This window comes from Myotis myotis, unplaced genomic scaffold, assembly GCF_014108235.1.
Source record: "Myotis myotis isolate mMyoMyo1 unplaced genomic scaffold, mMyoMyo1.p scaffold_m19_p_10, whole genome shotgun sequence".
In the NCBI taxonomy this organism is placed as follows: Eukaryota; Metazoa; Chordata; class Mammalia; order Chiroptera; family Vespertilionidae; genus Myotis; species Myotis myotis.
This window is the reverse complement of record NW_023416314.1, coordinates 68,028,313-68,314,775: the sequence shown is the minus strand read 5'-3', so window position 1 is coordinate 68,314,775 and position 286,463 is coordinate 68,028,313. Positions and strand designations below refer to the sequence as shown.

At 50.3% G+C, this 286,463-nt stretch overlaps 2 protein-coding genes across 7 annotated transcripts; one reads left to right on the top strand and one right to left on the bottom strand.

Moving 5' to 3' along the window:
* The first annotated feature begins 48,758 nt into the window (after positions 1-48,758).
* Positions 48,759-134,196, top strand: PRDM11 (PR/SET domain 11). Of its 5 annotated transcripts, none has more exons than XM_036326111.1 (9): positions 48,759-48,977; positions 83,296-83,420; positions 83,764-83,867; positions 84,452-84,714; positions 104,857-104,924; positions 119,956-120,143; positions 123,655-124,281; positions 125,373-127,876; positions 134,032-134,196. In XM_036326111.1, exons 2-8 carry the CDS (start codon positions 83,302-83,304, stop codon positions 127,535-127,537), a joined length of 3,534 nt encoding a protein of 1,177 aa, XP_036182004.1. In that variant the 5' UTR covers positions 48,759-48,977; positions 83,296-83,301; the 3' UTR covers positions 127,538-127,876; positions 134,032-134,196. The 5 variants fall into 5 exon arrangements, with proteins under 5 accessions (XP_036182004.1, XP_036182003.1, XP_036182005.1 ...); XM_036326110.1 differs by lacking the exon at positions 48,759-48,977 and adding an exon at positions 82,433-82,698; XM_036326112.1 differs by lacking the exons at positions 48,759-48,977; positions 123,655-124,281 and adding an exon at positions 82,436-82,698.
* Positions 134,197-138,747: 4,551 nt separating this feature from the next.
* Positions 138,748-175,025, bottom strand: SYT13 (synaptotagmin 13). Of its 2 annotated transcripts, XM_036326108.1 has the most exons (7): positions 174,730-175,025; positions 171,351-171,497; positions 153,278-153,503; positions 150,402-150,536; positions 148,579-148,880; positions 144,191-144,320; positions 138,748-142,343 (listed from the first exon to the last, which is right to left on the bottom strand). In XM_036326108.1, exons 1-7 carry the CDS (start codon positions 174,916-174,918, stop codon positions 142,039-142,041), a joined length of 1,434 nt encoding a protein of 477 aa, XP_036182001.1. In that variant the 5' UTR covers positions 174,919-175,025; the 3' UTR covers positions 138,748-142,038. The 2 variants fall into 2 exon arrangements, with proteins under 2 accessions (XP_036182001.1, XP_036182002.1); XM_036326109.1 differs by lacking the exon at positions 171,351-171,497.
* Positions 175,026-286,463: the final 111,438 nt, after the last annotated feature.

The following is a 286,463-nucleotide window of genomic DNA, read 5'->3' as shown; positions in this document are numbered from 1 at the left end:
CTGTTCTAAGCCTAGTCCTCATGAGGCTTTGCAAGCTTCTGATCTTTCTCTTGAGTTCTGCCAGCTGCCACATGAGTAAGTTCAAACTGGCTTGCCAGAGGATGAGAGGTAGAACCAAGACAGCTCAGTTATCCCCCCTGAAGCCATCCAAGAACAGCTGTACCCCGGCCAAGCCTCTGATGGCAGATTCATGAGCAAGCCCAGCAAAGAATCAGCCAAATTAAGTCCAGAGAAGCAGAACTTCCCAGCCAATCTGCATACTTGTGAGCTAAACAAATGCTTCTTACTTTATCAACTTTGGGGGTGCTTGTTAATGCAGCAAGAACTAACTGATACAATGATACAGATAAGATTTGAACTCAGGTCTGTCTGATCTGACTCCAAAGTCAATGTCTTTAATCATCACAGTCTACCAATTACATTAAAACCTGCTGACATCCAAAGCTTTGAGGTAAGGTGGAAAAATTTCAGCCCAATGATGTGGGATTTATTAATTCTCCACAAGCAATAAGAATGGCTGCCCCATGCTATGCCACCTTCAAAAGGCATACCATATCTGAACTTTGGGTCCCAGGATAAAACATTAATGAGGAGGCTCTGCTGTTCTCGAGGATGACAATTACTCTTTGAGACACCACCTTCAGTTTTCTTCCTCATTAGTGATTATGAACCTATCCTTTTATATTTGTTGTTAGGCCCCAGGAAGGGGCTGCTTTGCAGATCCTGTTCTGCCTCGATAATTACCCGTCACGGGAACTGAGCATCCATAATGAAAGTCTTCTCAATTCCCAGCATTTACCAAGCACAGTGTATTTGCAAACTTCTCAAAATCCTCTATTCATCCAATTCACTAGATTTGCTTTTTGGATGAATTTAAAAGCCTCTTTGATGATATAATCACCACACGATGTATTAGTGCTCTTCTCCAGGAGATTAGAACAATTTATAGCTATTTATCTGCATCCCTGTGAGACTGGTGGGCAGGAGTGATGGGGAAAGAAAGAATCCAAGTTATTTATTCTCCCTGCCTTACCAAAAGCAGAACTCACATTTTCTATTGCTGCCTAACAAATACCACAAATACAAAGTTTAACACCGTTCACACATTTATTAGCTCACAGTTTCTGTAGGTCAGAAGTCTGTGTCCTCTGCTTCAGGGTCTCACCAGGTTGCAATCAAGTGTTGGCCAGGGCTGCAGTCTCATCAGAGGCTTGACTGGGGAAAGATCTGCTTCAAGCTCATTTGGGTTGTTGGCAGAGTTCATCTCTTTGTAGCTCAAGGACTGAGATCACTACTCCCTTGCCGGCTGTCATCCAGGGGCCACTTTTGGCTCCTACATGTGACCCACGGTAGTTTGCCATATAGCCCTTTCTATAAGCTTGCACAAGTGGTAGCTTACTTCCTCAAAGCCAGCATGAGAGTCTCTTTTTATCTCTCTAGTCTACGGAGACAGTTTTATATAATGAAATATAATCACAGATGGCATCCCATCACCTTTGCTATATTCTATTGATTAGAAGCAAGTAATAGTTCCTGCACACACTCAAGGGGAGGGGATTACACAGAGGCATGGGCACCAGGAAACAGGATATTATTGAGGGTCACTGTTGGGTCTGTCAATCACAATAAGCAGAAGACCCAGTTTCACTCAACAGTTGGTAGTTCAGTGCTCTGACAAGAGTGCCCAGAACCTCAGATAACTGTGCCCATTTCTCATGGTGACCTTGGTGTTGGTGCCCATGTACATGTACACACTCATCTCCACTCACGGTTTTCCATCCAGGTGAGGCTGTGGTGGAGGTCCAGATTGAAGAGCAAACCTACCCACCCAGGTCACCCGGGTAGACTTCATGCTAAGCAATGGCTGTTGAGTTAATACAAGTTGAACACAAACAGAATGTGTCCCTCTGCTAGGACTTAATGCATGCTCATTGTGTCTGAGAAGGATCTTGTAAGTCAAAGTGAGACCGACCTGACTTCAAATGTACACGCAGCATATGTACTAAAGGACTGTGAACAGGACAGTGACTTTTCTTAAATATAAATATTTGTATAGGGAAAGCATCACTTCCTTATTTTTGTTTCTTTTGCATTTTCTTGTCAGAGAACTGAACTAAATACTTTCATCAATTATTTAACCCTCACAGTGGCTTTTCTAGAAAGTAAGTTTTATTTTGTACAGAAGGCCTTCAGGTAACCCAGGAGGTTATGTGACTTGCCAAGGCCACACAGCTTGCAGGTGGCTGAGCGTGACCCCCAAATCCATGCCTGGAAACACTCAGCCAGCCTGCCTCTTTCTCTCTTCACTCACAGTTTCTCAGATTCTGCTTCTAGCCCAACAGTGGATCCTATGTTTGGTCCACCAACTTCTTCCAAGGCCTTGTTTCATGACCTAAAACCATACTTTCCCTTGAAGAGTTTTAGGATCCAAGCTTTCTTTCTGTCTCTGTTTCTCTCTCTCACACACATTTATATACTCATAATACACCCTCCTTTTAAAAAGACAGACCAAAATAACAGTCAATCATTGTTTTCCTATTGAATAGTCTGAACTAAGTAGACACCATCAGGAACCTTCATTTTCCTCCCATCACTGCCCCAGCCCTGCTCTGTCTACTCTCCATTCAATGCCTGGATGACACCCAAGCAGGCCTGTAGGCACTCTGCGAAGGAATAAGGACAGCCTGACCTGCATTGCTCAGTGGTTGAGCACTGACCTATGAACCAAGAAATCACGTTTCAATTCCGGGTCAGGGCACATGCCCAGGTTGTGGGCTCGATCCCCAGTGTGGGGCGTGCAGGAGGCAGCCGATCAATGATGTTCTCTCTCATCATTGATGTTCCTATCTCTCTCTCTCTCCCTTCCTCTCTGAAATCAATAAAAATATATTTTTTAAAAAGACATAAGGCCAGTCCAGAGTGATGCAGGTTTCAATTTCAGTATCTACTTTAAGTACAGCCCAGCCTCGACTTGGTCTAGGACCTGCCAATGGAAAAGATACTTCTTCCTGTCCCCTCTTTCCTAGGGGAGAAGCAGGGAACCTCACTCACCTCTTCCCTGGGAGTGCTCCCTCACCTCTTGTTCAGGGACCCCCCTCATTGGGGACCAGCCCTTTCATCTACCCACCATTCAGCAGGATGGCTCAGGCCAAGTGCCCACCCCAAACCCCTAATCCTCGCCATACCAGTGGTGGGCACGCCTGCAACACCCCCTTCCTATAGACTCATCTCTCACTCTGCCATCTCTCCAGCTCTCTGTTTGTAGCCTCTGCCTGGAGCTGAGGTGGCACCCCAGATGCCCAGAAGGGCCAAGACGCTAATGGCCTCTTCTGGGCACCCCTGTCCTCTACCATGTCCTCTTGGACCTGTCTCACTAGACTTGGTGGAAGAGATGCCCAGGGGAGGGGGCGGGAACAGCCACATCACCCTGCCCTGGATGGTGACCTAGTTCTCAGAATTTCTCCTGGCTCCCAAGGCCTTGGTTTCTATAGGCTCAGAGTCCGTATAAGGTTGTGGGGTTGTGGGGGGCTGGGGGTCTGCTTAGACTCCTCTGAGTAAGTCTGTTTGGCTCGTTGTTCTGAATGTGGCACCACTCAGCACACGGTGCTTTCAGCTTTGTCCCTTGAGCGGCAATCCCAAGGCAACAGAAAAGCCCCAATCGATAAGCTGCTACCCATCACTGTATCCTCGCTTTACTCAGCTCTCGGCCCCCTAGGAGTGGCTCCAGCTCAGCCCTTCTCACAATGCAGGCGCTAAAACACTAAAACGCAGTGATGATTACACCCTTCCTCGGAAGAGGCTTGATCTCGCTGTGCAGGAGGCAATTTGCTGCAGGCCAGATTGCAGCGCCCCACTGCGGGCCTGAAACCCGCCATTTCCTAAATAAGTCCCCCGGTGGCCCAGGTGAGGGCAGGGCTGGGGAGCCAAGTGGACTGGGGCTGGCTGCGTTGGTCTTGCCGCCTGATGGGTGTTAGGGGTCAGTGCTGCCCCTGGGTGGCCCCCAGCCCTGCCATGGGCCTCTGGACAGTATGGTCTTTTAAGCCACCATTCAATTCTCCCTGATGAGGTGCCGGGTTGTACCCGCTACTCTGGCATGTACGTCTCTCTGAGTCTTGCTGACAGCTCTGTGAGGTAGGACTCACATCTCCCTTCTACAGAAAAGAAGACAGCAGTTCAGAGTAACTTGCCCCAAGTCAGGTAGAGTGGGTAGTAATGATGAAGGCGGAGTCTGAGCGAGGCCAATTTCAAAATCTGTGTCGCTGAACACTCCGCTATGCAACTCCTGGCAATTAAAGCTCAGTGGCAAAGACCTTGGCTCTGGAGTTGACGGTTTGATTTCCAACTTGGCCAAACCTCAATTCTTTTGACATTGGACTTGTTACACAGCCTCTCTGAGCTGCTTCCATGTGCTGCTCATTTATAAAACAGACATCCCCCTAGCATTGCCCTCTAGTGTGGGGAACAAGTGCGGCAAAGCAGGCGAAGCGTTCCCAGGACCAGCACATCGGGTGCTCGAGCTGAGCACCGCTCCAGGGGCCGGCACCACAGCCCTCCAGGGAACTGGGCAATGCACGTAGGCAGCTACGCTGACAGCCCTGTGGAGCACAGTGCCTGGCAAAGAGTGCCTGCTCAACAAGAGGGAGGGAGCTCTCAGTTCCTGGAAAGCACTCACTGCAGGCAGATGAGAGGGCAGTAGACAGTCCCCTCTGTCTCTTCTGTTCCCCCAGGCGGCCCAGAGGCTGAGTTTCGTAGCGCCCACTCCTGCAGCGTCCTGAGATAGCACTGCCCTGGAGTCTCGGGTGCAGAGAGGAGGGAGCAGGCAGTGGACGATGCTGAGGGTGGGCATGCATTGCCCAGATGGGCTGCAGAGGCAGTGGGTTCAAATGTGTCCAGGGCTGTCCTGTGGCCTCCATCCTCTCAGAAGAGCTGGGGAGAGAGGCCCAAAGTGGAGGGGCCCATGGACACCCTGAGACCTCAGAAGGGAGAGCATCAGCCAGATGTTTCCTCCTGAGTCAGGGGCTGCCAGAAGCAGAGGTGAAGAACTTACTCCCCTGCTTGCAGGCTCCCGGGAGGAGCCTGAGGCAGGGCAGGAGGTGAGCCTCAGCAGTTTGGGGGGGGGGGGTGTTGTGTGTGCGGGAGGCATAGATGGTGCTCAGTGTGAGTGAGAGGAGGTTAAGTTCAACTCACTGTAAGAAATATTTCCTGAGAGATGGTGTTTTCCAGGTAATACACCAGCATTAAAGGTGGTGAGTTCCTCATCCTTGTGGGTACATGAACAGATACTAAAGGGGGGATTGGAGCACCAGGTGAGCAGTTGGCCTAGTTGGCCGAGGTTCAAGTATCATTCTGAACCCTCCAACCTCCAACCTAACAAGTCAGCAAATCAGCTGGTACTCTGAGCAATGCCTGGACAGCCTTGATCAAAGGCGAGTGACAGGTATCTGGTTTTCTGAAGCTGCCGGTGGGAAGCACAGTGGTCCTAGGAGCTATTTCTAAAGCTGAAAACGGATCTGGTCACTCCTGCTGAAAGCCCTCCCAGGCCTCCCTGAGTTGTGATTGGAGTGACATCCACTTGCCTCACCGTGGCCAACAAGGCCCTACATGATGTCCCCCTGCCCTTCGGTTAGGATGTTGCCATCCCAGGGGTCCTTCTGACCCCAAACAAGCTACGCTTACCCACCTCTTAGGGCTCTGTCCTCGCTGTTCCCCCATCACCCGGCTGGACCCTGCCCGGCCTTAGGTCCCATCAGATGCTGCCTCCCAAGAGCTCGCCCTGCCACCCCCGAGAGGACTGCTGCCCCGAGTGACACTCACCACATCGCAGTGACCAGCCCCTGAAAGTGCTTTGTGAACGTCCCGGTCTATCCTGTCTCCCCAGAATGGAAGTGTTTTGAGCCCGAGGTCTCTGTCCTGTTCACCTGCATCTGCAGGTGTGTACTGGGCTCATAGGAGGGGTTCAGTGAAGAGGCAGTGACTCCCTGGCCAGCTGAATGACTTGACCTCTATAATCCCCCCTGCACCTCCTAAGGCAGGTAGCCCTACTGTGCAGGCGAGAAAAGCCCAGAAGGGCTTCTGAACTTGCCCGAGGCCAAACAGCCAGTAAGTGGCAGAGCAGGTGTGGGGGCCCAGTCGGGCCTGACTCCCGTCTGCACCTGCACCACCAGGCCACCTGACCTGCGCTGGGTTTTCATAAGCCCATGTCCTTCCTAGCCGGAGAGGAAGGGGCTGGCAGGCACCTTCCCCTCAGAGCCAGAGCAGTTCAGTAGCATTCGCTTCCTGTTGTCCGGCTTTGACTTGCACGAACATAGCAAAGTGGAGGCAAGAGTTTGCTGTGCGTGTCTCACTGAGCAAGAAGCTCTTGTCTGAGTGTTTCTGGCAGCGCCCTCGGGAAGGGCTGGAAGGGAGCGGAGGGGACTGTGAAATCAGCATTCCAAAGCACGAAGAGGCTAATCACAGATAATCACGGTCCCAAAATTCATCTGGAGCCAGAGGGTGGTTGGACCCCAATTATGGGCCAGAACAACTAATGACAGTTCTTGCCTCAGAAGGGTGACAGCTCTGATTGCAATTCTCACTCCTACCCCCACCTCCACCCTGGGGCCCCCTGGGTTGGGCTGCTCCCCACCGAGGGCTGGAGACTCAGAGACCTCCCTGTTCTCTGGGGCTGAGGCTTCTCCAGCAGTAGAAACACAGCCCGTGGCATGGCTGGCAGAGACCACGCTGAGCCGTGCTCGCCAGGCAGCCCCAGCCTGTGCACCGGAGCCGGCCAGCCAGGCTCAGCGTCACCATGCGGCCCTGGGTCCTCTCTCCTCCACACGCAGGCAGAGGATGGGGAGGCAGGACGGCCCCTTCTTGAGCACTCAGGATGGGCCAGGAAATTGATTAGATCCCTGAGCATGCTGACCCCCAGGAAGCTCTGCAAGTGTCCACGTTTCAGATGAGGAAATGGAGGCTCAGAGAGGTTAGTGACTTACCCAAAGTCACACAGATAGTGAGGTCAGGGGGTCAGATTCAAACCCCGGTCTTTCTGACTCGAAACCGTTTTCAGGATCCTGGATCCTGTAACATCCTTGAGGATTAAGGGATGCTCAGAGTAGCTGGAGGGAGAAAAGATGTCAAAGTGCAGAGTCTGAGACCCGTCTGGACAGGTTCCCATAGCCCAGTCCTACTCAGGCATGGCATAGGGGAGGGGCTGTGGGCAAATGAGCCCTGCTGTTAGGAGGTAGCTGCCAGGATGGACGGTCACTAGGCAAACTGTGTGTGAGAGAGGTGGGATAGGGGGGCTGTCCACGGTCACCTCCCAGAGGCAGAGGCAGGTTCTGAGATGAAGGAGAGAGCACGGGTGGGGCAAAAGTGAGGGGTAGAGGCAAAGATGGGGTGAGTAGGAACCTGCTCCTTCTGCTGGAGGGGCACTGAGCACTAAAAGGCCTTTAACTCTCTCCCCTGCAGCTCACAGATAGTTCAGCTGACAAAGCCAAGGCCATGTGACAGCACTTCCTTCAATGTCTTCTCACCAGGATCTAATGAGCTGCACACTTACATATTACCTTAAAAAACTGTTCCCAAAATACCACCCACTTTGGGCTACTTTTCTCCCTCCCCATCCAGCTGCCTTCCCCATATTGTATGAGCTGTTTTCCTCCCAAGTAACCAAATGCTGGCGTCATGGCTGATTGTCTGGCCGGTCAAGGAGACCAGCAGATGGATGTGAAGACAATACGGGGCTCCCTGCCAGCAGGGGACCAGCGCTCAGCTGGGGGAAGGAAGCCATCAGAACATCTGTGCGTGTCAAAGTAGGAGGAGTCCTTTGAGGTCAGGTGGGGAGGGCTGCTCAAGGAAAGCTGCCCTTGCTGCAAGTCTGGAATGTTCTGGAAGCTCCAGGGGGTGGCGTGTGAGCCAAAATTTTGGTATAGGGAGGGGGGCATTGCTGATGGCACGGCCAGGGGGCTTCCTGGAGTGACCTGGAGGCTTTAGACCAGCGGTTCTCAACCTGTGGGTCGCGACCATCAGAAAACACATATAGCATATCAGATATTTACATTACGATTCATAACAGTAGCAAAATTATAGTTATGAAGTAGCAACGAAAATAATTTTATGGTTGGGGGTCACCACAACATGAGGAACTGTATTAAAGGGTCGCGGCATTAGGAAGGTTGAGAACCACTGCTTTAGACCAAAAGAGCCTCAGTTGGAGCTGTTCTGCTACGGGAGAGGCCAGGGAAGAGGCAGGAAATGAAAGAAAAAGTCAGTGTCCATTAAGGCTGAGCGTGGGTCTCTCAGAATTAAGTTACCAAATGTATATATGCTTGGCTTGTACTCCATTTGGGCCTGGAGAGCGCCACACCCAGTATGAAAGAAAGGAAGAGAGGAAGGAAGGAAGAAAGGAAGTGGGGTGGGGTGGGGAGGCACTGTGCTCAGTACTCTCTGTAAATTATATTTTGAGGGAGCTGTTTCAAACAGACCTCCAAGGAGCACTTGGAAGAGAAGTCACTGGCTTCCAAGCCAACCCAGACGCTGTCATGGAGATGAGCACCTGTAGGTAGACCGGCTATCGGGTGCTCATGGAACTTCCACTCTGACACCAAATAGAGGAGAGGACAGAGATCTCGCAGGAGCCCCAGGCCCACTGAGCCCAAACTTCCAGATCCTGGTCTGGGATTGGCCAGGGGTGAGGCCAAGAGTCCCTGGGTGGGTTTTTACAGGGTCTGAAAGAACTGAGCCCCAAATACCCCGGCCCAGAGCTGGAGCAGATGACAGCGGGGGAGGGTGGCTGGGAACACTGCTACCCACCTACCCCCCACCCCCCTGCCCCCGCCACCCCACCACTGCCAGGCTTTTCTGCTAAACCAACATCATCCACAAACATTGGACTGGCTTCAGTAAACATCAATGGCTTCCTATAGGTAGAGGAAGAGGGGGGCTTATGTTCTCCTTCCCCACCGCAGTATGGCCACCTCATGTTAAATTACAATGAAAGTAAGTCTCACACCGAATCTGCCCACACACACACACACATACACACACACACACACACACACACACACACACACACACACACACACACACACTTCTATTAGCAAGCACACATTATGCATTAGCAAGCAGACTCCAACAATGCCTGCCCAAGAACTCCATAGAGGCCCAGGTCTTTGTCCTGTTGGACGTTCCTTGCAAAAAAAATTGACCCACGGCAGATGCAGCAGTGTTCCAGTGCTACATTTAGCCGAGATTTTAGAGGGAGGCGGGCATGAAACTCTCCACTGATAGGCCATGCACAAGAGCAGGTGGCGTCCTGAACCAACACCTCTGTCTGCAGGTAACAGGACCCCCTGGATCCTAAGGCCTTGTTCCTGCAGGAGTGACAGTGCCTGGGTTGTATCTCCAGCCAATCCCCACATGACTTACACCATGGCATTCACCAGTGAAAAGCCATGAACTCGAGCCAGACTTTACACATGTCCATTTAAGTTTCATGGGGATTTCACCAGGGGTTTCTGTGCCCAGAAAAGACTACGCAGAAGTTTACTTTGAGTTTAAATAACTTGAGATCAATTTATTAAACTGCCAAATCCTTAACCTTAGTTCTCTCTTAAGCGTTTAAGCCTGCTTGCAAATCTTTTTCTGTTTACATCGAGCAAATTTTAGCAATCACTTCTAAAAAGTCTCTGAGTGATATTTGGTCCTGTTTGTAAATCATGTTTGGTCCCGTTTACAAATGTAAGTCATTAATTAAACATGCCTTCACCAATTCCTGTTCTATGTATAAATTTAATGTTTTGAGTGAGTGGTTTCCCTTAAGGGGGAGTGAGTGGAGGGGGCACGGGGTGGGGATGGGGTACGCCTGGGGTTCCAGCAATGTTCGAGTTCTCCATCCGGTTCTGGCTTACTCTGTGATCTGGGGGCTCTTCTCAGTGTATGGTGTATCTAAAAACGTTCTTCACATCAGCTGTCAGGTTTTCTTTTTAATCCATGTGTCTGTTGTTAACAAAAATCTCCCGGGGTACTTGACTAATTCTTCTACATCTAGTAAACTAAGTGTGTCTATGTGATGAACCTAAAATTCCCTTACATCGTCTACTTCGTAAGATTTCAACTTACACCCACACATCGAAGTTAATTACTCAATTACATCTTAAATTAGAATGATTATTCTCTCACATTAATAGGCCAAAATTTCTTAGCATGACAGGGAAGCATAGAACAGAAAAATAGGACCCTGTGGTTCTGATTCCCATGGAACAGTTGACGTTAGTGGGGCCATTTCAAAATGGAGTTGGAGCCACCATACCAGAGGCACTGCCTTGCCCGTCTCGGCTCCTTGAAACTGTGGGCTGTTTGAACCGGACACAACAACCTGCGGACTGGGCCAAGCCAGTTTTGTTTTACAAACAGCTGTGTATAACGTTAACAGGAAAGCAGACATCCTGACCACAAGGACTGATATTATAAATTCTCTTTCTGAAGATAAAACCGGTAACCAGGACGCACAGCTAACGAGTAACTCAGCACCAATAGGAATCTCCTTCTTCTATTGACGTAATTGTCCCCTGCCTTTTCTCATTAAAACCTCTTGCCCTCACCCTGAAATTAAGATACTATTGGGGTTTCTTCCTGAATCTGTGCTCCCAAATTGCAGTTCTTAATCCCAAATAAACACTTAGTGCCTCTCACTTTGCCTTTTTTCTTTTAACACCCATAGGCCTGTCTAAATGTAACACCCAACCGTCCTGGAGTTCAGGGATGTGCACACACTAGGGGGACCATTATCCCCATTAACTGGAGTTCCCTGCCCCCCCCCAGGGGGCAGTTATGAGCCCAGTTAGTTGAGGTTGCCCAGGGTGGAAAATTTCTCCTGGGATGTTGCTTGGGTTCTTTTTGGTGCCTCTGAGGGCCTCCCTGCATCCTGTTTCCAGGTCCACGGTCATGGGCTGAAACAAACAAGGGCTTGTCTCCCCAGCTCCCTAGCCCTCTCTCTGGATTCTGGTAATATACACGCTCCTTAATTCATGTCTATGTCTACAGGATATTGATTGCATGCTTACATTTGCATGTTTCAGTTCTGACCATATGTACATGTATTTACCCTGTTAAGTCAAGACTTTTAAAGGGGATGGAATCCCTCTTTTGCACTCTTAGGATGTAATAACTCTTAAAGACAATTACATAAAAAGGGATCAGACTGAATTTTCTCTTCTGCTTGGTCATCATAAGCGGGGGAGCGGGGGGGGGGGGGGGGAGAAAGGGGAGGAGGGAAGAAGAATTTTAACCCTCCAGGGCTCAGATCTGTTTGCTCAACCCTCATACAGCTGAATCCGTCAGTTGTGGTGGGCCTACGGGTTGTCACGGAATGAGCCACTCGCTGATGACAGCTCACTGGATGCGCCCTTGCAGCCCTGGGACCTTATACCCGGAAGACTGCTCAGCAAGCATCAGCGAGCGGCTCATTCTGTGACAACCTGAGGCCGCCGCACCCGACGACATTCAGACAGGCCCTCCCTGGACACCTCATCTCTTGCCTTTCCACAGCAACTTCTGTTTTGACCACACACGCACGCACAGGGATCGTTCTCATCATTCACTCCCACCATTTGTACATGACTGGCCCATGGCGGGCACAGCTCTGTTAAAGTTAAGAAAGTAAAAGGCTTTTAATAGCTCACGTGGCTTTCATCTGAGAACAGCAACATGTTGATTAAGTGCTTAGCATGTGCGAAGTGTTTTATATGCATTTGCTCACGCCATCTCTACAAGAGCTCTATGATGTCAGTTTGTTAATCCGTTATATGGCAGTGGAAGCTGAAGCACAGAGAGGCTAAGTAATTTGGCCCAGATCACACAGCCTGTGATCTGGTCTTAATCCCAGACTTGAAACACAGGTCTCTGTAAGCTCCGCGCATGTAACCCCTAAACTCTATGTTGCCCTATTAGAGAAGGGGCCAGGCTTAGCCCAGAAATCAAATTTTGTGGGGAGAGGCCCAGCTAGACACTGGGCACAATGGAGGGCTCCGCTTGTCTCCGGGGAGTAAACATGGCCCAGAAGGAGAAGGGTGAGAAAAGAGACAGCAGGAGATGTTAAATGGAAGAATCAGAAGCAAGAGCCGTGTCTTCTAACAGCCCCGAGAGCTTAGCATCTGCCGGGCACTGCACTGGACCCCGTTATGCTGGAATTCCTCCAACCTCATGCCTCATGAGGTCTTTCATAGAGGTGAACCCCCCAAAGTAAATATTACAAGTCACAATGAGTAAAAGCAAAGGGGAAAACCAGCTCCTTGTTTATGACCTAAACATCCCCCACCCCATCCTTGAGCTCCCATCCAGGCAGCCCTCCCCCTGTCAGGATTATCTGATGGAATCCTCCTCCCAATGGGGCTAGACATCTGCCCATTCTATAGATGGAGACACTGATGTGTAAGGGACGGAATTGGCTTTCCATGGAGGTCTGTGACCCAAATCCCAGGGTTTCTAACCATTACCCTCTACTGCCTGTGGGGGGTGATGTCAGATCTCCAGCAGGAAGTCTACTCAAATGACCAAGGAGCCACATCCCTCACTTAATGTCAGGCAAATTTGATTCAAGTCTGCCATTTTCTGGGGGTGGGGGGAGAACAGGAGAGGGAGGAGAAATGGAGACTCAGAGAGGGTAAGCAACTTACCCAAGGCCACACAGCAAGTCCCTGGTGGCCTCAGGACTAGAACTCCAGTCTTGTTTATCCCTGTCTCTTGCCTGACCCCTCCCCCCTACACCCCACGTTCTGAGACACCCAGCCTGGGGCCTGCGGAACAGGCGTGTGGCGTGCTGACTGGCTTGAGATGAGTGCGTTTCGCTTTTCCTGGCATATGCTGCTTAGTGATTGTTCTAAGCCCATGTGTGGGTTCCTTCACTCCCCCAGTCTTCTATTTCTTTCTACGCCCCCAAACAGTCTCCCATCCCCCACCCACCCCCTCCAGCACCCAGCACAGCAACCACACTCAGCAGGTGCTCAACGGAGCTTGCTGACTGAAGGAGGCATTGGACCATCTGTAGGGGCCAGAGTGGGTGTCAGACTTCCCCACCCCCACCCAGCGCCAGCTCCAGGGCCCAGCATGGGGGGTCCCTCTGCAGGTGAGCATGATGGCACCGAGCTGCCACTGGGAATGAATGGAAAGGACTGGGACTTCTGGAAGGAGGCGGCTGAGAGACCCAGCTGTGTCCAGAAAGTCAGAGGCATGCTCCGGGCCAGGGCCCCCCGCCCCCACCCCTGGCCTGCAGCAGAAAAACGGGAAGGGAGTTGGTACATGGCCAAAAGGGCCTCATTTTGAATTTAGAAACTGCGGGGAACGTGTGAGCAGTGTAGGCAGCTGGGAAGAAAGGAGCGAAGGCTCAGGCTTGGGCTTGTCACGGGAAAAGCTGACTCCCCGTCGGAGGGACACACGGTGACAGGCACAGACGGTGCCCAGGGTTCCTGGTACGAGGGCTTCCCTACCTCTGTTGTCCCTTGAGCATGATGTTCTCCAGTTTGTGTGCAGGAGTCACCTGGGGAGCTTGCTACAGGCCTTTGGGCCGCCAGCCCCAGAGGGTAGGTAATCTAGCAGGTCTGGGAAAGGCCTGAAAATTTGCATTTTTAATGAGCTTCCTCCAGCCCCACCACCAGGGGATGCGGACCCAGGTGGACTTGGAACCATAGGAGGCACCTGTGCTTTCCTGGATGAGGCTCTGCCTGCCAGAGGCCCCAACGCACGCCCGTGTCCCTCAGACCCAGGCCACCTGGCTCCAGTGTCACGGAAGCTGGAGCAGGCCGCTGGAGTGGGCCACCAGGGCCTGGCCCCCCCTCCTCAAGGGCGTTTTCTCTGAGAAGCCTCAGACCCCAGGCTGGAGCCCCTGAGAAGGGACAGAAGAGAGAGAGGGTCCAGGAGCACATGGGAGGAGCTCCGTGGTGGAGATCTGGGCCCGGGCCTCCAGGAGAGGGAGACCGTGCTGGTCAGGAAGGGTACTGGCCACTCCCATTCCCAGTGCTGAGTTCCTGGGTCCTTCTGCGAGCGCACCTGTAACGGCTGCTGTGCAGCAATCTCTGGTCTCAGACTCAGGAAACAGTGAGCTCTGTGTCCCTGAGCCCCTGGGCAGGGACTTCCCGTCCACAGTGAGAAGATTGGGTTCAATCAGGTAGAGCACCCGAAGGACAGTGGCTGCCTGGAGCCCCACCTCCCGAAACAACACAAACGCTCATGATGAGCTGATGACCCGCGTCTGACCCAGGCATGGATGGCACAGACGTGAGCGCGCACACGTCTCATTCATCTCTGCTGCCGTATTTCCAGTCTGGTGCTATCACCCACACACAAGCCCCCCGCAGAGAGCAGACATGAATGGAGCCAGGCCACGTGACACGTCACGGAAGACGGGAGCCCAGGGCTGGCACGAGGTCCTCACCGGAGTTCACTGTGCCACTTCATGCCAGTATTTGGGTCTAAAGCCAAAGGGTGCTGCTTATGACTCTTTGAAAAATACCTGCTCATTCCTATCTCCAGGCCTTTGCACATGCTGATCTCTTCTCAAAAATATCTTTCCTTGTCCAGAGTGAATGTCAAATACTACCTCCTCCATGAAGCCCTTCAGGATTCTCCTCCCTTCAAACAGAACCCGCCCTTTCTCTGCAGCCCCAGCCTGGGGCCTGAACCACATCCCCGCCCAGTACCTCACCAAGGACACGACTTTCCAGCTGGGCACACACAGCACCGATCCTGGTGCGTCATAGGTGCTCAGTAATGACAGAGGCACTGAGCAAAATGAAAGCCTTCGGGATTCTGACTCATTTGCCACCTCATTTATTCTACCAAGGATTTTTCTTAAATGAAAAACAAAAACAACTCTAGACCTGCCTATGAATAAGGATTTAAAATCACATTAGTCACGAGAGCCCAATCTTTTCTCTCCCAGAGTCTGTCTCCTAATCAGCTTTCTTTTCAGCCAAATTGGGTGTGACTTTGTCCCACTTGGCTGCAGAATTTGCAGGCCTGTCCAGCCACACAGGTCCTGCAGGCGGGGAGGCGGGGGGCGGGGGGGGGGGGGGTGGTGAGGAGGAAGAGACTGAAAAACGTTCCTCTGCTCTCCAGGAACCGCCAGGCTAACAGACAGGCTGGGCACACGCAGATAAGACCATATCTGTGCGCCCACCTGGCCAGGGCCCCTGCAGAGAGGAAGTGCCGGGAGCCCTCTCCATGTTCTCATTGCCGTTCATTTACGTAGAACAGCCGCAGCCCAGAAAAGGGAGTGTTTTAACTCAGTGCTGTTTTCTTCCACTGCTTCTTAGTTAGACTAATCATCTTCTCCACAGCGTGGGCCGGGAGACAGCAAAGGTGGGGGCCTCAGCAAATTAGGCAGAGCTGGTACCTGGAGGGGAGGGGGGCCTCCAAGGCACGGAGCCCCTCCAGGGCAGAGGTCCACAGCGGCCTCCACTGCCAGGAATGCCACCCAGGCAACATGCTTGTCCCAGGGCTCCGCGGGATGGCCCCTCGTCTGGGACGCCGGCTCTGACCCCCGCAACTGGATGAGGGGCCCCTTCTTTGCACCCCCACATCCCCTGTGTCCCTCTGTCATAGCGCTGGTGGCACACTTCCATGGCTGCTTATTGCCTGCCTCCCCCCAGGAAGCCGGACACTCCTGGAGCAAGCAGTGGAGAGCCTGGCAGAGTCAGCTTCGGGGCCTCCGTGAGTGAAGGAATGAGCCGTGGGAGCTGACGCTGGGGATGGGATTGGCAGGGCATGCGGGTCTCTGCCGGGAGTATCTGTACTTGCTCTTTGTACTTAGCATTTGACAATCACCCGTTCTGTCTTTTCTTCTTCCTTCTCCTTCGTCTTCCATCCCCCGACACAACACTACACCTACACACACTCACACACAGGCACACACCTCCACACAAGCCACAGACACATACACAGTTATACACAGGCAGACTTACCACAGACTCTAATAACACAGGGTAAGACATTAGCACCCACACGCCACACAGTAACTCCTGCACACACAAAGCAAACACCTCCATCCTTACATACAGGCACATACACCCATCCACAAATGAGACCCACATACACATATGCAGACATATTCACAGCCATGCAGACAGACAGACCTACCACCTTAAGGACACACTCTGATGCTGTGCTCATCTGACTTCTCTTCCATCCAGGGATTTCCTTCTTTTTCTTTCCTTCCCCATAAATCTTGCTTTATGATGAACAAAGCGCTTTCCTCTGTTTGCCCCACCTGCCAACCTTGTGGAGATCTGTGCCAGGAAATACAGAAAAAGGTAAATAGAGTTCAGATCTGCCCCCCTCTCGTCCCCCCCTTCACTCTCCCCCCACCCTAGTGGCTTCCCTCAGTCCCTGTTTCTGTCCAGTGGAGGAAACAGGCACTGAAATAACAAACATAAGCTCATGTGATCGATCCTTCGATCTGAGAACTGTTGCTTGAGTACTTACTGTGTGTTTGACTCGTGCTGGGCTTTGGGAATACAGAGATAGGTAAGGTCCAGTTGCCTAGGCCTCAAGGAAGCTCCAGACCGCAAGGGAAAGAGACAGGCAATGATACAAGTATAATACCTTTCGGTCACTTACATAGGACAGTGGCCTCCCAGAGAAGCGGGTGTTTTCATGCTGTTGGGAGAGAATTGGGGAGGTGGCATTGGGCTTTGTAGGTTGAAGAGGAGTTCACTGTGAGGACTGGAGCCTGGAGCAGGTTGGCATTTGATGCAGAACAAAGGCAGAGACCTCAGAGGGGCTGAGCCACAGTCCTGTGGGTCAGAATTATAACGACGAGTGTGTGGCTGGGGGCGGGGAGAGTGGCTGGTTGGGGGGGGGTAGTTGGTCTGAGGTAGAAGACGAGGCTGAAAAGATAATCAGAGGCAGAGAACGCCTCCATTTTACAATAGAGGAAACGGGCTCAGGGAGGCAACCTCTGTCCTTAACCTCTACCAGGCTCTTTTCTGCTCGTCGGGCCACTGCCCATGCTCTCCAAGTGAGACCAGGCTGCTTGCTGGTGGCTGAACAAGTTAAAAGCTCCGAGCAGGTGGGAGGCGTCATTACGGTGGTGCTGTTCTCCAAGGTCCGGCTCGGCAGACAGCCAGCAGCTCAGCAGGCCCCAGGCTGGGTGATTTGGGCTTTTGAGGCTGAGCTGCCCCCAGCCCTGGTCGGGCCCCCTGCCTAGCCGCTGGTTGGCAGCTATGGGCCTGGGGAAGCTGCCACCAGGAGTGCGAGCACCTCCCCTTCCGGATGCCTCACTCTCCCCTTGGTTCTTATCCTGCATCTTCCATCCCAGCCACCCGCTCATTAAGCCCACTCCCCCTCCCACCACCAGTTACTTCTTACCACGCAATTAGCAGTTCCTACTCCTCCGGGGTTCTCCTCCCCTCAGTCCCTGGTGATGCCAGGGGCTGAGTCATTTTCCTGAAAAGACTGTTGCCTGTGAAAGTGGTCGGACCTCCACCATGTTCCGCCCTCCTCCCTCCGCCCTCCCCCACAGCAGTGTGGTCTCAGGCAGGCCACTCCCCTCTCTGAGCCTCAGCTTCCTCACCTGTACACAGCGCGGGAGGGGAAAATCCAGCTGGGTTAGGAGCACGACGGGCTCACACTTGGACTCCTCTCTTGCTCACTCTGTGCCTCGGTTTCCCCCTTGTGAAACGTGGGGGAGGGGTGAAGGCAGAGGGCGAAAACTAGTGACCCCGAGGGACAAATTTAGTCAGCCATTTCTTTCTTTTTTTAATTATTTGTTTATTTTTTAAAATTTTATTTTATTGCTTGAAGTATTTACAAAGAGTAGTACATATGTCTCCTTTTTTGTTTTCCCCTCCATTGCGTGTCTTTTGACCACCATGTTGTTTTAAAAAATTGTGATTTGAAGGCACATTCCAGTTTGGCCTGGGCCCTACCACTTCCTACTCGCTCACCCCAGCCACTTCCCATGGCCCCCAAAGGCACCGAGTTTGAGACCCTTGGCCAGCTGGTCTCAGGGTTTCCATCTCTAGGTTTGGGGACCTTGGGTTATGGGACAGGCCAGGGAGAGACAGCGGGGCTGGCACTAGAGGCCAAATGCCTCAGCCAGTGGGTCAAGCGCAAGACTGCTCACCCACAGGCCTGCCTTCCCCAGTGCAGACCCCCCTTCTCCCACCTGGGCTTTCCCCAGCTCCTCATGTTCCCCAGCCCCTGCCCCCCAACTCCTCTCTCCTCATGTTCCCCAGCCCCTGCCCCCCAACTCCTCTCTCCTCATGTTCCCCAGCCCCTGCCCCCCAACTCCTCTCTCCTCATGTTCCCCAGCCCCTGCCCCCCAACTCCTCTCTCCTCATGTTCCCGAGCCCCTGCCCCCCAACTCCTCTCTCCTCCTGTTCCCCAGCCCCTGCCCCCAACTCCTCTCTCCTCCTGTTCCCCAGCCCCTGCCCCCCAACTCCTCTCTCCTCCTGTTCCCCAGCCCCTGCCCCAACTCCTCTCACATGTTCCCCAGCCCCTGCCCCCAACTCCTCTCCTCCTGTTACCCAGCCCCTGCCCCCAACTCCTCTCCTCCTGTTCCCCAGCCCCTGCCCCCCAACTCCTCTCACATGTTCTCCCAGCCCCTGCCCCCCAACTCCTCTCCTCCTGTTCCCCAGCCCCTGCCCCAACTCCTCTCACATGTTCCCCAGCCCCTGCCCCCCAACTCCTCTCATGTTCCCCAGCCCCTGCCCCCCAACTCCTCTCTCCTCCTGTTCCCCAGCCCCTGCCCCCCAACTCCTCTCATGTTCCCCAGCCCCTGCCCCCCAACTCCTCTCCTCCTGTTCCCCAGCCCCTGCCCCCCAACTCCTCTCACATGTTCTCCCAGCCCCTGCCCCCCAACTCCTCTCCTCCTGTTCCCCAGCCCCTGCCCCCAACTCCTCTCCTCCTGTTCCCCAGCCCCTGCCCCCCAACTCCTCTCTCCTCCTGTTCCCCAGCCCCTGCCCCCAACTCCTCTCTCCTCCTGTTCCCCAGCCCCTGCCCCCCAACTCCTCTCTCCTCCTGTTCCCCAGCCCCTGCCCCAACTCCTCTCACATGTTCCCCAGCCCCTGCCCCCCAACTCCTCTCATGTTCCCCAGCCCCTGCTCCCCAACTCCTCTCCTCCTGTTCCCCAGCCCCTGCCCCCCAACTCCTCTCCTCATGTTCTCCCAGCCCCTGCCCCCCAACTCCTCTCCTCATGTTCTCCCAGCCCCTGCCCCCCAACTCCTCTCCTCATGTTCCCCAGCCCCTGCCCCCCAACTCCTCTCCTCATGTTCCCCAGCCCCTGCCCCCCAACTCCTCTCCTCATGTTCCCCAGCCCCTGCCCCCCAACTCCTCTCCTCATGTTTCCCAGCCCCTGTGCCCACCCCCATCCCAGCCACCGCTACTATCTGGACTGTCAGTGGGATTTCTCTGAAAAAACTGAGATTTGATCCTGCTACTCTTTTGCTGGTCATCACCACCAATTGTCCCAACTACTTGTCTGGCATTCAAGGCCCCCACAGTCCAGCCCCTGCCTCCTTTCCCAGCCTCATTTCCCAGATTCCCCCACCCTTCTCTCCATTTCCTGAGTGCCCCCCTCCCCATACTCATACCCCTTCACTTTGCATAGGCTGATCCCTCTGCCTGGAACATCCTCCCCGGCTTCTCCCCTCCGAAAAGCCTTCAAGGCCTTCTCCCACATCGCCTCCTCCGGGGTGCTGTCCCCGACTGCCCCCAGATGGAGGTAGGGACCCCCTCCTCTGGACACCCCTCAGCTACAGCAAATGCCAGGGTACAGCGGAGATGGTTGGGCCAGCTGCTCCTCTCACAATGTATTCAGTAAACATTAAACATTTACTGATCACCTAACACAGGGAAGGCCTTGAGCAGGAGGGTGGCAACTGCCTCGTCCGTCACCTTCTATCGTAAGAGCCCAGAAAGGAGACTGACCCATTAGGAGCTGGTCAAGAAATATGTCACAGGACTGGATGACAAATGAGTGTGGTAGGCATTGTCCTCTCCCACCCTAACTCATTTAAAATGCGAGAGGCAGACAGAGGGACACAAATGCAGCCTCCCTCCTCAGAATAATGATTTCCTCCTTCCCCCCATTTGTAAAGACCTTACATTTACAAGGCACTTTGACATCCTTGCCAGCAGTCTCCTGCAGATAATAGGAATCTGTGCTTTATCATCCCTATGCTGCAATTAGGCCCCGAGAAGCAGGACACTCGCGGGAGACCTCGATGTACCGAGCCGCCCCCCCCCCCTCGCCTCCCTGGAGACAACACTGCTCCCCTCTGCTGTCTGGCTCCTGGCTGCCTCCCCCTCTCTGTGGCTGCCTGTCTCTCTTTCTCTTGGCGCTCAATATGCATATAAATCCATCTGCTTGCTTCTCTGCGTCTCTCTTTCTCTTTCGGTGTTTCTCTATCTTAACGTCAATTATTTGTTTCTGTCTTGAATTCTCCAGGCTCCCACCCTTCTTGTGTGGCTGGCCCTGTCTCTCGCTGTTTCTCTGTCTCGGCTTTTCCCTTTCTCCTCCTGCGCGGGCTGTCTCAGCGGCCTTGCTCTCCATAATCAGCCTAACTTCTGGCTTTTACTCCCAGGCCCCATGGGGGTGGGGGTGGGCAGCAGGGCAGGAGGGAAGATCTTTCCAGCACAGAATGGGCCAGTTAAAGCTACAAGGCCCCTCCGCAGTTGAACCAGGAGAAAGCAAAATTACTAGTAGCCCCAGGTGGGGTTAGCCGGAAAAATAAAGAGAGAAAAAGGGAGAAAAGGCAAAACGAGTGCAGAGTCCAAGGTCACAGTGCATCCTGACCAGACCAAGAAGGGGTGGCGCCTTCCCTCCCAAACCTGGGGGCTGGGTTGTCGCTACCTGTCCCTTAGCAGGTGCCCTGTCTCATCCTCTACCCCTGCTGGACCTTTCTCCTCACTTGGAGGCGGCCTCAGAGCCACCAGACCTCCCAGGGCCCCTTCCCAAGTGCAACTGTCCCAACTCTCACCTTCAGGCTGTGGTGGCAGCTGCTGTCCCTCATGACATGGCCCCCTCCGGCCTGTGGGCTGCAGGGAGCTGGAAGCAGGGAGGTGGAGGCACCCCACTCCACTCAGTCTAAGGTCTTTTTCTTCTGCCCTCCCGTACCCAGAAATCCAGGGCCTGCTGGGGGACACCTGAGCTGGAGGTGGAAGGAGATGGAATGGTGAGCCCCCCAAACAGCCTCTCTTCCTCACAGCTCCCAGTCCAGTGGGGAAGCCAGATAAGCGAACAGGCAACGACTCCCGGTGTGGTCATGTAGGAGGGGCCCTTAACTCAGCCTGAGAGGGTCCCCCAGGAATCCATATCTGCTCCAACCTGCACAGCCTGCAGAGGGGCCTGTGCAGAATGAGGCAGTGGGGGCTGGGCTGTCTTAGGCAGAGGAAAACATAGGGACATTCACGGAAATGAAGGCAAACCCATGAGGCCTAGGCGTAGGGGAGTAAAATTGTATGTGTGGGAGGAGGGTGGTGATTGTAGGCCAGGACAGGGAGCTTAAAATTTATGCTCAGGACAACAGGGAGTCATAGAGGGCTATAGGTGGGGAGGGGCACCATGACCGGCTCCTTTACGGAGATTCTGCTTCCTACAGGGGAGGGGAGGACAGACAAGGCTGGGGACAGGGGCAGGGGCAGCCGGCCAGGTGCTAGGACAGACCATCAGGGGGAGAGGCAGCAGGCAATGTAAGTGCTAAAAAAATACTTGTTAGCTGAATGGGTTACTCAATCTGGGCCTGTGTCCTGGCTCAAGGTCCTTCCCGAACCTCCCCAGCCCCTCCTCTCCTCCTCTTCCCACTGCCTCCCCCACTGGCTGCCCCATTCTCTGGACCTGCCTGGATTTATCTCGCCTCTGTGTCTTAGCTCATTTGGTTGCTTCCTTCTAGAATGCTCTCCCTCATTCTCACATATTTAAGTCCTACCCATCCATCAATATCCAGTTCAAATGTCCCCTCCTCCAAGCAGCTTCCCCTCCTTCTCCTCCCTCCAGGTGCTCAGGAAACATTATCGAGGCCGCTGTCACAGCATAGGCCAATTCGCACCTCCTATATGGTTCTTTGCATCTACCTAGTGGCCCCTACAAATTCAGAGCATCTTCAGGTTGAAATCTGGGTTTGATTCAATAGTCAGACAGGGCCTGGATCAAAGAGAAATCTTGAAAAAGGAAGGAAGGAAGAAAAGAGGGAGAGGGGAAGGGAAGGAGGGAGGAGTTAAGATTTTGGGGTGTAAGGCTTGAATTGCTGTAGCTTTTACTGGATAATCCATTTCTGTGATATTTCTGTAACTCCCTGACTAGACGTGCCCACTATTTGCTGAGTTTGATATTAACATAAAAAAATCCTGATTTTCTTCTTCCCCTAAGACTTCCTATGACTTCAAACTCATATTTTTGCCTAGTCACAGAAATATATGAATGGATAGATGGATAAATGGCAGGATGGCTGGGTAGGATGAATGGATGGATGGATGGATGGAGTGATTGACCAAATTAATGACTAAGAGGAAATCATATAAAAACTATTCATGATAAACTGTAAATGATGTGACACCAGCATCTGGTGAATATTAATCAAATTCTAGCCACGTATTCATTTGTTTACCTGGCACTAATCGAGCCCCTATTATGTGTCAAACATCATGGTAGAGCCTAGGGAGCCAGCAGTGAGCAAATAAACAGGGTGCCTGCCCTCACAGAGCGTATAGTCTGGTAAAGGAGACAGACAAGAAACTGAAGAATCACCCAGATCATATATCGCAGGGTAAGCAGGATGCTAGAGAACAGGTGGGAAGCCATCAGAGCAAAGAGAAGTGGCGTGCAGCACTCATTCAGGAGTATCAGGAAGGCTTCCTGGAAGAAGTGACATCTAAGCTGTGCAAATGAGTAGCGGGGCAGGGAGGGGAGCAAGCCTCGCAGGAGGAACAGTGTGTGCAAAGGGCCAGGAGAGAGCACAGGGCAGATTTTGTTTGGGAAACTAGACGTTAACAGGACTGAAGCACAGAGGGCTGAGGGCAGCAGCTGAGCAAAGGACAGGAGCCAGATCTCTCAGAGCTGGGAGCTCCTAGGGGGTTAATGCGGGCCCTGCTCAAGGAGCAGCACATCCCTTACAGGATTCTGAGAGGGAGAGACCTGGCCAGGGACACAGGGAGACTATTAATTGAATAATATCTTTCGAAATTCCTTCTGTTAACGCAGAAAGGTTATTTTCTTCCAATGTTTTCCCATAAATAATGCTGTGCTAAATCTATAAATCATCTGGGAAATTAAAAAGCAGGAAATCTTGTACTGCTTTTCTTGGCAATGAAAAACCCAGAAAATGAAAACAGAATTAACCTCCTACCCCCAAATTTAGAGTTTCTCATTGGCCAGGCTGAAATGGTCCCATTTCAGTTTTACTTAAACAGGACTCCATTTCATATTTCTAGTCCAAAAGGTTAAAAATTCAGAAAGCAAAGCTTATGTCTATTAAAATAATACTAAGTTTCATTGAAATAAAATAACCAGGATGCCAAAGCTTATTCCTTTGGTTAAATAATACACTTTCCGACTTGGATACACTTCAGAAATCGTTCTCAGGGCTTCACAATAGCGACGCTCTAACCTATAATTCACACGCTGAAGAAAGGACGGCTGCAAATCGCTTCGGTAAATACAACTTTTAAAGTGCCATTTGACTTTCTGATGTAGCTGCAAAAGTAAACATAAAACAGAAATCACTGTTTAAAGACGTAGTAAATGCCTGTCGAAAGGAAACCTACTCCAATCCATCCTGCAGTCAGTATGGCTCATTCATTCAGCTGGTGCTTGGAGAGGTGGGTCCTCCATTAGGCGACCGTGGGTAGGGGAAGCCTTGATCAGAAGGTGAGTTTTAGAGAAAGTGCTTGTCATTAGGAAAAAAGTGGTCCAGGCAGAAGGACTAACAGGTGCTGAGGCCCAGGGGCAGAAACAGACAATGTGGATGAAAGCAGACCAGTGGGGCTGGAGTCCCATCACCACCACCGTCACTGCCTTTCTGTATACTCTCCGCAGTACTGTCACTGACATGCTGGGCCAAGACCTGCTTCCCCATGTGCCCCATGGCCCCTGTCTGTGCCTTGTCTCCTCCTTCCTGCTTCCTGGGTTTTCTGGCCCAGCTCCCTTCCCTGCCTCCTCTCCAGCCTGCCCTCTGGCTGCTGATGCCCGAGCTGTTGGTTGGAGAGATGAAGTTAGATGCAGGCACATACATATTTCAAAAACCCAGCCATTTAAGGACATGGCGTCTCTAAATAAACACTTAAAGGCCATCCTCTTCTCCCCAAGGGAGGCAGAGCCAAGACCTGGGTCAGGGATTCCTGGTGGGTGGGGGTGGGGGTGGGTCCCTGAGTGGAGGAGAGGGCAGTTTGCTTGTTCAGACCCCCTCCCTCCAGGGTCTTGTGCTCCCCCATGGCTGCTCATGGCCTGGGGGCTATGTTGCTGGTCTCAGGCCAGTTGGCACCAATTAGTCCAGTCATCCTTGGGCATTTGGCAGAGATTCAGCTTCTGTAGCCTTTTTCTTTTTTTATATTAACTTCCTAATTTATTCTTGTTATTGTGAAATATATTATATACAGATAAAATGATGTATATAACATATCCATATTAAAAATAATCTATATACTGGCATATAAAAGCCTAAGTGACTGTTCAACCGTTCGACCAGTAGCTATGATGCACACTGACCACCAGGGGGCATATGCTCAATGCACAGGCCTGGAAACATGGAATAGACTGATGAATCTCAGAGGGAAGCGGGGCAGGGGGGAGTGCCGGGAGCTGGTCCATGCTTGCTGTTTCAAGGGACCTGGCATGTATGGCATACTGTTCTTAATATGTTTGCTCACCTTCTTGGCACTATGTGTTTTAACCAAGGTCTCTGAGAAAGGTTGTTTCCCCAGGTAGGGATTTTCCCCTGAAGTTAGGGAGGGAATAAAACCTCTTAACTAAGTGCCAGGTGGGTAATTAATCACTTTAACTACGAACAATCATGCTTAAGCTACATAATCTTTACTCCCTGGAATGGAGATAAGAAACGCCCTAACCTTTGTAATAGAGATTGATAGGATTGAATCAACTGGTATAAATACAGATGTAATAAGACAGCAAGACACAGAACTTAGAATACGGAACCAAGAGAGACAGAACTTAGAATACAGAGCTTAGAACACAGAACTAAGAACACAGAACCTACTCAGAACCTAGAGACAGAAGAACTTCGCTGGAGAGAACATGGCAAAAGATCCTGGACTGAACCTGACTACAGAAATTGGCAAAAGAACCTGACTAGAACCTGGTGACTGAACCTGGCTGGAGAACCTAGCGAGGGAACATGGCTACAGAACCTGGCTGGAGATCCAGACCAGAACTTGGCTGGAGATCCTGGCTAGGCTGCTGATCAACTGAACGCTGCCTCCATGTCATTCCTTCTTCGCCGACTCCGTCCACACCTTTGGGGACCCCTGGACCCGCTGGGGCTGGACCCCAGCAGGGGAGGGCAGGAGATTAACCAAATATCTTATATGCATACTAGAGGCCCGTCCCTTGGCCTGGTCTGTGGGGATCAGGTTGAAACTGGCTCTCCGACATCCCCCATGAGGGGTCCTGGATTGTGAGAGGATGCAGGCCAGGCTGAGGGACTCCACTGGTGCACAAATCCATGCACCCTGCCTCTAGTTTATTTATAACAAATAAAACAAATTAAGGCCTCACCACCAGCCTAAAACCACATTGTCAGTGCCTCCTAAGGCCCATGTGCACCCTGACCTGTGCACACCCCACCCTCCCGCCCAGGTTATCCATCACCTGAATGTTGACCTATTGAAGCCAGCCCACCAAAGACCAGCCAAATACTTGTAATAGGAACATGTTAGGCTTCTTAAGCTCGTAGCTGCAAGGGAGCACGCAGCCCAGGGAAACCTGGGGCTGCCTTGGTGAGGGGGCTGGAGAAAGCGCCTTCAGGGTCCTACCATCCCCATCCCCATCACCATCCCCATCCCCATCCCCATCTCCATCCCCATCCCCATCCCCATCCCCATCCCCATCCCCATCCCCATCCCCATCTCCATCCCCTTCCCCATCACCATCACCACCACCATCCCCATTCTCATCACCATCACCACCACCATCCCCATCCTCATCACCATCCCCATCCCCATCACAGCCTTTATGTACACTCTCTGCTGCCCGTGTAGGTAGGTCATATCTGTTGCGGATGTGTCATGTGTGGGTGTGGAGCTGTGTATGACAGGTGGTTGTTGCAGGAGGGGGGGAGGGAAGACTAAAGTTTGAGGCTGAGCGGCCCTGAGGAACCAAGAAGTTGGATACAGATATCTGGGCCCTGCTGCTGTGGCCCTCTCCTGATCCCTCAGTCTCTGCGAAGGCTGAGGAGTGGGCTGCCAAACAAGCATGGCGACTGAGAGTCAGACTAGGGCTGGGCCTGGCAGCGGCTCGACAATGAGGCTCCCAGCAATTTACTGTGAGGCTTCAAACTACACTTTGCCTCTGTGAGCCTTAATTTTCTTATCTATAAAATGGGAATAATCATAACCAGCCTCAGTGGATTGTGGTGAAGATTAATTAATTTAGTGACATCCTAGTGGCTAGCATGTAGTTGGAGCTCAATGAACACGAGTCCCTTGTCTCCATCTGGGGGAGGTCTGGGGCCGCATGTTGGCAGGTAGCCACACTCTCTCCTGATCCCTGATGCTGGGCAGGGAGGAGGAGGCTTCTGCGAAGTCCTCTGACCCAGCCTTGCCCCCAGCTGCAAGGAGGACCCACAGGAGTGGGGCATGGACAGTGAAGGGGTAGGGGAAGCCAAGAGGGCAGGAGAGGGAGGACTCCTAAAGAGGAAGAGAGAAAAAGGACAGGAAGAAAGAAATGTAGAAAGAAGAAAGGGAAACAAGAATGGAGAGGAGGAAGGAGGAGAGGAGTGGTAAGACACTGGGAAAGGAGTAAATGGAGAGAGAGGAGAGGGGACAGAAAGAGAAGGGACGGACTGGAGGGAGGGAGAGGGAGAGGGAGAGGGATGGAATGGAGGAAAATGAGCAGGAGGCACTGGGTGTTCCTAGAGAATCCCCAGCAAGAACCACAGGCCAGCCCTGCCCATGCTCTGTCCAGCCACCAACACAGGCATGGGGGAGGGGGAGGGGGAGGCAGAGTGGGGTGCAGGGCTGGGCAGGCTGGCCTCACCGGCTGCTTAATGACCTCCCTCCTCCCTCCACTTGCTGCCACAGTGGGCCCCCAGCAACCTGCCACCCTGTCCACTGGGAACAATGGGGAGCTGTCGGGAGCTGTGTCACCAGCTGCCTCTCCAAAAGGAGGGGGCAGCAATGCCTCCCTGCCCTGGGCCTCAGGGCCACCTGGCAGCTCAGTGCAAGCAATGGGGAGGGCCCCGCAGCTGGTGGGAGGGCCCACCATTCGCGTGCACCTCTTCCTCTTTCTGCATCCGCCAGGGCACTCTCCCAAGGGGTTCCCCTACATTTGGCTGCTCTTTGCTCATCATGGTGGGGGGCAGGCAGGAAGAAAGGGCAGTGCAGAGAGCTCTAAGGAGTCAGGACCTGTGGGTTTCAGTCTCAACTTTGTCCCTGTGGCAGAGACGGCCAGCTGTCCCTCATTATCTCCCCACGTCCTGATGAATGACACCCCTAAATTTGGGCTGGTCAAGTGGCTGTCTTGAGTAAAAACTACATTTCCCGGTCTTCTTTGCTGTGAGGTGTGGCCATGTGATTAAGTTCTGGCCAATGATATAACTGCAACACCTGGGCCACATCCTTTTTGGGGAGGGCATGTTCTTCTCCAGCCCTTCTGCTTTTCTGCTTTGGAACGCAGACCTGATGGCTGCAGCCGGGCAGCCGTCTTGGGTTCTGAGGAAGAAGCCACATGCTGAGGACGGCAGAGCAAGTTAGAAGCAGCCTGGATCCCCGATGATCGTGGAGCTGCCATGCCAGCCCCAGATGCTTGCTTCTTGTTCTGTACTGGAGAGAGAATGTGTAGAATGCTAATTGGTAGATATCTCACTCATGGTATCACCTTGGCCCAGTCAGTTTCTGCCTCTGGGCCTCAGTGGATCCGTTTGAACAAAATGAGAGTTTGGGACCAGCATCTCCAAGGACCGTTCCTGTTCTGACATTTTAAGGACAGAACCCAGGGTGGAGGCTCATTGCTGAGGTTAAAGGCCCGGCCTAGTGAACTGACTCTACAGCCTAACAGAAGACTCGGAAAAATAGAAGAGTTCCCAAGAGCTGAGGGTCCATCAAGACTGGGAGAGGGTTCGCCTTGGCTGGCGTGGCTAAGTGGTTAGAGCATCAGCCCTTGCAGCAAAGAGTCACAGGTTTGACTCCCAGTCAGGTTGGGGGGCAGTGTTTGCTGGAGGCAAACAATAGACGTTTCTCTCTTTCTCTCCCTCCTTTCTACTCTCTCTGAAAGCAATGGAAAAAATATCTCCCGGAGAGGAGAGGATTTAACAACAACAACAGAAGACTGGAAGAGGGTAATATAAGTGTCTCAACAGGGCCCACAAGGCCCTGCCTGACTGAGGCCCTGCCCATCTCTCCCACCTCCTCTCTGTGACCCCGTCTCTTGTTGCCTCTACTCCAGCCACACTGGCTTCCTTCCCAGGGTGCCAAGTGTGTGTCTACCTCAGGACCTTTGCACTTGCTGTTCCCTCTGCCTAGAATGCTTTTCCCTCCAAACCTTTATTCAGGCTCATTGTCATCTCCTCAGAAAGGCCCACTGGACTCTCCTGATGTTGCCATCCTCCATTCCCTATTACAATGAAGTTGAATGTTCTTTATAGAAGCACTTACCAATAGCTAACATTTTGTTATTTTTGGTTTCTTTTTTTCTAATTTCTCCAGTCAAATGTAAACTCCATGAGGGTGACCACCGACCATGTTGACTGCCAGGTCACCAGGACTTGGAATAGCTCTTGGCACATAGTAAGTGCTGACTAAATGCTTGCTGAATAAACGTAGGTGAGGATAGGAGGACAAGAATTGACAAGGAAATTGACACCTATTGAGCCAGGCACCGTGCTGGATGCCTTATGTGAATCATCTCGTTCATTCTCCCTAACACTCTCAGGTAGGAGTTTTTATTCCCATTTTCCAAATCTGGAAACTGAGGTCCCACGATCACAGGCGACTCGATCTCGGATCCCAGAGCTGTAAGCGGTGGGACTGGGGTTTCAGCCCAGGCGCCCTGGATCGTGTCCGGTGGGTGCTCATTATTCTGGCGGCCAGTCACCCTCCGATGTCCTAAATCCACTCATTCAGCCTCTCCGTCCACATGCTGAGCAGCGCCCCACTGCCTCCCAGGCAGCCGCCTCGCTGGCTTTGATCTTCAGCGTCTTTCCCTTATCTCCGAGGAGATGGTGCTCAAAGGCTGTGGAATCACAGAGGCACTGAGAAGCGTGAGCAGACAGGCCTTTTCCACTTTGAAATGTGAAGACTGTTTGTTTCAGGATGGAAAAGAGGATGGTGTCATTTCCGAGCACATCTTCTGCCAGACTCGCTTCAGGAACTCCTGCCTGCTCACCTCGCATGATCTTCATGCCAACCCTGACCGGGAGGCAGCTATGTGGCCTCGAACTGGTCTCATCACCCCTTCTGAGCCTCGGTTTTATCATCCAGAGAGTGGGGATGTTAACACCAACTTTACAGAATGGCTGAGAGGTAAATGGGATAAAGGGCGGGGTAAGGGGACTTGGTTTTAGGGTTTAATCAAGGACATTCCCTGCAGCTAAACAGAAAATACCTTGACCTCCATCCTGTGGGTGACCCCTGACCTCTGACTACAGCATCCTGGTGTCACAACATATCAATATATCATGAATTTGAAGAGCCCCCTCTATCCAGAACCCTCTCCTTTCCTGGCCATGTCACCTTAAACAAGTCCCTTCACCTGGCTGAGCCTCAGTTTCCCTGTATGTAAACTGAACAGTCTAGATGAGTGTCTCTTCCAGTTCTGAAGCCCGGAGGCTTCTCTATGAAAGGACAGCTGTGCTCCAGTCTGTAATCCAGGTCTCTGGGAAATGCATCCAAGTCTGGTGGTGCCTGCAGGCGGGAGAGGATGGTGGGCACATGACAGTTCTCCAAGAAATGTGGAAGGCTGGGGAAAGAGCTGTGCGGGCAACATCACATCCTTGGCAAAGGTGCCAGGGAAATGTCAGAACAAAATGTGCTGGCTGCGCTCTGGAAATGAAAAATCCATTCCTGGCTTCCCTGAAGCAAATCCCTCTACTTCCCAACACCCATCCCCGGGAGGGGAATTAGCCATGGCTCAGTTCTCTTCAGCACCACGGACAGCACCCCCGGTTTCCCCTTCTAGGTTCCCACCCAGGCCTCAGTGTACCAGGCACAGTGCCTGGCACCACGGCCAATGAAAGGAACAGCTTTGCTCCCCTCCACTTGGGGACTTACCATCTGGTTCAGGGAGAAGACTGACATGCAAGGAAAACCCAACACCCAGTGCCGGGTGTTCGTTCATGCTGCAGAAGGACCCTTCCAGCCAATGTTGGGCTTGACTTCCATTCGCACATTTGGCTGTCATGGAGCAGCTGCTGTGTGCCTGGCTCTGCACAGCATCAAGGAGGAAGAATACAGATGAATGAAGACCGGGCCAACCTTTGAAAAGCTTAGGGTGAGCGGGGGAGACTGGAAATCAGTAATTAAGCAAAATAGCTCACACTAATTGGGTGATTATATGCCAGGACTGGCACTCGGAGCTTGACACATAATGAGCTGGCTACTGGTTTTAGTCCCATTTTACAGGTGGGTAAACCAGGTCAGGTGACTTGCCCTCGGTCACTCGGGGTGGAGGAGGCAAGGCTGAGATTTGCACCCAGGTGGTCAGGCTCCAGAATCCTGCCACAGACGGTGAGGTATGGAGGGGGAAGCACTTGGATGAGCCCAGAAGAGGGTGATGGGGAATTCCTGGAGGAGGTGACACCTGGGCTGAATTTTCCCAGGTGAGGAAGTGGGGACAGGGTAGAGAGAATAACGCATGGGAAGCCAGGAAAGGGAGCATCTCATATTGGTTCCTCGTGGCTACCGCAAAGGGTGTGGGAATGGGGTGGTGGTGGAAGGAGAGGCGAGAAGGGTCCCCAGGGATGGGACCTTGGGAAGTGTTATACTAAGCAAGGGAGTTTGGGCTTTATTCTGAAGCCCTGCAGAGACACCAAAGGGTTTCAAGCATTGGAGGAAATGGAACAGATAAGTCTTTTGGAAAGTGGTTGACAGGGCTTTGGGATGGTCTAGACATGACCACTGGTAACAGCTAGAGGGGCTGCTGAAGAATGCCAGGTGAGGGAGGGCCAGGGGAGGCCGAGGTGAGGCAATGGAGTGGGGGTGTGACTACAGGAGTCCTTGAGGAAGGCATGCCCTTGGATTAAGACCAAGGGCTCTGGTCGCCCATCTCCGGGGTCCATAGCCAAGACCGGGAGTGCGAAAGCCACGCCGTAGGCTGCCCACTTTATAGCTCAGGCACTCGATTCACAAACCCCTCTTGCTCAGGACCCAGCTAGGTTTACTTTACATACAGTTCCCAAATCCACAGCAGATTTGAAGCGGAAAGTTTTACAGGATGGGAGAGCGGTTGGGGCAGACACCATGACAGCAGTGAGAAAAGACGACTGACATTAGGAGACCAAAACCTTTCCTTTAAAGCCCAAACAAGTGGCATCACGTGGTAGATTTCAAAAGAATCAATGCAACTTACACGAAGGATACTCTACTTAATAAAGTATGGAAATAGGTCACATTTAAAAAAAAAACCATTTTCACCCAAAGGCTAAAATAAAATTAGAAAATTTGAATAATCAAAAGAGCAAGCCCTCAGCTATACAGATTGGCAAATTGCCCCTAAGATCCAGAGGACCGAGACCTTGCTGTGCCTTGCATTTCCAGAAGCTTCCAGAACCCTATCCTATCCATCAGCTTACCCGATCCTCATCCCACCCTCTGAGGAAAGTAGGCGGAGGGGCCAGCCCATGTCACAGATGAGAAACCTCATGTTGGCTTTTCACAACCTGCTCAAATGGTCATTATCTTCCAGCTGACACTTAACCCAGAGCCCTCCTGTCCTCCCCGTTTGCCTCCCCTTCCCTTACTGCCCTTCCCAGGCAGGCCACACCCATAGGTGCTGGACACCTGCTGCTGTTGATTGGCTGGCGAGATGGCCCTCTCCTCCACAGATCTACATGCGGTGACATCACGGAGAGCATTTGCATAGCCATCAGCTGGTCAACACCCAGCCTCCCACATACTGGCCCTCTCTGTGGGTGAGCCCTCTCCCTGGGACTGAGCTCATGAGACTTCAGCAGCCAGACCTGCACTGCACGTTTTGCATGTGCTTCTTCACTGAATGCACAACAACAACTGGTAAAAGAAACAGTAAGAACTGTGTTTCCTCCCATTTCTCAGGCGAAGAAACTTCTGGAGTTAAGGATGCGGCCAAGGTTATGCCAATGATAAGTGCTAGAGAAAGAGTTTGAACCTGAGTGTCTGACTCCAAACGCTGAGCATCTTCCAACAGAGGTACAGTGAGCTAGGGCTTGGGGTGGGGGTCCCACAGACTTTGCCTGGGAAGGTGCCTTTCCCCACTGCCCCACACGTACCTGCTGGCTGAGAGCAGTCCCTGGTGCACCTGCTCCATCAGGGGAGGGGGCTGGCGAGGAGTTTCCAGCCAAGGAGAGCGTGTGGCCAGGTCCTTAGGCTTGGGCAGCCTCCTATAGGGCCTTCTGGAGAGCCCTGAGCTACAGGCCCAGAGCCCGATGGAGCCACGGCCTGTTTCAAGGCGCTGTGTGACCTGGGCCGCTGTGTGATGAATGACATCTGATGGCCCTTCCTGACCTGCCTTCTGGGAGGCTGACTGTCCAGGGGCTGGACACGGAGGGAAGGCACAAGCCCAGCCTCTCAAGGCCCCCCAGGGCTGGCACAAGGTGAAGCCCCTGAGCTGGGGCCCAGGCAGGCTCACTGCCCTCTGTGATCCAGTCACTCCCGGGAAGAGGGATAGAAGACACCAGCAGCCTGGACAGGAGTCTCCATCTCACCGAACCATCCGACAGCGAGATAATCAACTCAATGACTACGGCCAAGGGTGACCCTGAGTGGGGGCAGTGAAGGATTAGAAAAGACAGACAAGAGAACAAAGCTGAGGCTGGGTGGGACGCTGCCCTCCCTGATGGACAGAGACGGCGACACGGACTACAGCCAGATTCCACGAGGCAAAGGAAGGGCATGGTCAAGATGTTGACAACATTCTCGTGGGTTTCGATCCTACTCAACTACATGCACCTGAACTCTATCAAGCCCATATTACTCAGAAACATGGGGCCACGTGTTCGGACCATAGGTTCAAGCTCACATCTACAGCTGTTGGCTATACTTGTGCTGGGGGGGCTCTGCCCTCCAAGCTGGGACTTGCACGTGGCCACGAGAGGACTGTGCCCTCTCATGAGTCCAAAGCTTGAACCTGTCCAAACACTGTAGCCGCTCTCTACACTTTGCTCCGAGCCCAGGGTTTATCTCAGTCTGAGCCCCAATCTGCATTTCTATCTTTTCGTCTGTCTGGGTGTCATTGGTCTAGGGCCGTGGTCGGCAAACTGTGGCTCACGAGCCACATGCGGCTCTTTGGCCCCTTGAGTGTGGCTCTTCCTAAGCCTTAGGAGTACCCTAATTAAGTTAATAACAATGTACTTACCTATTTAGTTTAAGTTTAAAAAATTTGGCTCTCAAAAGAAATTTCAATCGTTGTACTGTTGATATTTAGCTTTGTTGACTAATGAGTTTGCCGACCACTGGTCTAGGGCCTGGGATGGGGTAACCTCTGCCATGTCATCTGGGCAGGGCCCAGGATGGAGATCCACAAATTCTCCTTGCCTCCTGGCTAAAGCCAGGAAGCCCTGACAACTGGCCAGGCCCAAGGCCTCCAGGTCCTTAGATCCCAGGTCCTTTGGCTCCATCTGGTGGTAAATCTACAAAATAGCAACAGGGGCCCTCAAGTGAGAGGAGGGGTGAGAAGGGGAAGAAGTACTGTTTTATAGCTTGTATGAACCACCATGTACTTTGGTAAGAGACAGACGAATCTTGGTCCCACCCATTAGCTGCTATGCACAGCCCTCCCTTGAGCCTCAGTTTGCTCATCTGTAAAATGGGTATAAATAATCCCACCCTTATAGTGTTACCTTTGGTGAGTTTTGATTGAAGGGCTCTGGAAATGATCTGTAAATGGTGGTGGTTACACGATTATAAAAGCCTTTGAGCTGTACATGTAACACTTATGCACTTTATATAAGTTATCCTATCTAATAATAGAGAAACATGGTAATTAACCATAACTTCGCTACCCTTCCCATTGGCTAATCAGCAAGATATGCAAATTAACTGCCAGACAAGATGGCGGCTGGCAGCCAGGCAGCTGAAGTGAACATGAGGCTTGCTTACTCCAGTGATGGAGGAAGTCAACATTCCCTGCCTGCCGCAGCTCAGCTCTGAGCTCCGGATGAAACAATGTTGCAATTATAGAACCTAAACAAACCCCAGAAACCTGCTTTCAGCCAGCGCGGCCTCAGAGCTTAGAGCGGCCAGTGATGGTAACAGAGTTTCAATTATAGAATCTAAACAAACCCAGGTACCTGCTTTCAGCCAGCAACAGCCTCAGAGCTGGAGCCTGCTCTCACCTCCAGTGACAGCTATAGAAGGTAAATTAATCCAAGAATAAAAAAAGAAAGAAAAAAGGAGAGGCTGGGAGCTTCAGTTGCCCACCAGCCTGAAAACAGCCCTCAGCCCCTCACCCAGACTGGCCAGGCACCCCAAGGGGACCCCCACCCTGAAGGGGGTGTGACCAGCTGCAAACAGCCATCATCCCCTCATCCAGGCTGGCCAGGCACCCAAGCGGGACCCCCACCCTGAAGGGGGTGTGACCAGCTGCAAACAGCCATCATCCCATCATCCAGGCTGGCCAGGCACCCAAGCAGGACCCCCACCCTGATCCGGGACACACTTCAGGGCAAACCAGCCAGCCCCCACCCGTGCAACAGGCCTCTATCCTATATAGTAAACGGGTAATATGGAAACTGATCCTAACAGCAGAAGGACTGGGAATGACTGGTCACTATGACACACACTGACCACCAGGGGGCAGACACTCAATGCAGAAGCTGCCCTCTGGTGGTCAGGGCGCTCTCACATGGGAGGAGCTCTGCTCAGCCACAAGCCAGGCTGATGGCTGCCAATACAGTGGTGGTGGTGGGAGCCTCTCCTGCCTCCTCAGCAGCGCTAAGGATGTCCGACTGCAGTTTAGGCCTGCTCCCCGCTGGCAAGTGGACATCCCCCAAGGGCTGCCCGGCTGCCAGAGGGATGTCTGACTGCCATCTTAGGCCCAATCCCCCGGGGAGCGGACCTAAGCCAGCAGGTGGTCATCCCCTGAGGGGTCCCAGACTGCAAGAGGGCACACGTGGGGTTGAGGGACCCCCCCATCCCCCCCCGAGTGCACAAATTTTTGTGCACCGGGCCTCTAGTCCTATATAATAAAAGGGTAATATGCAAACTGACCCTAACAGCAGAGCTACTGGGAATCACTGGTCACTATGACACAAACTGACCACCAGGGGGCAGACGCTTAATGCAGGAACTGCCCCCTGGTGGTCAGTGTGCTCCCACAGGGGGAGCTCTGCTCAGCCACAAGCCCGGCTGAAGGCTGCCAGCACAGCGGTGGTGGTGGGAGCCTCTCCCGCCTCCTCAGCAGCACTAAGGATGTCTGACTGCAGCTAGACCTGCTCCCCGCTGGCAAGTGGACATCCGCCGAGGGGTCCCAGACTGCGAGAGGGATGTTTGACTGCCAGTTTAGGCCCAATCCCCCGGGGAGCGGGCCTAAGCCAGCAGGTGGTCATCCCCCGAGGGTCCCAGACTGCAAGAGGGCACAGGCCGGGCTGAGGGACCCGCCCGAGTGCACACATTTTTGTGCACTGGGCCTCTAGTAGTTCAATAAAAAAATCAACATTAGGGGCAGCTGTCTTTGCCTCCTGGGACCCATCTCCTCACAGGCCTCCCCTGCAGCTATGTGGAGACCCAGGCCCAGCACCGCTCGACTGTGGCACCCAGGACCTCTCTCCAGCACTTTCTCATCTTACCCCCCAAATGCCTGCGGATGCAAGAATGAGCACGTTTACCCAGCAGGCCAGGCAGCTGGCACAAGTGTGAAATTTCTTTGAAATCTTGGGTTTTGCCTCAGAATTACATACAGATTCTGCATTCTGCTCCATGATGTTTCTGTTTTTGTTTAAATCTAAAAATAGTGCTTTAAATTACTTTCACTGAAGGAAATCGACTCTCCAGGAAGATAATCGGCTCATCCTGCAGCTTCGGAGACACCCCAGCTCAGCGCCATGGACCTCTGGGCAGCTGGAAATTTGAAAAATGTTGGCCTCTACCTTTGGGTAGACTAGATCCCTGACCTCTCACCTCTGACCTGTGCACAGACACCCTCCTTGAGCCACCTCTAATTTTGGTCCCTCTGAACTGTAGTTAACCCTGACCTGTGCCTTGGGGCCATCATGAGAGACGGACTCTGCTCAGGTAGGATGGAGGCGTGGCAGTGCCAGGGACCATCATTCACCTGCCTGTGAAGGAAAGCAGCACAGCCAGGGACAAGGGACGCCCAGGACACAGCAGCACCCTCATGACATCATTGACTCTCTTGGACACAGCAGAACCCTGGCTATCCCAAGGTGCCCATAAATTCCTCTTGTTTTGCCTAAGCTAGTAAGAACTGAGCTTTGTTATTTGCAGCCAAAAGAGTCCTAATCAACCCACCTTCCCTAGAGGAGAAGGAGAACACTCTGGGTTACCTGCAAATATGTGGAGGCCATCATGGGGAGCAGGGCTCATGGTCCAGAACCCAGACTGAGATGTAGGAGATGGAACGAGGCAGAAGAAGGATGGGAAGGAAGTACTTCCTGAGTCAGATCCTTACAGAGACAGGCGGGTCTACTTTATCAGAGAGTGAGCTCCCTGCCCTTGGGGGCATGTAAGCATAAACTGATAATCTTGTAGAAAAAATGTAGAGGGATTGAGACACTAGATGGGAAGGAGTGGACCAACCTATATAATAAAAGCCTAATATGCAAATCGACAAAAGGAGGAATAATCAGTGGAATGACAGGTTACTATGATACACACTGACCACCAGGGGGCAGACGCTCAATGCAGGAGTTGCCCCCAGCCTGCAGGCCCCAGGCCAGCCAAGGCGGGTGCCAGCAGGGGCCCCCAATTGCCCCACCGGTCACCCCACAGATCAGCCCTGATCACTGGCCAGGCCTAGGGACCCTACCCGTGCACGAATTTCGTGCATTGGGCCTCTAGTTTATCGTATAAAGTTGCTGCCCTTTCTGAGACTCTGATTCCACAATACTCTCTAAGCCCTGTCCAAGGAAGTCATGTCCCTGCTCCAGTGACCAGACCTGTATAAAGTCACCACTCCTCTCTCAGCTGGAGGCACAGTGGGAGCAGCAGGTGGGTGCCTGGCTCTGTGAGACCTGTTCTCAGCAAGGGTGTGGTAATTGGCCACCCACACATCAGGATTCTAGCAAATAGGAAAACTTAATGACTCAAAGTAACCTTAGTCTGAATCTCTCTGTTACTGCTGTGGTCTACGTTCTTTGCATGCAAACACCCGTGGGAGAGGCCGTATGTAAAATCTTGGCAATGCCGAGGTTAGCACAAAGAATGCCCCATCCCCTTTCTAGTGGGACAGCTTCTCACCCACGAAAGATGAGTGCTTCTGAAACCACAGCCAAGAAGTGGAGGCCAAGGGTTGGAGTGGAAAAGTTCAGGCCCAAGTAAAATGTACTTGCGGAGATCTGACTTCCCCACAGCTCACCCCCAAGCCTGCCAGAGTTCACCAAGAAAACGTTCAATTGTGTGCAGTGGGCGGAAATGAGGATGGCAGGAGCATTAGCATAAGGAAGAGAGTCAAGTGCACAATATGGATTCCCAGGAATTTCTTCTCTACATGTCACAGATGGAGCCCCTGAAACCCAAGCATCTAGCGGGCAGCTGCAGCCAAAGGGTCATCCGTGACCTGTGGTGACGGCACTCGGAGGAGGACAGGCCACGCTGCTCTGGCCACCCCGACACCACGACCTCACCAAACAGCTCAAAGACAGGGTCCCATCGGAGTGCCAGATGGGTGACTGCCGACAGCTGCACGGTGGCTTCATAACCCAGGCGCTGCATAACACCTTTAAGTCACTCCATGTTCGTAGTGTTATTACTCCAGTTCTCCAGCAGAGGGCAGTAAAGTACTACGAGGAGGAGGCGCTTTTTTCTGATTTGCCCAGAAACCACTGTGCTCCTTAGGCAGCAGGAATCTTGGAAATGGGGTTCACCTTTCCAGACTCTAAGACTAAGATTTTTTCTCCTATTTACAGAACCTCTGCTGTTTCATCTCCAAGTTTCCAAATGCATGCAGTACCAGTTCTTGATTTTTTTCATTTTAGACATCGTCTTGGACTCACTAGGAACCCCAAACTTCCCCTCCCCAAACACACGCACACACCTTCTCTCCCCTGCCTCTCACTGGTTTCGGTTAAATCACTGTCTACAATATTTCTGTCATCTCTGGTCCCTTGCAACCTTGTCATCATGATTTTCTACCCAAAGTTGCTTCCGACCAATACACTAACTTCATAGCAAAATAGCAACAATGGACTTGGGCCCATGGAAATCACTAGTCTCCATCACCAAGTTCTCCATCACCCGGAAGCAGGTGGCCTAACTGGAAAGGGGAATGGCCTTTGGAAGACTCAGTTAAATGCTCAGCAACAAGGCATTATTCCTCTCATCGCCACGATAACAGGGCCAGAACACACAGGGTGGACGTGCCTTCTCTCGCTGTTAGCTAATAACCACTTACAGAATTTTTGCATCTTGTCCCCACAACTTCGAACTCTGCTAATTTGGAAATCTTTGTTTCCCTGGGAGAAACCCTTCCACCGTGGAGCACAGCAATGGGCCCACTCGGCTTAGTCAGTAGAACTGGGGACTCCAGTTCCTCCTGCCATGAACCAACAGTCACAAGAGGAGGTCCTTCTATTGTCTGGGGTAACTGATCCACTAATTGGGCTGCTACTCTACAGTGGATGCACTATTTCTAAAACCCAGAGGACTGTCTGGGGGCACCTCTTAATTCTTCCATGTCCCAAAATGTAAAGCTACAGCATCACAAAAGGCTGGACCACTGGAAAACCAGACTTGAGAAACGAAGATTTGGGTCACCCCAACCAACCAAGGTTTTGGCTAAAGGAAATGGAACTTGGCGGGAATAGTAGAAAGAAGTTGTAAAACTCAGCTATGGTCTAGTGACCAGTAGGGAAGCAAGGAGTGTTGCACCAATGTGCATTTTCTTCTTGCTTATTATGTGTGTATATTTTATATTTGTATCTATTACTAATTTCTTTTTTCACTATCCTCCTTTCCCCTGATGATTTTATTAAAGGATTGTTGATGAAGGTTAATTTTGCAATTTAGTCTTTAGACTCCAGAGTAGGTGTAACTGTGCTTCGACCTGAGGAGCAGTTAATATCATCACCCACAGTGAACAGTGTGCCCCAGAGCAGGACACAATGAATGTTGGGACCACGTGTCTCCTCTTTTGAGACATTTCCACGCCCCTTCTTCTGTGCCCTGCTCTGCAATACCGGGTTCAATCTGAAAAGTTCATCTCTCACTTGCCAGCTCTCTGCCATTTGAGGGTGACTAGAAGGGGAGCCCAAGGCAAGAGATGGGGAGAAGGGACTTGGTCCTTCTTGCTCGAATCCATTCCTGTCAGTGTAACCCTAGCAATGGCTCTTGACCTTGGTAGTAGCGATTGGTGGCAGTGGCCATCAGTTCCCACAACCAGCCTCACTGAATCCCTTGGAGATGCTAGCACTTTCCATAAGGGTCAGAGTCCCAGCCACATGACACTCTCCTCTGAGATCTTGTGGTGCCATCAGCAGCCAATCAGTACCCTCTCCCTAGAAGTCTAAATGACAGCTGTGCAGAGCCCCTCCTTGGAGCTCTGGAGATGCCAGCCAGACAGACAGCATCCCCTCCAAAGACATCTACTTGATTTCCTTGCTCTTGGAGGGTGGCAGAGGCTTAGGGAGTCTTAGTTGAGCTTCACCCCTGCTGCAGAGGGCAAAGGCTGGCACAGAGGTTCCCCTTCAAGGTGCCTGGACCAGGAAGCAGATGGGCACCCTGCAGGGAAACAAAACAGAGCGATAATTATTGCATTAAGAAGTTAATGTGGAAAAATAGGTGCTGATTCTGAAAGATAGCAAAAGAGGCACTGATAAATTTCAACTTTTATTCCTAATATAAGCTCCCACTGAAATAGAAATAGAAGGACATTCCTAAATATATAAGAAGGAGATGATTAAAACCTACAGCAAATATATAAAAACCTGCTAAAAGCTGGCATCACTAACAATAAAAAGACACCTGCTGTCATCTCCATCCTAATCGCCAGTTTTTTGGAGCTTCTAACTAATGCAATAATAGAGAAAAATTAATGGAGATTCATAAATATTTAAAAAGAAGAAGCAAATTATTTGCATGAGCTACTCTTGTCTATCAAAAAAGTTCCAGAGAATCAACTCAGAATTGTCACAAACAGTAAGACAGCTAATCAGAATGTAAACTTATAACCATCAATAGCTCTCCATTATAACAGCAAGGACAATATAGAAAAGAAATGTAATTGAAACAGATCCTACTCACAATAGCAGCAAAAGCTATACAATACCTTGAAACAAACCTAACAGCAAATAGTAAGGTCCATAAGAAGGAAACTATAACACTTCGCTGAAGATGGTAAACAAAGACATGAATACAAGGCAGAAGCATACCACTTCCTGAAGGAGCCTCAATACTGTGGAAAAGTCGGTGCCCCCCAAATTATCCTATACATTTAATGGCATTCCATCAGAATCCCCATTGCTTCCTTCCCCACATCCGTGGCCCTGGTCAAAACCATTCGATGAACTACAATAGAGGGGCATTCTAGAAGGAACGTGAGCAGTACTCCTCAAAAATGAGGTCATGCAAAGAAGGAAAGTCTGGTCACGGTCACGGCCAAGGGCCCAAGGAAACACACAGTAATGTGCTGTGTGTGCTGGGCGGGGAGTTCCTAACAGAGAACGACTTTGGGCAAACACTAGGGAAATCTGAATAAGTGATGGACTTTAGTTAATAATGGATCCATATTGATTCATTGATTATCACCAATGTACCACTAATGTAAGGTTACTAAAAGTAGGGGAACTGGGTGTGGCGTGTATGGGAACTCTCCGTAATATCTTCACAGTTTTTCTAGAAATCTGAAACTGTTTAAAAAGTCAAGTCTATTTAAATAACCCCAGTGGGACAGAGGAAGCTCACCATCTGCAGGGGAGTCCCTGGTGCTGGGAGGCAGGGTGGAGGGGAGAAAGGGCTCTGTTTCTCAGGCAGTTTTTTCCCCTGGAGCTGAAGTCGGCCTCAATGTGGTTCCACCCAGCATTCCTGAATCTTCTCCCTCACCCACATGGGGTCCTGCAGGCTTAGGAATGTGTGGCATTCAGGAGTCTTATCCTAGAGTTTCTGGGACTGGAAAACAGTCTCTCTCTCTGGCCTCAATCTCCAGTTCTCCCTCCTTTCTTCGCTCTAATGGACAAGAAGAAAAGAACAACGCTAGAAACTCATTTCATCTTTTGAATGATGACTGAATCCCACATGCCCAACCCAATTGCCAGATGAGACTGAGACTTAGGAAGAAGTCGCTGGTTCCAACACCCTCCACAACCGAGGTCCCCTGAGATGGAGGGAGTCGCCCAGAGTCGGTCTGGAAGCAGCGCTAAGGCCACGTGTCCAGCTCCTCTGTCTGTGACCAAGGGCCGTTTGCAAGGCCAGCTCCACACCTGGCCTCACCTGAGATCCAGGGGTTCCTTTTGCCTGCTCCCTGGCTGTGTCTACTGCTAGGAATTCCGGAGAAAGCTGTGCAGCCTTCTACATGTCACATAATGCCTTAGGTCTTAATGCTGCAAGCAACAGGAATCACTCTGGCTGATTTCAGTCACCAGACTCCTGTAGTCCTGACACACAGTACAAGGGCTGGTCTGTGTGACCAGCAGAAGGGATAGTATGCCACTTTGAGATGAGGTTAAAAAAGAATGCAGCTTGCTCTTCCTCCTCCTCCTCCTCCTCCTCCTCCTCCTCCTCCTCCTCCTCCTCCTCCTCCTCCTCCTCCTTCTTCTCTCTCTCTCTCTCTCTCTCTCTCTCCTCTCTCTCTCTCTCTCTCTCTCTCTCTCTCCTCTCTCCTCTCTCTCTCCCTCTCTCTCCCTCCCTCTCTCTCCTCTCCTCCTCTCTCCCTCTCTCCTCCTCTCTCTCCCTCTCTCTCCCTCTCTCTCCCTCTCTCTCCCTCTCTCTCTCTCTCCCTCTCTCTCCCTCTCCCTCCCTCTCTCCCTCCCTCTCTCCATTCACTTTGAAGGAGATCAACCAGCATGTCATGAGCAGCCCTACTGCTATGCCTACAAGGATCTGAGGCCTCTTGCCAACAGCTACAGCCGCATGAATAGGGCAACCAACTGGCCCGGTTTGCCTGGTACCGACCTGGTTTTAAAGCTGACAGTCTGTGTCTTGGGAACCCCTTCTTCACTCCCAGGCCAACTTGGACGGTTGGTTAGCCTACACTGAGGGATCTGGGAGTAGAGCCTCTAGCCCCAGGCAAGTCTTCAGATGACTACAGCCCCACTGACAGCTTGACTAACCTCATGAGAGATTCCGAGCCAGAAACGCCCAGCTAAGGGGCTCCCAGAATTCCTGACTCCCCCCAACTGTGAGATAATAGATGTTTATTATCTTCAGCTACTAAGTTGCAGGGGGGAGGGGTCATTTGATTTGCAGCAATAGATACTAGTGCATTAATTTAGGCAAATAGGAACATGTAGAAAGGAATTCAAGTAGCTCATGACCCTCCAAAAGGCAGGTGGGGGGTGCACAGAGCCGAAGCCACAGCCAAGATCATGCCACAGGACCAGTGCAGTGAGGACGCTGCCAACACGGGCCAACGGGGACGGTAGCTTGCACCACCCGTGCCCCAGCTCTGCTGCACCCAGCCAGGGGCAGCCCTGCCCTGAGAACTGACTACTCATCCCCGCTCTCACCAGAAAGGACTGCCCATGGTCCATGCCTGTGTCACTAGCTCCCAATTCAAAGTCAGGGGAATGCACCTGATTGGCTGAGCCGCTGTTGTGTGCCTGTGCCTTACACAAGCTGTCTTAGTCCATCCAGGCTGCTTCAAAACAAGAAAATGACCTCTCACCGTGTGGGGGCTGGAAGTCCGAGATCAAGGTACAGGCAGATGAGTGTCTCTGGGGAAGACTCACTTCCTGGTTCGTAGCCATCTGTCTTTGGTGTCCTTATATGGTAGACAAGGAGCCAGGGAGCTCTCAGGGTCTCTTATAAGGGGATCCCATTCACAAGGCCCCCACCCTCATGACCTAACCACCACCCCAAAGTCCCACCTCCTAATACCATCACATTGGGGATTAGGTTTCAACAAATGAATTGGGGGGACGGGGGTAGGGGCAAACCTTCAGTCTAGAGCACTGGGAATGGGAGTTACTGGAGGTTTCGGCTTTTCTCGTGGGCATAAGGGAGGGCACACCCTGCTTCTCCCCAAGGCTCAAAAGGCGAGAGGTTCCCTGGTCACTGGAAGGGGCACCAGATGTTGGGCAGCCGGGGGAAAAAGAGACATGTCCGCATCTAATGAAGTAAGATGGTTTCCGGACATGCCTAACTACTCACCTGGCACTCGGTGAATGTCAGAGGCCCCACAGCAGCCACGGTGATTGTGCGAAAACGTATGATCACGTCCTGCTCATCTCCCCGGCTGTGAAGTTGCCAGTGGCTTCCACTGCACTTCAAGTCATTCTAAAGCGTGGAAAACCATGGCTCAGACCCACCCACTTCTCCCCCTTCGTCTCTTTCCCTGGCTCCCCTTCCACACTCCCCTCTGGGCATACTGGCCTTCTGCCTCCTCATACAATGAGCCTAGTGAGGCCCTGCTTCAGGGCCTTTGCACGAGCTGTGTCACCGGCCAGGGAACTCTTCTACTCAACTCTTGCTGGGGCTGGCTCCTTCGAATCTGTTAGGGCTCCCACTGAAATGCCACTTCCTCAGCGAGGCCTTCCTTGTCCTCATGACCTAAAGTTGCTCCTTGCCCGGCTGGCATGGCTCAGTTTTTGAGCACCAACCTATGAACGAGGAGGTCGCTGGTTTGATTCCTGGTCAGGGCACATGCCCAGGTTGTGGGCTTGATCCCCAGTGTGGGGCGTGCAGGAGGCGGCCAATCCATGATTCTCTCTCATCATTGATGTTTCTATCTCTCTCTCCCTCTCCCTTCATCTCTGAAATCAAAAATATATTAGAAATAAACTTACAAAAATAAAATGAAAATTAAAACTGCTTTGTTTAAAAAAAAAATTAAAAAGTTGCTCCTTCACCCCGACCCTACTATTCCCTACCTCCGCCCCCATCGCCTCCTTGCTGGACACATGGTAAGCAGTCTGTAAGGGGCAGTGGCTTATGTAGAAAAGAGGGGCTATGCCTCAACAGGAGGAAATAATGGGGGATACTTTCGGGGAATAGGGAGGGGTAGTGGTTTGTGCTTCCTGGGGAGCAGGCAGAAGAGAGAGAGGCAAGCTGCTTGTCAGTAGAGCAAAAAATAGCAGTGATGATCTGACCCAGGGCATTTGATCTTAGCTGTCGTCGGCAGCTGGGTGAGGAATCCCTTGGTCTTGAGCCAGCCCCTCCTTCCTTCCAAGAGAGGGAACCCTCAGCTGCTGAGCAAGTGGACAAGACCAGATCAGAGACAGAACTGTGCCTGGCTTAACAGAAGGCCCATGGAATCCCGGTCCCTTCAATAACTCCTCCAAATGTGGATTTATTGTAAACATTTATTTCTTGCAATTAAAAAAGGGGGGACAGCTTTCATAAAAGGCAGCGAAGACAAGGCTGAGTCAGTAGGATTAGAAGTGGAAAGGGAGAAATGAGGAGGAAGCAACTGCCAGCGTTGTGGGGAATGGGGGTGGAGTTTGGCCGTGAGCTTCCTGGCAGCCTATGCAAAAAGGAAAACCTGATCAGTTACGGAGCTCTGTTTATTAGCGAGGGAGATGTCTGCCATGCTTGCCGGCTCCTCGAGGGAAATGCAATCGGTTTTCAGTATTAGTTTTCTCCAGGCACTAAATCCTGAGTGACATTTCTCCTGTCGAGGCTTTAGAAGGGGTCATTCATTGATGCAATAAACGCTGTGCTTGTTTTATAGAGAATGGGAAGCGAATCTCCAGTGATGTGGCCGTTTAACTGGCGGCTCATCGGATGGATGTATATTCTGCTTCAGTATCATTATTATTAGAAGATGAGAAAGACCACATTGGCTTTTCCTTCTAAAGAGCCGAGCTTCATTCCCGTTAGAGCAGGGGTTCTCAGCCTTCTGGCCCTTTAAATACAGCTCTTCATGTGGTGACCCAACCATAAAATTATTTTCGTTGCTACTGTTATGAATCGTCATGTAAATGTCTGATCTGCAGGATGGTCTTAGGCGACCCCTGGGAAAGGGTCGTTCAACCGCCAAAGGGGCCGCGACCCACAGGTTGAGAACCGCTGCCTTAGAGCATCTCAGTGTCCTCACAGGGACGTGGAGGTGACTGGATTGTTAGCACAGCTTTTGCAGGGGAAGGTCATCAAGCACCTGACCTTGCGTCACAAAGTTCTGCTCAGCTCCTTCTGTGCAATATGTCTGAGGGAGAAATGAGAGAGAGATTTCAGCAACCATTAGGCTGAAAGGCTGCGTATGGAAAAGGACAATGAGCCAGAAATGCACAAGAGTAGAAGACATGGAGCAGTGGAGCCAGGCAGACCTGGGGTTGAGTCCTTTCCTCCCTCTAGCTGTGTGGCCTCGGGCAACTGTCTTACCCTCTCTGAGCATGGTTTCCCCATCTGTAAAAATAGTGATGATGATCGCTGCCTGGGATTACTGAGGTTCAAAAGGCAAGGTATGTGAAAGTGTGTGCCATGTGGTCTATTCCTTCAGCCCCTTTTTCTCACCCTCCCAACCCCCCTAGTTTTCAGGGGATTCAAAGGGAGCTCCCACCCCATCCCTCCTTCTATGTTTCAGGCAAAACTCAGCCCTGGGGGAAGTTGAGGCGCAGCCTCACAACACCTGCCTGTGGTGATTACATTCAGGCCCCGGGACGCTATCTGCCCACACTGACCCAGAGCACCTGCACCACTCGTGAGCTGCCTTGGGCTTCCCTTCTGAGATGGTTCCAGCAACTCTCCCAGTCTTGTTCCAGACTCCTGCCTGTGCCTCGGTCTTGATTACCTGCCTGTAGGGCAGCTTCTTAAGGGCAGCACAGGGACCGCTGCTCCAAACTCCTTCAGTCATACAGGAAGACACTGGAGCCCCGAGGGGAAGAGCCATGCCCCACAACTTACAGTGTGGAGTGGCAGGCCCCTCACACCTGGATCCCCGAGAATCTGTGCTCCCCACGTGTGAGTCCCACACCCCAGCCTGCAGTGCCCAAGTTCAGTCCCACTCCTCAGCTCCAGCCCCAAATATAGAAGCAGCTGCACAGGAGAAAGCCCCTCCTGGCCTCGCCTGTTCATTTTTTAAAGACCTTTTTGCTTTTTTGGAGGATGTGGCCACACTCTCTCTTTATCTACCTGGCTTTCTAGTCCCACCCACGCTCTGCTCCAGTCACAGCTGACCAGCTGGCAAACGCCTGGGCACTTTGGCTCTTCCAGGTCTTTGCTGGTGCTGTTCCCGACGCCGGAATGCCATCCATCCACTGGTGGCAATTCCAAGCCCCTCTCAAGGCCAAGCTCTGATGTCATTTCCTGGGTGAACCCTCCTCTTCAAAAGGAACAAATGGCTCCTTCCTCTGGGTCCTTCCCCCTGCCCAAGCCATTCGCCTCCATGTAAGGTTTAGCAAAGCTGGGTGTACATGAACGACTGAATGAATTCGAGTGATTCCACCTCCTGGCGAGACTGAGTCCTTCTTAAAGGACCTTGTCTAGCTCATCTTGGTGCTCCCCAGGATACGCCCCGGGACCCAATACTCTGCCTGGCATGCAGCAGCTAAAAGCTTGGGAAAATGTAAAGTTGTATTGAATGTCATATAATTACGGCATCAATTACTGTTACCTGAGCATCTACTGTGAGCAGCTCAGTACTTGGTCCTTTAAATACCCACGCACGGCTCCTCACACAGAGCCAGCGATGTGGGTCATTAGCGTGCCCCACTCTGCAGGTAAGAAAATTGAGGCTCAGAGCAGGTAACGCACTTCATGTCACACAGCGGTAACAAGAAGCTGGGTTTGTGATGCCAAAGTCAAGGGAAACAGATGATGTGGTACATAAAGTGCTTTTCCCCTAGTCCCCAACAAACTGCAAGAGACAAGAGCAGGCCCTGGGGCCCGACCACGGACGCCCATGGGGGGGGCCAGGCTCCCAGCCGGCATAGCTTTACATGGAACTCCATCCCCTTGGGAGGCCTCCCTCAGGTGGCACCCTGAAGCCGCCAGTGCCAGCTCTTGCAGGGCTTCCAGGGGCGTTGGGTGAGGCCACTGCCTCGCATTGGGCAGCCCCGCCCGGCTCCTTTCTGGGATCAAGTCCCCCCTGTCAACCCCCCAAGGAGGGGGTAAGGCCCCGTTTTACAGCCCGCACAGCCTTCCCTGGCAGGAGATCTCTGGCAGTTCGGGCCACGCGCCTCGCAGACAAACCGCAAGGGGAAGGGGTCATTTCCGGAATGGTTTGTCCGACCAACGCCATCCCGCGGTGCCCTCCGCAGCCCTTCGGTTTTCTGGGCGCCAAAGGAAGCCTTGCTGGCTTTTCAGCACTTTGTCTTTACGAAAATTCCCAGTGTTTTCCTCCCAACCTTCAGTCTCTCTGTGATGCGGAAGCCCATTTCACAGATGGAGAAACCGAGGAACCCAGCAAGTGAGCACAGCTTAACCTTCGTTTCCAGGCCAGCAGGGACCGGCTCGCCCGGTTCTCAGAATCTCAATCCCGAGAACAAATCTCTATCGGAAGAACACGTGCGTTTCGCGACTGGTAATCCGCAGCCCCACGTAAATAGTTAACGTTTTAAACGAGCCCCCAAACCCCTTACCCTTAGCTTTCAGGGGGACGCCTTTTTTACGGGTTTGTATCTCCAACCTGCTGGGCATTCAAAGGGTTAAACGGGTCCAGGCGGGGGCCTGCGGTGGGCGGCGGGGCTTCGAAAGGGTTAAAAATATCAACTCTTTTACCCCCCCCCCCCCCCCCCCCCCTTCACGTATTTGGTTCTAAATGGGCAGCGACAGGGCCTGGAGAGCCTGGGAGCCCCCGCTACGGGATGACTTTTTAAAATTCGAGAACTTTTAATTCCAACCAAAAATTAAAAAAAAAAAGTATCCCAGTTGGAAAGTTCTTTTAACCTTTTCTTTTTTTCATTTATTTATTTTTTTCTCGGTTTCTCCGCGGGCAGGATTATAAAACTCGCCCTCTCTTTTTGGGCTCGAGGAGCGAGGCTCCCCCCTCCTGGCCGCGCGCGGGCGGGGGCCGCGGGGGCTCCGCGAGTTCTCTCCGGGGCCGGGCTGGGACGCGGCTGCCGAGTCCCCGCTCCGGCCCCTGAATTGGGGGGTCCGCGTCTGCCCCAAACGCCGCTTTCTTCCGTTTTCCATGTCATTTCCTGTACTAATAAGATGGTGGTCAAAGAAGGGGAGGAGAGCAGCAGCGAGTCGCCGCCGCCGCCGCACCGAGGCTGGCGCTGAAACTTTGCCTCGCCAGGGACCAGCGCGCCCGCAGCGCGGCCGCTCCCGCCGCGGGGGCCGCCAGCCGGGGCCGCGCCGCCTCCGCCGAGCCGCCCGCCGGGCCGCCCGCGCCGCCCGGGCCCCGCGGATGCCGCAGCATTCCCGGGAAGGTGAGTCAGCCCCGGTAGCCAATGTGGCCATTGAAAATGGCTTCGGAAAGCGCTCGGCAATTTGCCAGCGAGCGCGGGGTCCGCCGGTGCAGGGGCTGCGCGCGGCTGCGGGGGGCGCGGGCGGCCGGGGCCGGCGCGGGCGGAGCGGGGGGCCCGGGCGGCGCGGGTGCGGGCCGGGTGGGGGGGCGGCTGGCCCCGGCCCTGAGGTGGGTTAACCCTCGGCAGGTAGTTCCTGCCGCCGCTGCCGCCGCCGCTGCGGGATTCGGGGGCCGCCCCTCCGCCTCCTTCCTCCCCGCCAGCTCCGCGTTCGCTCGCCTTGTTACAATGTAGCCTTTTCTCTGCGCGGACGTTCCGCCCGCTGACGGACGTGGCCGCCGACCAATGGGAGCGGCGGCCCGGGCCCTGCGTTCGGAATGAGAACCGGGCGACACGCGCGGGGCGGGGCGGGGCGCCGGGGCCGGAGGGCTGGCCGCGGCCGCTGGCCTACTTCTAAGGGCACTTTCGGCTGGGCGCCCGCGGCCGCTGTGCGGGGCTCGGGTCTTTCGGGATATGATGGGGCTTTTCCCCTCGCGGCCCATTTCCCGTTAAACGTGGCCAAGCCGGAGGCCGTTTCTTTAGTATATTTTATATCTTAGTTGCGGTGTAGACTGTTCGGGAAAGCTCTCCGGAGTCTAGCCTTCACCCCCCACCTTTCCCTCCTCCCGCTCCCCATCCCCGCAATCCCCAAGGTGCTCTCATCTGCAGAAACTGCGGAGACTTAGAGGCCAATGACCTTTCTCCAGTCAAGGCCAGCACGCCCCAGGCTAGTCGCTGCAATAAGAATACTAATGTCTTGGGCGCTGCACGAAGCTGGCTGAAAAGTTGTACCTTGGAACGGGTTGGGTGATGGGGGCATTAGACACCCCCCCCCCCCCCCCAGGATGGGCTGGGACTTGGAGAAAAATGTTAAACCTCTCTTCCTTCTTACACGTTTGCTTCACGTGGAGAAAGGCTGTGGTACATAATTTAGAGTGGCTGAAAGGAAACACGCCCAGTTCTTTGTGCACGGGGACAGGAGACAATAATGAGAGATTGTTCTTGATGCCTGGAAACCCAATAAACTTTGGGGTTTTTGTCTGTGCTGGGGCAAAAATAATTTTCCCATGGAGCATCCTGCCTGTGGCACCCAAGCTTGCCTTTGCCCACAATTCCGCTTGAGGAGAAGGAAGGCATTGGGAGGTGGGGGTGGCGTCCCTGGGCCAGAATGAACAGGCTGTGGTCTCCTTCCCTGGGGAGTGGGCATGGTCTTGGTCCATCAGCTCTGAGAAGTGAGCAAGCAGAGTACTCCGTGGGCGCATGTCTGAAAACCTCTTCTGGGAATACAGCCTTGGCAAGTTGCATTAGTTTAATGGAAAGAGGCTTGTCCATTGGAATTCTTCCTCGCCCTAATAACTGTGCTGCTGTGGACTTGGTACTGTTACCTGACCTCTCTGAACCTTGCTTCTCCATCCCTAAAATGGGGCCAACAAAGCTTGTCTGGCAAGGCAGTTGTGAGATCAAATGCAATGGCAGAGATGAAATGCCTAGCTCACGACTGACACATGATTTAAGAAGCGTTCTCTCTCCCTGGAATTAGTGCCGAACATACTCTCCTTCGAATATCAGAATTGCCCGGCAGGCCCCACCCAGGGCCGTCCAGTCCCAAACCAGCAGGGCCTCCAAGGAGCAGCTGGGGCAGGATCTAGCTCCCTTCCCCAGTGACATTCTCAAGGATGCAAGGCTCCCCTCACTTGTCCCAGGAGCCCTTGATCAGCCATCACAACCATCATTTATGTACTATTTTTCCTCAGTTACAGTTCTGTCCTTTAGACCCCTTGAGTTGATGTGTTTCATAAATTTGTTCTCCTCAATGCCAAGGAGGCTTCTACCTACCATCTGTATCTTTCCTCCCTGGTTCTAGGTTATTGGCAAGGATGAAGGAAGTAAAGACCACTGGACTGAGTTAGGAGTCATAGCTGCTTATTCGGCTGCCTCCTTCGCCTGCCCTCCTGGCTATCTCATGGTCATGACTAACACATTGGGTCTCAGGCTGTCATAACTTCCTCCCTAAACTGCCTCCAGGGCTCTAATCTTGGCCAGGACTACCACCATCCTACTAGTCCTCAAGGCAGAAAGCTGGATGCCTCTGTTCCCCCACCCCAGTCCATTCCATCTCCAGATCTAGAGAACTTTACACCTAGATCCCGTCCACTTCTCTCCATCCCCTCCTCCCAGCTTCTTAGTGAAGTCACCGCTGTCACTCCCCAGGACAATAGCAAGATCCTCCTCACTGCCCAACTGCAACCTCTCCTCCATGCCAATCTCAGCAGCAGCATCACAGCCAGAGTGTCTGTTCCAACGATTACATCAGGCTTTCCATGTCCTGCTTAAGACACTAACAAGTCTGCCCAGTGCTTTTGAAATAAGGAACCAAATTATTAGCACGACCTAAAGGCCTCGGAGTGAGCTGGCCCCTGCCCTTGCCTTGGCCTCATCTCCCATCCTCCCTTGGATCTCTGCACGCCAAGCCTTGTTCTCCCCTGCACTTGCTGGTCCCTCCTTCTGGAATATTGACACAGTTGTGAGCTAATGAATGAGGTAAGGTTGGTAAAGAGCCAGAGGGGGTGGGAGAGTGTGGTCCTTAATGCTCGCCCATAAATATTTCCAGTTCATCCGGGCACGTGGTAGGATTGAATCTAGGTCCCCTTGTGCTTGAGTAGGGCCATGTGACTGAGCAGTGAGTTGTGCACTATAGTGATCCACGTCATTTCTGGACCAAAGCGTTTACTTTCTGGGATGGACCCTCCAGAGTGCTCTCTTCCTGTGGGATGGCGCCTGGCAGTAGGTGGGATGGTGGCTGCTTCTGCTAGCCTGGGTCCCTGTATCACCATATGAGTGGAGCCCTATGATGTCCTACGGTGGACATGCAACGTGAGTGAAAACTAAACCTTTGCTGTTTTAAACTACTGAGACTTGGGGGCTGTTTGTTACTGCAGCGTAACCTAACCTTGCCTGTCATGACTGACACAGCCACTAGAGGAGTGTTCCAGGCAGAGGCAAGTACGCCTGACCCTTGAACTACATGGGTTTGAACCGCACGGGTCTACTTATGTGCGGATTTTTAAACCCATGTTGTTCAAAGATCAACTGTACACACAGACTTGGGGAGGCTCATCCTCCGCAGCCAGGGTGACTTTTTGACAAATCTGAGTCTGTCAGCCCCTGCCTGAAACACCTCCCGGGACTCCCACTGCTGTTAGGAGAAAGACAGAAATCCTTAAGCTGCCTCAAGACCCAATGGGGACACCATCTTGCATCCCTGTGTTTGTCATGTTCTGCCTGGTACTTTTCTCATGTTGTCCTCCGTTCTGACCACGCATTCCGCTCTGATGCTTAGGCCTCATTCTTCATCTTCCAACTTCAGCATCACCTCTTCAGGGAAGCCCTCCCTGATGAGGTCAACCCCGCATGACAGGCTTTCATGGACCCATGGCCCCCTCCTTTGTAGCACTCATCTTAGTAGCCATTTTACATTTATTAGTGTATTATTGATTGGCAGCCTCTCTTTCATCAGATCATAAACTGCCGGTGCAGGGCGTGGGTTGGCTTGTGCATGCCCCTGTATTTCCGGTGTCTGCACACGAGCTGCTCGATAAATACCTTCTGACGAGTCCCTGAGCATTGACTGTGGGCGCACGTTGTGCTGGGGGCTAAGGACAGGATTAATGGGCCCTGCTTCCCTGGGGCATGGGCAGGGGGGTCTAGCTGGAAGGACCATTGTACTGGGATGTACAGGAGGAATTGATTTCCAGAAGGGCAAGAGTGTGAGATTTAGCAGAATTTTGAGGCCTCTGCTGATCTGGAGAGAATATGATTCTGGGAAGGGTCACACAGTAGGAGATTCAGGGATGACGAAGATGAGAATAATGGTGATGAAGGCAGCTAATGTTTATGGAAAACTTCCTGTGTGCAGGTATGGTACTAAGCATGTCACATCCCTGTGCAGAGAACAGCTCCACAAGGTAGGGATTCCTATTTCCGTTTCACAGATGGGGAAGCTGGAGGCCCAAGAGGTGAAGTAAGGGAGCCAGGATCAGTCGTATGTCCAGGACTGGAACCCCGGCAGTCTGATGTCATCTCCTTAGGATTGCCCTCTTAGAGTGAGGGCAGAGAACTGCAGACCCACCAAGAAGTCCCTTTGGAAATGTCACATTGGGTTATAAAACCCTCACTGGAGAGCAAGTTTCCAGGAGGAAACCTACCCCCCACAGTGGAGTTTGAGCAAGGGGAGTTCTAGCTCAGAGGTGCCTGGTGGCCTTGGTGCCAGGGGTGGTCTGGAACCATCTGGTGTACCGCCACCTCTGCTGGGGTTCTGGCATTCTTGGAGGCCCCAGAGCCCATGTTCTCAGAATGGGGCCTGGAAAGGGCTTTCCTGCAGCTGGCCCAGGGGCTGCACCGGAAAAATAAGCCATGCAGAAAGAAAAAAAAAACAATGAAGAAGAAAGAAAAATGTGCTGTTATTTTTAAAAAGCCCGTTTCCTATTGCAGATCTGTATCTGTGTTGCAAAGGCCTGTGTTCCCCCAGTGCAGCATACTCGTGGGGGCGTCCCTTAGCTAAGGCTCTGTAAGAGGGAGGTCAGGGTGCCCTTCAGTCCTTCATTCGTTCACCAGGTGGTCAGTGCACATGTGCTTAACCTGTGCCAGGCACTGTGCTGGGCTTGGGGAGCAGTGCGGAATCCAGACCTTCCTCACAGAACTCACAGACCAGCATGGGAGGTGGGCAGTTAACCAGGCAGTTACAGGTTATAGCAGAAGGATGCCAGGGCTAGGGCCATGGACTCTAAGTCAAGGAAGTCTTCCCGGAGGAGGAGGCCTTTCAGCTGAAGGATGAGTAGGATTTGGAAAGCAAAGATGGGACAGGCATTCCAACATGGGGGATGGCTTGTACAAAGGCGTGGCACATAGTAGGATTTGGAGAGGCTCTCATCATTCATTTGGCTGGAGAGTGTGTATAAGGGAGGAAGTGGAGAGAGATGAGCCTGGAAGAGAATAATAGTAATAATAATAATGATGATGATGATGATGATGATGTGACTGACACACGAGTCCTGACTGTTCCTCAGGACCTTTGCATTGGCTGTTCCGCTCCCCTAGAACAGTCTTACCTGTTATCTCCATGGCAGGCTCCCTCACCTCCATCAGATTTGCTTGCATATCACCTTCTCATGGACACGTTTGTGTTTAAAATTGCAACCCATATCCCTTTACCCACTTCCCTGCTTTTCTTCCTTAGTATGTAGCTCATATAACAAGCCCTATGTTTTACTTATTTACTTTGTCTTTGGCTCCCTCCCTTAATTATAATGTAAGTTCCTAGAGAGCTGGGATTTTTGTCAGTTTTATTCATTGCTATAAAGCAGTGCATAGCACATAGTAGGACCTCATATATGTGTGGAATGAGTCCATTAAGAATTTATTACATGCAAAGTGCTTTTCATGTATTTTCTCATTTAATCTTCTCAGCAGAGCCCTGATATTGGTACTGTCATTTCCCCATTCTTTAGGGGAAATAGGAAATTGAGGCTCAGGGAGGTGGAATAACTTGCCCAAGGTGTCCCAGCTGGTAAGCGGCAGAGCTGGGATTCGAACCCAAGCTGCCTGGCTCCTGAGCCTCCTGCCTAACTCTGATGCTTTTCCTCAGCCAGGGTGTAATATGTCGTGACCACTATGCCGAGGAGTTCACATTCTGTCTGTGAGGCTGCAGGTACCACAGCGGGTTTTATGACGAGAAAGCCCACATGGAGATGAGATCCAAGTCCCAGAGGTCAGCAGCAGCAGCGGCTGGGTGTGAGGCTGGAGGCAGGGAGGCCGATTAGGAGGCTATTGCAGTCATCAAGGTAGGAGAGGAGGAGGAGGAGGAGGAGGAAGAGGGCTTGGTGGCCATTCCAAAGGGGGAGGTTGGGAGCCCTCCACACTGGGTTTCAGGATGGGTGGGTCAGGGCACACTTCTTGGGGCCACAGGTTCCCTAGTGTGCCTGATTTCTGTTTCTGAGTAGCCAGCGCACCCCCAGATAAGACCTGGCAAAGTGCCTTGGGCTGGCCTCTTGGCAGGGAGTGGGTAAGCGAGAGGGAACCAGGGGGTGAGTGGGGGCAGCGCCGTGGTCTGGAGAGGGGTGTGGGCTTCAGGTTCAGCTCTGTCCAGTCACTTGGCAGCTGGGAGACCTGGGCAAGAGGCTGTCCCTCTTGTGGTTGCCAGTTTCCTCATCTGGAAAGCAGGGTGATAATAGTGCTGGTTTCATGGAGACCCCAGAAGTACCAATGTGTGGCATAGGGCCAGCTCTGGGGCTCCTTCCTCGGGTGTGAATGTTCCAGGGCACGGAAATTATCTGAGAGAGAGAGAGAGAGAGAGAGAGAGAGAGAGAGAGAGAGAGAGAGAGATCTTTTTACCCAAAGATGAACAGACCACACCTTCAGACACTTCCACACCCCCATGGGCTTGTGTTTAAAGCCAAGCATGTCTGTGCCTCAGTTTCCATTTCTGTAAATGGAGAGAGTACTGTCAGTTTTGCATTACATCTGTGGGAGAACATTTCTCTTCTGTGTTTTCAGGACCCAAGTTTAAGAGGAACATGTATTGAGCACAAGGGCACTTGACAACAGCCCCGTGAGCTCGCTGCCATATCCATTTATGGACAAAGAGACTCAGGTTCAGAAAGGTTAAGTGACTAGCTCTACGTCACACAGCCATAATCTAATCTTTCCAATCACCTCGAGAAACCCACATTTACTAGTTATAAAGGAAGTCTTAGGGGTCGCCTGCTTGTTACATAACAACTCCTAGCAGGTCCCCTGGGTGCTTTAAACACAGGATTTGATTTATAAGCTTTTGCTTTGCATGCTGGGTCCAGGACCCTCTCCCCTTCCTAAGAACTGGCAGGCACATCTGGACAGACCAAGAGCCTCCAATGCGGTGACACTGGGTGAGGGGGCGGAGGTGGACAGGGCAGGAGGCTCCTGGCCATCCCACTCCTCAGCCTCAGCCTGGGACCTAGGTGGGTGCAGAGGGCTGGGGACCCTGTTTGCAAACTGAGGCTCTGGGCCTCTGGGGCCTTCAGTGCCTTCTAGGGCTTTCCCTTCCACCCCCTCTCTTCCCCACCCCACCTGATATATAAGGGGACCCAGGACTCTCTTCCCACCATCACCTCCCAAATCCCCTATGGTTAGCCCCAGAAGGGCAGGTCAGTTCTCAAGACCCCCATTTTACAGTTAAGAAAACTGAGGCTCAGAGAGGGGAAGTGACTTACTTAAGGTCCTACAGCTTAGGGAGTGACCAAGCTAAAATTCTACCCCCCAAATCTAGCACCCCTTCCTCTAGCACCCAGTCCTCCTCCTAAAATCACAACAGAAAGGGGACCTCTGAGAGCGCTTGGCTCAGTCCCATGCCCCACCCTCCAAACGGAGAGGCCGGCTGGCCACTGCTTGAATATCTGCAGGGGCAGGAGTTCACCCCGGGGAAAGTATTTGAGGGAACTTAGGGTGGGGAGGGGTGGTGACCAGTGGGCTCCTTCTCCCAGGCTCATGTGGGGTTCAGGCAAGAGTGGGACCGGCAGGCAAGAAGATCAGCTTGACTTGGGAACTGAGCTGGGCTGGTATGGACGTCCCCAAGCAAGTCAATATGGAACCGCCACCACAATGTCAGCTTTCCCAGAGTGCCTTCTTCCTCTATCTCACACTCTCCCCAAGGGCCAGGGGCGAGGGCCAGGAAGGGATCCTGCTGCCTGGTGTCCAGGGCATGGCTGGCTGGGAGTCTCCGGCCAGCGGAGGGGCCTGGGGAGCAGCCCAAGGGACCCACAGCCCCAGAAGGGAGTGAGCCTCTGGGACAAACTCAACTGGGGTGGACCCAGCATTGCCATGGCCCAAGGTACAGAGAGGGTGGGCCCTGGGTGGGCGGGTAGGTGGGTGGGTAGGTGGGTGGGGTGGAGGTTGCATTCTGGGGCTGTGCCTGACCTCACAGCCCAGCCCTTCAAATGCCCCGACCCAAACAGGGTGGCATTTTCCAAGGCGGTTCAAGATCCCTCCTCAGACCGGCTATGCCCCAGAGGAAAAGCCGGGGAGGAGGGGAGGAAGTGAAGAGGATCAGCGGTTCAAGGTGCCCCAGGGGTAGGGGTGAGAAAGGAGAAGCCTCTTAGCCTGGGGGAGGGGAGGACAGGTTGGTGAAATCTTCAAAGAGAATCAGCATGTTTAGCAGCCAGGGAAGAATTTACCCCAGAGAGAAGAGGTTGGGTTTTGGGGGGAGGTGAGCGAAAGGACGAGTCCAGGGCAGAGTTTCTGGCTTGGCTACCCCCAACCTTTGATAAACATCAATAACAGCCAAGCCTGAATGAGGCTTCTGGTTGTCTGTGGGCCCTGCCTGAAGCACTCACTTGCTGCTCGGTGACGCTGGTGCTATTAGCCTCCGTTTACAGAGGAGAAATTGAGGCCCAGAGAAGTGAAGTGACCTACCCACGCCACACAGCTATGAAAGGCTGAGGCGGGATTGGAACCCAGCCTGTCTAACTCTGGAGTCTGAGCTCTTCACCGCTGCATGGGGCTGCCTGTCTGCTACTGCCGGGGGAAATGGTGTTAGGAACCTGTGCCGGGAGGGAGGGTGGACTGGAGGACTTGCAGTCCCGAATGGCGGCTTCGAGAAGCTGGGTCGTATGGAGATACAACATTGGCCAGCTGTGCTTCTGTGTGCGCACCTGAAAGACGCGGCTGCCTAGCGCAGGCACTGCCCACGTTACGGGGTTGTTGGGACCTTCCGATCCAATATTTGGGTCAGTAGATGGAGCGCCCTCTTGGGCCCTGGAGGTGCAAACATAAACACATGACTTGATGGGCCGGGCACACAGGTTTCTCTGGGAACCCCAGGTGTAGGGCCTGCCAGTGCCTCAGAGGAGGTGGTCTGCAGACCCTGGCCCATGTGCGAGCTCTGTGTTCCTGCAGCAGATAGGGGTAGACATGGAGAGTACACATTGAGATACTCATACTGCAACTTGACATTGCCTCGCCAGGTTTTATTGGAATTTACAAAAGCATCAGTTGGCAACAGATTGGAAAACTTAAAAAGTCACTTTACCACAAATAGTTTGAGCAGCCCTGGCCCAGATCCTAATTGTGATTGAAGGTAGGAAGTGCCCTACTTGCTCAGGGATGTGGTGGTGGTGGTGGGGGGAAGCTAGTCATTCCGCCACCGGCAGTGGGGGAGGGAGAGCATAGGGTAGGCTTCCCAGAAGTGATGCTGGGCTGAACTGGACCTTGAGGAGGAATCGAAGTTTGCCAGGTGTTAGAAGAGGGAAGGGCATTTTCGGCACTGGGAACAGGATGTACAATGGCAGGCAACGCAGGGCCCCTGTGGTTCAGGGAATGGCAAGTGACCTGGGGTGTTTGGAGAAGAAGTGGGGGAGACCTCCCTTGAGAGGCAGATTTGGGCCAGATGGGGAAGGACTTGAATGCCAGGCTAAGGACTTGAGACTTCCAGACTATCCTGGAAGCAGTGGAAGTGAGCTAAGATCACAGCTAAGTAGGGGCTGCACGGGACTGCAGGGGCCGTGAGGGGTCTCCCTTCGGTCCTCAGCCTGCAGGAAGGTGTCCCTCAACCTCCTGAGGCAGCAGCCCCGTAGTCCAGCCTGGCTGTCCTGGCTGGATAGGCAGGCAGTTTCGGTGTGAGTGGCAGGCCTTCCTTCCCAGGCTGTCCTGGTCAGTGGGTTGGTATCTGGTGTGGTTGGCTGGCCATGGGAGAATCCTCTCGTCCCCATTGCCCTAAGCAATCAGTGCAGTGCGCAGTCAAAGTGGGTGTGCCGGCCACCCCCTAGGAGTCCAGCGTCTACGCAGGAGTATGAGCAGGAGGAGGGAGGGCTGAGGTTTGAGGCTGGGGTTGGGGGTTGGCCAGACACTGGGAGCCTGGTGTGTGACTGTGTGGGGTCCGTTTAGGAGGTGAGCGTGGATGATGGCCTAAAGTTGCTTCCTGTACACACCCCCTGACAGGCCAAGGCGGAGGCTTGCATTTGTAGCCTGGGGAGTGAACACTAGTTAGAAGCCGTGAGGAATGGCTTACGACCTAACCTGGGCCAGCTCGAGGGAGCAGACAGTCACTGTTGGGGAGCTGCTGCCATGGTCCTTGGCTCTGGTGCAACCGCCTGTCCCGAGAGGAGCCGACCTGCCCTGTCCTGGGGCTGCTGGGAACAGACCACGCTGTGCCCGGGCCTGCATGTGGCCGCAAGTCCTTGGAGAGTGCCAGCCTGCCTGGGAGGGAGCGGTGGGAAGCGCCTCTCCCGCCAGCCCCACCTACAACCTCCTCCTGGGGCCCCTGTTCAGGGTGGCTCAGCCGCTCGCTCCCTCCCTGCAGCTCCCTGTCAGCTGGGCCCCACACAGCAGGCCAGGCTGGCTGGCTGCCTTTCAGGGGGAAGTCCAGCTGCCTGGGATCCGTGGGATGGGGCTGGGCAGGCTTTAGGGCCAAGCGTCATGGAGGTGCTTCGGTTCTGATAGTGGCCTTGATTGTTCTTGGAGGCTTGACTGCTTGGACCTCCCGGGCTCTCTGCCTTGGCTGCTCCCACGCTGGACTCACTATTCGCCATCGGCCCAGGGTCTCCCTGAGGTGGGATAGGCTTGTCCTGCTGTTGCAGCGTCCCAGACCTGGTGCTTCCACTGTGAGTACCGGGCAGCCCTCCTGGCTTCTCAGTGATCCCTCTTCCCAAAGACCCCCTGGCCTGTTCTGCACGGCCCAGGCCCCTTTACCTCCCAGATCAAACCCTCCAAGGCCACGCCCTTTGCTCCTGGCAGCCTGGCAGCTTCTCGGTGACTGAGCTTTGCTCTTCCTCTCTGTGATTCCCCTTGTGGTCTGTCGCCTATCCCTGCCCCAGTTCCCTGGGCTACCGGTGAGGTGAGGACTCACTGGCCTGGCTCCAAGGGGCCCAATCCCCCAGTTTCAGGTAGAAACCAGACTCCTCCCTGGCACCTGCCAGTGGCTCCCTGCCCTCCTCGAGCACCCTGGCCCTCGGCCCAGGACAGTGGCCAAGAAAGGCTCCACTGCCCTTTCGGACTCTCTCCTGGCTCCTGTGCCCTTCTCTCTGCCTGGAGAATCCCTCTGCCAGCTTCCTTCCCGGTTCCTCCCTGGGGCCAGTGACGGGCTCCATTCCAGCTGAGCCCCGGGCTCCCAGACTCGCTGAAGGTCCTCTGTGTTTGGAGCTCCGTGTTGCCACCTCCTCTCAGTGCCCATGGCATAGATGGGGCATCGCACTGTGTGGGAGTCTGAGTGGCACTCATGGAGGCTATCTGGATGTATCTCATTTTGTCTACACAGCAGGCTGGAAGGTAGATACTATGAGCCCATTATGCAGATGAGGGAGTTGAGGCTTCAGGGGGTTCAGATTTTGTCAAGGTCTTTTAGGAAGTCAGGGGCACAGCTGGGACTCAGACTCACATCTCTTGGCCCTTCTCTCCACCCCATAGCTGTGTTGAAGGTAAGAACTTCATTGACCTTTGCTTGTTGTCTTATCAGGGGCCAGTGCCTGACTAGGGCCAGGGCTGTGCCCGGGGCTGGCTCAGCCCCTTGGGGGTTAGGGCTCAGTGGTTGCCTGGCCTCAGTGTCACAGTCAGAGGTGATCAGTCCTGTGAGCTTTTCACATCCACGTTCTCCTCCTCACTTCCTAAACTCTCGCCCCCAATGTGAGTTCCTCCCAGGGATACGGCGTCTACTCTGGGAGTCAGGCTGACACAGGGCATGCAGGCCAAGGCTGGGGCCTGCTGGGACAGGGGATGGGCAGGAGTCACGGGGAAGGGAAGAGGGAGAGGTTGGGCAGCAGGAGACCGACTCTCAGCGGCTAGCTGTGCACTGCTGACGGAAGCACGGTGAGGGCCCGCAGCTCCCGCCTCTCCCTTCTCCAGGGCCTGAGCTCTGTGCTTCCTGAAAGCCGTTCTTGCTGCGGGGAGACTGAGGGCCTTGCTCCTGATGAAGCTCTGAGGGCCAGCGAACCCACCTCTCCTTGAGCTATTTAAATTCTCTCTAATCCCCCAACCCCAACAAACCTCCAGGGACTAGTAGCTCACTGTTCCCAAGGCAACTCCTTGTGTCTTTTCTATGTTGTTTTACTGGGTTTTAATTATGTAAGGAATACAAGTACATTTTTACTATTAAAAAAATCAAATATTATTTAAAAAGCTAAATATTATCTTCCTGATAACACAACATTCTAGCTTCCTCCTCACGGTTAATCATCATAGTTATGACTGTGCTATCTATCCTTCTAGATCTTCCCCTGTACATTGCCACACTACAGGAATATGTACCATTATAGTGTGTGTATGTGTCATGTAGTCATTCTGCAAATTGCTTTACTCGCTTACCTTTGGAGCTAGGAAATCTAGTCATGGTTTCACACAGTGAGCTGCCATAATATTCTCTCTCTCTCGCCTTTTTACTGATACACAGTGGTTTTGGAGAGGATCCTCATTACTTATTTAGCCATTGCCCTACTGCTGGACATTTAGATTAAATCTGATTTTATTCTTGTGCGCCTTCCTGGGCGTATCTGGAGTAGCTACTGTTGGGTTCTGGGAGCCTGTTGCATTTTAAAACCATTACTGAACACTATTTAAAGTCTGTCCAGTGAGCCTTTGCATAGAACCAGTTGTCTCCCTGTGGGTCCTCCACTATTCCTGGTTCACTTCTTTAGAGCTAGAGAGAACGTCTGCTTCCCCGTCCCCCCAGTCCCCAGAGAGCTGGGAACAGGCTGTGGCCCTGCAGCCGTTCTCCCTCTCACTCGGGTTTTTCTGCCTTTACTCAAAAGGCTCGTTGAGTAACCCTGCTCCTGGGCGGCTATGGAGGTGAGTGGTCTCTGGAGTCGGAATTCCTTGGTTCAAATCCTGGTCTTTCTGGGGATCTTACTTAGCCTCCCTGTGCCTTAGTTTCATCCTCTGTCGACTAGAGATGACAATAGCATCTATGTCATCAATGCTATTGTCTTGAGCTGCTGTGCAGACCAACCAAGTCAGCCAACACGTGTACGGCGCAAACACCGTGCCAGGCAAATAGTAACATCCCAGTGATGTTATTGTCCTGGCTCTCCCGTCTGTATCAGCTCCAGACCCCGCGCTGCGGGCAGAGGGCCTGCGTTCCTGGTGCGCAGCCGGGATGGCTCCATTCTTTGCCAACGGCTTTATCCCACTGCCCCCTGATTTCCCAGAGGAGGCTGCTGCCTGGGAATGCAGCGGGCATCGGGTTTCTGCCCAGGTTGGCCCTGCAGGTGCTGGACCGGGGCCTACGGGGAGGGAAGGAGGTCAGCCTGACCCTCTGCTTGGCGGTGGTGGCCAGGAGCCTGGTAACGTAACCCCACACCTCGGGCAGATTTACCGGCTCTCAATGGGGCCTGTTGTGGCCGGGGATTTGATCTCCCTTGGCCTGCACGATGGGCAGGAGAAGAAAGCAGCTTGGGGCCAGCCTCTCCCCTGGGAGTCCTGGGGCCTCTCTGGGCCACACTGGCTGGCCCAGGCATGGGTTTGCCTAGGACAAATCACTGCATGCGATTGTATATTTAATGCTGGGAGGGATGGCCTTTTTTGCCTTTTTCCTCATGACTCTTCCCCCCTGCCCCCCTCCGTCTTTTCAGGTTCTAAACCACCTTTATGTCACCATCTAATCCAGCAGTTCTCAACCTGTGGGTCGCGACCATCAGAAAACACATATAGCAAATCAGATATTTACATTAAGATTCATAACAGTAGCAAAATTACAGTTATGAAGTAGCAACGAAAATAATTTTATGGTTGGGGATCACCACAACATGAGGAACTGTATTAAAGGGTCGCGGCATTAGGAAGGTCGAGAACCACTGAATCAGTTTCTCAAAGCCACCTCTGAAACAGGCAGCCTGGCTAAGGCCATTGCACAGATGTGGAAACGGAGGCTCAGAGAGGTTAAATGACTTTCCCCAAACCACATAGTTAGCTACTGACGGACTCAGTAACATACCCAGGCCGTCTGGCTCCTCGTTCAGCTCTTTTTCTCAAGGCCACCCGGTGTGATAGTCTTGGCAGAAGGTGCCCAGCTGGGCAGCCCTGCTTGCCCTCTTGCCCTCTGGGCAGTAGCATGTGTGGTCAGGGAGCGCAGAGAGCTGGGATTATTTCCTGAGAGGCGAGAAGCAGCATGGCTGGCCCGGGGCCCAGCCCTTCCCCAGCATCAGCCGCAAACCTCCTCGACAGCCAGAGGTGGCAGGAGACAGAGTGTGGCTGCTTCAGCTGAGGTCATTGCCCTTCAGAGGGAGAGGACTTGCCCTCTGAGCCTGTCCTGTGGTGTGGACAGGGCCTGCAGCAACCCTGGGGAATCAGAGCACTTCTCCCAGAGATACAGGAGAGCAGCCATTGTGCGCCCATTTTAAGACTGGAGAAAGCAAGGCTCAGAAAGGCCCACGGGCTGGGCTGGCAGAGGGAAACTCAAAACCTTTTGAGCTCGGCGTGTCAGTATTTTGAAAAACCCTAACTTAACTCTGGTGCTGTGTCACATATAGAAATTTTTGATATTTGCAACCATAGTAAAGCAAAGACTTACATTTTTGATATTTATTTTATATATTTAAATGCCATTTAACAAAGAAAAATCAACCAAAAATATGAGTTCGCGTGTCACCTCTGACACGCGTGTCATAGGTTCGCCATCACTGTCCTAGACACAGATCCTCGCCAATCATGCTGCTGGCTCACACCCAAGACATTGATCTTGCCCAGCTTTGCGTTAAGAGCATGGTTGTTGGTATCAGAGGAATGTGGGTTGGGTCCTGGCTCAATAATAACCATTTCTGTTTATTGAGCACATACTATGCACCAGGTGCTATTGCAGGACTTGACCTGTAATATTTCACTTAACCCTCAGAATAACTTTAGGGGGTAGAAGCCATTATTATTTTCCATTTGCAGCTGAGGAAAGTGAGGCACAGAGAAGCAAAGTGATTTCCCAAGGCCATATCATGTGAGGGTGAAACTGGGATTTAAATCCTGGCCCTGTGGCTCCAGGGGTTGTGCGTGAGCCACTACAGCGCCTCTTATGGCTGGGAGGGCCACAAGGGCCACGGCACACCTGTCTCATTCCTGGCGTGGTGCCTGACAATGGCAGACACTCAGTATGCTCTTGTCCCGTGGACGATTGCATGAGTGAATGTGCAGCTTTGGACAAGTGACCCAGCCTCTCTGATTGTCCGTTTCCTCACTGTACAGTGAGCACTGAACCTCTGGCATCGATGGGAAGGGTCCAGGGCAGTAATGTTTGAAAGTGCTAAGCTCAGGGCTCTGGCCCTGGCAGCTGTGGTCACTCTGGGGAGATGGTGTCACTGAGCTGCTCTGAACTGTGTCCTGGGAGTGGGTGGTGCTGCTCTGAGCTGTCACACTGGCACTCAAGCTGCCTGCCCCGGGGGACGGAGGCAAGTTCTCTCTGCATGGCTGGTTGTGGATTGCCACCTGTGGCTGGCCTTGGGTTTCCCCTGGGCAAATCCCAGGGCCAGAGGGGCCGAGGGTGAGCACGTGACCACCTTCTTGGGGGACCCTAGCATTCCTGGGGAACACCCGCTGCCTGTTGGGTGGTTCGCACACACAGCTTCTTGTCAGCTTCTGAGCCTGCCTCTCCCGGGCTCAGGGAGGTGTGCTGACTTGCCCAGGTTCCCACAGGTGCGGGGCAGGTTTCAGTCAGCCTCACCTACTGCCTTCTGAGGAGCCCTCCCGGTGGCTATGTATCCCCTGTAGGTTCCAAAAGTGGGAGCAGGTGCCTGGGGCAGAACCAGAGCGGGGTGCTTTGAGTTCTCTGGTGACGCCCCCGATGCGTAGGGACTCTACTCAAATGTGCTCTTTTTTTTTTTTGTAAAAGCTCTGACAGCAGGCTCTGCAGTGGGACTCAGGAAATGCAGTTCCCTCCCTAGACTCCACCACAGGTTTGCTGTGTGTCCTTGAGCAAGTCCTTTGCCCTCTCTGGACCCTGTAAAATGAGACCATGGGCCTCACGGGTACCTGCTTTTCTAACGCTCCTTTAAGGGGCATAGATTTGGGCCTCAGAGCCAATATCCCCCTTTTAAAGAGACTGGGATGTTGGGGACCCTCTGCCTTGCCAGTTGAGACAACTGGGCTTGGAGTTGAGGACCAGGTTCTGGTATTGAACAGTCTTGAAACTGTGAAGCACACATGTCAGGGTGTGGTGGGGCTTGCCAAGGATCCCCCACACATCCACTCCCCTCGCCCCACCCCGAGACCTCGAGGCTTGGCAGACAACACCCAGTGTGTGGGGGGGAGAAGCACAGCTTTCGGTGTTCATGAGATCTGGGTTTGAATCTAGGCTCTGCCACTTACCTTTGGTTACCTACTTTTCCCACCTGTCAAACAGGGAAGGTGAAACCTTCGCCTGAGGTTGAGGTGCAGATGAAATGCCTGTATTTCTCCTAGCACCCTGCTGACACTCGGCAGGGCCTGAGTGGCGTGCATGGGCCTATTGAGTGTGGAGGCGGGGGTCAGAGAAAGCTCCGGAAGCCTTGCCAGCAGCCCTGGAGGCTGAGTCCAGAAATAGAAGACCCCAGAGACCGAGGCTCCTGATGGCCAGGCTGGGAGGCCACACTGAGCTGGCAGCGCGGGCCTCCCCTCCCTCCCGGGCTGTTGGCTGCATAAATTACTCGGCAGCCTTTGGGCTAATTTTACCTTTTTGGTTTTCATGAATCATTTCCCATCTGGGGGCATGTGAGAGAAATGGAAACAGCTCTGCCAGCTGGATGCCCAGGCGCCAGCCACAGAGAAACACCCATGGTGAGCCCTGCTTGTGTGCTCTGAGAAGCAAGGGTAGGACACCCCGGGCCCCAGAAAGGGCCCCCGAGGGCCAGCTCCTTCCAGCTGGGTCCCTGTGCCTTTGGGTTATCAGGCTTTGGGGTAAATTAGCCACAGCAGGTCCAGGGACTGGAACTTGGCGAAATCTAAAGGAATTTGGGATCAAATGACTTTCATGATGATCGTTAGGGTCTGTTTGGATCTGAGTGGTGGAGTGGTTTAGCGGAGGGACCCCTGTGGCCTGTGGAGTGCTCTCTGTGGCGCAGCTCCAGGAGTTTGCACGAATGCTGAATTTGCACGGTCACCAGAGCAGGCAGGTCCTCACAGAAAAATCAAAGCTAACTGCCTCATCATTCAGGTGGGTAAACTGAGGCTCCGAGAAGGAAACTACTGAAGGTTGGTGAGTCAGCGGAAAAGGTGGCGCTGATCCTTCTTGGCTGACTGTTTATCATTTTGCGCACAACAACCCTATAGACTATTACCCCTGTTTTATGGAGGGGTCCCTGACGGCACAGAAGGTGAAATAGCTTCCCCAGTTGACACAGTAGGAAGTGGTGGAGCCCCGATTCGCACCCAAGTACTCTCGCTCCAGAGCCCACGTCCCACTTCTGCACGAAGCTGCTCTTGCCTGTGGACTGCAGCGCTGCTGGTCCCCCTCCCCCTCGCCCTGCCATGCCCCCAGAACGGGTTTCCAGGTCACTGTGAAGTGGTCCTGGAAGCTTCCAGCTCACACCCTCTCATTTTCGTCCATTCGCCATGTACAGTCAGCCCTCCGGTTCTGCGGGTTCTGCATCTGCAGACTCAACCCACTGGGAATTGAAAATATTCAAAGAAGATGCTGTATTTGCTGACATGTACTATGTAGCTGGGCCTCCTAGGGTTGCAGGTCTAGGCTTTGTACTTGTCATTATGCCCTAAACCCGTGGTCGGCAAACTGCGGCTCGCGAGCCACATGCGGCTCTTTGGCCCCTTGAGTGTGGCTCCTCCTAAGCCTTAGGAGTACCCTAATTAAGTTAATAACAGTGTACCTACCTATATAGTTTAAGTTTAAAAAGTTTGGCTCTCAAAAGAAATTTCAGTCGTCGTACTGTTGATATTTGGCTCTGTTGACTAATGAGTTTGCCGACCACTGGCCTAAACAATAGTCTAATGACTATTCACATAGCATCAGCATTGTATTAGGTATTGCATATTTCTAGAGATGATTTAAAGTAGAAGGAGGATGTGCGTATGTGGGATGCAAATACTATGCCATTTTGTATTTGAGACTTGAGTGTCTGAGGGTTTTAGTGCCCTTGGGGGTCCTGGAACTAATTCCCCACAGCACTGAGGGACAACTGCATGCACTTATCGAACCCCTCCTAGGTGCCAGGGACCGTCTGGGCACTGGAGGCCAGAGTGGGCAGAGGCTGGGAGGCCAGCGAGGCCCTAACCCAGCACCCCCATTTCACCAGCAGCTGGGCTCTCAGAGGGGACAGTGTCCACACAGTATTGTGGTCTCTGCTACGCAGGCTGCAAACTCAGATGCCCAGCCCAGGCAGAGAACGGACCTGAGTGACACAGGCCGGCGGAGATCTGGAGATTAAATCCAGGCAGGGCCACCCCACCCCACCCCGCTCCAGAAAACTGTTGGACTGTCTGCCTGGTGTTCCTAGTGCTTCTGATTTTCCAGAAAAGTTGAGCTTCCGTGGGTTTAAACTCAATCTTCAGTTTGTTCAAAGTTGGCAACTGAAGCAAAAATAAAACTCGGGGAAAAAACAGCTGCCAGTTTGGAACCTGGGGGTCCTTTCTCCTGCTGCCTCGTCAGCCCTGTGTCTGCTTGGAGCAGATTCTTGTTCTCTTGTCCCTCAGTGGCCACCTCTCCCAGGAAGTCTTTTCACTCCCTGCCTGGAAAGACCCTACCCCACTCCCCAGCTGGAGTTGTCACCACCCACTGCGAAGTAGTGGAAAGGGCATGGGCTTTAACTTAGACTACAGACACCTGCTGTGCAGCTTTGTTCAAGCCACTTAACCTCTCTGAGCCTTCATTTTCTATCTGAAAAACAAAGTCAAACTGTACTCACTAGGTTGTCCAAAGAACCGAATACAATCAGACAGAAACTCAAGTCAAGCAGGATTAGGCAAAAATGGAATTGAGGGGCTCAGCAAAGTGAGAAGTCCAGGAGCATCTACAGCTTCAGGCACAGTTGGATCCAGGGGCTCACACAGCGTCATCAGGACAAGGTCTGACCATCTTAATCCGCATTCTTCTGTACTGGCTCCACTCTTGGGCAGGCTGTCCGACACGGTGGCACAGTGACTGGCTGCCAGCCGATGCATACTTACCTTCCTCTTCCATCAGCCCCTCTTTCAGTGGAGTCCTCCAGCCCCCAACTGCAGCTCACGATTGGCTGGTCCTCTACCCTTTCCTGCATCTCTCACTATGACCTGCAGATAGGAGTGCTGATCGGTTGGCCCTTGGTCATGTTCCTATCCTGGAGGGGAGCGTTTGGAGAAGGACACCAGGGAGGTGGGTGCCAGAAGGGGGAGTGGATACCTACAGGAACAGCTAGTTCACTCGGGGTTCCTAGCACCTAGGACAGTGCCTGGCACTCTATAGCATGCAAATGCATCACGAGTGAATGAATGGGTGTCCTCTGCAGTGTATGTGGAACGCCCTGCGCAGAGCCCAGCATCAGCCTCCTTCCTGGAGGACCCAGATGAAGGTCTGTCCTTGCCCAGTTCACCTCCCCGATGGAGCGTCTCGTTCCACGGCGCCTCCTCAGTGTTGAGCTGTCAGCTTGGCCCGAGAAGCCCCAGAACACCCGTTTGTTGGGGCGAGCTTGGCTGACAGTAATTATGAGAATTAGTGATCGCACCGCCTTGCACTCACAGGTATCATTCTCAGAAATCATCTCACTCTTTGTTTACTTCTTTATTGCCTGTGTCTAGATAATTTATGTTTATTACTCTTATGGGGATCAGCTGCAGGCAGAGCTTCGATTTCATCAAATGTAAAAAGAGGATATAATCCACGCTGCACAGTTGTGGAGAGGATTAAGTAAGATAATAAAAAAGTGGAAGGCCTGGCACACGGCCTGGCACAAACTAGGTGCTCAGGAAAGGCCAGGCTCCCTTTGACTCCCTTCAATCAAGGTCTTAGTCTGAGCCTTTCCATGAGTATGTGGGAAGGTAATTCTTAATAAATGGTCACTAATGGCACACGCACAGATGCACAGACACACACCTGCACACACACAGTCAGGAAAGAACCCCAATCCCATGACGTAGGTGCTAAAAGAGGCCATGACTGCATGGGTCAGCAAGTCAGTTTATCCCAGCACAGCAAACAGCAGGGTCATCGGCCTGGTAGCACCAGTTACTTCACCATGGGTGACATGATGGACTCAGACGTGACTGTGCAGACAGTGGGTGACACTGCACCGGAACTTAGGGCGAAGGCCTCGGCACCTTTTGTAGCAAGCTGTAAACAAGTCAGTTCCCCTTCTCCAGGGAGTGAGCCATCACATGGTATCCACGCTGTGGTCACCTTCACCTACTTGATTGCCTGTGTGACTAGCTAGCTACCGAAATGGCTCTGAGTCACAGGATGGTGAGACCCTACAATTTGACATACTCAGAAGGGATGCTCAGAACCCATGGCGGACCACCTCATTCATCACACACTCATGCACACACATGGGCACACGTCTTGTCCAAAGATGCAGCGTGGCCTGGCTGCCTGATAGGGGTCCTCATGAATGCTTGGTGGTCATATATACCGTGGCTTTGAGCATCTTGCAGTTTGAGCATCTTGCTTCTCAAACTCTACTGTGCACCCAAGTCTCCTGGGCATCTCCTTTTCTGGGGAGCAGCCAGAGTGAGCAGAGACGGGGAGGCCAGCAAAGTCCCACCCCAGCACCTCCATCTCACCAGCAGCTGGGTTCTCAGAGGACAGAGTCTGGGACAGGTTCCCGCTGCAGAGGTCTGGGGTGAAATCCCAGACTCTGCATTTCGAACAAGCTCCACGTGATGCCAACACTGCTGGTCTGTGGACCACACCGTGAGAAGCAAGGGTTTAGGTGACTTCTGAGATGCTGGGCAAGGCTGAGCCAATAAACAGCTGTGAGAATGGCCGGGGCAGGATGGAGGAGGAGACTGGGGAAGTAAAGGCTGATGCTGGGGCTGCAGCCTGGGACCTCTTCCTTGCCGCCAAAACACCACATGGTGTTTCACCCGGGTCTTACTCGCTAAGGAGAGGCTCCAGCTCAGCGGGTCAGGAGGAGTGTAGGTGAGAGACTGCACAGATCGTACAGAGGACTGTGTGGGGCGCTGCGCAGCTCGGGCTGGATGGTGGCGGGTTCCTGCCTCCTACTGCCTTCCTCTGAGAGGTCTTAGCAAGTCACTTCCCCTCTGGGCCTCAGTTTCCTCATCTAGAAAGGAGGGGCTTGGGACAGGAGGTCTGGGAGCGTCTGTTCAGCTCCAGCCTGCAGGAGGCAGGAGGATGTGAGAGCACACTGTACCCAGCCCTGTCCCTCAAGGGCCATAGGCACCACTTGGGGACAGATTGCTTTAACTCTCCGCCTTCCGAATTAGCATCTTGGGGGTGAGTTGCTGAGGCAACAGAGGCTGTGCCCGGTCTCCTGGCATCAGTGCAGGGTGGCCTCTGTTATCCTGAAGTGAATCTCCGTACCCAGGCCTCTTTCACTTACGACCTTCCCACCCTCCCACTTTGTCACCCTGAGCCCCTGCTATCCTCGGCCCAGAGGCTCTACAATGCTTGCAGCCTGACCCTGGCCTTCCCCAGGCTGCACCCCCTTCTCCCCAGCCTTATTTGGCTGTGCTTGGAATCCTGGAGCCTGTCAGTCGGCCTCAGGGAATTTGTTTGGACTTCGTGGTCCCCTTCCAGGGAGATGGCAGGTGGTTGGGAGGAGCCCCCCCGCCCACCCCGATCCCCCTTTCTTGGGCAGATGCCTTCTCTTTTCCTGCTCTACTCGCTGGCCTGCTGGGGGGTGTGGGGGAGGTGGCCAGGCAACCTGGAACTTATTTGTAAACTATGAATATTAATCCATATATTTTTACTTTTGATTATGCAAAAAAAGTAGATAGAAGAGTATAACGAACTCCTACGTACCTATCACCCAGCATCAATAATGAGTAACTCCGAGGTACCACTAATCCTTTTGTAAAATAGGAAATGCATGCACCTGGTGTAAAATTCAGTGAGAAGTAAGACCCTCTCCCCCTTAGCCCGCAATCCCAGGAGCAGCGGCTGTCACAGCCTCCAGCTGTAATGCTCATACATGAGCACATGTAAATGGGTGTCCTTTTAATTTTATTAAAACGGGGCACTTTTATTTTATACTTTCGGCCCGGTGCATGAATTCATGCACAGGTGGGGTCCCTAGGCCTGGCCAGCGATCAGGGCCAATCAGGTCTGGGCCAATCAGGGCCTGCCGGCCGGGGGAACAGAAAGGGCATGGGGGGTTGGCTGCCAACCCCGGGTAGGAAGCCGGTCCTCGGCCCCCCTGGGAAAGGGGCCACGTCTGCCACCACTCATCCCCAGCTTCCTATCTCAGAACTCATACAACTCAATAGAGAAAAAAACCACAGTCTGGTTTAAAAATGGGCTGAGGATTTGAACAGACATTTTCCTAAAGAAGACAGATGGCCAACAGGTACATGAAAAGGTGCTCAACATCACTAATCATCAGAGAAGTGCAAATCAAAGCCACAGTGAGATAGCACCTCACACCCGTTAGAATGGCTATTATCAAAAAGACAAGACATTACGTGTTGGGGAAGATACTGTTTTGTGTGGAGGTTCCTCAAAAAATTAAAAACAGAACTACAATATGATCCAGGATTTTCATTTCTGGGTATTTATCTAAAGAAAACAAAAATGAATTTGAAAAGATATATGCACTCCTATGTTCATTGCAGCATTATTTATAATAGCCAAGACATGGAAACACCCTGACTGTTCATTGATGAATGAATGGATAAAGAGAATGTGGTTTTGCCCAGCTGGCATGACTCAGTGGTTGAGTGTTGACCTATGATGAACCAGGATGTCACGGGTTAGATTCCCGGTCAGGACACATGCCCGGGTTGTGGACTCAATCCTCAGTGTGGGTGTGCAGAAGGCAGCCGATCAGTGATTCTCTCTCATCATTGAAATTTCTGTCTTTCTCTCCCTCTCCCTTCCGCTCTGAAATCAATAAAAATATAATTAAAAAAAGAATATGTGGATATATATATTATTATATATTTATATATATAATAATATATATATTATTATTCAACCATAAAAAAGAAGGAAATCTTGCCATTTTGGACAAAATAGATGGACCTTGAGGGCATTATGCTAAGTGAAATAAGTCAGACAAAGACAAATACCATATGATCTCACGTATATATGGAATCTAGAAAAACAAAAACAAAACAAACTCATAAATACAGACTATAGATTGTTGGTTGCCAGAGGCTGGGGCTGGGGTAGGGGTTGGTTGTAGGAGGAGTGGGTGGAGAGACAAAAGGTATAAACTTTCCGTTAAAATAAGTGTTGTACAGCATGTAACGTGAGAACATGGACACTATGGTTAATATGACTGTATTGCATATTTGAAAGTTGCTAAGAGAGTACATCTTAAAGGTTCTCATCACAAGAAAAAAAGTCTGTAACTATGTGTGGTGACAGATGTGAATTAGATTTTTGTGGTGATCATTTCACAATATATACAGATATCAAGTCATTATGTTGTACACCTGAAACGAATATGCTTTTATGTCAATTATAACGCAATTAAATTTTTTTTGTAGAGCTCAATCTCCAGGCCCCTCCTCTCCTAGGAGGCCAGTGGGCGGGGCTGAAAGTTCTAACCCTCATCACTCAGTCTTTCTGATGACCAGTCGCATCCTGAGGGTCCCTAGGGGCCCAATCCTAAGCCACCGCGTTAGCATAAACTCAGGTGCGATGGAAAGGGGCTCTTTATTAACAACAAAAGACATCTGTAATACTTGGGAAATTCCAGGGTTTTTAGGAGCTCTGTGCCTGGAACTGGGGACAAAGACCAAACCTATTTCTAACTCTGCCACACCTTCCCGCTCTTCTGATGCCCTGGCTTTGTCCTCAAGGTGTTTCCTGCCAGGGTCCTGTGCAGGACAAGGCTGCCATTCGCAGCAATGTTGTGTGCTTTCTCCTTTGACTCATGAAGTGTAAGTCCTTCCCATCCTGTGATGGGCCTGAGTAGGTCAGGTGTCATCTCAGGAGATGACAAGGTGATTAGTTAAAGGCCAGCTTCATGATCTGATTGGGAAGGGGGATGGTATTACAACAATTGGCTTCCATTAATTGGAGCCCACCCCTGGAGCTGAGAGTGGACTCAGCTTCTCCGGAATCTCAGTGTGGGAGGAGGTGTGGCACCTGAACACCGTGTCCAGTTCTGTTACGTGGGGAGGAAAGGGTGAGTGGGATCCAGGTAAGCCCCCAGCAGTGTCCTCTGTGAGAAGCAAATGCATAAAAAAGTTGCCACCCTTAACTACCTCCTCGACTTGACTCTCAAACCTTTACATTGCCTCTCCCAACCTCCTCTTAATACAAGTTTTACCTATGTTGGAGTCCGCCTTTTATCTTTAGGTTCTGCAGGAGGGACCAAAACCACCCTGGGAGACTATGTTCTATTGTCCTCGGGCAGCTCACTGCTGATGCTCAATGAGAACTGCTCTGTAGATGAAGGCCTGAAACCCCGTCGGCCACAATTCCTCCACACACACAATCAGGGCTGCACAGGGCCAGAGGTTCCCCCATGGGAGTTCTTTGCCCTTGGGGCTCCTGCCCATATTTTTTTGTTTTTATTCACATATAAGTACATATAGAAAAATGCACATAATATATACTTGGCTTAATATATTTTCACAAACTTAACACACCCAGGGGGCAGCATCAAGGCACAACCAGCACCCTAGAACCCTCTTTGTGTCCCTCTTAGCTATTCCCAAGGACTACCATGAACACTTCTGACACCCTAGCTCTGCCCGTTTTTAACTTTACATAAATTGAATTATACTGTATGTACTCATTGGGGTATCATTTCTCTTCTCAGCATTATGACTCATCCATACTATAGCATATAGTTGGAGTTTGTTCATTCTCATTTCTGCATAGTATCTCCACCAATCTATTTTTTATTTTACCTATTGAGTTTTGAGAGAGAGAAAGGAAAGGAGAAAGAGAGAAACATCGATTTGCTGCCTCACTTATTTATGCATTCATTGGTTGGTTCTTGTATGTGCCCTGACCGCAGATCGAACCTGCAACCTTGGTGCATCAGGACATCACTCTTAACCAACTGAGCTACTCAGCCAGGGCCATCCACTGACCTATTTTTAAAACATAAAGAAGCTTAATGGATATTGAACAGTTCCCTATTAATTAATATTAGTCAGCAGGACAAGTAAATGTGCCAAATTTCTTTGCTTTTGCTTAGAATGATAGCAACTAACTAGTGTGTTAACCCTAGTTATTGCATAACCTGTGTGTATGGGAAAAACAAGGAAAATGAATGAATTCTTATACAGTGCATGCCATCTGTTTAGTAGAGAAATCTTTCAAAATGGGAATCATAAAACAAAAAACAGAGGTGCTTCATGGTGGAAATATCAGGGTCCTTATTGATCAATCGATTGATTGACTCATCAATTATGCATCTGGTGTCATTCATGTGCCTGGATCTCTCCTTCCTCCTAACCAATAGGTTTGATCTCAGTGAGTAACGATGGAAAAACCTTAGATATCTTTTCTAGCAGTTTCTAAACTAAATAAATATAAGGAGTTTCTTTAAAGAATTTTTAAGCAACATTCTTTTTCTCATAAGCAAAAAAACCAAGAACTCTCTCTTTAACATCCCTCTCCCCCAACTAACCACTAGTGATCGATACCGCAGAATGCATCCTCCCAGACCTCTGCATGCAAATCCATATAGCTATACACATACATTTTAAATGATATTATTTTGTATCTATCCTTTTATAGTTTTCATTTTTTAAAAATAGACTTTATTGTTTAGAGCAGTTTTAGGTTCATAGAAAAATCAAGAAGATAATACAGTAAGTTCCCAAATACCCTCTGTCCTCACACAGCTCCCCAGGTAAGGGCATCTCACTCCAGAGTGGCATGTTTTGTACAACTGATGAACCTATATTGACACATCATAATGGCCCAAGTTCATAGTTTACATTAACGTTCAGTCTTGGTGTATATTCTATGGCTTTGGGATATGTTTCCACCATGATAGTATCATACAGAGTATTTTCTCTGCTCTGAAAATCCTACGTTCCTCCTATTCATCCCTTCCAACCCTAACCCCTAGCAACCACTGATATTTTCACTATCTCCATGGTTTTACCTTTTCTAGAATGTCATATAGTTGGAATCATACAGTATGTGGCCTTTTAAAATTATCTTTCATTTAATAATAACTTTCATTTTTATTTTACAACTAGAGGCCCGGTGCACAAAAATTTGTGCACTCGGGGGGGAGGGGGGTCCCTCAGCCCGGCCTGTGCCCTCTCGCAGTCTGGGACCCCTTGGGAGATAACGACCTGCTGGCTTAGGCCTGCTCCCAGATGGCAGAGGGCAGGCCCAATCCCTAGGTGCCTGCCCCTCAGCTCCTGGTCGGGCTCAGAGCAGGGCCGATTGGGGAGTTGGGGCACCGCCCCCTGTCATGCACAGATCAGGGCGATTGGGAGGTTGTGATGCCACCTTCAGTCACGCTCAGGGTAGGGCCGATTGGGGGATTGGGGCACTGTCCCCTGTCACACTCAAGGCAGGGTTGATGGGGAGGTTGCGGCGCCACCCCCTGTCACGCACAGAGAAGGGCCAATCAGGGGGTTGGGGCACTTCCCCCTGTCACTCACAGAGCAGGGCCCATCAGGGGGGTTGGGGCTCTGTACCCTGTCAAGCACAGAGCAGGGCCAATCAGGGGGTTGGGGTGCAACCCCCTGTCACGCACAGAGCAGGGCCCATCAGGGGATTGGGGCGCCACCCTCTATCACCCACAGAGCAGGGCCGATCAGGGGGTTGGGGCGCTGCCACTCTCACACTCAGGGCAGGGCTGATGGGGAGGTTATGGCTCTACCCCGTCACACACAGAGCAGGGCCCATGGGGGGAGGGGGTGTTGGGGCGCCGCACCCTGTCACACACAGAGCAGGGCCTATCAGAGGGTTGGGGCGCCGCACCCTGTCACACACAGAGCCGCAGGGCGATCAGAGGGTTGGGGAGCTCCCCCCATCAGGCACAGAGCAGGGCTGATCAGGGGGTTGGGGTGCCTTCCCCTGTCACAAACAGAGCAGGGTGGGTAGGGAGGTTGTGGCCCCGCCCCCTGTCACACACAGAGCCGCAGGGCGATCAGGGGGTTTGGGCGCTGCCCCCAGTCACGCTGATCCCAGTGCCGGGAGGCCTCGTGGCTCCGCTGATCCCGGTGCTGGGAGGCATATTACCCTTTTACTATATAGGGTAGAGGCCTGGTGCACGGGTGGGTGCTGGCTGGTTTGCCCTGAAGGGTGTCCTGGATCAGGGTGGGGGTCCCCACTGGGGTGCCTGGCCAGCCTGGGTGAGGGATGATGGCTGTTTGCAGCTGGTCACACACCCTTCAGGGTGGGGGTCCCCACTGGGGTGCCTGGCCAGTCTGGGTGAGGGGCTGAGGGCTGTTTTCAGGCTGGGGGTGACTGAAGCTCCCAACTGCTCCTTTTTTTCTTTTTTTCTTTTTTATTCTGGGCCAGCTTTAGCTTTGAGGCTTGCCTCCAGCTCTTAGGCCTCCGCTGCTGAAAGTAGGTTTCTGGCTTTTGCTTACAATGTTGCGATCCTGCTGGCTAAAGCCAGGCGGACTAAAGCAGGTTTCTGGGGTTTTGTTTAGCTTCTATATTTGTTACATAGTTGTTTAGAGTTGCAGCTCAGAGGCCTGCAGCGGCAGGCGGGGAATGTTGGAGTCCTCCATCACTGAAGCAAGCAAGCCTCACGTTAGTTTCAAGCTGCCTGGCTGCTGGCCGCCATCTTGGCTGGCAGTTAATTTGCATATTGTCCTGATTAGCCAATGGGAAGGGTAGCAGTCGTACGCTAATTACCATGTTTCTCTTTTATTAGATAGGATATGTTGAGCATGTGTTTCCGTGTCAATAAATATTTTTTCAAAGCACTGTGAATTGCTGTCTAGTATTTCATTGTTATACTATATGTGAACTTCTCTCCTATTTTCAAGGTTTACATTTTTTTTCTGTTTTTTGCTACTAAAAATAATGTTGGAGAAGACAACTGGTGGGTAAATCTTAACACATAACATAGTTATGTCCTTAGGATATTCCTAGATTGGGGATTGCTCCTGAAAGGTTTTGCTCATTTCAAGGTTTTTGATATATGTTGCCAAATTGCCCTCCAGAAAGGATAGACCAATTTATATTCTAATGAGTAGGGCATTTAGGGTATTTCCCCCACACTCTTGCCAACACTGAATATGTATTTTTAATCTTTGCCAACTTAATAGAGAGAAAATGATATTTATTTGTTTTAATTTTTACTTGAGTATTAAAGTTTTACAATTTTCCATAAAGCATATTGGCTATTTGTCTTTCTTCTTTTGCAAATTGCTTTTTCATGTTCTTTTCCATTTTTTCTATTGGGATAAGTATCTTTAAAAAAGATACTTAAATACTGCTGTGAAGGCCCTCTTTTAATGTCAAAAATTTTCATCAGTGTGGCCACCTGATGTCTGTTAGACTTTCAAAATCCTATGTAATAAAAGGCTAATATGCAAATTGACCGAACGGTGGAACAACTGGTCACTATGACACACACTGACCACCAGGGGGCAGACGTTCAATGCAGGAGCTTCCCTCTGGTGGTCAGTGCACTCCCACAGGGTGAGACCCGCTCAGCCAGAAGCTGGGCTCAGCGCTGGTGGTGGCGGGAGCCTCTACAGCAGGCGGACATCCCCCGAGGGGTCCTGGACTGTGAGAGGGTGCAGGCTGGGCAGAAGGACACCCCCGCCCAGTGTACAAATGTCATGCACCGGGCCTCTAGTAATAAATAAAATGAATGAGAATAAGAACTTTTATAAGTCTATATTATCTTAATATATGCCAGGCATTATGCTACATAAAACAGCACTATGAGATAGGTTCTTATAACAGTCCCATTGGACAGATGGGGAAACCAATTAACTGTGCAGGAGTGCTTAATTAATTTTCTCAAGGTTACATAGAGTGTGAGTGGCCATTCTGGGGTTGGTTGATTAACAAAACACATGGTAACCTAGAGTTTCTATGAATTACATAACACTTTAAAAAAACATATTTTTATTGATTTCAGAAAGGAAGGGAAAGGGAGAGATAGAAACATCATGATGAGAGAGAATCACTGGTAGGCTGCCTCCTGCACATCCCACATTGGGGATCGAGCTCGAAACCCAAGCATGTGCCCTAATCAGGAATCAAACTGTGACCTCCTAGTTCATAGGTCAATGCTCAACCACTGAGCCATGCCAGCCTGGTTCAATAACACTTTTTAATAAATTTATCTTTTGTTCATCACAAAAATATCTATATATATACTTGCAAACCTATCTTATATATAAATTCAAGTCATATAATTTTTTTCTCTCCACTCAACAACTCCTTGTAACCATCACATGCTCTCCCCCATTACTCCCATGAGTTACTGTTAAGAACCATGTTGGACCTTATATCTTCCAGGAAGGGGAACTGAGGCTCGGGGCGAGGCAAGACCTTGCTCTGGGTCACCTCAAGAGTTTATGGAACAGCCAGCACTGACACCTCGGGCTCAGGACACACAGCCCAGGTCAGCGTGTGACTTGGCCAGCCCCCTAATCTATTGCTTTGTTATCAGAGGGCGCAAACAGAGGATGCTGTGGTGGTACCAGAACAGACCTGCCGGATTCTCATGTTGCCAGCCTCTAGGGAAACCAAGCGGGCACAGACTCCCAGTCCTCTGGCCACACTGGCTGCTGGGCATTCCAGGACCCTGGCACGCTGCCAAGGTGAAAACAGAGCTGCAGGCTCCTGAGCCACATTCTGCCCCCTCTTGGTTTGCATCTCATTGCTGGGTTTGCAACATGCCTAATCTCTGCATGTCCAGACTCAGAGGAGCCAGCTGAGAGGGAGCATTGCCAGCAGCTTGGAGTCTTCCATGAGGCCCACCCACCACCCCTCCCCCAAGTCCCTCACTGGTCAAGCAGGGTCAGAGCAGCCTGCAGAAATGGTTTCTGGAGCTTCACCTGCTCAGGCCTTACAGTGCCTGCTGAGATAGACTCCATGAAGGACATAAGTCCATATTCTCTCTCTTCCTAAGTGGAAGGTCATTTGATCCTCCCACATCCCATTTCTCCCTCCCTGCCCCCATGGCCTTCCTTACAGACACAGAAAGGAGTTCTAATGCACGTTGGTCATGCAAGTGAGGCTTGCTCCTGGTTCTCTAGGCAACTGGACTCCTCTAAGAATGGAGAGAACGTAATTGTTCAGGCAGTCAGTCAATAGGTGTCAAATGATTCCTATGCAACCCATCACGTTTCCCTTTTTGCTTTAGCTGCTAGGAGGCTCAGAGCTGACTGACAAGCTAGCTCACTATCTTAAAACAGATTCGTGGTACAATTGGCATCACTCTTTCTCCAGGAGGCCTCTGGTTATTCAACTGTTGAGTATGTATTTATGTTATAAATCATCCCAATTCTTTTATGTGATGAAGGTGGGCTGTAAATGAGAAATAAGACATGAAAGGAAGTGGCCTGTAGACCTCTCTACTTTGAGATACAAATGAATGCTTTCCTCAGAAGGGGATGGTTTTCCCGGGACCATGCAAGACTTAGAAAAATGTCTGTGAGCCTTGTTTCTTCTCTGTCTTTCTTTCCCTTCCTACCTACTTTTTCTCTGCATTTTCCTCTTTCCTCCTTCTTCCCCTCCATCTTTTATTCTCTCGCTATCACCTACTTTTCTGTCTTTTCCCTTCTTTCCTTTATCGTCTCTCTTCCCTCCATCCCTTGTCTCCTCTCTCCTCTTCCTGCTCACCCCTTGCCTCTGGGCAGCCGGATTAATGTTAATATTCCATACAAACCCAGAGTGCTTGGCTCTTTCCAAGGCCTTGCCCTTGCCTTTATCTCATTTATTCCCCGTGGCGATAACCTGGAAATTATGATCATTTCCATTTTACCAGGAAGACACCGAGGCCTAGAGAGTGTAAGTGATGTGCCCACGGTCATAGAGCTTATACTTTACAACTTATTATCAAAATCAGGCTCCAGGCCTCCTGAGTCTCATTCCATCACACTCTCCACTACACCTCACTGCCTCTCAATGCCAGCATCACCGACATGGCCTGGCAGAGAAGATTCAAAGCATGACCTTGAGAGTGGGTGCTTCCTTCAAGTTTATGCCCTAGCACTTGGCTTGTCTTTGGCTAGTTCTTCCCTGGTGCCAGGCACTTCAGTGGTGGGCAGAGGGCCTGCACCCTGCCCTTGGGGCACTTATAATCTCTTATGAGAAACAGATACTAATCAAATAATCAGGCTAATGAAAGACCATTCCAAGTGTGACAAGTGCCATGAGGAAAGGGAGATGGGGCTGGAGAGGGTATTGGGGGGGGGGGGGGGCGGGGTAGTGAGAGCTGAAGGATGGAGTAGGAGTTTCCAGGCATGTGCACGTGGAGGACACAGCAAGTTCACGGGCTCCATGGCAGGGTGGAGCATGGTCCCAAGCAGTCTGTTTCTAATATAGTGCCAGAGTGTGCAAATGATTGGCTTTTAAAAAAGCAAATCCAATCCAGGGGAGAGAATTCAGAGTCCCCCCCCCCCCCCCCGCCACCCACCCCCTCCTTTATGCTGTCCCTCATGCCCACCTTCCTGATCAGCTTTCTTCAGTGGAATTGCACAGCTCCCTTCAAACTCATCTGGGTCTAATACAGAAATGTCTGTGACAGAATCTAATATTTGCCATTTTCCAGATGAAGAAATCAGAGCACAGAGGTTAGATAACCTGCTGTCTTAGCTCAGCTGCCATAACAAACGCCACAGGCTGGGTGGCTTAAACATGACATTTAGTTCTCACAGTTCGGCAGGCTGGGAAGTCCAAGAGAAAGGTGCTGACTAATTCTGTGAACCCTCTTTCTCCTGGTTTGCCGATTGTTATCTTTCCACTGTCCTCACCTGCTGGAGAGAGCAAGCTCTGGTGTCTCCTCATCTTATAAGGGCACCAGCCCTATTGGACTAGGGCCCCACGCTTATGACGCTTATGACGTCATTTAACCAGAATCCCTTCCAGGCAGACCCTGCCTCTAAATACAGGCACATTGGGCCTTTGAGCATCAACATGTAAATTGGGAGGAGGGACATCCGGTCCATAACACCTGCCCAGGGGCACACAGCTAACCAGTGGGATTTGAACACAGGCTCCTAACTACCAGACCAATGGCCTCGGGATGCTTGTGTGTGAATGTTGCCATCCGAGAGAGAATGCTCCCCTGGGCAGGGTGTTCAGTGACCCCTTCCAAATCCACTGGGTCTTGTTCCCGCCTGGCAGCTGGACATGTGGGTTGCGGCCTGGACCCACCCCAGGTGATCCGGGTCATCCCGCGGAGGGTATGGCGTGGAGGAAAACCTGGCCTGAAACGTCACGCTTGAGTTTGGGGGGTTGTTTCCAATTTACTCCGAGGGGGCCCGGGCTCCAGTCAGTCCAGACTTCACCAGCAGTGGACTGCTTGCCCGTGGGCAAGTCACTTGACACCTGCCTGCCCCTAGGTTCCTGCCTCAGACGGGTGGCTGGGGTTCATCCATGGGCAGTGAGGTCGGCCCAGCGCCAAGCGCGGAGCCGCTGGCGGGAGGCAGGCGAGCTTGCAGACGCCGGGCCCCCACCCTGGGCCGCGCAGGTGGGGAAGGGGGCGTGCGTGCGGGGCGCGGCCCGCGAGTTGGGTGGCCGTGGCCGCCGCGGGGGCGCAGGAGGACGCCCCGCAGTCGGTCCGGGTCAGCGGCGGGGGGCCGGGAGGGCGCGCGCATTTCGCAGACCCGCTCCACCACCCGCAGGCCACCGGGCCCGGCCTCCCCGGCGCTATCACCCGCACCAGGCGCCCGCCCGCCGCGCCCCCGCCCGCCCGCTTGGGGGCAGAGCCCTCGGGAGGGGCTGGAATTCCTCCCAGCAGCCCCCCCACCCCGCCCCTCCCGGGCGCTCGCTTCCTCCCGCTCCCCGCGCGCCCCCCTCCCGGCCGCCAGCCAACTGCGTGCCCCCGGGGCCGGCAAGAAGCCACATGCCCCCGCAAGGAATGCCGGGCCTGGCGGGCGGGGGGCGGGCGTTGGGCTGGGCCGGGCCGGGGAGGCAGGGAGCGCCCCACCGCGAAGGTTGGTGAGAGTGAAGGGGCCGGCCCGCGCCCTCCTCGGCCCCCCGCGCCGCCCCTGCGTCCGGCCCGTGCGCGGCCCGGCCCGATCGCGACCTATCACACTTTCCCCGCCGACACGCGGACGGGACGACCCGCGGGCTCTGGGGCAGCAGCGGGGCAGGTCGGCCCAGCTGGGGCGGCCCCCGCCCCCCTCCGCGCGCCCCCCGTCCTCGCCGGCTCCGAGGAGGGGGCAGGCCGTCCTGTTTCCCCACACCCCTCTCTGCCGCCGCTGGCTTTGGGGCCCCGGTGGGGAGCAGGGGGCTGATTAGCCGAGGAGCAGGGGTGTGGCCAGCGGGGCCCTGAGTAGTGAGTCACACACGGTGCTCGCCCAGTCCCGGGGCCAGCGCGGTCCCAGCCCGAGCTGCGCGCTGCGCTGACCCGAAGAGTGTCCCTGGCTTGGCATGAGGACCCTGGGGTGCCGAGGGAGGGGCTGAAGCCCGGCGCTGTGGTGGAAGAGGGCGGTAAGCGGCAACTGGGGAGACTCCCCTAGAGAGAGCAGGGTGGAGCTTGGAGTCAGGGCCAGCCCACACCACGGGGACCCCCACGCCCCACCGGTACCTGCTCAGAGCTGGCGAAGCGGGCCTGGCTGCATTCCCTGCCAGCCCCAGGGCTAGGGGCTTGTCTGGAGGCACTGAGGGCCCCTTTCGTCAGCCTACTCCCCTTGGCCCCCGCTGGACTTGATTTGATCCCTCCTCAGCTCCCCACTGCAGATTTTCGTACAGAGGCTCCTGCGAGTTCCTCATACCCTTTGCCCTTTGATTTTGGGGTCCAGGCTGTGCTGTGCAGCCCTGTTTCCTGGCCTGAGCTGCCCCTGGCCCCTGACCCCATGGGGCTGGTGGCTCCAGTCGTCCCCAGGACCAGCCCGGGATAGAAATGGCATTTCCTCTTGGCCAGGCTACAGCTGTTTTTGTTGTCTGTGTTCTCAAGAGCTTCCTCTGGGGATGGCAGGGAGGGTAACCAGATTCCACGGGACCCCCAATTGCCCTCTCCACCACTCACCCCTCTTCCCCTGTCTCTTTGATCCTTTTCCTGTGCTGGTCCCGCCTTCCCATCCCCAGAACAGAATGACTGAGAACATGAAGGAGTGTTTGGCGCAGACCAAGGCAGCTGTGGGGGACATGGTGACCGTGGTGAAGACAGAAGTCTGCTCACCTCTCCGTGACCAGGAGTATGGCCAGCCCTGGTGAGGCCCCTGTGTGGGGACAGGAGAAGGAAAAGGGGGGAATGCCTGGCTGGGTTGGTCGGGTTGGTGGGAGACCCGGCGGAGAGTTCTCATTCCCTGCCCGCATTCCTTATGCTGCTCCGGGCAGCTCTTGGGGCCCGAGAGAAAACCAACAAGCAGTGGCCCAGCAGGCCTGGTCTCAGGACACCTCCCTCTCCACCTGTCTACTGACCTGATAGGCTGGCTGGGGCTCCTCCCCCTGCCCAGTAGTACCTGTGGGCTCCTGGCCAGGTCCTCAGCTTCTCTGCCCGTCACCCTCTCCGATGACTTCTTTGCTTTCTTTAATGGCCTCTGTCCTGGACAGTTCTAGGAGACCAGACCCCTCGGCCATGGAAGTGGAACCCAAGAAACTGAAGGGGAAGCGTGACCTCATCATGCCCAAAAGTTTCCAGCAAGTGGACTTCTGGTGTAAGTGGAGCTTGGGGCTATTTCCTGGGCTACTCCTCCCTTCACCCCCAATCCCCGACCCCATCTCGCTCAGGGAATTTGCAGGGCTAATACTAATGATAGGCCCTCATCTATTATGTACCAGACACAGGTTCGTGCCTCAGTTAATCCGCCCCATTAGCCATTGAGGTGGTTGTCATTGGTCCCATTTTCCAGGTCGGGAGACTGAGGCTTGGTGAAGATTAAGAACCCTGCCTCAGGTCCCGCAGCCCACGGATGCACAGTTGCATTCCAACCCAGATCTATCTGATTCCAGAGCATGCTCTTTCTTCTACTTTTTCAAACTTGAAACAAAGGCAGTTACTGGTTTCCTCGTTGGCAGGCATGTCCGTGAGCCCCCAGGGAAGATATTGGGTTATTGCTACTGAAGACTCAGGAGCCCGTAGCTGGCTGGGGTGGAGCCAGGGCTGGGCTCGGGGGTGCCAGGCAGAGCTTTCCACTGCCCTTGCTGGTCTCAGGGTGGGCTTCCCATCAGCCCTTCAGCCTCCTCCATGGGGGTCCTACCCCTCCCAACAACTGAGTTCCTCCTCTTTCCCTCCCTCCAGTCTGCGAGTCCTGTCAGGAGTACTTTGTGGATGAATGCCCGAAACATGGTCCCCCTGTGTTTGTATCCGACACACCGGTGCCTGTGGGCCTGCCAGACCGGGCCGCCCTCACCGTCCCGCAGGGCATGGAGGTGGTCAAGGACGCCAATGGGGAGAATGACGTGCGATGCATAAATGAGGTTATCCCCAAAGGCCACATCTTCGGCCCTTATGAGGGACAGATCTCCACCCAGGACAAATCAGCTGGCTTCTTCTCTTGGCTGGTGAGTGTCCCCTGGGCAGTGCCATGTGAGAGGGTGCCAACAAACATGGAAGGGAACCAGCAGGGGGAGCCATCTGCTGGCGCGGCCTTGCTCCGCCTGGCTCAAGAGCTTTTTGCCACCATTCCTGGACTGGTGGGTGATAAATCTTGCAGTCCCCTCGTGCTAGCTAAGGGGCTGCGACCCTTGGTGGCTGAGGGCCATGCTGAGCTCACCTGGCAGTAGTCAGCAGAATCCGTGGTGGAGCGATTGCCCTTTGAATCCTCCTTGTGGGTGTCTGGTGGGCCCTTTAGTGGCATTTACGAAAGGTTTGTGTACACCTTTCTCTGGAGCTGGTGACTTGGAGCTGGGGACTGTGGGGATGCAAAGCATGACATTCGGCTAAAAAAGCAGTCATGTTAGGTGCTGGGCTGGTTGCTGGAGGTAAAGCCTTCAATAAGACAGACAGGGTCCTGCCTCCAGGGAGTAGGGAGAGCAGGCGTTGAACAAGTACGTGCACATGCAGTCATTGCTATTGAAGGGGGCAGCAGGAGGCGGCAGTGTTCACAGTGTTCGGGGATTTGGGGTCTGGAGCCCAAGTTCATTATGTTACCCAGCTTTGCTTTTTACTGTCTACTTGACCGTGGATGAGTCATTTAACCTCTCTGTGCCTGTTCTGTAACAGGATAATCATAGTTGATGGTGAAGATTAAATAAGTCAAAACTATAAAGTTCTTAGAGTTTTGCCCTTAGTAAGTACTCAGAGAATATCAGCTGTTATTATTATTGTGCGCCTACACGAGGGTTTTGGGCAAGACTTTCTTTAGCCTGAGATTGGAAGAGTAGATAGCAGTAATAGAAGGGGATGGAAAAATGCTCCCTGGAGACAGAACAGCTGAGAGACGAATTCCGTGAAGTCCTGTGTGGCAACAGCAATGAGCCCCGGAGGCAGTGCGGCAAGGAAAGGGAGCCCGGGCCAGAGTAGCTCAGTGTGTAGAGCATGGGCCTGTGCACTGCAGGGTCACAGGTTCAATTCCCAGTCAAGGACACATACCTTGGTTGCAGGTTCAGTCCCCTCCTCAGGGCCTGTGGGGTATGTGTGGTATGGGAGGCAACCAGTTGATGTGTTTCTCTCGCAGCGATGTTTCTCTCTTTCTCTCCCCTTCCACTTGCTAAAAATCCTTACTGGAAAAAATATCCTTACTCCTTGGGTGAGGATTATAAAAATATATAAGAAAGAGAGAGAGAGAGGCAGGGACCAGATCCTGCTGCATCTCATAAGCCAGGGTCGGTGCATCGTCCCTCCTGTAGGCCAGGGGAAGCCATTGAAGCATTTCAAGCAGAGGTGTGACTCCAAGAATTGGGGTTCTAAGTGGGAAGCTGGGATGGGGGTTCAGGTAAGGAAAGATGGTGGTTTATATGCAGGTGCTAGAGGTGGGCATATTTGAGAGAGATTTAGGAGGGAGAATCTCCAAGATTTAGTGGTAGATGGCATATGGAGGTGAGGAAGGAGGGTTTTCAAAGATATAAAGAGGAAGAATTATCCTATCCGAGACAACTCTTAGAAGTCAAGCTTGAACAGAGATGGGGGATGTGGGACAGTAGAGAAAGGCAGGCTAGGGGGTAGGTAGGTCATTCATTATGCATTAATGATCTCCGTTGTGCCCAGTGATGGGCTCGCCCTGGGGTACAATGGTGGGCCTGATCAGACTTGGTTCGTGCCCTCATAGAGTTTACTGTAGCAAAGAGGGAATGGGTAAAAGAATAAAACAAATAAGTAGAAAATTAGGACTCTAAAAGGTAATGGAGAGAGTGGCTAAGAGAAAAGTGAACAACCACGAAAATTTACGTGGCCAGAGGTCAGGGAAGGCTTCCTAATAGTTGACTGCGATGGTAGGAAGAGAATACCCACCAGGTGAAGATTGATGAGGGTCTTCAAGAAACAGCATATGCAAAGCCCTGAGGCAAGAGAGAGCACAGCATTTTTGAGCAACAGGAAGAAGGCCAGTGTGCCTGGAGTGCAGCCAACACAGGGGCCTAGAGGAGATGATGAAGGCTTGGCGATTATAGAGCCCAGTGGTCCAAATTGGGACTTTTGTTCTTTAGTTTAAGGACAATCAGGAAAGTTTATTTGTTTTGAAAGGGTGACTTTGGCCACAGCATGGAGAACTGATGGGGGTGGTGAAGGCATTGGTCAAGAATGGATGCCCACACCCCGGTTAGGGTGCTGTGGTGATTCTCTGAGTCGACCATATCAGAGGCTTGGGCTCGGGTGGGAGCAGAGACATGGAGACCCGTGAAGTGGTTTGTGAACTGTTTTAAAGATGAAAGAGATTTGACTTGGAAATAAACTAATTGCCCTGAGTAAGGGAGAGGGAAGCGTCCAGAACAATCCCTGCAGTGTCCTCACCCCAGCTCAGGGGTGGCGCCTTTCTCTGAGGAATGGGAATTGCCAGAGGGGGACTGGGTTGAGGGAAGGATCTTGGTTTTGGACTTGTTGAGTTGGGGTGACATCAAGATATCCTAGTGACGATGTCACGTAGGCATTTTGACATGGGGGTTGAGAGCTTGGAAAGGAGGTATGGAAGTGTCCCTTCTGAAGTCACCTGTGCAGAAATGGTCAGAGAGGTCAGGGCGTGGAGGGCACCTCCAGGGAGAACAGGCTGAGTGAGACAGAGAGGGCTTATGACTTAGCTTTGAGGAACGTCGGCAGTTAGTGGTTCAGAAGGGTTGCTTAATCCTGGAAGGGAGACAGAGAAAGGGCAGCCTGCGGGGTAGGAGCCCAGAATGGCTAAGAGTGTCAGATTCTGCTGAGAAGCCAAGCAAGCGAAGGACTTAATAGTGTCCGTGGGATTCAGTGCCAGGGAAGTCATTGGTGACTTTAGCAAGAGCTGTTACTATAAGATAATGGTCCTCAATCTGGAGTAATTTGCTCCCCTCTCTCCCCACCCATGGGACATTTGGCAATGTCTGGAGACATTTCTGGCCATCCCAACTCAGGATGGGGCTACACCATGGGCATCTAGAAGGTAGAGGCCAGGATGCTGCTCAGTGTTTCATAGTGCACAGGCTCGCCTCCCGCAACAAAAAATGATCTGGCCTCAAATGCCAATAGGACTGCACGGGAGAACCCCTGCAGAAGAGTGATGAGATGGAAACCTTATTAGAATGGAGGTGAGCAGTAGAGTCACGTCTCAGATGACTGATTAGAGATAAGAAGCGAGGAGAGAGACAGGGCATAGGAAGGGTGATGGCTGGAGGGAGACATGGAGTCGAAAGAGTTTGTTCATGACAGACTTGAACATTCTTAAGGAGCCCAATGAAGGATTCTTAGAGTAGAGATAAGGCATGATGGATAAGCTTTTATATTGCCTGAGAATGTTCAGATGGAGACACTGGATAGGGAAGGAGGTGGGTTTGTTTTTCTGTCATGGGAGGAATAGCCTAGAGCAGCGGTTCTCAACCTGTGGGTCGCAACCCCTCTGGGGGTCAAACGACCCTTTCACAGGGGTCGCCTAAGACCATCGGAAAACACATATATAATTACATATTGTTTTTGTGATTAATCACTATGCTTTCATTATGTTCCATTTGTAACAATGAAAATACATCCTGCGTATCAGATATTTACATGACGATTCATAACAGTAATAAAATTACAGTTATGAAGTAGCAACAAAAATCATTTTATGGTTGGGGGTCACCACAACATGAGGAACTGTATTAAAGGGTCGTGGCATTAGGAAGGTTGAGAACCACTGTCCTAGAGGCTTGGAGCAGATGGAGGGGAGTAAGGATAGTTGGCCAGATAATGGCCCCCCCAAGGATGCCCATGTCCTGATCCCCAGAACCTGTGACTGTTATCTTACATAGCAGAAGGGACTTTCAGATGTGATTTAATTAAGGATCTTGAGATGGAGAAATTGTCTCGGATTACCTGGTGGCCCAGTGTAATCGCATGCATATTTGTAAGGGGAGGCAGGAGAGTCAGGGTCAGAGACCAAAGATGGGAAGATGCTCTCCTGGTGACCTTGAAGATACAGGAAGGAGCCAGGAGCCAAAGCCGGCAGGCAGCCTTTAAAAGCCGGGAAGTTCAAGGAAACACATTCTTTCTTGGAGCCTCCAGAAAGCACGCCGTCCTGCTCATATCTTGATTTTAGGACGTAGGATCTCCAGAACTGTGAGTTCAGGAATGTGTGTTGTTTTAAGCCACTGTGTTTGTAGTGGGTTGTCACAGCAGTGATAGGAAACTAAGCCAGTGGGCTTATGTGTTTGGGGGCCATCTGCTGAGACGTGTGGAGAGGTAGAGAGTGGTGGTCTGACACTGAGGAGAATGGAGAAGGCGAGTTCGGGTTGGGAGGAGTACAGTGGGAGGCGCCCAGCAGATGCCCAGGTGGAGCTGCCCAGAGGCTCACTGGTGTGTGTGGGCCCGCAGCCCAGGGAATATAGGGCAGTGATGGCGAACCTTTTGAGCTCGGCGTGTCAGCATTTTGAAAAACCCTAACTTAACTCTGGTGCCGTGTCACATATAGAAATTTTTTGATATTTGCAACCATAGTAAAACAAAGACTTATATTTTTGATATTTATTTTATATATTTAAATGCCATTTAACAAAGAAAAATCAACCAAAAAAATGAGTTCGCGTGTCACCTCTGACACACGTGTCATAGGTTCGCCATCACTGGTCTAGGGGAAACTAAGCAAATAAATGTATGCATTTATGCAACGGGAGCCCTGGGACAGGGTGGCCCTGGGGTCAGTGCTGTGGAGGGTGAGAAGCTTGAGGCCTGAGAGCGCATGTGGCTCCGGCAGCACACAGGTCCCGGTGTCCTTGGCAGGGGCAGTTTCACAGCAAAAGCCACATTGCTATGGACTGAGAGGTGAATGAGTGGGAGGCGGGAGAGGGGCCCAGTGAGGATGGCTGGCTTACTTTATAAGTCTGGCTGCTCACTGAGCAATGATTAAATGCCAACTGCGTACTACATTCCTCCTCACAGCAGTCTCACAGTGGGAGGTTGCTGCCCTCTTGTTCAAATGGGGGCACCCAGGACTGAAGAGGCTAAGTGGCCCCAACTCTCATAGCTGGTACATGGTAGACTTGGGCTCCTTCAAAGATAGCCCCTGTCCATGACGCCATGGGGCCTTAAGGAATTCTTTCATGGGAAGACATGGCAGGAGATGGATCTGCGAGTGTGGTTATGTGTCCAACCTCACAGACACAGAGCCAAGCACTGGGCCCTGAGCGGGGAGCTCTGGGACTAACAGAAATGCATGAGGTTTGCTCTGTGTTCTTCCAGAACCTGTGGTCCAGCTACGGGGGGCAGGGGCCGAGATGGATGAGGAAGGGGGCAGCTTATTCCCAACCAAGTAATATGCAGGCAGAGTGTTGCTGGTGACTGTAGTGCTATAGGGCAGGGAGGGGGAATTGGTTTTGGCAGGGCAGATTGGAGATGGGTCTTGAAGGATGAGTAGAAGTTCAACAGAGGAGGCTGTGGCTTCTCAGCCTGCAGGAAAATCTCGGGGGAGTGTTGCTAGGATCCCGTCCTCCCTCACCACAGTCAGAGTCTGCACCTGGGACAGCGCAGCCAGGCAAGCTGGGGTCTGTAAAGCAGGCAGCTTCCTAGGTATGCAGCCTGGCGTGGGTCTGGGGTCTGGAGGAAAGGGAGACAAGGAAGCCCTGGGGTTGCAGCCTGGTCATAGACCGTCTCCACTGGTCAGGGGTGGGCGTGGCCCATGGTGCCGCGGTGGGGCCAGAGGCCAGAAGGCTGCACCCCTGCAGGCTCCTTCCTAGGACTATGAGCTGTAGCATGTGGATGGGTGAGGGGAGGGAGTGGCTGGAGGTCGCATGTGAAGGCTTTGACCTTCGCGATCCAGAGAAGTGAGAGGCCTTAAAGGCCCAGAGAGAACAAATATGCAAAATGGCTCAAGAAAGCAGGGCCCGTGTGTGTGTGTGTGTGTGTGTGTGTGTGTGTGTGTGTGTATTGTGTGTGTTGTATATGTATGTATGTTGTGTGTATGTTGTATGTGTGTGTTATGTTGTGTGTTTGTGTGTATCTCAGATGGGTTGGATCAGGATCCGGAAGCCCCGCATTCTAAATAAGCTGCATTCATTTGCAAATACTGTTCCAAAGCCATACTTGATGTCCTTTCCTGACCTTCTGCTGCCTTCAGAAACTCTGGCCCCCATCCAACACCACATATTTCCTCCCACAACTCCTCAGCGTGTACACTGTACTCCAGTAGAAGTGGTGGCATTAATGGCCGCATAGCCATTAATGTTTATTGAGCACTTACTCCATGTCTGGGTTTGCTCAGCATCTTATAGCAAGATCCCATTCGATCCTAGTGATACCTCTGTGAAGTAGATATTATTCTGCCCATTATACAGTTGAGAAAACTGAGGCCTAGTGAGGGTGAGCCATTCTTCACAAAGCTCAACAGCCAGTGAGTCACTGAACTGGGAGAATGTGACTCCAGAACCCACTCTCCCATTCTGCCTCCTGTTCCTCTTCATTTCCCTTCCTTGCCTCACCTTTTCCTACCTCCTGGCCTTGGTTGACTGTCCTGTTCATCTTTCCCATACCCTTTTCGTCTCCCCTCAACCAGTGGGAATGCTGGTCCTAGTGCGTGCAGTGTGGTGTAGAGACACGGCCTGGATTTAGATGGACCCAATGGCCAGTTCCACTTTGCACCTCTCCTTCATGGCCTGGCCTCCTTGGAAGGAGTTTTGTACTCCCTTTAGGCTGTTTATAAGAGAAAGGCCCCTCCTTTTGCTTTCTCAGCTCCGTGGGAATTATAAACTCCATCAATCATTGCCAAGGCCTGCAGGCTGCCCTCAGACACAGCAGGCCGCCGACGATGCGCAGGCACGAGGTGCTTGAGGAGGGCCATGCAGCCATGTGGTCCCGTGAAGGGGCAGAAGAAAGAGGAGGCCAGCACAGGGTTTCTATTTCAGGTTTTTACTTGATCCCAGTCTTGTTCCAGAAGGGATGTAGGGCAGCCTAGCAGGATACATAAAATATAACATGATAGCATATTAAAACTGGGAGAGAGATTAAGAAAGAAAAACAAGGGTGGAGGCCCTAAATGGAGCCAGGAATGAGGCTAATAATGTATACCGTAATGACCTGTATATGCGCTTTTAGTATGTGGGGTCCACATCTGGCAGCCCCTGGGAAGGGCCAGCCTGGGCAGCTGCCAGCGCGTTCTGTCCGTAACGTGAGAAGTCCCAGGTAGGTCAGCCCTTCTGGGTACTGACTCCGGACGAGAGACTTCCCGGAGGTCCTCGTGAGGAGGATACTGCGTGGTGAGTTTGCTCACCTGCTGTCATGTCAGTCAGCCTCTCTGCCGGCCAGACTCCTACTGTCCTGGGGGACGCAGACGTGAAATGGTGTTGCCGCGTTTTCCATTCCAGCTTCTATCATAAAGTGGGGATTTGTTTTAAAACGTGAAATTGGATGTGCAGAGGTTCACGGCAGGGCCTCTGAAAACCTCTAAGGAACTGGGATCGATGGAAGTGTAGGCAGACACTTATGATGTCGTGAGATGTCAGTGCCAAGGGGCATTTTTTTACCAAGTGTGGGGAGCCCGGAGAAGGGAGGAACAATGGGCTTGTCTGGGAAGAAAAGAAGGGACAGATGAGGCAGCTGGGGCGTGTATGGGTGCACCGGCGTGAACAGGTGCTTTTCATGCTTGTGGGTTAATTGCTACGAACTCTTTATTTTGGAAATGTCCAAGCCTGTAGAAGAGTGATAGTATAATGAATACCACACACCCTGTGATATCGGCGCTTTGGAAGAGTTTAGGCCACTTGTTTGCAGAATGTTCCACAGTTTCGATTGTTTCCTCGTGATCCATTCAGGTTATAGTTTTTTGGTTCAGACATTGTGTCTTTCTCATTGTGGACGGCAGAAGGCACAGATGTCTGTCTTTTACCAGATGGTTTTATCAACGATTAATGATTCTTGCTTGTATCAATTATTATTCATAGTTTAAAATGATTTTTAACTATTCCTCCTACCTTTATTACTTGACATTCTTTTTTTTAAAAAAAAGTTTTTTAAAAAGTGCTCAGTTTGGCCAGTGTGGCTCAGTTGGTTGGAGCATCATGCTGTACACTGAAAGGTTGAGAGTTTGATTCCTGGTCAAGGTTGTGGGTTTGATCCACTGTTCGGCGACGTGTGGGAGGGAGGCAACCGATTGGCGTTTCTCTCTTGTGTTGATGTTTCTTTCTCTCGCTCCCCTCTCTCTAAAAATCAGTGATTTTAAAAAAATTTTTTAAGTGCTCAAATTCACCCCCACCCCATCCCCCATTTACAATTTTTTTTAGTATCAGTATGGACTCATGAATTCTTCTTCTCTTCCATGTGTTCTAGTCGGTTATTGTCATTATTTTTTTTTATGTTTAAATGACTCTAGAACTGACCAGTGTGCACTTGTTCACACTGGCTTCTTCTTATTGTTTTAGCACTTCCTTACTTTCTGATGCAAAAAGGTGTTCCAGTCATCTCTCTTAGGAGCTCTGATTCATTTTAGTGGGTAATGGTGTTTAGAAACCAGGATCTCCAAGTGGTAGGTGTGCACATTGTGACTGGGGTTTCCTTGCCTCTAGGCCTGACCTGGATTTTGAGGGATGAGTTGAAATGAGTGGCCTACAGAGTCAGGAACTGAGGGAACACAAATCGCAAGCTGTGGGCACAGCATGTACAAAGGCCCAGGGGCACAGGTATAATGTTGAGGTTGGGGAAGTAACAGGAAATAGCAGAAGTAGAGTTTGCTTTAAAGGAAAAGTAGAAGAAGATGCCAGAAAAAAGTCACTTTCCTCCTGTTCTAGGATGTTATGGACCTTAAGGTACTCCTGATTCAATAGCAGTTCTTTCCAGGAGTAAAAATATGTACCTGGATCCTAAGATTCCTCTTAACACCAGAAATATTTAATGAGCTCGGCTTGTATAACTATTTTATAAATACTGGTAGTTTGGTCTTTGGATCATAAATAAAACCAAAGATTCCCCCCAAAATATAAAATGCTATTGAACCAGTCTGTGATTCTCAAAGTCTTTCCAGTGGAACCAAAGTAGACCATGAAAAGCTATGCTGAGCGGCCCAGTATTTCCCTCTGACCCAGTTCCTACTTGACCTTCTTCATTCCTTGTCTCCTGAGCACCTCTGCAGCAGTGCTGTCCCTCACTTGTGTTCAGGTGACTTTTAATGTTCATGGGGTCCCAACATTACATTCATTTTATTCTAATGTTACTTAAAAAGGTGTACACCTAAAGCTAGAGAGAAACAGCGCATCTTATAGCTTTTAAACAACGATAAAACCAAGACAGATTTACAAACATAAAATGAACAAGAACTACACAAACCAACAGAACTCAAATTAAGAAAGTCAGCTTACCGTGTTGGATGATGTTCTCCTGGGACTAGGCTGGCCATGGTAGTGACGACAGAGACAGATTGTTTGGCCTTTGGCGTGCCTATGCGCCTGTGGGTATCTGTATTTTCTGTGTCTCTTTGAAACACTGGGAAATCGTTTATTAGTGCAATGGCCATGATGTGTCTTGGTCTTTTCTTTGCCCAAATGCACCACGTACATGTTAAATTCGCATCGGTTCTTTCTTCACAGGCTAATGTTAAGCAGTAATAACTGGTGTTGTACAGTCAGCTGCTACTGTGTAACAAGCCACCTCCAAATTCAGTGGCATGGAACAGGAGTCAGCCAACTTTTTGTGTAAAGGGCCAGATAGTCAATGTTTTAGGCTTTGTGGACCATGCAGTGTATGTCACAACTACGCAGTTCTGCCATGGTGGTGTGAGAGCAGCCACAGGTGGGGCAGGTTCTAGTGCAACTTCATTGATGTGTACTGAAATTGGAATTCCCAGTAATCTTCACACGATGAAAGTGTCTTCTTTTGATTTATTTTTAACCATTTGGAAATGTACAAACTATTCTTAGCTGGTGGGCTCGACAAAAGCAGGTGGCGGGCTGGATTTAGCCTGCAGGCCATAGTTTGCTGACCCCAGTGTAGAACAACAGTCATTATTCCTGCCCATGTATGTGCCGTTGACCGGCTCGGTGGACTTAGCTGGGCGTGGCTGGGCTGCTCTGCCTCCGGCTTCAGTCCAGGGAGTGTGGCTCCTCCTGGTGGAGCTAGGTGTGCTCCACGTGTGCTGGTTCTGGACTCATATCATTGAGGTATTCATATCTGGGGCTGGAGATTAGGCGCTTGCGCTTTGAAGTCCTGGCCCCATGATTAGCTGGGTAGCCCTGGACAAGTCACCTGGCTCCCTAGGAAAATGCTTCTGGCAAAGGCAGAGGCCCTGGAGGGCAAGCCCATCCTCACAAGCACATTTCAAGTCTTTGCTTGCATCATGTGTGTTAACATCCCATTAGCCAAACAAATAATCTGGCTGAATCCAAGGTCAAGGAGCAAACTACTGCAGAGTCATCCATCCGGCCAAGGGTGGTTGGGAGGGGCAAGCACTGGGGCCAAGAATTCAGTCTACCACAGGTGCCAACTCGGTCACAGCACCATACTTTTGTGTGATGGAAGTCTCGTGGTTAGCCCCTTATGTTGATATTTTTAAATGAAAACATTGAATGAAAAATTCTTAGAACTTTCAGATCTTGAGACTATATCCAAAGACCCTACGTTGAGAAACAACAATTTCTAATAAACTTCCTAGCTTTAATCATAGGGAATTTGGGGTTTTCTCGTGTTTGAAAGTTCCTCCAGTAGAGGTCTTGTCTGATCTACACCCCTGGAGCCTATTTCAGAACCCCTAAACCTTGGTTGATCCTCAACAAGTGCTAGGTCGGGTTGTTGCATGATGATAACACAATATCAACAATAGCTGTCATTTATTGGGCATTAAGAGATTTGTGTGTCTTTTTAAAAAATATATTTTATTGATTTTAGAGAGGAAAGGAGAGTGGGGAGAGAGAAACATCAATGATAAGAGACAGTCATTGATTGGCTGCCTCCTGCACTTACCAGACTGGGGATCGAGCCCGCAACCCAGGCATGTGCCCTTGGCTGGAATCGAACCCGGGACTCTTCAGTCCACAGGCTGACGCTCTATCCATTGAGCCAAACAAGCTAGGGCAGATTTGTGTGTCTTAACTCTACATCCTCACAAGCATACTATGAGTTAGGTACTATTGTGTTCCTGGTATAGATTGGGAAACTGAGGCTTAAAGAGCCAGGTGACTTGTCCAGGGCTACCCAGCTAATCAAGGGGCCAGGACTTCAAACCAAAGCTCAAGCTCCTAATCTCCAGCCCCAGATATGAATATCTCAATGAACTTGGTCCCCCAACTCATGTGGGAACCTCCTGTTTCTCTAGAGAATACTTTTCAGGCCGAAGATATAAGATTGTTTTGTTTTTTTTTCTTATCTGATTGCTGCTGTTGAATATGTGGCAGATTTAATTTTTTTAGCAGCTTTATCGCGATATAAGTCACATACCATACAATTCACCTATTTAAAGTGAATAATTCAATGGTCTTTAATATATTCATATATATGCAACCATCTTCTTAAGAAGAAATGCTGTCTTTTAGCTGTCACCCCATCTCTTCTCCCCACTCCCTCCCAGCCCTAGGCAGCCACTAATGTACTTTCTGTCTGTATAGATTTCTTTGTGCTGTGCATTTCATATGAATGAGATCATACAGTATATAGTCTTTTGTGACTGGCTTCTGTCACTTAGCTTAATGTTTTCAAGGTTGTAACATGTATCACTTTTTCTGGCCAAATAATATTCCATCTCATAGAAATACATTTTTTTAATCCATTCACCAGTTGATGGACAGTTGGATTGCTTTCACTTGTTAGCTATAATGAGTAATGCTCCTATAAACACTTGTGTACAGGTTTCTTTGTGGGCTTATGTTTTTATTTCTCTTGGGTACATACCAAGGAGTGGGATTGCTGGGTCACGTGGTAACTCTGTATTTAGTCATTTGAGGAACGGCCACACTGTTTTCCAGAGTATCTGGACCATTTTACATTCCTACCAATAATATATGAGGGCTCTGATTTCTCTACATCCTTGCTGACATATGTGGTTATTTGACTTTTTAATTCTAGCCATCCCAGCCTGTCCATGGACAGCAGGTTAGGGACCCAGATCTGAATCATCTCAGAGGCGTCCCTACAGCTTAAGTGTTCCTGTGTCTGGGTGTAGCAGATGCCAGAGTTCAAGTTCAAATTCTTTATCTCCCTGCCTCTCTGTTTGCTGGACTGGGAAGTAGCTGGAGAACAGAAGTGATGCTGTCTGCCTCCTGGGGTTCTGGGAGGAGCATCTGAGATGTGAGGTACGAAAGCACGTTGTCAACCATGAATGGCTTCACAAATCATTTTTGTGAACGCTCTGCTCTAAGACGAGGTGTAGGGCTGAAAATCAAAACGTTTTATGGGTTTGATGGATTCCTGGAAAGTTGCAAGCAAATCAGGTTTTTGAAAATCCAATCTCCGCAGCATTCGGTTATGTCATCATTTAGGAGAGGCCAACAGTGAATCCTCGATTGCGGCAGACATTCTGTGGCAAAGCAGAATATTCCTCCCTATTAAATGCATGTTCACACAGCAAATTTGCTCAAACCAGAGGAGAAGATGGGAGTTCACAGAGGATTCCAGGACATTTCTGGTTGATTCTGACAAGGTCATTTGGGGGAGCTTGTGGGTAGCATCCCTCACTCCCCAGAGTGCTTAAGAGCACGGGCTATCCTGGCAGAGACCTGAGTATGAACTCCAGTTTCCCCATGCATTTCCTTTGTGGTCTCGGGCAAGGTACCTAGCAACCCTGAGCCTCAGTTTCCTAATCTATAAAATGGGGATGATAATAGTAGTTACTTCATAGAGTTGTGAGGATTTATGAGACAGAGTACTTGGAACCATGGAATTGCTCTATGAATGGCAGCTGTTGATGTTTTAGTATTGATGCCTTTATTAAATAATACCATGGTCAGGTTGAACATTGTGGTTCACATGGACCATGCTTGACCCAGGGGGCTGAAACTCATGCTTTCATGTTATTTTCTGAGGATCTTAGTGTTAGATGACTTTTAGAGGTCGTTTAGGACAGATTTGCACTCAGTGGAGAAATCTTTCCTTCAGCCTCAGACAGAGGGTCACCCAGCTACTGCTTAAATTCCTCTGGTAACAAGGAGCTCACCACCTCACACCACCAGCATCTTCCAAGTGCATGCTGGTCCTGGTCCTGCCTCCCCAGTGTGGCAGTCCTTCCTACACTGATGATGGCTCTTCTTTCTCTGGCCTCTTCTTCTCTAGGCTAAGGGATCCCATTACCATGCTGACCATCCTTCTCTGATCAGGTCCAGGTTGTGAAAGTCCTTCTCGCATCTCAGTTCTCGGAGCATGGGCTGGTCTCAGAATTGCCAGGCTCAGAGGGTCCAAGGAGTTGAACTCCAAGGATAATAAAAGGGAGGACTCTGGGAAACCAGGCTTCTGGGGGCTTGGTCCCAAACATCTGGCCCTGGGTGGCCAGGATCATCTCAATCCAGGACTGGAGGACCATATCCTGATCTCCATTTAGGGTAGCCTGGGCTCATCCCTGACAAATGACATGGTCTACATGCCCTGTGTGATCCTGCCAGTCGCTGCTCCCTTTGCCTAGAACACCCTGGCTCTCCTCTTCTTCAAGATCTCAGCTTAGCCCTAGCTGGTTTGGCTCAGTGGATAGAGTGTTGGCCTGTGGACTGAAGGGTCCTGGGTTCGATTCCAGTCATGGGCACATGCCTGGGTTTCAGGTTCAATCCCCAGTAGGGGGTGTGCAGGAGACAGCCAATCAATGATTGTCTCTCATCATTGATGTTTCTATCTCTCTCCCTGTCCCTTCCTCTATGAAATCAATAAAAATATATTTAAGAATATTTTAGGGAAATAAAAGGACCTCAGCTTAGATTCCACATCCCCAAGAAGGTCCTCAACTGACTCCCAGGTACAGGGCTGCAGCTTAGAGTTCCCATATTCCACAGAATTCCTCACCACAGTACTGACCAGGTGTTATCACAGTGTATCCCCCTGGACTGTGAGTTTTGTGAGAGCAAAGACCTTCTCTGCCTGGATTACCATTTCATCCTAAGATCCATGGCTGCTTCCTCAGTGATATTTATTGAATGAATGAGTGCTTAATTTGAGAAAAATCCTGCTTGGTGGGAAAGATAAGCCAACAAACATCCTTCAGTTAATCTCCGGATCTGAACCTAGCAACAGAGGTTGTAGGCAGCTCCCAGGTCCCACACAACTCCCACCCAGGCCTCTCTGCCTGTTGACGCTGCAAAAAAGGCTGATTACAACATCCCAATATTGAGCTACAGAAATCCCATCGCTCAGAATTAATCATAACTAACATTTGTTCCCTTCACTAATAATCACTATCTTGATCATAGTGCTAATAGTAATCATTTGTTGAGTGCCTTCTACATCAGTCATTACAGCAGTGCTGTGAGGTTGGCTTTTAGTCCATTTTATAGATAATGAAACTGAGGCATGGCCAGTGAAGTCACCTGCCCAAGGCCGCTCACCTGTAAGTGGCGGGGGTTGGGGGGGGAGGGCTGAGGTTCTAGCCAGTTCCTCTGGCTCTATGGCTTGTATCACCCATACAAGGTATTCCTGCATTTGGCTTCTAGGTCTATAGATGCTTCACATTTGCCCCTAGGAGAGAGAGGAGTAATCAGAAAATGATGATGGATACGGATAAAGTATGGGGTTCTATGAGATTCTAGGAGAGGGTCCTTGAAGACTGGGGCATTGTCTGGGGAGACTGCTGGGGAGGGGAACTGAGCTGCATGTTTTCTCTTGTTGTCTGAGAGTTTTAAACCACAAGGTAGTATCCTATATAATAAAAGGGTAATATGCAAAATGACTCTAACAGCAGAATGACTGGTCGCTATGACACGCACTGACCACCAGGGGCAGACGCTCAATGCAGGAGCTGCCCCTTGGTGGTCAGTGCGCTCCAACAGGGGGAGCTCTGCTCAGCCTCAAGCCTCTCCCTGGGAGTGCTAAGGATGTCCAACTGCGGCTTAGGCAGGGAGCAGGCCTAAGCCAGCAGTTGGACATCCCCCGAGGGCTCCTGGGCTGCCAGAAGGATGTCTAACTGCCAGCTTAAGCCCAGTCCCCCAGGGAGTGGGCCTAAGCCGGCAGGTGGACATCCCCCAAGGGGTTCCGGACTGCGAGAGGGCACAGGCAGGGCTGAGGGCCCCCCCCCCCCAGTGCACGAATTTTCATGCACTGGGTCTCTAGTCCTATATAATAAAAGCCTAATATGCTAAGTGTCTTGTCGGCCAATCGGCCGGTCTACCAATCAAAGTGCAATATGCTAATGGTATGCGAAGGCCGCTCAACCACTTGCTATGATGTGCACTGACCACCAGGGGGTAGATTCTCCAACCAGGGTTAGCTTGCCTCTGGGGTCTGGCTGATCAGGACTGAGCAAGATGGGCCAGACATGCCCTGGAACTCTCCCCCTGTCCCTCCCCAGCTGTCCAACCTCCCACGTCTCTCCCCGGCCCCAATCATGCATCGGTGGGATCCCTCAGCCTGGCCCGTGCCCTCTCTCAATCTGGGACCCCTCAGGGGATTTCAGAATGCTGGTTTCAGCCCGATCCCGCAGTCCAGGCTGAGGGACCCCACAGTGCATGAATTCATGCACCGGACCTCTAGTGGTCTCATAAATAGACAAAGCAAAAGCCTCATCGCCCTCATCTCTTTCCTTCAATCCAGAGGTAGAGTTGAGAGTTTGAAATATATCTTCCAGCCATTCAATGCACATATCAACAGAGGCATAACAGGGTGCTGATAAAGGCTTAACAACCTGCCAGCGAGGTTATATGTCCCAATTTCCTGTGTTTACATAAATGCTCCCACCATGGCTGATTTCAAGCTGCCAAGATAGAGGCACTGCACGAGTAGGGGGAAGAGAAATACAATGGCAACTATTACATAGTATTTCTATTGTGTAGGTACAGTAGATGCCAATATCTTCGAGAACATATATCATAGTAAAATGTAGGAAAATTATTAGGGAAGTGCTAAGCTTTGAGAGTTTACTACCTTTTAAAAATATGACTTTCTGAATTGTAAGTGTAGATAATTTAATTTTATAATGGCTGGGTTTAACGACTGGTTCGTGAAACTCTGGAATATTTTGCAGTCGTCTCTCATAGGCAGTACAAGCCAGCTCCAGCTCAACACTCATTTCCTTTTTACTAAAATAGTAACATTCTTCAAATTTTTTTCTTTAACTTGCTTTTTATTTACAAGATTCTTTACCCAATAATTCATTCACTCAACCAATATTCTACCAGGTGCCATGTGCCCTCATGAACGCAGTCACCGTGCGCTTTGCCTTCATTAGCTTATGGTCTAGTGAGGGAGACAGTTTGTTACCAAATTGATAAGTAGATACACACCATCAATAACAAAAATGCACCTTGTAAGTAGGTCTCTAACAAGGTGTAACAGGACGATGTCATAGTAAAAACGCTGAGTCCGTAGGTGTATGGAGGTCAGGGTGTGGCAGGGTGGAAACTCCTTTCAGTTCAGGCCAGGAGGAGCTTCTAGATGACAGGAACGGAGACACAAAGGATGAGCAGGGACCAGCCACGCAAAGTTTAGTGGGAAAAGGGGGCAGAGGCTATGTTCCTTGGAGCCATTTTTGTGGCCTTTACAGACACACAGAACAGTTCTGTCCATTGCTCTTAGAACAGTCCTTGTAGAGTGAAAATGGAGAGGCTCCCTACCAGCTTCAGAGTGGGGATTACCCTTGAGGGGAGGGAGAGAAGGAGAATGAGTTAGAGGCAGTGATAGTCTTCAACCACATCTTGGTATTTTCTTAAAGCAAGAGGAGGGAGAGGTCTGGGACAAATTTGGGTGGTGGTAATTTCCCTTGGCTCTAGCTGGTGGGTACCAGGCTATCAGCTGCATTATTCTTTATAATTTCTGATGCTTGAAATATTTCGTGATTATTATTGTTTTAAGAATGGGGGAAAGAGGTGGTAGGCAGCAGACCCAACCAGTGTAAAGATTCACTCTCAGATCATCGTGGCAGCAGAAAAGTGAAGGGAGAAGAGGCTCGAGAGAAGCTGAGGAGGCAGCCGGGGACCAAGTCAACTGGGTCTTGAAGGCTATGACCCTAAGTCCGAGTTTTATTGTAGGTGCAGTGGATGCCACATTGAGCTGGAGAGAGGCATGTCTGATTTATATTGATAAATGATTCCTCTGGCTGCTTTGAGGAGAATCGGTGGAGAGTTAAGAATGGCATCAGGGAGGTTATTTAGGATCTCTTGCAGTTGTCTAGATAAGAGCTGGTGATGGCTTAGACCAGGGGAAGCAGGAAGCTGTGGAGAGGAACATTTTTGAAACCTGATTTGAAGGACTTGCTGAGGGATTAGATACTGGGGGTGGGGGAGCAGGATTGAGAGGGAGGGATGAAGGGCAACTTTCTTTTAAAAAAACACACACACAATTTTATTAAGATACTAGAGGTCTGGTGCACGGATTCATGCACCAGTGGGTCCCTTAGCCTGGCCTGTGCCCTCTCACAATCTGGGACCCCTCAGGGGATGTCGGACTGCTGGTTCCTGCCCAATTCCCATAGGCCAGGCCGAGGGACCCTATCGGTGCATGAATCCGTGCACCAGGCCTCTAGTATGCATATAAGATGTTTCATTAATTTCTTTCCCCCTTTCCCCTCCCCCCTTCCCTCTGAGATTGTCATCAGTCTGTTCCATGTTTCCATGCCTGTGCATTGAGCATCTGCCCCTGGTGGTCAGTGTGCGTCATAGATACCGGTCGAACGGTCACTTAGGCTTTTATTTTTATAGATTCTAGACCTCGTGAGGTGGCTCTGCTCCATTGAGTCCTCAGAGAACCATGCTTAATCTAGCTCAGGGGTGGGCAAACTTTTTTGACTTGAGGGCCACAATGGGTTCTTAAATTGGACCGGAGGGCCGGAACAAAAGCATGGATGGAGTGTTTGTGTGAACTAATATAAATTCAAAGTAAACATCATTACATAAAAGGGTACGGTCTTTTATTTCAATAGTTTTATTCATTTCAAACGGGCCGGATCCGACCCGCAGGCCGTAGTTTGCCCACGGCTGATCTAGCTCATCACTCTCTCTATGCTTGGATTATCCTCACAGTTCAGGTTGGTACCTAGAGCTCCAGCTATCACATCTGCATTCTAGGCAGCAGGATGGTAGAAGGGCCTGTATCAGTTGTCTTTTGAAGAAGTTTTCAGGACGCTGACACATGACACTTTCACTTACATCCTATTGGCCAGACCTTAGCTAGAGAAGAAGCCAAAAAATGTATTCTGTTATTACAGGTAGCGAGGTGCCCAGCTGTAATTCTGAGGGTTTGTTACAATGGGGATAATCAGCAGTCACGGGCTTATGATCCCCTCAAAGAAATAAAGGAAGGAGAACATCCATTAAAGAGATCAAGACAGTGGGTTTTTGTTTGTTTGTTCATTTGAAAAACTTTGCTCTTAGAAAGACATCTGTAAGAGAATGAATAAACAAGCCACAGACTAGATAAAAATGTTTGTAAATCATATATCTGATAAATGACCTGATTCCAAAATATGTATTTTAGAAAGAGAGAGGAAGAGAGAGAAATACATCTATTTGTTGTTCTACTTGTTTATGTAATCATCGTTTGATTCTTTTATGTGCCCGGACTAGGGATCAAACCCACAACCTTGGTGTATTGGGATGATACTCTAACCAACTGAGCTACCCAGCCCGGACCCAACATATATTTTTTAAAACTCTCAAAACTCAACAATAAGAAAAAACCCCACAATTTAAAAAATGGGGAAAAAATCTGAACAGTCACTTCTCCAAAACAGATATGCAGCTGACAAATATGAGATTACAGAGGCCATAAGGAAACTGTTGGGGGTGATGGATATGTTTGTTTTCTTGATTGTGATAATGGATGCATACGTTTGTGAGAACTTATCAAATGGTACATTATATGTCAATTACACTTTAATAAAGCTGTTAGAATAGGAAAAAGAAGGAACATGACATGAAACAAAAAGGCAGAGTAAGAAAAGATGGATGTGAAATAAAAACAATTAAAAATTCTGAGAATGAAAAATATTCATTGCATTGAAAGTACTCATTGAAAAGGGAAGGAAAGAAAGGAAGAAACTCTATAGATGGACAACCTCTGATCTGGGTGCAGTTAAAGAGAAAATTAGTGAATTGGGAGAGAGGTTGAGAAATTTTCCCAAAGTATTGTCCAGAAAGAGAAAAACATGAAAGGGCAGTTAAAAGACATGGGGAATAGATTGAACTACTCCAAAATATGTTTAATAGAAATTATTCAATAGGAGACTGGAGAAAATGATTGAGAAGCTATACTCATAAGCATAACAGCTGAGAATTTTTCAGCATTAAAAAAAGAGATATAAGTCCTAATCAAATAATGTGCTTGCTCATCAAGTAATGCACATATTTTATAAAAGTGAATCTCCACTTCAGGACCACATGGTGAAAGTACAGAAAATCAAGAATAAGGAGAAAGTCTCAGAATGCACCATAGACAGGTTATCCTCAAAAGAACCTTAGACTAAGAGTGGGCTGGTAAGAGCGCCTGGCAGCCTTCTTGACAGTCTTCAGAAGCGCTGAAAAAGAATAAAACTTCATCTGCTTAAAATTGCCTACCCAGCTGAACTCAGGAATGATGATGAAAGAATGGCAGTTTTACAGAAGGTAAAGGGGCCCAGCCCAAACCCCGAGGTTCTTGAACATTCAGAGATTTGGGAGAGGAGGAGCCCTCTCAAACCACATATGTCTAGTCCTCCAGAGAAAGCCTCTGTCTCCCACAGAAAGAGAGAGAGAAAGAAAGAGAGAGAGAGAGAGAGAGAGAGAGAGAGAGAGAGAGAGAGAGAGAAAGAGAGAGAGAGAGAGAGAGAAAGAGAGAGAAATTTTACTGCTGCTGGCTCAGGCCTGGGTTTCAGCCCTGCAGCAGTGGGGGCGCTGTGGCCGGAGGGCAAAAGGAAGTTTCAGGATGGTAGCAGATGGAGCCAGGCCCTGGGCCCTGGTTTTGGGAGGAGCCCAAGAATATGAGAGCCCCCTGTAGAATGGCCCATTCTAGACTCCTTCTCTGTCTTCCAGATTGTGGACAAGAACAACCGCTACAAGTCCATAGACGGGTCAGACGAGACTAAAGCCAACTGGATGAGGTGAGTCCTGCTCTCTGCTAACTTCCCGGGAGACTTGCCTGGACTCTGGAAAGAGACGGGGGAGATGCTGGGCCTGTGGGGTTTCCAGTGGTGGGGACCCCCAAAGGCACCAGGACTGCTGTTTGCAGGGTTTGAGATGTGTCTAGCTCTAGGCGACCCTCTAGCTCCCCCAGTCTTCCATCAGGGGGCTCTGGAGGAGGCCTGTGGCCAGACAGGTGGGATACAGGGACCCCTAGAGATGGGGTCTGGCGTACCCAGGCCCCTGGCTCCTGGCCACATTCCCTCCACCCAGGGCTGCGCCGCCTCTCGCAGGGCAGATCCTGCTGGAGTGGTGCAGGACTCACCCAGGGCAGCCACCGCAGTTGTCTCAATGGCTCCATGGAGAAGGAGGCTTCCGGCAGTTTTCAATGGTGCTTGAGGCCCAGGCATGAGTACTTCCAAGAGTGGTTTTACTGTGGTCCGGTGTTTGGGACAGAAGTTTGCGCCAGAAGGATCCTTTATGGCCAGCCAAGGAGAGCAGGCGACTGGCCAGGGTCACCCAGAGGCGGCTGAGCTGAGCTGGAACTCTGAAGGCTCCTCTTTGGGTTCTGTGCTGCTGGTCTGTGCTGTGTGCCAGGGCCCCACCCGGGGGGTCTGTGGGAGGGTGTGGAAGGTCTGACTTGCCTTGTTGCCCTTTTGGTGGCCTCTCTCTGGGACTTGGGAGTGGTGATGGAGGTTTGGATCTGGGTTGGGAGGGAAGGGAGGCCTCGGATAGCTGGACCCAGGCCACAGCCACACCATGGATGGGGCCCTCTGGGCATCTGTGCAGTTCTGTAACTTGTGGAGACTGGGGGCTGAGAGTGTACTTGGAGGAAGGGCAGTTAGGGACTTCCTAAGAGGAAGTTTGCTGTACTCAAACAATGAGACTTTCCAAGCAAATGAGGAGTAATTGGTTTGAGGTGGGGAGGGTGTGACATTGTCTCCGGTTCCCTCTCTGTGGCTTCACTGCGCCCCTGTGCTCCCACCTGAGCCTCAGCCACGCCCTGAAAGTGGCTCCAGGAAGGCAACCCACCCTCCTGACTTCCTTCTCCCCGACCGCTGGATGCAGTCAGCTCTGCACATGCAACTTACCGCCCGTTCCTGAGCACCTACAGGGAGCCAGAGCCTGTACCAGGCGCCCTGCCCTCCCAGGACACACCTTCCACCACGGAAACTGCCCTTTCTGAAACCATGTGCTGTGGGGCCCAGATGAAAGAGGAGGGGCCTTTGAACTGAGCCTTCGAAGGGGCCGGGCTTTTGTTTGAAGGCACGGTGAGCAAAGGCATAGCAGTGGGACCACACGTCCGCTGAGCCATCAGATGGCTGTGTGTCGCGGGCCCCTGGCCTGTGCTTCTGCCCCTGTTGCTGTAGGGGCTGTCGGCGAGCGAAGGAGAGTGTGTCTGAGACAGTCTGGTTCAGGCCTTCCTGCACCGTCACTTCAGACATTTTGTCGGGGGGAGCTGATTCTGTCCCGCTTTCCCACCCTTCTCTGGTCTTGCAGCTGGGGAATGGGGCTTTACCACAATTCCAAAGTGGGGGTAAAGTCTGAGCTAAGTGAATGATCACCTGGCCCCCCAGAGAGTCTGACTTACTTGGGCTGGGATGGAGCCCAGGGCACCGGTGTTCTTTAAAGCTCTCCGTGGTAATTCTGATGCGCCACTAGTGTTGAGAACCACAGCTCTATACCAGTCTTCATGCTTCCTGGGTAAACTGAGGCCCAGAGCAAGGCAAGGTCATGTGGTCAGTGGCAGAACAAGGTCATGGGGTCAGTGGCTGACCCTGGACTTGTGGTCTAGTGTTCTTCCTGCTTGTGCACAGCAGCATGGCTTCCTGAGCCCTGTGGGCGGCTTCTGCCACCGCTACCTTGCGGGGTGGGATCTGTCCTGTTTCTGCTCCAGGCCTCCTTCTGATCCAAGATACACCAGGGTAGTCACCGCTGTGGGGTCCTCATCGCATTGAAGGCTCCAGGAGTCGGTGGGGCTCGGTGTGTGGTCGTTGTCAGGGAGATGCCCCTCTGGTGGTAGTTGGAGGGGGAAGCCAGTTCATCCTGGGAACTTCCTTCTCCCTTAGCGTGCAGCTGCCGTCTGTGCAGCTTTCCCGTTTGCAGACACCGTCAGGTGCACTGTCCCTGCCTCGGGTCTTCTGAGGATCTAATGGAGTTTCTTCAAATACGCAGTGGGCCGGGAGGAGAATGGGCACCCGCCTAGTGAGCACTGACTCTATGGCAGCCCTGTGCTAGGCGCTCTGCAGTCATGAAATCGGTGGGCTGTTTGGCCCCTGGGGTATTGGCAGTCCCTTCAGGCATGTTTGGCTGTCACACCTCTAGGGTGGATGCTGCTCAGTTCTCTTGGGCAGAAGCCACGGATGCTGATTAACCTCCTGTACCGCCCAGGGCGCCCCTCCCCCACTAACAAAGAAAATTTCTGCCCCAAATGCCAACAGCGTTGAGATTGAAACCCCCTGCATGCAATCCTTCTGGCGACCCTGGGAGGTGGCACTAGATGCACCATCCTTGTTTTACAGAAACAGTTTGCAGAGGAGACTGGGCCTCTAGTCCCAGGTCTGTCCAAGGGCAAGGCCCGGCCTCAAGGGTCTTTGTGCTCCTGGCCTCTTGTTGAAGCTTCGGCAGCAGTCGGAGAAGTGAATCGGTTCCAGGTCTCCCTCCATACCCCGAGTTCTTGTGTTGGATGGACCTTTTGACACTAGTTAAAGGGCAGACAGAACCACACGGTGGAGACTGAGTTCAAAGCCAGAGCAGGTGCCAGGCCAGAAGGGGGAGGGGCCATGCTGTCCCCTTGCCCAGGGCCCCTGGCTGCTCTATGCAGATGGAAGCCAAGGTCACTCCTGGTCTCCATTGAAATGGAACTCGCCGTCCAGTGGGGCTCATGGGCTCCACACATCCTACCCATGAGCTGCCAGAAAGCCACAGGCACCTACATCCAAAAGGAGCAGCTGCCAGCCAGCGCTCCAGTGGGAGGGGCGTGGGGACCTAGTGGGGACTTGGGTGCAGGGGACGGGGCAGAGAGCCATGGGACAGAATAAGCTCTCTGTGACCGTACCCTAATTCCGAGCATCACCAGCAAGGCCACAGACCATGAAAGGCCTCTGTGAATAGTTTTCCTGTTTAATTATTCTTCCTGCCAGCCATGCATAGAAGCAGTGGCCTAATCCTAACCCCTATAGGCATCCTCTCTTCCTGTTCAGGGCTTTAGAGCTCTCGTACACCCCAGTGCCTTTGCCCCCTTGGAAGAATCCCCTCGGTTGGTGCGGTTGTTACTCCCTTTCCGGATGGGGAGAGTGGGCTGGGAGGGGCTGAGTGACTGCTCTGGCGGCACAGCTGAGAGGTAAGGCCGGAACCAGAGGTGGGCTCAGCCCAGCGCTCCCACCTGCGTGCGCCGTGTGGCTCCCTTCCTTCCGAGGAGTAGCGCGAGGACCTCTCGGTAGGAGGAGGGTGTAGTGATGGTGAGCTGGAGAGGGCGCCCAGGTGCCTCCTGGCTCCCCAGCTGGGGGCCGGCATTAGGAAGGAGGAGGACCGCCCACGCTGACAGTCATTTACCCAATTGTGCTTTGTGGGATATTGCACCCAAGGAATGTGGCACCCCTGGCCGATCGTAAGCGGAAGCCCAAGTTCTCCAAGGAGGAGCTGGACATTCTGGTCACCGAGGTGACCCGCCATGAAGCTGTTCTCTTTGGGAGGGAGACCATGCGGCTGTCCCATGCCGACAGGGACAAGATTTGGGAAGGCATAGCTCGGAAAATCACCTCTGTGAGCCAGGTTCCCCGCTCCGTCAAGGACATTAAGCACAGATGGGATGACATGAAACGGAGGACCAAGGACAAGCTGGCCTTCATGCAGCAGTCCCTGTCAGGCCCCGGGGCCGGGGGCCGGGGCCCTGCCATTGTGCTCACTGCCCACGAGCGGGCCATCGAGTCAGCGCTGCTCTCGGCCCGTTCCGGGCACAGCTTCCCCAGGGCAGAACTGGATGGCACCGACAGCCCTTCGACCAGCTGTGAGTACCACGGTCTCCCCTCCCCAGGCTCCTCCCGCCTGCTCCCTAGCCCCCTCCTTGGCGGTTTCCCACTCACTTGCCTACTCCTTCTCTCTTCTGTCCCCCTCTGATTCGCCCATCTTTCCACTCTTCCCTCCTCGTCCCACTCTGTCTTCTCCACCCCTTTCCGTTCATTCATTCTAGAATATTTCCTGAACACTGCGCCAGGAGTTGTGTATAAAATCTACACCGGTCCTGCTCTCAGGGAGTTCCTAGACTCGTGGGAATAGACAAACTTTAAGTAAATAATCGCACAAGGAAATTTGTAACAAGGGATCGAGGGACCAGTACAAGGAGTCCTGAGGGCTGACTTCATGGGTGTGTGACCCTTGCCATCACTTGTAACCGGGGCTCCGAGCTGAGTTAAATGCTCTGCTGTTCCCTTCCCAAAACTCATAATAGTTTTTGAACATGGCGCTCTGCGTTTTCATGTTGCATTTGGCCCTGCAAATGATGTAGCAGCCTGTCTGAGAGTAAGTGGGGTGGAACAGGCTCTCCACCAGGGGCTGGGGAGGGCTCCCAGGAGGGACAGTGCACTGAGATGCAAAGGATGAGCAAGAGTTAACCAGGCCGATGACTGCGTGGGGCGCAGAGGGGAGGGGAGTGCCTCACAGGCGGAGAACAGCATGTACAAGGCCCCGCATCAGGAAGGCGCTTGGCACGTTCCAGGAACAGAGAAGAGCCAGGGAAGCCCAGTGGAGCAGGCGAGGGGGAGGGGGTGTGAGAGGAAGCCAGCCAAGTCTTCAGGGCCCAGGCCATGGAAAGATCAGCCCCTTCTCTGTCTGTTCCTAACGTCTCTATTTCTGTGTTATTTTCTGCCTTCTCCCACTTCTCTCTGCACTCTGCCTCTTGCTGCCCGCCCTGAGGCTCCCCTAGGATCCCTGCCTCTGTGCTCAGTGGGTCCCCTCTGAGTCCACACCACCCTCGTGTCCCTTCCCCCCCTCAGCATGTGTTTCCCTCTCTCCCTTCTGCTTCCTGTGTCTCAGGACAGACTTTGACTCCAGGGGCTGGGTGGGTGTTGTGTCTCCTGGCCCAGCCCTGTGTGTTTCTAGCTGGGGCTCACCAGAAGGGGGAGCAATCGAGGCCCTTCTGTGCTGGAGCTGCACCCCCTTCAGTTCTTCAACTTATAGTCGTAACTGGAGGCCATCTGGCCTCTGAGAGACGAGCAGGGCAGGAGAAGCCGGCCAGCCCACCGGAGGGCGGTTCACAGACCCGGCCTTCCCTTCCCAGGCCCCTTGCTATTGGGATCTGCTAATTTCCTGTTTGGCCGGGGCTCCTGACAGGTGGCCGTTCAGACTCAGATTTTTAGGGCTAAGAAGGAACGTGGAGACGGAGTCGAACTTCCTCGTTTCCCAGATGAGGCATCTGAGCTCCAGAAACAGGGGGGTCCCCAGAACCAGGACTCCAGCCCGGATCTGCCAGCTCCCTGGGTGTCAGTGTTTTGTTAAATTCCAGGACAATTCCATCCAATTATGAGAAAAAGAAGGGGCCCCGCACCCGTTAAGTTTGTTGCCTAAATCCTGCCCTGTTCACCCCTCTGTCTCCTCAAGAGGGAAGGTAATGAGGTTACCAAATGTGAACTGGGCTGGGCAGGGGGCCCGGGACCCTCCACTGCAGGCTGGGCCAGCCCCCACCCCCCCTCCTTCCCCACCAGTCCACCAGCTGTTACAGCACTTGGCCAGGGCTCGGTGGAATGGGGCCCTGGAAGGGAGGGGGCAGCACCACCTCAGCCCTGCCTGCTCCTTCCAACCCTGCCTCGCAGAACGGTGGCCCGATTCCAGGGGGATGGCTGCTGTCCCACTGAGAGAGACAGGGAGGCACTGCTCTTACTGTGCTGGCCCAAGAGAGACCCCAGGGCCCTAGGGAGGCATCCGGTCAGGGGCAAGATGAGTCTGTCTGTCCTCCCATCACCTCCTCTGGGAGTGGTTCTGAATTCAGCCCCTCAGGTACAGGTGTGCCTGTCAGCAGGGTCAGCCTGTATATTTTTATTCCTGCCACGGGAACCAGCTTATAACCTGATCGCAAGAAAGCCGAGGCCTGTATGTGCAGGGGCTGGGCCCCTCCCAGTGACTGGCCGGCTGGCTGGCTGACGGTCCCTGTGTGCCATCAGACTCCTGGCAGGAGGGGTATGTCTGTCCGGGTAGCCTGCCTGGAGTGGCCCAGGGGGGCGTCGGGACTGGTTGCAGAGGTAGATGTCCTGCTCGGCACTTTCTGGGCTTGTCTGTTCTGGCGCCATTCCTTGCCTCCCTTCTCCAGCTTGTCAATATTCCCCTCCCCGCTCCCCGTGTGACTGAAAGTTGCAGATTCCAGCAAGGCCACAAGGTGGCCCCAAACAATTCAGAAATGGCCTCATGGAGGCTGGGACTCAGAGCGGCATCTAGTACCTTTTGGCAAGCAAGTGTCCCTGTCATCTTTGCCAAGCACCTTTGCGTCTGTTCTCTGTGTAGTCTTCTTAACAACCCTGCTAGGCGGGCAAGTGGTTGAGGAGATAAACGAGAGGAGTGGTTCTCTTTGCTTTGCAGAAACTGAGTCACAGAGAGATGGAGAGGGCGATCAGGCTGACATGCTGTCAGTGACGCTGGGGTCGCGCCAAGTCCCCTGACCTGGGCTCTCTCGCACTAGACTCGCTGTTCCTGTGAAAGAAAGGAGACCGGGCACTGCTCATGCTCATTCCTCTCCTCGGCAGTTCCTGCCCGCTTACCTCAGGGCTTTGGGCAGCAGGTGTTTTTCTGTGGGTGGGCAGGCAGTGGGCATGTGCCGAGCTAGGCTGGGTGGTGACAGGGGAGGGGGATGCTAAGGTAACTTGGGGGGTGGGTCCAAGCCCAGGGCTGCCCCCTTTCTCCCTGATGTAATTGTTTGCCCTTGTTTGTTTCTATTCCCCAAGATGATGAAGATGAGGAGACACCCGGGCCCTCAAGGCAGGCTATGCGGGCGTCCCTGCCGCAGTCACGGGAAGAAGAGGCCCGTCTGGCCAGGCCCACCCTGCTCCGCTCCTCCTCCTCCTCAGACCAATCTGAGACCGTGGGCCCTAAGCCAGAGACCCTGCCCCGGCCTTCGCCCCAGGCCCAGGCCTCCTGCAGGACCCCTCGGCCACACCCCAGCCCGCCCAGAACGGGCCTTGACTGGCAGCTCCTCCACGCCCACGCCCAGCAGACTGAGATGTTCCAGCAATTCTGCCAGGACCTGGTGACCGTGCACAGGGACATGGCCACCAGCATGCACGTCATCAGCCAGGCCATGGCCGAGCTGACCAGTCGCGTCAGTCAGATGTGCCAGACGCTGACAGAGATCCGGGATACGGTTCAGGCATCTCAGCGGGGACCGGATGAAGCAGCGCCCACAGGCTCTGCACTCCAGGCCGAGGCTCCCCAGCTGGAGCCCCCACAGGCTCCCCCAGCACCCACCCCTGCACGGACTACCAGGTCTCGGAAGAGAAAGCACAATTTCTAACCTGGCCAGTCTGCACTAAGAGGAAGAGAAATGGAGGAAGGGTGTCTGGCCTTGAGACAGGAGCCGGTCTCTTATGTCCAGGTCTGATGACCCTTGTAGGATTTGGGGGGATGTCATCTCCTCACCGAGGGCAGGTTGGCACCCTATGCTCTGACCGAGCATGTACGCAGCCTCCTCTCTCATCTCTGGCAGATGCTCAAGATGCAGGAAAAGCTCCCTGCTTGATGCTTGCTTGGCCTGGAGGGCAGCCTCCTCTTGGTCTGCGCCTCATGGCAGCAGGCCGGCAGGGAAGGGGGAACAAACGTGGGGAGCATCTGAATGGAACCCCGCTTTCCATCCTCAGGGCTGTGTCAGCCTCCCAGGCCCTGATTCTGCTGCTTTCAGAGGAAGCGAGGCCTGAGGATGGGCGGGTGGGGCCCAGCCCTTCCAGGAGGGGTCTGTCCTCCCTCCCCCAGGGCTCTGACCCTGGTGGGTGGCGCCCCTGCCTTGGCCTTCGCTTGCCCTCCTGTGTGCGTGTGCTCAGCTGCTGTGCTTGCCGTTTGTGGAGTGGGGAGCAGGGGGTGGCGTCGGGAAGAAGATGACCTGGCGTTCGTAGGGAGAGCACTGGATGCTTCTCCCGCGCCTGCAGGTGTGCGCTCTCTGGGTTCTCAGGGCAGCCGAGTGGCGGCCTGGTCCCGGTCGGGTATTATTATCCTCACGATTGCCATCATCATCCGCATTTCATAGACGACAAATGACACTGCAGTTGGTGGCGGGCAGGACTGGAAGCCAGGTCTGTGGATGTTCCCAGCTCCTCTGTCGGGGGCCAAATCTGGATGAGAGAGGTGCTGCTTTTTGCCTGCCCCTGCCTCAGCTCTCCTGGGTGTGAGTGGAAGGCAGGTGGCAGCAGCATTTAGGAGGTGAGTCTACTCACCTCGCCAGTGGCCGGGGGGTGGGGAGAGCGGGGGCAAGTCTCGGGATCCAGAAGGAAACCCCTCCTCTGGCTTCTAAAAGTACCCAAAGCCCAAAGCTCAGAAGAGCTCCTGTCTGTTCCAGGTACCAGCATGCCTTGCCTCTGCTTGCTTGGGCTGCATACGCATCAGTTACACATATCTGTAGCTTCAAGTTTTGTTTTGGAGTCTGGGGAGAGAGCCAAGGTCTTAGAGTTAGGAAGGGACATGGGGGGTGGCAGATGCAAGCTTAGCTCTGACATGGGTGCAACTCGGCTCTGTGTCCTCTTTGCTCCTTGGCCTAAGACTGACCCTGGCAGAAACTCTCAGCCCCCAGCCCTTCACCCTCCCATGCCTGCCCGCTAGAGCCATAGTGGGGCTGGGAGGACTGCTGTGCCCAGTGCCTGCCGGGCCGTTCCTGGAGTGCTGCTTCTACACCCAGGCCACGCTTTGTCCCTTGTAGGGAGAATGGAGGGCAAGTGCAGTGTCCTCGTGGCCTCAGCTCCATCTCCCCGTTCTCTGGTTCAGTTGGGGTCCCTGCTTCCCCAAACTGAACACTACCCTGTGACAGCCCAGTGGCTTGATTATTGCCTGGCATTGCCCTGCCCTCCGATGCTGGAATCAAAGATTGCCTTCCCGAGTATTTTTGTTAAGATGGCAATAAAAAGAAATTGATCTCACACTTGGAACACACCCAGGCTCCAGGATCTTTCTTTGGTGTGTATTCTTTTTCTTCGCTTCCTGTGAAAACCTCCAGGCCCCCAAAGCAGGGGTTAGATGACCACGGGAAAGCCTGCTGGCGAGAAGGCTCAGGTGCCCCTGGCATTTCCCAGGTCCCACTGCTCTCAGGTGCCCCGTATCCACAACCATGTGAGGCCCTTGGAGGAAAGGAAAGGAACGGAAGGGCTGAAGGAGGAAACTGTTCAGCTACATTTAATTTCTACGCACATCGAAAGTGAGATGTTGCTAAATGAATTTTACCATTCGTTCCCCAAAAGTAAGTTAGTGGTTCTGTAAAAACACCATTTCTAGACAGAGACTCCAGAAGGGTCAGGGGCTGTCCATTTGCCCTGGAGCCCAGGCACCACCCTAAGGCGGAGCTCTGTTTGGATACTTCCCCGTTCATCCCGGATCTGTCTGTCACAGGCAAGGCTCTGCCCACCTAGATCTGAGGCTCCTCAAAGGAGCGATTTGGCTTCCTCTGGCTCCTCTTTGGGGCCTCCTCAGCAGGACAGGGGCCTCCGGACATGTATTGCCTTGGCCTAGTGCCAATGGCACAGAGAGACTCTCCCAAACAAAAAACCCCCAGGTCCTGACCAAGGATGCATCCCCTTTCTGGAAGGTTCCATTGGAATCTAGGTCATTCTTTGCCATTCTTGGCCAAAATGCATGCCATGAAATCAAATAACCTGATTTCCAGGGGATGCAAAGATGCTGTGAAAGATGCCTGGGGTCCTTCCCACCAAGGTCAAGGCACTAAACAGTGACAGGCACCTCTCCCTCTGGACCTGAGGAGGGAAAGGGTCCAGTTGGAGGCAAAGGGGACAGAGATTAAAAGACGGGTCAACTTTCGATGGATACTTTTCCAGTTTCTTTTTCTTGGCTTCAGAGGGGACTATGGGACTAGCCTGTCAAAACAGGGAAGTGAAATGGAAATGAGTGGGCAGTCAATTTCAGCTTCTAAGAGTCCAAGGCTTCCAGCCATGCCAAGGGCTGGCTGGGTGGTGTTTTGTCAGAGGCCGAGTGACCATCTGGTAGGTGGATGTGTGATCCAAAGACCCTCCCAGCCCAGAGACCTAAGTGCATGTAGGAGCACACATAGACCGACCTCTCCTTGGTTATTCTTTTCCCATTCCTGCCTCCGTGACCAGTGCAGCTTCCTCGCCATTGGAGACATACCCACTGAGCAGGAGTGTCTGAGCCTGGCCCTCGCCTGTCCCTTCCAACACAGTGGGTGCCCTGTGGGTTATTTTCTCTCTTGAGTTAGAACTAGTAGTTTCCTGACCCAGCTAGAAAATTTAGTGCCCTTGATAAAACACAGCGAGTGAGGTCTGAGAAGTGTGGACTTAGTGCCCATCTATCCTGTACCCAAAGTCAGCGAGGAGGTTGGGATACAAATAATCCATTCTCATCATGAAAGGTTTAGTCCGGAACACCGCCCCCCCCCCCCCATACCACCCACCCCTTCGATTGCTTCTAAGGTCCCCAATTGGTTGTCTTTGATTGGAAAGCTATCAAATGAGCACTGACATCTGCAGAGCAGTCTGTTAGGCATTTCCCACCCCCTCCTGACATACTCTGTGCCTTCTTTCCAATAAGGTGGTGACCTGGAGACTCAACAAATAGATTTTCACTCCCTGGAGGGCTCTCGCTCACCTGTGGCCATGGAATGGGACGGGCAAGGTTCTTCATAAAGGGGTTGTCGTGTGGGGACAGGAGGGTTCTGGGAGTGGATCAAGCCATTGGGTGTTACTGTGAAATAAATACAAGGGTGAGACCTGATTGAGGTACAGTGATTGATGTTGAGACTTAGCTGGCTCCACTTAGCTTGACCTCAGAAATCACGTAGCATAAACATCTCAGGGGAATGAGTTGTTATGATTCACTAAGAGTTGTTATCCTATATAATAAAGAGCTTATATGCTAATTAGGCTGAACAGCAGAACGACCGTCCGGATGACCTTCCGGATGAAGCCGGGGCTGTGAGGGGCTGCAAGGGCCAAGCCCCTTGGACGAATTTCGTGCATCGGGCCTCAAGTATATATATCATATTTCAAATGCTGAGTTTCAAAACAGCCAAATGCAACCACATGCTGAACAAATTCTGATCTGTCTTTGAAGCCACATTGTGATGGATACAAAGATTTGGGGTTCTCTTCCTAAATATTGATTTCTTGTTGGGTAGGAGAACACCAGGAGGTGGAAAGAGAAATTGACTTGAATTTTTCTAAGTGTTCTGACTTCAGAAGTTGTTCTTTAGAAGAAATCCCTGAAACTTAGGTGGTCTTCATCTCTTTTTCTCTTAAAGTTGGGTGCAGGGAAAAATAATTCCAGTCTTTAGAGCTTGATGGCTATTTAGAAACTGAAAAAAGAGACTATTCTTTCCTTGTGCTCTGTGATGCAAGTGATTCCTGTGAGGAAAAAGGTGAATGAATGGTTTGCCTTCTCTTTCTGGGAGGAGGAAATTTGAGTCTACTTCAGTTCTGTTCCATGCTAACCGCAAGGCTGATTAATTTTTGATGTCAAATTCAAGACTCATGTTAAGTTGGGGACTGGGAAATATTTTGCATACTCAGAAGACATCTCAGATATGGAGAAAAGTAGACTCCTGCAATTGGAGAGTTGAGACTGGGAAGGATGAATCTGTAGAGATTTCTCTTTTCCCTGAGATCTTTGTTAATAATGACATGGCTGGGTGTCACGGAGGTCATGGTGTTGTCTCCACAGTTCAGGGAGACCCACGTTCCCTGAATGGATGTTGATGAGAACACAGATGCGTTAAGGCTAAGATCCTAGACAAAAGCAAGTTCTGGGATCTAAGCGCCATAAATCCTGCACGCTCCAGGTGGAGCTCTGACTCGCTTCTCTCAAATGGGCGAGGCAGCCAAAGCTGGTGTCCTCTTCCCCGCTCCCCTGGGGTCTGTGTGACATCCTGTTGCCACAGTGGGTTGGTTCCTGGACCTGAGTGGCCCCCCTCATCAGGTCACGGCGTGCTCCAGGGCCGAGCAGAGCAGAGCAGAGCAGACTGCTCAGGGGACTGTCCAGATGGGAAGGGGCTGGATGGGCTCAAAGGGTGCTATGCCCGGACATCGTGAATGTAGATGCGCAATGCTGCTGGCGCCACAACTGCCACCCCTGCCACCCACACTGGCATCGGCATTCTTGTACATCATCTCTGTTTTTAGGGGGTGGGAGTGGGAGTAACAGTAGTAATAGCTTACTAAGGAAGACTCAGGAAGTACAGAAAATTACAAAGAAGTAGATCCACCTATAATGGAGAATCACCCTTAAAACTTTGGTATATTTCCTTCGGGTTTACTGGGGCTTGTTTTCAAAGCATGCTGGAACCATCGAGTAAATAGCTTTCAGACCTACTTATTGCTCACTCTCCGTTGTATGAGGACCATTTCCCGTGTCATAAAAGACCCTTCGAAAACATTTCTCTCCAGATGAGTAACATTCCATTATATGAATACACCATGGTTTATTAAGTCATTTCTCTAGTATTAGACATTTGGATGTTTTTGCTTTTGCACTATAATAAACAATACACAGACAGCGTGGTGGAATGCAGTTTGCATATTTGGTCTGCATGTTACTGTTCTTGTTTTTTAACTTTTCAAGAATTTTGACGAAATACACATAAGTGTACAGTTCATTGGCATTAAGCACATTCCCATTATTGTGCAACCATCACCACCATCCATCTCCAGAGCTCTTTTCATCTTCCCAGGCAGAAACTTTATACCCATTCAACACTGCGCCCCTATACCTACCCCCAAGCCTCTGCTCCCTTCCTCCCAGCAACCATCATTCTACTTTCTGCCTCTGTGAATTTGACCATTCATATGAACGGAATCATACAGTATTTGCTGTTTTGAGACCAGCTTATTTCACTTAGCACAGTGGTTCTCAACCTTCCTAATGCCGCGACCCTTTAATACAGTTCCTCATGTTGTGGTGACCCCCAATTTCATTGTTATAAATTGAACATAATTAAAGCATAGTGATTAATCACAAAAACAATATGTAATTATATATGTGTTTTCTGATGGTCTTAGGCGACCCCTGTGAAAGGGTCATTCGACCTCCAAAGGGGTCGCGACCCACAGGTTGAGAACCGCTGACTTAGCGTGTGCCATTAAGGTTCACTCATGTAGCATATGTCAGAATCTCCTTCCTTTTTATGGCTGAATAATATTTCATGTGTGTATATAACACACTTTTTAATCTAATTCATCCGTTAATGGACACCTGGGCTGCTTCCACCTTTTGACTATTGTGAATAGCGCTGTTGTGAACATGGGGGTACAAATTCTTGTTGAGTCCATATTGTCAGTTGTTTCCCAAAGGGTTGTGCCAGTTTATTCACCACAATCAGTATAGAGACACTTTTCTTGCCACCTTTACCAATACAGATATTATCATTAAGGAAAAAAAAAAATGTGTGCTGCCCTGGACAGCGTTGCTAGTGGTTGGAGCGTTGGCCTGTGCACCAAAGGGTCCCAGTCAAAGGGCATGTACCTGAGTTGCAGGTTCATTCCCCGGCCCCAGTCAGGGTGCGTGCGGGAGTCAACCAATCCATGTGTCTCTCTCACATTAATGTCCCTGTCCCTGTCCCTCTCCCTCTCCCTTCCCCTCTCCCTCTCTCTCTCCCTCTCCTCTGTCCCTTCAACTCTAAAAGAAATGGAAGAATATCCTTGGGTGACGATTAATGAAACAAAAATCTGTGCCAATGAGACAATGTGCTACTTTGCATTTCTTACTACTGATGCTGAATATTTTTCATGCGTTCGTTTTCCATTTGTATTTTTCTGTGAATTATTGTTTCCTGGATTGCCCCAAATGTAATTCTTAGCATCATGTCAGTTAGACAGACTTTGGTTTCTTCCCTGGCTTTTGAGACAAATCATAACCTAAGGGAAAAACATTTATTTTTGACTACAAATTTCCTAGATGCTGGTGTAACCCAGAACCCTCAAACTCCAAATAATTTCCTCTTGCCCTTTTGGTCTGTACATGTCCACCTCTCTGCAGATGTGTCATCTCACCTTCTGGAGGTGAGTGAGGTCGCAGGTTGGCTGTTAGGACTGTCATTTCAGGGAGGATGGGTGAGGACCATAGATTCTGAGGGTTCAGCAGAGCTTTAAAGGTTACCTGGGCTTGCTGACTGGGTGCTTTACCTGCCCACATTGGAGCCATGAGTTCTCCTGGGAATAGACCTCACAGCTCCATCTCCCATTTATTAGCTGTTCAACCTTAGGCAAGTCACTTAGCCTCTCTGAGCCTCAGTTTCCTTACCTTAAAATAACTTCAGTTAGCCAGTGGTTGCTAGCCTGTCCTTACCTTCCTCTTCTGTCCCCACTGGACCCCCCTTCCCCCCTAATTTTAACGATTTTGATCTTTAGCATTTATTAATTGATCTCTTGGGCACCCTTGTCTCATGAGTTATTTCTGCTAGATTTTGGGAAATACGGAAAACTGTCCAAGGACCCACTCTGGGGGACCCCTGTGGTTAAAAGTTAGTGAAAAGTAGGTGATCTGTCAGTTTTTCAATCACCTTTTTACCCGGTGTTGGATCTTATATTTAGAAGAACCTGGGATGAAGGCAGGGTAGGTGTCATGTCCAGTCCAGAAAACAGAGATTTTAAAGTTTCAGAGACTTGCTCAAGGTCACATAAAACAGTGAAATGGAGACAAGGGATGGACTCTAGCTGGCCTGCCTTTCCTCGGGAGGGCAGCTGCCCTGTAGGCTTTTGCGTAAGTCTACATGTTGGTGGACTTTTAACCATTGTCACTGCCCAACACCAGCAGGCACTCACAAGGAGAGGCTCATGCATTCTCACCTGTCCTCCTCACCCCCAGGTACGTGGTCATCTCCAGGGAGGAGAGGGAGCAGAACCTGCTGGCGTTTCAGCACAGCGAGCACATCTACTTCCGGGCCTGCCGGGACATCCGGCCCGGGGAGTGGCTGCGGGTCTGGTACAGTGAGGACTATATGAAGCGCCTGCACAGCATGTCCCAGGAAACCATCCATCGCAATCTGACCAGAGGTGAGTGCCCACCCTCTAGGTGAGGGCCATGCCCGTGCCACCAAGCCCCATGGGAGGCCAGGAATGCTTCTCTAGAAGCGTCCTAAGAAAACCGATGGGAAATACAGCAATGGGGAGACCCAGAGGACAAACAGGTGGTCCAGGTCTGAGCAGCAGCTCTGGGCAGGGTTGTGGGTACCACGTATCCTCCATGAGAAACTGCCTCGGAAACCCTATTACATGTGAATGTCTTATTATAAATTTCAGAGTATCATGGAGAGAGGCAAGTCTCCACAGCCAAGCACATACATTTAATCAAAAGCAATCCTATTTCCCCCTCAAAGTGATGGAAAGATGTTATAAACTGCAACTGCTGCAGTAATACGTAACATTTATTAAGGACTTGATATGTGCTAAGCATGTGTTCCATCATGTCCCATGAAATCAGGACAACAGGAGCACCTACCTGAACCTGTACTGAGAGAATTAGTTGGTTAGAACACATTTAGAACAATGTCTACCTTGACCATTGTAAGCCCTCAGTTAGAGACTTTTAAAAACTAATGATTCATGTGGATTAGTATCTCCATCTTACAAATTGCAAAACTGAGCATCAAATAAATATAGCGACTCACCCAGGGTCCTATGGCTAGGAAGGACAGAGCTGGGTTTCTAACTCTATCTGTTAGAGTCGAGGGTCTGAACCCTAACCTATGATGCTATATGAACTGCCAGGCAAAACTAGTTATCCCCCACCCCCCTGACCAACCTACTTTTTGGAAATAAAGCTCCATTTGGAACATGAGTAGAGAAGATGAGAGGGGGTAGGAGTGGCCCACTGAAATTAAGCTACCTTTAAAAACAAAACACAGCAAAGCAGACTGTGGACATTGAGTGCCCAGCGGCTGCCTGACTTGGTAAAAGGTATCTGGTGATTGGATGGGAGTGAGAAGAGACCCAATAGACATACTCATCTCTTGTCTTCTTCGGATCCAGGGGTTGGGCACATGCTGATTTCAGCTGGTAAGGCATTTTTCCACAATGAGATCGCCATGGTTTCCATTTGACCTCTGGAGGTGCCTCGTGTAAAAGCATCTGATGCATAGTAGGTGCTCAATCTTTGTTGAATGGATAAAAGAAGAAACGAAGGAAGACAACAAGAAGTCTCCAGAAGAATCATGCCACCAAAGAGGAGGAAATCAAGAGAAGTCATGTCTGAGGACACAGGTTCCATCCTCTGGCCATAATCTTTTTGAATTCTTCTGGATTTGTCATGTCCCTTTCCCCCAGGGTCTTCTCCAAAGCACTTCAAGCTGCATCATCCTCAGAGAGCCCCGAGACCCCAGGGGAATGCTCAGAGAAGGGAGTGAGCTTTCAGGGGTGGTTCAAGGAACCTGGCAGGCAGACTGGACATGAGCTGCACCTAGACATGTGAAGATACAGGAGGAGGGAATGTCTATTCCTGGCCAGGCCAAGAAGTAGGAAACAGGAAGGAAACTGAAAGCCACGGTGGGGCAGGGCCAAGGCAGGAGGTAGGTCCTGAAGTTCTTGTGAGCAGTTGTGGATGTCAGTGGCCTTTAATGTTGTGTCTCTCTAACCTGTAGCGTTGGCAGACACTGGAAATGGGTAGCGGTGTCTTAGATCTATATGCAAGTCCTGCTCTGGAAGGGGGATCCCCATGCTCAATCCCTTAAGGTCTTACTTGGAAGGAGGCCTCTTTGTAATTGGAGGCTGGAGCCCTGATAAAGGCCAGAGCATGAATTATTTGTCCTTATCAAATAGGGACATTAGTTGGTGCCAAGAACTGCTTCCTGAAGCACGTAGAAATGCTTTCTTTGTGGTTATCTTTTAAGAATAGGAGCATCTAATGTATGTATTTAAAGAATTCATGTTGTTTGATCGACTTTGAGTCATTGATTTGAGTCATGGTGTTTTTCCCATGTTTTATGGTGGTGTTAGAATCAATTTCATGACGCTTAAAGGTCTTTTTTGACCCATAGAAGCCTTTAGTCCAAAGAGGCCTCCTGCTCATCTTAGCACATTTGAATGACCTTGTCTCTGAGCAGAGTAGCATGAGGAATCCCTGGTGATGGGTAGTCTTGACCTCCAGGCGTCCTCAGCTGTTTGCTGCCTGATCCGTCCACGAGAAACAGGAAGGGTGGCCTTGTCGTTTAGAGATTCTGAATGAGCAAGTGTCACATATAATCTGCACAAATATATTGCATTTTTAAAAACTTCTCTTCATCTTCACACTTTCTGTCCCCCAGCTGTTATAGAAATGCAGGCTGTGGGGAGCGCCTGAGAATCAGAAGCCTTGGACGTGAGATCATGCCCTAAGCATTTACATGAGGACAGAAAAGGAGCTTCCTGAATAGGTTACTTGCTTTTGTGCTGTTACCTGTAGAAAATCTGGAGTCACACGCGGGCCTGGGCACAGCACCCCATGCCCGCTGTGGGAAGCCGAGGCTTGGTCACAGCGTGGCTCTGGTTTGCACAGAGATCCTTTGGCCTTCCCTCCGAGGTCTTTCGAAAATGCAGCTCTCAGCAGCCGAATTACAACATATGAGCAGGTTAAGTCTTTGCTCAGTCACATCTCCCAGGGCCCGCCCCTGATCTAGGAAGCCTTTAGGATTTCCTAGCTCCACAGGCTGCCGTCAGGATCTTCTGAGGATTCCCCACTTAGCACTGTCCCCCCACAGGCAGCATTCGTACTTCTGTAGCAGTTTATGGAACTGTGCCAGCCATTGTGAAAATCTGGCTAAAATAATTCATTGCTGGGGAGTTCACCAAGGATTTGTTAAGTCATTTACATGATAGGAAGAAAGAGAAAAGAAAGCATTGTTTGTATTGCCAGGGAAGGAAACAGCTATATTTTGAGGATGCTTTGAGTCAGTGTGGCCATGTTGTTCTTTACCTTGCTGGAGGCTGTCAGCTTGGAGCTGCAGCCACTGAAGGTGGCCCCTCTTGCATTGCCTTCCTGCCTCAGCCAGCAGGCTTTCTCACATACTGCTAGATTGCCGATTACTGGGAGAAATGGAAAGGACAGTTGCTCTAGGCGGACTTTGCCCTAAGTGGGCTGACTTCAGAGTGTGAGGGAAGAGGAAGGAGTGGGACTCTGGTATTTCGTGTGTACCTTTTACCAAGTCGAAGCAGCCGTCTTCTAATTGCTAGGACTGGACCAGACGCCTGGAGGGGTGGGGAATCCATCCTCACTTAGCTCTCAGGAATGTCACCACCCATTCATTTGACCGAGCAGGAGGCAAGTACCTTCCAACTACCTCCCGCCATAGCATTTTTCTACATAAGACTCCATTGAAACTGTCTCTTTAAAGACTTCTCTGCTTTTTTGGGTCCTATGATCCCATGATCTACTGAGCCATCGCCTCTCCCTTTTTGTCACACCTGCCCCCACGAGGCCAGACCCAGAGGGATGTGTCAAACGACTTCCTAACTGAAGGCCTGCATTGTTTTCTGCCTGTTTCTCCACTTGGGGCTTTTCCCCACTTCCTCACACCCTGGTTTTCCTTCCTAGGAGAGAAGCGGTTACAGAGGGAGAAGTCTGAGCAGGCTCTGGATGACCTAGAGGACCTGCGGGGTCCCATTCACCTTCCTGTGTTGAAACAGGGCAAAAGTTCCTACAAGCGTGGTTTTGACGAGGGGGACGTGCACCCCCAGTCCAAGAAGAAGAAAATTGACCTCATTTTCAAGGATGTGTTGGAGGCCTCACTGGAAACTGCAAAAGTGGAAGGCCGCCAGCTGGCCCTGAGCACCTCGCTGGTCATCAGGAAAGTCCCCAAATACCAGGGCGATGCCTACAGTCAGTGTGCAATGACCATGTCGCGTGGTGTGCAGAATGTCAGCCGGACCCAGGGGGAGGGGGACTGGAAAACCCCCCAAGGGGCTTCCACGGAGCCAGGCCCATTGGATGATGAAGAAGAGGAGCCTTCGTCATTCAAGGCCGACAGTCCTGCTGAGGCCTCCCTTGCGTCCGACCCGCATGAGCTACCCACCACCTCCTTTTGTCCTAATTGTATTCGCCTAAAGAAGAAGGTTCGGGAACTCCAGGCAGAACTAGACATGCTTAAGTCTGGGAAGCTTCCTGAGCCCCCCGTATTGCCAGCACAGGTACTGGAGCTCCCAGAGTTCTCAGACCCTGCAGGTAAGTCGGTGTGGGTGAGATGGTGTCGGAGGGAAGAGCACACGGTGGGCAGTATGAGGGTGGCAGGTGCTCTGCGGGAGCCACCTTCCGGGAAACCTGAGGCGTGTGACTCGGAGGTGAGCTCTGGCCACAGCCCGCGCCCTCAGGTGCCCCCCTCTGACAGGTCACTTTGCAGCTCCTGTGGGTGTTCCATGTCTGGCCCTGTATTCTCGTCAATAAAGGACATTCCGCTGCAGAAGGGGTGTGTGCTGTGTTCTTGAACCGTTGCCTTTCTCTGGTGGTCCTGGTGGTGTCTGACCCCCACAGCCCAACTTCTAAACCCAGTCTTTCTCTCTGCCCAGTCCTGTCTGGGAGAGCTCCTGGCTCTCCCGACCTCAGCCCAGGAGCTCACCTCATTCTTCTCTTCCCGACTTGCTGCTCTGCCACATGGTCCCATCTCCCTGCCTGGGGTCTTGGAAGGACCTGGGTCCCGGGCGTTCAGCTGCATGCTCCTGCCCTTCTCTGTGGCTGCCTGGATGTCTTGGAGCTGGTTGACAAGGAGGGTTTTCAGTACACATCTGCAGCTTAGAGTATTGACACAGCACTTTCTATTTGAACCACATCTCTTAGCTCAGAATGAGGTGCTTCAGATATTCAAAGCATGCATCTGTGCTCCGGTCCTGAAATAACTGGGGGCCATGCCAAAGCCCTCCATTTGAGGGTAGCACGCCACCCCTGACCACCTTAGTGGTGGGACAAAGGAGCCCCATGTCCTCGCTCTCTGACTTAAGGGTGTTTGATATGCTTCTTCCTCTGGTCCTGCTGGTCAGTTGATACCAAACATGGAAGTTCCTTGAGTGCCCACTAGTGGAGGGTGAGGGCAGGAAGCCTGGAGCGTGGTGACCACTGCGGATAATCCACAAAGAGGGAAAGCCACACATGGATAGCCAGAGTGCTGCTAAATACATTCTGGCTGGGCTTCAGCTCGTAGGAATTGGCTTATGTTTCACATGGTGTGGCACCTTCCTTTTGGGCAGTGCTTCCTGTTCATTTTAGAAACGTCTATGTTTTCCCCCACACGTGTAAAGGTTTCTTTCCCATTTGTCTTCCAGCCTCCGAGAGCATGGTCTCCGGCCCCGCCATCATGGAGGATGATGACCAGGAGGTCGATTCGGCAGATGAATCGGTCTCCAACGATATGATGACTGCCGCCGATGAGCCCTCCAAGATGTCGTCTGCCACCGGGCGCCGAATCCGGCGCTTTAAGCAGGAGTGGCTGAAGAAGTTCTGGTTCCTGCGGTACTCCCCAACCCTCAACGAGATGTGGTGCCACGTCTGCCGCCAGTACACGGTGCAGTCCTCCCGCACCTCGGCCTTCATCATCGGCTCCAAGCAGTTCAAGATCCACACCATCAAACTGCACAGCCAGAGCAACCTGCACAAGAAGTGCCTGCAGCTGTACAAGCTCCGCATGCACCCCGAGAAGACGGAGGAGATGTGCCGCAACATGACCCTGCTCTTCAACACCGCCTACCACCTGGCTCTCGAGGGCAGGCCCTACCTGGACTTCCGGCCCCTGGCTGAGCTGCTGAGGAAGTGCGAGCTCAAGGTGGTGGACCAGTACATGAATGAGGGAGACTGTCAGATCCTCATCCATCACATCGCCCGGGCACTGCGGGAAGACCTGGTGGAGCGCATCCGCCAGTCACCTTGCCTCAGCATCATCCTGGATGGGCAGAGCGATGACCTGCTGGCCGACACGGTGGCTGTCTACGTCCAATACACCAGCAGCGACGGGCCCCCGGCCACAGAGTTCCTGTCCCTGCAGGAACTGGGGTTCTCCAGCACAGAGAGCTATCTCCAGGCGCTTGATCGAGCCTTTTCTGCCTTGGGTATCCGGTTGCAGGATGAGAAGCCAACCGTTGGCTTGGGCATAGACGGGGCCAACATCACAGCCAGCCTGCGTGCCAGCATGTTCATGACGATCCGCAAGACGCTGCCCTGGCTGCTGTGCCTGCCCTTCATGGTGCACCGGCCCCACCTAGAAATCCTGGATGCCATCAGTGGGAAGGAGCTCCCCTGTCTGGAGGAGCTGGAGAACAACCTGAAGCAGCTGCTGAGTTTCTACCGGTACTCGCCGCGACTCATGTGCGAGCTGCGGTGCACGGCCTCTACCCTCTGTGAGGAGACTGAGTTCCTGGGCGACATCCGGGCCGTGAGGTGGATCATCGGCGAGCAGAATGTCCTCAACGCCCTCATCAAGGACTACCTGGAGGTGGTGGCCCACCTCAAGGACGTCAGCAGCCAGACCCAGCGGGCGGACGCCTCGGCCATTGCGCTGGCCCTGCTGCAGTTCCTCATGGACTACCAGTCCATGAAGCTCATCTACTTCCTCCTGGACGTGATCGCTGTGCTCTCACGCCTGGCCTACGTCTTTCAGGGCCAGTACCTCCTGGTGTCTCAGGTGGATGACAAGATCGAGGAGGCCATCCAGGAGATCAGCCGACTGGCCGACTGCCCCGGGGAATACCTGCAGGAGTTCGAGGAGAATTTCCGGGAGAGTTTCAATGGGATCGCCATGAAGAACCTCAGGGTGGCTGAAGCCAAGTTCCAGTCCATCAGGGAGAAGATCTGCCAGAAGACCCAAGTGATCCTGGCTCAGAGATTCGACTCGCGCAGCCGGATCTTTGTGAAGGCCTGCCAGGTGTTCGACCTCGCCGCCTGGCCCAGGAACAGCGAGGAGCTCGTGAGCTATGGCAAGGAGGATATGATTCAGATATTTGATCACCTGGAGGCTATCCCGACCTTTTCCCGAGACATCTGTCGGGAAGGGCTGGACCCCCGGGGGAGTCTGTTGATGGAGTGGCGAGAACTCAAGGCTGATTACTACACCAAAAACGGCTTCAAGGACCTGATCGGCCACATCTGCAAATACAGACAGAGGTTTCCGCTCTTGAACAAGATCATCCAGGTCCTCAAGGTCCTCCCCACTTCCACCGCTTGCTGCGAGAAAGGCCGAAATGCCCTGCAGCGAGTTCGCAAGAACCACCGCTCCCGCCTGACCCTGGAGCAGCTCAGCGACCTGTTGACCATCGCAGTCAACGGCCCGCCCATTGCCAACTTTGACGCCAAGCGAGCCCTGGACAGCTGGTTTGAGGAGAAGTCTGGCAACACCTACTCTCTGTCCGCCGAGGTCCTCAGCCGCATGTCTGCGCTGGAACAGAAGCCGGTGCTGCAGACCGTGGACCACGGAGCAGAGTTTTACCCGGACATTTAGGGAACCGGTGTCACAGAGGTCACTAAGCTGTTGAATATTTTTTTAATCTATACTCACAAGCTTTGATATATTATATAAATATATATTATATTATATATATTAAAAACCCACACTGAAAAATTTTTAAAAACCAAGGTGACACATGCACCAGAAGCTACTGGGAACTTTCAGAAAGGAATAATGTCAGAAACTGACTCTTGTCTACAACATTTGGCAGCTGCAACATCCGTGGCAACTCATTTTCACTCACAGACGCATGTGCTGGGGCCACACGTGTTCCCACCTACCGGCCAGCCAACAACATAAGCTAAAATGACGGGTCTCTGTCATCACCATTAGGTAACTCGTGTCGTCCATGTTCTTGTCTGGGTGGGTGAGGGGCTTGGGTTGGGGTTTATGTTCTTGCCTTTTCTTGTTTGGTTTTATGATGGGGTTTCTCAGCCTCTGTGTTGACATGCTGGTCCGGCTGAGTCCGATCTCTGATTTGGGATAAGGGCGGGTTGTGTATCTGGATCAGGTGTTTTGACTTTCTCTCCCACCTGACTTCAGCTGGAGAGATTTTTACTCTTTTCTTCACTGTCTTAGAAACATGCGTTGGTCAAACTGTGACACCCACTACTCCCCACCTCTGTCGCCAATCCCGTCCCTGGGTTTTTCATTCCCTCCTTCCAGACCCCCTGGATCCTTATTACCTGTAATACTGAAGGCAAAATTGCCTGACAACCGAGCTTGAAATCCTGGGGAAGGAAGAGGGGATGCCCGCTTTGCATTCCTGTTTTTAAATAGAGTGGGATAAAATAATCTGATTCCATTCAGATCCAGGGCTGCTGGAGAAATGAAGAGCCGAGAAATCCAGACCCCAAAGGGCAGCGATTTATTGGCTAAAAATAAGTAAAATGAAAAATATGTATTCAATTTACATAAATTATTTATACTCTATCTTTATAATCATATAATGGGGGGAGGGGTATTTTTTTCCTTTAATAATCAAGAAATGCCTGCCAGAGTTCCGTGGCAGGACATGTCAATGCAAGTTGTGCCCTGGATTATGCAAATGAGAGTCTCTAGAGATTTAGTCCTTTTTCTGCAACAGGCTGATAACCAGCCCTACCCCCTGGCAGGAAGGTAGTGGGAACCTGGGTGATGCATCTATGCCTGTGAACACTTCCATTTTTGAACAGGGTAGAGATGTCCTAGAAGAAAGGAATAAGCAAGGGGAAAGATAGGACTCTCAAAGGCATCAGCCTACACACACACACACACACACACACACACACCAACCAACCACGATATAAGCTTTAGAAGTAGCCACTTGCCTACTCCCTGGGGCAAGTAGTGGTTTAAGCTAGAGGAGTCAGATCAATGCTCTTTCATTCATTTAACTACCAGTATACCTCGCAAGGGAGTTCTGTTTTGTTTTTTAAATGTGCGTGAGCTGTTAGAAGAAACTTCTGTTCGTGTTTCCACACTTGGTTTATGCATATTTGATATGCAGAGATCCCGTATCATGGGCGCAGGTCATATTTGGGGGAGGGAGGAAGATCCGCACCATCTGTGGTCATTAGGGAGCCACCCCTCTCAGCTGGCAGAGGGTGAGCAAAGGATCATGTGCTCTGGCCCCAGGGTCCCCGACCGGCTTGGCTCAGACATTATAAAACTGTGGTGGCTCCCTCCCTTCTGGTTTATCTTGCCTCTGAGGCCTCATGCCACCGTAGCGAACATAGTAGAAACGTCATCAACACTGAACATGTCACTCCCCCTTCCTGCCCTGCCAGTCCCTTCACCCCCCCACAGGTCCCATCCCCCACCCCCATGGTCTTGGTGCTAAGATAACTTTAGAATCATTGCTGCTAGTTGATAGCTTTTCATTACATAAATATATTATATATATTATATATTATTTTTGAAACTTTTTGTTTGTTTGTTCCAACAGTGATGTAGCATGTTAAAACAAAAAACAAAACCTGGTTTTCTCTGACGGTCCCACTGCCAGGCCTCGTATGCTGCCTTCTTCAACAAATCAATGCACCCCTGCCTGTGGCATCCAGCCCCCCACCCCTTCCCCAGCCCCACTACTTCCCCACCCTCCTCTGAACAAGGAGAGAGAAGAAACTAGCAAGGAAAGACCCAAAGCTCTTTCTGATGCTTTGAAATTCCCAGCCTCACTCCACTTCCCCACTTTAAGCTGATGTCTCCTCCCCCCACTCCACCCTTCCCATCAGGGTCAGTAACTGTGGTCAAGTGGGATGCTATTGCAAAGCACACGGTTCCACCTTTCCCTCCCCAGCTTCCTCTCCACCACAAGACTAAGATGGCTCGAAGGCAGAGGTGGATGGCAAGGTGGGCGGGCCTCGGTGGAGGCAGAAACAGTAGGTTGGGATCCGTTCTTCTAGCCAACAGATGCCTTACACCTTCTCTTCCCCCACCTCTACTCCTCCCCACCCACTGCATTGGGACCCTCTGTGGATAGTCCCCCTAAACCACTCATTTGCAAACCAGGAAGAGAGTATCTGCTTGAGCATCTAGTCAGGGCTGCGAATGTGTCCTCTCGAGAGACCACGGTCCAACTCAGCTCAGTGTTTATCCACAGGGAACCATCCTTTGGGCCAATGCCATTTTCAACCTGTACCTTCTGAGAGAGCTGGGAGCCAGTGACCTGCTTCTGGGCTAGAAGCATGAGCTATGGCTACAGGCGGCCACCTGTTCAGTCAGGGTCTGAAACAGAGAGGATGGGCTCTCTGGAGAGTCTTGAACTTTGGCAAGGCTCCCAAACACTGGGTGCGCATGCCCTTTGCTGAATTCAGCTAGGCCGTGTCAGACACTCTGAAGGCCACTTTGCCTGGGGACAGGGGATAATCGGGGTGACACCACTGCAATTTACACAGGGGCTTTTCTCAGCCTGGATGCTCCCAGGAGGCTCAGTGCTCTGTCCTGTGCATGGGGCATGTGACTACCGGTGATTTCTATCACAGGCATTTCCCACTCTCTGCTTCTTGAGAAGGACTTTTGGGCTGATGGAACCCTCAGGGTCTAGTCCAGGGAGGCACATGCTTGGCTAACCTAACCTTCCTTTGATGGGTATAAACAGTGGTTGGCTGGGCAGCCATTACATCCCAGCTGTGGTGGCTTCAGACAAGACAGAGCCCTTTAACTCAGCCCCTGGCTTAGAAGTGACAACCATTGGCTTAGAATAAAGTGTGTGTGTCTCTGGGCTTGAGACTTGTCCTAATTGAACTTTCTTTGGCTTTTGGAGGGGGTGGGAAGTGAGATCAGGTTTGGGGGGGCAATCATGCCTAGCACATACATTGCCGAGCCTGGGAACCAGAGGCCCTTGTGGTTAAAATGGTGTGCTTCTCCTCAATGGAGGAAAAAACCGTTACCATCCATGAAAACTGAGGACAGCCCAGTCCTGCCTAGAACTCTTGCTGTGTCAGAATCCCCCAGGTTTTGACTGCCTGTTTGAATATGAGTTCAGGCATCTGAATCACCAGTTGGTTTTTTTGTGGGTTTTGTTTGGTTTGTTTGGGTTTTTTTTGTTTTTGTTTTTGTTTTTGTTTTTTGGACTGCTGGCCACATCCCATAGTACTGGGTGGAGTCTGATTTCCTCATCCTCGCTTGGGAATGAGAACAGGCTCCCGCTCCAAGATCCCTGGATAGCAGGGGTCAGTACTGGACCCTGAATCCAGGGCAGTTGGGGGTCATGGCCCCAACCCCTCCTACTTGCTACCACGTTGAGTCGTCTTGCCTAGCCCTTCTCCTTGACTTGCTTCTGTTGATCCTATCATTTGGAGGAAGGACCTTGTAATTATTTAAGGTAATGTTGAAATGTTTTCCATGTGGAAAAGCAGTAGAATGCTGAAAACGATCCTGGAGAGAGGGAAGTGGAATACGGACTTGGCCCAGCCCAGGCTGGGGGGCTAGAGTCACTTTAGCTGTTCCCTGGAGCCTCCTGGGCTCCAGCAAGTGGCCTGGGGGGTTGAAATAGAAATTCTCTTCTAGATTCCTCCCCCTTCATTTTTCCTCCACCCTCGGGGTCTAGTCCAGGGAGCAGTAAGCCAGCTGGTGTTGGCTTACTGTCTGGGTTGATTTCCAAGTAGAATTCGTGTTTTTTCTTGGTCCTATCACCCAGTTTGGGCAGAAGGCTCCAATCCCACTGGGACTCACACTCCCCCCTTCTCCTAGGGGCAGGCCCGGCCAGGCCAGCCTCGGACAGCCCAGCAGGGAGGCCAGGCCTGCTTCACCAAGAAAGGCGTGTTCGTGTTCGGAGGCTGGTGAGCCTGGGGCAGTTCCATTCCAGATACCAGCCTCCTGGAGGTGGTGCTGGGTCTGAGGTTCCAGTCTGGGTCTTGAGGGAAGATTACATGCAGGACCCTTTTTCTGCCTGGAGGAGGACCCCTCTCTGCTCTCTGTTCTGGGTGCTGTAGATGGAGCTGTGATATGTGATGGAGCCTTTGAGGTGATCTTTATGTGTTAGCCAGAGGGAGTAAAAGTGCCCTTTGGGGAGGAAAATGGTACGGCCCACCTCTTCCATCTGGCTCTCCCCCACCCCAACCCCTTCAAGTGGTATTGCCCTAGAAATACCTATGCAATCCAGTCTCCCTAGGAGAGTGCATGGAAGCAGGGGTATGTGCAGTGTATAATACAAATGCTTCAGCATATATATTGTATATATGGACATATACAGTACGTATACACAGAGTAAGAGATTGAATCACGTCTATATATCTATAAATAATATCCTATATATTTATACATTTTTATGTTTTAAATAGATATAAAAATAATAGAGTCTATAGAGAGCTGGGAGAGCAACGGGAAAGCCTGTGTTGTGCAAAGAGGGAGGAGGCAGAGCCTTTGCAGGGGCTGATGAGGGAGCTAAGCAGGCAGGGTTTGCCAGGAATGGAGCCTCCTACCCCCAGTGGTGGAGAGGAGCGTAACTGGGTCCCGGCCCTCTCCGTGCACTTTCTCTCCTTTACCGCAGGCTTGGTCTGAGGTTGGAAGGAGATACTCACTCCCTGAGCTCCAACTGAAGTGCCCCCTTCATCCCCCCGCAAGCCTATGGTGTGGTCGCTGCTGCCTGGCAAGTAGCTCATGATCACTGACCCATGGTGTAGGGACCACTGCACAATTTTCCCTAAATGCCCTCTTCCCCCCCCCCCCCCCCCAGGAGCAAGCAGCATTGGTGGCCATAGGAAAGGTGCAAATTGGACCAAGAGTGGTCCAAGAAAGATGCTGCCCCTCCCTCCTCCCATGTTTCTACTGCCCCCTAGAGGCCAAACCTCTGGAGTACCTCCCTCACCCACTCCATCACTGTCCGCCAGGGACTGGAGAAGTGAAGTGGGCAGCATGAGCATCACCAGACAGTGCTGCTCACCATCAAGAAGCTTCCTGGCCAGGGCAGGGGTCATCAGCTAACTCGGGGGGGTGCGGGGGGCGGGGACATATCCGCACACTCATGAATTCAGTAGCAATTCCAGTTCCGAAGCAGGGCTTTGGCCCAGCCCACTTTGCACAGCTGCTGCTGCTGGCTGTACTCAGGACAACCAACTCTCTTCCCTCTCCTGCACGGAGGCCCATCGACCCCTCACCTTACCGCCACCGTAACAGGCAGGTTTAGTTCACATACACTGTTCTGACTCTGACTTGAGGCAGAGGCTGAGCCAGACGCCCCATGAGGGAGGGCTGGTGCAGCCCCGTTGGAATCAGAAGCCCGTTTTGCTTCCAGGTTTCTCTCTCCGTAGTTTCTTTCCCCTGAAGGCGGGGAGGAGGGGCTGATGGGGTTGCAGTTGAAGGGAGACACAAGACAGCTGCGTCCTCTGTGCTCCAGACCAGCCTCTGCCTCTTGGCTCTCCCATCTCTGAGCCCCGTCTTACTCTTCCCCACCATCCTACCAACAGACCTCAGTTTCCAGCAGACCCACCCCTATGCCGACAGTCGGGGGCGGGTCTGTTCTGCCAATGCCCACCTCCTCTCCCTCCAAGTCCGCCTGGGTCTCCTTGAGCCACAGCTAGCTGCCAACCGGGTCTTGGAACACCCTCCAGGGCCTGGCTCAAGAAAGGCCAGGCCTGGTCCAAGCCTTCCTCCCACCGCGGTGGATCAGACCCATGGCCAGGGGATGGGCACCCCGGGTAGCAATCCCACAATGCACTGTACCTCAGAGAGAGAGCAGCCACGGGGCATCAAGGCACCGGGCCCTCCGTCCAGGGACAGCCGGTTACAGTACTGCTCACAAAAAGACAAGGGCCAGGCTGCCCTTGGCACCCTCGGTCTTCACTCACCTCTCCGGAAGAGCCAGCAGTCTGATTCAGTCTTTTTCAGCCCCTGTCTCTCTCCTTCTCTCCACCCCCACGCTGCTGAACCATGTCATTTCAATCCTAAAGGAAAAATGTAGTGGGGGAGGGGGGATGCCTGGGAGTCTATTATCACATACATATGAATATGTTAATACTTTCTTTCTTAAAAAAGAAAAAAATCTCGATGTTATTATTTTGCAGACTACGCTTTATAGTACCTGTGTGACGGGACCTAGAACACTGGATACAAATAGAGCTATGTTGGTTTATCATAATATGTACGCAGAACCTTCCTTTTGTCATATTATCCTTGTAATGTAAGGAGATTGTTAATAAAAGCATTTAAATTTACTCACCAAGGTCGAATCCCTGCCTCCTTGCCTCTAGCCCTGACCTGTGCTCAGACCGATTCAGAATGGGTCCCCTCTCAATGCCTCCGCTGTCAGATTAGCAGCCTGCCTGCTGCCAGCTTAGAAGGAACTAGAAGAGGCCCTGAGCCCCTTCCTGCTGCCTCACTTTTCTGTCATTCAAGTCTACTTCCAGCGGGTCCCCTACGTGCCTCATCTACTAGTCAGGCCAAACAGAGGTGTAATTGAAACCATGAGAAATAAATCTACTGCCCAGCCGGTGTGGCTCATGGTCGAGCGTCGAGCTATGCACCTCGAGGTCTATTCCCGATCAGGTCACATGCCTGGGTTCTGGGCTCTCACCCGGGAGGGGCGTGAAGGAGGCAGCCAATCGATGTTCTCTTTTGTCGATGTTTCTATCTCTCTCTCCCTTTCCCTTCCTCTCTCTCTCTCTAAAAAAAAAAAAAAAAAAAAAAAAAAAATCAATAAAAATACGTTTAGAAAATAATATTGAGCCCTAACAGGTTTGGCTCAGTGGATAGAGCATCAGCCTGCAGACTGAAGGGTCCCAGGTTCGATTCCGGTCAAGGGCATGTACCTTGGTTGCGGGCACATCCCCAGTAGGAAGTGTGCAGGAGGCAGCGGATTGATGTTTCTCTCTCATCGATGTTTCTGACTCTTCTATCCCTCTCCCTTCCTCTCTGCAAAAAAATTAATAAAAATATGTTTTAAAAAATAATAATGAATAAATCTACCTACCCCTAATGCATTTGTCCTGCAAGAATTTCTTTGAGAAAACACACAGATTTATCGCAGATGAAAGGTTGTTCTAATGCTCCCTCCACTGCCTCCCATGATTCTCCACATGCAGGCCAGGTCCCTGGGGAGGGATCTTTTCCCTGTAGTTCCCAGTGATGTTTTACCCAAATTGTTTTAGAAAGAAGATGGACATAAATTTCATGAAGATACAGGTAAGTGTTTTTATTTTTTCCTCCCAGATGCCAATCTCTACCCCTACCCCCGCCCTGTCTGGCATCCCTTCACTGGCCTCCCCTTGTTCCTTTCCTTAACCTCTCCCTCTTAGAGCCTGCCATCTCCCTCCCAGCATGTGTCCCTCGCTGTGTGGTCACAGTGGAAGTCCTGGATTCCTCTACTTCACCTGTTGCTGTCTCGGTTTGTTCCTTTGATCAGAATGACCCTGCACCTGATCCCTGACTACATCTGGCCTTAACCCTGCCCCTTCTCTAGACAAAGCTGGAGGTTGCCGAGTTCTCCTCCCCTCCACCTAGCTCTGGTCCCTTGGTTAATGCCTGCCCCCAAGCCAGGCAGGTCCCCCTAATTCCCCCTGGGAAGAAAACTTTTCCAGCTCCTTTCAGCTGAGTGATTCTCAGAGTCAGTGGTTCTGGATAGCATTTTGAAGCTATTGCCTTCGCATCTGTTACCTTCCCAAGAAAGACACTTGGCCACTGGCCATATGCCAGAGCCTGGACTTTAGGCTTAGAGGTAGGTATGCCCAATTCAAATCCCCCCTCTAGGCCTCTTACAGGCAGTGAGATGTTGGACAAGTCACTTATCTGAGTCTGTGTCTTTAGTACTGAGCACAGAGCAGTGGGTAATACACGCTGTTTCTCATTATCACCGTTGTTACCTTTTAGATCAAGATGGAGTAGGTGCTAAGAAGTGATGGGTTTCCTTCTTTCCCATAGAATTCCTGCTACCCTCCGTGAGGGGCTGCCCATGACTTTTATTACAGAGCCTCTAATACAGCGGTTCTCAACTTGTGGGTCGCGACTCCTTTGGCAGTCAGACGACCCTTTCACAGGGTTGGTCGCCTAAGACCATCCTGCATATCAGATATTTACATTATGCTTCATAACAGTAGCAACATTACAGTTATGAAGTAGAAACGAAAATAATTTTATGGTTGGGTCACAACATAGGAACTGTATTTAAAGGGCCAGAAGGTTGAGAACCACTGCTCTAATACCTATTCTGGCAGCCAGCATGAACACCCCCACTGAATGGAGAACACCTGTTCCTTTTCAACCCAGAGAGAGATCCTCAGGTACTTTTTCTGCTTTAACAGCTCACCTCACCTGGCTCTGGGGGGAAAAGAGACTGCGCAGAGGTTTTGTTGGTTGGTTTTGGCTGGGAAGACAGGTTTCTCCTTGTTTGTCCCTGGTTGGTGTCCCTGAGTTTCTGAAATAAGATTTCTGCCATCACCCACTTGTCAATGGGATGCCCTGGGACACCGGGAAGGGAAGCCATGCTCCAGCCTGGGCTGCGCTGACAGGAGATCACACCTGGCTGAGGACCAGCCACCACAGGGCCCTGATCACATGGCAGCCACCACAGGGCCTGTTTCCATGGCAATGTCTGGCTTCCAGCCTGCGAGACTGGCTTTCTCCCACCTCCTCCCAGGTAGGCACCTGCCTCCATCTCTGGCTTGGGGAAGCTGCCCATGGTCCCATCACGGACCATCTGTGCTGGCTCACCTGCAGGAGATGAAGCAAGGAGCACAGGGGCAGTTGAAAATGCCCATCCCCCCTAAATCCATCCACAGCTCCATCCTGTGGCTCTCTCCTTGCCTGGCATCTGCCCGGGGAGGGAGACAGACAGATGCTAGGGACCTGAGCTCCTGCAGTGGTGGTGCTTCCAACTGGCTCTAGAAAGATAGAAACTCTTGGGTGGAAAATTACCACCAGCTCCATTAGCAATTAAGGAAATGAGAAGAGACTGACTCAGAGCCCCCGGTGACATTGCATATTGTGTGGAGGAGTGGGTGGCTGCCAGAAGGACTTCAGAAGATGCCAGGGAGGATTGCCAACATGGGGCAGGTGCACACGTTTGTGGGTTTAAGTTGTTTTATGCCCAAGATTGGAGGCCAAAATATGTGTGAAAAGTCTAGACTACAGAATCGCAAAATGTTAAAACTTAAATCTAGAAGGGACCTGAGTGATCACTTGATCCAAATTCATTGCACTGATGTGGAAAGCGACGTCCAGAGGCAAGTGGCTTGCCCAGGGCCATGAAGGTGGCCTGTGACAAAGCCAGCCCGGGCTGCAGGTGCTCAGCTCCTAAATGCATTGCTCTTGACTCGGTTTATGCACAGGAACAGAGCGTACTTAAGGCAATTCAGGAGGAAAGCCTTGTATAAAGTGATTAATGAATATACTCCTCTCTCCCATTTCTCCTTTCTATAAGTCCAGACTCTCAAATATTAGTTTTGGGCTCTGATGGGCCATATGCATAGTTACCTATAAAGCATAGTTTATATAATACTTGGCTATGCAGGATAAAGCCCACTCCTCTGATTTTATTATGAAAATAAAAATCCTGGTTGTCATTAAAATGCAATATGTATGTAATATAAAATAAGGAGTTCTATGCACAGACTTGGTAAGCGAAAACATCTCACGGCTTCCTTTAAGGATCCTTTTTAAGAACCTTTAGTTTTAATTACATGAGACCTGGCTAATTTCCTACTGATTTTAAAACCCAGGCCCTGTCCCTGGCTTCCTCTGTACACCGGCTGCAGCAGCCACCACGAGGGCCTAGGGGGCGGGGCTCAAGGAGCCCCCTTGTCCCTGCCCACCGTCCAGAGTACAGAGGTGCCACCGGTTGCCGCACTGGCTCTTCCAGAGCTTTTGCTCTGGGACATTAGAGAAAGAGGAGTCTCTAGTTTCCAACTGACTTTTCTTCTCAACAAGGAAGTCAGAGCCCCCAGAGCACTTGCATCCCTACTTGCATGTAATCCCTTTGACTGGGTGCTCAAGCAAGACCACCAAGGTGCACTCAGGCATGCACATGCACAGAGCAATCTGTGATCCAGCCATTCTACTCACTCCAGGTAGATATGTGAGAGAAGCCTGCACAGGCATCTGCCCCGGGAGGGAGACAGACAGATGCTAGGGATCTGAGCTCCTGCAGTGGTTGGTGGTGCTTCTGATTGGTTCTCAAAAAATAGAAATTCTTGGGTGGAAAATGACTACGAGCTCCATAAGCAATAAAGAAAATGAGAAGAGACTGACTCAGAGCCTCATCCATAGCAGTTCTGTAACAGCAAAGTAAAGGTGAGAGGGGGAGGGGAGAGAAAGAGAGAGAGGGGGTAAGGAGAGAAAGGAAGGAAGAAAGGAAGGAAAAAAAAGAAAAGGAAACCTCTAAGTGTATATCAAAACAGACTGGGATGGTGGTATATCCATACAATGGAATATTATACAGCAACAAAAAATGAACTGAACTGGACCTACATATGTCTGCATGGATAAAGCTCAAAATTTTAGTGTGAAGTGAAAACAGTGTGATGAAATTTAAATTAAGTTTTAAAACACATAACAATACTCTATGGCACCCAGGGCTTACATGTGCATGCAATAAAGGGATAAAGAAATGCTTGTCGTGAGAAATAAATTCAGGATGGTGGTCTCCTCGGTAAAGCGCTGAAGGAACTTCAACTGTATCTGTCAAGTTTTATAAAGCCTGGCAGTGGTTCATGAGTGTTTATCAAATGATCACTTCTGCATTGTATATGTTTAAAATGTTAAGTGAAAAGAAGGAAACACCAGGTAGGTAACCCAGTTGGAAATTATTTATTTACCACTGAAAGGTTTTTGCTCCAAAGTGTGACACCAGACATATGACTACAATGTCTCATGCGTCTTTTTTGTGCTTCGGTTCATAATTGCAAACAAACACACACTTAGCATTGACAACAGGAAACACGGTGGCAGAAATGAATCACAGGGGCTAGATCTCTTGTTTCACGGTCCTCAGCTCAGTTTGGCTTAGGCAATAGCTGCCTGCCCCCCAGGACTCCTCACATCCCAAAGGAATTGCCCCATCTTGCTCTCTACATGGGGTGATTTGTCACTCAACCCACAGCAAGAGTCATGTCCCAAGTTGAAATGGACAGACGCGTGCAAGATCTTGACCAATAGGCACTCAACAAATAGATATTAATGTGATGTAAGAAGTGGAGCCAAGATTAATTCTTTGTCCCCATCACCATATCTATGAAAGAACCAGGTCACGGTGTGGGCGTCAGTTGGAGATGGTTTCTTACTTTATTTTCATCTCTGTTTTGTGACCTTCTTAGATAACACTCCCTGGCAAAGGACCAGGTGTTCCTTTCAAAAAATCAAATGTGCTCACACGGACCCAATTACACTAATGTGGTAGTAAATTGCAAATGTGCCTGGTACTAGGTAAGCTGATGCAAAGAGTGCTGAAGTTTTTGGATGTGGCAGTCTGGTATCTCTGAGTAATATAAAATTCACCAGGACGAAGTTCGGGTAGAAAAGCACAGCGATTATATTCTCTTCTATCATCAATGACATTTACACAGAGTTACAAATTGTGAGTAGGTGAATGGTCATACTCAGTGTCATGACTTTCTAGGCCAACTGGGATTTCTGATGCCTGTATCTTTGAGAAATCAGCCAGGACTCTGATTTTTATGCCAGTTGCAGTGACCTGTCTATTCCCCTATCCATCCTTTACTCATTAATTCATTCAACAAATACTGTACTTAGGGCCCATGAGCCAGCTTTGTTCAAGGTGTCAAAACACACCAGACAAAAACCCCTATAAAATCTCTCTCATTTCTGTGCATGTCTGTTAAGAGCGCTGGTAACTGACACCCAAGATGTTCTGTGGTGGCATTTGATTCTTATTAGCAGCAACCTTTAGTTTACAGACTCTGGAAAACTAAACCTCTGAGATCCAAAGAAATGAAAGCCTCATGGTGGAAAGAGCATGGGTGGAATTGATATTTCTGGAATCAGAGACCCAACCCAATCCATCTCAAGCATCCTTTGGTGTGACTATAAGGCAGGTACATAGATTTGTAAGGAAGTGGAACCGTATTTCCTGATTTTAAGCCTAGAATCCAGACTTTTTTAGATTAAAGTAGCAGATGTTACCAAGAAGAAAGTACTGATCAGCTTACATAGAGAATGTTCTGTTCTCTTTTAGCTATGCCAACCAAAAAAAAAGGAAACAAGAGTGAGGTGGGTGAGGGTATCTCAAAAACATGATATAGGAAATCACTAACAAATGCTTTGCCTAAAAAAACTTGGCAGGAGGTGATAAATGTTAGTGATCAAGATTTCTAATTATCTGAGAGGTTTTCTCATTAAAGAGGGATTAGATATTTTTTCTGTTTCTTCAGAGGGTAGGTAGAAGTTGTTTCTAATGATTTTCTACTTTGGTGCAGAAAGGAAAAAATGATAACTATGGGCGATAAGATCCCTATCAGATTCTCAGGGGGAGGCTAAGAAATGACTTGTTGAGGTTGAAGGATAGCCCTAACCCATCTTGTCTAGAAATTCTCGTTTAGATCAGCACTAGGGTGACATTGGAAGGCCCAGAATTTGAATGTCAGTATTAAGGAGTCCAAATGCAGAATTCATGGTTCTGAAAATGCCTGGGGGTGGTTCTGGCACTTTCCAGGCATTGTCAGCTGCCAACTTAAAGCTTAAAGATGATCCTCTGGTGGTTTCAGAGTTTGCTTCTAGCCAGGGAGTGCCTACAGCTTTCAAGCACGCTTTCATCTATCAATCGCAGCATTTACCCAGACAGAGCTGCCATGTCATTAGTCCTGCTTAGCAGACAGCCAACAACAGAACCCAGGAGTCCTGGTTCGAGGGCAAGTATATCCACTCCACAAGGCTCATCATTTAATTAATGATATGGACAGCTATTTGGAATAATAAGGTAGGAATCTGAAACTTAGCTGCTGGTTACTTACTGATTTTAAAGCGACAGGCCCTGAAAACTGAAGTGGGAGGCACATTTGTAAAAATCTTTGTTTCCTATTTATCTTCCTTCTCCACCTCCATGGAGCCAGGCATAATAGACTAATATGTGTCCCAAACTGAATTCTTCCTGAAGTGGCTGGACTGCTAGAAGCGATGGGACTATCTTGGAGGGTCACTTTGGTGATGCTGGTGGATGTGACAACTAGCGCCCAATAACTAACAGGGGGATCCCACACTGTCAAGGAAGGTCCCCCCCAAAATATAATATAAATTGATTCTGAGATAAAACAATAAAGCTATTCAATAAAAAGTACAAATTCAGTCCAAGAGCAGGATCTGAAAAGCACAAATGAAAAATATTAAGATTTAAAATAATTAAATTAAAAACCTAGAGGCTTCTAAATGTCACACTGATGGTTGAGACATCCAGTACTGGAACTGGCTGTGAAAACCTGTCTGGAATGTTGTAGAAGGGGTTCCTCCAGGCACAGTGCTCCAACCTCTGCATCCAGACCACCAATGCATGTTAAAAGGCAGGCTCCTGGGGTCCAGCCAGGAACACTAGTTTGGAATGTCTGCTGGTGATTTCTTCACACTGAGGGTTTGAGAACTGCTGGACTACTGCTGCCTGGTTCGGGAGCATGACTTCATGCTGGCCGAGATGTCAACCCACCCTAACAATCTCCAATTCTATGAGTAGTTCCAGGATACTTTTATTTTCTTCATCATTTTTGAAATGCTCACTTTTAAGAAAACACATTCTTTGTGTCCATTATTCCCCAAACTCAGCTTTCTCTGCATCTGGATTAACATGCCCACCCCGCAAAACCCGCACTCGGGCTGCATTTGCTAAGTGTCTCTTCTGTGACACAGATCAGCAAAATGCACTCCCCAGGGTGACCCAAATGTCCACACACTGCCCTCTCCTGCTCATTGTTCAGACACGGGGGTGTGATGAGAGAGGAATAGGGTCCTGGTCTTTGCAAAGATGTCTGTCTTCTGAGTGTCATTATGAGGATGTGGCACAAAGAAGAGGTCACAGAGGACAGCTGGGACGGAAGGGGCAGGGCCGTGCCCGAGAAGGTAGGTGGACTGGGAAGCTGCTACAGGTGCAGCTGGTGCCACATGGCGATCTGCCGGCGCGGGTTTTTGAGCATCTCCTCCCAGTGGCTGCGCTCAGAGCCGGAGGCGTGCAGGCCCAGGCTGCAGTGGCCCAGCACGCAGCTCTGCCCCTCCTCTTCCTGGCCCAGCACCTCCAGCTCCACGCTGGAGGCCTGCAGCAGGTCATCTGGCAGCTCGAACATGATCATCTCATTCCACACAGGGTTGATCTTGTGCTTGGCTCGTTTTGTCTGCTTCTTTTTCAGCTTCCGAGCTTGGTGCTTTAAGGTCACCTTGACAGAGACATCTGGGCAGGAACAGAAGGGAAAGAGAGTCAGAGAGAAGGGTCAAGAGTGAGTTTCTGGGATGTGGTGAGGCCCAGGCTAATGCTCTCTCTTAGGGATGGAGAGAAAGGGTCTCTGGTTCAAGGTCTACACTGAGACTCCCTCTTTATGCACCCCCTCTCCACCTCCATGGGTCAGGTATGCATTCAAAAATTATTCAGTGCTCACCATATGGCAGACACTGGTCTAGACATGGGAATACAGCAAAAGTCCCTGCCTCATAGAATGTATACTCAAGTATGGAAAACAGACAATAGCATCATGTATAAGGCTGGTCATCGGGTGGCCCATGATTGTGTCATGCTAGCGATAACCAGGGAATCACCCTTTGCCATGAGCCTTTCCAAGTGCCTGTATGTCCCACATCAAGCCAGGCCCAGTACAATGGCTCAGACATCCTGAAGCTTGATTTCAAATTCTCTCCAGAAAAACAAAGCCACCCCATGTCTTCATGCCTTTGGTTCTCCAGCCAAGCATGTTTGTCTGTTATGAAGATAGTGGGTCGCCTGCTGGTTGGATGAGTTCTCTGTTCTTTTGTAAGTGTTACTTGAGGACTCCACCTGCACGTGGAGGGTGAGGGTAGGCTGCCTTGGCCCGTGGGCACAGCACCGATAGACCTGCCCCCCTAGGAAATCCGCCTCACCACCCACCCTCAGGGAAACAGGCCACCAGACGAGCTTTCATGTACATCAAGGCTCCAGACCCAGATCAAGTTTTCATTAGTCAAGGTTCCCAACGCTAATGTGAGAATAATTGCTCCTCTGCATTTATTGCTATAATTACCACCCCCGGGTGGTTAGTTTGTTATTTCAGCAGATATTTGAGAGACAAAGTGTTTTGCTGTAATTGTCCTGACAGGAGCTATAAAAAAGGTGCAGGAAGCAAAGAAGTGTCTGCAGGGGATGCGGAAAAGGCATTGATATCTGACCTTTGGCTCAGGAATCTGCAGCAAGGCCAATTCTTCTGATTTCATTCACCCAAAAGCTTTTGCTCAGAGATTCTGAACGCAGTGGCAATTCTTTATTTGTATCCTGCTATAAATATCTATCTATTATATGCTGCCATGAGCACTTGGCTCTGGGTCCAAGCACCATATGGTAACCAGCAATGTTTCCTGCTCTGACAAAAGAACCTGTTCGGCCCCCTGACTTGGGGCTGAGCTGAGGTATCCAGAGGAGAAACTGAGGCTTCCAGGATGTTGAAGAGATGTTTATTTGGGTATGTGGGGCACAGATGCCCTAAGTTTCAGGCTGCCTCTGCCCAGGCACCCACACACCTTCTGCCATCACCCACACCCAGCTGGTGTGTGGGTGCCAGGTTGGCAAAGGCTGAGAAAAGTGAAGAGACTGGGTGAGTGTGGGGAGCACAGGGATGGCTAGTTGAGACAGGAGAAGGGAACCTGGGATGCTGACACCTGCCTGTGAGATGGACCCAGCCAGGTCGTAAAAAGTCTAGGCCAAGTTTGCTCTATAACCAGATACTCCACTCCATGGCTACAGCCCGACCCTTGGCTTCCTGTGACCTGGGAGTAAGACTGGTTCTTCTCCCAGTGGATCCCCAAGGTTGGGAGTCCCTGGCAAGTATGAGCTCATACCTGGGGTCTGATGGATGGGACTGGCCAGGGGATAAATGGATACGAACTTAAAAAAGTGAGTGGGTGTCCTTTAAAAATTCATTTGAGCTTGGGGTAGAGGACACAGCTGCGCTAACTCCACAAATGTCCTCATGCCCCACCTCCCTGCTCACCTGTCCCATTGTCTTCCAGGTGTTACCTCCCTCTGCACACATCCTCCTCTCACACCTCACTCACCCTTCCCCAGAAGCTCCTTGGACTGGTTGGAGTGGAGGTTCTTGGCTTTAATCAGCACCACCAGGAGGCGGTTGGCCGCCGGGAGGTAGCTGATGGAGAGAAGGACCTCTCCAGCTCCTGCAGAAGGCTCCTGAAACACAAGAGAGAATGTCAGAGATGCCTTCAGTTAGGGGTGGCTTCTGCCCCATCAACGAATGGTAAGGCTAGGATCCCACTACTTGTATCCAACAGGCATCCCAGAAACCATTTACCCATCAGCACTGGTTTCTCCACCCTTGCAGAAGGGAGGGGGGCACAAAAGGATTATATATGCATCTGTTTCAATAAGAGTTTGTTTCGTTCGCCACAAAATGTGATTTTCCAACTACCTTATATTCAAACCCAACATACAAGACAGATCAAAGGATGCCACTCAGGATGTGGCTGGGCAGAGGGTCGGGACTCCCTCTCACCCTTCACCTGCCCTTGCCCAAGTTCCTAGGGCATCTTTACAGAACGCTAGGGTCTAGGGAGCATAGTGGAGAACCACCGCATTGACCCATCCGGTGCCTGGGGCCGTGGGGAGTTGTGATTCATTACTCTGTTTGAAAAGATAATTCCTTCCAGGCCCTACAGAGCTGGGAGAGTCAATAATGTCATGTACTGATGCTGAGCAGGGCCCTGCTTAGTCAACAGAATGGCCAACCATGTCAACAAAAGCCAGGCATACGATGTTAGGCAATGCACCGGAGACTACCTGCAATCCCTGCGCTTGGCAGGGGGTGTGGAGGCCTGGAGAAGCATCCAAAATGTCTATCCCCATCTGCAGCTTCACAGCGTCTCCCCTGAAAGTGCTACAAGAATTTATCGGGAATTTTAACAAATCCATTGAGGGACCAAAAATGACCAAAAGAGACCCCGCAGGAGGCGGGTGTCTGTCACAGTCCAACGGCAGTGCTAAGAGCATAGACCAGTGGTCCCCAACCTTTTTTTGGCCATGTCCCACCTAAGCATCTCTAAAATCCTGATGCCCCCTCCCCCGCTGTGACATATAATTCTTATCATTAAAAAAGTGAACTCCTATTCACGTGGAGGGAGCCTTAAAGGCTATTAACTTGGTCTAAACAAGCTTCCAAAGAACATGGCATCCATGAAAGAGAAAAAAATAAAAGAACGAAAGGATAGTTGAAGTACTGAGTAAGAAATTGTTTAAAATAATAATAATATGAAGTGATATGAAAAATATCAAGTAAAGTTTCAAAACATATAATAGAGAACTGAGATGCATAAACATGTCACAGTATATGTTTATATACTATACATGAGGCCCCTAGAACCATAAGAAAGGCAAAAAATTCACTGTGACTCACTCATTCTCGAATTGCCCCCCTTAAAAATCAAACTGCCCCCCTGTGGGGCGTGTGCCCCACGTTAGGAACCACTGGCATAGACTCTAGAACCAGACTCTCTGGGTCTGAGTTCCAGTCCTACGATTTACTAGCTATGACATCGGGTGAGTCACTTAACTTTTCCAAGACTCCCTTTCCTCATCTGTAAACCAGGAATAATAGCAGCAACCAGTGGGGTTGTAGAAGTTAACTGGGTTCATATTTAATGGCTTAGAACAGTGTCTGCCACTCAGCACTGTGGACGTGTTTGCTTTATCACCATGAGTTATTAAGGAACACCCATCACTACTTGAGATTAAGTGGGAACAGTGTTTCTGGATGGATGGGGGCCAGTCTGGGCTTTGGGAGTGAGGCTGGTTGGAGGAGCCGGCCAGCCTTGGCCTGAGTCACACCTCTCATCCAGGAAACCTGTCTTCAACGGGACCCCAATCATTCAACTTGCCACAAGTGACTAGTCATATGATGGAATGATTTGGGAGCTGCCAGGAACCTTGGCAATGTTATGAATCCTAGCAGCTAACGTTAATTAAACACTATGTGCCGGGTGTAATTACATTAGCCATCACACTAGGCTGTAAGCGCCACAAAGCCATCCCCAGCACCCAGTACACAGCTGACACAACAAATACTTGTGAGAAAGAAGGGCGAGACATCCCGTTTAATCTTGGCAACAACTCTAAGAGCAGTACTGATTTTGTTCCCATTTTAGGTATAAGATCCTGATGCTCAGAAAAAGCACATCACTGCTTGAGGTCATGTAGCCAGCAAGAAGCAAAACTGGGCCTTTAGCCCTATCCGGTTTGGCTCAGTGGATAGAGCGTCAGCCTGCGGACTCAAGGGTCCCAGGTTCGATTCCGGTCAAGGGCATGTACGTTGGTTGCGGGCACATCCCCAGTAGGGAGTGTGCAGGAGGCAGCTGATTGATGTTTCTAACTCTCTATCCCTCTCCCGTCCTCTCTGTAAAAAAATCAATAAAGTATATATATTTTTTTAAAAACTGAGCCTTTAACAGAAGTCTGGTCTGACCGCAAAGCCCAAGTCCTAACCCCATTGCTCTCCAGCCTCCTTGGCGTCTGCCCCAGACTCTCATTTCACAGTGAGGAAACTGAGGCCCAGGGCCTTGTCCAGGCACCAGGGGGATGGCAGCAGAGCTGGATGGGCACCCGCCTGCTGATTCAAGGGCACTTATTGGAAGTCCATGGTTGGCCTGGGCGGCAGCCACAGGGTGACCAGGCCTGAGCGCTCCACTCCCCGCAGCCCAGGTGAAAGGAGCCGGACCTGTCAGCCCGCGAAGGGCTCGTCACCTTGTGTAGGTGCCAGGAGTCCCAGACAAGCCCAGCTGGCTGCACCGCAGCCAGAGGGTTTAACACCTGACCCTCGGCTCTGCTGCTTTAAGTGCCTGCTGACAAAAATACAGGCATCACGGGAGATATCGCGGGTTCGGTTCCAGACCACCGCAGTGAAGTGAGTATTGCAATAAAGCGAGTCATGATCTTTCTGCAGGTGGAGGGTCTTGCCTTCAATTTGTAACAAATGCAACATCTGTGGAGTATAATAAGGCAAAGCTCAATGAACTGGGGTATGCCTGTAACCCTCTTCCTTCCTCCATCCTCTCCCTGGTTTTTCCTGCCCCCTCCCCCCATCTTTCTCTTGAGCTCTCAATGAATCATTCACGCCGCCCTTGGAGTGGGTCACTGTATGATCCCTGGTGACGCATATGCCACTTTTGGCTGAGTGTCTTCCGGTGAGAACTGGGGCACCGCTGGCACCTCTGTTAACCCATTCTGGGCTGCAGTGACTGAAGGCTGCACCCACCTGTTCACACGCACCCTCCAGCTGGGACCAGGACTCTCTCCTGCCACACGCACTGAGTGACCCCCTACCGCTGACTCCAGGCTGCCCTCTGAGATTGCTCACGTGTGCGGGAAACAGGCCAGCCGGCCAAATGAGCATGAGAGTATATTTGTGCAACAATGACAGCTACGTGTGTGGTGATTACTAGAGTGAATGAGCCATAAAGGCAGGGCTTTGTCTAACTACTGCCGTGTCCCCAGCTCCTGGCAACGTTCCTGGCACATGGTAGAAATCCAGCAAGGTATTTGTGGAATGAATGAGTGGCTTACTCTTCCGGGGGAAGGACAGAAGAGGTCTGGTGCCTGAGACTTTGCCTGTACAGGTTGGAGCTCAGCCCTTTTGGGCTGGCACCAAAGTCTCTGGTGGGCAGGGGGCATCCCTGGAGAAAGCTGGTTTACCAGATGAATGAACCAGTGTTAGTTCTTCCCAGGGCCCCCAGCTCCGACTCCTCACAAATCCCAAACCACACACTAATTAGACAGTGTGCTTTGGAGCAGCCCAGTTCCAGCTGAGGATGGTTGTCAATGCTTATCAATTTTCTGAACCTTAGAAAAAGAAAAATAAGGCAAGGAAGAGATGATAGATGGGAGCAGGTGGGAGTGAAAGTGCACTCCCCACTCTGCCAGGGTCCACCAGGAAAGGTGCCTGCTGCTGGCGCTTACATGGTGTGTGGCGAGGGGTCGGCATGAGACTTACAGCCAGAGCAACCTGGCCTCACAGCACAGCTCGCCATGTCCCAGATGGCGACCCCTCATGGGTGACTGAACTGCTCCAAGCCTCAGGCCCCTTGTCTGGACCCGGGGAGTCACAGCACCACCTGCCGCTCATCTTCCCTGCAGTGCCAGGCACATAGTAGGAGCATAGGAATGAGAAATGAATTTAAATGAGGATAATACTGCCAGCACCAGAGCCAATACACTTGTAACACGATGGCAGGGGAGGGAGGTCTTTGTGTGGCTAGAAGCAAAACTAGACACCAGGAATCCCAAATCCTGGGCTGTGGTTCTGCTGCAGCTCACTGTTTAAGACTCCAGGCTTCCTTACACACACACACACACACACACCATGAGCATGAGCACTGGCCCAGTCCTGCCACACCATGCTCCACTAACTGGTTTTATCTGTCCTGGGGAGAGATAACCCTACCTTAATTGAAGTCTTCAGCTCCCCCCACTGGGCGGCCCCCAGAGGTACGGACACCCCATCCAGGCCCAGGCGCAGCTCCCCAGCCACACTGTGGCGGGAGAAGCGGTCACAGGTCCTCAGGGTCAGCGTCAGGGTCGCTGTGGGGAGCTCCTCCTCTGCCAGGGGGAGCACCAGGCCTTCCTCCCAGGTGGTGTGCAGCTCCCGCTTCTTCAGGGCCGTCTGGGCCTCCACAGAGCCTGTCCTGTTGGCTACGCTGCCTTGGACATAGCAGTCACAGCCTCCGTCGTGGTCACTGGTCACGGCTGCAGCCAAGGACAAAGCAACACAGACAGGGAACTTCTTGAGAACCCAGGGAGGAGAGAAGCATGGCCCTGCTTGGAGCTGCAGAATCTGGCGTAAAGGCCATGACCTCAGGTGTGTGGAGAAAGCCCAGGGCTGACCACCCTGGCTTTGTAGAATCACCTTTCAGAAAGACATTGAGAGAGAGCTCTCTCGCCTGAGGGGCCAAGGTCAGCACGTGCTGGTCTTCCTTGGAGAACAGGGACAAGACTCAGTGCTTCCCAGAGCCCTTCCCACCCCATGAGCCTGAGATTTGCCCGAGGTGATGATTTATCAGTGTTGCTGCTGACACCATGATTGTTTGTGCTTTGGATGTTTGTCACACAACCACTTGTGAAGTGAATCACTGAGTACGTTGTTTTATATTCTGAGCCTTGGTGTTTTCAATGCTTTGCAATGAGGAAATGTGCACCTGTGTTGCTTTTACGACAGGTTCCCAATGATAACATGAGATGCTGTAGCTGATGTTCCCCAGGAAGAGAAGAACTGAGGCCACGTGTCCCGATAGAAAGAACCCCCCACTGAGCTTCAAGGGAATTGCGTGCAGTCCTGGCTCTGGCACCAATAGTTGGAGTGATCTTAGACAAGTCACCTGATGTTGCTAGACCTGTTTCCTAATGTGCAAAATGGGGCCACTGTGAAGACCAAATGTAATAAAGTACATAAAAATGCTAAAAATCCTTTAAAAATAAAAAAAGAGAGATACTCCCTCAAAAAAATAAATTAAATACAAAAATCCAATTTATCCAGCCCCAGCTCCCAGGAGCCATGGAGTAGCCCATTTTACCCGATTCCTTCGCAAAGTTTTCTCTTTGTTTGCTGATAGTAACCTGAATTGTCACGGTAGAGCGACCAGAGACAGCCTGACCCTCTAGGAAAGACCACCTGATGCTAGGAATACTGACCATTCAGAACCCACTCTGTGTCCAGCACAAAGCCCTATCCAATGTCAAAGGCACCCATGGCAGAGATAGTTTGCTGTTCATCAAAACCCCATTTCTTCTTTTTGCTGGGCACCTGTTGGACCACATTTCCCATCCTCCTTTGCAGTCAGTGGCCATGTGACTGATTCCAGCCAATGGGATGTGAGCAGGAGTGATGCATCCCACATGCTGGTAGTTTTTAAGAAAAGGTTATGCCCTCTCCCTATTCTCCCCCTCCTTCCACCTGCTGGATACAGATGACAAGGAGGCCCAAGAGGATTATGAAGCCACAGATGGAAGGAGCCTGGTCCCTGAGTCACCATTTGGAGGAAAGATGTCTGCCCACTAGGCACCGACACTTTGGACTGACACTTTGGAGAGACAGAAAAACCCCTGTGTGTCTGAGCATCACACGCTTCAGGGTCTGCTGGCTACAGGGTGCTAATCTAGCACCAGCCCCCAGCTGTGGGTGCTCCTATCCACCCCCCCCTCCCCCGCCCCGTGCAGCTCCTCCAGGGAGACAGACCCATAGAAGACCCTGAATGTCAACTGAGAACTTACCTTCCAGGCAAGTCACAAACAGCTCCGCCTTCTGCTGGTCATACTGCAGGCAGTAGTGAAGCTTGGGGGCTTGGTTCCAGCTGGCAGCCTTCGCTGGGTTCCAGGTCTCCATGACACAGACATCCTCCACCACACCTGTTAAGAAGGTAAAGCCGTCCCTGCCACCCACGCTGGGGTCCTCTCTTCCCGATCACACCTCGTCTCTGCCATCTATGCCACCAACCCAAACCCGACACTTCCCGGCAGGTGCAAAATCATGGTGGCAGCACCTGTGTCCCTGGGCCTTGCCTTTCAAGAGACCGCCACAGCCCAGTGGTCAGACATGAGCTGCTAATAGTTATATGACCTTGAACAAGTTGCTTGATTTCTTTGAACCTCAGTTTCCTCATCTTTCCAAGAGAATGATAATAATTCCTTCTTCTTAGAGCTACTGTGAGTATTAAATAAAATCAAGTGGGGAAAGTACTTAGCCCAAGGCCTGACCCATGGTGAGCTTTCAGTAAGAAAAACTATCATAGTCTGTGTGGTTCTGGTCACCCTGTTTCAGGCGAACCATCCCCACCCCATCTCTGGCTCCACCTCTCCCACAGGCTGCAGGCTCTGCTCCCCAGTAATTCATGGCCGGACATAAATATCAAAGAATGAGTCAGGAGGAGATGCTGGGACAAGGTCAGAGATAGTGGAGTTGATTTTTGTGCATGTTCAGTAAGCACTTGCTGAATGAATGAATGACCTTATCTTTAATTCAGAAGTTCCTAAAACCAGAACAGCTCCTCGCTCTGCCCCTCACTTGAATAGGAGCCAAACATCTGGAAGACTCTCGTTATTCAAACATAATACAGGAAGGAGAGGATCTAGCAGCTGCCGCAAACTCTACTTTAAGCAAACTGGAATTTTAAAGTTATTTTCAGAACTAATTTAGAGGGCATAAACATAAAGGAGTATTTAATTTCTAAAATGGTTCATTATCGGGTTCCTGTAAGTAGTGAAAAATGTCCCTGGTGCATCTAAACAAGAAACAGATTGGCTAGGACGTGAGCAATGTGTAAAGTGAGATACACATGCACACAGGACCCGCTGGCTTCCAAGGGCACCGCAAGGATAACCACAGCAGGTCAGGGTCAGAGGGGGCTTATTGGGCACCCAGAACTCTCAACCCTCAGACCACCTCAGCCTTCAAAATAAAAACCAAACCAAAGCCAGCACCACTTGGAGAAGCTTGGGGTGGATTCTGCTTCAGAAATTGGGACTTTGAGCTGTACACCTGAACAAATACAAAATAAAACTCAAAAAGAAATGGGGGCTTTGAGCTCTCCAAGGAGCTGATGAGGACTGTGGCCTATGGGAGTAGATACCTCCAGCACATCAGGGGCACGGTGTCTGAGGGATCTGGCATCCGCCTCCCCTCTGGCCCACGCTTGCTGAACCAAGCAACTCTTGATTTCTGTGGAATCAGAACTTGGTTGCTGCCTTATGGGACGCAGAAACGAATGAGGAAACATGAAAAGGAGGAGACAAACTAATGTGTTTTGAATTCTTCAAAGTTCCAGACTCTGATTTGCTCACCTGCTCTCCTTGGTGGAGAGTGTCCAATCCTGGCTTTATCGGAGCTTTCAGAAATCGGGGGCTCCCAAGAAAAGGGAGCCCATCGTGATTATGATTATAATTAGCACCCCAAGGGTCCTCAAGCAAATGGTTTCCTCCCAACCTTAAGCTCTCAGGTCTTTTTTTAAAAAATATATTTTATTGATTTTTTACAGAGAGGAAGGGAGAGGGATAGAGAGTTAGAAACATCCATGAGAGAGAAACATCGATCAGCTGCCTCCTGCACACCCCCCACTAGGGATGTGCCCACAACCAAGGTACATGCCCCTGACCGGAATCGAACCTGGGACCCTTCAATCCGCAGTCTGGCGCTCTATCCACTGAGCCAAACCGGTTAGGGCAAGCTCTCAGGTCTTTGTGGGTGTATTTAAGATGTGGGCTGGCAAACCTGGAAGCTAAAAGCCAACCAGGACTCATTCACGCCATAGGCACTTTGAGCATTTGTTCTCCAGGAAAAGCCAGGCTGATCACTGTGGTTCTGAGCCAGGTTGGAGGGGCGCTGGAGCCAGGCCAGGACACGTATTAGGAGGGGGGTCATGACAAAGCTGGTTATGCTGCTTCTGCTTCTACTGTCTCCACCTCCAACCACACAAACAAAACCCCAAGCCACACAATCCCTTCTCCCAGCTGTAGTTGTCACTTATAAAGGCCTGCGTGCTCCTTTGGGTTATCTGCGTGCTGCTTCGCATCCCTGCCCCAGTGCCCAACACAGCACTGTCACCGAAAGGAGTTGCATTCTTCATGTTGATGTTGATGAGCAGAATAGAAACAATAGCATCAACAATATATTTGTATGACCTCCTAGTGCCAGGCCCTGAGCTAAGCACTCTATATGCATTGTTTTATTTATACTTTACAACTTTACCGAGTGGGCAACAGTATGAACCCACTTTAGAGGTGAGGAAACTGAGGCCCAAAGAATTTAGCAATGTCACCAAAGCCACACGAGTATATAAAAGGGCAGAGAATTTGACCCATGACTCTGAACCCATGGCTTTAACCACGACTCTTTAAACCCTCTCTCAATAATTGTATATATGACTTGAAAGGCAATTTCCATTTCCCAGTGCAAAGCTAGGGGCTTTGGGGAGAAGCAATGTGGCAATGTGTCAGCAGGAATAAAGGACTGTGATCCTGAGGTCCTGTGCCACCTGCTTGCCCGGGGTCAAATGTCACAGACACTGCCGCTGGCCACACCTAGCATCTACCCAGACACTGACAGACCCCGAGTGAGTGTCGCTCATGGAGCAGTGAGTGCAGCAGGCCCCTACCATTCTGAGGAAGGATGAACAGCTCCTCCGTGACCTGCCTCTTGAGGCGGCTGTCATTCGGGGCCTGGGGGCTGGCGGATGCAGCAGGCTCCTCTGTGGTCCTCAGCGTGTAGTCTGCATAGTTGATAACCTCCGGGGCCGTCACAGATGGCCTGGGGCCGTAAATGTCTGGGAACTTGAGGAGGGCTCGGGGCTGCACGGGCTCCGTGGACTTTTTAATGTTGAACTGCAAACAAACCACCTGGTTAGTCTTCCAGAAGACCTCCTGCCTGATTCCCACCCACAGAAGGGGGTAGTGAGGATCTGGCCTTTCATGGGAGACAAAGGGAGGGCTGGGGCTCCCTTCTGCTCTGAGGGGTGTGACCTGGGAAGCAAAACATCATCAGTCAAGCCAGGGTCCACTGATGTGTCAGCCCTGTTCATCCATCCCCCCTCCATCCATCCTATGGCTGAGTCCCCAGGTGTTAGCTGGGCCTGTCGTAGGTAGTCCTTCCTCTGCTGTTCTCTATGCCACTTGCTTCTTTGTTTTCTCTCTTTATTTAAGCTGGCTTGAATTGGGGTTTTTGTGACTTGCAGCCAAGAGCACCCTAAACTGATGTACTGCATTTTTAATAAGCATCATAGGAGGTCACGACCCTGGTGTAGGGAACTTCTGCCTAGAGTCAGATACCACCTCCTCCCAACCCCAAACCTCTCTGCATCCGGCCAAAGGCATCCTCATTCGCTGTTTATCCTGGCCCTGCCTTGGTAAGGCCCTGTGGGTAATGACTGCTCTTGGCGGAGGGTGATTTATAGCCCTGGACTGGATGAGAGCAGTCTGATGACTAGCGCATGAGCCTCTTCAAGCAGTGAGAGCAGCAGCTGATTACTGATCTTGTTCTCTTGTACAGTTCTATGTATTGCATTTCAAAACCCTGGTTCTACCACCTCGTTCAAATGCATCTATGTTTCCACTTAAATAGCTTAAACTTCAGTGCCCAAGAAGCAGAAAAGAGGTTTGGGAGTTGAGGGAGGGAGCCTGGGAAAGGATTATAGATGGAGAGGAAGGAGGCGGGCAGGGGAACAGACCCCCATGGGAGGACCGGTGTGTGCCTCACACAGCGATCCAGCCGTGGCAGGATTTGGAAGTGGGGATTCTCTCTCTAAATGACCCATGAACCCAGGGGATATGGCCTGGGAACAGATGCAGGATGGGTCGGGGAAGGTTTCCAGGCATTCAATAATGAGTGAAGGTCCCGCTGTGCTTGGCACTGCAGGCACAGAGCTGGCAGAACACCCTTGGATGGGGCGCCAGACCCTCCAGTGTGTCTCCTTGGATTCGCCCTGTCTATATGTCTCTGGGCCTTGGGCCACCTCCTCCTCCCCACCATAGCCAGCTCTGCATGGACTCCAGCAGCTTCAAGAGGGCACAGCCTCAGTCACACCCATGCCCCTGCCCTGGGGCTTCTCAGTGGCTGCTGAGGTGTGAGGCATGCAGGGACATGCTGTGTCTGCCCCAGGGTCACCCAGATGTGTTAAGAGTTAAAACTCCATGGAGGGCAGGGGGGACTTGACCACTTCAAGCAGGAAGCCAAACATGGCACTGTCTTCCCTTCCTCCTCACTACCCCTCCCAAGAGCGGCTTCAGTGGCCTTTGGAAGATGACACCTCCCCAATCCAGCAGTTGCCCTTCACACCAACTGGTGGCTGGCTCAGTCAGGCCCTGGGCCCTGTGCGTGCCCTCCCTTCTTCCCTCCCTCCCGCATCCCTGGATAGAGGCCTCTGGCAGGCTCAGTAATCCGGGCTAAGTAAGACTAATGGCAAGGGGTGGGGGAGGGCAAACCTTCATTTACTGAACAAATATTTATTGAGCCCCAGTACAGGCCAGATCCTGTGCAAAATGTTAGGGAAACAGAAGTGACAAGACAGATGCTGTCTTTCCCTATGAGGCTTATGTTGGGAAAGGAGAAATTAATTATGTAATTAGTGAACTGGAAACAAACATTTAACTTCACAGAGATGTGAGGCGACCCCTTTTGTGACATGAGTACTTTTCTCACCTAAGGACCATTTACTGATTTGGGTTTTCATGTCGGGGCTCCGTTGTAAAGCATCCCAGGAAGTCCCAGGAAGGGAAAAGCAGACTCAGCTCAAAAAGGGGACTGATGGCTTTGCCCCTTATCCTCGAACTTTAAAAAGGAGAAGGAAGAGATGGACACAGCCTGTTTGAATGATGCCAAACATGGGCCATTGCAGCTGGGGTCTGCAGCTAAGCACGGTGAAGCCCTCATGGGGAGCTGGGCCAGGGAAGAGGCACCTGCCACCCCCGTCACTCTGGGCTCTAATACTGGTCGGTACACACACTAACATGTGTTCAGGAGTTTGAAATAGAACCTGGTGGTCAGTGCGCAAGCTTGGCTGGAGTCCAATTACTTGCTACTTAAATCTTGGGTCTGATGAATTAATCTGTGTCCCCAGTTACTTCATCTGTAAAATGGGGATGTTTACTCCAGGGAACGAGAAGTCTTCAGGAGCAGTGGGGAATTTTTCTTGATTCTGTCTTAAAATTCATGTGACGTTTTGTATTTGACTCCATACGATTGTTTTAGCATGAAAAGTTTCCCCTGCTTATTTTGTGACTTATGATATTCACAGGACACTAGCTGGCACCACAGTCCCTCTGCTCACCCCTGCCCCCACTCTCCCCTAATGGACAAGCAGGACTCTCTCTCCCTGTGTTGGCCAATATGTGGTAAGTGAAGCTAGAAGTGAATGGAAGAAAAGTAATTTTGCCTCCATGGAAAGATCAACTCCTAGATGCTGAGTCTGCATGGGAACAACCCATTCTCCAAGTTTTCCTTCCAATCATATAGATAATTCTTCTAGAGAAAATTGGGGCCGGAGTGGGGGGGGGGGGCCATAGACATAGATGCTCTTAACTAACATAAAGACTTGACTCTCTCTGCCTTTTCCTAGAGCATCCTCAAACACACCCACAACTGCTTGAATCCTCACAGTCAGCAGCTCACTTGTTAACAGCCTTGTATCAGTCAGGAAAGGCCAATGCTATGTAACAAACAATCCCTAAACCTCAGTTCCTGAACAAAATAAGAATTGATTTCTCACAGTCTGAAAAGAGTCTGCTGGTTTTTCTTCAACTCAGAATGCCAACCTCTTCTACCTTGTGTTTCTGTCCATCTGTGTTCTGCACTGTTCAGATGTGAATTCAATGGGTCCTCGTAATAACCCTATCAGGAAGTGCTACCATGATCAATCCCATTTTACAGATGAGGACACATTGCCAGCTTCTGAACAGTAAAGGTTTGATTCAAACCCAGGCTGACTCACTCCAGAACCCTATGTTGAGCCACTCTGCTGTGCCTCCAGCCCCTTTACCTACCTCCTCACATTTCTAGTCACACTTTACCACTCACCCATGCTTTTGTGCCACTTAAACTGATGCCTGGGTCACTGCCTGGCCTACCACCTCTTATTCTGCCTCCCCCCCCCCCACCCCCGCCCCCGCCCCCGCCCCCCAGCACCTTCAGAGGAACAGGCTTGTAAATGCTGGTGCCCATACTTGGTGTCATAAGTTTCACCTGGGAAAATGTAAAATTCAGATTCCCAGAGCAACCCCCCAAGGGGTTTGACTCAGAGGTTTTAGGTGGAGCCTGAGGAATTTGCATGTCTAAGAAGCTCCTAGCATGGCCATGATGTGGGCGCTCCCGAAGGCTCAGATGAGAATGCCCGGTTTGAGAAAGGTTGGGTAGATGTAGAAATGTCCTCTGGCATGGTGAGCTGCTCACAGGCACAACCTCCCCATCTCTTAAACAAGTCCCTTTGGCTCCCCACGAACATTTGTCTGGTAGATCTCCAGAGCCTAGGGAGCTGCTGGGACCAGATATCTGCTTCTTGGCTGCTTATCTGCTAACCCACAGGGTCAGGTCCCAGGGGGAGAGCATATTTCAAGCTGCAAAGTTGAAATTTACTTTGAAGCAGCTTATCTTCTGGTCCATGCGCCAAGCAGTGTTTCCATGGCAACCCTGCCACCGCATCATCTTTTGTTATCCCTTCCAACACCTCCTCTTCTGTTTATTACAAGTCTGTGTCCCATCCTTTCTCAAATCCCTTCCCTGGAGGCTCACCTCCTGCTGGTCTCTTGCCCCTCAGTGATAATTGTAAATCTAAAAGGGCTGGTCAACCACAGTCTTAACCCCCAGCTACTACTGTTGGTGGGTTAGCCCTGCTGTCAGTTGGGTAAATGTGCCTCTTCCAACCAGGCAGGAATGAGACACAGCTGGGAATGACAGCCAGGCCCAGTGCAAACCCTGTCTCTGCTGGTTGCCATTCATCCAATCTTTTGTTCAGTATTTATTAAATCTCTAAGATGCTGGTCAGCTGCGAAATAACACTGTCCAGTCATTTTCCTCGTGGAGTGAGCATGGCCAGTGGAGTAGGGAACAAGAAACCAGTAGATTTAAAAAGGCAATTTTAGATAGAAGTAGTATCGAGACAGAGACAGATGGGAATGGGCTGAGTAGAAGGAAGAGTTGTGTCTACTAAGAATTTAAAGGCTTCTTAACCCAAAATTCGTAGGAAAATCATATCTAGAATTAATCGTCTTACCCATAGGTTTCCATTTAAACCTTACAACCTCATGAGGGAGGGATTACTGTTATACCACTTTATAGAGCCAGTGTTGCTAACCACACACTGAGGCACAGAGGATATAAGTCTAAAGTCACACAGTTAACTAGACACAGAGCTGGGATTTGGACCCAGGCATGTGACTATGGAGCATATATAGGTTTTCCAGATCATCCATGTACTTCCATGCCTGCGTCAGACCAAGAAACCAAACATTCAATAATCTGTTACCTTTCTAAGGTCTTGGGAAGATTTAAGGAAAAGCATGCTGGGGTTGGAGGAAGATGTCCCACCTCCTACCCCAGCCATCCATTCATTTATTCCATCAGTTATGATTCAACATTGAGAACCTTTTATGTGATGGAGGCCATGAAAGACACCGGTCGCTGCCCTCACACAATATATGGGTGGGGAGGAGTGGGCAGTGGAGGGATTAGTATAATAACTGCTATGATGGAGACCAGAAAAATATGAGAGAGACCATAGAAACACATTAAACTTTGCCTGGGGAGGGTGCAGGCTGCAGTGTGTGTGCTGGAGACGGGTGACTTTAAGGAAGATTCAGAGGCTCTGACTCTTGGTAGGGTGTCCTCCCCCAAAGCCTGGGCAGCAGTTTGACAGATGGAGGGGTGGGAGAATGGCATTCTGGGCCAAGGCAGTGTCTTGAAAGTCTGTGGTGTGTTCAGAGAACAGCAGGTGCAACTAAAGCTAAAAGCCCGCTGAGAAGAGGAGGGACAATGAGTGTTGCCATTATCCCAACATTTTTGGAGGAAACAGAATTAAACAAAACAAAACTCCGAGGGACTGGAAACCACAAAACAGCAAGATCCCACCTAAAGATTTACTTCTCGTAGGTGATCCTGCATGGACTTCATCAGTTACACCACAATGCCATCAATATGGCCACCATCCCTTGACCACTTCCTATGGACCAGATTCTCTTGGAAGTGCTACAGACTTCATTGTACTTAATCCTCATGCAACCCTATAAATAAGTGCCTAATATTGTCTTACTTTATACCCCAATATACATAAATAAAAATAACCTAATTCTTTTCTCTACAGAGAAAGAAATTAAGGCTCAGAGAGTTTGAAACTTGTCCAAGATTCTACAGTTAGTGTAAGACAGCTCTGGGCTCGGAACCCAAGTTCATCCCTAAGCCTGCGTTGCTAACCACGCACTACATGATTCCCTGAGGCTATGCCTTGGATGCTAACCATACACAGGCAAAAATAAAAGTGTCCAGATCATTGTTTTTTATTTGCTAACAGGTGCCACATCATTAGTTTGATGACCCCATTCTTACTGCATCCAGTTGTCTGGGTTTTTTAATGAACTGCCTAGATGTTTGGGCATCAGCTTTGCTACAGCTCAGTTCTAAATCTGGGCTTGACATTCTTTGGGCAGAAAATGTGTTTCATTTGTGACATGAGCCAAGATGTCAACATTATGTTGTAACCTCAATGCTCGCCATAAGCACTATTTCAAAGTTGGAATTTTGCAAAGGTCAAAGAAAACCCCTTCGATCAGTAATCTGGGGCTCAAACACAGCCTTCCCACCCCACCTCCCCATCCATCCTTATTCTCCCATGTCCAGCCACCTTGGCAGGGCTGTTGGCAATGGACTTGACTCAGAGCAAAGCCTCCCAGGCAGACTTTAACTTCCAAATTTCCCACTTGCTCCCCTGCTCCCATTGAATTGGTTTACTAGGGCCTTAAAAGTCTTTGTTAAACTGAATCCAAATATCTAAGGGATATCTCAGCCCTACATCAGCAATAGCTCTGTCGGATGGGAACACACATGTTGAACATTGATCTCTATGGTCTTAACCAACAGTGTCCATTTGAGTACTTTAAGCATTTTTCTTAGTTTCTCCTTTGTGGGGCTATGTTTTTAATGTGGAAAAGTCATTTTGGTACTAAAGGCTGACATATCTCATTATATACCAGTTTCCTTGACATTGAATTCAGATTCTTCTACCAGATCAGCTATAGGATTTTTTGATTTTATGATGATCGGCTAATTGATGAAACCATTGACAAAGGCAACAATTTTTAACCTTTGTGTTATGCCAATATTTTTAAAATAATAGCTGTAGGGAGCGGCTATAGGGTTAAGCCTAGGACTGACCTGTTGGCAAAGCCACAAACAAGTCCCAGCTTAGAGGGCACAGCCCTCTTAGCATAATTAGGCTTGACCTTATGATGCTCCCTAGATCCTATCTGGGTAGCTAATGGGCTGTGGGAGGTGTAGCAAGTGCTGGCAAAACAAGTGAAACTCACAAGAACATCGTAACTATGGTGACCACTACCTTGTTTACCTCTGGCTATAAAATAAAGGCTCCCTTTGCTGTCTGGGTCTCTCTCTCTGTGGCCTTAGTCAAGCACAGGAAGATCCACCTAGACCCAGCTTATTCTCTTTGTCTTCGCCACCCTTCCCCCCGCCCCCTTCAGGCTCACTGAACCCTTGGCTGAGCTGGCCGGGCACAAATAGCTAAGTATTGAAATTTAATACTTTTTTTTTACACATTTAAAAAATTGGTAAGAGCACATTTAAGGTTATTTACGTAAGAATACTTCCTGCATTCTCATTAGTTTTCCTTAGTGGGACAGAAAGGAGGTGAATTCTGTAGAACGCTTTGAGCATGTGAATCTCATCCTTCATTAAGGAAAATAAGTCCTGAGAACCACTAACCCAAGACATACACCCACTTATGTGCAGACACTTGAAGGCACATCGATTTCTAACCTGGCAGGTTAAAAAACAGCCAAGTTGTAAAGTGTGACTTAAAAACAGGATAATTACTATTTTATATTTTGGTTTTAAGCCAAAATCCTCCAATTAAGCAACCCTCAGATTTCTAGCCAAACAGATCACAGAAGATATATAAATAAAGCCCTGCCCTTGGGAAATTTATCATCCAATGATGGACACCATCCCATAAACCGGAAATATGAAGTGCTTATGCCACAGCTCTCCTACCTATGCCCGTGGCAGACATGACTAATCAATTCACGCATCCTTTCCTGCTGTGCTCAGGTACAGCCTGCCCAGCTTAGGGCTCCAGGAAGCCACCGCCAATGAATAAGACTTGATAAGCAAAATAAAAGCTATATGCCCTTCCTGGTGCATACTTATTAAAGGATAAATAAATATAGAAGGTAGTCTTAAAAGGCCAAATGTCTGGACTGTGTGCTACAGAAGGCCTAAGAAGGAGCTTCTCATCATTAATGAGATCAACGAAGGTTTCCTGGAGGAGGGGGTTAAGCCCAACATTCAAAGATGATTATGGATATGAGAGGGGGAGGTGCCTCAAATGGAGAGAGTGACAGCAGCATGGGTCCAGAGAGCACACTTGGGGCATTGTGAGTCTGACAAACCAGTCGAAGAGAAGGTGTGGAGGGCTGGGAGAAATGGAATGGTGAGGCCAAACCATGAATGGCTTCGCATGCCTAGCAAACAATTTTGAATTCTATCTTATAAACAGTGGAGGGACTGACAGTTCATGAACAGGAGAATGACATGAGCATCACGGTATTTTCAGTACATCAAAGTAGCAGGTGCATGCAGGGGGAAACTGGAGGCGAGACGTCCAGCCAGAGGCCTGGTGGGAATATCCAGGTGAGAGGGAGCAAGGACCAGGCCAGGAAATACCTGTCAAGATAAAAAAGGAAAAGCAGCAATGCCGGCGACTCCTCCAAGGAAGATTCGACAGTGCTTAGGGGTGGAGCATGTGTAGGGAAAGGGAGGAAGGAGAGAGAGCTGCGTCAGAAAAAGTACTTCCATGATCGCTGCTCAGGTCACCTCTTCTGAAAAAGCATAATCCCCGAGCATCACGGGAGAACAGTCTGGGTCCTCCATGAGACTTCCATGTGAGTGGTCAGCAAGGAGATTTTAAGGGACAGCCGCTAAGGGGCTGCTCCTAGCACTCTCCTCCCAGCTGTCATTTGGGCTGACTCACAGCTGGTGAGTATCAGCCATAGATGTAGGTGTTCCTTCTTTTAAATTAGATGCAAACCTACGGTATCTCCCTTCTGCGTCACGTGAGTCAACATTCCAAAAGTTTACAAACGTTGTCACAAACATGCGATTTGGTCACTGAAGGTCAGTAACATCAGAGTATTTGGTTCCAAGGTACTATAAATGGCAACTATTTTTTCCTCAGCTCATTTCAAGCTTTTTGAGGACAATAATCGCACCTTCTCATCAGCCTGTGTGTCTGTTTGGCCCGAACGTATCAAGGCTTCAAGATGCGCAGAGCTCCACACTGGAGGCTGGATCCAACGGGAAAACAAAAGCAGTTTTGAAACCATCTGGCCTTGTGCAAACAGAGGGCTTTGTCATTGTTGGTCCTGACCTTTGCCAATTTGTACACATTCTCTGATGCACAGACTCTCCCTTTAATATGATTAATTGTTAGGGTTTCTAGTAATAGCTCACATTGCTTGAGTACCCTATCAGTAAGCGTTTAGGAGTAGCAGATGGCACATTCGAAGTAGGTTACTGAGGGAAGTTTCATAAAGCAGAGGGAACAGTAAAACGATGGGAATGAAGAGTACCCATCTAGTACGTAAGTCAAATCCTCTTACAGTAGTTTTCATGGCAACTTAATGATTAATGCCATTTCTTAATCCAACAACCATTTCACGTATAGTTGTGATTAGTGCCGCCTCTCAAGGCTGCCTGTGGGAGTCACGGGGACTTGGTTTCTTCCTAATCGTGGCAGCAACCAAAGTCACCCCTTCTCTGTTCCCACGGAGGCCAAGGGCCCTGATGTGCCTCCACTAGGGACAGGCTGTGCACTGAGAATGTTGCCTGGATTTCAGGCTGAGGCCCAGGGAGCTGAAAACACACCAGGGGTGTCAACCCCACTTTCCAGTCTTGGAGCCACGGGGACAACCAGGTTCGGGCCAGTGCCCTGCCTGAGCCACCTGTGGGCTTCAGGGGTGACAGGCTTAAGGAAATCTCCAAAAATGTTGACGATCAGAGCATTAATCAGTTATTCCTTCTTGGGGGGCCCACTGACCTCCCCTACACACCTAACATGGCTATAGATTTGTATTCATTTGTACGACTGTGTGAGAACATCTCTCCCCTTAGAACATGAGCTGCAGCAGGGCAGGGATGTTGTCTGCCCGGTCACTGCGGTGTTCTCAGTGCTGACTCAGTGCCGTGCACATAGTAGGTGATCAAGAAGTAAGTTTTGCATAAATGAATATTCGAGAAGTGGGATGTTCACGCTCCCCTTCCCACACTCACAGAAACCTTTCATTCTTCATGTCTGGCATACTTTTAATGGACTCTCTCTTTCCTACATAATGAACGTACAGTTGAGTCATTGTTTTGACAAAGAATAAATAAGAAAATGACTCACAGGTGCCTAAAATATACTCTGATTAGTAGTCCAGTGCCGAGTGTGCTGGGTGCTTCCAAAAGTGTAGTCGTCAACCTTACCTTAGAGAACCTTATTGTGATCATCTCTGTTTTATTGATGAGAAACGGGCTCAGCAAGGCCAAGGTCACTTAGCTGAAAAGCGGTGGAGGCAAAATTCAAATTCAGGTTTGGGGTCTAAGTCTAACTTGCTTCCTCTTATATCTCAATAGCTTGATCATAAAATGAACAGTTTTCTTTTAAAAGGTAATTTCCTCTTTTGAGTGGTCTCAAAAAACCAAGATTGTTATTGGACACCTAATTCCGGTAGGCATCCAAAATCAAATTCAAGTCTACCATGCCGTGGTTACCAATGGGTTACCTCATCTCCTCTTCACTCCTGTCCTTTTTGGCTTCATCTCTGTGTGCTTTGTTTTGAGGCTGCCCTGCAAAGGGCGAGGGTCATGTTGCTATTTAAAGGATCTGTTCCACTTGCATAGTAAGAGACGGGCTCATCAGATGACGAGATTGCAAGGAGCGTGCCAAAAAGCCTTCCAATCCTGCTGGTATTTTCCTATGGAGTTTCGTCTCTTGGTGTACCACCACTGCCTTTGCTGTATGTCTCTCTGATAGCCTTGCCCTTTCTTCCATGTGAAGTGACTTGCTGGCAACGAGGCTGCATTAGAAGATCCTTGGGGTGCACTGTGAGAAAGGTGGAGGGGCTGACACACAGACTGAGCTTCGAGCTACCTGAACTTTTTCTACACGTGCAGCTCTTTCCACCAACGCTTCTAGTCGCCCCGACCAAATGGCTATTGCCAGCCTTCCTTTCCTTTTCAAATGCTATCCTTTCTGCAACACGATTCTTCACTTTATTTGAAAACCCACGTCTTCACTATCCTGCCTCAATTACCTACTTCTCCCTCATTATGCCATTTGTAGCAGCCAGTCCCAAACTGTGTGGTTTATAACGCTTTTCCAAGTCAAATGTGGCTGTTGGGGATTATCTGACTGGCCTTGTGGCTAAAGAGGTTTTAAACTGTCCGCAGGGTAGTCGAGTGATGGGAGATTCAAAAGGAAGGGAACCAATAGAAAGTGAGGCTGCCACACCCTGCGAGCTTGTCTTGATTCCTTGCTGCGCCACTGCAGGCAGGCGCAGAGATTCTTGAACCAGTTTGGTGCCTTCTCCTGCTTCCTGTCCTTGTGATTTTTATTCTGGCCGCAAGCTGAGGCAACAGCCCCAAGTATCCCTCCTCCCCATTCATCTATCCATCCATTCACTGGCCCCTGCGGTCATTCAACCTCTTTCTCTTGCTACCTGCCAAGCTCAGTTTTCCTGTGGAGAAAAAGTACGTCTTGGACTTAGTAAGTGGAGGGCGAGGGAGTCAATGAACTGTGTCAGAATATTCCAGGGACTATGCCAGATGCACTAAAACTCAATTTCACAGAATTCCCATAGGACACCCTTGCCCTTCTTCTTATTCATATTCATATATACAACTACCCCTCATTATCTGACTCTCATCTGTTCATGGGAATATACTGGCCAGTGAATTTCAGACTGCAGCCACTTGTATTCTATTACTTTAAATGGGAAAAATCATAATGCATTCCGAGTCCGCCCCCAAGTCCCAATTAGCTTCCCAAAATATCACTGTATACCACTGTGATACCCTTAAATACCATGGAAACATCTCCCAGGAATTTTTATAATATAAATCAATTAAAACACCCTTCACTTAATTAGCACTTAGGGAGCCCTTTAGTGGGAAGGTCTGAGTGTGTGTGCAGAGAACTGACACAGGTTCCAGGCTCCTCCCAGCATGATCCTGGCCTGGTAATGTCAATCCTGGGGAAACGATATTGAAGGAATAGTCAATATCACCTCAATTGCACCCAGGTTTGTAGAGCCCCTGGGTACCTGGGTGAGGCAGGTGGGACCCATGAGGGGCTAAATCTTGGGGGCAGGGGGAAGGTGACAGTGATAACATGCAACATATTTAAAGGAGGGAGCAGCAGGTGTGAATTTGCTAGGAGAACAGGGAGCCAGGACTGCCACACATTCCACTCCTCCTCTGAGACTCATGAACAGTGAGGCCTTTGCATGGATGTGCCCATGTGGACTCATTGTTATCGGCATTCAGCACAGAGAGCAAATGTTCATTAAAACTTGACAGATACCGATGATTATTTTTAAAATGAGAGTTTGAATTTTTTTAAATTAAAAGCTTAGAAAATATCACAATGAGATACCACTTCACACCCACTAGGATGGCTATAATAAAAAAAATAACAACTGCTGGTAAGGATGTGAAGAAACTGGAACCCTCCTACACTCCTGGTGGGAATGGAACATGGTGCAGCCACGGTGGAAAGCAGTCTGGCAGTTTCTCAAACCGGTAAACATAGAGCCCCAGCAAGTCCACTCCTAGGTATATACTTGAAAGAACTGAAAACAGATAAACAAATACGTGGGTAGGAACGTACACAGCAGCACTATCCACAATAACCAAAAGGTAGAATCAACCCATGTCCATCAATAAAATGAGGTCTATCTATACAACAGGATATCATTCAGTGATAAAAAGGAAATACTAATACCTACTACCACATGGATGAACCTTGAAAACATTATGCTAAGTGGAAAAAAGCCAGACACTAAGAGTTACATGTTTTATAATTCCAATGATGTGCAATGTCCAGAACAGGCAGATCCATACAGGCAGAAAACAGACTGGTGGTTGCCGGGGCCTGGGGGAGGCGAGAGGAATGGAAGTGTCTTCTTCAGGGTGATTGCCGGGAGCCGGTCCATGCTTGCTGTTTCAAGGGACCTGGCATATATGGCATACTGTTCTTAATATGTTTGCTCACCTTCTTGGCACTATGTGTTTTAACCAAGGTCTCCTCTCTGAGAAAGGTTGTTTCCCCAGGTAGGGATTTTCCCCTGAAGTTAGGGAGGGAATAAAACCTCTTAACTAAGTGCCAGGCAGGTAATTAATCACTTTAACTACGAACAATCATGCTTAAGCTACATAATCTTTACTCCCTGGAATGGAGATAAGAAACGCCCTAACCTTTGGAATAGAGATTGATAGGATTGTAATCAACTGGTATAAATACAGATGTAACAACACAGAACTTAGAAGACAGAACCTACACACAGAACTTAGAAGACAGAACCTACACAGAACCTAGAGACAGAAGAACTTCGCTGGAGAGAACATGGCAAAAGATCCTGGACAGAAACTGGCAACAGAACCTAGAGACAGAACCTAGCGAGAGAACATGGCAAAAGATCCTGGACTGAACCTGACTACAGAAATTGGCAAGAGAACCTGGCTAGAACCTGGTGACAGAACCTGGCTGGAGAACCTGGACAGAACCTGGCTGGAGAACCTGGAGAACCTAGCAAGAGAACATGGACACAGAACCTGGCTGGAGATCCTAAGCAGAACCTCTCTGGAGATCCAGACCAGAACTTGGCTGGAGATCCTGGCTAGGCTGCTGATCAACTGAACACTGTCTCCGTGTCCTTCCTTCTTCGCCGACTCCGTCTACGCCTTTGGGAACCCCTGGACCTGCTGGGGTTGGACCCCGGCAGGTGATGACAATGTCTTAGATCTAGATGGAGGTGGTGGCTGCACACAGTGTGACGTGCTAAATGCCACTGATTTGTATACTTTAAAATAGTTAATTTTATGCGCCATTTAGCTCAATTTTTTAAAAAGCTTTGAAAATAACAGTAACTTTAATCATCAGAACATAGGTCAGTGGCCCTCATATGTGCACATATTATGTGCTGTTGAGTGGTTCTGACTCCTGGCTACTCTAAGAATGAGAAATGGCCATATTGTCCTGTTCTCACAGCGCTGTTCAGCTTGTGTCTATGGCTTCTTTTATGGAGTCAATCTATCTCCTATTTGGACTTCCTCCTTTCCTGTTGCCTTCTATTTTTCCAACATTATTGTCTTTTCCTAAGATTCTGCCTTCTCATGATATGCCCGAAGTATTAATACCGCTCACATAGGCATTAATAAATGTTTGATGCATGAATGAGTGAACTTGTCCATGGTCTACAATGCCCACCTATTTAGCATCATCATACACCAGCTCCCCCTTGGTCTCTGCTCTTACGGTGCACTAGCCTTTCCCTAGACCCTCTTAAGTGCTAGGCTTTATCCTACTATAGGGCCTTTGCACAGGCTCATTCCTCTCTCTGGAGTCCCTCACACTCCACCCCATTGACCTGGTTAACTCCTCCAGCTCCAGCTCTCAGCTTGGCCATCACTCTCTCCAGGAAGCCTTTCCCTGAGCTTGACTGGGAATTCCATCTCACACTCTCATAGCATCACACATTTTCATTTTTTCTGCTCTTCTTCTATTAACTCTGGTCGCCCCCTCCCCCTTCCCCACTACACCATGAGTTTTATGAGGACTAAGAAAGGGTCACTGCGTCATTGAGGAGAGGGCAGTTCCACACCCCCAAGCACAGTTCCAACACATAATATATGCTCAATAAACATAACTGAGGGGAGAGGAAGGAATATAGCTACCCTTTTCATCTGTTTTTCTTTAGAAATCTATAAACATTATTTCTTATGGATGGGTTATGGGAGCCCTTTGTCTGAATATGCATGTTGACTGTGACATACACATACAGAATCCCTTAGTTCTTAAAGCCTGTCTCTGTGAAGCTATTCTTCTCCATCCTCCAAGCAGGGTTTCCCAAAGTTTGTTAGCAAGAAATAAGCTCCAGAGGCAGTGAACACAGCTGCACTACCAGAAGGTAGAAGTGGGAGATTGTCAGTCAAATAGCGTGGACAGTACAGGGATCATCTCTGCTCACTGTGATTTTTCCTGCTGGTCCCAGACTCTGGATGGTCAGTTGCTCTTTATTATTTCCTTCTGGGTCTGCTGCTTCCCCACCCCTCTGGCCTCTCCCTTTCCTTCTGACGTTGCCTTAAGCCCCCTCTGATTTCTTCTTCAGGTGTTTTTCCATTGTGGTCCAATGGCCTCTCTATTCCTTCCTGCACCACAGGTGCTTGATGGTAACCTGGACCAGTATCTGAACATCTGAATGTTTCTGAGGGTGCAGCAATGTTTTCTGCTGGTGTTAACAAAGGGTGCTAGTGAAGCATCAGTCCCATGAAGAGAGGGCCACACACCTGAGTTATCTGTACACTGTGCCAGAGGAGAAACTCGGAAGGGAAGATGTGATAGGTCTGAGACCTGCCCCTGGAAAGGGATTAATGGACACAGACGTAGGGGCTTCATTGTGTTTCCAAGAGCCTCGTGTTTCGAGAGGGTATGTGCTCATTTCCTTGAAATAATCTATGCTAATTTCTTGATGAAAAATTCATACTGTCTTCCATGTTGCTAAGCAACCAGCCCAAACATGTCTACTATATAAATGTCTCTGGAAGGCCCTGGGTTGCACCCAGTGCCTGAAGCCTGGTGGGCGTAAGAGGCAGCAAAGCAATCCAAAGCTTCCGGGAAAGGTTTCTGAAGTTCATGGGCATACAATTAATATGGCTAACGTGCTTAGTACAGTGCCGGGCACATAAAACGAACTCAATAAATGTTAGCTATACTATCACTACTTTGTATTTCTCTATGGAAATGGGATCTATTTCTTGTTTGTTTACATGAACAGAAGACTACTGGCCAGAAGACCAGCTGAGGAATGAATCCTTTCAAAGGGTAAGAGTCCATGGAGGTGACACCTCACAGCAGCCCAGAGTCAAATCAGTTCCAGGAGCGGGGTTTGCAATTCATGGAGCCTCCTGTGATACCTGAGGGGCAGGGGAGGCCTCAGCAGAGCAGCCAACCAGAACCGGAGAAAGCTCTGCTTTGGGCTGAAGGTGGGATGCCCATTTCCATGGTCCCCGTACCTCCCAGGAACACGCTTCCTGGCAGTTGCTGGCTTCATTGTCTGTCTCCCCACTTATCAGAAAGAACATATGCCTGTCTTTTCATTGCTGTATCACAGTGCTTAGCATTAACCTTTAATGCTCATCAACTTTTAATGAATGAACTTATTATTAGCTAATGAAATGCAGCATCTGGGCTCTGGTCCATCCTCACACTGATGAGTAGGAGTTCAGACAAGTGGTCCGAATGTTGCTCCAATGGTCTAAGGAAGCAGATAATGGGCGGGAGGGTTGATAGGGCCACACTCATGGCCGTGAGGCCCCATCCCCAGGAGGAGCAGCAGAAAGCAGCCCGGGTCAGGGATGTAGTGTGCAACTAACCACAAAAAGGAGGGCCATGTCTCCTGATTATGGCCCCAAAGTCCTCCTGGTAATAAAAATATTGGTTGATACTAAATTAATGTTCACAAACATTGTCACAATATGACAAAATTTAACAAATGCTATACTGAAGCGTAATTCCCTAGAGAGAAGTACAATCATAAATGTACAGCTATTCTTTCATGAAGTGAATACACTCCTGCGTAACCAGTTCCCAGGTCAAGAAGCACTCTCCCATCCCCAGCTATCACCAGCCCCCAATAACAGCACCGTAAAGAAATTGGCTTGATTTCAAGCCTTGTGGAAATGGAAACTTAAAAATATGCACTCCTTTGTGTCTTCCCTCTCTTGTTTGGTGGGTGTCACAATATGATGATGATTTAAGTCAAATACATTGAAGAGTTATCATGTGCCTAGCTCACTAGACAGTGTCAGGGATACAAGAAAAATGAAAGATATGCTCCCCGATTTTGGAGAAAAAGACTCCACTATGCATAGTATATTGTTTAATACAAATTCAGCACTTATTTATATTATTTCACAAAAACCCGGAAGCAATCTATTAGTGTTTGCTACAATATGAATGCCTGTGTCCCCCTAAAATTCATATGCTGAAGAGGTGGGGCCTTTAGGAGGTAACTAGGTCATGAGGGTGGAGCCCTCAGAAATGGGATTAGTGCCCTCATGAAAGCAGCTCAAGAGAGCTCCCTCGCCGCTTCTGCCATAGGAGATTATAGTGAGAAGTCCAGAAAGCAGGCTGTCACCCAACACTAAATCTGCAAGAGCTTTGCTCTTGGACCTCCCAGCCTCCAGAACCGTGAGAAATCAATTGATGTTGTTTATAAGCCACCCAGTCTGTGGTCTTGTTTTAGCGGCCCAAACGGACTCACATAGTATTCCATCCCAAGCCACTCGGTCTTCCATGCTCTGCAGGAAGGGGAGGATTTCAGCTGGTAGTAAGTGGCAGTGGGGGATGGTGGAGGTTGATAGAAGAGGCCCGGGGAGCCTGCTAAGGGGCCAAGCAGCCTGAATACAACCTCTGACCACATGTTAGCTTCCATGTGACGGCACCAGGGTCAGCCTGGGGACCTCTGCCACACATTTCAGAACGTTCACTAAGGGTACAAGGTAAGCACTGTGTCGGGAGAAACATCAGGTGCTGAAACGGAAGCTTTCTGAAAACAGGACCCCAACTCCGGCTAAGTGCTGGGTGTCCAGGCTGGTGAGCAGTGGGAAAAGGGCAGTTCTCCCCGCGCTCTTTAGTGATTGAGGTTAGCCAAAAAGAGGGCTTCCTCTGAAAGGACCCAGAAATGCGGTGAGTCCAGACAAGGGTGCAAAGGAAATTCAGGGAGAAGGAACCAATGCGTCTGGCTGCCTCTCACTGCCAGCTTCAGAAGCAGCAGCAAAGGGAAGATGATCACACACACACACACACACACACACACACCCTGTTCTGCCTCTCTGCTCTGTCTCCTTGCTCAAGCTGACCCATCACATCACTGCACAATAACCCAGCTTCCATCACATCACTGCACAATAACCCAGCTTCCATCACTTCACTGCACAATAACCCAACTTCCATCACATCCCTGCGCAATAACCCAGCTTCCATCACTTCACTGCACAATAACCAAGCTTTGGAAGCTGGGCTGACAACAGTGGGGGAGTTCCCAGGTGATCCTGCAAGACCCTGAGTGGGTGTCGTAGTGACACTGAATCCCTGTGTCTCCCAACAGACTGCCATGGTGAGGCTGAGGAATTGTCTGAGGAGGCAGAATTAAGGGTCCAGTATGTGTATTTCAAAAAAGCAAAGAACCACTGACGCTGGCTGGAGGCGTGAAAGGCGATGCAGACTGAGGGCTTCCATCGTCTCCCACCTCCTCAGCAGGATTCTGGGCCGTTTTTCGTCCGTGGGTTCCTTCAGCTGTCCGGAGGAGCCTAGGAACACGTCTTCCAAATGTTTGAAAAAGCTGAATATAAAAGATATGAGGCTACAGAGGGACATCTAATAACATCCATTTGTGAAACAGTTCAGTGTGCGCCTCCTTATTCATTCAGTAAGTAATAGGAGCGGGCAGGAGATTTAATAAGTGCCATGATTTAGAATGAGACATGCGCATAACGACATTGTGAAGTCGGCAACAGCCACAGTGTGCTCTGAAGCTGTCTGCGGTCTCCTCGGGGACGAAGCCACTGATGCTGTTAATACTCCTGTGCTATGCTGTTTATATTCCCACTTACAGGAAATGCTGGCTTTCAGTTAGAGGTTAGTGAAAATAACGATGTAAGGTTTTCCTCTCCGAGACCCTGAGCCCTTTAAATTCTATCGCAGACCCCTGGGGAGGGGGCGGGAAGGAAGGTGTGTGGACCTGAGGTTAAGAACTCCTGGAAAACCTCAGATTTCTGTTCACCATCACTACAAACCTCAGCGTCATCCAACCACTCGGGGCCAGAAGTCAGATTCCCAGGCACGGCCTGCAAATCCAAGGAAATTTTCCAGCCAGCACAGCCAGTGACTACGCAGACATGGCAGTCACGCCGTATCCTGCATACATCCCAGTCCTCAGTGACTATGGGAATCTAGAACCTTCTTCCCAGCCCCATGCCCTCTCTTCAAAGAACATCTTCAGAGAGCCTTCCCCACCCCTCCCCCCTTGTCAACATGTGCCATGTCTACCTCCCTGCTGTCACCTGCCACCCCAACACCACCTCCGTCATTTTCTTTGAAATGTCAACTGCGCTGTCTTTGTCTGTTTACGCTATCTGGGTCATGGCTGCATCAGCCTGAGCACAACGGCAGGCCAATGAACACTGAACTCTCAGCTTCACCACATTCACACCCGAAGATGCAGCCCCAGCTTGCCCCGATCCTTGTCACGTGGGAGGGAACCAGGTGAGGGGATGTGGATGGACGGGTCTCACGTACCCACCACCGATTCATGTGCCCCTGCTGAGCTAGCACCGGGCAGCAAAGGCCTGCTGCCTGCATGCACGCGTGGAGAAATCACTCCGACACTATCCCACAGGGCTGGACACCGCGATGCATTTATTTGTCAACAATTAAAGAAACATGCAAGTCAGCAGATCTGAAAGATCGCGTCCAATTGTCACAAGTGCTATAAAAGAATGTGGACGGGACATATGCAATAGGGTAACGGGGGAGGGGTGCTTTATTACAGGGGGCAGGAGATAAAGTCCTCCCTGAGAACGTAAAATTTAAACAGAAAGAGACTGAAGGATAACAAGGAGCCATTGGTGTGGAAAGCCAGAGGGAAACAGGAGGGGTTGGTGTTTTTAAGAGGGATCACAATTCCAGACTGCCCATGAAAGGAGGAGCTGGCATGAGTTTGGCTGGCGAGGTAGCTGCCAGATCAAGCTCAGGGAGTGGCGTGGAATGCTAACAGCGTAGACTCCAGAATCCGGCTCTAAAACTTCTCTAGCTGAGTACCCTTGGGGAAGTCACTTACCCTCTCTGAGCCTTAGCTTCCTCATCTTTAAACCGGGATCAACATATATGTCCTTCATGGAGTTGCTAAATGCCTTAAGTGTAGAGCGCACAGAACAGTGCCTAGTGCACAGGGAGTGCCCTGCAAGGGTCTGCTCTGACGTGTTCCACACTCAGTGAGCAGTGGTGGGGGATTGACAGCTGGGAGAGGAACGCTCTGTTTGTCTTTAACAGATTATGGGCCATTGTGGGGGTCATCAATAAGATGGAAGAGTTGGAAGGGAGCCCAGGGCTCATTCACTAGAACCCCTTCCCAGTGGTCCTCTCTGAGAAGGGGAGGGGTTGGGCCTGAGGAGCCACCACTGGGAAAGGCAGAAGAATGGCAGTCCCTTTAGGGCACTGGGCTGCAGAGAAGGTTGAGGGGTGCAGCAGGCCACCGCTTCTGGAGAAGGGCACAGCCACCACCGCCATGCTTCCCCAGCAGGGAGCCCGCTCCTGCCATTTCCAGGCGCACACCACGCTGCCCAGCTGGCTGCTGTTCCTGCCAGTGTCAGTGTCACTTTTGTTGGAATGTCAGTGCCTCAAGGACAGCAGCCATTTCCTCCTACTCCCACTATACAGTGACTGACGCAGGCCCTGCGCAACGGCGACTCAGAGCGTTTGAATAATTGATGGAGAGGAACGTGGAATTGTAGCACGGTGGTGCCACTCCTGGACTCTAAGCTCCAGAAGGAACCCAAGGGCTTTGGGAGTCCTTAAGTCATGCCCCTGCCCAGGCCAGCTCCTCAAACGCTCCAGCCGGACCCTCTCCTCCGATCCCCAGAGGACATTTTGCTCTCCCACCTTGGGATGCATCCTGGGTTCACAGCCTATGTGGGGAGCTCCTTCCAAACCGCTTCCCAGGGCCCCTGTGCTGCACTGTTCAGTGGGGACACCCCTTATGTCCTGCCCAAAGGGCCTCCGGAGACAAGCCAGTGCAGAGGATAAAAGCCCTCCTGTCTCCAGGGACATCTTCAGATACATCTGGGCGGGGAGGTGGAGGGGGGCGGGGGAGGCCAGAGCAAGCCCCTCTGGCTGGGCTGGAGCTGAGGGCTGCTGGGTGAGGCCAGACTCCTCAGTCCTCTCCACGTTCCCTGCCTTTCCAGACCCCAGGCACTCCTGGTCCAGCTGACCCCTCTGCAGCTACCCCCGCCCCCCACCTGTGCAGCAGCCCCTCCCCTCTGGTTTGGGGTGATTTTCCTTCCTAGCTATGTGAGCGCTCTCCCTACACCAGCCCATGATGCCGTCTTCCCCCACCTTCCCTTCCCTCTCACTGTCCCCTTTCTCCTCTCCCCAGCTCTGCAAGCTTCTCATTCTCCACCTTCCCCACGGCCCCTCCCATAGCCCCCTCCACACATTCCCCACCCCAGACTCCCTCTCCCCGCTCCTCCCGCCCCCACGCTCCCCTCCAAGTCCCCCACATTCCACGCCCAGCCCCAATTCCTGTCCAAGTCCCCTTTCCTTCCCATTCCCTCCCGCTTAGCCCTTGCTGTCCCCATTCCTCTCCCGTCCCCAAGTCCAAGTCTCTCATCGCCTAATTACCACACCCTGCCAACCCCCGCCCGCCCGGCTTGGGTCCCTCAGCCAGGTCCGCCGCCCCCTCCCTGCCCAGCTCTGCGGCGCAAAGCAGAGCCGCCGCGCCGGCTCCCGCACCCCCGTCCCACCGCTGCACCGGGACACCCCGCCTCTCCCCGGGAGGCCGAGGCGCCGCCGCTCACCTGTTGGGCGGGCTGGAGCACGCCGGGTCTCGCCTTCTCCGGGTCGGGGTCCCGGTCCCGGTCCCGCTGCAGCAGCCCCTTCTTGGGGTGCATGTGCCGGCACAGGCAGGTGACCCCGCACAGAGCGAGGATGCTGGTGGCCGTGCCCAGCGTGGCGCCCAGCGCGATCACGGGCACCGACAGCACCATGGTGCCCGCTCCGGGCGCGGGCTCAGTCCGCCGCCGCGCGCCTCTCCGGGCCGGCCCGCCCCGCCGCCTCCCGCCGCCAGGCAGCTCGGGCTCGGGCGCCGGCAGCTCTCCCGCCACCGGAGGGGCGGAGGGGCGGAGGGGCGGAGGGGCGGGGAGGGCGGGCGGCTGCGAGGACGTCAGAGGAGGGGCCAGCCGAGCCCGCCGCGGCGCCCGCACTCAGTACCGCGCTGACGCTAGCACCCTTCCCGCCAACACGTGACTGGACCCCCGACCCCCACAGCCAGAGCCTTCAGTGGCAGGAACCCTAGGATGGCCTCAGGCCTTCCCTGGCGCTTTGTGTGTGAAGACATTGTGCCGAGAAGGCGCAGTCACACTGCTGCGGGGAGAACCGTGTCCCTGGCTCCTCCTGGGTAGGTACCGCTGACCCCCTGGTCACCCCTCTGGTGAGGAGGCTAGAACCCTGGTTCCTCCAGGAGCCTTTCGGGCACCTGCACACCGAGCTGGAGGGTCCCGTCTCAGGAACTTGAATTTGGAGGGTCCCGTCTCAGGAACTTGAATTTGCCAGGTGTTTGCTATCTGGGAGAGCGGCAAGCTCCGGGTGGAGGGCATCGGTGCTGGGGAAGATGATTGGGCTGATTCTATAAACACCTGCATCTCCTTTAGCACCGAACCGTAATTCACCTTTGTTATGTGAGCAGCAGGTCTTCTCAGGTCCACTAGCTGATGAGGAGGCTGAGGCCGAGGCCCAGAGGGGCTGTGGGGCAGCTAGAAAAACCCTGCCCTCCCGAACTACACTCAGGTTTGCGGGTTCAAGTCCACCCCTTACACTTAGAGGAAGGACTTGTCTCAGAAGGACAAGGCGTATCAGGTGCAGCAGCCAGGAGTCCACACTTGAGCGGAGGGGGAGAGAAGAGAGGGATGCTCCCCGGGGAGAGGAGAGCTCCAGGCATGAGGAGGGTTGTCTTAGATCCCAGGACAGTGATGGGCGGTGTTCTTCATTATGCGGGGTCGCTGATTCAGCAAGTCGTTGCAGCGAGTGGCTGTACTCTGGGCGTGCTGGGCACCTGTGCTGTAGGGGTGCTGGGCACGTGTGAGAGGGCAACGCCATCCACAATAGGGCTTTCAATTTCCCACGAAGTTGATGACGCCCCAAACTGATAGCTCCAGCCAGACCTGTCCGGCTGAGCGGCAGCAGTGACCACCACCTGGTGCCTCTTCGTGCACCAGGGACCTACCACTGCCAGGGTTAGGGGTGCAGACCCCCCCCAACACACACAGTTGAAAATCCTCATGTAACATTTGACTCCCCCAAAACTTGACTCCCTAATAGCTTACTATTGACTGGAAGCCTTACCATTCACATAAACAATCAACACGTATTTTTTATGTTACATGTACTACGTACTACATTCTTATAATAAAGTAAGCTAGAAAAAAATAAAATGTTATTAAGAAAATCATAAGGAAGAGAAAATACATTTATTGAAAAACATACTCATGTCTGTGGACCCACACAGTTCAGCAGTTCAAACTCATGGTGTTCAAGGGGCCACTGTATTTTGTTTCTTCTCATGATTTTGTGGGTTGACTGGGCTCAGCTGGGCGGTTTTCCTGCTGCACATGGTGTCTTCTTGGACTGCAGTCCGCTGGGCTGGAATGTCCGAGATGGCAGACCACATGGGGAGCAGTGGTGCTGACTGCCCTGGAGCACAAGTGGGCCGTCCTTCGTTGCACTTTGATTCTCCCCCACGTGGCTAGAGCTGCTAACAGTGCGTCAGCCAGGTTCCAAGTGGAAGCAGGAGCTGCCAGTTCTCTTGAGGCTTGTGTTCAGAAGTTCTAGAACATGGTTTCTTTGGTCAAAGCAATAGTCTCCCTCTACTCCTTTCCGTACTGAACATCTAAAAAGGATGTTTCTGAAATGCAAAGCTGACACTGTCACTCACATGCATATAAGCCGTCAGAGATTCTCCAGAGATAAACTCAAGAGCCTCCAGTTAGATCCAAAGCCCTTTGTGGCGTGGTCCCTGCCAATCCCTTCTGACTTCCCTCTGCACATTTCCCAGCATGCCCTTGAGCCCTAGCCACTCCCAGGGAGTAGGGTTTCATTCAGTGAGTTAGTGTCTTTAGAACCACCCCTGGGTGCATACAGCAGGCACTCAGTAACTGCTGAAAGGATGAATGACTCACATGATCATCTCATGCAAGACTCCCAGTGGGCTGGAAGGAGTCCCATTTGCTAAATAGCTCCCATTTGATTAAATTGATTCTTCCAAGTATTTATTTTGTGCCTGCTGTATGCCAGGCACATTTTCCTACTGAGCTGCATTTGCTGCCAACTGTGAAGCCAAAGCACCCCAGTCCCTGGTGGTAGACTTAGCATTCTCTCTCATAAGAGCTTCCCTGGGAGGTCTTCTTGGCTCCTGAGCCTGGCAATGCAAAGTGTTCTGGGGGAATAAGAGGTTTAATTAATGCTGTCAGTCCAGATCTCCCATTCTGAGCTGATCCTCTGGGAGACCTCAGTGCCATGTAGCAGGATCCAGGGTGGGAGTGAGGGGAGGGATGAAGAGCACTTAGTATCAGACACTGTCTGATAGGGATCAGACAGCTGTCATGTGGTCCATTGTTACTATGGTTACTAGGATGACAGTGACTATCAGTGCCCTTCATCTTTAACAGGAAGAGGGACCCCAGCCCAAGAAGAACAGCTTGCCTTTTGCCTCTTTCACACACAGTGAACCCATGGCAGGGCTAGGGCAGACCTCCGGACATTTGAACCCAGTCAAGTCATCAGGACTCTAGGTCACCTTGGCTACATCAAAGATGCAATTTTTTGCTTCTTGGTTATTGATATTCAGGCAGTAGCTTTTAATGGCAGCTCTCTAAGGAAAGGCATCAGGGGGTCCCTTTGAAAACCTAGGTTATCTTTATTGAGAAAGGCGGTTGACAGAATCAGCCGAGTGGAACAGTTGAGACAGTCTAAGGAGGAGGCCTGAAAATCATTGGAAATGCTGGGGCCACCAGACTACAAGGGCAGACAGAGTAGAAACATTGGGGGACCTTCTGGAAGGTTCCCCAGTCTCTCAATAAAATGTCACTATTGCTATTTAGATCAATAATTTACTCATTGGGTCATTACATAAACTGAGTAGTCACTCTGAATTTCCAAGATATTAAAATACTTTTATCTGAGGAAAGCGTTTCAAATATACAAGGTTCTCTTATCAGCAAACATTTATATCTGCCTGCATATCATGCTAGTCAGGAAGGAAAAAAAATACACAAGCAGAACTGAATTTTAACATGGGGAGGATTTCAGAGATCACTTTCATTTTCCCAATAGGGAAACAGGCCCAGAGAGATTGTGGCTTGCCAAAGGACAGGAGTGAATGGTAGAGCTGGGAATGTCTTATAGGTCAGGGTAGGTTGCGTTCTGCTGCAGTAACAACCTCAAACTCTCAGGGATTAACTCGGTAAAAAGCATATTTCATTCCTATCACAGTTTAAGGAGGGTCTGGTGACTCCCGTGGGCATCGCATCTCATCTCAGGAATCTGGACTTTTGCTGTCTTGTGTCCCATCGCCGTCCTGCCATGCAAATTGAAGAGAGAGCACATTGAGGACCACTTGTGCCATGGCTGCAAACATAGAGTTCATAGTTTCCACCCCATCGCATTGGTCAGAATTTGGTAACAAAACAAATCTAACAAAAGAAACTGGACAATATAAAGAAACATGAACAAAAGCAGCCTCTGCCTCAGAAGCCAACGCTCAGGACTTCTTGCCTTGTGCGTGTTTCTAACTCATTCATGAAGTCAGCAAGGTTTCTGAGTTTCTCCCATGTACGAAGCACTGAGCTGAGTGAAGCAAAGGTAGTGAGCGAAACCAGGCATGATCTCTCTCGTCATGCAGTTTACATTCCGGTGGAGAAGATGGACAGTAATCATTCATCACATTAATACATGTGAAACTACAACTGTGATACGAGCCAAGAAGGACAGGTTTAGGGCTGGGCTTTAACTTCTTCTGACACCAAGGAAGGCTTCCCAGAGGAGGCAGCAATTGGACTGAGGTCTAAGAAAATAACATTAACTCCGCAAAGAAGAAAAAAGAGTATCCCAGGCCAAGATGCAGTATGTGCAAGGACCCTGTGGTGGAACTGCACAGTGGGCGCAGGCAGCAGTGTGCTGTCAACCAGCTCGCAGGGGGAAGGCATGGGGGACTGATGTTTAGCATTTGTTGATTTCTCTGGTGTAAATAAATCAACAGCACCGTCAATTTCCAGCTACCAGCAAGTTCCTGAATATTTACCAATTGGCTCTCTGAGCTGGTAGGAGCCAGCCCCAGCACCCAGATGGGAGAATCTCTGTGTGAGATGAGCCTGAAGGAGAGGCAGGAGCCAGCCCACAGGCCTGTAGGCCATAATGGAAGACCATTGGGTGTCTTTAGACGGGTTGCATATGATCAGATTTGTGTCTTGAAAAGACGCCCCCTGGATTCAATATTGAGAACATATTGGAGAGGGACAAAGTGGACACTGGTGGACATGAGAGGAGGTCAGAGCAGGCATCCAGGAGAGGGACCCCACGCTTCCCTGAAGACATGTATAGCTAGCTAGATGACGAGCTGAAATTGTTGATGGCATGAGGACAGGGCAGGTGTGGTGGGCAAGTCACTGTCTTTCTCTGCTGACCTCCACTTTTCAGCTCTGTGCTGTCACTCTCTCATTTGATGACTCTGTGGTTCTCCAACCTGGACCACTGCTAACTGGAGGTTCCCCAAGTCCTGGGCCCTCCCAAAGGCAGGGTGTGAAGGAGGAAGCTGCCCCGGATAAAGGGGTGGGTATCCTGGGTCCCCACAGAGTGACACAGACCCAGGAATGCTGAGACACTGGCCATAGGGCCAGGAGGGGAGGTGCTCAGATGAGGCTCTGGAGTGAGGCCATTGTAACCCTAACCCACAGCTGCCCATCCCAGAAGCAGAGCTGCACTGACGGGCAGTGCATCACAGACACGTGACTGAGCCCACTGCAAGCGGAACCACCCAGCCGAGCCCCCAAAGAGCCAACCACAGAATTAGATGGATTTAAGTAGTAAGTGATAGTCCGGCTGTCATAGGATTACTGTGAGTGTATGTAAGGCACCTAGCGCTGGGCCTGGTACCCAGAAGTTGCACAATGAATGGCTTTGGTTATTGTCCTGAGTTCCCAAAGGCAGCCTCACCAAGCATTTCCTAGTAATGCCTAGTGGGTACATGAGCCCATCCATAGTTGTGTACAGATCAATATTGGGGACCCCAACACCAAATAATAGAGTAGCAGCTCTCTGACCCAACCTCCTCTGAACCAACTTTCCAGACTGGCCCGTGCTCTCCATTCCTGGTGCCCACAGCCGATGGGGCCTCGTGGCCAGCAGGCCCCTCTCGAGTGGCCTTCAGCCTTTCTCCCCTTCCAGTTAAGTTGTGTGCTCACTTAAGGCTCGTTGTGTTTGTCTCCAAGGCTTTTTATACCAGGAAATCTCATGATTTGATTATATATTTTAATTAACTAACATGTCAACTAACGAACTAGAAGAACAAAGGAGAGTGAGTTCTGTAAAAACTTAAGGGGAGCACTTTGGAAAGACCCGAAATGTATGTTGCTGTTAGAACTTCTGTTAAAATAGGTCTGAGCAAGTGATCTGTGAAAGGTTGGGAAGAATCATAAAATTCTAGGATCCGGCCATCAGATTGCTAGGCAGGTGTCTCTAGGTCTCCTCCGCTGTAAAGAAAGCGAGACTGATGTCACAAACGATGCACCGTGGTGTGCACAGAGGAAAAGCGCTTAGAAGTGCTTCCTGCGTGTCAGGCAGGGCTCTGACATTCTGTCTGTGCCAGTGTGTTTAACAGACTTGAAGAAAGATGGAGCAGAGCTCTAATCAGTAAGGGGTGGGAAAACAATGACAACTCTGATTGAGATTAAGGGAACGTTCTTCAGGTGTGTGTGTCCCTTAAAACCGTTATTGAAGGTACACAGATCATAACTAGAGCTAATGGATTTTCACATAGTGACCGTACCTGTCTGGCTGGCACCCGGATCAAGAAACAAAGCAACACTCACACCCCAGAAATTCTCCATGCATTGTTTTCTGGAGTCCCCATTGTAACCAGAATTTTTATATGAGCTGAGTAGCCCTGGTGCCCATAGCGTCAGACTTAAGCAAGCTCCCCAGGAGAATGGGAATGGGAGAATGCTGCCACCTAGAGGATATAGGGGGAAATGGGCCCTCCCCTCCTGGTCTCTACTTCCGGCATCGCCTTCTCTGCCCTCTGTCCTTCACCTCATCACTCCCTGGCCCCCTTTCTTGCCTTACTTTTAACATTACTTAATGGTCCATATAATTTCCCTTATCTTGTTTGTCTTGTTGGTGGCCTGAGTCTCCCTTTTAGAATACAGGGCCTAGGGAGGCAGGAATAAAGGTCTGTGCCATCCACTGATGTTTCCAGCCCTAGAGCAGTGCCTAGCTAGCACATAATAGCACCTCCGTAAGCATGGCCAGTGCACAGACAGGAGCCCTGACCCTGTCCCGCAACCCTACCTCGTGGACCTTACCCCGAGCCCTAAGGCTCTGTTGTACCTCATGCAACCTGAGGGAGATGCATGAAACCCCTGGCAGAGTTTAAACTGCTCCAGGGTGGGGAGAGCGGGAGAAGCTCTGACTGGAGCTCCTGCACCGTGGTTTGTGTCGTAGCCTGGCCAGTGGTCAGGCAGCTGGAAAGCGCTCCGTGCGGCTGTCAGGCCAGGCTCGTATCCGGGTCTCCCCAGGGAACTGGTTAGGTGGCTTGTGGCAAAGGAGTTTAATCTGGGAGAATCTCAGTTTGGCCATTTGACAATGGACAGAATTAAGTAATATAATAGTGTGACGTGCTCAGTTCAATGTCTGGCAGGTGGTAAGTGCTGGATTGTTGCAAATTTCGACCATGATTTTGAAATGTTAGGGCTGAAAGGAAAACTAGAGGTCATAGGGTCCAGGGGAAGCCTTTTTCACGGTTATTTTTAAAAAAATCTCCCCCTTCTGGTCTTATGTGGAAATTTGACTTGTAAACAAAAGACAAGCTGCTCTGGTGTTAGGGGCCGTGGGAGGAAGAATCATCTGGGGCCCCCTCATCACCAAGCCCTCTCTCCCCACCTCACACACACCACACACCTCTAAGGAGCTCCGAAGCCACTCCCAAGCACCTCTGAAGCCACTGATGGTGGTTGACACCCTCATTTTACAGTCGGGGACACCAAGTCCAGAGAAGAGAAGGGCCTTGCCCAGGTCCCACCGATGCTGCGGCCAAGCTCCCAGACCCTCTCTCTGCCACTGCCCAGACCTCTCGCAGGTTAATCTTGGCTGTCAGTGCAGGCCCTGGGGTCCTCATAAGGGGTGATCGTCCTTCCCCTCACTCAGATCATGGTACACTTCCAGGTGGAGCAGGGGGGACGGGGAGATTATTTGTAGGAGACAGTAGCACATTGGAGAAGTCTCAGTGGCAAAATCAGCTGGTGAATTTGAGGAGCTCATTAGGCAGCGCCAGGGCCAATCACAGAGCAGCACAGAAGGGGGTTTGGGGAATAACTGAGAAAGTGGAATCGAAGAATCTGTCAAAAGTATTTTGAAGGTTTCTAAGTGCTAAATAAACGACAAGGTGTTTGTTGTCATCAATATTATCATCACACATTATAGTAATCAACAGGCTTGGAAAGTGATTCTGATTAGGAGAATTAATTCTATGAATAAAACACCATGAATAAAAATGACAAAATGCCCATTTCTGGGCCCATCTCTAGAGAAGCTGATTCCGGGGTCACTGGTTCAGATCTCAGCAACTCACTTAATAGCTGTGGCTAGTTGCTTAACTTCTCTTAAGCCTCAGTTTCTTCATCTGTGATATGGGGCAAGGATGGTTAATATAGAGGTTTCATGTAAGGAAAAAATAATGTTAATGGCAACAGAATAATGTTAGCTCTGGTTAGCTGGATCCAGATGGCAGACATTGGAACCCAGGACTTGTCTATAACCCTTCCTATAGTGAACCTTATGTTAAATGTGTTGGGGGGGGGGGGGCGCGATTTACGTGTGTGTGTGTGTGTGTGTGTGTGTGTGTCCTCTGGGGCACATTTGGATTCGGCAATGTCTGTAGACATTTTTGGGGGTCACAATTGGGAGAAGGAAAGTTGCTACTAGCATCCAACTGGAAAAGGATGGAAACGCTGCTAACCATCCTTCCACGCACAGGACAGCCTCCACTCTCCAACAAAACATCATCCAGCCCCAGATGTCATAGTGCCGCTGTCCTGGATAGAATATAAGCTGCATAGGGGCGGGGATGCTTCTTCTGGTCACTGCTGTATCCCAGACCACAGCAAAGTTCTTGGTCCACAATAAATAATGAATGATTGACATGAATGAATGGCAATGTTCTCAGCGGGCAGAGATGTCTGTGGAGCTGGGTGAACACTTGATTTGGCTGCAGACCTGCTCCCCTGCCTGAGGAGTCATCAAACCCCAGAGAGAGGCTCCCCAGCCTGGGTGGGGTAGGAGGGCTTGGGTAGGGTGAGCTACGGAGGCACGGTCCCTCTGTGGGTGGCATCGTGAATCGAGGTTCATGCGATCTGCGACAGGCTTAGCATTCCAGCAAAGCCTTCAGAAAACTCACAGCAGCCATCCAGGGTGGAGAATCCCCTCAGTCTCTCCTGGAGGCAGGGTCCACGGGAGCCCTCTTAACCTCAGGCACCCGGGAGACTTCAGCCAGTTGTTTTGTCATCAGCAATTCTGAGCCGTCCTGGTAGGGGCTGGAGGTGATGCTAGGGTTGCTTTGCAAAGCACTTAGGGCAAATCCTCTGGAGTCTGCTGAGTCCAGCAATTACTTTGGTTCTTTAAAAATGTGATTACTTTCTGCCCTAGAAAGTGTACCTCCCAGCATTTCTGCAACGTTGAGAAGAGAATCCACATCAGCGAATTCCAGCAACCCCCTAACCCTGGCCCAGCATCCCCTTCATGGAACCAAGCATGCAGAGGGCCTGGGTCCTCCCAGCCCCAATATCTCCTCTTTCTAATTCCCTGCTCTTTCCGCAGAGCAGTGAGACCCAGTACACTGTGTGGGTGCAAGGCAGAGACTCGGGGTGCTGTCTAGGAAACCACATTCTCATCAGCCTCCTCACAAGCCCACATCACAGTGGCTGGGGGGAGGGGACCTCCAAGTGGGGCCCAGAGCATCATTTGAGTTTTTCCAGGATGAAGTCTGAGCTGGTACCTCCAGGCTTTGCAAAGTGAAAAGTTGGCTTTGAGATCAAGATATGCATGCATTTGAATCATGGTTAAAGCACTAAATTTCACTTCAATTTAATAGGAAGAAATGAAATTGAGGCTATGCTCAATGAATTTCTGACCTTCAGATAAATGCTCTTGCTATAAGAGATTAATTTAAAAGAATTTTTAAGATGAAAATGAGAGTGGAAAAATTAGTCATTTGGGTTTTTAAACCGCATGTTTTAATTTGAAGCAGGAGAGATTAATGCCCTTCTAACAGCCTGTACATACCTCTTGGTCACTGGCCCACTCCCTCCTGGTGCCTGTGAGGCTGGTTAATGAGCATAAAGCAAAGGCCACCTGGACCCCCCCCCCCCCCCCAACAGCCTGGTTCCAATGACTCTTCCCAGTGTGGCCTTGACAGGCCTGGCTTTTCCACTGAGCAGGGGGCAGAGTGGCGACCTTGCTCAGAGGGTAGGCCTGACTTGCACATATTCCCCTCTACCCTGCAGCTTCCATGGCCTCCGGTGAACTTAGTCTAATTGTGTGCTTTCCCACCAAGTGGGTTGCTAGCCATCCACCTCCAGCAAGAGGACTGGCTTAGGTGAGTGTGTCTTCAGGGGATCCATCCCTGCACCTCCAGGCACCACAGGGCCAGACCTGGGCCAGGTGCTTGGTGCCTTTTGAGGAAGAAAGATGGAGAGACCGAAAAAAGATAAAGGAAGAATTGAAGCAAGGAAGAGCCTGAGCCAGCTAGAACCCCCTGGGTTTCTCAGACAGACAGATGTCTTGACTAACGTTTACTCCCTGGAATATAGTCTCTGAAGCTACAAGAAGGAGGAAGCTTGGTGTGCAGGGGAGGGCACACTGGACGGGCAGTTGGAGTCTTCAGTGACCTCAGTCGAGCCACTCTTTCTTTAGGGCCTCAGTCTAGTGCCCACCCAGGAGGACGTTGGTGAGTTTCTCTCTGGAGTCGTCTTTGTCTAACATTCTGAAAATGGATAAAAGGTGGCCAGTGAGGCTAATCTTTATTTGCTCACATTTTGAAGTTTATTTATGGCGCTTTTGCTCCATAAACATTTTATTTTTTATCATTTTTTTAAAATATATTTTATTGATTTTTTTTACAGAGAGGAAGGGAGAGGGACAGAGAGTTAGAAAGATCAATGGGAGAGAAACATCGATCAGCTGCCTCCTGCACACCTCCTACTGGGGATGTGCCCGCAACCAAGGTACATGCCCTTGACCAGAATGGAACCTGGGACCTTTCAGTCCGCAGGCCAACACTCTATCCACTGAGCCAAACCAGTTAGGGTTCCATAAACATTTTAAATGTTAAGATAGTCAAATGCATCATTTTTCTTTCATGGTTTGCACTTTTTGTGTTTTAAGAAAACATTTCCTACTCTGGATAATAAAGATATTCTCCCATGTTTTATTCTAGAAGCTCTAAACATTTTTTTCACAGATAAGTCCTTAATCCACCTGGGAGTAATGTGTGTGTTTGGTTGGAGGTGGGGATCTACTTTTTCCCCAGTAAGATAATTAATTGACTAGCCCATCCTTTTCATATTGACTTGCAGTGCCTCTTCTGGCAAGTTTCCATGTGAATGTGGGACTATAAACCCTCCATATATGTTTCTAGGTCCCATGGATCCATGTCTCTGTCCTGGCACCCACGCACTATCTTAACCACACTGGCTTTATATCAAGGCTTCATATCCACCAGGACAAATTCCACCTGCCTCAAAATTGTCTTGTTTTTTCTTGCTCTTCCATGTATATTATTAGAATCTATTTTTCAAATACAATGAAAACCCTTTTGGAGATTATGATCAAAATTGAATTGAATTTAGAAGTCAATTTGGAGAAAATTGACATATTTATGATGTCAAATCTTACCAGCAACATAGCTTATCTCTCCATTGTTGGGTCCTTCTTGAATGGTTTTGAATAAAGTCTTACTGGCTGTTACATAAAGCAACTTGTAAATCTTTTACTGAATTTATTTTTTGCTCACTTATTTTTGTTGCTATTATAAATGAATCTTTTTAAAATTACTTTTCTAGCTCTATGGTGGTAGGATATAGAAATGCATTTTATTTTGCTTATTGAACTTATATGTAGCAATCACAGCCGAACTCTCTTAGGTCTAATAATTTGTCCATAGATTCTCTTGGGGATTCTATGTAGTTAATTTTGTTTCTTCCTGTAAAATCTTTATTTTCTTATTTTTCCTTCTATCACGGTGTGGCTAGAATCTCCAGTGCAGTGCTGAATAAAGACAGAATGATAAATACTCTGCTTTACTGATGGAATTTACTTTTAAGTTATAACTGTAAAAAAGTCTATTTGGATTCCCCGTGTTTTGTTTTTTTTCTTTCTTGATGTTTTATTTTACACACTTCCTATAATTGGTAGGCATTGCATTTATTTTTTCTTTTATTTTCTTTAGAAAAAAATATATGCTCCTAGAAAAGGTAAAAAATAATTCATTGAGTACCCACGTAGCTTCTTACCTAGATTCACCACTGTTAACATTTCTCACTGGTTCCACCTCTCTGTATATACATATATTCACTCACTTCCCTTTACCAAACTGTTCAAAAGTAAGCTGCAAACATCGTGGTATCCACCCCTAAACACGTCAGTACACATCTCCCAAGAATAGGATGTTTTTCTATTCAAATCTCATCACTTTTACCACACTTAACAACATCGATAATAATCCAAGAACTTCATCCAACACACAGTCCATTCTCAAACTTCTCCAATTATCCTCAAAACATGCTATATAGCTTTTATAAAATCTGAAATACAATCGAATTCACTCACTGCATCTGGCCATTATGTCTCTTTAGTCACCCTCCCCTTACCCCACGTCCCTCCCCTCACTTCTAGAACAGTTTTCCCTATCTTCCTCATTTCTTGATTTTTTTTTCCCCCATGAACATCATGTTGTGACCTTCATCCATGCTGGGGCATGTAGCAAGAGTGTTCATTTATTCTTACTGCCTTGTAATATTCCATAGTGAGTGAATTTACTCTCCCACTAGCAATGTATAGATGTTCGGGTCACTCCAGTGCATACTGTCTTTTTACTTGGTCATTCCGGTAAGTGAGTTATTGAGCTTTCATTTTGCATTTCCTAATACCTAATAGAGTTTAACACCTTCTCTAGTTGGGAAAAACGAACATCTTTGCAATATTTACACACTCTTTAATTTATTTCAATAATGTTTCATGGTTTTAGTTCTTGCACATCTTGTATTAAATTTATTCCTAAATATTTTATGTTCTATGCTGCTACTGTAGGTTTCACTTAAAAATTGTTGTTTTCTGTGTGTTGTTTCTGGCACATAGGACTATAATCGAATTTTTATGTTGGCTTTGAATCCAGTGATTTTAATGCATCTATCAAGGTGGTCATATGACTTTTTCTCCTTTCATCTATCAATGTGGTGAACTACACTGACCAATTTTTAGATGTTAGGGAAACCTTGCATTCCTGGAATCAACCTCTCTTGCCTATAATGTGTTGTCCCTTTTATAGTTTGCTGTATATAGTTTTCTGGTATTTTAAGATTTTTGTGTCTGTGTTTATTACAGAGAATTATCTATACTTGATTTATTTTCTGTAACATCATTTCTAGGTTTTGTATCACGTTGCTAGTGCAATAAAGAAGCTGAGACGTGACCCTCTGTTTCTGTTCTCAAGAAGAATCTGTGTAAGATTGCTATTATTTTTCCCTTGAGCATATGAAAGAATTATCCCATGAAGCCATTTGAGTCCACAGTTTTCTTTCCAGGAAGATTTTTATTAACAGAGTCAGTTCATTTAACAGATATAGAGCAATTCAAAATTTCGATTTGTTCCTTTGATCATTTGGCAACTTTATTTTTTTAAAAACTTGTCCATTTCACCACATTTTTAAATGGATACAAATGAAATTGTTTATAATGTCTTTTTCATAGATTTTTAAGGGCTATAAAATCTGTAGTGGCGGCCACATTCAATTGTCACTCTAACTCCAAGACCCTCTCCCTCACCCCAGATCAAGGGCAGTAGGGTAGTCTTCCTTGAGAGCCCGGGACAAAGGACAGTCTCTCGCCTTGACTGAAATTCAACACCTGCAAGGACACTGGCTGGGGAAGGAGCTGAATAGTTCCTGGAATTCACCCTCTGTGGTCACCAGAGCTCAGCAAACCCGTAGCTCTCCACCTTCCAACCTTCCCCAGTGCAGCCTGGCCTCTGTCTTTGAAAGGGTGTTTCTCCTACTCATCCAGATTGTCCTCCTTCGCACCCCACCCAGGGGAAAAGCTTCTGAGAGTCAGTTCACTTAGAGAAAACCCATTAGTGTCACGCTAAGCACATGCTCTGAGGAGGGTGGTCTCTATTTCTCAGAATGAGGGATCTATATTCTTGCATACAGTCATTAGGAGAATGGCGTCTTCTACCTCTGCCATTTGGGATATAGGCTGTAGCACCCAGAAGCTTGGGTTTAGAGACGTTCAGGACCTCGCTTCAGCTCTTATGAGTGCCTGCTTTAGCTTCTAAAAATGGCCGAGGTCATGGAGGGAGCTTGTCCGAGTTCCTTCATTTGCACCTGATCATATGTCCTATTTTTAAAATTCTTTATTTTTTCATAACACAGTCATTGAAAAACAGACAAAAGGAAAGAATGAATATAAAAACACACATGGGCTTATCAAAATGAGAAAATCGAGGAGACTCAGCCCCCAGGCTGGCTCAGCCAGTCTGTCCTCTCTGAAACTTTGTACAGTTGTAGGGGTGGGGAGGGTCGCACAAGAAAAACATGAAGAACGCTTGGTTGATAATGGTAATTTTAGAGTATGCAATACTTCTTGGAATTCAATGTTGATAATACAGAGTTGACACAAGAGTTAGTGAATTTATTTAACTTGGACATAGTTTTGAAACCAATATGCTTTTTGTTTCAAAGTCAAATCATTCCTCTAAAAGTCATGAACCACTTGTCAATGTGAATGCATATATTAAAGGAAAATATTTTTTAAGTGCTTGATTCAGTTATTGGAAACATTTTTTGATGGTAAAATAAATATAACGAAATTCACATGTTAACCATTCTAAAGTGCACAGTTTAATGGCGTTAAGTTCATTCACAACTTTATCTTTTCCCTAAAAGCACCCATTAATAATCACTCCCATTTCCTCCCATCCTTCTCTGCCCAGCACCTGAGACCCATTAATCTGCCTTCTGTCTCTATGGATTTTCCTGTTTTGGTTATTTTATATAAAAGATCCAGAATGTGTTCACTTGGGGTAATACTTTTAAGGTTTATCCATGTTGTAGTATGTATCAGTACTTCATTCCTTTTATTTTTTAAAATCCTCACCAGAGGTTTTATTGATTTGAGAAAGAGATAAAGAGAGAGAGAGAGAGAGGAGAGAGAAACATCAATCGGTTGCCTCCGGTATCGCCCCAACTGCCAGGGATCAAACCTGCAACCTAGGTATGTGCCCTGACTGGCAATCAGATCTGCAACCTTTCCATATATGGGATGACACTCCAACCAACAAGCCACAGACAGGGCAGTATTTCATTCCTTTTTATGGCTGAGTAATGGCCCATTGCAAGGATACCCTACATTTATTGTATCCATTCATCAATTGATGGATATTTGGGTTGTGTCCACTTAATGTGAATAGCGCTGCTATGAAATTTGTGTGGATTTTGTTTGAGCATCTGTTACCAGCTCTTTGGGGCATAGATTTAGGAGTGGGATTGCTGAGTCATGAGGTAATTCTATGTTTAACTCATTGAGAAACTGCTAATCTGTTTTCCACAGCGGCTGTACCATTTTGTAATCCAACTGCAGTGCAAATGTGTTCCAGTTCTCCATATCCATTCCAGTATTTTTTATTTTCTGTTTTATTGATTTTATCCTAGTAGGTGTGAAGTGGTGACTCATTGTGGTTTTAATTTTTATTTCTTGAGTAACTGATGACATTGTGCCTCTTTTCATGTGCTTATTGGTCCGTCATTTATCTTCTTTGAAGAAATGTCTGTTCAAGTCCTTTGCCCAATTCTTAATTGGGCTGTCTTTTGTTGTTGTTGTTGAGTTGTAAGAGTTCTTAAGAGGTTTTGAATGCTAGGCTTTCAGATATATGATTTGTAAATATTTTCCAATTCTGCAGGTTGTTTTTTTCACTCTCTTGATAATGTCCTTTGATGCACAAAAGTTTGTAATTTTTCTAGTCTAATTTATCTATTTTTTTTCTTTTGTTACTTGTTCTTTTGATGTCACATCTATGGAACCATTGCAAAGTGAAATGCTATGAAGAGGTACTTCTATGTTTTCTTCCAAGAGTTTTATAATTTTAGGTCTTATAGTTAGGTTTGATCCATTTTAGTTCATTCTTGTATATGGTGGAAAGAGTCCGACTTTACTTTTTGGCATAGGGATATCCAGTTGTGACAACACCATTTTTTGAAGAGACTATTCCCCTCCCCCCCACTTTCCCATTGAATAATCTTGGCTGCCTTGTGCAAAATCACTTTACTATATATGTTTTACTTTACTTTTGGACTCAGTGCAATTCCATTAATCCATATGTCTGTTCTTGTGTTAATACCACACTGATTTATTGTAGCTTTGTAGTAAGTTTTGAAACCAGAAAGTCTGAACCCTCCAACTTTGTTCTTGTCAAAATTGTTTGACTATTTTGGGGCCTTGGGACGTTCATGTGAAATTTAAGGTAGGTTTTTCCATTTTTGAACAAAAGAGCACCTAGGATTTTGATAGGGATTGATTGCACTGAATCTATAGGTCACTTGGGATTGCTGTCATATTAACAATATTAAGTCTTCCAATCCCAACACTAATGTCTTTCCATTTATTTAAATTTCTTTCTGTAATATCTTTTAGAAATTTGTTTTCATTTTCTGTGTACAAATCTTTAAAAAAAGAGGAGGGAAGCTTTTTAATTTTAATTACATGAGGCCAACATTATTATGATTTCAAGCCAAAGACATTGCAAGAAAAGAAAGTGCAGATCATTGTCCCCTCTGAATATATATGAAAAAATTCTCAACAAAATAGTAGCAAACTGAATCCAAGAGTATATTAAAAGGACTATACACCATAACCAAAGGGGATTTACTCCAGCAGTTCAAGGATGGTTTAACATATGACAGTTAATGTAATATACCACATTATGAAATAATATGAAACACAAAGCTAACATCATACTCAATGGTGAAAAAACTGAAAGCTTTGCTCTTAAGATGAGGCACAAGACAAGGATGCCCACTTTTATCACTGCTATTCAATATTGTACTGGAAATTCTAGCCAGAACAATTGAGCAAGAAAAAGAAATAAAATGCATCCAAATGAGAAAAAAAGAGGAAGCAAGACTATCTCTATTCTTTTGGTTGTGGAGGGGTCTGATCGTAGCAAGTGTTCTCTTTTGTTTTTCTCTTTTGTGCTTGAATGATCATTTCTTTGGTTGTAGAACTCTGGGTTGACAGTTATTCTCTCTCAGCGCTTTTAATACACTATTCTACTGTCTTCTACTTCCATTGGGGTTGTAGAGAGGTTAAATGTCAGTGTAATGGCCTTTCCTGTGTAATGATTTTCTTTTCTCCCGGTTGCTTTTAGATGTTCAATTTGTGTTTTGTGTTCTGCAGGTTCACTGCCATAGATCTAAGGGGTGGCTGTGAGGGTGATCTGTGCTTCTCAACTTTAAAAGAAAATAATAACACTAGGACAAGTGAGCAGTTTTCATAGAAAGTGAACTACCACAGCCACTCTGAACCCATGGAACAAAAGAGAGTTGTTAAAATAAGACTTGCTTCTTAACTCAAGATTCTCTCTTCAGCCAGATGAGCAAACAGCTTCCTCTAAACTAAAGCCCAGATCTGTTGAGGTTGGCCTCGGGGGGTTAAGGGTCCTGGAAGCTGGCATAGTAAGGAGCGGGGTGTGGGCTTTCCTCTCTGTTGTGCAGTTTTGTGCAGATCTGGGGAATACTGGGTAAATGTTCTTCATCACAGGGTGACCACCCAGCTCCATCAGCCCAGGGTCAATGCCATCAAGCAGTGATGTCAGTACTCAAATGTCACTTCCAGGAAGGACCTCAAACACTAGTTATTTTGGGGAGGTCCTGTGGGGATATATAGGGTTTCACAACAATCATGAAATAGTACTCTTCTGATGTTACCTCCAGTCCTCAAACTGGTTCTTGGACAAGAGAGCTCTCAGCCGGCACAGACGCCTCCCCTGTGCTTCCTGCATCCTGTAAGGGCGCTGCTTCTGCTTCGTTTCCATCCCAGACAGGCAGGTCCGACTCAGAGCTCAGGTGCTTCTACTGTCCTGGAGCCAATCACCCAAAATTGCTTCCACCGCCCATTATTCTTCGTTCTGGTAGTTGTGGGGATGACAGTAGGCACCACTTAGCACCACCTGCATATCCACACCGCACCAAGTCCCTAGGAGTATCTTCTGCGACGATCCCCATTTGACAGCTGAGAACATCGAGGCTCTGAGTGGTCACATGCCTGTCGAGGTTGGAACCAGTGGCTGTCCTTTCTCTTTCCACCACACCGTGGTAGAGTCAGGATCCAAGACTCACCTCTCCAGGCCTCTTCAACCTCCTCAGGCCCAGGGCATTCTGTTTTGTACTATTCTTCCTTCAGCTAGATACACCCCTGGCACCTGTGCACACCCCACCTGGTTGGTTCATCCACAGAACTGACTCTCACAGTGAAACGAGACCCCTTTCTTTGCAGTGAGAAATGACCTTGACCTTTAAGCCAGGTGCCCTTGCATTACCTGAGAAGGCCAAACTGGCTTCAGCCTGAGACCAGACAAGATAATGACCCATCAAGACTGCCCTTGCCGCTGTTCCTGCCCCTGGCGCCACATGGGCTGTTTTGTTCCTCACTCTGCTCAGCCTCCGGCCAGTGGTCACCTTGAGCATTATTTCAGTGCAGCGGAATGCAGACCTTGCCATAACTGGTGATTTCTGCACAAAGCCTGTTTGGAACAGAGAGAACTGGGGGAATCTCGAAGCTGAAACAAGCTCAGTCACGTTGGGAAATGCTGCATGTCGAGTTGGGCCGCGAGCCAGAGGCCTGAGGGAGAGGGTGACCCATCTTTCTACACTTGGGTTTCTGTTCTTGTGCCGAACAAGTCTCCACCGTTTAACCTCAGACACAGCCTCCTGATGTGCAGCAGGAACAGCTCCTAGCAGCTGGGCGCTTGCAACGTTCCCGGCTCTGTCCTGAGCGTGTCACCTGCATTCATTATTTGGTTGTAGTGGGTTAATGGCGGCCCCAAAAGACAAGCCCAAGTCCTAATCCCTGGAGATGAACTGCAAATATGATCTATTTGGCAGGGGGATGGGGGGGGGGGTAATTAAGTGAAGGATCTCAAGAGCACCCTGGATTATCCAGGTGGGCCTTACATTCACTGCCAAGATTCCTTATAAAGTGCACACAGAGGAGAGTGGAGTCATATGGCCACAAGCCAAAGAACACCTGGAATCACCAGGGGCTCGAAAAACAAGGAAGGATTCTCTTCTAGAGTTCTCGGAAGGACCTCAGCCTTGCTGAGACCTTCATTCTGGACTTCGGCCACCAGAACTCGGAGAGAATAAACTTCTGTTGTAAGCCACCAACTTATGGCAATCTGTTACAGTAGTCCCAAGAACGAATGGGTCCTTCAACCACCCTGGGAAATGGACATTTTGTAGAGGAAACTGAGGCACAGAGTTCAGATAACTGGTCCAGGAGCCCCAAGGCAGGAAAAGGCAGTGCCAAGGTGAAAAACCAGACAGGATGGCCTCAGAAACCTAGCTCTGAGCCACAGCCTGCACTGCCTCTGCTCTGCTAGACTGCTGGACCCCTGACATAAATCGGCATTCCTATCCCCATTTTGCAGGTGGGGAGAATGAGGCAACTGTAGAGGAATGGGTTGGGGAGGGACCTTGTATGGCCCATTCTAATGTACAAACATCGCCTGTGTGTGTTATTCTGCATCATGCTCACAGCTCGCAGCCACTGGAGAGGTGGCTGTTAGGATGCCCATGCTCCGGATGCAAACATTGAAATGGTGGCTCTTGGAGGCTGAGGCCTGTTCACCACTGCTACCCCGAGCCTGGGCCTGACTGAGAGCAGTTCAGAGAGGTATGGCAGCATGCCCAAGGTCACACAGCCTGCCACTGAGGGACCAGGGACTCAGGCCTAGGTTCTCTAACTCCAAATGCTGTGTTTCCATCTTACTGAACAAATGCTAAGCTCTGTTGTGCAGATTATAAGAGAGAATGAGTGGGGAGGTGGGGCAGGGAGACACGGTGAGCTCTCGAGATGTTGATGGCAGCTTTGAGATGAGGGGGCTGTGCCTTGAGGGTTGGAGGAGTGTAGGCAGGTGGAGAGGAGGCAGAAGAGATGAATTGGCTGGCACCCGTGTGCTGTTCCTGAGTTCCAGGGGGTGGAGAGTGCGGGGGGGGGGGGGGGGGGCGGGGGGGGAGGGGGAGGGGGAGGGGGAGGAGGGGAGGGAGGCAGGAAGGAGGCTGGGAGCTGAGCTGGGGAAGGAGACCCAGGTCTGCTCTGCAGCCTCCCTCCTCTTAAGCCCACCCTGCAATTGACAACACCACAAGCTTGAGCCTGCAGTTCCAGGGCCTTCTTCATTCATCAAAAGTCAGAAGGTAACTCCACAAGGTAGATCGGTTATTGGGGCGGGTTATGCCAGTGCCCACAAGTGCATGCATTTCCCTGGGCCCGGGAATGTCAGCTCAGCTTCCAGAGCCAGCCACTGACTGCTGCAGGCTCCCAGGCAGCCTCCAGGAGCAGGAGGTGCTCTTCGTCTGGTTCCCAGGAGTGTGCTTCTGTGGTCAGAGAGCTCTGTGTTCTCACAAGTGCTGCTTTTGAACGGGGACAACTGTTGCTGTGAGTTTGGGGAATCGGCTTCCTGGCCTTTGATAATCTCTAGAAATCTTTTCCTTCCTATTGTTTAACTTCTGCCTTCAGCCTCCCCCTCTGTCCAGGGGTTGACAGTGACGAATGTTTTCCTGTAGGACAAGGGGACGAGGAGACAGTGGGGAGAATCCTGGCCAGGAGACTGGATCTCAGAATTCTAGTCTTTGTTCTGCCTCTGTTTGGCATAGTGGGACCAGCGGGGGTGCTACAGTCAGACAGACCCTGGTTCAAATCCCAGCTAGGCCCCTTCGTGGCCTTGGCCAAGTGGCTTAACCCCTCTGGGGCTGTAAAATGGGGATAATGATAGTATGCAGGGCATAGATCTGTGGTCGTGCAGTGAGATAACACTCCCAACACCGTGCTCGATACGTAGTGAATGTCCAGCACACGGTCATTATCGTATTACTGAGTGGTCACCTCTCCTTCCTGGGCTCAATGCAGCCTCACTCCTGGCCTACCAGGTTCCAGCACAAGGCAAGTCCTCTTCCTCTTTCTGTTCCTTATTCCTGGAATCCTCACTCCTCAGCGCCTTGAAAGCCTGACTGTTTTTCACCTTTAGATAAGAGTAAGTGCCCCATCTGCACAGCTCTTGTTCCTCTCCATCCTCCCTTCCCCACAATCTCTGATAATTTAGTTGATTCCATTACTTCCCATTGTCTGTGTGCTCCACTAGGCTGCAGGTTCCAAGCCAGCAGGGACCACAACCTTCCCTGCCCACTGCTGTACCTCCACCACCAACGCACTGAGTGTGTAATATTGAGACCTAATGAGTATTCAGGTAGTATTTGTTGACTTGCTGATTCCTGATGTCTGACCCTAGGGAAGCAACCTGAACCTTGTGTGATTCTGAAGGCCGAAACATATTCTTCCCCAAGTTTCCTGAATGAATTGAATGGAAAGATGGAGAAAAGGCAATGAGCAGCTTCATAAACACGGCCTTTTGCTGCCCTCTAGAGGCCAAGATGATGAATGGCACGTCCTCGTTTCCCTTAGTCTGTTTCTAGCTCCTCCCAGAACTGGTAAAAAGCAGCTCACTTTAGCAGAATAAAACTTCAGAAAGAAAAAGAAATGTCTTTGTGGGCTCTTCCCATGCATGTGGGCTTCCTTGCATGTATCCAGTGGCCAAAGGAAAGGGGCCATGTCTCTTTCGTTAGGTACACCAAGGGCTGGGTCCTGGAGCTTGGGAGGAGGTGAAATGCTGCGGGAAGGGCTGGGTGGGACTGGTGCCATCTACTCCCAGAGAGAGCCTCTACTTCCCCATCTGTGAAATGGACATACTAATATCTACCTCTCACATGTAGGGTTAAATAATGTAAAGTACCTGGCATGTGGCAGGCCCTCAATAAAGGTTAGTGCCCTCTTGGCTCCAGATATATTTTGTGTGAATGAAATGCAATCACATCCAGGAAGGAACGTGTCCACAGCCTAGAAGAATCATGCCTGGTGTGCAAATGAGCAGGAAGCAGCGTTGTATCCTGGAGAAAATCCTGGCCCTGGAGTCAGGAGCTTTGGGATCTAGATTGATTAGCCCCGACACACATTCGCTGTGTGTCGCCTCTCTGGACGTCAGCTCTGTCACCTGAGGAATGAAAGGTTGGGTAACAAATTATCTAGAAGGCACACGGCTTCCGTAGGTGAAAACCCAAGGGGAGTGACAACCCAGGGACCAAATCCGGCTTGCCAGCCATTTTTGTGCTGCCCACAGGCTAAGAATAGTGTATATAGATTAAATAGCTGGGGAAAAAAATGGAAAGATTTTTCTTATATTTCCTGAAATGAGGACATTATATGAACTTCAAATTTCAGTGTCCATAAAAAGTTCTACTGGAACCCAGCCTCGCTCGTTCATTCATGTGCTATGACTGCTTTCATCGTTCATTCATGTGCTGTCCGTGACTGCTCTCATCGTTCACTCATGTGCTGTCCGTGACTGCTCTCATCGTTCACTCATGTGCTGTCCGTGACTGCTCTCATCGTTCACTCATGTGCTGTCCGTGACTGCTCTCATCGTTCACTCATGTGCTGTCCGTGACTGCTCTCATCGTTCACTCATGTGCTGTCCGTGACTGCTCTCATCGTCATGCCGTCCGGACTGCTCTCATCGTTCACTCATGTGCTGTCCGTGACTGCTCTCATGGTTCACTCATGTGCTGTCCGTGACTGCTCTCATGCCACAATTGGCAGAGATCAGTGGTTGGGCTTGGGAAAGATGAAAATATTAGCTATCTGGCCTTTCACAGGCAAAATTGGCTGGTCCCTGACTTACCCAATAAAGATCTTTATTTCACCTGCTAGGCTCTGGATCTATGTCCCGGCCATTTTTTTAGCCTTTCTTCCTGATCACAGGTGGCACAGCCTCAGTTCCATGAGTCACAACCTACATTCAGGACAGGAAGTAAGGAGCAGGGAGCAAAGACGTTCTCCTGCCCTGGTGCTTTTATCCAGGTAGAAAATATTTCCCAGAGGCCCTACAGGAGGCTTCCCCTAGGCCAGTGGTCGGAAAACTGCGGCTTGCGAGCCACATGCGGCTCTTTGGCCCCTTGAGTGTGGCTCTTCCACAAAATACCACGTGAGGGCGCACACGTACAGTGCTATTGAAACTTCGTGGCCCATGCGCAGAAGTCAGTTTTTGGCCTGGGCGAGTCTATTTTGAAGAAGTGGCCTTAGAAGAAGTGGGGGTGTCGGTCGGTCGGTGACGGCAGACGCGGCGCAGGCAGGCCGCAGGATATGCAGCTCGGGGTAGGCGCGCTCGATTCATGCAGGAGTGGAGTGAGCCAGTCAGTGAGCAGTCTCATGTGCAGTGGTTAGTGCTAGTCGCGCCCGCAAATCGCGCGCGGGTGACAAAAGTACCTACTCGAAGCATAAAGTTACCTGTATTTTTCCAACCAGCTGCAAATCCTACAGATATTTTTGTCATCAATTTAAGAATTGTAATTCTTTTGTGTTGGTGGCTTTATTATTATAAAATGAAACATTTTTTTAGGTGCCCTCTTTGAGATGGCTACAAAGAAGCAGCAAAGAAAAATGGAAGATGAAAACTGTGAATTTAAAGTTGAATTTAATGTTGAATGTACCTACCTATATAGTTTAAGTTTAAAAAATTTGGCTCTCAACAGAAATTTGAATCATTGTACTGTTGATATTTGGCTCTGTTGACTAATGAGTTTGCCGACCACTGCCCTAGGCCAGTGGTTCTCAACCTTCTGGCCCTTTAAATACAGTTCCTCATGTTGTGACCCAACCATAAAATTATTTTCGTTGCTACTTCATAACTGTAATGCTGCTACTGTTATGAATCGTAATGTAAATATCTGATATGCAGGATGGTCTTAGGCGACCCCTGTGAAAGGGTCATTCGACTGCCAAATGGGTCGCGATCCACAGGTTGAGAACCGCTGCCCTAGGCATTGGCCAGAGCTAGGTCACATGGCAAACCCGGGACCAATCACTGCGATAGGATCAACCCCCCCCCCCCCCCCCCCCCCCCCCGTGGGGCCGGTGCTAGAGGACCCATCTTTCCTGAGGTGCAGGGAGCTGGGGCATTTACACAAGCGAAGCCAGTGCTCTGTTAGCACGGGAAAGGAGGCACAGGTATGGTGTGCACCCAGATCACCGAGACCCTGACACAGCTTGCATCTCTAGCTTCCAGTTGCTTGGTCCACTTTAGAACTGAAATTGAAATGTTCTTTGTTGACTTGAATCTACTCCCTGGAACTCAGGCTGTAATTGTGAGTGATTTCCTTCATGGAGGATTTTTTTAAATCTTCCCTTCTTTGAGTTTTGCTTGATTTGAGGCATTGCTGTTAATGATGTGTCTCAGTGTCAGTCCTGACTTTAGGCCCCGCCTCTGCCTCCAGGTATAAGATGGATGAGGAGTGGGCTGGCGACAGGCGAATTCCCCAGGGCTGACACAGCCAAACCTGGTCATGTCTGAATCGAGACAGATTAAGAATTCACCAGGATGGTTAGACTGAAGCTCTGCTTGGCCTCTGAGAGAAGGGGCAAGCTCTTGAATTGTTCTCCTGGAAACACATCCTGCAATACAGCCACCGCTCCCTAGTGTTAGAAGAGGAAGCATAACTTCAAGTATCAAATGGGGACAATTTTGTAAGTGAATCAAGAAGCAATTTCATAAGGATTTCAATCTGAAGTTATAGCCTCCTTGTTAAAAAGATAGGGAGTTGCAGTTACAGACACAAAGAAAAACATCATAAAAATGGAAGGGAAGCCAAAAGAACTCACACATCAAGTAATAAATGGGCCAGAGGTCCCAAGAGAAGAGCAAAGTCCTAATATACATCTTCGATCCAGCAAGCAGATGGTGACTTAGAGAGAAAATGCAGAAAAGAAATGGCAGGCTACAGTGCTCCCGAGATGGAGGAATGTCCTGGAACCTGATTTGGGATGGGTTACCTGATGCAGGATCCTTTTTGAACATGCTTTTATATCTAAGGGAAAACAGGAAACAAATCGAAATTCCCTCAAACAGGAGGAGTGGGGCTTGTTCCTGACCATCCAGATTCAAAGAGAATCAAAACATGCAATTCCTCATCCCCTCCGTTTCTTCATCTGAAAACTGGAAATTTTAGTTGCACATGTGGCTGACTGGGCACCTATACCAATTCCCTTCCAGGCTGCCTTCCTGTGCTTTTGAAGGTGGAAAACCAACGCCTCAGACTCCTTTGCAGCTAGGTTGCAGGCATGTGGCCTGGTTTCCACCAATCCATTGCCCTCACTTGCGACTCAGATGTGGAAGTGAGCAGTGCAAGGGGTGGCCCCTGGCTGGGAGACTGGAAAGCACAGAGGCAGAGGTGTTGGCTCCTCTGGGGAATCGGGAAGGAACTTTGCACATTCAGTCCCAAACACCGTTGCTGGCCGTTGGCAAGTGTCAGCAAGAGCTTCCTGTTAGAAGAGGCTTACAGTGAGTCGAGGCATTTTTAGGGTCTGTTGATCCCAGGGTTGCCCAGCACTGTTCTGAGTCTAAGTAGTATTCAAGGTTGATTCTTCAGTTCTGTTAGAGAGTCTCTAAGGTGCCAAATAACTTTAATAGATGTCTTTGGGTGTGAACTTGCTAGTGTGGATTCTGTTCTCTGTAACTAAGGACCTTGGCCTAAACTACACACAAAATGTTAGATTGGTGCCTGGCACATAGCAAATCCTCACCATACGTAAACTAACGTTCTGGGTTATTCAAATATTTTACAAAGAGAATGATGTGTTTTCTCTTGTTCAGCAAGCATCTATTTTAGATGCCATCGATTTCTCTCCAAGAACTGAACTCTCAACCTATTGCCCCCAGGAGTGGAAATTTAATCTCGCTAATAGAGGCAAACAATCAAGGTCAGGTTTTCTCACACTCAGTCACCTCAAGGCCCCTTCGCTCTCCCCTCTGACACGCCCTCCTGGCATCAGTGGCCTGGAGGCACCCATTTCTCCTCCTCATTTGTTTCCATCTGATTTCAGAATCTAGGCTGACCAACCTCTTATTCCAGTAAGGGTAGGGAAGGCAGGGCAGGGCAGAGAGCCCCTAGCTATCCTTCTTTTCATCCCTCTACCTGTAAAGCACTTAGCAAAGTTCTGGCTCAGAGGAAATGCTCAATATATTGTAATAATTATTATTTTTATTAACACCCAGGAACCCGATAAGCTATGTTCTGCAGGAGGCAGAAGATGCAAGGTGGGGAAGAATTGACTTCCATTGGCTGCCAAGCCATCACAAATAACCGGCAGGAGAGGAGAGAGCCGACAGAGTGTAAGTCTCTCTGTTTCTCTTCAGTTGTCACACCATTATAGAGTGAAAACTTAGCAAGAAAAAAAGCATACGTCTGCCCATGTCTTTCTACATTTACATTCTTTTCACTTATTGGAAAAGGGAAAAAACAGGGCCAAATATTAAATGCATGAAAAGGCAAAAAATATGGGGCAGGGTAGAGAGGTCAGACTGGCAGCTATGTGGAAATTGAAATATGCAAATGACACGTTTCCTGTTTTGATGATCTGACACCCCTGTGCTAGAACTGATGGCTGCTGTTGGGAGGAGAAAAATCTGCAGTGTGTAATCCTCCAAACTTTGGAGGGAAATTCAATCCTGAGCACAAAGTGCGCCTGTGGGGAGGGCTGGGAAGTAGAGAATGTAAGAACCTTTGGAGAGAAAGGCTGGCAAGCATTCATATCTCTAGGATTGATGTCTCTGTAATAACAAAGAATCACCTCTAGGGGGCAATCAACTCCCTGCACCAAGAAGATGAGAGTACAGGGCCCCAGGTGGGAAAATGAGAGGCTCTGGGCTGGACCCACACTGAGGATGGAGAACAGATCTGCAACCCCAAAGGCAGGACAAACAGCTCAGGCTGCCTGGAATGAAAAGCAAGCCATGAAAGAGGAATCATACGAAAATAAAAGAAGCTGGCCTGTTGAGCCAGAATTTGACACACTTCAACTCAAAAGACTTCAGAAGTTGTAGTCATTTCCCACGAGAATTGCTTTTCTGGAATAACAGATTCATTAAGGAGAGAATGGAGATGATGCCCTAAATCAGGGGTAGGCAAACTTTCCCGGAATGGGACAACTAGTAAATATCTGAATCATGCTGCCCTAAAGGTGATGGAGAGCCACGTCTCACATTCCAGAGGGGTTGTCTGTGCCCTGCAGGCTCATAGTTCTGGAGGTTCAGGGACTCTCTTCCATCTTGGATCCTGCCCAGTGGAGGTCTCCTAAGGCCAGGTCCAGGAGGCCAGGCCAGACACCAAGGCGCCAGTTTTCTTGTGGCCGGAGGAAAAGCAAACTCAGGTCTGTGTGACCAGTGCTGAGCTGGCTGTTCTGTAATTTGGACTGAGCAAGAAGGGCATGACTTTCTGGAGCCAGGAAATAAAGCCATGGGCAGGGCCAGGTGAGAGGGGACAGGGTCATAGCAAAGTAGAGTGGCTCCATAAGCAATGAATGTCCACCAGAGGGCATCCTTCCCGCACAGCCTATGCCCTGTAATGGCCCAGGGACAACCCTCTAATTTTATTTTTTTTTCATTGAAAATAACTTTTATAGAATGGTCTGATTTCAAAAGCAACACATCGTCTCTGGAGGAAAATTAGAAAATGCAGGTAAGCGAAGCAAAGAGAAGAAAATGAAAACACATCTCTGATAACCATTCTCTACAATTGCTCAGTAACCATCTGGCCTCTTTCCTACGAGTGCACTATACTCACATATTCATTTGCAAAAATGGAATCATACACTACTATAAGCTTCCCCCCTTACATGGCAATATATAATTAATGCCCTTCCATGTCAAGAAACTACAATCTCATTCTTAATGACTGTATAATATCCTACAGTATGGGCATAGAGGGACCTTAATTTATCTACCCTTTACTATTGGACATAGGCTGTTTCCCAATTTTCATTATTAAACAACTGTGATAAGCATCCCTTTTAGCTCAATATTTACCCACATCCTCATTTAGTTACCTAGGTTACCTTTATAAAGGTGGAATTACCTCATCAAAGGCTCTGCATATTTCGGAGGCTTTGATGTACATTGCTTAACTAGCATCAGGAAAGCAGTAGTAAATTATACCTCAGGGACAGATCCTTAGGGGGACTGTGCTAATCTTCATACACAGGATCTAGAACAAAGCTTTGCACCTAGCGGGAGCTTAATGAATGTGCAGAGATTGTAATTGGAGCATCATAAATCCATACTCTTCCAAGCACACCCTCTGCAGTTCGGCTGCTGTCTTCTCCTGGCTCTCAAAGGCAGGGCAAAGAATTGCTCATCAAAATGAGGGAAAGGCAAGAGATCACAAAAAAAGGAAGGAAGAAGGGCAATATTTCAGGAGAGCGTGCCATTTAAGAACACCCTAGGTCATCACACAGCCCTTACAGTGAAATATAGCCGTTAATGGTGCAGTTATGAACATAACTACTGCAATATAAAATTAGAAGCTACATTATTCAAAACAGTGTAACGATGCCAGGCAACAATCAGGGACATAGAAGTACCGGCGCTTGGAGGTTAGAGACCCTGTGGTAAAGGACTATTGCAACAGCCAACCTCAGATTGGACATGATGGAAATGCCCACTCAGGACTACTCACTCCCACTTCCCTACCGGCACAACCAGCTCACAAGGCGCTTCACACAGTGTGGGTGCCAAGATAAAGGAGCCCTCAGATACAATCCGAGTTCACCTTCGGAGCTTTGATTTCTATTTTTTTTAGACTCGTTCGTTTTTTATAAGTCCTTGGACTAGAGGGCTTGCTTCATTTGGACAGAAAAAAGATAATCACTGCAAAACAGAAAGAGGTTTGGTTTAGCCTTACAATGATTTCTGCGTTAAGCCCCACAAATGAAAGCCATATTAAACTGGATTGATGCAGCCCTGACATCAAAGAAAGGAGAATGAAGGAGAAAAATATATTAAAACATGCAAAAATAATCTTTCTATAAAACCTGACATTTATGAACACAGCTCAAAGAAATACCTTAAAATTAATCTGTGGATTATAGCAATTTGAGATGGGAAAATACAAGAATGAAAGGGGGGGGGCACAAAATGAAATGTATTGACATTCTGAGGTCTCTTTTCATTTAAAAGCAAATATTTTCAAAGAACACAAGGCTCTCTCAGTTATTAACAATTCATCTTTTTACAAGCTACTTTCGATTTTGATCATACACAATAATATGAAAAATCCTCCTTAGGATTACCTGCACAAAACTGCAAAGAAAAAAACATTATAAGATTATATGACAGTCTCCAAACTGAATTACTAATGTGTGCACCCAGCAGCAGATAAAACGAGGGAGAAGAAGGGATGATTAAGTTTTCAATTTCCCCACAAGGCCTTGATGCTAATTTCTATTCACTTACAAGCTGCTTTCTGAAGAATTATTAAAGAAAACAAATAACCTCACGGTTTGATAATATGACGGTAGTGAAAAATATTTTCCCCGATTGTCATTTAGAAACTGGGTGACTTTTTCAAGTCACTCAGAGACTTGGTGTAAACTGGGAAATGACAACGATGCCTCCCCAGTAGGATGAATGTGAGGATTTCAATAGATGTTGGAATCTGAGTTCTAGGTACCTGGTAGGGACTCCCTAAAAAATGGCAATTTTTATTGACATGAGCATGGCAAAAATTTATTCTCAAAGTATCTAGTCAAGATCAATAAGTCTAATATAATACACTTTTCTAAGCTTTGGCCTTCCTTTTAATTCTTTGATGTCTGCAGTGCAACTAGTAATAAGTTCTGCTCAGAGTGTTTTAAAGATGGAAGGCATCAATAAATACCAATAATTTTTATTGAGCACTTATCATGTACCAGATGCATTCTATTATCTTGAACATTCTTCACAACACTCTTACGGGGTAGGTGCTATTATCTGTCTTAGTTTACCAATGAAAAAACTAAACCCTAGAGAAGTTAAGCAATTTTTCCAAATGGCTGGAAGCAGCAGAGAGGCTGAGAGTATGGGCACTGGAGCCAGGCTTCCTCAGTTTCCCCATTGGGGGGTATTAGGATGGGTGGTGTATTAGGGTTTTCCAGAGAAACAGAACCAATAGGATATATGTCCTCTACGTACAGTGTGTGTGTGTGTGTGTGTGTGTGTGTAGAGAGAGAGAGAGAGAGAGAGAGAGAGAGAGAGAGACTGACTTTAAGAAATTGGCTCTTGTGATTGGGTGGAGTGGGGCTGGAAAATGCAAAATTTGCAGAAATTCCAGCAGGAGTTGATATTTCAGTCTTTTTTGTTTTTAAGCAAAAGCATGGATATTGCAAGCGTATACAAACTCAGTCTTTTCATAAAATATATTTCTATTGATTTCAGAGAGGAAGGGAGAGGGAGAGATTGAAATATCAATGATGAGAGAATCATTGAGCAGCTGCCTCCTGCATGCCCCACACTGGAGATTGAGCCTGCAGCCCGGGCATGTGCCCTGACTGGGAATCGAACAGGAGTGCTTGATTCATAAGTTGACGCTCAACCACTGAGCATGCCGGCTTGGCAATATTTCAGTCTTGAGTCAAAAAACAGTCCAGATACAGAATTCCTTCTTCTTTGGGGGACCTCAGCCTATTCTCTTAGGACCTTCATCTGACTAGATGGAGACCACCCACATTATGGAGGATAATCAAGTTTAATCAGATGATCTACTGACTTAAATGTTAACCATATTTAAAATATATCTTGCTCTAGCTGGTTTTGCTCAGTGGATAGAGCATCAGCCTGCAGACTGAAGGGTCCCAAGTTTGATTCAGCAACATCTATGCTGGTATTTGACCAAGCAACTGAACATTATAACAGCCAAGGCACACATAAAATTAACCACCACAGGTGGCAGAATATTACCTACATAAGGTTTGGGAAGGATTAAATGAGATCATCCATGTATGGGACCTGGTGTCCCTTAAGTCTTTAGTTCTTATGGACAGAGCCAGGCCTGGAAGAAGCAGTCCATAGACGTGAGCTCTTGTTATTAGGTGATGGAGTCACATTGGAACCTAGGTCATTTGCCTGCAGAGCTCATTGTACATCCACCGTGATAGGCATCCGACAGACATGGCTACTAAGCACTTGGAATGTGGCTAGTGTGACTAAAATGTAAATTGAAAACCTAAAGTGCAGCTGGCATGGCTCAGTGGTTGAGTGGCGACCTCTGAAACAGGAGGTTATGATTTGATTCCTAGTCAGGGCACATGCCTGGGTTGTGGGCTCAGTCCCCCAGTAGGGTGTGCAGGAGGCAGCTAATCAATGATTCTCTCTCCCTTCCTCTCTGAAATCAACAAAAATATATTAAAAAGAAAAAATCTAAAACAAGGAAACATTTTAAATACTGAAATGACCTGAGTTCCAGAATATGTTAGATTAAGTAAAATATATCACCAAAACAAAGTTAATTTCATCTTTTTCTTTACTTAAATGTAGCTACTAGGAGAATTTAAATTACCATGTGGCTTGCATTATATTTCTATTGAAAGATGCTGCTCTATACATTGTGCTTTCTGGTGACCTGCAGGCCTACACGGGAAGGCTAAGCAGACAGCGCATGCTAATTTCAGTGAGGCTGAAACATTTTCACAGTAGCATCAGCCATAGAGAAAAAATAATTGGACTTTTTTTCATTAAGATCTTTTGTTTATTAAAAGACACTGTGAAAAGAGTGAAAGGCAAACACAGATTTGGAAAAGATATTTGCAAAGTGTATAGCTGACAAAGGAATATTATTATACTGTTATCTATCCAGGATTTATAACAAATTGCTGCAAATCAGTAAGAAATAGGAATACAGCTCAATTAAAAGATGTGCCAAAGATTTGAGCAGGCATTTAACAAAGAGGATGGTGTGGATCAGTTGGTTGGAGCATCGTCCCATGCACCCAAGGGTCACAGGTTCGATTCTCGGTCAGGGTACATACTGAGATTTTGGGTTCGAGCCCCCTCCCCCTCTCTCTGTCGCTCTCTTTCCCTTCCTCCCTCCCTCTCCTTTCCTCCCTCTCTATTAGTAGAATCAATTAAAACATGTCCTCCAGTGAGGATTAAAGAGGATGTCCAGAGTACCAATAAACACATGGAATGCAGATGTAATGACAGTGGCTAAAATGAAAGTAACAAAACAGCATATGCTGACAAAGGCACAGAGCTGAATTCTCACATACTGCTGATGGGGTACAATTTGGTACAACCACGTTGGAGGACTTCTTTTCTTATCTGTATTTTCTAATTTCTCTATCAAGAGCAAGGATGCTTCCCTCTCTCTCTCTCTCAAAAAAAAAAAAAAAAAAAAAAAAAAAGGCAGTAAAATTGATCTTTAACTTAAAAAGCCAGCATTTCCAAATATATAAAATAACGAGGCAGAGAGTAGAGGCCTGGGGCCCTGCCGCGCTGGAAGGAATCGTCAGTGGTTAATTGAGCCTTGGGGAGACTGAGAGCAGGACTGCACACACCGTGAGCTTCACAAATGACAAAGCACACTGCTGATCTGTGTAAAACAGACCCCTGGGCTCCTGGGAAGCTGCAGGGCCTTCTTTGAGGCCAGAGGGGCCCTGCCAGGGGCTTTGGTGAAAGCAGGGGGCAGTCTGCTGGGGGGTTCCTTTCACGTTAAGCCATAAAATAATTTTCTTTGGAGAAAATGTGTCTGTAACAAATGTGCCACAGAATTAGACTAGATCACTGACAATCGGAAATTTGCAAAGCTTCGCTCAGGCCTTTGATTCTGTGCTCTGCCCTATATCTAAGAGTTAAGAGTTATTCTTGTCAGGCGTCTGTTTTTGAAGTTCCTCGGTATGTTAAGCAGTGCATGAGGCCCCGCTGTGGCTCTTGATCAGGGAAATGAAAACATGATTATCTGGAACATAAAACTCGAGGCCCTGGGATCAGCTTACTCTGTCTGCAAAACCAGCTGCTTCCAAACTCCTCCACTTCATGGTTGTGCTCTGGTGAGATGCAAGTCCAAGGACTTTTATCCCGAAGTCCACAGACTCCTAACACCTTCACGGTGGGGACTCAGTGTGGGGGATCTTTGGAGTTGAATGGGGAAATATATATATATTTGTTACTTCTGAAATTTAATTTTTCAGTTTGGAAAGTAGCAACAAACCATAATAATATTATCAGTCCCTATTGTCATGAATAGAAATTAGATCTTTTCACATCATATGGGAGTTATTGCAGATATGTTGAAAGAAAGCCTACCTTCATGCTCCTTCAAAATTGGTTATTAAATCCACTGCTGGACCTTGTTGTGTACGGCATTAATAAAGAAGCATACATACTGTTCTCAGAATTTTAACATTATTCTGATAATAGTATTTCAGTATAACTGTAATCTTATGTACTGAAAGCATTTAAAAGTATTATTTTGAAGAGCCCAGAGGTTTTACCAGACTGCCAAAGGGGCAGGGAGAATCAAGTCGAAGGAGCAAGGCAGGGCACAGGGGCGCGCCTTTGATTCTGGCACAGGCATAGCTGGACGTGGCAAGGAGAGGCCTGGGCCAACCTGAGTGCCAGAACAGCCGGGAAGGGTGCCACTCACTGCAGCACCAGGAAGCACAACCGAGGGAGCCCCCGGGAGAAAGCTTCCTGCCCTTTGGGACCTGTGGTCACCTTCTGAAGCTTTGACTTTGACTAAGGTCACACCTGGTTCAGTCCTGGCTTCATCACTCATCTTGGGCCACTTCCCTCATCACAGTGAACCTCAGTTTTTCCATCTGCAAAATGGTAAAAACAACACTTGCCCCAACCTTTTGTTCAGGTTAAATAATTGATTCATAAATATAATGTTAAACAAAGAAAGCAAGTCACAGAATGATACTCCATTTATGGGAAATGTGAAGGGATGCAAAACAAGGTTATCTGATGTTTACAAAGGCTTACATAGTAAAATATAAAATCATGCATGAGGATGATAAACATAAAATTCATTTCCTAGGAGTCATGCTCCACTTTCTGTTTGAGACATGCATAATGTCGTCATTGTGCGAACACTGCCGAGCGCACTTACACAAACCTCAATGGCATAGCTCACTACACACTTAGGCTATCAGTGGTTCTCAACCTTCTGGCCCTTTAAATACAGTTCCTCATGTTGTGACCCAACCATAAAATTATTTTTGTTGCTACTTCATAACTGTAATGTTGCTACTGTTATGAATCGTAATGTAAATATCTGATATGCAGGATGGTCTTAGGCGACCCCTGTGAAAGGGTCGTTCGACCGCCAAAGGGGTCGCGACCCACAGGTTGAGAACCGCTGGGCTAGATGGTGCCCACAGTAGTATGTGTGGTCTGTCATCGACCAAAACATCATTAACGCAGTGCATGACTGTACTTACATCTGGGAATGGAGGGAGAGAGGTTTGAGAGGGATACAGGTGAAGGGGAAATTCTGCAACAAATACATGTCAAAGGTTAAGACTGGATAAAGCGTAGCAGTGGGTTCTACTTTAAGCTTTATTTAAGTGACCTATAATAAACCATTTAGAAATGTACAATGTGGTAAGTTTTGACAGATGTATGCCCTAATGAAGCCATCATCACAATGAAGATAATGAATATATCCATCACCCCCAAAATATTCCTCATGCCCCTTTATAATCTCTCCATCCTGCCTTTCCCCATCCCATTCCCAGGTGATCACTGATCTGATTTCTGTCACTATTAACTAGAGTTTCTGAGAACGTTACATAACTGGAATCATATAGTATACTCTTCTCTGAGGGGTCTATATCCCTTAGCATTTCTGGGTCACGGGCTTCTTCACCTCCAAGTCTGGGATATATGATGAAAAAGAAAACCCAAGTAACTTGCCGCCCTGTTGCTCTTTGGGTCCCAACATTCCTAGTCATTTTGTCTTCTCTCCACCTTTCCATCTTCTTATGTTGGTTTTGTATGGAATGTCCAGGGTTTTTAGTTGTATTTTGTGGAGGGAAAGTACATCTACTCCATCTTTCTAGAAGCTAATGCATTTTTAAAAGCTGGCCTCTGGTTCTACTTTCACCAAGAACAAAACAAAATAAGACAGCCCTAACTGATTTGGCTCAGTGGATAGAGCCTCAGCCTGAGGACTGAAGGGTCCCAGGTTCGATTCCAGTCAAAGGCATGTACCTTGGTTGCGGGCACATCTCCAGTAGGGGGTGTGCAGGAGGCAGCTGATTGATGTTTCTCTCTCATCGATGTTTCTAACTCTCTATCCCTCTCCCTTCCTCTCTGTAAAAAATCAATAAAATATATTTTAAAATAAATAAATAAATAAATAAATAAATACATACATAATACATACATACATAAATAAATAAAACATTTCCCTGTAAGGGCAGCATCCCAGTGTCCTTCAAAAGGCATGGAAAACAAGTTTGCAGTGGGAGACAAGATGATCAGTAAGGCTTAGACATCTCAGCCTGCTTGCCAAGACATTACACCAGAGGCAAAAAGCTACCTCTGTTTGCTAGAAATGCCTCAATAAAATGAGATAATGTCAACACTGGTGATTTCCCCCACTTTCCATACAGACCTCACTTGTCTGGGATCGACATGGCTAAAATCTGCTCGTGCTTCTTGGCCTTCTCCCAAGTTCAACAACTATGAACACTTCTTCCTCTGACCACAAGCCTCTCAGAGACTCCATCCCCTTCCTTCAATGAACTGACCTCCTTTTTCCAGGCAGAACACACACCATGAGACAGGAAGTGCCTGAACTTCCAGCACCCAAATTCCACTACTCATGTCTGCTAGGGCCACTTTGTGTGAATCAGAAAGAAGTCCCCTTCCCTCAAGGCTCTTTACTACCACATTCCAGGAAGTAGTCGTGATGACTGCTCAAAATTAGGGTGACATTGCAGCCAGGTGTGCCCTTTGGATTTGTGAATTGTACAACTTGCTCAATAGCACAGATGCTACAAATCTACCTGTCCCCACCACATCTCCCTTTCCCCGGATTGCTACCCGAGGTCAGCCCTCCACCTGTGTTCTGCGTACCCTCTCTCCTCCTGTCCTGCCTGCTTGAGACCTGTTCTCATAAACTACTCTTGGGCATGTCAATGCGATCATGGCTCCTCCTCGTCAACATTTATACAAACTTAGGTCTCTCCATCTTAAAAAATAATAAGAAATATTAACATCCTCCTTCCAGTATCCTTCTCATTTCTTCATAGGCAACTTCTTGGAAGGCCTATGCTTATTTGTCATCATAACACTCACATCTATAATAATAATAGTGTAATATGCTAATTAGACTGGACAGCCAAACAACCTTCTGGTCATCATTCCGGACATCCATCTGGACGAAGCCATGGTGGCAGGGGCCAAGGTAAAGGAAGTTAGGGGTAATCAGGCAGGCAGGCGAGCAGTTGGGGCATCAGGCAGGCAGGCAGAGTGGTTAGGGGCGATCAGGAAGGTAGACAGAGTGGTTAGTAATGATCAGGAAGGCAGGCAAGCAGTTAGGGGTGATCAGGTAGGCAGGTGAGTGGTTAGGGGTGATCAGCCAGGCAGGCAGGCTAGTGGTTAGGAGTCAGCAGTCCTGGATTGCAGAGAGTGCAGGCTGGGCTGAGGGATCCCCCCACCCGTGCACAAATTTCATGCACTGGGCCTCTAGTTTTCTTATATCAGCCCAAGCTGGCCTCCTCACACCTCGCCAATGAACCTGCTCTAGCTGATGGCCATGCCAGTTTAGTCATGCCATTTCTCAGTCTTCATCTCACTAATCCCTCAGGAAAATTCATCCAATTAACACCTTTCGTACCGCTCACAAGCTTTCTCGTGTTTCGTGCGCCATCTGTTAAGGACTGCTCACGAATTTTCTTGTTTTTCACGCGCCATCTGTTATGGGCCTTAGATGTCAACACACTGTCTTGTCCACATCGAATGAAGCGATCTCATTGGTGGAAACCGTGCAGGTCAATCTACGAAAAACTATATAATTGCACGAACCCATAAAGCATTGCAGTTACATTGTATTTTGGTCATTTGAATAGTCTTCGTCTTCAAGTTCCTGGCGCTTTTAGAAATGCCCTCTCTCAGAAAAAGGAAGGAAACCAACGAAACTGATACACTTCCTTTCATGTTGTTCCATTCTAAGGAAAATGATGAAATGGACAAAAATAGTAGTGCTGTACCTTATAAACTGTGGACTCAATTCATTTAGAGTGTACAACGTCCTCAATCCACAAACAAAAATGAATTATAAACAGTTTCTGCTATCGGTGGCAGAAACTGGATAACGGATGACAATAATGAAGGCTCTCCGGAACCAGAGACAAATCTGTCCAGCCCTTCCCCTGGGGGTGCAAGGAGATCCACCCAAAAGGTTGTCAGGTGATATGAAGCAGCATGAACCTACGTGTATTCCAGAGAGTGGAAAGAAAAAATTTCCTACGAGAGCCTGCAGAGTTTGTGCCGCCCATGGAAAAAGGAGCGAATCTAGATACTTATGTAAATTTTGTTTGGTCCCTCTTCATAGAGGAAAATGTTTTACGCAGTACCATACGTTAAAAAAGTACTAGGAACTTTAATTGTTTAATTGTTTTTGTAAATAAAAATGTTATAATTATTGAAAAACAACACCTAAAGTGCATTATGATCTGTAGTTATGATGATTTAAATAATGTGCAGTTTGCCCCAAAACGTGCGGTCCTGGCGTATGTCTTAGAGATTTCTATGTGGTATGAAATGTGTTAATTACCCCTCTTTAAAGCAGTTTTCCTTTGCCTCCTGAAATATCATGCCCTCCTGGCTTTTCTCCTAAGGTTACCTGCTCCTCTTTCTCTCCTTTAATTAGAGAAGCTCTCGAGGCCATCCTGAGCCTCCTTCCCAAATGGCATTTCCCCCTTCAGGCAATCTCTTCCAAGCTTCTGCCCCATTCCCATCCCCATGCATAAATCTGTTAGATAGCACAAGGGTCTCAAACTTTTTTTCCACGTCTTTTTCCACTTAACGTTCTTGCTAAATGTCAAAATGTAGCACAGTATTTTGCAGATGCAGCTGTAACCAGGATGAACTGATAGGAACTCAACCCGATAAAGGGTAGCGAACTGCAAAGAAAAAAATCAACATGCAATTGACCAAACAGTTTATAGAAGCAAAGGCTAAGTCTCCCTTGGGGGAGACAGAGTTGGATATGAATCCAGGATCTTCTTTGCTTAAAGCAAGTAAATAAAACCAGTGGCAAACCCCTTGAGTTCGGTAACAAGTCTAAGCCATGCACTTCCACCGCAGGCCTCTCACCCAAGTGGCCCAAGTAGGCACATCTTTTGCTGAGCTTCTCCACCAGAGGGTCCCACAGGCTCAAATATCTAAACACAAAAGTCCCTACAAATCTGTTCCTCCTCCTGTGTCCCCTTCCAGGATGTGGTACCCCGTCATTCACACAACTATCAGCCCAGACCTGTCAGTCACCCAGTTCTGCACACCCCACACACCCAACCCACGGCCGCCAACCTCCCAACTACCTCTCGCCTCTCCCTGGCCCAAACAGCCAGGTGGATGCGTTTCAGAAGATGCCCCCAAACCCACTGGGCCCACGTGCCTTGTGGGCCTCGGTGCTTCAAACTCCACACCCACCGCATGGTTGGTCCTTCCGTGTCCACTGCCAGGAGGCGTGAATGCCAGGCGGGAAAGTGCCCGCGGGTCCTGTTCAGTGGGTTCTGACACGCAGCACGGTGCCTGGCACCCACGGGGGTCAGGAGATGCCGTGAGAACGACAGGACGAGAGAAAACAGAGAAAGAGAGATCGTGGGTCTCCTCCGCGGTGCACGTGAGCTCCGTCTCAAGGCTGCAGTCCCTGCCCGCCACACACAACAGGGCGCGACCCGGAGCCGCACCCGACTTCCGCTTCCGGGGCAAATCCGGTCACTTCCTCTTCGGTTGCCCTGGAGCTCCTTGGAAGCTGACGTGTGAAGAGCCCGCTGCCCCTTTTCTCTTCCTGTTCTTGCCTCTGCTCCAGCGCAGCCTGACCGAGCAGCTCTGAGTGTCAACACGCAGCGGTTGGTCGGTTAGATGGGGGCCGAGGAAAGGGCCGTCGGGGTGAGGGGATGACAGAGGGGAGGGAGGTCAAGAGAGGAGCGAAGTGGGGAGATGGCTGGGAGGCAGGTGTTGAAGACCCACCCCACAGCCGGTTCTTACTGGTCTGTTGGAAGTGGCAGGTGCAATGTGTGGGCAGAAACAATGAACTTAGTGGCCAAAATTTCATTGCCGTGAATGTGTGTGTGCACAGGCCTCTTGAGCCTGAAAACCGTTTTGTTTTCCTTTAAGGCAGCGGTTCCCAACCTGTGGGTCGCGACCCCTTTGGCGGTCGAACGACCCTTTCACAGGGGTCGCCTAAGACCACCCTGCATATCAGATATTTACATGATGATTCATAACAGTAGCAACATTACAGTTATGAAGTAGCAACGAAAATAATTTTATGGTTGGGTCACAACATGAGGAACTGTATTTAAAGGGCCAGAAGGTTGAGAACCACTGCTTAGGTTTATTCACTAAATGTGCTTAACCACCATCTACATGGGTAGTCTGGTCGCTTTTCTTCCTGAGACCACGTCCAGCATGAGAAGGGACCTTTATTGGCTTTCATTGATGGCGGGCACCATTCTTCACTCTTCGCATCCTCTTATTGAAATAGCAGTGAAAACCCAGGTAGCACTGTTAGGGGGACTGAAAAGGTTACAGGAGTCCAGAGCCATTGACTTCTGTTTTTTAAATGAGGATCTCTTTTACTTGAAGGAACTAAGGGTTTGGGCATCCTGAGAGGTGCTGTGGGACTTGAAAGCAATAGAAATCTTGCTGTAGATGGTAAGAAAGATGGTCACCAAATGACTCACAGACCTAGTGAGCAGCCACCTTGGCAATGGAACAGGCTAAAAAGTTCTCCATTCCTCAAACCAGTCCTCACATCCTCACATTCAGTTTTGCTTAGTGGTTTTAAAAATCTGGCCTGGTTTTTCTTTTTTTGGCAGGGTGCAGCAGAAGCTCCCGGGTAGCTAAGAAGTTTGTGGAATCTTCTTATTGGAACAACTTTCACTATTGCTTGTGTTATAGTGCAAGGCAAGGGTGGGCAGACATTTCTCAAGTGTATTACTTACCTACACAGCACACTGCAACTTGACTTTTGAAAGTTAGGAGAAACAGGTTTGAACAATTGGTGAGTGTAACAGAGGAAGGACTTTTATTTTTAAATAACAGAAACGTAGTTTTTGTGCTATAAAATGCTTTAAATATTAGTGTGTGGATTTTAGTAGTTAGCATATAATTTTAGTTATCAGTTGGTTCATAACAAACAGACTAATTAGGTAACCTACTCAGTCATTTATCTAAATGAAAAATTCTGCTAAATTGTATTTGTGGGCATTGATTAAAGCTAATGGGAAAATGAGATTAAGATGAAAATCATGGGATTAAATTTTTAATTACTTTGCACCCTGAACAATTGCTTGGTGTGACATGGTGATTGATTGGCTCCTGATGCCTACCCAGGAAGGATGTGGCTCAACTACCAAACCTCTGAAGTGTTTTACTATGGAGAGCGGCTACAGTGTTTGGACAGGTTCAAGCCTTGGACTCATGAGAGGGCACAGTCCTCTCGTGGCCACGTGCAAGTCCCAGCTTGGAGGGCAGAGCCCTCCCAGCACAATTATAGCCAACAGCTATAGTTGTGAGCTTGAACCTATGGTCCAAACACGTGGCCCCACGTGGCTGAGTAATATGGGCTTGATAGAGTTCAGGTGCATGTAGTTGAGTAGGCTCGAAACCCATGAGAATGTTGTAAACATCTTGACCACTCCCTTACTTTGCCTCATGGAATCTGGCTATAAAATAAAGGCATGGCTTATAGTCCGAATTGCTGTCTCTCCATCAGGGAGGGCAGCGTCCCACCGAGACCCAGCTTTCATTCTCTTGTCTGTCTTTTCTAAATCCTTCACTGCCCCTTCTCAGGCCGTGCTGGCGTGGCACATTTTACAAAAGACTGACTATTTTATACAGTTATCTTTCTCTTTAATCTTACTTGACAATGAATTGAAAAGGAAAGCAATGTTGCCCTGGCTGGGTAACTCAGTTGGTTGAAGTGTCATCTTGTACACCAAAAGGTTGTGAGTTTGATTCCTGGTGAGGGCACACACATAAATTGCAGGTTTGATCCCTGGTTGGGGTGCATAAGGGAGGCAACCAATCAATGTTTCTCTTTCACATTGATGTTTCTCTCTCTCTCTCTCTCTCTCTCTCTCTCTCTCTCTCTCTCTCTCTCTCTTTCTCTCGCTCCCTCTCCCCCTCTCTCTCTCTTTCTCTTTCTCTAAAACACTCACACGCACATTCCTGAGTGGTGAGGATTTAAAAAAAAAAGGAAGGCAATGTCTGGAATCTCATAGTTTTTTTGTCTGGTGATACATATAAAGAATAAGATGGGGGCTTCAGTAAGTTCTTTAATAAATATTTTAAACTTGTCTAAAACAAAACTCTCCTTTTCCTGCCCCAGCCTCTTCCTCTCCCAGGGTTCCTTATTTCAACCAGTAATACCACCACACATCAGTGTGCTCAAGACAGAAACCTAGGACCAATCTTGATTCCCTCCTTCTGTTATTCCCCACAGCTTGTCCATCAACAAGTTCTATTAGCTTTTCTTCTAAAACATATCCTAAATCCACCTACTATTCTCATCTCTACCACCCTAACCCAGGCACCATCATTTTTTACCTAATTAATTGCAACCCCTCTTAATCTATTATCCCTGTTTTTAATCTTATGACCCATGTTAACCACCCCTAGTCCATTCTCCACACAGCAGCCAAAATATTGGTTTAGAACAGTGATGGTGAACCGATGATACGTGTGTCAGAGGTGATACACGAACTCATTTTTTTGGTTGATTTTTCTTTGTTAAATGGCATTGAAATATATAAAATAAATATCAAAAATATAAGTCTTTGTTTTACTATGGTTGCAAATATCAAAAAATTTCTATATGTGACACAGCACCAGAGTTAAGTTAGGGTGTTTCAAAATGCTGACACGCCTAGCTCAAAAGGTTCACTATCACTGGTTTAGAACGTAAGTCAGATTCTGTAATTCCTCTATCGAGAACCACTGATTGTCTTTTCACATCAATTACTGAGCCCTACAAGACCTAACATGTATTCATCTGGGACCACTCTCTGCCCCCTACTCACTATGACCTGCCACACTGTCTTCAATCTGCCAAGACTGGACCTGCCTTAGGCCCTTGCACTAGTCATCCTCTTGGCCTGGGACTAAATTCCCCCAGGTGTTTGCAGAGCTGAATCTCGCTTGTTCAGGTCTAGACTTAAATGTTACCTCCTCAAATAGGCCCTTCCTTCACCACCCAAACTGAAGTAGCCCCCTTCTTAGCCCCTATTACACCCTATCCCGCCATCCTGGTTCAGTTTTGTCACAACCCTCTTCATTATTACTATTTCCTTGTATTTTTCTTTCTTTGTCTATTGACTCTCTCCCCCTACTAATATGTAATCTCCATGAAAGTAAAGATCTTGCCCTAACCGGCTTGGCTCAGTGGATAGAGCATCAGCCTGCGGACTCAAGGGTCCCGGGTTCGATTCCGGTCAAGGGCATGTACCTTGGTTGCAGGCACATCCCCGGTGGGCAGTGTGCAGGAGGCAGCTGATCGATGTTTCTCTCATTGATGTTTCTAACTTTCTATCCCTCTCCCTTCCTCTCTGTAAGAAATCAATAAAATATATTTAAAAAAAGAAAAAAAGAAAAAGAAAGTAAAGATCTTGTCTTTCCTGTGGGTTACTATATCCCCAGGGTTCCAAATTGCCTCTAATGCACAAATAGATAAATGCATGATCGGATTGATTATTTTGGCACCAGGGCTACTACCATCTCACCTCGAGTACACCAAAACAGGAAGGTTGGGAAAGATCAGGGGACCAAATACCACATAGAGTGAACCCTAAAACATGAGATGTGGACAAGGACACAGAATGGAGAGGGGCAAAAGAAATGGGGAGGGGAGCAAGGGGACAGTGAAGGAAATGGAAATGGGATAGTACACCTCTTTCAATATATTCTAGAAATCCTACAACTTGCATAAGCATGGGCCTGCATGCACATGCTCACACAGTGCAGCCCGAAGCATAGGTGTTCTCAGCATTTGCTCTGTGCCTGAGTCTTACAGAATACTTTCCTGGTAGAAATGTGTAAACTTAGCTCTAGCCGGTTTGGCCCAGTGGGTAGAGCGTTGGCCTGCAGACTGAAGGGTCCCAGATTTGATTCTGGTCAAGGGCTTGAACCTCAGTTGCAGGCTCCTCACCAGACTGGGCTCTGGTCGGGGAGCATGCAGGAGGCAACCAATCAATGTGTTCCTCTCACATCGATGTTTCTCTCAGTCTTCCCCTCTTTTCCACTCTCTCTAAAAATAAATGGAAAAATATCCTCGGGTGAGGATTAAAAAAAAAAAGAAATGCATAAGTTTTAGCATCAAAAGAGTCCGATTCAGAGGCCAAGGTGGGGCCCATGTGTCTGCTGCTTGTAATACTTGTCAGCTGGCCTCTTCTTGGTCAGGACAATAAGGCTGCAGGGACTACTAGCAGCTTGGAGAAGGCCGCATGGCATCCTGCGCGGTTCTGTTACATCACTCCATGGGCTGAATCTGAGCAACTCCCCCTCCATGGGCCCAGTTTCCCTCAAATCTATAATAATAAAAGCATAATATGCTAATTAGACCAGACAGCTGGACGACCTTCCAGATGAAGCCAGGGCTGCAAGGGCTGAGGCAAGACACTGTGGCTGTGAGGCCCAAACCGCTTGCACAGATTTCATGCATCGGGCCTCTAGTATAAAATAATAACCTTTCTTGGACTGGTGTGTAACTTTAAAACTCAAACTTAACTGAAATTGGGTATGTGAGAGGAGCAAGGAGCTTACTTTTTAGAATACCTTGAGCCTAAGACTACAGTACATCCTAATTTGGCGATTCCACTTAAATGACATATTTTGCCTAAAAAGCACTCACCGTGTTATGTAAGCCAGCCAATATTTATACTGATGACTGATGGAGATGTCAAGAGCAGTTATGCTGCTGGAGATGGTGTTGAAGTGGCCCAGATTTATTCATTATCCCAGGTTGGGTTTGAGAGGATCAGGATGGAGGAGAGAACGTACCATTGGTGCTCATGTGTGAAAGAAATGGAGCTTAGGCCTCAATCCTTTCCTAACTCTCACCTCCAATTGGTCAGTCACATTCCCAGAATTAGCCTTCTCTCCTCCATGCGCCTCTCATTTGGACCTTTGTTGTCAATCCTTTTCCCCTTTGAGGCTACCCTCGACATTTAAAAAACAAACAACTGGTAAACTTTATTCAGTCCAGTTCAGAGACCCACACTGCATTTAGTCCTCACATCTCCCTCGACTCCTTCAACCTGTGCCAGTTCCCCATTACTTTCTTGTCTTTCTCAACCTTGACACTTTTGAAGAGTCCCCTGTTATTCTGCAGACCAAACATGTCAAACTCAAAGACTAACATGGGCCAAATAAACAAGGCATGCAGCCCGCAGGCCACAAGTTTGACATGCTTGCTGTAGACCATCCCTCAATGTGGGTTTGTCTGATGTTTTCTCAAGATTAGACTGGGGTTTTGAAGTCTCTGCAAGAAAACCACAGAAGATATGTGCCCTCCTCATGTGCTGTAGTAGGGGTACATAGTTCCAATGTGTTTCATCACTGGTGGAGTCTGTCAGATTTTTTACTGTGTGGTGGAGGGTTCCATTGGTAATTCATGTGTATTTGGGGGAGAGACTGTGAGACTCCCTCCCCATTATTTGTAACCAAATTTTCTTTCTATGTGTACATTGGGATGGCAGTGAGGGTGGGCAGTATATTTTGTTCTGTGTACATCTCAAGAACAGAGCAGAGCTTGCTATGATTATGCTGCACAGAGTCAGAGCTGGAAGAAACCCTTGCCACTATAACGAAGAACAGTGGCTATGTCTTGATATTCATAAAGGAAAATGTGATATGGCATGTTTATATTGCGGAGGCAGGGGGGGTGGGGGGTGAATGGAGTTTTTTTAAATACATGAGTTCATTCAGCAAATATTTATCATTATGAGCTAACATTTTTTTGAGTGTCTAAAATTTCATAGGCACTGTATTAGGCTCTTCATCTATGATCTCAGTTCATGTACTAAACACTTTAGAGTAGATATGCCTTGTCTGGTTTGGCTTAATGGATAGGGCGTTGGCCTGCGGACTGGAGGGTCCCAGGTTCCATTCCAGTCAGGGGCACATGCCGGTTTCAGGCTCAATCCCCAGTATGGGGTGTACAGGAGGCAGCCAATCAATGATTCTCTCTGATCATTGATATTTCTATCACCCTCTCCCTTCTTCTCTGAAATCAATAAAAATATATTTTAAAAAATAAATTAAAAAAATAAAATAGATATTATTGCCTATTTTATCTATAGGGATTCTGAGGCTTAAGGAAGTAAGTTGTTCAAAGGCAAGTGGCAGAACTGGGACTAGAACTCAGGCCTTATCTAACTCAAAAGTGTGTGATTTCCATGGCACCAAGTTTGCACCCCTACTATGTGCTAAGCACTGTGATCGGTGTTGTGGATACGGAAGAGTGAGACACCTGTTAAAAAAGAGATACTGCAGCACAGGAGGCCTTTGGAAGCGGCGCAGGTAGCCTGGGGAAGAACCTGTACGCCGGGGCATCATCCCTCTTTTCTGATTGACAAGGTCCCGCCCCTGAGAATCCCTGGACTAGTATTTCTTGGGTGTTTACTGATCAGGGTGGATCTTTACTGAGTCAGGGTGGGTTTGCCAGGCTGCCTTCAGCTACAAATAGTTAACCAGGGACGGGAACTAATATTGATGGCATGCTCACTCTGTTGGTTGCTGGCCATTTTTCATGTCAGCCACCCTATGAAGTGGGCATATTCTCTCCACTTAGCTCATGAGGCTCAAAGAGGCCAAATAACACACCCGAAGTCACTAGCTAGTAAATGGCTAACCTGGAGTTGGATCCCAGATGTGACTGATTCCGAAGCCTGTGCCCCGTCTGCAGTACCTCCTGATATTCCAGGGCTACCGATTCGGCATCCTCACCACCGGCAGGACTGTGTGCCATTATCGTCTCATTTGTAGAGGGGCTGGTGATGTTTACATCATGTCTGGTGGACACTGACAACAGTTCATTTGCAGCAAGCGTGTCTTTTTTTGTTGTTGCTCAAACCAGAAGATTGTTGTGCAGCTTTTGCTTTAGTTAACTGCCTCCCCCAGCACATGTCAACAGAAGGAAAGTGGAAAGTGATAATTCTGAACCATTTGTGACATATAAAATGCTGCTATATAAACAAGCATGCTTTCCTAAGAGAGATGGGATACGGCACGTCAGGTCTCTCTGCCCCTGGCTTTTGATGAAGGAGTTTAGTTCCTCCTTAGAGTCAATGCTTCATAAAGAGCGTCTGATGCTACTGCTAATAGTCTGTGGCCTGCATGTCGCAGGGCGTTTGTTGAACTGTCCAGTGAAGGAGGAGACAGAAAAGGTCCCTCATAGTCCTGCCTTTTCCATGTTGACATCTCCCTAGATGCGCTCAGATCATTGTCCTTTCTATTCTGTGCTGATTTTGAAAATGTGACAGCTGCACTCAGTGGTTGGAAAAGGCAAACTAATTATTAGCAGGCCCAGGGATCAGGATGGGGAGATCAGTGGGCCATCTGGTTTATTGAAATTACCCCATTTCATCCCTGCCTTATGTGACTGGGGTTCACTGATGATCTTGACTCTGCTGCTACTGTTCTGGTAGAGGCAGTGAGAAAGAATGACTAGGTGAGACTAGCAGAGTGAAGAAGATTGGGGTATAAGGAATTGAAAGGTTTTATTGCTTTCCCCTTCTTGATGTGGACACCCCTGAGTCAAGGATTCAAGGGTAGGTAATTTATTTGGAAGGTGCTGGAGACAGTAGTAGGAAATTGGGGAGAATAAGCTAGGAAGGGGGAAAGGCCAATAAGGATGTGTTTTCAAGCCGGCCACTTCTGTGGGGCTGGAGCCTAATCCCACTGGTGAACCCTGCGGACCAGTGGTGTAGAGTGCATGACATCCCACCAGGCGAGGGAGCTGGAGTATTTATACACCAACTTCCGAGTATCAGTGACTGCGGACTGCTTCCCTAAGGTGTGCTGGGCATGCAGAGTGGCTTCTGCAGCTTTGGAGAAAGATCTAGACAAAGGGATGCAAATGGTGGCAGGTGGAGTCAACCAGTGTGCACTGACGTGGTTAGGTCCGAGGAGTGTGGGCTGGTGCCAGCAGCATCCACTATGTTCCCTTAAAACAAAACCAAACTAAACTAAAAACATCCACTTTCTTCCCAGTGGTCCCCATGCCATTAAATAGCACCACTGTTGACTCAGTTTCTCAAGCCAAAGACCTTGGAAGTTTCCTTGCCACTCTTTTGCTCTTGCCTCACATTTAATCTATCCCCAAATCCTGTGATGTCTGTCTTCAAAATAATGTCTTGACTCCTACTACTTCTCACCATCTCCATCATCTTACACTGGGTTTTCTGCAACAGCTCCCTAGCCCAAATTCTTATTTATATTATAGCTAGAGTAATCGTTTTAGGTTACTTTACTCCACATCTCAAAACCAGTGGCTTCTTATTACTCTTGAAATAAAACCTGAAGCCCTTACCATGTCCTAAAAGGCCCCGCATGATCTAGCTCCTGGCTACATCCCTGACTTCCATTTCCACCCACTCTCCTCCTTGCTCACAGTGCTCCAGCCAGATTGGTTTTCTTGCTGCCTTCCTGCTTCAGGGCCTTTGCACTTGTTCTTTCAACACAGAACACTACTGTAGATAGTCATGTCACTCAGCTGTAGAACACTACTCAGTATTCATATCTCTGCTTATACGCTACTTCCTTAGGGAGGGCTTTTCTTAGTACTCTATCTAGGAAAGAGCTTTTTGTCATTTCTATTCCCTTAGTCTGTTTTACTTATTTTTCCCATAGCAGTGATCATAACGTGGGTGATAATCGTTTATGTTTTATTTGTTGCCTATTCCTGAACTGTAAGTGCATCGGTGGGAAGACTTTATGTCACTGCATTACCTCCAGTCTCTAGACTAGCACCAACGCATAGTAGGTATTCAATAAATAATTTGTGACTGAGTGGATTAGTAACTGTTTACCAGTCCTGCCAAGGGCACCCATCAGTCAAGAACTTTCAGAACAGACCAGAGAAATCTCAGACCTCAGTTTGAGGACTGCCTGGCTGCGTCTTGCCCAGAGCGGCCCCTAATGAAGAACACACACTCCCTGCAGCGCCAGCTGAAGGTCAGGGGTGCTTCCAATATGTTCTTTCTTGACATCCATTGCAAATCTCCACTTGTTCATGTTTCTTTTTGTTTGCTTTTCTGAGAACAATAGAGGAAAATTCAAGGTAATCGATGTGCTACAAGTCATATGACAGTGGACACAAAGTGTAGTCTTGTTTTGAATAAGCTAAAATATGAGGTGGGTCATTTCCCCAAAGGCCTGGCACATAGTAGGTACACACTAAATGTTGAGTGGATTGGCAGTGGCATCTGTTCGATGGTATTAAGTTTTCTCTGTGTGCTTCTTCTTCTGCAGAAGGTATTGCATTATAAGACCCACAGCCTTAAAGATGCTGAAGAGCCCTGGTCAGGTGGCTCAGTTGGTTGGAACATGATCTCATTCACCAAAAGATGGCAGGTTCGATTCCCTGTCAGGGCACACACACAGGTTGCAGTTTGGATCCCCAGTCAGGGTCCTCTCAGAAGGCAAGCAATTGATGTTTCTTTCTCACGTCGATGTTTCACTCTCTCTCCCTTCCTCTCACTAAAATCAATTTTTAAGAAAGACACCAAAGAGTGAGGGGTTTTCTCCATCACTCTCTCCAACCCAGAAAACCTTGACTTATCCACGCCCATCTCTTCTCATGCATACCATCCCATGATCCTAAAAACAGTATAGAGTCAGTTTTATCTTTTGTGTGTGGTTTAAGACTAACTTACTCCACTATAAAAATCCATACAGGCACATTTTAGGAAACTTATAAATCACAGGAAAGTAAAAGAGGAGAAGAAGCATGACACTTGGTTGTCTCACCCAGAGATAACCACTGTCGGTGCATTTCCTTCCAGTGTTTTCTACGAATAGTTTTACACAGTTTTCATATACGATTTTATATCTCTCTTTTTAACCTTACATCATAACATGAGCATTTATTCTTAATAGTCAACATTTTGGTAATATCGTTTTTAATAGTCATGTACTATTACATATCTCAGTTGTAGACCATTTCGCTTATTTTCTATTTTTCAAAACTATAAGCTATGCTGGGATAACTTTTTTTATGTGTATCTTTGCTGGCTTGGCTGATTATTTCTTTAGGATAGAATCCTAGAAATAGAATAATTCTAAAGGATACAAGCTCTTCATATATTCTGTGAGATTCCATTTTGATTTCTAAAATTGTTCAGATGTGACATCCATGAAGAAGCTCTAGGAAAGCAGATTGCCTGGAAGAATTTACTTCCAGCTTTGAGACGTTTCAGACCGAGCGTTTTAGTGTTGTCGTCGGCTTAAATGAGCACAGACATCTGCAGCCTGTCTCCACTTTAGGCCTCATCTCTCACTAATAAAATGCAGCAACGGCGTTATAAACCCGTCCTTTGGTAAACAATGCCTATTTGTGTTCTCCAGGATTGCTTTGTGAGTCTTTCTAGCGGGGACTGGGTTTATGCCTAGAGTTGTGTGCAGTATTTTTATATGCCCGTGTGTGACGTCTGAAGGGTTTAGTTATGCTTTATGTATGTCTCATTGCCCGAAGGAAGTCCAGATTCCATGGCAGTGAAACCTGCTTTTATGGGCTCGTCTGAGTCCTGCCTGAAAGGCCAGGGCCACCTTGGCAGGAACTGTTTTGGGAAACATCTCCCCAGGGCCGGGCCAGCCTGGAAAGGGCCTTGTCAAAGACAGAGTTTCTAAGTGGAGGGAAACCGTGGCTTTCGTAGACATGAGAGGTCAGGCATGGTATGCTATCATGATGTCCAGAAGAGTGAAGCGATGTAGGCTGGTTGGAGAGTTACAGTGTAGTCACACTACACTAGCTCATGCCTGTGAGATTCCCGAACAAATGAGTCCAACTCTCTGCATTGACCTGAGAAGATGTCCATGCTATTGTGTTAATTATAAATAACAAGTTGTAGAGAAACATGTATGGTTCGGTCCCATATTTGTAAAAAAAAAAAAAAAGGGGGGGGGCAAAAATATTGGGTTTAGGGGAATTTTAAGATCCACATGAACCAAAGTAAAATACGTGGAAAGACACACATCAGACTGTTGGTAACTGGTTCACTCCAGAATGTGGAACTGGCTTAGAGAAGAATGAGGAGACCTTTGCTTTATGCAACTCTATTAACATGTTACAATGAGCACGTGTTCCTTTTGTAGCTGGAAAAAAGGAGAAAGGCTTCTGGGAGAAATTACTGGAATGATACAGACCGACAGGAGTTGCTATCCTTCCATTGAGGGCTTGAAGAGGGGTGGCCAGGAGCAGAGCGGACAGCCTTTAAAAGCTCCAGAATGGAAAAGATGGATCCAGCCTCAGCACCTCAGAGTGCACTGTCTAATCCCGAGACCGGCCCCAGGCCTCGAGCGGGAGACGGTGCCTCAGGCTTTTACCAACCGTCTTCCCTCGGGAGCGGGTGCCTGGGGTGTGTCTGCAGAGTGACGGCTCAGAAGCTGCCCGACTTTCAAACATGAGTTGTCTTATATTCTATTGGTGAATTAGGTTGTGTTTCCAGTGAAAGGATGATTCAGACGATGATGAGTCTGCTGGAAATATAAAGGGACAATTGAATCTCAAAGTCTAGTAAAGACCACTGTCTTACATCTTGTGGGATGACGTTTTATTACAGCGGCCAGCTTGACTCCTGTATTCAGTTTCTCCTCATCCTTTCCTCCCTGTCTTCACTATCTTTCAAAAATTAGGTCTCCCCTTCCCCAATCAGAAGTTGCAAAAAAGGCTCCGAGGAGAGTCAGGATGCCTGAGAGGAGACCTGGGGGAGGTGCATTGGCAGCTCCGCGGGGACTCTGGGAGCTGGCCGCTAACCGTGTGACCTCCAGCAGGTATCTGACCTCCTCTCAGTCTCAGCTTGCTAACCTGTAAAGCGTGATCATGCTGACGTCTCAGTTGTTATGAAGATGATATGAGATGGTGCTCAGCACAGTGCCTGGCGCTTTGCGCTAAGTGCCTGATCGATTGTTATCAACAGAACTCGTGTCCTTCCCACGTCTGCGCCAACTTGCTCCTCGGGCAGATCAGCTCATGCCTGTGGTCCCCTTGTTCCTCATATACCAACAGAGGTCTTGGCAGTAACACCAGTGAAGCCCCCGAACGCAGTAACAAACGCAGTTGAATAGCAGCAACAATAATCAAAAGAACCCACCCCAGTTCCTATGTAGAGGGATAATGTCATTTCCCTGGGGCCCACGCCCCCCAGTAAGTGGGCCTTTTCTCGCCAAAGAGCCTGGAATCTGCTCCACAGAGCTGCTAAAACTGGCCTTGTCCTGTGGTCTGAGCTGCTGGCGACCTCTGTCCGCACACTTCTGAACCCGCCGGGGCCCTGGCACAGTCACACGACACAGCGGCCAAATCGAAAGGCTTTTTCTTTTGAGCAAATAGCATCACATGTGTTGCTGTCAGGAAGGCGAAAGCAGCCTCAGTGGCACAGCATCCAGCTTCCCTCTGCGGCCTTTTGAAACAGTTCTGTGACCAGAGAATGGCAGGGGACCAAGGCCTTTCTATCGGATCTGCTGAGCAGGCTGGCGGAGCGCGGGGGGCCTGCACTCCTCTTTCCAGGGCACCGCGCGGATTGTTGCTGCCGTGCGTGTCTCCTTTCTTTGAGCAGGACAAGGCAGGCAGGCAGAGGGATATATTTCAACTGCCCTCGACTCTGTTTATAATCACAAACATGAAAGGAAGGGAAAAGAGACTGAGTTTATAGGACTGGCTCTTTGTGGAGCCTCATTTATCTCTCTCAGGCAGCAGTGGGCTGAGCGAGTTTCCTTTTTGTTTCCGATGTGGGAAACTGAAATATGAATCTATGTTGATGAGAGAATAAAGGAATTGAAAGAGGCATAAATCTTATCTTCTCACAACCCTAGAAGATCAGCTCCTTGTGAAAAAAGGGATTATACTTCCGTAATTAACTGCTTTGCAGCTCCCGGTGACGGCTCAGAGTGGAATAATAGCACCCAGCAAAGTTGGATAAAAGGCGGGTGGGCGGGAGCGGCAGCTGATCACGAACAATGGTCTTGGGGCTTGGCATCCTTTCCCAGTGCCCGGCTCTCAGAGCCAAGCCAGGAGATATCTGTCCCCCCGTCTATCAACATTCACAGCAGAGAAAATGAAATTCCAGAACAAATAGCTCAAAGAGACCTGTTCCCTGTAGGCTGGCCCTCCATCAGGTGCCTGGCAGGCCCAGGCAGGTTTCACACCCCTGTGAGTTCCATCCAGAGCCCGGGACCTGTTAGGTGGTTATTAAATGCTGCTGGAGGTGACTTAATTACCAGCTGTGAGGTCTTGGGAGCGTTGCCTTATTTCTCTGATTTTCAATGTTATAGTCCATAAACTGCAGAGGAGTCTTGTGGAATTGTGAGGAAGATGTCAGATCATGAGTATAAACAGACTGCTTATCGTAGTGCCTGGCACATGGCAGGCGATCGATACATGATAGCTATTATTATTACACTGTGGACTAGAAATTGATTGCAAACTGGTAGCCAGGGTCAATGTGTCTGAGGCTTACCTTGCACAGGCACTGGGACCACATTAGAGCAGGAAAGCTCACAGCTTCCGGGTCAGGCAGGCAGCGTCCTTCCCGTATTTCACTGACGGCAGCATAGGCTCAGGGTGGACCAGTGACCTGTCAAGGTAAGGAGCAGCACAGACCCTGAATCCCCCGGCCATCTCCTCAGAACCAGGCTCAGGGCACACTCTCCAGACATCACCACCAGAGGCTTCCTGCAGCCCTCACCCTCACTTCCCAGTCCTTTCCACGAGGGGGCAGCAGCAGCTCCCCACTGCATATAGTCAGCTCCACTTGCCTTTCCTGCCACTCCTGGGTCCCTTCAGCTGACCCACCCAAATCATCTCTTCTTACAGTTGAGCTTGCTCAGTGACCCTCAGGCAGGTGCCCCCCAGACTCTCCGGGGACTCAGTGGATTAGATCCTTGATAAACCTGCCAATGCCTGACACAGGATGCCCCATTCACTGCACAGGAAGTGCTTGACACAGCTCTGGGGCGTAGAGATCATCACTTCATTCACCCACCCATTCCACAGACAGAACCTGACTGACTTGGCCAAGCCTCAAACCTAGGTCTTGTAGCTGAGAATCAGTGCCCTTCCATCAGACAGACAGACCGTATGCCTTCAGTAATGACTAGCAGCCACCAGCCGGGAGGGAGTGGCGTTCCTTTAGTGCTCAGTCTACTTGGGTCCCAGACCTATGCAGTGCACAAAGGGACAGTCTGAAAGCCTGGCGAGGGACCGACTATGAAGTAGGCACTTGGGGCCAGTGGGTGGGCAGGGCTGTGGTGGTGGGGGGGGTGGAGATGAAGATTTAGGGGGATTTTCATGAAAATCAACAATGATAAGGCAGAGGAAAATGGGGCTTCTATTCTGATCGGAGATGGGATTTAGGAGGGTTTGGGGAATAAGCAGCCTGTGACTTGGGTCTAAGGAAGGATGATAGTCAATGGCAATTAGGGGCAAGGCATTCTAGATGGAGGGAGACAGGGAGGCCAGACAGCCTGGGGTGTTCAGGGAGCAGCTCAGCCAGAAGCAAGGGAGCCTGGAAAAAGCAGACAAACCTGGACCCAGGTGCTGACTCTGCATCGAGTCTGACCAGCTTGGGTTTGGGGCAAGTCACTTGATCTTTCTGGGTCTTAGTTTCCTTATATGTAAAACAGACATAATGACATTACCTGTCTCCTGAGGTTATTGAAAGGATGAACCAAAACAGGAAGGCACCAAACAGAGGGCCTGCACATAGTAGGTGCTCAACAAAAGGGCCAGGATGGTGCTGTTGGACCACAGGGACAAGCAGGGCTTTGGGTGCTGCTGTATGCTTTCTTTTGCCTTCCAATGGGCCCTTTCTCCTCCGCCTGGAGCTCACCAGCTGGCCCGGGAGAGCTGCTTGCCTACCGTTGGTTGCCAGGGTGTTTGGCCATCCCCCTCTCCAGGATGACCTTCTGGTTCTGTCATCATCCGTGAGCCCTTCCCAGCCTGAACACAACAGGGGCGAGTGTCCAGGTCTGCTAACATTTGCTGGCAGAGCCCGCGTTTGGGAGTGAGAGCTGTGTTTAGGTGGAAACAGACGCTGAGAACAGCTGCTGGCTTCCCTGGCTTGGTAAACACTCAGTGAGCCCTGCCACTGGGGGCTTTGCTGGGGGATGGGGAACCCAAGGCAGGTCCTGCTCACTGCGGCTTGTGGGGCAACAAGAAGCCATTTTTCAGGGAGTGTGCTAGCTTTCTCATGCTGGGGCTAGGGGGAGGGGGAATTAGGGCCCCCTTCTCTCTGGGCTTCTAGGTATCTGAGGACTCAACAGGTCCTTTCTGCCATTTAATATCTATGGGACTTTGGGTCAATTCTTCAACTTGTCTGGATGGGTCAGTTAGCAGACGCAATGCCCCAGCATGTCCCCATATGCCATTCCTCTTGAGTGTGTGGTTGCCGAACATACCTATGTATTAGAATCACCTGAGTGGTGCTGATTTAAAATTCAGGTTCCTGGTCCTTACCCCAGACTCACTGAGTGAGAATCGCAGGGGGCAGGGCCCTAGAACCTGCATTTTAATGAACTCTTCAGGTGCTTCTGGTACGTGCATCTGAGAACGACACCTTTAGAACCACTGTCTGAGTTCCAACATGTTTCCTAGGAAACCAGGAGAATGAGGTAGCCAGAAGGGGAGGCCGACAGGTGATGCCAACACATCGCTCCCCTTCACATGCACATCTGCAGTTTCGTTTTTTTTACTTTGGCTTGGAAACAGACACTCTTAGATGTATGTCTCCTTTATATCCTATATACAGGATAAAAAGAGCGATATGAAGAGTGAAACCCCAACCTCTAGACTTGATACCTCATATCCAACCCATCCATCCATCCATCCATCCATCCATCCATCCATCCATTATTCATCATTTCTGAGTAGCTACCTGCTCTGAGCCTGGCTCTGGTTGAGTTTTGGAGACACAGGGAAGAATAAGATCTGGCTCCTGGCCAGAACTTCCCACCTAGACACACAAATCATCCTAGTACAGAAGGATCCATCTACTGAGCAATGTCTCAAGTAGCGACAGTGGTGATCAAGGCAAAAATGATGGACTCCACTGGCCCCGAGGAAGGGTCAGAGAAGGCCTCACAAGACTGCCATTCTGAGTGTGTCGTGAAGGGTGGGCAGGAGTTTGCCAGATGGCAAGGGTGAGTGTGAGGGTGTGTAGGAAGTAGGTGAGTCCTGTGAACAAGGCCCTTCACATCCACTGTGAGAGCAGAGGCCTCACTCAGACCCCGTGCAGCCCACATTCTGATGTTCATCTGCAGCTGTAGCCTCTAAAATTGGCCCCCCCTCCTGGCATTTCTGAGTGGAAAGGAACTACTCCTTGGTGTGTGGTACAGGCTCCTGGTGGCCGTCTCTTACAGAGTCGTTACTGTAGAATTAACAAGTGAATAGCTGTCCAAGTCAAGAGGCACATAATGCTCCAAGAGCCTGGTCCTAGCTCTGCCTGCACCTCACTATGCAGCTGGCCCAGTTTCTGAGCCTCAGTTTCCCCATCTCTAAGATGAAGGGTTGGCTTCTAGCTCTGCAAATATCTGCGTGGAGCATGACTCTGACACCGTGGCTACAATGCACTTGTTAGCAATGACCTTTCTCATCTGTTAAAGCACATCAGCGCACATCAGCTGGCAGGTTCAGTGGATTTGCTTTGAGCCCCCAACATGTTACCTCCTGCAGCCCAGAAAGGGCGTGGTGTGTGTGTGTGTGTGTGTGTGTGTGTGTGTGTGTGTGTGGTTTTTTTGCAGGGAACGTGCAAGGTGGACATTAGCCTGAAGGTGGCACTGTGGCTCCAATTTCGGAGCTGCTCTCTGGATCTGGTCTCTGTTTTCAGTGTCTGTGGAAACTGGGCAGCATGGATGGCAGGTTCTGTTCCTTCTGGGGGCCTTGCTCATTTGCAGGAAGCAGCCAGGCCAGCCCATTCGGCCTTCCCACCTCCTGGGCCCCTTCACACATCTTCAGAGCTCTTTGTCTCCTTTCGGGTCCTCCCTTCAGGAAAGGAGGAGGAGGGGAAAGCCTGCTGTGAATGGCACCTCGTGGGAGCAGGGGTCTATGCCCAGGTTTCCTGGGAGCCTCATCTCTGGTGCTTGTTACAGACAGGGAGCCCTCTGCGGCCTGGAGCTGCTGTTGAGTCTGTGACATGATATATGATGTTTGGGTCACAGCCTGCTTGAGCCCCCACCTCCCACTGTGGCCTCCACACCTCGGTGATTCACTTGATATTTTCAAAGCGCTCTACACTCTTCCTGCTGCCTTCTCTCCATTCATTTGGGTTTGGTGGTTTTCAGCTGAGCCACCTAGTAAAGAGGCCAGAGGGAGTGAATGATAGACACGAAGAAGAAGGAAAGAGGAAAAGTGCTAACATTTATTAAGTGCCCGCTGGGTGCCAGGCTCTCCCACAATAACCAGCGCAGCGGTCTTAGACTTTCTTTCAGCTGCACAACCCTCCATCCAAAATCTCAGGCCGGACCCACCCACATAGACCAGCCACCAGGGGAGCTGGTGGGGACCCGTGGGCATCTGCGGCTCTCCCCTCACCACCCATACCTTACCCCCCTCCCAGCAGCCCCTTTGGTGCTTCCATAAAACTGGGATCTAAAGCTCTGTGCTTGCTAATCTGTATATAACTCTGAGAGGAAATATTATCCCATTTTTCAACTATAAAAGCTGAAGCCCAGAGAGGCAGGGTGACTGGCCAGGATCACATGATTAACAGAGGACAGAGAGCCAGGCTGTACCTAACTCCGAAGGCCCCAACTCTGCTGGAAGACAGAGGGCGCTCTGCTTCCCAAGGAAGGTGGGATGGGGCTGCAAAGGATGGAACCAAATGCACATGGATGCCATTGGTGCCGGGTATCCATACCCTCTCCAGATAGGACAGAGCTGTGCAGATGGGAAACACGTGGGCGTGGGTTCTGCGCCCGGCAGGCACCAGCCCGCCATGTGTAGGGGTTCAGGCATGCGCTCTCCAGGCCACACTCAGACTTTCTTTTGTTCCAGGACAGCCAGGGTTTGGGGCTGCACAACATGAACTGGATCTCGGTTCCTGCGTTGCAGGTAGAAGGGAAATTGCGGAAGAGCAGCTCCTGAAAGTCAAGATGCTGTAAAAAGAACAAAAAGAGGAAGTTGTTTGTTTGCTTGGAATTTTTTTTGTTTCCTTGGATTCTTGTGATGAACACAGATTTGGAGTCATCGCTGCTGGTTGAAACCGACTTCCCCTGAATCTCACCCCTGAATCTCAGGTGACTCCTTTGTAAACTGGCATCACAAACAGTCCCTGTATCACTGGGCCACTGTGAGGATTAAGCGAGCTCTGGCGTGTGACCTGTCACGCCTGGGGTTTGCAGAGTAAACAGTGGTTCGCTCTGGGCTCTCCTGACTCTTCTCAAAGCCCGTTGAATGTGTGGCGTGTGCGAGATGGGTGTGCTTCCAGGGGCACTTACCGATGGGTTACACTTCTCATGTGGCCACCTGGCATCTGAGACACTCACTTTTTCATCTTAATATGTGCGACCTGACACGCTGATCTTCAGGATTGTAAACTCAGAGTCTCAGAGAGCTCAGGACAGTTGACTCCAACTCCTTCATTTTTAGAGACAGGGAAAGTGACTGGCCTAAGACCGCCCAATGGGCTAGTGACAGAGTTGGGACTGGAACCCACATCTGCTGACTCCAGCTCACTGCTTTTCATCCCAGGTGAGAAGGAAGGACCGCAGGATGCTGACTTGGTCCCTTCTGTGGGAAGGGTAGAGTGAGGGGTTCACCAAGGGAGGCCCACCCTGCTGCGTGAGCCCCATCATGTGGGGGTCGTGTATTGGGGGGTGGATGGGACCTTCATTATGGGACCGAGATCTCAGGAGCCAGGACCAGTTTTGTTACCACCCAGAGCGAGAGGTGGAGCAGGACCCTACCACAGGCATCAAGGTGGAAGGGGCCGTCCAGCTTGGGGTTGACCCTGTCCTTGGCTCTGACCAGCTGGATGACCTGGGCAGAGAATCACTCTCTCTGGGCCTGTTTCCTTATCTGAGAACTGAGGAGGATAAAAGTATATACTTCATCATGTATTGTGAAAATTAAATAAGCTGATAGAATAATAACGGCCAACATGAGTGAACATGCACTACATGTCAGGCTGAGTTCTAACTATATGTGTTTGCTCATTTAATCTCCACAACAGCTTCTATTTTATTGCTGAGGAAACTGGCTCCAAATGGTCGAGCCGAGCCCCAGGACACAGAATTGAGGCGACAGTGCCAGATTGTGAGCCTGGGTGGACCGGTTCTGGGGCCCCACTCTTACCCACTCTGCTCTTCGGCCTCTCAGTTAGGCAAAAACCAGTGCTTAGCACATAGGTCCTCCAAAAATGTCCCTGACTCCCTCTCTTTTCTCTACTTTCCTCACCATCCCCTTCTTGCCCTGACAGTAGGTTCCAGAAACAGCGTAGGTAGTTTCTCAGACACCAGAAGTTCCCCCAACTTCACCTTTTCAACTTGAATTATTTTTCTTCTCTGTTTTGCTGTTTATTTTCTTTTTATTTCTTGTTCCTTAATCAAAAGCACGACTGAACTGCCAGCAAGGCAGATCTCGATCCTGCGCTCAAGGCACCAGGCGAACCCCTGTGCTCATGAGCTCCCCGGGCCTGTCGGCCAAGGTGCAGGACTGCCTGGCTTCTAATGGCACGTGTGCGCCAACCCCCCAGCCCACGGGCCAACCTTCGGACTGGCCAATTTGGGAAGAAAACATGCCTTCTAGTTTGTGGGTTTCTGGCAACACTTGTTCAGTTCGGGTTACTATAGAGATCTTGTCAACACATTTACAGTAAATACTCTTCTTAGCACAGAATCGTGTCTTCTCACCAGTCTCCACACAGCCCCTAAAACAGAGGCTCAGGAAGCAGCTGAAAGGCTCAGCCCGGGTCTTCCTGAGCCCTGACTCCCCTGAGGCTCCGGTTTCCTTCTAGCTACTTGCAGGCTTTGAGCTCACAGAGAATAAAGCGAGGGGCTGTCTGAGTGGGACCAAGCAGCTCTGCGAACATAGGCAAATCAGAACAATGGAGAATCAGGCCAAACCATTTAACATGTCCAGATTGATTTCTTCTTCCCGTGGCCCCAAGGAAAGATGGCCTTCCCTAGGGACCTGGGTCCCTGCAATCAGGGTTGGAAGGGCAAGATCAGAGTCCCCAGTGGGCTGGGTGCTTAAGCCATCTCAGGTCTGCTCCTGAGGCTGCTGGGCCAGCGTCTGCAGTGTGTTTATACAAATAGTTGGCATGCCCCAGAGCTGCCTGTTCTCTATTAGACCCATGCCAGCCTTAGGACCCCTCCCCAGTGCCACCGCTTCCTGAAAGACTTAGACGCCATCCCTTCTCTCTTTCTGTATCTCTCCTTATAATCTCATCTCTCATCATCTTCTACCTAGAATTATGGCTGCTTATATACCAGCCTCATTCCAGAGATGCTCATTGAGCTGTAATTACATGGCAGGCCCAGAGCTGGTCACCGGCGATAAGAAAGATACAATTTCTGTTTCTTAATAGCTCACTTGCTCACAGTCTAGCAGAGACGGACAAGTCAACACAAAATTAAAACACAGTATGTAGAAATGTGCAGACTGCCTTGGGTGCCAGGAGGCTGTGGCATCTTCCTGTGCTGGGGGGGGGGGGGGGGGGCGGGGGATCCAGGAAGACTTCCCGGAGGTGATGATGCCTGGCTTATGTCTGAAGGGATGAGTTCCACAGAAGGGCAAGGGGATAAGGAAGACAGAGTATTTTAGGGCAGTGGAACAGCATGTGTAAATCCAGCGAGGTGGGAGAGAGCAGTTCTCAGGGAGGGAGCCCTAAGGAGCTTAGATGGCTGGAGTGGAGGGTGGAGTAGGAGACGGGGGCAGGAGGTGGGATCGGACAAGCGGGTACCTGTCCGATCACAGAGGCCTAATAAACACAGCTCAGCAGATCGGCTTCCTGCTGCAGGCAATGCAGAGCCATGGAAAAGCATGGGACCTGACCTGATCTGTGTTTTTAAAAGATGACTTGGGTTGCTAAGTGAGAAATGGATGGTTGGGAGGTAGGAAGAGAAGCAGGGAGACCAGGTAAAAGGCAGTAGCATTAGCCCAGGTGAGAGATGATGGCTTGGACTAGGTGGGAGCAGTGGAGGGAAGAGAAGCGGAAGGAATGGAGATGTGTGCAGGAGCTAGCATGGGCAGGTCGCAGTTGTTGATGGAGTGGGCGAGGGCGAGGGCGCATGGGGATGACTCCGGGATTGCAGTGCCATCAGCCAAGGAGGAGGACCAGGTCAGGGGAGGGAAGGAAGGCTGGTCCAGGGAGCCTTCCAGGTGCATCCATAGCTTTCCCCTCCTCCTTCCCTACTGCCAGGCCTACCCTCTCTGTGGATCTTCCTCAGACCTACCTTCTAACACCTATGCAAGGGGTTAGCCTGAAGTTGGGCCAGTTATTTTTACCCCGAGGTACCAGGTAGATGCACCCCTGACGGGGTTCGAGTTGGACCCCAATGTGCCATGACTCCCTTGGTGTTTGTATTTCAAGGTGAAATCCAGGAGAAAAAGGACATAAAGGATGGAATGCCAGGGTAATTAGGGGGTAGATTTAGTAAGAGTCCTTTTCTGGGGCCTGCGGCTACACTTGCTGGGGTTGGTGGGCCAGCCTTGGCCCTTCCTCTTGTGTCCTTTCCTGTTTGCCCTGGCCCAGCGGTGCAGCCTGCAGTGATGCGCCCTGCACCCTGTCTCCCCACTGACCACCTCCGCAGGAAAGTTCTGTGTCCTTCCTGGACCTGCTTCCTTATTCATGAGATGGCAATCCCTTAAATCCCCCTTTCTTCCTTCTTCCTTGGTGGTTAAGAACAAGAGCTTTAAAATTATGATTCCAGTTCTACCACTTTCTATCTGTATAAGTTACTTTACTGGTACCTCAGTTTCCTTGTCTGTTAAGTGGGCATAGTAATAGTACTGACCTCATATTATTAGTGTCTCCATATTCAATGAGATGATGCATGGAGAGCTCTTAGCTCAGTGCCTGGCATTCAGTAGCTGCTCAAAGTTGCTACAGTCGTGGTCATCATGTCACCAAGATATCCGGTCCTTCCTCTCTCCCTCCCTTCCTCTTATTCTTTGCAAATACTCCCAATATAAGAATTACTCTGTTCTGGGCTGCCAGCTAGACAGTCTGGAGGGCAGAGAGCTGAAATGAATGACCCCTCCTCTGCCAGGTTTCATTGGTTCAGGAGTCTGGGATCTCAAAGGTTTGAGAACATCCTCTGTGAACTTTTCTTACTTTGGCTCTCATGGTGATTAGGGAGCTGGCCTCTGTGGGTCTCTGTCACTATTTAGTTTTCGCAAGTTCTCTGGAGGCTCCCTCCCTCCACCCTCACTTTATTCATCTCCTCCTGTGTCCAGGCAGGCTCTGGCCTGCAGACCTGTACTCACAATCAGCTGCCACGGCCCACCTGCTGGCTCTCCAATTACTGGGTTTCTAGCTTGGTTCATTCTGCATTGCGGGAGAATGTAGGAACTTCATGTACATCTCCCCGCCTGCCAGCGCTTCTGTGTTTCTCAGGCTGACTTCGGAGCAGACGGGGATGGCTTTGACAGAATGAGTTTTTTGTATTCTCTGTGCCTCCTCTATGCCTGGTAGTCCCTGGTACCCAGAGAACTTAACTTCACGTGATTCCTTTATTGACCCTCTTGATCCATCTCCCTGTGTATTAGTCATGCTTCTCCAGAACCAACAGGGTGTGTGTGGGGGGGAGGGGGGGGGCTGGGATTTAAAGAATTTGCTCACACAACTATGAAGACTGACAAGTCCAAAATCTGCAGGATGGGCCAATAGGATGGAGAGACCCAGAGAAGAGTCAATGCTTTCGTTCAAGTCCGAAGGCCATCTGCTGCAGAATTCTCTCTTGCTTGGGGGAGGTCAGTGTTTTGTTCTATTCAGGCCTTCAGCTGATTAGATGAGGTCCACCCAAGTTATGCATTCTGGCCAAAATCCTCTAATTTAAATGTTAATATACTCTGAAAATACCTTCACAGAAACGTCCAGAATGATGTTTGACTACATACCTGGGCACCATGGTCCAGCCAAGTTGACACATGAAATTAGCCATCTCACCCTGTTATTGGCAAACATACCAGAGAAATATCCCAGGCCTCCAGGATACTTATCCCCACTCCATATTCCAGGCCAGATAAATCAAGACTTGGTTCTCGCCCCCCCCCCCCCCCTTACCCGACTAGAGATCATGATGGAATGGAATCAACCGCCAGGCGTAACCTCTGCCTCTGTGGGTCCAGGCCTCTTGGCCTGCAGTAGTTCAGGCTGGGGGCTGAGTGGGAGGATTGAGCATCTCTATATTGGGGATTGGGGGGAAGGGGTGATGGATGTTGCTGCCCCATGACCTCATAGATTTTCGAGCCTGGTTGTATACCAGAATTGCCTTAAAATGCAGATTTTCAGACCCCACTATCAAGGGACATTCCTCATTCAAAAGATCGGGGAGTTTGAATTTCTAACAAATAATTAATAGATTGCCATAGGAAATTTCAGAATGAGAGGAGCTATGAGTGTTTCCTGAGATCATCCTCCTCATCTCTCAAGGAGAAGGCACCTGGCCCAACCCATAATTTCATGCTGACTCGCCTTTTCACCATCTCACTTGAATGACTCCTGTGATGGAAGCCTCACCCCTCAGAGGGAGCCCCTGTGTTAAGAAGAGAGATGTGAATCTGGCCTTCCTGTACCTTCTAGCTGCTGGTCCTTGCTTTGGCTCTTAGAACCAGAAGGAATCTGCATAATTGCTCATCCACTGGAGAGCCCTTGAGGTATTGATGACAAGTTCTCATTTCCTGCTGTGTCTTCTCTGGGCTAAAAATCCCAGCCCCCTCAACTAGGCAATGTCCCTCTCAGTGAGGTCCCTGGAGTGAACTCTGCTCAGACTGTTGTTTGGCTCCTGCAAGGCCCAGCAGAGTCATCACCTCGCTTCTTCTGGACGCTCCATCCCTATTAGTGTCCTTTGGCCTCTGGTGTTGGCCCCATCACACTGAGGATGGAATCCTCCAAGTCTGAGCCCCCAGCCTGGACCCTTATTCTCCTTGCTCTTGCTGTAACTGCCCCACCGGGAAGAGGAGCTTCTTCAAGGGCCTGGGGACTCCAGAGCTTTCTCTTCCATGTTGAAAAACACAAACTACAGGATGTTCTCCGGCACCTGAGAAAACAGGATTTGCTGCCCTTTTGGATTGGACATCTCCGAGGCCAAGACCCGACCCACATTCTGGTGCCTTTTGTGGAAGTGATACTATAATATAACAGAAAGTGCATAGCCTTTGGCTTCAGATCACAGCTCTACCAGCTGAACCTTCGTCCCTTCATCTGTAAATAGTACCTCCCTCGGGGGTTGCGCTGAGGATTCCAGATAGAGTGTCAAAGCAGCTCATCCAGGGCCTGCACATAGTAGGTGCACTGCTCATCTCCTGAGGAACGTAGTGCTCTTCTCTCTCCTTCCCTCTCCATCAGATCACAATTCTAGTCCCTAATGCTGAAGAGATTATTAAGTAAACAGACCCAAGGCCCTAGTTAATTCTTGGGACCTAAAGGAGAGGGGAAATGTGCACTCACGTGGGTCATGTGACCTAGGACAAGTCTCTTTCTTTCTTTTCATCTCGGGTCCCTTGTTTCAGACCTGCAAAGGGCAGTTAGGTGGATGTGGAAATCATCTAACACGCTCCCTAAGATAAGGCAAGACCATTCCTCCTCACCACTCAGCCAGACTCATCCCTCATTCATCCCTCAGCATCTACCCGCCCTTCCGCTGCTGGAAAGCACCGTGACAAGGAGATGGCAAATAAAGGGTCTTTCACCTCAAGACACGGATAGGCCAGCAGGATGGACAGAAAAGTAAACAAGTAACTACTCCGTGTTGATAAGAGCTCTCCTGGAGACAGAGCACACGGAGAATGCAGGGATCAGAGAGCAGGAAGCAGGCCATGTGGCCGGGAAGGGAAGGATGGGTGAGTTAGGAAAGCTAGCGAGAAGCGAAGGGTGGCTTCCTGGAGGAGGTGGCTTTTCTCCCATATGTTGATGGGTGGAATTGGACAGGCAGCTATGGAGAAGGAAAGGCGTTCCAGGCCAAGGGTGATGCATGTGTGAAGCACAGAGGAGGGAATTGCAGGGTGGTAGTTATGTCGCTCCACTTAGAACCAGCACTCAGAAAGCCCTCTCCCACCCTCTGCCTGCCTGCCCCGAATGCACTCCGGCTCCATCCCATCTTGCTCTTGGGTTGGGTGGGGTTTGGAGCAACACGGCTGCCTGGGATCATCATGACACCCTATTCATGTCCAAACCTGGATTTGGTTTTCCTGAGCTGCAGTTAAGAAAAAACATAAGCTCTGTATTTATCAAGCAGCAAACCAGTAGGGAATTATAACCTTTAAAAATAAATATGTATCTAATTATAGGAAGGCACAGTTTACTTTTGCTGCACTGTCAGGATTTCCCCTGCAAGCTGCATCAACAGATAATGTTCCAAAGCCCCCCAGACCTCACTGGGCAGTCACCTCAAAAATACCATCTCTGCTGGCCTCTCAGCAGGGAGCCAGGCCGTGCTGAACCGGGTTTTCTTTTTAGAGCCAGAGGCCCAGCCCCTGGATTAGCTCCCAACCACAGAGCCACAGCCCCCCCTCCCCACCCCAGACTGTCTGGCCTGCCCACAGGTCTTTGCCCAGCACAACTTTCTGTGGTTGGCAGTTTTCTCCCTGACGGAAAAGCCAGAAGTCCCAGCGAGAGCAGAACTGACCATCTTGGGGGAGGAGCTAGCGCTGCTGCTGGGTTCAGCCCCGTTCTCCCTCCACCCTGCGTTCCCTTCAGTCCACAAACAGCCAGTGAACACACCACGCCGTGTCCACACGCACCGTAAAGGCGTAAACAACGCGAGTTAAGGTCCACAAAACGCCAAGTGGAGCGTGGCCACATGTTAGCGCTAATACGTGGTAAATATTATTTATATACACAGCATGCAATTACCACCTGCCAGGTGGGTCCTAGAATTAGTTTACTGTAATTCATTCTAGCAAATGCGTATAAAGCACCTATAATGTGCCAGATACTGCTATTTTCTGACTCACTTCCTCACCTGCCTCAAGTCTTTACTAGAATGTGACGTCCTCATGGGGGCCTCCCCCTGTCTGTCCTACTCAGCACCTGTGCCCTCCTACCCTCCCCTGGGCTCGCCCACCCTCCCTTACTCTGCTTGACTTTTCCCCTAGCATTTACCCCCTTCTAGTACACTAGGTTTCTTAGGCTTTGTCTATTGTTTTTGTCTGTCATCCCCCCTGGAAGACAGGCTCCATAGCCAGAGGTTGGCGGGGAGGGGGTGTCTGGGTTTTGTTCACTGCTGTGGCCCCGCTAGGCCAAGGCTGGGCACGTGCTCAGTTCGTTTTTGTTGACTTGAACTAAGGTCCTTGTGTTTGGAGATGAACAAATCCAGGTTAAATTGCCACTCATCAGTAGCTGTGTGATGCTGGGTTGTGACATAACCTCACTGAGCCTCACTCTCCACTTCTGTGAAGTAGATCGCCCATGGGGATCCACAAGTGTGATGCCATGGAGCCCAGACAGTGGCCGGCACAAAGACACGCCTCCCTAACTGGTAGCAGGCTGCTGAGGGCCAGTTCAGAGTGGAATTCTGTGATCTGTGGGGCCTCAAGGGTTGGGAGGCCTGGGTTTGAATTCTGGTGCTGCCACTTCCTAGCTTCGTGACCGTAAGCAAATCACTTAACCTCTCTGAGCCTCAGTTTCCTATTTGTAACATGGGGCTCAAACAGCACACCCCTCACCTCAGAGCGTCATTGGGATGTGGTACGAGGTTGTGTCCTAAAGCAAGGCATGGTTCCTGGCGCAGAGCAGGCATCCAGGGCTTACTGTTCTTCCTGTCCCTCCTTCCGGCGGGCTGTGGGGAGCTGAGGAGAGCAGGGCAGGGGCAGGGAACTCTGCCAAGCAGAAGGGCCATTGGTCTCTCTCTCTTGCTGTCCATCCCCCCTGTCCCCTCTCCCCCAATTACCCAGTCTGTGCCTGCAAGATGTGCTCCCCGGGGATACTCCCACCTCCCCAAACCTCCCCATGTCAGCCCCACAGCAGCCTCCTCACAGCCTCTGGCTTCCCCGAGGCCCCATTTCTCTGCTCACTTTGGCACTAATGGGCCCCATGTGCCTCCAAAATGAGATGATGGCTGCCCCCAGGGCCCACAGCAAGTGCTAGAGGAAGTCTCCTAGGAAATGGATGGCTGCCCCGGATTGGGGGTGGGGGTACTGCCTTCCAGGAGGCTGTGGATGCTTTTACACCTTTGAGCAGAGGAGGATGGGGAGGGGCTGCTGCTGGGGGGCCTGCACTGGCTAGGAATCAGACAGGGAGGCAGTAGCCATGGCAACCTTTCCTGACACTCCAAAACGGGAGGGGCCCCTCTATCTTCTGGGTCTAGATGAGGCCAAGGTCAGCCACTTCCCTGGCCTTACCGACCTTAGGAGGCTGCCTCTCTTGAGGACTGTCCTGCCCCCTCCACTAGCACAGAATCCGGGTGAGGCCTGAGGCCTGGACATGAGGCCCTTCAGCAACAGGGGAGGGGATGACCCTGCACATGCTGTGTGAAAGCTAGAAACTGATTTACAATCCTGAAGGTGGCACTTCCTTCCAAGGCAGGGACATGCCACCTGCCACATGGGCCTAGGTCCGGCTTCCCCATGGCAGCTGCTTGGGGGGTGCCGACTTGGAAGTGTCCAGAGCAAGCCCACTGGAGACGCTGTGTTCCAGAGTTCCACGCCCTCTCCGTCTGGGCCACAACAGGAAGCAACAGAGGCCAGGACCGGCGGGGGAGACACAGCTTCACATCTGCCTGCACACTGGCGGCCTGAGCTGGACGCCAGAGCCACGGCTTCACCCTCAGGGTCGCAGCAGGTTATGGTGTATTCTGCTCCTCTCCTGGGCCCTCTTCCTACACTCTCTCATCCAAGCCCCAGAAACGACTATGAGGAAGGTACTGCAGGAGCGTTATGCCCATTCTCCAGCCGGTAAAATGAGGCTGAGTGAGGTCAGGTCACTTTCCAGGGACACCCAAGCAGCAGAACAGTTTTAAACGCCCACCCAGCTTTCCTCCAAAGCCCATTTTGCACATGAAGAGACGGAGGCCGGGGAAGGCTACAGCAACCCAGCTAGTAAGTATCAGAGCTATCAGGCTCCGAGGCCAAGAGCCTTCGCCTGGTGTCTGTGAACTTCAGTGGGAGAGCAATAAACTTTACGTTCACACATCTCTAACTAAAATGGAGCATTTCTCTCAAGTGTGAATGTGAGCAACACACCACAGTTCTATTAGCAGCACCTGTGAGTTTGTCACCACTCGAATTCACAGATATTTTCATGTCACACTACCGTTGTGGCAGATATCTTGAAATATCGTTTCTCCCCAACACTCCTTTGAAATTACAGCAGTTACTAGACCTGACTCTAGGTCTTACAATTTAATGCATTCGGAAGAAGCACAGACACTGCTATAGCTCAACTTAACTTGTTTTGATAACTGTCCTTTTCATGTAATTGGCTCGTTTTAGTATCGTGCATATTTTATGCATTTAAAACCATTGTTCCGAGAAGGAGTCCACCATCTCTAACAGTCACAGGTCACGGCACGGAAAAGGTCAGAGGCCTGCCCTGTGCTCCTGGCCGCTGCCTCACCTGCCTTGCAGGTGCTGGGCCCTCACATGGGCTGCCTTTCCTCCTCCTGGGGATGCAGGATGACAAGCTTGGACAAGCCTGGGGGCGGGGCACATTTGGGTGAGATGCCCCTCCCCCTCTCCCTATCCCACTCTCACCCACCTTTTTCCATCGGCCACGCAGGAGTTAAAATGCCAAATTCTCTGGGGAGCCCAATCTTCCTCTTTACAGCCAGGACAGGTTTGTGCAGATTTCCAGGCACCAATTACGGGCCAGCTCTCTTGGACCAATTAAAATGTGCAGGTGCAATAATGTCGACATCAACAGTCTGGGGTTATGGTGGCAGATATTTTTCATGAAATATTTATCAGAGACACGGGAAATTTAACCCCTTCCATGGCAGTGCCTCGCCTCTCTGGCAGGGCTCCTGGCCCGCACGGTGAGAGCCAGCAAAGGGTGAGGGCAGAGAGGTGGGCAGTCCTGCAGCACAGTGGGGGCTGAGCCCAGAAAGCTCAGGAGTGGGTGTGAGGGGAACAGGGCTTCTTTGAAGGTCTTAAAATAAAAAGAATCTGTAGAATTAGACTCATCAGGAGGCTGGTGATGTGGAAAAGGGCCCCTGCGGGATTCAGGAGACCCAGATGTTAGTCGGGACTCTGCTGTGCACTTGCCTTGTGACCCCAGGCGAGCTTGCTGATTGGCCGCTCTGGGCCTTAGTGCCGTCATGGAAAAAGGGAAGAAATGCCCCCGCCTGCCCACCGCGCATGGCCTGGCGGGAGTTACATGGCAGAGAACATGGGAGAGGCTTTGGAAACGGTTCGGTCCTGCCCACCGGGAGACCCCAGCAAGGGTTCTGGCTCCAGGCAGAAGGCCGGGCTCCTGTCCAGGACTGGGGTGTCAACCAGATGTACAGCCCCCACACCTTGCACTGCGCTTGGCACCCAGTAAGCACTGAGTACTCGCGTGTTGAATGAATGAGCAACCTGACCTGACCACTTCTTAGCTTTGTGACCAGCTGTTAATGCCTGTCAGCTCCAGTCTCTTCACCCATGACAGGGGCTCGTGGTCCCACCCTCTCAGGGTTGTCCTGAGAATGAATGAAGGCCCTGGCCCTTCATGAAGCAGAAAGATTCCCCCTTGTTTATAAGGGCATTGTCATTGAGGCTGGGCGAGCTCGGGACCTCTGAGACCCTCCCCTGGGGGGTCTCATAAAGCCAGCAGAGACGGAATCCGTGGTGGCTGATGGTAATAATGGTCCCAGTTATTCATGCCTCCCTGTAGCCTTGCCTTTGGGTAATGTTCTCCACACTGACAATGGCTTGCCCTGTCATTTCCTTTGGCCAATGGAACAGCAGCAGAGCTTGAAAAAGCACTTGTTCATTTGCATGCCCCTCTTGCCTTTGTCACAGAACTCCGGCTACCTTGCTGACACACCTGTGGAGACCTGTAGAGAAGAGTCAAGGCATCCCAGACCAGCCCAAGCCAAGATCAGCAGAGCCATCTCCCAGCTAGAACCTCACCACAGGCAACAGAAGAATCGTCCTTCCACACTACAGATTGTGAGGACTAACAAGTGGCTGTTGTTTTAAGCCACTAATTTGAGAGGATGGTTTGTTATGCAGCAATAGCTGACGAATACAGTGATTATATCTGCCCCACAGCCACTTTGATCTTGGTTTTCTCCTTGAAGAGACAGAGCGACACCTGTGTCCTCCCTGCTGCTGGTCACCAGGGCTGCTGCCAAAACAGAGAAGCAATTTGCCTAGCAGTGGAGTGTGTGGCCTCCAGAGTCAGACCGTCCTGGGATCACATCCCAGCTCTGGTATTACCTGCAGAGGTACCTTTAAGACTCTGGAAGTGAGGGTGTGGTGCCTAACCCAGGGATTCCAGAGCTCAGCCAGCATCTCAGAGGCCGAGACTTGCCCCTGGGGCAAAGTACTAAGCTAGTGACGTAATCACTCTGTGCCTCAGCGTCCCCATCTGCAAAAGCATAGTTCCTTTGTCATAGGGTTGTAAGGATTAGAAGAGATATTGGATGTCAAGTGCATGGCACAGCAGGAGTGCTCAAAGTGACATTTTTGTTGTTTATTTGTGATGATTGATGAGCAGTCCTTCCCCCAGAAAGCCTCTGCTTCTCTCCACCAGCCCAGATTGCCGGCAGCCTTTGCCAGGACACCTCCCCAGCGGAGGGAGACAAGCTGGAATCCAGGGCCATGTGCATTGGCCTGGCACAGATTTCACGAACACTGCGATTTTTCTGAGCTGGGTCTGCCAGTCACATAGGAACAAACAACACACAGGTTTTAACCACCGCCAAAGCACATTCACACCCAAGCTCCTATTCGATAGCCTCCCAAGGATCCCGGGAGGTGGTCAGGCCAGGCATTTAGTAGCCCCATTTTACAGATGAGGACACTGAGGCTCAGAGAGATTCTCTGACTTGTGGGAGCTAGGATTTGGTCCCAGGTTGTCTGTTCACAGAAGAGACCTCCCTGCTGTCCTGGGCCACTCAACCTCTCCCCCAGGGGCAAGTCTCCGCCTTGGAGATGCTGGACCGAGCTTGGGAATCCCTGGGTGAAGGGCCACACCATCCCCTTCCAGAAGGCACCTCTGCAGGAATATGATTTTATACTGCGAGGGTGGGGGGCATCTCCTCCTCTCTCTGAGCCATTGAAACAGTTTGGGAATTACGGTGGGAGATTTCTTTAGTATTTAGCAGGACTTTAAAGTGACAAGCAATGAGGCAGGGCCCTCCCTTCACACTGGCTGTCCCTCTGACATAGGTAAGTCATCACTAACGGGGCTGGCCCCACAGAGGTCCCTGCCGTATGCCCAGCACCATGACATCTGCCGAGCCTGGTAGGGATGCAGCCGCCAGCTCCCTGACTCTCCCCGAGGGAACCTTAACCTCACCCCCAGCTCACCAGATGCCAATGGGATGTGGAGGAGTCCAACTGATGTATGTATTCACTTGTTTACTTTGCTGCTTCTCTATCTGCCCCCTTTTCTCTTCCTCTTCCCCCAAAGTTACTTTCAGAGTTTGCAAAGGCGCCTGGAAGGTTGTTATGGCTCCAGGAAGGTCCAAAACACAATTTAAAAACAAAAGCAAGAACACAGTGCAGCAATAATATTGAAGAACACTGCGGGAAAGGACTGCCCGTAAAACAGTTTTTATGTCGGCCAATTCCCTTCCAGGGTAGGTAGACTATGAAATAGGTGTCGCCAGAATGAATGTACCATTTTGCCGTCTGCTCTATCCCTCACTGTCCTCTCATAAGCATTTTCCTGTTGCAGCACGTTAAATGATGGTGTCTCACCGTAGACTCTCAGAGTCATGAGAAAGCGATTGTTACAAAGACCGGATTGTTTCTTGGGATGCAATGATGAGGCAGCACCCGCTATCATCCTGTGGTTTGTAAAAATTGCAAACTGGCTCCCAGGCCTGATGGCCCCTGGAGCTCCCTGTCTGCGGGCGGAGGAAGGTACAGGTTATTTATCTCCAGGCAGCCCAGGAAATCCCCATGTGGTCTAGGAAAGCTCAAGGACGGGCATAGTGTGCGGCCTACCCCAGACCCACGGAAAGGGCCTCTATCCAGCCCTTCCTCGCTAGTTGTAGGGTTTCTTCTGCTTCTAGTTTTTATCTCTGAGCTGGGGCTCTGAGTTGCTCTAAGTTCCTTCTCGAACTTCTGCCCCTGAACCTTCAGGGCATCAATTGGCTGCTGTGCAATATTCATTCATTAAATCTTTGTTTGAGTGACAGGTGCCAGGTGACCTTAGGTATTGGGCACATTGCAGGTAAGAGAAGCCTGTTCTCTCAGAGCTCCCAATCCAGTGAAGAGAAAACAGGCATCCCGCTGCCCACCTGGCTCACCCGGAATCCTTTCAGCTCTTGTCCTACTGCCTCATTTTATAGAGAAGCAAATGTGAAGGGAAAAGGTCTTGCTCGAGGTCATGCAGCAAATCCCTAACCCCAGGTGTCCTGGCCGCCACCCAGTGGGGCTGCATTATCCCGGCTGGGCTGGGCTGCGTGCAGGAGTTAGAGTCAGTGTAAACACCTCTATCGGGTTGCTAACCTTGGAATTAAAGGAAAGAGGCTTGAAAGCCCTGGCAGCAACTGCTGGCTGCCTACTGCAGCCAAGGAGCTTGGCAAGAGGCTGTTGGCCCTCAGTCTAGGGTCCCTGCCCCTCCATCACTGACTGTGTGGGCCAGATGGGGGTTGGAGTGATGGGAGGCATGGCGGTAGGGTTGGGGGGGGCTGCCTTTTAGCTCTAAGGGCAGAGACAGCCTGAAAGGGAGGCCCAGGCTTGGAGGGCTGGGCCCAGCCGGGTCTCTTTCGGGCACTGGCAGGAACGTGACAGGCCAGTTCTGAGAAGCCCGTCACAGCCCCGAGAGCTGATCTCCAAAGCTGCTACCAGAGGCCATTAGCAGCATTTTTTCCTGTGATTGCATTTTTACAGCCACAGCTCCTCTGGATAGCACTTTACCCCCGTTAAATCAGATGTTTTGCAAAAAACTAAAGAGGGAGAAAAGGGAAAAAAAAGAAATCATAATCATAACCGTAAATCATAAGTCATGTTACTGTAAGCAGATGGCGTCCTGGGTTCCTGGGCTCTGTGCATCGGAGGCAGCTGTGGGAAAGCTTGCTGTAATGAGGCGACAGGGGAGGCCAGGTCTTCCCAGGGGTGCCTTCCGCCAGCGCGATATTTCACACGGCATGCTTCTGGATTACTTCCGCCTGGGGAGGGGCATCGTGTTTATTGGCAGGTGGGAGGCCAGCAAAAAGTGAATCAGTGATGTTCGTTGCCCCAAACCCTGCTCCATGACCCTGTGCAGAGGTGGGGTTCTGTCCAGGATCCCCAAGCTGGGTTTCCGGAGGGCTCAGAGTCCTTGTCCTGTGGGTACCTAGAAGGCCTGTGTGTTCCCAGGGCCCATCACGCCTGCTTACGAGCCAGCATCCTTTATGGATGAGAGAACTCACATGGGCATGCGTGCGGGCTCCCAGGCTCTCCTCTGAGCATAAATAAATCAACTGCAGAAAGACTTACAGAAACTCAAAGAGGAGAATTTAAAAGGAGGCTCAGGATAAACATAAAATATAAAGTGCCTTAGAACCTGGAAGAGGGCTAGGGCTCCGAAGGAAGGGAGGAAAGGGATAGTTAAATGTTTATAAGCAAGTGGCAGATCTTAGTACTCAGATTTAAGGGGAAGAAAATGAGCACAGAGAAGGTCAGAGACTTGTCCCAGGCCACACAGCAGCCCCAGGTCCCAGGGCTTCTCATTCATGCAGTCAGGAATCATCCATCCTAGTGGCTCAGCAGCAAGATGTCCTGACACTGCTGGGCACCAGCCCCTGACCTCAGACCTGGCTGTGATGATATGCCCCTTTCCTCAGAAGTTCATGGGCAGCAAGGAAGAAAGGCACATGAGCAGTGAGCAGGCCAAGTAAAGAGAGACATGGCTACTTTAGGTTCATTGCCACAGATTGCTCCCTGAGCAGTTTGAGGCCGCAGAAAAAAATGTACCAGAGACAGAGATAAAGATTTGGGGAGTGGGGAGTGGGGGTGGGATTGGGAGGGCACAGTGGGAGATAAGTGTGTTGGGGCAGGGGAAGTCGTGGTGGAGGGGAACTAAACTCTCCCTTTATCATGCTTCAGCTTGATCTTGAAAGATAGTTTACCAGAACAGAGGACTCAGAGGGGCGCTCCAGGAGAAGAAGAAAGTCTATGCAAAGGCCCAGAGGTGGGAAAGAGCAGGACACGCGATTAACTGCAAAGTTCCAGCCGCAGTGCAGGGCTGGTGAGCAGGTAGCTGGGAGTGGCCACAGAGGCTGGGCAGGGTTTTAATGCCAAGGAGTTCGGACTTGATCCCACAGGCAGTGAGGAGTCAGAGACAGGCCCCAGGAAGAAGTGTCACCATCAGTCGGGCGTTCTAGAAAGGTCTCACCAACTATGGTGAGGCTACGGAAGCAGGAGACCGGCAATGGCCTGGAAGGAGGGACTGAGGGACAGCCTGACTGGCACAGGGACAGGATGAAGGGAAGGTTTGATAGAGGCATATTGATAGAAGGTATTGACAGGGGGGTGGGGAATGAGGGAGGCTCCCCACTGCCTCTGAGGTTCCAGCTGAGGGAGAACCCAGGTAGATGGTGACAGTGTTAACTTTGGGGCTTCCTGACTTCCGGCCTGGGCCACGGTCATGAATCGTTATGAATCAACCTCTCTCTCTCTCTCTCTCTCTCTCTCTCTCTCTCTCTCTCTCTCTCTCTCCCCCGAGTATTGTAAAGATGTGAGAGGAAATCTCGCACAGTCACTGCCCCTCTCTGAGCTTCTGGGCTCCAGTTTCCTTACCTGGAAATGAGACAACCTGGAGGCAGGGCCAACAGGGATTGCACACTAGACGTTTGTTCCAGGTGGGTCCCAGCTCACTCCAGTTGGAGAGCTTAAGAAAGAGCCTGTTTACAGAGATCTGGATGGGATCTCAAGGGAAATCTCAAGGGACAGTGCAGTGCCCTCCCCCCCCCCCCCGACCCCGTCCTGGGACAATGATCCCAGTTACCACCCCAGGCCTGTGGCGGGAGGGCCACCGGAGGAGCTGAGAGCTTCGGTGCAGGAAGCAGCTGCCTTTCTTTACCATCCCAGTCGCGAGCCCTGGCCCAGGCCTTCAGCAGCCTGTGCCCCAGGAGACAGTGTGTATCTCCCTGAGCATGAGATACTCAGTGGGTGGCCCAGCCATGCGGAGGTCAGCATGGGTTCACAGCTTGACCCCAGCCTCCTGACCCAGGCCTAGGCAAGCTGCTGACACAAAATGTCTCCGAGGCTCCCGCACCGGGACCTGAAATCTTTTTCCCTTTCTATGCTCCAGCTCTCTACCTCTTCCTTTTCTTTCGTCCATCTCTTTACCCCCTTTCCTCCTCCTTCCTCTCTTCTCTGTCTGTCCTCTCCCAGCCCCCACTTCTGGCCTTCCGGACCAGCCCGCACCTTAACAGAATCCCCCTCCACCAGCATTGTCCTCACTTCTGACTTGATGTCTGTGGCTTTGGCCCAGCGGAGGGAGATGTGGAGTTAGCTGTCTAGGTGATGGGGCCCGGCCCTGAGGGCGGGAGGCTCTCCGAGTTTCCATGGGGTGGAGAGGCCTAGCACTCCATCTGCACGGGAGCCCCTGGCCGTCACCAGCGCCTGCCTGCCCGCCCCACAGCCTGGCCAGGCCCTGGGACCAGGTCCGTGTTGGGATGGAGCAGCTGCTCTGTGTCTGCTGGGGGCGGGAAAGACCAGCCAGAACAGGGGCGCTGTTTCAGGTGACCAGTGAAAATCGAGGAAAGATGAAGCCCAGCGGGTGGTAGGACTGGGCTCAGGCTTCACATACTTTGTGTGAAGTGTGGCCTTACACAGTACTCCCCACCTTATAGGTTCTCCCCATTTTGTAGCTGAGAAAAGCAATAGCAAGGGCCAGCTGCAGGCTCATGTCTGTGACGGGTCCCGTGAGGGAGAGGGACAGGGATAGTACAAGGCGACAAGTTTATTAGTCCAGCATCTGCCATGTGCCAGGCGCTGGCTGTGATGGGAGGGTCCTCCTTGTCTGTTACAATTCCAGAAGGGAAAGAATCAAGCTGGTGGGATGTCAGGGCTGGAGCCGACTTGGCACCTTCTGGAAGCCCAACTCCTCCACCAAACAGATGGGCAACTGAGGCCCCGAGGGAAAAGTGGCTTCCCTGAGCCACATGGCGTCGTCTTCTGCCACGAGCACTGCGCTCCAGGATGTCGGTTCTGCTTCTGGGCTCCCCTGTTTGGAAGTTGATTTTTATTTCCTCACTTAAACAATTAAGCGTTAATACACCAAAAACAGGTCATTATCCTCCTAAGGTTTAAAAAGCAAGATTACTATTTGTAACACAAGCAATCAGCTACCTTCTGGTGTTTCCGTACTTCCCTCTGTTCCAAGCGACAGAGCTATTTTGGGGGGCGGGGCGGGGGGGCCGGTGAGTGCAGAGGACCCAGCAATCAGGGTGCTGGTCAAAGCTGTTGCCCTGGAGCAGGCAATGGGGGTGCTGGGTCTTGGGAGCTGAGTGCTCCAAAAAGCGGGGGGGAGGGGGCAGAGGTTGGCTGTGGGGGTGTCTGCAGGTATGGAGAGTTCCCCTTAGAGTTGCTGGCTCAGTTGTCACATCACTGTCCTGACAGAATGAAAATGACCGCCCACCTCCAGTGTGGATCAACTGGAGCAGCCACAATGTGAGGTCTCCCTGCAGAGGATCGCTAAGGAAGCCCCGTGCCCTGTGCCTTTAACTGGGGCGCCTGGATGGTTTTTCATTGTTCTGGAGGTAGGATCCCTGGATTTCATCAGATTTTTTTAAATGACAGAAAGAAGGAAGACTGATTTCCTTTTGTGTTTATTTTATTATGAAATACACATAAATAAGAGTATATAAAATGCATGTGTATGATGTAAACAATAATGACACAAATGCTTGTGTATGATCCTCCCGATTGAGAAATTACCCATTTTCCTATTGAGTTGTACTTTTTCACAGGGTTGGATTGATTCACGGGGTTTCCTGTGTGTTTCTGTTTTAATATTATGAACATCAGTTCTTTGCAGTTATATGAGCTGCAAATACCTTCTCGCACTGGGCTTTTCTTAGGACTTACGTGCAGTGCGGTTTCAAAGGGCCCGTAGTCCCAGGAAGGGTTGAGAACCGCTTACACTAGAGGCTCTGTAGACAGGAAGCCGTGAGTCAGAAACCCCCCAGCTTTTGTTAAGCTCAATGGTATTAGAGCAGAAATCAAGAATGTCATATTAAAAGCCAAGATTTGTGGTTCGTTTGAAATACTAGGCTCTCTGGGCCTGCAGCGCCTGTGTCATGGGGCCGCCAGCTGGGGACAGAGCAGGTGCTCTCATCACCCAATCCCACTGCTTCCCAGACTCCCAGGGGCCATGGCCGCTGACCGTCCTTGGGCCACCCACCTGGCTTAGTTGTGTGTTACCTGCCCACCTGGTTTGCTTGTGTGTTACCTGCAGGCCTTTGCATGTGGTGAGCACCCCCTCCCTCTGCACCTCATCACACTGAGCAGAGCTCTATTCACTCCTGTGGTTGTCAGAATTTCTGTTGTCGTGTGGATGCTTCTGGTAGGCCTACCACTTAGAGCTGCTCCCAGTCAGAGTCCTGAGCAAAAGGAAATTTCACCGCATCTTCTGATTGGGTTGGATCGAGGCCTGTGAGGCCCTGGCTCCTGCAGGTGCACAGAGAGGGAAGGAGGTCCCCAGAATGGGGCCCCTGAAAACACCCTGTGCTTTCTCTCTCATCAGTGCTTAGAGGTGCCCTCATTTGCTTGGGAGAACTGGTGCTGACCGGTAAGTCAGACATGAGCACTGGTTCACCTTCGGAGAGAGCCCATCCCTTGGTCTCCCGAAGGAGAGAGGAGAGAGCGGCAGTCAGAGATGTTCGGTTTCCTGTTTATCTGAGAACAGGTCGATTTGCATCTCATTTGCATACATCGGTGTGCTGAATCTTAAGGTCCAAGCTCTGGGTGTCTGAGATAAAAGCAAATCATACAACCTGCTACAGCCGGATTCACACCAGACACGGGAGGTTTGCCAGGCCTGCAGCCGGGTGGGCTGTTACATGGTTCATTTCTTGAGCACTTACTATGGCCCAGCTGCTGTGCTAGGAGCTCCACACACAGTGTCTTCAGTGTTAGCACAAGTCCACATGGCGTAGCAGCTCAGTCTTCATTTTCAGATGCAGAAATGGAAACTTGTGCAGGTCTTTGGCAAGGTGGAGTAACATAGTGGTTACCCCCTCTGGCTCCTGAGGTAGACAGACCTGTCTGAGGATCCCAGCTCTGGCCCTTGCCTTCTGGGGGTCCAGACCTTCAGCTTCCCTCTCCATGGAATGGGAATAAAAATGGTTGTCTCCTGCCTGGCCAGCATGGCTCACTGGTTGACCTATGAATCAAGAGGTCACGGTCATGGTCAGGGCACATGCCTGGGTTGTGGGCTCAGTCTCCATGGTGGGGCATGCAGGAGGCAGCTGATCAATGATTCTCTCTCATCATTGGTGTTTCTCTCTTTTTCTCCCTCTCTGTGAGATCAATAAAAACATTTAAAAACAAAAACGGATTGCCTCCTGAGGTGTGTATGAGGATGCAGTGGTAAAGCACTTAACACGGGACTCCAACGGGACTGGGATGAGAAGTGAGGATTTAAAGTCAGTGTAATTCTTGCTTTTCTGGAGTCCACCGTGCCTCCTGCTAAAGTACTCTCTTTCCCCATTAGCCACATGCACAAAATGCCAGTTTTCTGCCCCCACCTGCCAGGTGCCACCCCTCCTCCTCACCTCCCTCAGAGTCCCCTTGTCCTGGCAAGGGCACACAGGGGGCTGTGGGCTGGCAGACTCATGTACTCACTGCATGGGGATGCTACCTGTAGGAGGCTCTGGGATGGGGATATTTCCCTGGTCTTAGTCACCGCCTGTCCTCGTGGGAGAAAAGCTGGGACAAGGAGGGAGCATTTAAGCATCTCTCAATATTTTCTGTTACTTGCTACCTCCTTTCCTTGAGAGCTGCGGTCCCATGGGCCTGAGGCCGTTGGTGAAGAGTTGGGTGGGATGCCCTGCTGCTATGAGCATCAGAGTGTGTCGGGCCTGCATGGCAGGCCTACAGTGACGCAGAACGCCTGAGCTGTCCCAGGCTGGTCACAGTAAAGCCCTCTCTGGCCTTCTCTTCTGCTTCCAGGACTGGCCCACCCACTCTGGCCGGCCTGGTTGATTGCAGTCCCCTGAACCTCCTCTCCGCGGCAAGCATGGATGTAAGAGTGGGCTTTGGGGTGAGATGGCCTGGGTCTGAGCCCTTGTTCTGTCACCCACTAGCTGTGCATCCTTGGAAAAGTTCTTGAACTTCTAGGTGCTTACATCCTTGTCTGTAAATGGGGGCAATAGTAATCCATAGCAGGTGGCTGTGTGCATTAACTGTATCTGTGGATAATACCTGGAACAGGGTCCAGAGTGGGGTGAGCGCCCAGGTCAGCTGTTGCTATTGTTAGGGTGCAGTGTTGTGCAGGAAGTATGGGCTATCTATACCTGGGTTCAACTCCTGGTGCCTCCACTAAGCTGCCCTGTGACCTTAGGTGTCTCTCTCAACCTCATCTGAGCCTGTTGGGATTGTCTCCCCTGCAGGGCAGTTGCAGGGCCTGCTTCATGGGTGTGTGACCTGTGCAGTCACACAGGGCCCTCCTCAGAAGGGCCCTGAGCCTGGTTTAAGGCTCTGCTGAAATCTCTATACTTTCTGAGCTGACACCATACTCCCCTTGTCATTTAGCACTGGGTCCTGCAAATCATGTCCCACATTTCTCTCCTCCATCTCATGCCTGGCTCTGTGCAGAGGGGCCTATTGACGACCTCCCATGTGCAGAAATCAAGGAGCTCCTCTGGCTCTCCCTCCAGCGGCTGGATCCTCCCTGGGTTCACCAGGCTCTGGGCCCCCAAGGGCACAAGGGGGCTTGCCCCCCATGGTGACACGCGGAGCTGTTTGCAGCAGATAATTTGGGGCTTGGAATTCTGACCTCGGAGTAGGTTGATTTAGGCCATTTGCTGCTGTGGAACTGACCATGTATTTTCTGTATATTAGGTGATTTCAAGGAAAAAAATCAATTTTAATAGCAACAATCAAAATTATAGAAACCTGCAATGAATGCCTTAGTCTTACTTTACACCTGGTTTATAAGACAGGAAGACAAAGAGTCAGGGGTTGCCCAGCTCACTGCCCCCTCCCCAGCACCAGGGTGGGGAGGGGGGCAGGAGGCGAGGTGGGTGGGGGAGGGAGCGAGGGGAAGCTTAGAGTGGGCAGAAGCCCTTCCTGACAGTAGCTCTTCAGGTCTACACATTTTGTGTAACAGCTGGTTAAATAAGCTGGAATATATTATTTAATGATAATTATTAATTGTTCAATAGTTCGTTCATTTTCATGATTGAAAATCCAAAAGGCGCAAAAGGATATAGAGTGAAAAGTCTCCTATTTCTGTTCTCCTAGCTCGAGGCAACCAATGTTCTCAGTTTCTTGTGTGCTTCCCAGAGACGGTTGATTTACATTCAAGAGGAAATTACACTTACATCATATACTTTTATATTTCTATTTGTATATTTCCCCCATTCTAATACAAATGGTTGCATACAATGCCCGCTGGCTGTGCCTTGCTTTTTCGCAGTGTTATCTTGCAGACAGTTCCGTATCCATCCCTGTCGAGTTTCTTTGTTCCTTTATAAGGTTGCACAGTAGTCTGTTTAGAGAGGCCCCCTAATGTATTTAACCAGCCCCCTACTGATGGATGTGCAGGTTGTTTCCATTCTTTATACGGGTGAGTCTCTAAGAAATTCTATTTCCCCTCATCCTGCTGTTGACACGCTTATTTAAAGGGACAATGGTGCCTTTCCCTTGCAAGCTCTGCCAGTCATCCTGCTCTCCTTGCCCACCATCAGTTATAGCTCTGAGATCCACTTCTTAAAGACACAGGCCCTCTCCCCTTCCTCATTCTTCTCTTGTACCCTTCCGTCCCCTCCACCAGAAACCTCCAGGAATCCACTTTGACTCTCCATCTCCTTCAACTCCCACATCCAGAAAGAACCTCAGTCTCACTTCCACAGCCCATCCCTGCCCACCTCTCCCTTTCCCCATGCCACCTCCTGAGCCCAGGGCTGCACCATGTTGGGCTTGGTCCAATGCAGTACCTTCCCTCCTGCTGATGGAAACCACACCAGGTCACAACTCTACCTAAAGCCCTCCCATGGCTGCCTGGTGCTCAGGAGATAAAACCTCAAATCCTCACACCACCCTGCCCCCTCTCCTACCACTGTCCCCACTCATTATCCTATGACTGCCCACGGAGCTCCTTCCTGTCTCTGAGCACTTGCACATACTGTGCCTTCTGCCTGGAGCACCATCCCCACCCCAGGTCCCCTCCTGCACCCTCCTAATGCCACTCTCTTGAAGGCTCAGCTTCGATGGTACTTCCTTGGGGAGGCCTGCCCTGACCTCCCATCTAAAAGCAGCTATAGGTCCAAGGTGCTCTAGCACCGTTCCTGTTTATTTCCTTACATCGTTCATCTCTGTGTGTAATTGTATATTTACTTGTGTGTGTGTTTGTTTAATGTCTGTTTTCCCCACTAAACTATAAGCTGCCTGAGGGCAAAGGTATGTCTTATTCACTACATTCTCTTGTCCTTAGTATGGGGCTTGATCAGCATTTGTCAAATGAATGAATGAATGACTGTTTTTGAGTGTTTCACCTTTGCCAGGCTTTGCACTCAAAGTTTAATAGGACCCACGGAAGGGCCCAAATAGATACCAGAGGGATGTGCACCTTCCCGGTAATATGACCCAACGAGGAAATAAGGAAGCGCTAACCACAGTGGAAGTCTGGGAGTATGAGGGCATTTCACCGGGAGGAGAGAAGAGAGAGGGCATCGCAGGAGGAGGGCACAGCAGGAGCAAAGGCCAGAGACATTCAAGGTCACAGGCTGTTTAGGGAGAAGGTGGAGACCCAGGGACACTGGAATGTAGGTGTGTGGTGAACTGGGGGAGGTGAGCTGGGGCATTTCACGGAGTGAATATCTGTGCTTTTCATTCCTGGCCAGTGACGACTCTGAGCCAGACCTGGACCTTGTCCCTGCTGCTCAGAAAAAACCTTGGTCAGCAAATAAGCATCCTAATGGCTCTTGGGGACTATGTAGCAGGAACTCTTTAAGTCCTTGAGAAGCACTTTCTAGGATATAGGAATGAGCCAGCAGCTATTCATCATTATTATCCAGTGACTAATATAGGCCTTGATAGGAACTGGATATTTGTGTCTTCCCTAGTTCACATGTTGAATCTCAACCCCCATTGTGATGGCATTTGGAGGTGGGGGTCTATGGGAGGTGATTAGATCAGGAGGGCAGAGCTCTCATGAATGGGATCAGTGCCCTTATAAATGAGGCCTGAGAGACAGCCCTGGCCCCTCCCCCCATGTGAGGTTAAAGCTACAAGCACGTTCTATGAACCAGGAGGGGGCCTCACCAGACCTGAGTCTGCAGGCCTTGAGCTTGGACTCTCCCCCCAACCCCCACCCCCACCCCCACACACACCCAGCCTCCAGAACTGTGAGAAATAAAACCCCGCTGTGTATCAGCCACCCAGTCTGAGGAATTCAGTTATAGAAGCGGGAACGGACTAAGACAGCCCCCAAGGCTTCCTACCAATATTGTAGTAGCCCAATAGGGGTCACTGTATGTACCTGAAAGTAATGAAACTGCATTCCAAAGTTCTGTAATAGAAATTCAAAGTAGACTTTTATTAGAAATAGTACAAAACCCCATTACTATTAACATTAATAATACCCCACATTTATTGAGCACTTACTGTGTCCGGGACTATTACAGCACTTCATACGGTACAAACCCTCACTTAATCCTTCCCATCCCGAGTGGAATATTATCACTAGCCCTGTTTTCAGATCAGAAGATTGAGGCTGAGAGAGGTCAGGTGACTTGGCCAAGGCCACAGTCATTACAGAGCAAAGCTAGGGGTTGATCTCAACTCTGCCTGCGTCCAGGACCTTAGCAGCTGCCAGCCTGCGCATCACGGAAATAACTTTCCCTGGAGACCTGCACAGCTTCCCGGGCCTCACCCTTGGTTTGTCTGTATCCCATTTCAGTTGAAGAGATGCAGGCACAGAAGGTCAAGTACACACAGCTCGGGAGTCCTGCTCCTGCAGAGAACGGGGTCATGGTGAGCAGCCTTCTCACCCCTTTGGGACACCCCACGGTGCTGGGAGGGAGCCGCTGGCCACGCTCCTCCCTGGGAAAGCCAGCAGGGCCTGCTGCCCCCGGGATGCCTGCAAATGCTTCCCGCTTCGGCTCCCCTCCGCGTGCACAGCCGCCTGTCTGTCACTCTCCTCTCCTCTTGCTGATCCCGACTGAGGCCTTCTTCCTCACCCCCTGCCCCTTTCACCCCTCACTCACCTTGCTCTTCCTCACCATCCTCTTTAAGCAGCCCTGCCCCCATCTTTCTCAAATATTAGCAAGCCTGATAATGTCACTGCCTGCCCAGAAACCTTTCATGTTCCCATTCCCTGCTGAGAAAAGCTGCTACCTGGCACCCGAGGCTCTGCATGACCTGGCTTCGCCTCCCTTCCAGGCTTTTGTCCATCACCAGCCCTGCCGTCCCCAGCCTCGGCCCAATGGGTGCTCCCCCAGCTGCAAATAAAAAGTGAGGGGGCAGAGGGAAGGCCTGCATTTGAACTTGAATGATTCTCTAGTCTCTGCATTATTCCAGAAATTAACCTCATCTTCCCTGTTTCTATTTGACACAGAGGAAATAGCAGCCACTTAAGGTTCTGCGGACCAGCCTCTCTGAACGTGCTCCGTACGCAGCGGGGCCCACTGCCTATCCTGCCCTTGCCCACCTCCACATTCTTGCTCCTGCTCTCCCTCTCCACCCCACCCCACCCCACCCCACCCCACCCCACCCCCAGCCCAAACACTCTCTGACCCCTTCTCCCTATTGAAACATATCAAGGCCTGAGTCAAAAGTCACATTTCCGATGAAACCTTGCTGATTTCACCTCAACTGAAGTGCTCTCCTGGCTCTCAGCATTAGAGGGGCCTCTCCCCCACCTAGAACCGTGAGGCAGCAGGATGTGAAGTCACATGTGGTCTGTTCTCATCTCCCTGAACCGGGGGTTTCTGAAGGCGAGAGACTAAGCCTTAGTCTCCTCTTTATAACTCATGCAGGGCCTGGCACATGACAGGCGCTCTGCAAACATTCCTTAAGCAGAACTGAAAACGGAGATGCAACCTGTAGGACCCCGCCTTCCTCAGCCCAGCCCCAGCTCTGGTTCCTATGGCGACCACTATGGAGATGCCAGCCTGGCTGCAATGCCCCAGCCAGGCTGAATCCCTGAGGGTGATGGACAGCTGAGAGGAGCAGGCAATGGGGACTCCACTTGCCACAATGACAGCATCTGCACGTCCAGTCTGGGTGTCCCTTGGAGAAATCTGTCATCTGTCATCTGTAGCAGGGCAGCGACAGACAGAGCCAGAATAAGCCTTCCTCGTCTATAGCAGGCTGCCTCCATCCTTTCCTGAGCTGCGAAGTTGCTGAGTTTTTGTCAAGGACCAGAAGGAAGGAGCAATGAGGCCAGACAGACCCAGGTCTCCAACTGCGGAGCTTTGGGGCCAGAAGGGCAGTGGGAATGAGACAAGTACCTGGGACAAAGTTCACAGTCAGCCGGCAGAGCCCTGCCCCGCCTGAAGGGGGCGCCCCATTTAGCACCAGCCAATGAAGCCCAGTAGGAATAGGGAAAGCCGGACCTTATACTTTGTATACAAATGTCTTGATTTTGAAAATAAATTTTTTTTTAAAAAAGGTTCAAAAACTCTGTATCCTAAGTGAAAGCCACGTCTGAGTCATGGGTTAAATAAGTCACGTTGAAACGTTGAGTGTTTAGGAGCACATATCCCAGCTTCATTCCTATGAGAGCGAGTCAGAGCTGGATGCAGTGGCTCAGGTCGGAGGTGAATGTCAGCTGTGTACATGGGCCACGTGTCAGCTCTACGCAAGGGGCTCATATCAGAGCCACACAGTGGGTGCTGTTCCGTGCATATCTCAGGGTCACATGTCGGCTCACAGTTCACGTGTTGGTGCCAGAAGCATGACCTGTGGACTTGTCTGCCGCCCCCCGCCCCCGTGACCCTGCTCCCCTCTCACAGGGTGGCACCCTCTGCCTCTCAGGGCTTGTCCAGGTGGCACCGTGGAAGCCCCCACCTTCTGCCTCCAGCCTATAAGTTTGGGGCCAAAGTACACCCTAGTGCAAGGTGTTAAGGGCATACAGACCTCAGTCAGGGGCCACAGCGCAGGCTCCCTAGGTCCCCGCCCACCACCCACCCCTCCCACAGTCAGTTACCCACCCCCACCCACCCTGTCCACTCAGCACACTCCCACAACCATGCTCAGCTCCCTGGAGAAGATGTCTTACGCAGTCTGCTCAGTGAGCCAGGGGGAGCGGGGGAAGGAGGGGCAAGACAGGCCTGCTGCTATTACAAATGACACTTCGCCAGGCTGGTGGGGTGCTGGGAGGGAGGCAGCTTGGGCTGCCGCGTGGGCTGCCTCTGTCATTTGTCTCCTCCTCTCCGGTTGGCAGGGGCTGGCTCAGTCTCTGATGCTCCCAACTAGCCTTGGGGCTGAGTAGATTGGGTACCGTGTCTCCTCCCCCTGCTTGCCCACCCCAGCTCCATGCCTCGAGGACAGAGGGGGTGGGGTGCACACCGCGCCTGGAACCCTGAAAAATAGAGGGGATGAGGGCCTTGGCTCATCCGCTTAGTAGCTGTGTGATCCTTAGCAACTTGCTTAACTCTCTATGCCTCACTTTACTTCTCTGTGAAGTAGGGATGGGGGTGTCGTGATGGTGAGAAGCACTCAGGCACATAGTAGGATCAATAAATGTTCTCTCCTGGCTGCCCACAGGCCAGCCTTCTAGGGAGGGGAAGAGGCCAAAACAGGTGGGGAAACTGCTTCTCTGTCTGTCTGTCTGTCTGTCCTCCCGTCCTCCCCCTCCCCTTTCCTCAGAGCAACAGAATGTTTCCATCTCTCTAATGGACAGGGCACAGCGAGCTGCATTCCTGACCCACCTCTAAGAGGCAAACTGGAGGGCAGGTCCTTTCACAGGCTCCTTCCTCCTCCCTTCTCCCTCCTCCCTCCTCCCTCCTCCCTCTTCCCTCCAGCATCACCTTGGGGCCTTTTTCTTAAGGAAATGCATCCTCACCTGATCACCTTTGCTCTGCACCCACCATGGGCCAAGCTCCCACCTGCCACCGGAGTAAACACACGGGAGAAAGCACAGGCTGAAAAGGCCTGCTCCCCCCAGGCAGGCGCACAGGGCGCGGTCTGCGGTCCATCGGAGCCTCCCCTCTAAGACCAGAATGATACCCCTCCCGGGCTGTTAGGAGGATCAAGCACAATGGTATTCCTAATGCCCCCAGCTCAGGGGCCTCTGTCCCTGTCCTTCACCCCATAAGTGTCCCCTTTCACTCCATGCGAAGGAGAGGGGACCAACTGGAAGGCAGAGCCCCTGACTCCCCGGGCATCGGGCCTTAACAGACCTGCCTGCCGCCGGTCCCACAGCTGTCCCGAGCTCCCCGGTCAGAGGAGTCTCCGGTCTTATCGGATTTCCCTGCCCTTCTCACCCTGCCAGCCCTGTTACCAGGCCAGGAAAATAACACGGTTTCATTCATTTTTCTCATCCACTCCCACCCCTTCCCTGCCTGCCCACTCCACGGGGACCCGCTTTGTCGCAGAGAAAGAGAGGCCAGTTGTTAAAGTGGTGTTTTCTTCTCACACATTTAGCCCGTTGGGGTATTTGATCTCTGGCTTAACAAGTTCAGCCATTTTTCTTAAGAGAATAAAAGAGATTCAGACAGAGAAAGAGGGAAGGAGACAAAGCCTGAGAGACAATGAGATAAAAAGAGCCAGAGACTCAAAGGGAGATGGAGACGGAGAAAAGGAGAGGCGGGGGGCAGGGCAGATGAAACGGGGAGCACCTCTGGCCTCTTCTGGGGCTCTCGCCCCACCTCCAGCCCTGCCTCCCAGCCCCAGTGACCCGCAGCCTCGCAGCCTCCACATCAGCTCTGAGTGATCACAGGGCCCGGTGGAGGTGACAGCCTCCCGCTCAGCACGACAGGGCATCCGCTGAGGGCTCGGAGCCTCTGACAGGCGCTGGGCTGAGCAGCCTTGTGGAGCAGCGGGTTGGCTGGCAGGGGACAAAGAGGCTGTTGGTGGGAAGCCAGGAACCCCTGCTCCCTGCTCCTGGGTCTGAGCAGCCTTTCCGGGCACCCCCAGGGAGCCAGCCATGAAGCCCTCGCTGAGCATTAACTCGGCGTTTGTTTCCTGCTCTGCCTCTCTCTTCCCCCTGCCTCTCCCCTCCTTTGTCTCTGGTCTTCGATTTCCTATTTGAGAACAGCTCCAGCCTGTGCCACCGCTGAAATCCCAGCCTCTGTACCCGGCGAAAGCTGTTTCAAGCCTGTGAGTCAGAGACCAGCGCTGGTTTTCATTAAAGGCAGAAGGAAAATAAGCCGGCTTTATAAAAGCAAAGCACCTCCTTAGAAGCCAAGTGTTGTATGGGACATCTAATGGCCTGAAATAATATTTTAAAACATGCACATCCCTACGGCAACCCCTGACCCCTTCCTTGCCTCTGATGGCAGCGTCTAGCCTGCATGGGGCTCTTTCTTTTTTCTTTTTTTTCCTGGCTAAATGTTTCTAGGTCACTTCCACCCTCATCCACAGAGAGCTCCCATGCAGGAAACGCCAGGAATTCCATTCCAGCCCCTGAGCCTCCACAATTAATGGGATCACTGGAAACCAACCAGGAAGGATGCTGGGGGAGAGGGGTCTTTCTCTCTGGTCTCCAGGCAGAGAAGCTTCTAGCAGGATGCGAATCTGAGCCCATCCGGACCCTGGAGCTGCTGCTGCTGCTGCTGCTGTCCACACTGATCCCAGCCCGATAAGCCCACCCGGGGCTGCCAGTCCTGGCCTCTTTCGCTCCCCCCACCAGCCCCACTACCCTCCCCCCGACCCCTGCCCTCTGGAGCTGTGTCTCTAATTCTCTTCTCGTGGAGTCTATTAGCGCGCGCTCCGGCCGACTCTGCCAAGTTCAGCTGCATCTCCTTGTCTAGTTTATATTAGAGGAGAAAGCTCTGGCATGTTTTCCCCTCACCTGAGGAAAGAGACACTTCTCTTTTTCAAGACGCTCCTGTTTTTTATGAAGACCGAGAAAGACTTAAATTATAATGAAATGCCGTCATTTCGAGAGGAGATTGCCCAGGAGCGCTCCCAGCTGCCTTGTGAAAATGGTGTGGCCTACCGGCAGAAAGGCAGCTGGGCACGGGGCCCGCCCTGCATGCCTTTTCCTGGCCTGTTTGCAGCCTGGCCTTTTCTCTCTCCCCTGCCTGGACTATTGCAGTAGCTAGTTGGTGTCGTAGCCTCCCAATGGGTCGCCTTACTGCCTGCTCTCTTCCCCTCTTCCGATTTGGTCCCTCCTGCTTTGATCACATCCTTTTCCTCCTCCAACGCCTGCATTGGTTTCCAAAATCCCAGTTCAAATGCCCCGTCCCCTCCTTACAAAGGCCTCCCAACACCTTCCAGGTTGGGGGGACGGCACTCTCTATCTAACCTCCGTACAGCTGTGTCCGTTACCCAGGTTACCTCTCTGCCTAGAATGATCATGACTGTATGCTTAACAGAAGAGGAATAAAGCAGCTCTGTGCCAGGTGCAGGTGGAAAGCTAATTGGGAGTCACAGGAGCCTGGGTTCAAACCCGGTTCTGCCACTTAGCAGCTGAGCGCCTAAGGGCAGGTTCACTCACCCTTGAGCCTAAAGGTTGCTGTGGAGGCTGCAGGAGGTGTAAAGTGCTGGGCACATGTAACTGCTCAATGAATACTAGCCCCTCTGCTGTGTGTGTGTGTGTGTGTGTGTGTGTGTGTGTGTGTGTTTTCCTTACTAGTGATTTACTTTATTATTATTTTTTAAATTTTTATTAGGGTGACATTACTCAACATGAACATATAGGTTTCATGTGTGGATTACTGATTTACAAAATCTGTATATAGGACCATGTGCCCACAACCCAGTCAAGTCTTCTCCTGTCACCTCATATTAGGGCCCCTTTCTTCCCCCACCCCCCTCCCTCTGGCAAGCACCACACTGCTGTCTGTATTCATAAGTTTCAGAATTCACATGTGAGTTAAATCATATGGTTCTTAGCTTTTTTTGTCTGACTTATTTCACTTCGCATAATGTTCTCCAGGTCCATCCTTGTTGTTGTAAATGATGCTATTTCATTCTTTCTTATGGCCATGTAGTACTCCATTGTGTATATGTAACACATCTTCTTTATCCAGTCCTCTATGGAGGGGCACTTTGGCTGTTTCCAACTCTTGGCCACCGTGAATAATGCTGCAGTGAACATAGGGGTGCATATATCTGTGCGTATAAATGATTTTGAGTGTTTGGGGTATATACCCAGGAGTGGGATTGTTATTCTTTGCAAGGAGAGGTATTATTCGTCTGGCTTTATGGATGATAAGACACCTGGGGAAGTTTTTAAACTACAGATGCTGAGGCTCCATCCCCGGGCCCTTCTTGGGGGTTAGCCTAGGGGTGTGTTTGGTCTAGACAGGATGAGAACGGCAACAAACGGCCCTAAAGAAGCAGAGGTCCAGGGAGGACTTGGGACATGGGGTGAAGAGGCCTGCGGTGGGTGGGTGGGGGTGAGCAAGGCTGGGAGCCTGGGCTTTGCAGTGAGCCCAGTGGACACTGCCCAGCAGGGTGGACTGGGAAGGGTCAGGGCATCACCTGGCTGTGGTCCCTGGGCACACCCAGCACAGGAGAAGGCAGGAGGCTTCTGGGAAAGCCAGGCTCTTACCTGCCCAGAAACAGGCTGGCGACCCAGCACCAGCCTACTGGTCAGGGTGGGAGCTCAAGATGAGCGGGAGCTAATCGAGGTTGTCAGGAACAAAGGCTCTCTTTCCACCGCTTCGAACAGCAGCGAAAACACCCTGGAGTTAACGTCCTGCAGTATGGCTGGTGCCACGGCAGACAGCTGCCGGGGTCTTATTCTGCTTCCAAGAGAAGGAGGTTATGGTGGCCAAAGGAGGAACGCCCTCAGACAGTCAGGACAACCCCTTCCTTCGCCCCTCACACGCTCCGCTCCGTCACTCATTCCATCATCAACAAACGTGTATTAAGTTCTGGGCTCCATGCTGGGGACAGCATAGCCCAGAAGAGAGGGCTCCTGCCCTCAGGGAGCTCAACACCATTCGTTGGTCCCCTTCTTATTCCGGCCAGCGCATAGCAAACAGCCCTCACGCGAGCCCTTTCCGCTGCTTCCAGTCGCGTTAGGTGTTCTCCCAGCACATGCACCTCTCCCAGCCCTGCCTTCGCCTTTTGCAGTGGGCAGACCTCCAGCACCCCGCCCTCAGCCTGAAGCAGCTGGAACAGACCTTCCACAAGCTCCTGCTGGTCCCACTGTCCAGCACTGTGCCCGAGTCCTCTGCCTGCCCTCCTGTCACTGGATGGATTGTCCCTGAGACTAGGGCCACCCCAGCTCAGTGTTCTGACCCCAGCCACTCTGGCTCCCGGGAGCACGTGGTCCAGAGATTTTTGTGTTTATCCCAGCTTCCTCTCCTACTGGATCTCCCCCATCGGCACACGGACGTGCTGTTATCTCTCCCTTCCTAGAAAAATTTTAAACATCTCTGGACCCAGTATCCTTCCCAGTACCACTGCGCGTCCCTCTTCCCCTTTAGGGCAAAACACCAATTAAAGTTGTCCCTGCCTCCTGTTCCTCTCCTCCCGCTTCCATAATCCCACTCCAGGCAGCTGCCACGCCGCCAATCCAGGGACACTGCCCCCACCTGAGACACACAGTCACTCCTCGAGCTCATCTCGTTTGACCCGCAGCAGCAGCATCGCCATCACTGATTGTGGCCTCCTTGCAAGTCACTCTTCACTTGGTTTCCACGGCGCCTCGCTTCCCTGGTTCCTTTCCCGCCTCAGTGGTCATGCCTCCCAGCCTCCTGTGTCGGTTCCCGCTCCAATTTCTTAATGTTGGGGTGTCCTTTGTAAAAGTCATTCCTTGGGCCTCTTCTCTACAGTCCCTCCACTCGTGGTTTCAAACAGTGTTTCTGCTGACAACTCCCCATTTTTGCCTCCAGCTCAGACCTTTCTCCAAAGCCCAGACTCAAATACCCGGCTGCCCAACCAGCATCTCCTTTTAATTGACATCTTGCACCCAACATGTCCAATCCCAATTCCCCATCTTGCCCAGGAGTCTACTCCATCCGCGGCCTCCTCCCACTCTGATAATGGCAACTCCCTCCCTGCGGTTGCCCAGACCAAAGCACCTTGCTGTTATTGGGGCGCCTCTCTTTATCACACCCCACATCCATCAGGAAACCCTGCCGACCCTACCTCCAAATGTACCCAGAATCCCGCTACCCCTCCCCACCTCAGCTGTTGCCATCTGAGCCCAAGCCAGGCCCATTGCCTGGATGTTTGCAGCTGCCTCCTCACTGGTCTCCACCGAACGTTCCTCTGCTGTGTCAGCCACTCTGCTCAAAACCCTCGGGGGGCTCCCCTGTCGCCTGAGTAACCCTGCTCCACGGGCCTTCCCTGGGCCGGGTCCCACCTCCGCTTCGACTTCCTCCCACCTCCTTTCCAGGCCTGCTCCCTCCTGGCGCTCTTTAAACTTGTCACCTCTCTCCCTGGAACGTTTCCCATGAAGATACGTACAGGGCTTTTTCCCTCACTGCTTTCACCTCTTTGGTCAAAGGTGACCTCACAGCGAGGCCTTCCCTAAGCATCCCATTTAGAACTGCAGAGCCCATCCTCACGTGTTCCCGCTCCCTTCCCTCCTTTTCCGTTTGCATACCACTCATTACCGTCTAACAGGCTACGTACATATGTCTGTTCTTCATTTGCCTCCACTAGAACGTGGGTCAGTGTGGTGGGTCGAATTGTGTCCCCAAAAAGACACATCCAAGTCCCGACCCCTGTGGCTGCGGTTTGACCTTATCTAGAAATAGCTTTCGTAGACATAATTAGGGATCTTGGATGCGATCGTCCTGGATTATGTGTGGACTCTAAGTCCAATGAATGGTGCCACATCCGAGAAAAGAGATGTGAGACCCAGGGACACGGGGAAGAAGGCACGTGAAGATGGAGGCAGAGAGGGGAGTGGTGCTGACTCAAATCAAGGCTCTCCGGGGGCCGCCAGGAGCTGGGAGGTGCAAGGAAGGATTGTCCCCTAGGGCGCTCCGAGGGAACACGGCCCTGCCAGCGCTTTGATTTCAGACTGCTGGCCTCCAGGGCTGTGAGTCAGTACATTTCTCTTGTTTCAAGCCGCCAAGCCGGTGGCAATCTGTTGTATCAGTCCTAGGAGACTAAGGCAGGGCCCTGATTTTGTTCCCAGCTGCCTCCCGAGTTCTACCATGATGCCAGGCAGAGTGGGCACCCAGCACCACGTGTGAATGACTAAATGGATGTCCTTCCCCATAGCACGGTGACAGCAATGGGAGACAAAGGGGACTGGCATCGTGTGCCCCATCCTCAGCTCTACAGCCAAGACCCTGGAAACCAGGCTGGAGTCCCAGCCCTGTGAATGAGCCGCTGGAACCTGCATTTCCCCATCCTCTCGTTTGCAAGATGAAGGGGAAAGTCTGCATCCCAGTGTGGGTGTGAGAATTATATGGAATAGATGCTGCCTGCATGTCGGCACCCTCCACCCACCCGTCACTGCCTCTAAAATAGGGAAGCACCCATCCTATCTGCCTTGGAGAATCATCTTTATAGCATTTTTTTTTTTTATCAAACACTAATGATATGGGAAATATCCGTGCTATATGATTAAGTGGGAAAAAAGCTGGTTACAAAATTGCATGTGCATTAGCTATGCTTGTAACAAGTGGGCATGAAAGTACAGCCATTACCAGAAAGAAAATCTTACTCAAGTGCCCAGAGCCCAGAATCTAAATTTGTTCTCTGCTTTTTCCATTGACTTTTATCTCAGCCTGTGCAGAGTCCCCCTGGCGTGGGCACCAGGGAGCCCTCTCACCTCCTCTGCCTCCTTCCCATACTCCATTGTCCCATCTGTCTGCCCGGCTCTTTTATTTCCTTCTGTAATGCTTTATAAATTTCTCCATAAAAATCAGGCACGTCCTTTGCTGGGTTTATTCCTGGGTCCCTGTCAGGTTGGCTTGCTGTTTTGAAAGGAGTCTTTTTTCTACTACAGTTTTGTTTTGTTTTAGAGGAGCCTTCTTGGGGCCACAGCTGAAATGTTAGCTCCTCCTTGCAGCAGTCTCTGATCCCCCCTCCCTCCCGGCGCCAGGAATGTCTCCTTCATGGCTCTCACGGTTTTCATTTTGTTCATTTAATTTCTTTATTTCTGCACATTTTACTGGCTGTCTTCTCTAGAGGACGGGGAGGTTTAGGAGAAAAGCGACAGGGTCTGTCTTAATCACAACTGTGACCCCAGGATTTAGCACAGTGCCTGGCACCTGGGGGTGCACGTAAGTGTGTGCTGAATGAGGAAATAATTCTATTCTTATTCCCATTTTACAGATAAGAAAACTGAGGCCCAGGGAGAATGATTAATTTGCCCATGGCCAGGAAATACCAGAGCTAAGATTTAACCCAAAACATCTGGTTTCTGAGCCCACACCCCTATCCACTGTGCTAGATGGCTTTCCAAATACTTACCCACACACCCTCCATCCACCCTTCCACCAGTCTTTTCACCCATCCTTCTATCCACCACCCACCTACCCTCCCACTCTATTCACTCAATCCCCATGCATTCCCCACTTATCCTCTACCCTCACACCCACCTTCATTCCCAACCGTTACCCATTTCCTACCTGTTCTTACAGGTACCCACAAATCCATCCATCCTCTTACCCACTCTTTCATGCACTACCTAACCCTCCCCCCTATCCATCCAACAACCATTTGCTAAGCATCTTCTATGCTAAGTGCTGATGTTTAGAGATGAATGATACTTAGTCTGTGACATCAGAGGGCTCACTCTTTTGTGCAGGAAACTGGTAAGGAGGAGCGAGCCCAGGATGCTATGGGGCATGGGGAAAGGACCTTCACCTGGTCTCAGGAGGTCCAGGAAGAGTCCCTGAGGATTCGGAGGCCTGGGTGGGTCAGAATGATTCAGGTGGAGGAGATGAGAAATGGCCTTCCAGGCAGAAGGAGCCCCCTGGGCAAAGGCATAGCCCCGCTACTTTCCAACTTGCATGGGACAAGAAGGGGAACAGTCCCCTTATTTCTGATGGATCCTGGGGGACAGTAGCTGTCACGCCATAGGGGATGGGGACAGGCCCAGGCAGGGGCTGGCCAGAACAGGGGTTTTGATCAGCATTTAAGCTAAGACCCAGGGCAGCTCTCGGGAACAGAAATCCCATGTCCAGAGTTTCTTTAAGGCCCATTTGGCTTCCCCCGGAGCCATTCTGCATTTGCTATTCTGTGCACTTCCTACGTATTTGCAAGTTCTGATTGAACAAACACTGGCTGGGGCACAGTGAACCCAAATAATTGTGTGTCTGTCAACGGAACATGTTAATTGGAGAGTCGTAGAGTCCGCGGGACGGGTCACCAGGGAGAAGCCAATTACTCCGTGTACCTATTTGAAAGGCGCCGCTCCTGGAATCCTGGCTGGCATTAGAACACTCTGCATTGGTCCATGTTATTGATTTTCCTCCTGCCTCAGTGGATGGGCTTGTTAATTGACAATTACCTTTTTCCCTGTGTTGGGAGAATTGACGACAACGACCTGAAGTGTTCAAGTTTCATTTGAGCTGAGCTCAGCCTGTACCTGTTTAACCTCTAACAAGTCCCAACAGGCAACCCTGGTGGGCGGCACGCACGGGGCTCCCCGCTACTCAGCTGCGGCAGCTGGTGCACATCGCCTCAACCTGTGGGACACGCGAAATCCAAGACCCGGCCTGGTGACCCTGACCCCGCCCTTGTTTCCGCGTGAACTGGCAACGCGTAGGCAGGTGTGCACTGGCTCAGAGCAGGCTGAGCAGCAGGAAAGGGGTCGAGGATGATAGGGGCTGCCCACGAGCACCTGGGCGCCATGTGTTCCGCAGGGGACACCATGTCCAGGGCCAGGAGGAAATTGCTGTTTTAGCCTCTGCAGCTGTGTGATGGTTACCAAACGTCCGCCCCCCCCCCCGCCCCCCCGCCCCGCTCTCCCCATATCAGCTGTCCCAGGCTGACCTGAGGGGCCCAGGGACTCGACAAGGTTTGCTTGGATGAGAGAAAACCCCATTACCCACTGCCTGAGGGACAGGGACATTGGCATGGCGTCAGGAGCTGCCCTGCCTGGAGGGCCACACCCCAGAGCCCAACTCTCACAAAACCTTCCCCAGACCTTTGTCCTGGGAGGTGGCTGCTGGGGTCTCGCCACCATCCAGGGGGACGGGTGCCCATTTTTAATAGCTAAAGATTTTAAATTCAAATTCGCCAAAGAGGCACAGCCCCCCCCCCTCCCCCCGCCCCACCACCACCACCACCACCTCGCTGGGCATGCTCCTCCAGGCAGCCTCCCCTAGACGTGTAAGTTTCGTCGTCACACTGCCGCCCGGAACACCGCCGCATCACGAACCAGTCCGGCAGGCACGCGCCGCAGACCGCCTTGCTTTGTTGTACTGGTTTCCAATTATTTTTTAAGCTGTTTATCTGTTTCTTCAAATGAAATCTTAGGCGGAAACCCAATGGATATGTGAGAGGAACAAATACCTCTAGTCTGTTCCGGGCACCGAGGTTAACCCATGTGTGACTGGCCCCCAGCTCTCCCGCCCCATGCTTCTTGCTTTCTAGACAGCTCCTCAAGTGCTTGGCTCCGGCTCCGGGCGTGCGTTCTCTGCAGCCGGTGAGAGGAAGAGGCATTTAAAAGGCCTCAAGTCTGCACCAGGATGGCCGAGTGGTTAAGGCGTTAGACTTAAAAGGCCTCACACCTGCTGGCTCCCAGCTCGCCCCTTCCCGGACACTTAGAGCCCAGAGCACAATAGGGAAGTTACTATTTGGTGGTGAGATGTGTTCTCATCGCAGCCCAGTGAGTGCTGGGTGACCAAAGTCATGTCACCTCCCCTCTCTGAGTCTCGGTTTAGTCATCCACCAAACAAGGAAAGAATCGTGTTCACTCACCGCTGTGCAGGGCCCGGCGGCTGGATCTGGGAACGCGAAAACAAACCCGGAGGGCTGGCCTGCCCTGGGAATCGGGAAATAACTGTGTGGAGTTTTGTGTCCTTTTTGTTTCTAGGGTTACAGGTGGCAGAAGCAGACCTTCCATTAATGGCTGAGGTGGCCAAGCCCTGGAAAATCCACACTGCTTAGGTTTTGCTTGAGGGAAAAAGGAAAAAAGACTAGTGTTTTCCTTTGGCGCTCGGTGGAGCAGAACCGGTCTGTGCTCTGTTCTGAACATCTGGTTCTCGGCCTAAAGCCACCCTGAATTTCCCAAGTGTTCCTGTTCTGGCTTCGCCCGCAAAACCTGTTTCTGCAGCCACAGCTCAGGGGATCCTTGGGGACTTTGCTGGGACTCAGAGCAGGATGGGGCATCTGACCACCACCAGCGCAGTTTGGGGTTCTGCCCAAGGGTCCCCCTCCCCTGGATGCCCTTCATGACAGGAGCCTTTCCAGGGGAGGTGGCAGTGAGGAGGCCAAGCCTTCGCTGTGCAGAGGGGCCTTACACTGTGGAGGAATTGATGTCCCTCTGGCAGGGGTCCTGGGACACCTTCAGGGCCCTGGTTCAAGGCTCCTCCCACTCCCAGTGGAGGGGGCTGGGAGAGGCTCCCACAGGATGGGCCTAGAAACGGGGACAGGGACACCAGTGGGGCCCGATGAAAACCACCTGCTTCGACATTTGGAAGGGAAGACCCCAACAGGGAACGGTGACTGCCAGCTCTCCTGTCACCAGGCCCAGTGCTAGGCTCCTTCTAAATGGCAGCTCGTTGTAGCCTCACCGACTCTGAAGGCAAAGGCAATTGTCCCCTTCTATAGATGAGAAAACTGAGGCTCCGAGAACCTAGTGACTCACCTAAGACCCACAGCTAATGATGGTGGTGGGACCAGAACGGCTGGAGGAGCCTATTGTTTGGTGGGGATGGGGGGACTTCCCAGGGGCCGGGCCAGGTCTTGGAGTTCATGAGTTCCACAGGTCAAGGCGATCTTCCAAGCTGGCTCAGCTGACTCGCAGGGGGCACCGTCCATGCCCACCACAGCTTATCGAGGGTCTCCTGGCGCATGCTGTGGGCTGGCACCGGGAGGCAGAGCTGTCAGAGCAGGCCCAGGCCTCAGGAAGTGCTCCGTACACAGGCTAACGGGGGCCACGGGAGTGAGCTTAAGGCAGTGTGGATGGTGCTTTCACGGAGATATATGTGGAAGGCTGAGGGGGTCGGAGCCCAGCCGTGAGAAATGGGCGGGGGGGGGGGGGGAGGGCTGGGGCTGCGGTGGCAAAGCTCCAGCCACAGAATCGCTGAGCACACGGGCGTTACTGCTTGTGTCCCCCAGCTGTCCTGCTAGAAGATGGAGGCTTCACGTTGCTTCTGCTTCTTTCAGCTCTGACCTGGATCAGGGTGTGATGTTCCCCTTCACGCCACCACCCTGACTCTAGATGCCAGGGGCCCCTCCTCCTGGTTGGGGGAAGTTTACAAGTGTCCTAGACTGTTGGATTCAGAGGTGCCCATTCAGGGCGGGCTGGAGGAGGGCTGGGCAGTTTCCGGTGCCACTCCAGACCAGATGTGTAGTCAGCGACCTCTGACCCCATCTCCGTTGGTCCGCGCAGACAGTCATGAGAAGAAAAACTCAGTGCTCCTGTGGCTTCTCGAGGTCCCTGATGCTGGGGACAGACCTCCTGCTGCAGTGGGGCTCAGTGTCTCCATTCCCAGCTCCTGGGCCACCCCTTTCTCCTCCCTGTTCATCCTCATCTGGACGGTGGGACCTCCCTCTGTAAGGATGTACCCTGAAGCCCTTAAGAGCCAAGGCTCTGCGGCCAGCCTGCTGGGCTCGAGTCCCAGCTCTGAACTGGTGATTTGACTTCAGGCTAGTGACTGAACCTCTGCCTCAGTTTCCTCATCTGTAAAGTGAGGATACAAATGGGACCTAGCTTACAGGCTTGTTGAGAGAATTAGGTGTCAAAGTGCATGTTTTTTCTGGAACTCCACACTGTCCTCTGGCTGCTCAAAGTCACAGATATTGTACTCGGGGAATTTTCAATGTAGGTGGGAGTGATGGTGTGAATCAGGCAGGCAACGATCACAGTAAAGTAGGGGCGCAGGACGCAGGTGAGGTAAACGGTCAGAGGGGAAAGCAGGCCCATTTGAACCCTAAATTCTAGGATGGAGAAGATGCAAAAGGAGAAAAAAGTGGTAGGCCTAGCGCCCAACCCAGCGTCAGAGGTGCTCCCGGAGGAGGGACCAACCAGGCTGGGCAGGAGCACGGAGGCAGGAAAGTGTGGGTGCTCCAGGGAAGAGCACAGGCATGGTGGGTGCTGAGAGCGCGTCCATGAAGGGGTTATGCCGGGCCCAGCACATCCATGGCTCTCGGGGCCAGGCATACGCGGGGGCTCACATAGATGACCCCGTGCACCCCTCACACTGACCCTGTGAGTCCTGTTATTATCTACATTTTGCAGATGAGGAAACTAAGCAAGCTCAGAGAGGGGAGCTCCTCGTCCAAGATCACTCGGTGAGTGGTAGCTCCAGGCGTCACCGCCTCTGTCTGTCTGCAGAGCTGGTGACCTTCCCATGCCCCACACTGTCACCCAGGCAACGGGCAAAGAGTCAAGGAGAATGACGGGGAAGCTGGTTGGGGGCCAGGAGGGGGACTTGGAGGGCTCCGGAAGGACCTTTCTGCTCCATCCTTCTTAGGGCAGGCCAGCCACCAACAGACCTCACATGTGTGGGTGTCCACAGATCCTCACTGCCAGCCCAGAAACGTGCTTCTCAGCCCTGGGCTTTAAGCTCCTGGTTCTCCGCTCAGAGACTTCGCCAGGGGCTGCATTCCACGTGGCCGCTCCATTAGCTCCCCCTGCGCCCACCTGCTGGAGGGAAGGCTTCCATGTACCCATTTCCTCATTTGCAAGCCACCTGCCAGCATGTCAGGTACCGTCCTGTTGGTTGAGTACAATCAAGGCTTGACCATATTCCAAAAGGTCCCTCTCTCTTCTTGTTGGGCCCACAGTCGGTTAGAGCGAGGTTCTCCACCCCCGTGCCAAGGAAAGTGAACTGGGGAGCTTTAAACCTCCTGGCGGCCCAGCCTCTGGTCTGTGTGAAGGCCCAGCAGTGAAGGTCTCCTTTGCAGAACCCACTGGAACAGTCTGTGGACCCTCTGAGCCAGTGGTTCTCAACCTTCTGGCCCTTTAAATACAGTTCCTCATGTTGTGACCCAACCATAAAATTATTGTCATTACTACTTCATAACTGTCATGTTGCTACTGTTAGGAATCGTCATGTAAATATCTGATATGCAGGATGGTCTTAGGCGACCCCTGTGAAAGGGTCATTCGACCGCCAAAGGGGTCGCGACCCACAGGTTGAGAACCGCTGCTACTAAGCACAGCCTGGTTGTTGTTTTTTTCCACTCACATCAGCGCAATCCACCCTATTAAAGCCCACAAGACACAAATCAAATGGCTCCTGCTGGCCAGAGGGACGGGTCTTTGGCAAACAGAGCTGAGCCTTGCGGACTTGAGTCCCGCAGCGAGCTCTGCGTCTGCCAGGTCAGCCGCTGCGACTCCAGAGTCACCCTGTGCTGGCACTGCCCCCTCACCCTCACCAAGAGCCCCACTGAGACTTTTATTGTCCGTTTTATGTTGTCGAACAGGAGCCTTAGACGCTTGCGGTCATGGTTTTGAAACAGTAAATTACTGTGAGCATGAAGGGCTGTGTTTTCGGTTGGAAGATGGGTTAATTGCAGCTCTTTATCTTTAATTTTGAGATTTAAGCTGTTTTCCCATTTAGCTCTAATTGGTAGTGTTCCGACAGCCCTCCCTGACCTCAGGAGCCTTTGATATGGTTTAGCAATCCTTTTATGGAAGCCCCTTTCTCTTTAGCCTGCACATTTAATAGATTTGTATTTCCTCAGTCATCTTTCCTTCTGTGGAGATATTTCAAAATCCCACCATGTGTCCGCGGGGAATAAATGCCTCCTCTCCAGCAAATGTTTTTTTACAGCGACCGGCAAAAGAGAATTAATTGCCCCCATTCACACACACCTCTTACTCACTGTGTTCCATTTTCATACAGCGATTTCTAATCCTTTCTTCTGTAGCCTGGCTGGGTTTGTCTGTAAATGCTCCTGCTCTGAAAGCCATGTTTCTGGAATGGACCTTAAGAGAGCATACACTCCAATCACTCTAGATAATAATATCAGCATAATAATATGTTATATGTAAGGGGGGAGCACTCATTGTGGGCAGGGCTGGGGGAGGTAATGAGCCCCTCGTCCCTGGAGGCATTCAAGCACAGTTTGGAAGCAGCTTGTCACGCATATTTTAGAGGCACATATATAGCATAAGAACTGAGAGGTTTTAGAGTCAGAAAGACTTGGGTTTAAATCCCTGCCACTTGCCTGTGCCATGGCCTTGGGCGGCTTATGAGCAATTTTTTTTATTTTATTGATTTTTTTGCAGAGAGGAAGGGAGAAGGATAGAGAGTTAAAAACATCGATGAGAGAGAAACACTGATCAGCTGCCTCCTGCACACCCCCTACTGGGGATGTGTCCACAACCAAGGTACATGCCCTTGACTGGAATCAATCCTGAGACCCTTCAGTCTGCAGGTTGACGCTCTATCCACTGAGCCAAACCGGTTAGGGCTTATGAACAATTTTTAAGCCTCTGTTTCCTAGTCTATAAAATGGAGTTAATAACAATACTTACCACATAAAGTTACAGTAAAACTGGGTGAAATAATACCTGGCCCTTAGTAGTTACTTAATACATGTGGGTTGCTATTATTAACTACTAGAGGCCCGGTGCACAAAAATTTGTGCACTTGGGGGGAGGGGGCTCCCTCAGCCCAGCCTGTGCCCTCTCACAGTCTGGGACCCCTCGGGAGATAACGACCTGCTGGCTTAGGCCTGCTCCTGGGTGGCAGAGGGCAAGCCCAATCCCTAGGTGCAGCCCCTGGTCGGGCTCAGAGCAGGGCCGATTGGGGAGTTGGGGCGCCGCCCCCTGTCATGAACAGAGCAGGGCGGATCGGGAGGTTGCGATGCCACTCTCAGTCACGCTCAGGCTAGGGCCGATTGGGGGGTTGGGGCACCGCCCCCTGTCACACTCAAGGCAGGGTCGATGGGGAGGTTGCGGCGCCACCCCCTGTCACTCACAGAGCAGGGCCAATCAAGGGGTTGGGGTGCTGCCCCCTGTCACTCACAGAGCAGGTCCCATCAGTGGGGTTGGGGCTCCATACCCTGTCACGCATAGAGCAGGGTCAATCAGGGGGTTGGGAGCTCCCCGCGTCACGCACAGAGCAGGGCCCAACAGGGGTTTGGGGTGTCGCACACAGAGCCGCAGGGCGATCAGGGGGTTGGGGAGCTCCCCCCTATCAGGCACAGAGCAAGGCTGATCAGGGGTTTGGGGCGCCTTCCCCTGTCACGAGCAGAGTAGGGCGGATAGCGAGGTCGTGGCCCCGCCCCCTGTCACACACAGAGCCTCAGGGGGATCAGGGGGTTTGGGCGCTGCCCCCTGTCACGCTGATCCCAGTGCCGGGAGGCCTCGCGGCTCCGCTGATCCCGGTGCTGGGAGGCATATTACCCTTTTACTATATAGGATAGAGGCCTGGTGCACGGGTGGGGGCCGGCTGGTTTGCCCTGAAGGGTGTCCTGGATCAGGGTGGGGGTCCCGCTTGGGTGCCTGGCCAGCCTGGGTGAGGGGCTGAGGGCTGTTTTCAGGCTGGCGGGTGACTGAAGCTCCCAACCGCTCCTTTTTTCTTTTTTTTTTTTTTTATTCTGAGCCAGCTTTAGCTCTGAGGCTTGGCTCCAGCTCTTAGGCCTCAGCTGCTGAAAGCAGGTATCTGGTTTGTTTCGGTTCTATAATCGAAACACTGTTTCAACTCCAGCTCTCAGATCCCGGCTGGCTGAAAGAAGGTTTCTGGGGTTTTGTTTAGCTTCTATATTTGTAACAATGTTTCAAACTGCAAGCTCAGAGGCCGGCAGCGGCAGGCAGGGAACATTAGCTTCCTCCATCACTGAAGCAAGCAAGCCTCATGTTTGCTTCAAGCTGCCTGGCTGCCGGCCGCCATCTTGGCTGGCAGTTAATTTGCATATCGCCCTGATTAGCCAATGGGAAGGGTAGTGGAGGTATGGCTAATTACCATGTTTCTCTTTTATTAGATCGGATTATAAATGGCAGCTGGACTTCAGAAATGGGGGAGGGATAGGAGTAGGAAAGAAATCAGCGCAAAGACCTTTTGATCATCTTCAATCCCCAGGCCTCAGTAGCCCACTAGAGTTTACAAGTGCTTTCACATCTGTAATCTCGGTTAATGCTCACAACATCTGCACAGCACAATAGTCCTACTCTCACAACAGCCCCTCACCAGGACTAAACAGCAGAGTGGCAGCACGGAGGCTGAGAAAGGGGAAGTGACGGCCGTAAAGTCACACAGCACAGGGTTAGAGCGCGGACTCCACATTCACACACACCCCTCCCTTTCTGCTGCCTCCACAAAACCAGTGCTGCGGTCTGTCCCATTATCTTTCTGCTTTATTATAAGGATATTTCTTAATATTCCAGAACCTTCCTTGTCTGGGCGGGGGTGCTCCTGGTCTGCCCAGATCCTCGTTCTGAGGGTGGTGCTTGCCAATTCAAATGCAGGCCTTGGAGCTGTTTCTTTATTCCCAGGTCCGCTGGGCAATCAAGCCGTCCGATGATGATAATAATAATAATATGTAATGCTGGGTACTCATAATGCACTGGTTTCATGTGGCACTCTTAGAATTTTAATTTGATACAAGGAACATTATTACCCCGTATGCATTACACCGCATGTTAACCTCTTTTAAAAACCCTTTTTCCGGCAATAATAGAAGACAATTTTGCACGAGGAAAGTCATTTGGGGAAGAAGATCTGCTCAGTGGGTTTTCCCTGGCATCATAATGGCCTGGGCTGAGCCCACCATCTCCTCTCCCGGCTCCCGGCTCCCGGCTGTCACAGTTTAACAATAATATAAAGAACAGGAGGCCATTTATCTGGGCTCAGGACGTATCTGCGGGAGGGGCTGATCCACCAGCTCTCACCATGGCTCGGCCCTGTGTCATCAGCCTGTTGCCCCAGGGCTCGGCTACAGACTTTTTAAGGTTGATCATCATAAGAGATTCAGTCGGAGGAACGATCAGGGCTGGAGGTGAGTGGGGAGATCCGACTCTCCTTAAGGAATTACACGCAGCAAGAGTTGGGCTGGGAGAGCTCGAATGTGGCTCGAACAGTGTTCCCCACAGGAGCAGGACCCCATCTACAGACACTGAAATCCACTAGCTCCTCCCCCTCTCCTGCCTCCCCACATACACCTTTTACTTTAACTCCTCCCCCAGAGGAGACAAGTCGATAGGTCCAATCTGGCCCCCACTCCCGGGGCCCGACCTCCGGCCAAACCAGCTGTCCTGCTGTCTTCAGGCGGTGCCCCAACCGCTCCTCGGGGCGAGGGGTCCCACCCGTCTCTAAACTGGGCAGCTTGACTTCTGTTTCCTTCTCTTTTTTATTAAATTTATTGGGGTGGCACTGGTTAATATGATTGTGTAGGTTTCAGCTGTGAGTTTCTATGTTACAAGACCTGTATATTGTTCTGTGAGCCCACCACCAAAGTCAGATCTCCCATCACCATATGTGAGGCCCCCTTCTCCCCGTCCCTCCGGTAACCACCACACTGCTCTTTGTGCCCACGAGTTTCCGTTTTCTATCCCACACATGAGTGCAATCATGTGGTTCTTATCTTTTTCTGACTGACCGATTTCACTTAGCGTAATATTCTCCAGGTCCATCCATGTTGTTGCAAATGGCGCTATTTCATCCTTTCCGGTGGCTGAGTAGCATTCCGTTGTGTATATGGGCCACATCTTTATCCAGTCCTCTATCGAGGGGCACTTTGGTTGTTTCCACGTCTTGGCCATCTTGAATAATGCTGCAATGAACATAGGGGTGCACATAAACTTTGCAAATACAGTGGGGCCTTGACTTACGAGTGTCCCGACTAACGAGTTTTTTGAGATACCAGCTGTCTCTCCGCAGATTTTTTGCATTGAGTTGACAGAGTAATTTGAGTTAACGAGCTCGGTCTCGAAATGAATTAAACTCGTAAGTCAAGGCCCCACTGTACCTGTTTTCGAGTTTTTAGGTATATGCCCAGGGAAGGGATTGCTGGGTATATTTTTTGAGGAATCGCCAGACTGTTTTCCATAGTGGCTGTTACCTGACTTTTGTTTTTCAAATTGAATCCACACATAGTTTCTCATGAAGAAAGAGGGCTGAGCCCTGCACCCTGACCCCGCCCTCCCCCCTCCTTTCACAGATCAGGAAACCAAAGTCCAGAGAAGCCAGGGTCTTGTTCCAGGCATGTGGCTGAGTTGGAACCAGAAACCAGTTCTAAGGCACACTATCGCAATTGCATTAGCCCTGCGACAGTACCAACACCATAATAACATCGTTCTGCTGATCTGGGGAGAGAGCTACAGTGTAACCTGTCCTTACACTGTACCAGGACCTTCAACAGTACACGTCCTCTCACGTAATCCTAACAACAGCTCCATAAGGTGGCTCTTTCTGTCCCTATTCTGTGGATGAGGTCAGACGGGGGCGGGGCAAGCAGGGCTTGAACCCAGGCCTCCCAGAGTCTCACAGCCTCTGCCCTTCAGCCCTGCATTTTACTGCCAGAACCAACTGCCTGCAGCCTCCATTTATTCATCTACAAAACTAAATGCCTCATTCCTGTCCACACTAATTTACACTCCACGTTCTAGTCAAAGGAATGTAAAAACTCTTGGAAACATCAAAAGAGCTATAAAAATGCACGACTAATGCATTATAAGATGTGGACAAATTACTGGTATTTGGTTTGGGGCCTTTTTAAAAATATATATTTTATTGATTTCAGAGAGGCAGGGAGAGGGAGAGAGATAGAAACATCAGTGATGAGAGAGAATCATTGATTGGCTGCCTCCTGCACGCCCCACACGGGAGATCGAGCCCACAACCCAGGCATGTGCCCTGACAGGGAATCGAACCAGGACTTCCTGGTTCATAGGTTAACGCTCAATCACTGAGCCACGCCAACAGAGCCTTTTTTGTATAAGGCATTACGGATTGGAGACACTATCGATTCAAAACTCTTCCTGGAAGATTTTCTGGGCTCTGCACTGGGTGCTGGAGTCCTTTGGGAACTGCCCAGAGATAAAGCAGCAATGACCTCCCAGTGAGGAAAGTGCTGGGTGGAGGGATGCTCTGGAGGCCTACAAGGGGGCCTCAAGGCCTGGCCCAGTATGCAGGCCAAGAGGGCAGACTCTGGTCTAGATTGCTTTGGATTCAAATCCTGGCTCTTCACTTACTAGCTGTGTGTTCTTGGGCAGTTTTCTTGACCTCTCTGTGCCTGAGCTTTGTCTTCTGTAAGATGAGGATTACACGAGAGGATAATTGAGTCCTATCTCAAAGGATTGCTATAAATATTTTATGAGCCAGAGACTCTTTGGAAAGCTGATGAAGCCTATAGACTCTTTCTGGGAATATTGTGTTTCAATGCATACAATAAAAATGCATAGGAATGCAAAGTGTACTAATTATACTAAAAATAGCATCAAAGTATTAAATGCACAAATTTATAATTTCTCAATGTATGTGCTTTTTAATTAAGGCCTTAAATAGTAAGATCTGGCGGCAGGTGTAATAAGCACCATAATTTCAAAGTGGTGATAGGCATAAATGGTCTTGTAAGGCATCTGCAATTATGTGATGTGATAGGAATTTATCTGTTCTTTTTAATGGTGACATACAACTGAAGGAAATGCTCGATTTTAGTTACTATCAGTGAACACACATGTCATTTTTCCCTTTCAAGTTCTCTGGCCCTCGAACTTCTAGCCAGAGGACCCACTGAGGCCCACGGACCCACGTGGCCAAGTCCTGCCCCAGGGAAACCCTCTGCTGAAGGGGAGGCAGGGCACGTTGCTGAGGGGCCCACAGGAGGAGCTCTGGGGCGCTGCTGGGAGGCGGAGAGTGCTGTGAGGTCTGAGCAGCTCCACAGCATGGTGTCCTGGAACCTAGTTACACTGGTTGGAGCTTGATTGACATCCCAGGGCTAAGCTTGGGCAGTTTGTAAAACTCCTGCACCTGGACCATCCGCCACCTGGACCTCCCTCCACTTGTAATAACGTGTGTGTTGGTTAAGGGAGGGCTCCGCCGAAATTCGAATCTCCACCCCACCATCCACCCCGTGTCACCTTGGAAGGGATCTTACCTTCCCTGTGTCTCGGTTTCCTCATCTACAAGATGCAAATCACAGTCTTGGCCTCTTAAACTACTGTAACAATTCAGAGGGAGGAGCAGGTAGGTGTGTTTCTTTCTGTAAGTGCCATCAGGTGGGGAAGCCAGAATAGCCACTAGCAGGCAATACAGCCTGGAGGTTCGGAGCGCAGGCTGCGGGCAAAACCGCTCGTCTGAATCCCAGCCCTGCCACTAACCCCGTGTATATCTGTCTGTGTCGCTCAGCTCTCTGGGCCTCAGTTTCTTCCTTTGTTGAATGAGAAAAATAATAGCATCAATCTCACCGTGTTGTCACCAAGACTGAATGAATGAATGAATGAATGAATGAATGAATGTTAAACACTTAGCACAGTCCCTGGTGCGTGTTACATGCTCACGTTAGCTCCAGTGTTATGGGGATTGGTCGTTTTTGCCCAGCGAGTGAACCTAGCAGCCACCTAGAACCAACACTTTATTTCCCAACCTGCAGTAATTGTCACTAAGGGTCGATGAAAGCAGGTAACACAGCTGTTTATTTATGGAATAAGTTATCCGTTAGAGCAGTGGTTCTCAACCTTGGCTGCACATTAGAATCACCTGGGAATCTTTTTAAAATCCCAGAAATCAGGATTTTAAAAAGATTCCCAGGCGATTCTAAAGTGCAGCCAAGGTTGAGAACCACTGTGTTAGAGCAATGGTCACGGATCTGAGGCTCTGAGATGGTTCTGGGAGCAGGGGAAGGGCCAGGTCCCTGTGCCTGTCGCACGCCACCCAGGTTACATGATTTCATCCTCACAGTGGTCTTCCCAGAGAGGCACCGTCATCCCTACTTTACTGATGAGCAAATGGAGGTTCACGGAGATTAGCTCAGGTTTGCAGAAGCCTGTCCTACCACCAGAAGCCTCGCCAGAGGGTGGGTCTGCCCGTCTTTGGTCAGCTTTCTTGTCCCCGCCCATCTCTGGCCCAGCTAGGCCAACAGAGCCAGGATGCTTGCTCTGTGCAAAGGAGGAACGTGTGTTTACCTCCTGGGCACCGAGCACGGCCTTCTGCTTGATGCCTCCATTTCTAATGCACAACGACCTGCTGGAACAGCAGGCCTCTCCTGCCTCTTGGGCTGTGCAGTCCTCATTAGTTAGGGACAGCAGACAGCAGTGCAGCCACTGCTGGGTACTGTGCCCCAGGGCTGCCATCATGGCATCGGCTCACATGTCCAAAGGCTGCATCATTGGGACAAAATTCTGACCCCTGGTTTTCTTCCACTCCTCTTCTGGGGCAATTGGGGGGAGAGAGAAGGGTCCTAGAAAAATGAAGGGCATCCCTGAGTTTTGCAAAGCCCAGGCCATTCACTCATTCATTCACCAAATGAATGTACAGAGCACCCCTGTGTGCTGGGCCCTGGAGATAAAAGGACAAACGAGACGCAGCTCCTGGATGTGGGAACTCCGTTGGGAGGGACACACATGTCTATGTCCCTGTGATCTGGGACATAGTTGAGGGGTTGCAAAGGGCCGTGGAATCATAAAGTGACTAGTTTTCCTTGGGGTGAGGGATGGTCAGTGGAATCTGGTGCAGTCACCCTGTGGGAGTTCCAGAGCCCAGCCCTTCAGAGGTGTACAGCCCGGCTGGTGTGCTTGGTGGCTGAGCACTGACCTATGAGCCAGGGATCACGGTTCGATTCCCGATCAGGGCACATACCTAGGTTGTGGGATTGGTCCCCAGTGAGGGATGTGCCAGAGGCAGCCAATCAATTAATCCTCTCATCATTGGTATTCCTGTCTCTCTCCCTCTCCCTTCCTCTCTGAAATCAATAAAAATATTTTTTTTAAAGAGAGAGAGATGTACGGCCTCTGGTTGAGATCCCCTGCTGCCCTGAGACTCCATGTTGGGAAGCCTGGGTCAGGCTCCTTGAGGATGAGCGCCCACACGGGGAGAGAGACACCACTGCCTGGCCACCTTAGCCCACTCAACCGAATCACCAGGCAGGTTGAGCCTATCCTGAACCTTTGTCCCAAACGGCCATGTGAATGCAGCCACCAGACTGCCTCCAGATGACCCTGGGGGAGCAGCTGTGCCCGGCCCAGATCGCAGAACCATGAGCCCATCGATGGCTGTCACTGTTTTAAGTCACTACGTTTTGGGGTGGCTTGTCATACAGCGACGGTTACTGAAACAGTTGCCATTTGGAACAATGCACGACTGAATTTACCTCAATGATCTGAACTCCTCTGAGCTCAGTTATTCTGGAAACATCCCTCCACGTGGAGGGCAAGCATGTGTCGGCCGGACCAGAATTCCAGGACCCATCACATAGCAACCGCGGGGACAGCGGGTTCTCCTCTGGAAGCTGGAAGCAAACAGCCTGCCTCCGCGGTTGATCCATTTGTCTTGCTGCCATTTCTCTTTCCTTTCTCCTTCCATCACCGGCCGTGGAGGCAGCTGCCAGGATAAACTAGGGCAGGCCGCACAGCCAGAAAACACCAACCGCCTGGATGTCTTTGTTTCTGTCTGGATAACACACTTCTTTTAATTCCCGTAGAATCTTCCCAGTGGGGACGTAGTATCGCTGGGGAGTGGAGACTGTCTCAAAGATGCCAGGTGAGCCCTTAATGCACCCCAGGCACTTTATGTATATTATTGTGATTATTGATGTATACTATTGATGAATTCCCACTGTGTGCCAGAGACGCTTGTTTATATACATGACCTCTAATCCTCAACAAGTCACCCGGCTACAGGATGGGGGCCATTACCCCATTCCACGCAGGGGAAGTCTGAGGCCCAGAGAGGCCAAGTGACTCGTTGGTAGGGAGCAAAGCTGCGCTCGGGACCCAGGTGGTCCAGCTGCAGAGCTGGGGCTGTTGCTATGCCATATGCTGTTTCCTTTCTAAAGAAAGAAAAACCTGGCAGCTAAGAGCCCGGGCGATGGGAATATTGCCCAGGTCTGATGGGACAAGCAATAAATAAGTGGTCCGTACTGCAAGAGATGACTCTTTTCACTGAATTGGGTACCAAAGGGCCCCAGCTTTGCCCTGGGGTGTCCAGCTGCAACAGAGAATGTGGTGGAAGCTGCGTCTCTCTACTTCTCACCCCCAACCCCAACTCTCACACAAGTGTTTCAGGAGGGGCTGCTGTACTGCCTGGCAGGAAGGACCTGGAAAGAGTGTGTCAGAGGGCAGCCCGCCTTGGACAAGCCTGAGCTAAAACCCTGCCTCCCAGGTCTGGGAGAGGACCCAAAGCTCTCCACACAGCTGTGGCTGCGGGGACCGGGCTCCCCATCTGGGCGCATCACTGCCTTGGGCTGAGTCACCCGGCAGGCAGACCAGGTCCAGGCTTCGGACACCAACAAAGGAGGGGACACATACAAAATGCATTTTATATTGAAAAAAAATAGACCTTAAGAGGGAACGTCAGAACTTTATTCTTTACAGATTCTTTTTATACTGTTATTTGGAACTAGAGGCCTGGTGCACGGATTCATGCACTGGTGGGGTCCCTTGGCCTGGCCTGTGAGATCAGCTGAAACCAGCAATCCTACATCCCCCAAGGGATGTAGTAGCGCTCGAAGAGGCAGGCGGCCAGGGAGGAGCACAAGCCTGGGCCAGGCGCCATGCCGCTGCCACTCATCCCATCCCTGCTGCGCCTGCCACCGCCACCGCTCGGCAGGCTTGCTGTCACTCTGCTGCGGTCTCCGTACTTCCGTCCTAGGGAGATACCGGCGCGCCCATGACCAAGAAGCGGCCACACGCTCATGCACAGTCAGTCCCAATGCCGGTCCCAATCCTGGTCCCGGTCTGGATGGGAGAGGGGTGCGCAGGGGGAGCTCCGAGGGAGAGGCCATGAGCCCAGCAGCTGGCACCCGTTGGTCAGCTGAGTGGCACCCCACTGTGGGAGCGCATTGACCACCAAGGGGCAGCTCCTGAATTGAGTGTCTGCCCCCTGGTGGTCAGTGAGCATCATAGCTACTGGTCGAACAGTTGAACAGTCGAATGGTCACTTAGACTTTTATATAGAGAGATTTTTATGAGACAAGTGGCACCATTATCATCTCGGCATGGGGCCTTTACACTGGACCTCAGTTTCCTCATCCACAAAACAAACAGTGTGCTTCCTGTGTTTTCTCCCCTGGCTGGGTGTCAGAGCCACCTGGGGAGCTGGGGTCGTCCCAGTTTTGGGACCTTTTGGGACCTTTGCCCCAGTGATTCGCCCCACCCTGTGGTATTGTATGTCATCTGTAATTGAAAAGTAAAAAATATGTATATTTTAAAAAGTCTTCAACTCAAATTGTATTTTGGAGGCAATTCTCCTTTCATCTCTAATACGTTTTGCCCTTGTACTTAGTTGCTATGTTTTCTACATACAAGTTTACTACGACAATATTTTCTCTGTGAATTATGTCCTATGTCATTGCATGATGCACTTCTTTGGACTGAGTTGTGCTTTTAGCCTTCAGTTCCACTTTGTCTACGATGACCATCATCTCACCTTGCTTGCTTGCTTGCCTTGTTTGTTTGGTTTTGCATTTGCCCAGTATCATGTGCTTCCCTCCATTCACATGACTTAAGTTACTCTCAGTCTCTGGTTCCTTTAATAGGCCTGTTTCTCTTTTAATGGACCTTCTACTCTCTTTTGTCTACCTCGAGGTATTTGCTTATTTATGGGCTCTGCTGCCTTATAACTCTGGCAGCCCCTAATCTCTCAGAATGTCCACCTCCTGCCTCTGCCTCTGTGTCATTTACATCATGCGCCAAACTCCCACGTGTGTCCGGGGGCAGATGTTAAAGGCACGATTCTCTGGCCCCTTTCCTGGGAGCTTCGATTCTCATGGGCAGGGCTCAGGAATCTGTATTTTACCCATCATCCCACGTGATTCTCGTGACCCGGCAACTGGGAGCTGTGCCGCTCCCAAGGCACCCGATGGGGAAAAGCCAGACTGGCAGGGGATCTGAGCAACACTAGGAGCAAAGAAGGCTGATCCCACTCTGTTGCATTGTTTCAATCAGTTCCACTGCTCAGTGACTTATTGCCGAAGGTGGCAGCTGGGTCTTTCCTAATAAAACCCGTATATGTGCAGATTTTCTTTTACCCGGCGCCCTCCCGTCGCTGCTTAAGAGTTGTTTTGTTTTTAAAACTGTAATACTGGCTTTTTTTCTTTTTTGGGGTGGGAGGCAATAAGATTTTGTTTGCTAAAGAAATGGAGGGGAATCTTTCCAGTTCTCTTTCATTGAAATGATCTCGTATGCAAACAACAGAAAAATTAAACCTCGAATGTGCATCTGCAGAGCCGGGGGTAATGACCCCAGCCAGCTACAGCAGGCGATGATCCGTTCCATTGTCTGAAGCTGTGAGCATCTGTCATGCTTGGAAGGTTCCTGCAGGAGCTGCCAGAGCTGGGAGAGGGGCTCGCTTCCCTCCACCCCTGCGCCCCCTCTGTCCCCTCTTCCTTGAGTGTGTGCTCTGATTCCTCTCACCGGGGAAAGAGGGGAGAGGCCAAAGGTGGGTAGAGTGGAGGCAGTCGGGCATGTCTGCAGGATGGCCCCAGCACTGGGACACAAGCCACTACTCCATTTCTTTGGGTCTTAAGAAGTCCTTGCAGACTCCAGGCCCTCACCCCCACTCCTGTGGGCACGGCCTGCTCAGCAGCTATTCAGGAGGCTGAGTGTGTGACATGGAGTCCCCTCTGTCACCTGCGGCCCTCAGATCTGGCGGGGATGCTTGGAGAGCTAGAGCTTGGCCCTGTGAGAGCAG

Bases quoted from the DNA above. Each gene is read 5' to 3' on its own strand.
- PRDM11 (XM_036326111.1), top strand. From the start codon at position 83,302: ATGACTGAGAACATGAAGGAGTGTTTGGCGCAGACCAAGGCAGCTGTG. The intron at 83,868-84,451 runs GTAAGTGGAGCT...CCCTCCCTCCAG, and splicing joins CCAGCAAGTGGACTTCTGGT to TCTGCGAGTCCTGTCAGGAG. The intron at 104,925-119,955 runs GTGAGTCCTGCT...CCTCACCCCCAG, and splicing joins ACTAAAGCCAACTGGATGAG to GTACGTGGTCATCTCCAGGG.
- SYT13 (XM_036326108.1), bottom strand. From the start codon at position 174,918: ATGGTGCTGTCGGTGCCCGTGATCGCGCTGGGCGCCACGCTGGGCACG. The intron at 171,498-174,729 runs GTGAGCGGCGGC...TTTTATATTCAG, and splicing joins TGCTCCAGCCCGCCCAACAG to CTTTTTCAAACATTTGGAAG. The intron at 144,321-148,578 runs GTAGGGTTATCT...CTTGTGTTTCAG, and splicing joins AGCTGAAGACTTCAATTAAG to GAGCCTTCTGCAGGAGCTGG.